The sequence below is a fragment of the Chlorocebus sabaeus genome, chromosome 17 (genome assembly GCF_047675955.1).
Source record: "Chlorocebus sabaeus isolate Y175 chromosome 17, mChlSab1.0.hap1, whole genome shotgun sequence".
In the NCBI taxonomy this organism is placed as follows: domain Eukaryota; kingdom Metazoa; phylum Chordata; class Mammalia; order Primates; family Cercopithecidae; genus Chlorocebus; species Chlorocebus sabaeus.
This window is the reverse complement of record NC_132920.1, coordinates 28871654-29100943: the sequence shown is the minus strand read 5'-3', so window position 1 is coordinate 29100943 and position 229290 is coordinate 28871654. Positions and strand designations below refer to the sequence as shown.

The 229290-nt window shown below is 37.9% G+C and overlaps 6 protein-coding genes and 1 long non-coding RNA gene across 7 annotated transcripts; 1 reads left to right on the top strand and 6 right to left on the bottom strand.

Moving 5' to 3' along the window:
• The first annotated feature begins 20611 nt into the window (after positions 1-20611).
• On the top strand, positions 20612-23242 carry LOC103221889 (olfactory receptor 5V1). Its single transcript, XM_007973317.3, has one exon. It carries the CDS (start codon positions 20693-20695, stop codon positions 21656-21658), a length of 966 nt encoding a protein of 321 aa, XP_007971508.3. The 5' UTR covers positions 20612-20692; the 3' UTR covers positions 21659-23242.
• A 28885-nt stretch (positions 23243-52127) lies between these two features.
• Positions 52128-53093, bottom strand: OR14J1 (olfactory receptor family 14 subfamily J member 1). Its single transcript, XM_038005683.2, has one exon. It carries the CDS (start codon positions 53091-53093, stop codon positions 52128-52130), a length of 966 nt encoding a protein of 321 aa, XP_037861611.2.
• Positions 53094-73197: 20104 nt separating this feature from the next.
• LOC103221895 (olfactory receptor 2B6-like) lies at positions 73198-74216 on the bottom strand. Its single transcript, XM_037996201.2, is given in 2 exon segments — positions 73198-73962; positions 73964-74216. Coding segments are annotated over 2 exon segments (1008 nt in total). The 5' UTR covers positions 74207-74216.
• Positions 74217-74413: 197 nt separating this feature from the next.
• Positions 74414-190173, bottom strand: LOC140708936 (uncharacterized). The gene is made up of 2 exons (XR_012089247.1): positions 190095-190173; positions 74414-74729 (listed from the first exon to the last, which is right to left on the bottom strand). It is a non-coding gene; the product is annotated as an uncharacterized lncRNA (long non-coding RNA).
• LOC103221896 (olfactory receptor 2G3-like) lies at positions 104414-105575 on the bottom strand. Its single transcript, XM_007973327.3, has one exon. The coding sequence runs from the start codon at positions 105347-105349 to the stop codon at positions 104414-104416; it is 936 nt and encodes a 311-aa protein (XP_007971518.3). The 5' UTR covers positions 105350-105575.
• LOC103221894 (olfactory receptor 10C1-like) lies at positions 119998-121364 on the bottom strand. The gene has a single exon (XM_007973322.3). It carries the CDS (start codon positions 121248-121250, stop codon positions 120300-120302), a length of 951 nt encoding a protein of 316 aa, XP_007971513.3. The 5' UTR covers positions 121251-121364; the 3' UTR covers positions 119998-120299.
• A 6003-nt stretch (positions 190174-196176) lies between the features above and the next one.
• On the bottom strand, positions 196177-197129 carry LOC103221891 (olfactory receptor 2H2-like). Its single transcript, XM_007973319.3, has one exon. The coding sequence runs from the start codon at positions 197127-197129 to the stop codon at positions 196185-196187; it is 945 nt and encodes a 314-aa protein (XP_007971510.3). The 3' UTR covers positions 196177-196184.
• Positions 197130-229290: the final 32161 nt, after the last annotated feature.

Sequence of the window (229290 nt, the reverse complement as noted above, 5' to 3'; positions counted from 1 at the left end):
GTGACCTCAGGACACACATCCTTCAGGCCATAGACACTCTGGGCTTTGGTCAGGTCTCAGCCTCCAGGTGGGGTCCTGGCACAAGTGAGCAGCAGCCCTTGAGCCACTATTGTGGTTCTCAGTGCTGGGCAGGGACAGAGTCTTGAGGCCAGGTCCAGCAGGAACTGTGGGTCCTCCCAGTGGTGGCATGTCACTCCCACTCACCACCACCCAAACCTACAGGCCACCCCCTCTGCCTCACTGACCATCAGTCGGGTCTCTTATTTATGGACCGGCTTCTCATATATCAGGAACAAGCTCTTACTTTTGTCTCCAGGGCACTGATGGGGACAGCTGTGTCTCACTGCAAAGCAACTGCAGGAGAGTGAGCCCCAGGGAAGGACCAGCCCCGCCCTCATCTACCCCATGTATCAGTCCAGGAGGCCACATAGGGAAGGGAAGAGGGTCTTTCTATGGGCTCACCCGCAGGAGGGCCTAGGACTCGGGAGCAGAGGGAGCACAAGGCCAGGCAGGGGCTGCTGGGGGCCAATGGGTATCAGGCTGCCTAATGGGGCTGCCCCTCCTGGGCTGGAGGCAGCATATTCTGCATGGGCTGAGAAAGTCTAGTCCTCAGATGGGATAGTACTGCCCAGGGTGGGTGGCTGGGCCCTGCCATTAGTCTGCCACTGCAGGCTCCGAGGGACTGGGCCAGCCCCTCAGGCTGCCCCCCTCCTCTCATGCTGACTTGGAGACCATGCTGCTCAGAGCCCAGGAACCTGGCCCAGCCCCAACTCATCCCACCTGCTCTCCAGTGTTCTCTTGATGTGCCACTCAGCTCTGGTAACGCTGACTTAGGCTGGACCTGTCGGGGAGCTGGGGAGGAGTTCCGACCCTGGGATGGAGGTTGGGCAGAGCCAAGGAGATATGTCCTGCTTCAGAGGAACTTTTCCAAAAATAAAACCCATCCCTGAGACAAGATTCGTTGCTGAGAACAAGCCCTAGCCCTGACATAAACAGACTTTAAAGCAACTGGCCATAAACAGGATTTCTGCAGCAATGTGACTTGCTTGTGATGGCTGTCACGCATACTGCTAGAAGTTTTTGGTTTACTGGAGCAGGGCAAGGAAACCCTGGCCTGCCCAGAGTGGAAAACTGCTCAAACCACAAGCAACAGCAGGAATGACCTGTGCCTTAACAATATGCTTTTGCTGCAGACATCAGCCAAGGCCTGTTTCTCTGCTCCTCGCTAAGAATGCTTTGTTTCCCATAAGGAATGCTTTTAGCTAATCTATAATCTACAGAAGCAATGCTTATCACTGGCTTACTGTCAATAAATATGCGGGTCAAACTCCATTCGTGGCTCTCAGCCCTGAAGGCTGTCAGCCCCTGATCCCCACTCTACACTCTATTTCTGTGTCTGTGTCTTTAATCCCTCTAGCGCCACTGGGTTAGGGTCTCCACGACCGAACTGGTCTCAGCAATTGGTTGGGAGGACAGAAGACTGACTCACTGTGGAATCTCAAGCTGACTGATGACCTTGTAGATGTAAACATCTTCATCTCCTGTGTCCACTGGTGCCCTGAATCAACAACCTGCAAGGCAGAGGGAGAGAGGGTGAGGGGGGCCAAAATGAAAGTTGTCGGGTATGGGGGTGTGGGCGGCCCCTCCTTGCCCAGCATCCTGAGGGACTCCAGGATCATCGGACCAGGGAACAGAGGGAGAGGTGAGACCCCGCCTCCCCGGAGGGAGTAGCCTGACCTGTGTCTGCTTGTGCTTGACAATGATGTCCCTTTACTCCTGGGCGAGCAGATATCCATGTCTTTGTCCATATCCATCCTATAAGACAAAATACTCCCAAAATTACATGGCACCTGAGAGCTTCAGAGAACACCCTGTACGTCTGCTCCCAGATGCCATCTGGGTGAGTCTTATTTCACCAACACCCCCAGGAAAATGGGACCAAGCGAAATGGCCCCACCTCTGCCAGGATTTCTGGAGTCCCTGTGCCTGACCAGAGGCGGGCTCTTTCCTGAGGACTTTAAAACAAGGGGACCTAGACAGCGAGGCTTGTTGTCCCTAAATGCCCCTAAATGGGCACACACTCCACAGCAGGATGAACTGCATCTACCTGCTCAGGGTGAAGGGCCCTGGTGACTGTAATGGACACCTGGAGGCAGACTAGGGCCAGGAACCAGAAATCTCTATATGATCAGCCTCCTGTGATTGTTCAGAGACCACGAAGATGCGCAGTTTTCTGTAGGAAGGAAGAAATCTCATGAGTGTTCTGTTCCACTCCAATCTTTACTCACTGTGGCCAGTGAGGCCATTTGGAGAATAACACCAGTCAAGCAGGGGGATGTCTGGTTCGGAGAAAACTTGATCTATTGTCTCCAAAGCAGCCTCTGTGCTTGTGGAAAATGGTTCTTTGGTGGAGGGAGGGCAGATTCCAGTCCTGAGCTGTCGATACAGGAAGAGGCTTTGTTTTCCCAGGTCACCGGGGACAAGTGAACTCTTGGGGACGGGTTCTGGAGAACACCCAGAGGGGCCATCTCTCCTGGGAATACCTGAGACAAAGCGAAGGTGATACCTCTAGAGGACAGGTCAGAGAGAGGGCCTTGCAGGTTAAACCCCTGTCCCCAGGCCCCAGACAACAGGAGGAATGATTGTCACCTTCTGGCCAGACCTCCAGGGTTTCTTCGTTTTCCACAACTATTTGAGGGCAGAGGGCTCCCGGCTCTGCTCCCAAACTGGAAAACCCCAGTGTCTGGTGAGACCTACAGCAACCATCTGAGCCCACGCCTAGAGTCTGAATGGATAGGATCCCTGCCTCTGGGGACCTTTGTCTTGCACAGACTTGGACTGAGGGATGCCTCTAACCCCACCCACAGGGCACCCATTCCTGTGGCTCTTCCAGGGCCAGGTTCTACCCTGACTGGGGTCCAGAATCCTCGGCAGATTTTGTATGTAAGGCAGGAAGGTTGCAGAGGTCAGGAGTTGAGTCCAGGACAGCACAAGGTAGGGCTGAGATCACCGTCCAGAGTCACATCTGGGTCCCTGGGTCAGTTACCTCCCCTCTGACCTCAGACATCTCTTCTGTCAAATGGGTACATTAGCACCCATTCCACAAAGTCAGTGTGAAGGTGAATGAGATGGCTGCAATACATGGTCAGTGAAGAAAAGGCACCTGGTGGGAGCTCAGTGACATTACCCTCCACAGCGCCCCAGAGGCCAGTGCTGTCATCTGGTGCCGTCTGTCCCCAAGTTAGCAGGAAGACAGCAGGTCACACTTACCCGAGAATGATCAGTCAGCTGTGCTGAGATGTGCCTCTCACTTCGAAAAGGGTCCTGCACGCAGAGACGCTCACAGACACCACTGTGTGTCTCCAGCTGCTCCACAACTCAGAGGCAGGCAGATGTTCAGCAACAGTGATGTCTGGGGTTACAGCACCCACCAGAATGGGGCCCTGCCTGGGTCAGCAAAGCCCAGGTCCAGCATCCTCTATCCCTTGAACTGTCAACATGTATGCATTCGATGTGTTTGTGTGTGAATGTGAATGAGTATGTGTATGTTGTGAACACATGTGTGCATGAGTGTGTCTCTTCTCGGGTTGGTCTTGGCTGCTCCACCCCATGTGCACCCAGGTCCTCATCACTGTCACTCCCAAGGGCTGTGGCCAGCATCAGAGCATCCATGGGTGCTCCCCAATCTCTGCCTTCTCCACCTGAGGCAGTTCTGGGGATGCAGACAGAGGAAGGCAGAGGGCAGAGGGCTTGCCGCTTCCTCACAGGGACTCAGTTTTGTGTAAAATTTTAGGCCTGCCTGCTCAGCAGGGCAGGATTCAGCACACCTTCTCACGTCCTCCTCCCAGAAGCCTTCTGGGCTGCTGTGTCCAGTCCCCCTTTATAGATGGAGGGAAGGAGGCTCCAAGGAAAAATCTCCTGCCTGAGGTCACACAGTGGCAGGTGACCAGGCACCACTGACCAGGTCCCCTGCCTAACTGGACCTGAGGAAGGAGGAAGCTCAGGAGGGAGGTGGGTGGAATCACCTCTTGGATGTCACCTTCTGTCCACCAGGTGTCAGGTGACTCCTTCTTGTCTGTTTTCTTTACCTCTGCTATCCCCCTTGGTCATTGAAATTGAACTGGGGTGGGGACATGTTGGGAACATATGCCTGCAGCCCTTCCATCCCCTCAGAAACCTTCCCATGGTCCCAAAAATGCCCCCCCTACTGGCCTTCTGTTTTCTATGCTTTAACTTTTAACCTCACCCAGGCATGGGGCCATAGTCGCCTGGAGACCCCATCAGATGTAAGTCCATTAGGGCACATCCCTGCTTAGGGGTCACCACCAGTGCCCCATCCCAATGGGACGCTCCAATGGCTAAGAAACTCCATTGCTCCCACACAGCCATGTGGAAACAACCTCATGTCCATTGAGAGATGAAAGGAAATGGGGTCTATTCTCACAGTGGAATATTATTCAGCCAGGCAAAAGAAGGAAATCCTGCTGTTTGCAACATGGATGAACCTGGAGGACACTGTACTGAGACAAGCCAGTCACAAAAAGACATACACTGCATAATTCCACTCAGATAAAGTACCTAAAATAGTTAAACCCATAGAAGCAGAATGTAGAATGGGGGTTACCAGGAAGTGAGAAGAGAGACATGAGGAGTTGCTTTTCAGCTTATGTAAAATTTCGGGTATGGAAGATGATTAAATTCTAGAGATTCAGTGCATAACATCCTACCTATAGTAAACAATGCCATATTATACATTAAAAAAATTCTGCTAACATTAGGAGATATATGTATGTGTACTTGTGTGTGTATACAGTGTAGCTTTTTTTTTGTTGTTACTGACCAGTACTCCATTGTATGGATGCGCCATAGTTTGTTACACGTTCACCTGTTAAAGGACATTTAGTTTGCTTCTAGGTTTTGCCTATTATGACTGGAGCTTTTATAACAGTTTGTGTGCAGGTGTCTGTGTGGACATAAGCTTTTATGTCTTTAGGAGAAATAGCAGGGCTGAGACTGCTGGTTCCTGTGGTAAGTATATGTGTAACCCTACAAGAAACAAACTGCTTTCCCGTGCAGCTGTGCCATTTTGCCTTCCTGGCAGCAGTGTGTTAGAGTCCTGTTGCTCCACATCCTCGTCAACAATAGTGTCTGTGGTTTTTATTTTAGACATTCTAATGGGCGCGTAGTGGGATCTCACTGTGGTTTTGATTTGCAGTGCCCTGGCGAGTCACAGTACTGGGTATCTTGTCTGGGCTGCTCTGCCTGCTGCGTGTCCTCATTGCTGAAGTTTGTGTCTGAGTCTTCGTCTCATTTCCGAAACCAGTTTTGTGTTCCTGTTTTTGAATTGGATTGATTGTTTTAATTGGGTTGGCTTGAGCGTTCTTAAGTGTTCTGAATATGAGTCCTTGTCAGATGTGTGATTTTTAAAATATTTTCTTCAAATCTACAGTTCATCTTTTCATTCACTTAACAATGCATTTTGCAGAACAAAAGTTATAATTTTGATGAAGTACAACTTATTGATTTTTTTTTGCCTTTTGATGTATTTTGCTTTCAGTGTCACATCTATGAACTCTTTGCCTAACTAGATTGGTAAAATTTTTTCTCCTATGTTTTAATCTAAGCATTATGTATATTTATACTTTATGCCTAGATCTACGATCCATTTTGAGTTAATATTGTAACTAATATAATTTATTACATGGAAATTAGGAGGTTTAGATCAAGATTCATTATTCCGGATAAGACTGTCCAACTGTTGACTGGGTGTGGTGGCTCACACCTGTAATCCCAGCACTTTGGGAGGCCAAGGCGGGTGGATCACGAGGTCAGGAGTTCAAGACCAGCCTGGCCAAGATGATGAAATCCCGTCTCTACTAAAAATCCAAAAAAATTAGCCGGGCATGGTGGTGGGTGCCTGTAATTTCAGCTACTTGGGAGACTGAAGCATAGAATTGTTTGAACCCAGGAGGTGGAGGTTGCAGTGAACTGAGATCGCCACTGCACTCCAGCCTGGACAGCAGAGCAAGACTTTGTCTTAAAAACAAAAACAAAAACAAAAAAACAAAGAAAGACTGTCCAATTGTTTTAATACTGTTGAAAAGACCTTCCTTTCTCCTTTGAATTGCTACTGTTCCTTTGTCAATAATTAGCCATAATTGTGTGGGTTTATTCCTGAGCTTCCCAATGTCTTCCATAGATCTATGTGTCTATCTCCTCTCCAATATCACCTTGTCTCAGTGAGTTTTGTTGGAACAGCACTTTGTAAGGGTAACCTGCAAGGGGGGTGAGGGGCTCTATGACAGGACATACCTGGCCAAGTGGGCAAGGAAGGGCTTTATGGTCAAACATTCCTGGGATCTAATAATGGCTTTCCCCTGTATTGCGGAACATCAAACATTCTCTTCATTTCTTTCAACTTGAATGTTCTCACCTGTAAAATGAAAAATAACTATTCTACCTTATTTGGGAGAGAAGACTAAAAACCTGTATGACATCAAGCAGGTGTCTATGGAGCAGCTAGTATCATGTGATACACTTGGAAGATACCCTGGTGAACATGCGGGACATAGCTCCTGCTTCTGCAGGGCTTGCATGTTAGCGAGGGAGACAGAGACATAACCAGACAACTGTAATTATGGGCGAACATTTCTGCCCTCAGAAACATATGATGTGCAAGTGGATCAACACAACCCAATTGTGGAGTGAAAGAGAAGGTTCTGGGGCTGTGACTTCTAAGTGAAAGAGTACAGGGTAAGAAAGGGACTGCACAGGAAAAAAACAGGGCGTGGGGAAAGAGGGACTATAGGTAGGCAGACAGCATGGGAGAGGGTAGAAGATGAAGAGAGTAGGACAACATGGCAGGGCATAGAGACCACTGAACAATGGCTAGAAATGGGATCCACCAGAGAATAAGGGAAGGGTTTTGCATGTTCCGGTGAGGTGTTGGGTTTCATGTCATTCATTTTGTTTTATTCTATTTAATTTTATTGCTATTATTCCACATAAAATTCACCATTTTATGTTAAACAATTTAATTGTAAATATATTCACAAGATTTGGAACTATCATTGCTACCTAATTCCAGATCACTTATATCACCCTTAAGAGAAAGCTTATATTCATTAGCCGTCAGTTCCTATTTTCCCCTCCTGCAGCCCCTGGCAACCATTAATCTGTGTTTAGTCTCTATGGATTCACCTATTCTGGACACTTTACATAAATGGAATTATATAATATGTTATCTTCTGTGCCTGGCTTCTTTCACTGAACGTGCTGTTTTCTTTTTTTTTTTTTTGAGACGGAGTCTCGCTCTGTTGCCCAGGCTGGACTGCAGTGGCCGGATCTCAGCTCACTGCAAGCTCCGCCTCCCAGGTTTATGCCATTCTCCTGCCTCAGCCTCCCGAGTAGCTGGGACTACAGGCGCTCGCCACCTCGCCCGGCCAGATTTTTGTATTTTTTAGTAGAGACGGGGTTTCACCGTGTTAGCCAGGATGGTCTCGATCTCCTGACCTCGTGATCCGCCCGTCTCGGCCTCCCAAAGTGCTGGGATTACAGGCTTGAGCCACCGCGCCCGGCCAACACATTTCATCCACATGATAGCCGATAGCCGCTGTTGGTGCTTCATTCCTTTTAATGGCTGAAGGACATTGCATTGTGTGGATGTATCAGTTTCCTAGGGCTGCTGCAACAAAGTACCACAAACTGGGGGGCTTCAAACAACAGAAACTTATTGTCTCATATTTCCGGAGGTTAGCATCTAAAGTGTTAGCTGACCACCTTCTCTCTGAAACCTGTAGGGGAATCCTACCTTGCCTCTTCCTAACTTCTGGTGGTTTGCCAGCAATCTTTGGCTTGCAGGAGCATCACTCCAATCTCTCCCTTTGTCACCACATGGTTGCCTTCTCTTTGTATGTTTGTGTCTTCACATGCTATCTTTTCGTAAAGACACCCATCATATTGGATTAGGGCCTGCCCTACTCTAATACGACTTTGTCTTAACTAATGACATCTGCAATGCTGCTATTTCCAAATAAGGGCACATTCTGAGGTTTGGGGAGTAGAGCTTCAATGTGTCTTTCTTGGGAGAACACAATTCAACCCATAACAGTGGACACACATTTTCTTTATGCTAGGCTTTCTTATAAAAGTAAAGAGATGCCAGTTAAATTAACACCTTTGTGCTTCCTGTTTTTTGAGTCAAGAGCTTTGCATGTATTATGAAGTTTACAATTACTCTACAGGGTGGAAAGTGGAAGCTATTATTTATAAGAAAAAAAAATTAAGGAAAGAATGCTCAGAAGGTGAACCAAGGTCACACTCTTGATCCATAATGGAGATAGGGAGACTTTCCAAGGTTTTCCAAAAGTTCTACACCTGGTGAGTGGCAGAGTCCAAATAGAAACTCAGGTTTTCTGCTTCCAAATTCCATGATCTTTGCAATATTGCAAGTCTGGTTTCTGCTGTGAAAGGCTGCTGTTATAGAATACGTCCTCCAGATCACGGGAAGCTTTCATGACCCTTCGACTGTCTCATGTAAGCGACGGTGAAATGGTGGAGATGCTAATTGAGCAGGGACATTAAGGGCACCCTCAGGGCTGAGTCAGCTGCAGTCCACAAGACAGAACTAAAAGGGAAGAAGCCATGGGGAAACACCTTCATGAGGCCTTTTCGCTATGGGAAAAGAACTTTCAAAGTTTGAGTGATGGGAAGAGTGATGACTTTAAACAAAATGGTGAAGGCAAAATAAATTTTTAGAGGAGAATGGTGGGTTCCAGTTGGCCCTGTTGAGTTTGAAGGGTGTATTAGTTTGCTAGAAATGTAATAGCAAAGTATCACAGACTGGGAAGCTTCAACATGAAATATTTATTTTCTCATAGTCCTGGAGGCCAGAATTCTGAGATCAAGGTGTCCGCAGTGTTGATTTCTTCTGAGACCTGTCTTGTTGGCTTGTAGACAAGCGTCTTCTCCCTGTGTCTTCACACGATTGTCCCTCTGTGAGTGTCTGTGTCCTAATATCCTCTTAGAGCCCACCCTAATGATCTCATTTTAATTCTATAAAGATGCTATTTCCAAAGAAAGTTACATTCTGAGATACTGAGGGTTAGAACTTCAGTATATAAATTTTGAGAGGACACAACCCAACTCACAACAAAGACCTTGCTGTGCAGTAAAGCGGAGATATCTTTTAGGTTCTTAGCAGTCAGAGTTGACAGTTGAGGAAAGACCAAGATTGAGCATGTTGTTTTTTGTTTTGTTTTGTTTTTTGAGGTGGAGTCCCACTGTGTCACCCAGGCTGGAATGCAGTGATGTGATCTCGGCTCACTGCCACCTCCGCCTCTTGGGTTCAAGCAATTCTCCTGCCTTAGCCTCCTGTGTAGCTGGGACTACAGGTGTGCACCACCACACCAGGCTAACTTTTTTGTATTTTTAGTAGAGATGGGGTTTCACCATGTTGGTCAAGCTGGTCTCAAACTCCTGACCTCCAGTGATTCACCTGCCTCAGCCTTCTAGAGTGCTGGGATTACAGGTGTGAGCCACCATACCTGGCAAAGATGTCATTTTTAGGGGGCAGAAATTGAAGACATGTGATATGGTTTGGCTGTGTCCCCACCCAAATCTCATCTTGAATTGTAGTTCCCATAATTCCCACGTGTCATGGGAGGGACCTGGTGGGAAGTAATTGAATCATGCAGGCAGTTACCTCCGTGCTGTTCTTGTGACAGTGAATTCTTATCAGATCTGATGTTTTTTTAAGGGGCCTCCCTCTGCCCCCCTTCACTCTACACTTATCCTTGCTGACACCATGTAAGGAAGAAGATGTTTGCTTCCCCTTCTGCTGGCATTGTAAGTTTTCTGAGGCCACTCCAGCTCTGCAGACCTGGAAGTCAATTAAACCTCTTTCCTTTATAAATTACCCATCTCAGGTTGTCTTATAGCAGTGTGAGAATGGACTAATAACAACGTATGATATCTGATTGATCCCAGAAACAAAGTCTAGAGAAATTGGGTGAAGATGCCAGTCTTGTGTGTTGTTTGGTCATTGAAAAGGTAAAATAAAATTTCTTAAAACATTTTCCTACTTTTGCTGTAAAAGCTTGATTTGTGAAATAGTGTTTGGAGAGTTGTAGTATAACTAGCAATGCAGAGTGAATTAAAAAGCAGAAGAAGTGGATAAACCAGATTTACAATCACTAAGCAAATCAAAATTGGTAGTTAAAAAAAATTCAGCATGACCAGGCCCAGATGATTTAACAGGCAAATTGAACAATTGAAAAATAGGCAGCAGGTGGATTTTTCTGTATTTACAGAGTATATCCACCCCAGCATATCCAGTTCTCTGAGCCTTCTCACCTCTGTCTTTCATGGAGAGTTGTCACTTTTTCCATATTTACAGGAGCTTACCTCGAATCTGATTTGTACTATCTTTTGGAATCCCTGTAAGGCTGTTAAATCCTGTATCCTGTGAGGATCCTCCTGCATTGATGATAAACCTCTCTCATCTAACCTTAGGTTCTACCTGGAAATGGAGACCCTTTAATATCCAGCCCCATGGATATCTCAGGACTTCTGCCCACACATGTGGCTATATTCTGTGGCTCTTCCCCTGTTAAGTCATAAGATCCCTGGCTGAGGTAGGCTGTGGTGAACCTCATCATTGGCCTGGCCACGAGAAAATAAGGTGTGAGCTGATCCAGGGGTTTGGGGGCACTACAGTCTTGTGGGAGAGCAGTCTCTGCCTTCTCTCCAAGCAAGGGGACAGTGCTTTCCCTTCCCAGGGAGGACTGGGCCACTCTGCACACTCAGATTGTGCAGGGTCATCTGGGGATTCAGATAAAGAGGGAAATGGGCAGAGGGGAACCAGATAGGGGCACAGAGAGAGAAGCTGGGATGAGTCACAAGAGCACAGAAAGAGGGGCAGAGACACGGCTGATTGCCAGCAAGGTCTCAGGACCAGTAGGAAGACTGTTGTTGGAGGGAGGAAGATTTCCTCAATATTTTGTGTGGGAGCTCCAGCGAGAAGCTGGAAGCTCTGCTCTTTTGCGTCTTAGTGTGAGGACGGGGACCAAGGGGTCATCTCTCAAAGGCAGCTCTTCATTTTGTTGTTTTATTTTCTTTTTTGATTCTTATTTAGAAATTTTCTAAATTAGAAATTTTCTACAGTTCCTAAAATCTTAATTTTTATCTCATTGTTGGTGTCCAGTGAATTAAGAGAAATGTGGCAAAATGACATGGAATCCAAATACGTCATCAAAGAGATATTTGATTTGTAAAAAAGTTACTCTCTAAGGTCTTAAAATCTACTCCAAGAGTTCTTCTCTCTGCACGTGAACAGGTGGAATAATTGTGATAAAACGGAAGAGCCCAGCAGGTGGGGTCTGTGAGATCATTCAGTTAACTCCTGCAGACAATGTGATCTCTCTCTCTCTCTATCCCCATGCTAAGGGCGCACTCCTTGTTCATCTCCAGGACAGGGTCAGCAGATGCTGCCTGGGGCATGCTGGTGATCACTGTGTCACTTTGGGTCAGGAAACACACACTCTGGAGAGGACAAAGCAAGTGAACAGACTTTGTACTCTGAGTGGAAGGCCTTTTATCTCCAAAAAATCAAACCAGAAAAATTAAAAAATACCTTGAAACTAAAGACAAGGGAAACACAAACATAAAAACTTGAGGGTTCCAGGGGCCAGAGGGCTTCTGTACCTTAACCTGCTTCCTGCTCTGCTAAATGAGCAGATGTGTGATGTGCTCTCTTTGGTCCCATCGTTTCCTATTGTGATTCCTCCACCCTGGGCACTTGCTCCCATCCTGTTCTGCCGGCTACTGCCTCACTCAGCAAAACCTGTCGACTTCGACTAAAGTCAAGATTCATAGGTCGACCTTAGTACCACCAGCCGTTGGCCCCAGGACCATGCCCTGTGCCACCACCCAGGCCCCAGAGCCCAGGGCACAGCAGATTCACCCTGATGACATCTGAACAGGTCTTTTTTCAAAAGAAGACAGAAGAAGGGATAGCGATGCTGAGCTCCAATGCTGTGAAGAGGAGCGTCACAGACAGGATCCTCTGAAATGCAGGATGCACAGGGTCTGTGCTGGATTGGCCAACCCTTCTGCCTTCCTGGGATGACCAGATAGGTTTAGACAGTGTCATCTTCTGGCTCCTTTTCCCTTGTACCTGACTCAACCTGTTCACGATCTGGGAGATAGTATCATATCCTAGTATCTGGGCCACTCCAGGGACAGCTGTGCAGGTGGCAGGTGACACCCAAGGTTGAGCTGAGCCTCCTGACTCTTCCCTCATCTGGCCTCGAGGGAGAGTCCCGTTGCCTGTCTGGGTTTCAATTTCATCTTCTGTAAGATGGGGACTTCACACACACCCCTTAGGGCAGTTTGCAGGTCCACAGAGGTGGTGAGGCAGAAGGCCTTCCTTTGTAAACTGAGTGCCAGCACCTGCTACCCACCTAGGCTCCCTGGGGTGGGCCTGCTTGGCTTGGCTGGGAGGCAGCAAGGGGCACCTTGACCAATCAAAGTGATGTGCTGGCACAGTTACTAATGCTCATGCCAGTCCCCAGGAGGTACCCACCTGAGGAGGAGAACAATTCTGCTTCCCTGGGTCACCTTCCATGGAACAATGGCTTCCCAGTAGAACAGGTAAGGCCACAGGTGTGCAGAACCTTGAATTTATTTGTATAGACTGTGACTATAGTGGGTTAGTGTCCCCCCTCAAATTCATGTCTACATAGAGCCTGAGAACGTGACGTTATCTGGAAATATGGTCTGTGTAGGTGCAACTAGTTAAGGATCTCAAGGTGATATCATCCTGGATTTAGGGTGGACCCTAAATGCAATACCTGGTGTTCTTATGAGAAGAGAACAGGACACAGAGACAAACAGAGGGGAAGGACCCATGAGGATGGAGACAGAGGTTAGAGTGATGTGTCCAGAAGCCAGAGAATGCCTGGAGCTCATCAAAGCTGGAAGAGACAAGAGTCTTTTCCTAGAGCCTTCAGAGAAAGCTCGGTCCTGCCGACTCCTTGATCTTGGATTTTGCTTTCAGAACTGTGAAGGAATTCACTGCTGTTGTTTTCAGTCACCAGTTTGTGGTCCTCTGTTATTGTGGCTGTGGGAAATAAACACAAGGACCCCTCTGGCAGGGGTTGCCGCTTGTCCTCTCTCCCTGAGAAGCTCCTGAGGCAGAGAGCTCAGGCTGGTTTCTGAGGAGTTCATCCTAATTCACTGCACAAACCCCGTCCAGCGCCTCAGCAGATGCCTCCCCTGCCCCTCAACCCTCCACCCCTGCGATGGTTGCTCCATCTGTGGGAGGATGGCCTGAAGCCAGCAATGAGGTAATGGGACAGCGGCCAGGCTGTGCACACATCACCCCGCCTGCCACCTCTCCACCCCTAGAATATCGCCCTCTTTGGCTGCAGGAGTGAAACTTCCTCTGCCTTCTTTTCTCAATGTTCCACATGTGTTCTCCTGACTTTACTGATTAAACACATTTCAGAGCAAATCGTGATATTCAGACTGGCTCTGATGCAACAGAGAATGCGAAACCACATTCCATCATTTTCATAAAGTTCTGATTGTGAAGAACAGTTAAAAAGCCCATTCCGTATTTGTTTCCTAATTTTTTGGGGTCATTTTTGGCCATCCCATCCATTTTTGTGCATGTCGTGGAGTTAGGATTTAGCCTCTTACAGTCTCCCTTGACCTGTGGCTTTTGCCCGGCTGAACCCGGGGACTGCCAGTCTGTGGCCACCCTGTCTATGAGGTTCCTATGTCTCCCTGAGCTCTTGGCCTTTCCTGAGCAATTCACTACCCTAACCCTAGAGTTCTTGCTTGGACAAACCCATCCCTTGAGACTATCACAGTTAAATCAGTTTGTTTACTAAGGTGCACAAACTGAAACCAAATTGTTGGTTATGTCTTTTTGCAACTACAGTCTTGATTGATATTGTACTTGAACAACTCTTTTGGCACAGTCCAGTCAAATGCCTGCTATTCTCCCATGTGTAGGTTCCTGTCTTCTGCCCCTTTCCCCATGGTCCACACCAGAAGGAAGCAGAGAACAAGAAGCAGAAAATCTCAAAGACTTCACTAGTCTGGAACATTCTACCTAAAAATACTCACCAGTAAGCTAGAGCTGGCCACAAAGCAGCTGGTGGTCTCATTCTTCAAAAAGCAGTGACTGTCTTGGGGCACTGATAGGGGAGGCACCACCAGGTGGCACTGTCTGGCAGCCAGGAACACCCCGGCCACGTGATAGGGAAGGACGATGAGGCCCACTGTGGCGGCCACAAGGCTTCGGAGGCTGCTGATCAGGCTGTTCCAGACCTGTAGGGGATCTGGTCAGGGTCTACTCCTGAGCAGTTCATGCTCCTGGGGCACCACGATTCCACCAGGCTGGCAGCAGGTTCACACATCCAGGACCCTTGGCAGGATGGGACTTCCACTTCTGTCATACGAGTTGATTCATTTTGTTCACTGTCAGCCCTTCTCAGAGCACCCCAAGCCTACAGGAAATGCTTGCTGAAGCAAAGCATTTGGCACGATGCATGAATGCGTGAATGAAGCAGAGACTTATGGTGGGACAGACAGAGGATGTGGTTCTAGTGAGGTTTCGTGTAGTTGTGAGGTTTTGAGTGCATATGTATTTAGGATAGTCAGCTCTTCTTGTTGCATTGATCCCTTTACCATTGTGTATAATGCCTTTCTTTGTCTTTTTTGATCTCTGTTGGTTTAAATTCCGTTTTATCAGAGACTAGAATTGCAACCCCTGCCTTTTTTTTTTTTTTCCATTTGCTTGGTAAATATTTCTCTATCTCTTTGTTTTGAGCCTATGTGTGTCCTTGCACATGAGATGGGTCTCGACACTTTATTCAATTTGCCGGTCTCTGTTTTTTAATTGGGACTTTTAGCCCATTTACATTTAAGGTTAATATTTTTTATGTGTGAATTTGATCCATTCATCATGATGTTAGTTGGTTACTTTGAACATTAGTTGATGCAGTTTCTTCATAGTGTCTTTGGTCTTTATATTATGTTGTGTTTTTGCAGTAGCTGGTACTAGTTTTTCCTTTCCATGTTTAGTGCTTCCTTCAGGAGCTCTTGTAAGGCAGGCCTGGTGGTGACATAATCCCTCAGCGTTTGCTTGTCTGTAAAGATTTTATTTCTCCTTCACTTATGAAGCTTACTTTGGCTGTATGCGAAATTCTGAGTTGAAAATTTCTTTTTAGAAAGAGGTTGAATATTGGCCCCCACTCTCTTCTGGCTTGTGGGTTTTCTGCAGAGAGATCCACTGTTAGTCTGATGGGCTTCTCTTTGTAGGTAACCCAACCTTTCTCTCTGGCTCCCCTTAACATTTTTTCTTTCATTTCAACCTTGGATAATCTGATGATTATATGTCTTGGGGTTGCCCTTCTCGAGCAGTATCTTAGTGGTATTCTCTATTTCATGAATTTGGATGTTGACCTGTCTTGCTGGGTTGGGGAAGTTCTCCTGGATAATATATTGAAGTGTGTTTTCCAACTTGGTTCCATTCTCCGTGTTACTTTCAGGTACACCACTCAATCATAGGTTTGGTCTTTTCACATAGTCCCATATTTCTTGGAGATTTTTTCCTTCCTTTTCCCTCTTTTTTCTCTAATATTGTCTTCACACCTTATTTTAGTAAGTTGATCTTCAATCTCTGACATCCTTTCTTCTGCTTGATCAATTTGGCTATTGATACTTGTGTATGCTTCATGAAGTTCTCATGCTGTGTTTTTCAGCTCCATCAGGTCACTTATGTTTTTCTCTAAACTTCTAGTTAGCAGTTCCTGTAATCTTTTGTCAATGTTCTTAGCTTCATTGCATTAGGTTAGAACATGCTCCTTTAGCTCAGTGGAGCTTGTTGTTACTCACCTTTGGAAACCTACTTCTGTTAATTCATCAAACTCATTCTCTGCCCAGTTTTGTGCCCTTGCTGGAGAGGAGTTGCAATCATTTGGAGAAAAGGCATTCTTCTCCAGAAGGATGTTTTTGGAATTTTCAGCATTTTTGTGGTGGTTTTTCCTCATCCTCATGGATTTATCTACCTTTGATCTTTGAGGTTGATGACCTTTGGATGGGATTTTGTGTGGGGGTTCTTTTTGTTGATATTGATGTTATTGCTTTCTATTTAATAGTTTTTCTTCTACCAGTTGGGCCCCTCTTCTGCAGGTCTGCTGCAGTTTGCTGGAAGTCCACTCCAGACCCTATTTGCCTGAGTATCACCAGTGGAGGCTGCAGAACAGCAACTATTACTGCCTGCTTCTTCCTCTGGAAGCTTCATCCCAAAGGGGCACCAGCCCAGTGCCAGCTGGAGCTCTCCTCTATGAGATGTCTGTCAACCCCTGTTGGGAAGTCTCTGTCAGTCAGTAGGCACTGGGGTCAGGGATTCACTTGCGGAGGCAGCCTGTCCCTCAGCAGAGCTTGAGTGCTGTGCTGGGAGAAACCTCCTTGTCAGGATCCACTGCTCTCTTCAGAGGCTGCAGGCAGGAATGTTTAAGTCCAATGAAGCTGTGCCCTCAGCCGCCCCTTTCCCCAGGTACTCTGTCCCAGGAAGATGGGAGTTTTATCTATAAGCCCTTGACTGGGACTCCTGCCTTTCTTTCAGAGATGCCCTTCCCAGTGAGGAGGAATCTAAAGAAGCAGTCTGGCCGCAGCCACTTTGCCATGCGGTGTTGAGTTCCACCCAGTCCAAACTTCCAGGCCTCCTTAGCAATGTCAGGGGAAAACTGCCTACTCAAGCCTCAGTAATGGTGGATGCCCCTGCCCAAACAAGCTCGATCATCCAAGGTCAACTTCAGACTGCCGTGCTGGCAGTGAGAATTTTAAGCCAGTGATTCTTAGCTTGCTGGGCTCCATGGGAGTGGGACTGGCTGAGTGAGACCGCTTGGCTTTAGCCCCCTTTCCACGGGAGTTAACAGTTCTGTCTGTTGATGTTCCAGGTGCCACTAGGGTATGAAAAAAAAAAACTGCAGCTGGCTCAGAATCTGCCCAAACGGCCACCCAGTTTTGTGCTTGAAACCCAGGTCCCTGGTGGTATAGGCACATGGGGAATCTCCTGGTCTGCAGATTCCAAAAACCGTGGGAAAGGTGTAGTATCTAGGCTGAATAGCACAATCCCTCACAGCTTCCCTTGGCTGGTAAAGCTCCTTGCACTTCCCGAGTGAGGCGATGCCCCACCATGCTTCTGCCTGCCCTCTATGGGCTGCACTTGCTTCCTAACCATGTACCAAACTGGTACCTCAGTTGGAAATACAGAAATCACCCGCCTTCTGCATTGGTCTCACTGGGAGCTGCAGAGCAGAATTCTTCCTATTGGGCCATCTTGCCAGATTAGCCACCAAGTGCTAATTTCCCGCTTTCATTTCAGAGGATGACACCCCCAGCCATCTGCTTGTTCAATCCAGGAATCTAGATCAGCACAGTGAACTCGTTTAGGCCACAAAGTGAAATGTAAAAGCCAATATCACCATTGCAAGTCTGAGTAACTTTAGACAAATTATTTAATCTCTCTGAAACTTACTTTAAAATTTTTTACTTGTAATATGCGCATGATATCTCTTTCATTGTGTGTGGGTTTGTGTGTATCTGGTGTGTGTGGGTGTGTGAACTGGGTGATACAATGATTGTTGAATGGTTATTTTATAATAAGCATTTAATATATGTTGGTTATGACTACAATCCCTAATTTATCCTTCTTCGTCACTTTATACCAAAATTGTAACACTATATATTCTAATATCTCTCAAATGTCTCCATTTTTATCCAGCCAAATTGTTACCACTCTTGTCTGCAGTATATATGTAATGTGATGTTATAATGCATGTATATATTGTGGAATGATTACAGCAGACTAAATAGCATGTCTGCCACCACCTCACATACTTATTACTTTGTGGGGAAAATATTTAAAATCCACTCCATTAGAATTTTGGAATATACAATACATTTTAACTGTAGTCACCATGCTGTGCAATAAATCACTAGAACTTATTCCTCCTAACTGAAACTTTGTACCCTTTGACCAGTCCACCCCTGTCCACCCCTACCTCAACCTCTGGTAACTACCATTCTACTCTCTACCTCTACAGATTTGACCTTTTAAGATTCCACATATAAGGGAGATCATGCAGTATTTGTCTTTCTGTGCCTGGCTTATTTCACTCAGCATAATGTCCTCCATGTTCATCCATGTCAGAAATGACAGGATTTTCTTTTTTTTAAAGGCTGCATAGTATTCCACCAGGTATATATAACGTATTTTCTTTATTCATTCATCTACTGATGAAGATTTAGGTTGTTTCCATGGCTACTGTGAATAATGCTGCAAAGACCATGGTAGTGCAGATATCTCTTTGCGATACTGATTTCAATTCCTTTGGATATATATCCAGAAGTGGAATTGCTGGATCACATAGTAGTTGCATTTTTAGTTTTTTGAAGAAGCTGCACTGTTTTCCAAAATGGCTCTATTAATTTACATTTCCATTAACACTGTGCCAGTTCCCTTTTTTCCACAGTCTTGCCTTAAAATATATTTGGTGAATAAAATGAGTAGAAGGGTTAATTCCTCCTCAGAAGTGGAAGGAAAGGTTAAAATAGATGAAAGGGAAGATAGAGATTTGGAATAGGGAAAAAGATTGATTTGAGAATACAATTTGAGAGTTCTTCTGTAGATGGAATGAAAATTGTACTAGTGAATTTATTCGATTGTGGTAATGTGGAATACTATATTGTGTGAATTTTTTCAACTTATCCTTTCCCTTCATTACAAACATCCACAGTAGTTCACAAGGAAAGAAGACAGCAATTACAACAAAAGCACAATTAAGCCATCTTTCAAACTTGACATTGAAATGCATATTTGTATATAGGTGAGGGCAATCAATAAAGTATATAGTTTGAATGAATATACAACAATTATCTTCATTTAAAAATTTTTATTATATTTTATTTATCTAAGTTTTTATAATTTGCTTAAAACACCAAACTGCAGATTAATTTTTCTCACTTGAATTAGACCTTGAGTATTTTAAATTAGGGGATTCTCCCTACAACTGTTTTAATTTTATTAAACATTTCTATTAACCAATTTAGATTAAACTCTATAATAGTATCTTTTAATAACACAAACATGAACATTTAAATTAATCTATAGCTGGTCCAGGAAATAAACAACTACACTAGAAATTGATTATTCAAATAAACATATTCAAATAAAAACCAGATATTTAGAAACAATTGGATTTAACCATCAGAACACTGCAGGCATATTACATTGCCATTAACAGTCAGAAACAGAAGTCATAACAATTTGTAACCAGTTAAAATAATTCAGTTGTATAAACCTAGGTTATATTCAAAACAAAAGAAGCATTTTTTTAAGAGCATTACGTTGTCATAAGTTAATGGAAATTAAATTTTTAGCCACTCAATTGAAAGTATATTAGCTTTGGGAGTGATAAAGCTACCTTTTTTACCTGCTAGCTGCATAACACCTGCCAGACATTTATCTCGCTGAGACTCGGTGTTCTCATTCAGAGAATGGGAATGATAAATATTACTTATCTTAAAGGATTTATGTAAAGACTAAATGAGATGCTGTGTGGGAAGTGCTCAGAGATTATCAGCGTCCTTCTATATGAAGCACTTAACAATGACTTGTTGAAACAGACACTAATTCCTGCACCTGCCAAATAGTTCTTGAATTTTCTAGATTGATGATCTATAGCAATAGGTTTCTAATTCATTAGGATGAGTCTCTTGGAAATTTTATTAAAATACAGATAACCTTACTCCAAATTCAGGGAATCTAATTCAATATGCTTCTTATTGAAATTTATCATATCAAAAATTAACAAATAAAATAATATAAATATTCACTAATAAGGATGGGATATAGAAAAACTTTGCTGTGTTCACACAAGTACTTGAATACAACTCAAAGATCATGTTTTAACATAATACTTATTGCCATGGGAAATGAAGGAAAAATCAGGTTAAAATAGATCAGGAATAGAAGATCAGGTTGATCTTCTATTCAACATTTCTGTATGAAAAATGGATCTGAAGAACATATACCAAATCATTAATAGAGGTTTTCTCTGGTGACTACTAAAGATTTTTAATGTTTTAAATTTTCTTTTCTATATTTTTCCCAAATATTCTAAAACAAATACATTAATTTTAATCAGAAAAGAATACAAAACAAAATTTATATTAACGTGAAGTATGAAAAAGGGGAGCAGGGATGGCTTCAAAGAAGTAAATGAATACCAGAGATTCTTCTATAAACTGCATTCTACAGCACAAGTTCACACATCCCCAAGAAAATGCCGGTAAGCATGACCCAGCCATTATTAACAGAACTCTAGGACATATGGTGTCCTTTTGTACTCTAATTTAAAACTTCCAGTGTTGTATATTTTACAAAGATTTGATCTGCAGGTGAAACATTGGATGTATTTATATCTGTGTTGCATGGTAAGTAGGAGCTATGGTTTGCAAAAGAATGCTGCTTCTCTGGTTTGATATAAATGGTGATTACTTTTATTTGTAACAGTTTTTTACCCTTATTTTTCAGGTCACTGCTATTGCAACATATGATTCATTTTTATAATCTGGTCTTCGCCCAATTCCCAAAAGGAAACCAGGCAACATCATGGAAAGAAAGAATCAAACAGCTCTAACTGAATTCATCATCTTGGGATTCTCCAACCCAAATGAATTGCAGTTTTTACTATTCACCATCTTCTTTCTGACTTATTTCTGTACTTTGGGAGGAAATATATTAATTATCTTGATAACCGTGACTGATCCACACCTGCATACACCTATGTATTACTTTCTAGGGAACTTGGCCTTTATTGACATCTGCTACACCACCAGCAATGTCCCCCAGATGATGGTGCACCTCCTCTCAAAGAAAAAAAGCATTTCTTATGTGGGGTGTGTGGTTCAACTTTTTGCATTTGTTTTCTCTGTGGGATCAGAGTGCCTCCTACTGGCAGCAATGGCATATGATCGTTACATTGCAATCTGCAATCCTTTAAGGTATTCAGTTATTATGAACAAAGTTGTATACAATCAATTAGCAGCCTCATGCTGGGCTGCTGGTTTTCTTAACTCATTGGTGCATACAGTGTTGACATTTCGCCTGCCCTTCTGTGGCAACAATCAGATTAACTACTTCTTCTGTGACATCCCACCTTTGCTGCTCTTGTCTTGTGGAAACACTTCTGTCAATGAGTTGGCACTGCTATCCATTGGGGTCTTCATAGGTTGGACTCCTTTCCTTTGTATCGTACTTTCCTACATTTGCATAATCTCCACCATCTTCAGGATCCACTCCTCAGAGGGAAGACGAAAAGCCTTTTCTACTTGTGCCTCCCACCTGGCCATTGTCTTTCTCTTTTATGGCAGTGCCATCTTTACGTACATACGGCCCATCTCAACCTACTCATTAAAGAAAGATAGGTTGATTTCAGTTTTGTACAGTGTTGTTACCCCCATGCTAAACCCTATAATTTACACATTGAAGAATAAGGACATCAAAGAAGCTGTCAAAACCATAGGGAGCAAGTGGCAGCCATCAATTTCCTCTTTGGATAGTAAACTCACTTATTGAACCTCACAGGTTCAATAATCTTGTACTACAAAATTAACTTTTTCACCAGTCACCTGTTTTTAGTGAAAGTTTACAAGATAATTGCAATGTTGGGACAGATATTGAAGAGTTGGCACACTTCAGTCTAAGTGTACTTATTCTTGAGCTTTACTTAGTTCTATGAGAGATATCAATGTTGCTCTCTTTAAATATCTTTTTATTTGTTTTTCCATTCCTGAATCTTGCATTCAAAGATAGTGCCCCTCTTTCATGAGATATTTGTTTAGTGGACTTCATCACTTGAAAATGTCCCTCTTTTTTCATATTGCTTTCTGTATATTAAATAATGTAAAATATTTTTCTTCACATTCCTCATATGTTTGTCATATTTTTCTGTTCTTACTACTTAAGACATGCTTTTGACCTTTCTTTCTTTCTTTAGTAGGCCCTTCTTAATCAAACATCATCACCAATAGATTAAGAAATGTAATCACAGTGAAGTGATGTTTTACCTCCAGATCTGTTAGTAGCAATTTTTAATTTCATCACCTGCTGCATGGGCCAAGGCCAATTTATGTTCACGTTGGAATGAAGACAGTCATAATTTTCCATCCCAGTTGACATACATTCTTTATTCTATTCAAAAGGCAGAATGTCTAGAGGGATTTTTCTAAAACTAAGTCCCCAAAACATATTACTATTTTATAGAGTATCTTAAATTTAGGAATTTTTTTCCCTAAAAATTTAGAAAACAGAATCAGATAAAATATGCAGAAAGAAACAAGGATTTTTTGACAGGGAATAAAAAGTCTTAGTTATATAATGACTAAAGTTAGAAAAAAAGTAGAAATTACTAGTGTTAAAAGTAAAAGTACTAAATTACTATTTTCTGTGTGTTATTACCATGTAAAGGACAGTTATGAAGTCAAGATAAATGTGAAGGAAGACTAAGTGAAGAGAAGAAATAGAAGGAAGAAATAGAAGAAGGAAGGAAGAGAGAAAATTTAAAAGATAAAGAGACTTACAGATACTAAGAAGGGAAAATAAATAACATACAATGTAAGAGCCTATGAGATTGAAAGAGAGATAGAAAAAGGCTTATAGATCAGGCAGAAACAAGTTCTCTAGTGTCCTTCCTTCTTCACTATTCTCTCAGGACCACCTTCTTTTTCTTCCATACCTACTGATGCCTCCCTTGATTAAGTCTTGACTTCCCAGCCCCTCTTTTGTGTAATGTTGTCATAGTGTTCTAGTGGCGTGCCTTGTCTCCATTCCTATCCTGTTTAATGTACTCTGCACATCATTTCCGAGTTAACTTTCTTAACATGGTGTTATGTACAGTCTCCTGCACTGTTTTTCTTTTAATAAACTCCACTGACTTACTGGCATACTCTTCATTTAACTAAATATATTTGTAACCACTGTCTATAAAATCTAAGTACTATCTTGTAACCTCATCTCCTGCAGGAACCCTAAATAATTCTTCCCCAGGTATGGCTTGATCTTTCCTGACTACTTACCACTATTATGACGATTCCCTTAATTTGGAATTCATATCTCCTCCCTTATTTGTTCAAAGTTCTCTTCATTCTTTATAGTTCAATTCAAAATCTACTTTCTCCTCCATCATTCCACCTAATGTTTTCTATTCCTTCTTAAATCACATAGTACTGCCTGAAATGGTGGTGGTGGTGGTGGTAGTGAGAGTTACTTGATGAATCTATTTAAAATTACAACTTCTCACCACTCCCCCACTCAATAACTCTCGATAACTCCACTCTGTCTTTCATTTCATAGCAGTTATTAAAAGTTATTATTATCATAATTACGTATCCTATTCACCTCTTTATCTTTAGGACCAAGAATAGAATAATTCCTGGCCTATAGTAGGTGTTAAATACTGTTGAATAAATATGTGAACATGGAGTGGGGGCAGAAAGGAAGAACCAGTGCCAGCCACTGCAAAAACATACTGAAATACAAGGACCAATGACACTATAAAGAAACTGCATCAACTCATGTGCAAAATAACCAGCTAGCATCATGATGACAGGATCAAATTCACATATAACAATATTAACCTTAAATGTAAATGGGCTAAATGCCCCCAATTAAAAGACACAGACTGGTAAATTGGATAGAGTCAAGACCCACCAGTGTGCTATATTCAAGACATCCTCGACATGTGCCAGGACACACATAGGCTCAAAATTAAGGGATGGAAAAAATTTAGCGAGGAAATGAAAAGTAGAGAAAAGCAAGGATTGTAATCCTAGTCTCTGACAAAACAGACTTTAAACCAAAAAAGACTAAAAAAAAAACACACAAAGGAGGGGATAACATAATGGTAAAAGGGTCAATTCAACAAGGAGAGCTAACTATCCTGAATGTATATGCATCCAATACAGGAGCACCCAGATTCAAGAAGCAAGTTCTTAGAGAGCTGCAAAGAGATGTAGACTTCCACACAATAATAGTAAGAGTCTTTAACACCCCATTCTCAACATTAGACAGATCATTGAGACAGAAAATTAACAAAGATATTCAGGACTTGAACTTGGCTGGGGATCAAGTGAATCTAATAGATATCTACAAGCTCCTCCAGCCTGAAACAACAGAATATACGTTCTTCTCAGTGCCATGTGGCATTTACTCTAAAATCGATCACATGATTGGAAGTAAAGCACACCTCAGCAAATGCAAAAGAACTGAAAATCATAACAGTCTCTCAGACCACAGTTCAATCAAATTAGAATTCAGGATTAAGAAACTCACTCAAAACCAATGACATGGAAGTTGAACAACCTGCTCCTGACTGACTCCTAGGTAAATAATGAAATTAAGGCAGAAACTAAACCGTTCTTGAAACCAATAAGAACAAAGAGACTTCATACCAGAATCTCTGGGATGCAGCTAAAGCAATGTTAAGAGGGAAATTTGTAGCACTAGACAGAACTCAAATTGACACCCTAACATCACAACTAAAAGAACTAGAGAAGCAAGGGCAAATAAATCCAAAAGCTAGCAGAAAACAAGAAATAGCTAACATGGGAAAAGAATTGAAGAAGAGAGAGACACAAAAAAATGCTTCACCAAATCAATAAATCCATAAGTTGTTTCTTTTTTGAAGACATTAATAAAATAGATAGACTGGTAGCTAGACTAATAAAGAAGAAAAAAGAGAAGAATCAAATAGACACAATATAAATGATAAAGGGCATATCACCACTGACCCCACAGAAATACAAACTACCATTAGAGAATACTATAAACATTTCTATACAAATAAACTAGAAAATCTAGAAGAAATGAATAAATTCTTGGACACATACACCCTTCCAAGACTAAACCAGGAAGAAGTCAAATCCTTGAATAGACCAATAACAAGTTCTAAAATTGAAGCAGTAATAAATAGCCTAACAACCAGAAAAAGCCCAGCACCAGATGGACTCACAGTCAAATTCCACCAGAGGTACAAAAAGGAGCTGGTGCCACTCCTTCTGGAACTATTTCAAACAATTCAAAAGGAAGGACTTCTCCCTAACTAATTTTATGAGCCCAGCATCATCCTGATACTAAAACCTGACAGAGACAGAACAAAATAAGAAAACTTCTGGCCAATATCTCTGATGAACATCAACGTGAAAATCCTCAATAAAATACTGGCAAACCAAATCCAGCAGCACATCAAAAAGCTTATCTGCCGTGATCAAGTCAGCTTCATCCCTGGGAAGAAGGTTGGTTCAACATAAGCAAATCAGTAAATGCAATTCATCACATAAACAGAACCAATAACAAAAACCACATGATTATCTCAATAGATGCAGAAAAGGCCTTCAATAAATTTCAACATCCCTTTATACTAAAAACTTGCAATTAACTAGATATTGATGGAATGTATCTCAAAATAATAAGAGCTATTTATGACAAACCCACAGCCAATATCATACTGAATGGGCAAAAGCTGGAAGCATTCCCTCTGAAAACTGTCACAAGACAAGGAAACCCTCTTTCACCACTCCTATGCAACACTATATTGGAAGTTTTGGCCAGGGCAATCAGGCAAGAGAAAGAAATAAAGCGTATTTGAATAAAAAGAGAGGAAATCAAATTGTCTTTGTTTGCAGATGACATTGTATATTTAGAAAACCCCATTGTCTCAGCCCAAAATTTCCTTAAGCTGATAAATTCAGCAAAGTCTCAGGATACAAAATCAATGTGCAAAAATCACAAGCATTCCTATACACCAACAACAGACAAGCAGAGAACCAAATCATGAATGAACTTCCATTCATAATTGCTACAAAGATAATAAAATACCTAGGAATACAGCTAACAAGGGATATGAAGGACTTCTTCAAAGAGAACTACAAACCACTTCTCAAGGAATTAGAAGAGGACACAAACAAATGGAAAAACATTTCATCCTTGTGGATATGAAGAACGAATATTGTGAAAATAGCCATGCTTCCCAAAGTAATTGACAGATTCGATGCTATTCCCATCAAACTACCATTGACATTCTTCACAGAATTTTTTTAAAAAGCTACTTTAAAACTCATATGGAACCAAGAAGGAACCTGTATAGACAAGACAATCCTAAGCAAAAAGAACATAACTGGAAGCATAAAGACACCTGACTTCAAACTATAATACAAGGCTACAGTAACCAAAACAGCATGGTACTGGTACCAAAGCAGACACATAGACCAGTAGATCAGAAATAAGACGGCACATCTACAACCATCTGAATTTCAACAAACCTGACAAAAACAAGCAATGGGGAAATGAGTCCCTATTTAATAAATGGTGCTGGGAAAATGGGCTAGCCATATGCAGCAAACTGAAACTGGACCCATTCCTTACACCTTATACAAAAGTTAATTCAAGATGTATTAAAGACTTAAATGTAAAACCCAAAACCATAAAAATCCTAGAAGAAAATCTAGGCAATACCATTCAGGAAATAGGCAAGGGCAAAAATTTTATGATGAAATTGTCAAAAGTAATTGCAGCAAAAGCTAAAACTGACAAATGGGATCTAATTAACTAAACAGCTTCTGCACACCAAAAGAAACTATCATCAGAGTGAACAGGCAACCTGAAGAATTGGAGAAAATTTTTGCAATCTACTTACCTGATAAAGGTCTAATATCCAGAATTTACAAGGAACTTAAACAAATTTACAATAATAAAACAAATAACCCCACCAAAAAGTGGACAAAGGATATAAACAGACACTTCTCAGAAGATATTTACACAGCCAACAAACTTATGAAGAAAAGTTCAACACCACTGATCATTAGAGAAACACAAATTAAAACCGCAATGAACTACCATCTCACACCAGTCAGAAGGGCAATTATCAAAAAGCAAGATACAATAGATGCTGGCGAGGCTGTGGAGAAATAGGAACACTTTTACACTGTTGGAGGGAATGTAAATTAGTTCAACCACTGTGGAAGACAGTGTGGCAATTCCTCAAGGATCTAGAACCAGAAATACCATTTAACCAGCAATCTCATTACTGGGTATATACCCAAAGGAATATAAATCATTCTATTATAAAGATATACACACACATATGTTTATTGCAGCACTATTCACAAGAGCAAAGACTTGGAATCAATCCAAATGCCCACCAATGATAGAACAGATAAAATGTAGTGCATATATACCACGGAATACTATGCAGCTGTAAAAAGGAATGGGATCATGTCCTTTGCAGGGAAATGGACGAAGCTGGAAGCCATCATCCTCAACAAACTAACAGAAACAGAAAACCAAATACCGCATGTTCTCACTAATAAGTGGGAGCAGAACAGTGAGAACACATGGACACAGGGAGGGAACAACACACACCAGGGTCTGTCAGGGAGGTGGAGGGTGGGAGAGCATCAGGACAAATGGCTAATGCATGCAGGGCTTAATACCTAGGTGATGAGTGGTTAGGTGCAGCAAATCACCATGGCACACGTTTACCTATGTAACAAACCTGTACATCTGCACATGTATCCCAGAACCTAAAATAAAATAAAATTTAAAATATATGTATAAACATACCATAAAACCACCATGACATTGAACATCCTAGAGGGTTTGTGCATGAAAGTTTTTGCTTTCTTACTACTTTTTATGCTCCCAGTTAACACACATCTTGTAGGTAGTACACATTTTGGTATTTCTCACATCCCATAGTTTATTTCATTTGCCATAGAATATTATTCCAGAATATTGTGTTCACAGAATAGATGAATAAGCAGAGATAATAAATGATATAATTTAGTTGGTTGTAAATATTATTTTAAGTCAAAATTTTCTGACACATTTGCTTATTAGATGATAAAAAAAATTTTTGGTCAATATGTATTTCTCATCAAATATTTCCAAAGTGGGAAACATCCAAGCCTCATACTTTGACAACTTGCTCTTCTGTCTCAATGTAGTCTACCTCTTCCACTTTTTTTTTGCTTTAAATATTAACTGTATACTACTGACTTTCACTTTGTATATCTGCAGCTTTTACTTCCATTCTAAATTCAACCAAATCTCATAATGTCATATTTTGTTTTAATTCAAACTCATAACCCTTTAATCAAAATCAGTTGCCATCTGTTTTATCAATACCACTGCAATTCTCACATTCTGTTTATATCCCATTCATTTTCTTTACTTTCCAATGCTCTTCCAATGATTAATTCACAGCTCTGAATAAATACAGCATTTTGTTAAATCTAAGGCTGTTCAGTTTCAATATACTAAAGAAAATAAGTAAAGAAATGTTAAAAACAAAAAAAAGTAAAACACACATAATAAAAACTAGAGAAGTGAATCCCAAAAGCAATCTGCTAGCATACTGATAAGGGAGTGCTGGGAAGGGAGGAACGTGGCCCCTTTAAATGATACAAAAGGGGAGAAGAGAAGTGCTGGGTAGAGGTGGTGCCTGACTAGGGCTCCACCCCCATGGACCTAGGTGAGGACAGGCACTCCTGCTTTTTCGCCCAAAGGTTGCATTTGAAAAGACCACCCTGACCCACCATGCCCCCATCCTTGGCCTATAAAAACCCGAGGCCCCAGCAGGCAGACACACAGGTGACCAGATGTCCAGAGGACACTATTATTTGTTTATTGTTATAGATGGCAAATAAAAATTATATTTATCATGTACAACATGATGCCTTGAAATACGTATACCTTGTGAAATAGCTAAACCAAGCTAATCAACATATGCAATACCTCACATACTTTTTTGTGGTGAGAAGACTCATCTATTCTTTTAGCAGTTTTCAAGAATACAAAACGTTATTAACTACAGTCACCATGTTGTACAATAGATCTCTTGAACTTATTTCTCCTATATAACTGAAATATTGTATCCATTTACAAACATCTCCCCACCACATCCCCTCCCAGCTCCTAGTACCCACAATTCTACTCTCTATTTCTACCACTTCAACTTTTAAAAATTCTGCATATATGTGAGGTCATGTAGCATTTGTCTTTCTGTTCCTAGCTTATTTCACTTAAAATAATGTTCTCCAGGTTCATCCATGTTGTCACAAATGACAGAATTTGCTTTTTTAAAAATTGAATAGTATTCTATTGTGCACATATGCCATATTTTATTTATCCATTCATCCATTGATGAACACTTAGGTTGATTCCATGTCTTGGCTATTATGAATGGTGCTGCAATAGACATTGGAGTGCAGATATTTCTTTGATACGTTGATTTCATTTCCTTGGATATATACTAAGTAATGGGATTCCTTGATCATATAGTGGTTTTATTTTTAATTTTTTGAAGAACTTTCATACTACTTTTCTATAATGGCTATACTTACTCACATTCCCACCAACAGTGTGGAAGAGTTCCTTTTTCTTGACATCCTCACCAGCATGTGTTATCTTTTGTTTTTTAATATTAATTATTCTAACAGACATAAGATTATATCTCATTGTGGTTTTCATTTGCATTTCTCTGCTATTAATTTAGTATTTTTTCATATACCTGTTGGCCATTTGCATGTCTTCTTTTGAAGGTCATTTGATCGTTTTTTAACTAGGTTATTTGTTTTCTTTAATTGGGTTATTTGTAATGTATATTTTGAATAGTAACCTCTTAACAGATGTGTGCTTGGCCGATTACAAAGGTTGTCTCTTCACTCTGTTAATTGTTCACTTGACTGTGTTAAAGCATTTTTGTTTGATGTAGTCAAATTGTCTCTTTTTGGTTTTATTGCCAGTATTTTCTTTTTAAACTTTTTTTTTTTTTTTTTTTTTATTATACTTTGAGTTCTAGGGTACATGTGCATAACGTGCAGGTTTGTTACATATGTATACATGTACCATGTTGGTGTGCTGCACCCATCAACTCGTCAGCACCCATCAACTCCTCATTTACATCAGGTATAACTCCCAATGCAATCCCTCCCCCCTCCCCCCTCCCCACGATAGGCCCTGGTGTGTGATGTTCCCCTTCCCGAGTCCAAGTGATCTCATTGTTCAGTTCCCACCTATGAGTGAGAACATGCGGTGTTTGGTTTTCTGTTCTTGCGATAGTTTGCTGAGAGTGATGGTTTCCAGCTGCATCCATGTCCCTACAAAGGACACAAACTCATCCTTTTTTATGGCTGCATAGTATTCCATGGTGTATATGTGCCACATTTTCTTAATCCAGTCTGTCACTGATGGACATTTGGGTTGATTCCAAGTCTTTGCTATTGTGAATAGTGCCACAATAAACATACGTGTGCATGTGTCTTTATAGCAGCATAATTTATAATCCTTTGGGTATATACCCAGTAATGGGATGGCTGGGTCATATGGTACATCTAGTTCTAGATCCTTGAGGAATCGCCATACTGTTTTCCATAATGGTTGAACTAGTTTACAATCCCACCAACAGTGTAAAAGTGTTCCTATTTCTCCACATCCTCTCCAGCACCTGTTGTTTCTTGACTTTTTAATGATCACCATTCTAACTGGTGTGAGATGGTATCTCATTGTGGTTTTGATTTGCATTTCTCTGATGGCCAGTGATGATGAGCATTTTTTCATGTGTCTGTTGGCTGTATGAATGTCTTCTTTTGAGAAATGTCTGTTCATATCCTTTGCCCACTTTTTGATGGGGTTGTTTGTTTTTTTCTTGTAAATTTGTTTGAGTTCTTTGTAGGTTCTGGATATTAGCCCTTTGTCAGATGAGTAGATTGCAAAAATTTTCTCCCATTCTGTAGGTTGCCTGTTCACTCTGATGGTGGTTTCTTTTGCTGTGCAGAAGCTCTTTAGTTTAATGAGATCCCATTTGTCAATTTTGGCTTTTGCTGCCGTTGCTTTTGGTGTTTTAGACATGAAGTCTTTGCCCATGCCTATGTCCTGAATGGTACTACCTAGGTTTTCCTCTAGGATTTTTATGGTATTAGGTCTAACATTTAAGTTTCTAATCCATCTTGAATTAATTTTCGTATAAGGAGTAAGGAAAGGATCCAGTTTCAGCTTTCTACTTGTGGCTAGCCAATTTTCCCAGCACCATTTATTAAATAGGGAATCCTTTCCCCATTTCTTGTTTCTCTCAGGTTTGTCAAAGATCAGATGGCTGTAGATGTGTGGTATTATTTCTGAGGACTCTGTTCTGTTCCATTGGTCTATATCTCTGTTTTGGTACCAGTACCATGCTGTTTTGGTTACTGTAGCCTTGTAGTATAGTTTGAAGTCAGGTAGCGTGATGCCTCCAGCTTTGTTCTTTTGACTTAGGATTGTCTTGGAGATGCGGGCTCTTTTTTGGTTCCATATGAACTTTAAAGCAGTTTTTTCCAATTCTGTGAAGAAACTCATTGGTAGCTTGATGGGGATGGCATTGAATTTATAAATAACCTTGGGCAGTATGGCCATTTTCACAATATTGATTCTTCCTATCCATGAGCATGGTATGTTCTTCCATTTGTTTGTGTCCTCTTTTATTTCACTGAGCAGTGGTTTGTAGTTCTCCTTGAAGAGGTCCTTTACATCCCTTGTAAGTTGGATTCCTAGGTATTTTATTCTCTTTGAAGCAATTGTGAATGGAAGTTCATTCACGATTTGGCTCTCTGTTTGTCTGTTACTGGTGTATAAGAATGCTTGTGATTTTTGCACATTAATTTTGTATCCTGAGACTTTGCTGAAGTTGCTTATCAGCTTAAGGAGATTGTGGGCTGAGACAATAGGGTTTTCTAAATATACAATCATGTCCTCTGCAAAGAGGGACAATTTGACTTCTTCTTTTCCTAACTGAATACCCTTGATTTCTTTCTCTTGCCTGATTGCCCTAGCCAGAACTTCCAACACTATGTTGAATAGGAGTGGTGAGAGAGGGCATCCCTGTCTTGTGCCAGTTTTCAAAGGGAATTTTTCCAGTTTTTGCCCATTCAGTATGATACTGGCTGTGGGTTTGTCATAAATAGCTCTTATTATTTTGAGGTATGTTCCATCAATACCGAATTTACTGAGCGTTTTTAGCATGAAGGGCTGTTGAATTTTGTCAAAAGCCTTTTCTGCATCTATTGAGATAATCATGTGGTTCTTGTCTTTGGTTCTGTTTATATGCTGGATTATGTTAATTGATTTGCGAATGTTGAACCAGCCTTGCATCCCAGGGATGAAGCCCACTTGATCATGGTGGATAAGCTTTTTGATGTGTTGGTGAATCCGGTTTGCCAGTATTTTATTGAGGATTTTTGCATCGATGTTCATCAGGGATATTGGTCTAAAATTCTCTTTTTTTGTTGTGTCTCTGCCAGGCTTTGGTATCAGGATGATGTTGGCCTCATAAAATGAGTTAGGGAGGATTCCCTCTTTTTCTATTGATTGGAATAGTTTCAGAAGGAATGGTACCAGCTCCTCCTTGTACCTCTGGTAGAATTCGGCTGTGAATCCATCTGGTCCTGGACTTTTTTTGGTTGGTAGGCTATTAATTATTGCCTCAATTTCAGAGCCTGCTATTGGTCTATTCAGGGATTCAACTTCTTCCTGGTTTAGTCTTGGGAGAGTGTAAGTGTCCAGGAAATTATCCATTTCTTCTAGATTTTCCAGTTTATTTGCATAGAGGTGTTTATAGTATTCTCTGATGGTAGTTTGTATTTCTGCGGTTCATTGTTCAAACTCATACCACCTGATTCTAAAAGATGTATTGTTAACTGGTGTATATGCCATATTGAAAGTTGGCAACAAGGTTTATTGCTTTCACAGAACATTTTTTTAAAATGCGGGATTTATTTGTTTATTGGGAGTATTTTATTAGATTATTCTAACCCACTTAAACATAAAACAAAGAAGAATTTGAAATTTTGGAGTTTGAATTCTGTCTCCCAATATAGAATATTGGTAACTAGAATAACTTTGGAGGCCTCCACAGTATTTGTTTTCTTCTAAGACTACAAGTTATAGCAATTGTTAGTTTGTACTAAAGATGTGTGCTCACTGAGGGCCATACTAGCAAAGAGTCCATACAGTTTACAGAGAGCTAACGGCGGCTTCTTAACACTATCATTTTTCAGTTTTCATACAATTAAAAATGGTCTCTTGAAAACTGGCTCTTATCAAGAAAGTTTTTGTTCTACTAGCAGGTCACTTGGGGGCTCATTAGAAAGCTTACCGATAATTGTATTATTAAGATGTTATAAATGTTTTCACATAGTCAGTAAGTACATAATTGCTTAGGTGCCTCAAAACTGTTTTCTTTGAAGAGCAACATGATCCATCAGGGCATATGTATTAAATACTTCCAAAGTGTCTCCAGAGGTGCCAGCTTTGTTAGGTAGTCCCTGGCGACTTTCTCTCAGTTGTGCATCATGGTTTTAACAATTACTTCTGTAAAAGGCCTCTTGGGGTAAGCCACTTAACAAACAGCATTGAGATAAACTTTGTTCAAAGTCTATCCTTCAAAGTTGACCTCCTTAGGGAAAGAAAAGCAAAGCAAAGCACCACACTCAACTGTAAAGTAGAAAGGGTAATTACTATTAAAAAAGGAAGACATTTCAGAAAACCTCAAGGGTGTTTACTTTTTCTCTGAAAGCCCCTTACCCCAGAATTAATGAGAACTGGGTTCTTGTTAATACAAATATATATACATAGAGAGAGGGTAGAGAGAGAGAGCAAGGGAGAGAGTTGGTATTAGCAAAGTTCTAGTTCTCATTCACCCTGGGGACTATGTATGTACAGTATATATTCACATAGTCACCCATTCACTTAGTCTCTTGTTTTATTTAATTCACTATTTTGATATACTGGATCATTATTACAGTAGTCTACCATATTGAAAGTTCTATTTAAATTACATATTAAAATAATAATACAAGTAACATACAACTGTAAAGAATGTGCCTCATCTTGTAAAATGGAAGCTTTTTTCCACTTGATATTTATGTTGTAGCATTTAAAATTAATTTTGTTCGGTTTTATAAGATCATGCTTTTCTACAATTTATTGCTATTTGTGAATTATAGTATAAATTTATCATCTATGAATTCAATTTACTGTTGTATATATAGCCTTATGTTTGATCTTTGTTACTATATCATTCATAGATTCTTTTCATGTAGCTTTGAAAAGCTAGATGCATATTATAAACTTATGTATACTTGTATATGTACTTATAAAGCTATGTACAAATTACTAGCATATATACATGTAATAAAATTGTGTATTGGAATATTTCATTAGGTTATTTCAGCCATAAAACATGTATCATCATGCTTAAGAACCTATAGGAAGTGAGATTCTGTGCTAGGGAAGAATTTTTTTAGACAAGAACAGGATACTCATAATAGTTCTTTGAGAAATCATATTCTTCCTCTATAGCTGAATCTTTCCATTCAAAACTTATATTTAAAATTTCCTGCTCTGGGAATTCATCTAGGATTGCATTTGGCACTAATATTGTTAGGCTTTGTGTCCCCACTCAAATCCACCTTGAATTGTAATCTCCAGGTGTTGTGGAAGAGACCTGGTGGGAAGTGATTGGATTATGGGGATGGTTTACCCATTCTGTTCTCGTGACAGGGTGTGGATTCTCACAAGACCTGATGTTTTTATAACTGGTAGTTTTTTCTGCACTTGCACAAGCTGTCTTGCCTGCCACTCTGTAAGATGTGTCTTTGCTTCTCCTTCACCTTCTGCCATGATAGTAAGTTTCCTGAGGCCTCTCCGGTAATGCAGAATTGTGCATTCATTAGACCTCTTTTCTTTATAAATTATCCAGTCTGGGGTATTTTTCTTCATAGCAGTGTGAGAATAGACTAATACAGGCACAGTCAAATTAGTGACTATTATTCTCTCCCTCCAAGTCCTCTGCTTTTTCTGTATCAAGAAACTAGTATCAGTTTTTATTTGGAGGAAATGAATTCATGTGGTAAATAAATGTTTGCCACATCAATATGAGAAAAATATTCCATCATATAGCTTTCACATGTTTTATTTTCTAAAATGCATGAAAGTATCATCTGCTCAATGATACTAGACTACACACATAACTAAGTAAATTATTATATGGGACAGAGGTACATTATGCAAGGACATTCTCATGTTACTAGTTGAGCAGAGGACATATACTTTTATCTTGTTCAAAATTGCAGATAATGTCATTTAATTCAAAAGAAAATTAAATGCTTTCTTAATTTTAATCTGGTTTAGTTTTGAAATGATACATCAAAATTTTAATATCTAATTTACCAGTTGTCTCCCATTACCAATCTCCTGGTGAGTACTTCAAGATATAAACAAATATATTATTATTCTAAAGCAAAACAACAACTCCATGAAATAAGTCTCATTGATTTTTATTACTGTAGTTGTATTTTTATATACATATACAAAAGTGATAGGAGCTACAGTTAAGTCCTGCTTCAAGGTAATTGGAAACCTTGATAGCTACTCAGACTCACATGCTAGAACCATTCTCATGATCATCCTATTCAAGCCTCACTCAAATCTAACTGTGAATTGAAATCAAATGACAATAGATAGCTGGTAAAAATGTGGGGTTATGGGTACAGTGAGCATGATTGTGGACCTACGTATCCTACCTATTTTCAAACAAATAGTGAGGTATTCCAATTTTTTAGTTTGAAAATGCAAAATCAGCCTTTAAAATGAAAAAATGTATTCCATTTGCAACAACATGGATGAACCTGGAGACCACTATGCTAAGTGAAATAAGCCTCTCAGAAAGACTAATACTGCATGAGTCCACTTATATGAGGACCTGTAACAGTTAACCTCATAGAAGAAGAGAATGAAAGTTATTGCCAAGGGTAGGGGATGGGGGAAACGGAGATGGAAAATTGTTTTTCAATGAGTGTACAGTTTCAGTTATGCTAGATGAATAAGAGCTCTACTGTGCAACATAGTGCCTATAGGTATTGTACACTTCAAAATTTGCTAAGAGGGTAAATCTCATGTTGTGTTCTTATCACAAACAAAACAAAAAAGCAGAGGGAGTCAAGGAAACTTTGGAAGGTAATAGATATGTCTATTTGATTGTGGTGATGGCATCATGGATATTTGTATATGTCAAAGTTCATCGAATTGTACATATTAAGTATGTGCAGTTCTTTGCATATTATACTCCCAATAAAGTTGTTTTTTTTTTAAGAAAAAATAATCAAAGTTAATTTGGGGTAAGACACATTGCTATAAAGAATACTACCTGAGAGTGGGTAATTATAAAAGAAAGAGGCTTAATTGACTCACAGTCTGCATGACTGGGGATGCCTCAGGAAACTTACAATTATAGCAGAAAGTGAAGGGGAAACAAGAACCTTCTTCACGTGGTGGCAGAAAAGAGAAGAGTGAAGGAGGAACTTCCAAACACTTATAAAGCCATCAGAGCTCTTGAGAACTCATTCACTATCACGAGAACAGCATGGGAGAAACCAATCCCATGATCCAGTCACCTCCCTCCCTCAACACTTGGGGATTACAATTCGAGCTGTAAGATTTGGGTGGGGACACAGAACCAAACCATATCAACATTCAAAGCGCCAGTTCACACAGCTGTAATATTTCTCTTTTGTCTTTCTCAAAGGTCATCTTTTTTAGGAAACTATAGATTAACCTTTATTTTGGAATAATTATATTAATATTGCAATACAAGTTCCAGTGACTTGTGTTTGATTTATTCTTACCATTTATATACTGTTTGTAAGCATTCTACAGTATTTCTCATGTGAAAATTACCTTTATCACTACATCAAACATATCTGAGGGGAAAATAAATTCCATTTTGTTTTTATTATCTGCAGGAAGCACCTAATGCAAACATGTTCTCTTTTTTTTCCGTTTTACAAAATGATTTACAAAAGAGTTGTTTTAAATAATGTTATTGTAGTGTGTGGCAACCAGGATTTGGAGTATAAGTAATTTATTCACTGTTATCCAAAAGACTGTTTTGTAAAGCAAAGTGAAACTGTATGTTTCTCTTACTTACAAAAATAATTATGAATTTTTTAATATCATGCCAGTCACTCTCTCTCATGAGTAAATAGTTGTTACTTAAATAGCAATTAACCCAAAAGGTTAGCACATCTTTGAAAATCAATTATTTATTCTGTAGACCAAAAGGTACATAACTGCATGGTGAAGAAGCGTTTTCATTTGCAAAAGTTCTATCACTAGAAAAATGAATTCAAGCAACATATTGTTATTTTCCTTTCTTTAACTCAGGTCATCCCACCTTTTCCTATCCCATGCTATCATTCTTACATTTTGGAATGTCTCTTTTTGAATTCTTTACTCACTAATAAAATTCCTTAGAACCCTAGCAATATATTATGAAAAAGTTCTCCAATACCACTACCTAGTCGTGCTATTTCTGTGTTGTCGTTAACATTTGGTTCTTCTCCCAAAAGCTATTTCTCTTATTCTTCAATTCAAAGCTGCTCCTTCTCTCACAGTTTGAGGAGGTGGGTAGGATCAAGGTCTGCATTCTCTAAGTTCTGCATTCTCTAAGTTCCTTATTTTTTTTTCTGACTGTTACTTCTTCTCTTTCATATAAAATATCTTGCCCTTCGAGGCCTACATTTTCTTACCAAAAAATTCTTTACATCTTCTTGTTTTCCTCACATGCTTATTTTTCCAGGCATGTTCCTAACTGCATATTGGGTGCCTATACCAGTTTTTTCTTTCTAGTATCAAATATGGCCATCACCCATGCATCTATGTTGATGATGCAACCTTCCCACTGACCATCATGCTGCCACAATTAATATCAGGTAGATATCTTGCCTCCCCATGTTAACCTCAGAACTCCTTGACCTCCACTCCTTTTTTATTCTTTTTAAAATTATTGTTGATCATCAACCTAGTACAAGACATGGTGGTATAATCCAGATATCAAAAATTCCATTGTGTATAAGGTCAAGTCTCAATTCTCCACCTTTAAATCATTCACCATATAAAGAGAGAAACCCATATAGCAGATAATTAGAATACGATGTAGTAAGTGCAACAGTTAATATGAAAAGGAGTTACAAAAGTAGTGCCGATGTTATGATCACATCATGAAGATTACCTACATGTCTACTCTAAGACTGTAGTCCATCCACCTTCCTAGTCTTTTGTTTGGTATTGGAATATGCTCTTTGTCATTCTCCCATTACTTCTCTCATTCCAATTTATTTTATAAATGTATAATTTATAGACAGTAACATTCTCTCTTCTGGCAAATAATTATTTGATTTTTTACAAACACATATAGTCATGCAACTATAGACACAGGCAAGATATAAAACAATTCTATCACCTCCCAAATCTTCCCACTCCTTTTTATAAACAACACATCACTGATTCCAGCTTCTGGCAAACATAAATTTGTTTCTATCTTTACAGTTTTTAATCTTCCCTAATGTAATAATAATACAAGTAGAATCGTATGACATGTATCTTTTTTCTCTACTTCTTTTTTGTTTCTTTGGCTTCAAAGATACTTTCAGTTTCTTAACTCTCCACTTTCCCTAAGTCTTTCAGTTCCTTGTAACTGTACTTATGTCCCTATAGAGCCAAAACTATGTCTGTGAAGGGCTAGAACAGTAAGCCAGAGGAGAAAAATTTGCATTTTATTTCTAGGATTTCCAACTTCATAACACATTTGTCGTCTACCCACATCTCCAGTGAATACTCCAAACCAGCAGCCAGTCTCTTCTACACATACGGTTCAGAAAATGTGGAGAAAATTCCACACTCACACACTCTGGTGTTGTTTAAAATTAATAGCACTCTTACTTTTCTCTTATTTTATTTGTTGTGGTTACTGCTATCTCCCATTTCCTTCAGGAACTGTTTTAAACATTCACCTTTCCTTCATTACTTTACCCACACTCCCTTCATGCTTGGCAGACAGTCTCACCTTCTGTCCCACAGAAGAAACATAAACCATTAGATAAGTTCATCTAATGCCATTCTCTGTATTTCCAACCACTCTTCTATCTTACTTCAGTCTATAATCAAGTTCAAATATTTAAAGTGTTGTTAAAAATTAGGTCCACCTGCATCCATGTCCCTACAAAGGACACAAACTCATCCTTTTTTATGGCTGCATAGTATTCCATGGTGTATATGTGCCACATTTTCTTAATCCAGTCTGTCACTGATGGACATTTGGGTTGATTCCAAGTCTTTGCTATTGTGAATAGTGCTGCAATGAACATGACGAGTTGATGGGTGCTGACGAGTTGATGGGTGCAGCACACCAACATGGCACAAGTATATATATGTAAGAAACCTGCACGTTATGCACATGTACCCTAGAACTTAAAGTATAATAATAATAAAAAAGAAATTAAAAAAAAATTAGGTCCACCCATGAAACTGTTGCTATGTGCAAGGAATTTATTATTGCCCCTAATCAGAAAAGTTCTGTAAAGAGATACAGGTGGGAGCCTGATTTCAGTAGTCAGAGTGAGTGGGTAGCCTTTCCCACTCCTCATTTTTCATTTCTTTACATCTAATGTTGAACGAATGATCAACAACTTTTCTTTAACCAACAACTTATTCTTACTTCCATATTGGCTATAATATCCCTAAACTTGGAGGATAAAAGTTACATGAACAAATTTATCTCTTTGCCTTGGAGTAGTTTTCTTAAGTCACAGTGCACCTAGTTCAAGGTTTCTTAACAGAAGAACAATTGGCATTTTGGGCTGCATAATTCTTCATGTGTGGGGCTTTTTAAATATGATGAAACAAAGCCACAGAAAGACTAAAGAACTTTCCCTGGCTTCTGGAAACCTTTAGTCACATTTAGTAAGGGGTGACATGGTGATTTGAACAGATGATTTTTATGTGTACAGTAAATTTATAAGCAGTTGGTTCCACTATTTCACCTCATTCTCCTATTTTACTGTAGTTTGAATACTTCCACTGAAAAAATGTCCTTTAAATGTCTGGCCAGAATGAGTCTCTAGAGATGGCTCATGGTTGATAGGGCCATGACAGAGATTAGGATCAGAGTGCAGTCTGAGGTTGTATTTCATAGAAGCACAGTCTCTCCTCTACACCAACTCACTTCACACACCAATTATGTAACTCATAACAGCTTAGTGACATGGTATGTATCTTTTTCAAAATATAAGCAAATTAATATTAGTAAAGTAATTGCTAAGAGATTCCCATTTGGCCTATGTGTCTGTTTTTGTACCACTACCATGTTGTTTTGGTTAATGTAGCCTTGTAATATAGTTTGAAGTTGGGTAGTATGATGCCTCCAGCATTTCTCTTTTTGCTTAGTATTGCTTTTGCTATTTGGGCTCTTTCTTGATTTCAAAGGAATTTTAGAATTTTTTTTTCCAATTCTGTGAAAAACAATATTGGTAGTTTGATAGGAATAGCATTGAACCTGTAGATTGCTTTGGACAGTATGATCATTTTAACAATATAAATTCTTCCGATCCATGAGTGTGGGTTTTTTCCCTATTTATTTGTATCCTCTATGATTTCTTTCTTCAGTATTTTGTAGTTTTCCTCAAAGAAATCATTCACTTCTTTGGTTACACGGATTCCAACGTACTTTATTCTTTTTGTGGCTACTGTATACAGGATTGTATTATTGATTTGGCATTCAGCTTCAGTGTTATTGGTATATAGAAATACCACTGATTTGTACATTGATTTTGTATCCTGAAACTTTATTGAAGTTTTTATCAGCTCTACAAGCCTTTTGGCAGAGTCTTTAAGGTTTTCTACGTATAGAATCATATCGTCAGCAAGGAGATAATGACTTCCTCTTTTCCTATTTGGTTGCTTTTTATTTCTTTCTCTTGCCTGATTCCTGTTACTAGGACTTCCAGTACTATGTTCAATAGGAATGGTGAGAGTTGGCATCCTTGGCCTGTTCCAGTTCTTAAGTGTAACACTTCTAGCTTTGGCCCATCCATGTTGGCTGTGGGTTTTTCATAGTTGGCTCTTACTATCTCAAGGTATGTTTCTTCCATGCCTAGTATGTTGAGGATTTTTTTATGAAGATATGTTGGATTTTATAAAAACATTTTTCTGCATTTATTGAGATAATTAAATGGTTTTGTTTTTAATTGTTTATGTGGCGAGTCATGTTTATTGATTTGCATGTGTTGAACCAACCTTGCAAACTGGTAGTGAAGTCTGCATGATAGTGGTGAATTAGCTTTTTGATGTGCTGCTGGAGTCTGTCTGCTAGTATTTTATTGAGAAATTTTGCATCTACTTTCATCAGGGATATTTGTCTGTAATTTTCTCTTTTGTTGTTGTGTCTTTACTAGATTTTGGTATCAGAGTGATACTGGCTTCGTAGAACAAATTAGGGAGGAGTCCTCTTCCCCATTGTTAAAAAATATTTCATTAGGATTGGTACCAGATTTTCTTTGTACATCTGGTAGAATTTGGCTATGAATACACCTGTTTTAGGGCCCTTTTTATTTTGTAGGTTTGTTTTTCAATTTCAGAACTCTACATTGATCTCTCCATGGTTTTGATTTCTTCCTGGCTCAATCTTGGGGTGTTGTGACCTTCAAGGAATTTATTCATTTCCTCGAGAGTTTCTAGTTTGTGTGCATAGTGATGTTCATAATAGTTTCTGAGAATTTTTTATATTTCCATGGAATTGGTTGTTATTTCACTTTTGCCATTTCTGATTGCACTTATTTAGATCTCCTTTTTTTTGTTGTTAATTTAGCTGGTGTTCTATTGATCTTGTTGACAAGAACAAGCTTTCGGTTATTACTTTGCATGTATTTTTGAGTCTCAATTTCATTCAGTTCTCTAACGAACTTTGGTTATTTATTGTCTTCTAGCTTTGGGACTAGTTCTTGTTTTTCTAGTTCTCTAGGTGTAATGTTAGATTGTTAATTTGAGATCTTTCTAATTTCTTGATGTAGGTATTTAGTGATGTAAGCTTTCCTAACACAGTTTTAGCTATATTCCAGAGATTTTAAAATATTGTGTCTCTGTTTTTATTTATTTTAAATAATTTTCTAAATTTTTGCCTTAATTTTATTGTTTACCCAAAAACAATAAAATTACTCAGAAGAAAGTTCTTTCATTTCTATGTAATTTTGTGGGTTTGAGAGAACTTATTGGTATTGATTTGTATTTTTATTCCACTGTGACCCAAAAGCATAGTTTGTAAGATTTTGAATTTTTTAACTTGCCTTATGTCCAAGAATGTGGTCAATCTTAGCACATCTTCCCTATGCAAATGAGAATAATGTATATTCTGTGGTTGCTGGGTGGAGTGTTCTGTAGATGTCTATTATGTCCAGTTGGTCAAGTGTTGAATTTAACTCCAGGATTTCTTTGTTAGTTTTCTGCCTCGATGATCTAACTCTGTCAGTGGGATGTTGAAGTCACCCACTCTCATGGTGTGGCTGTCTAAGTCTTTTTGTAGGTCTAACAGTACTTGTTTTATGGATCTAGGTGCTCCAATTTTAGGTGCATGTATATTCAGGATAGTTAAGCCATATGGTTGGATCTAACCCTTTATTACTGCATAGAGCCCTTCTTTACCCTTTTTTGACTGCTGTTGCTTTAAAGTCGATTTTATCTGATAGAATAATAGTAACCTCTGATGTTTTTTGTCTTCTGTTTGGGTGATAGATCTTTCTCCTACCTTGAGTCTATCAGTGTCGTTACGTGTGAAATGGTTCTCTTGAAGACAACAGATGAGTGAGTCTTGTTTTTTATCCAACTTGCCACTCTGTGCCTTTGAAGTAGGGTGTTAAGACCATTCACAGTCAAGGTTAATATTAATACATGAGATTTTGATTCTATCGTAAAGTTGTTAGCTGGTTGCATTTATTTATTTATTTCCTTTTCTTTCTTTTCTTTCCATCCCATTCCTTTCCTTTTCTTTTCCTATCTCTCTCTGTAAACACATAAGAATACATGCATATTCACTGGACCACTCCGGTAGTGTTTTACTAATATATTGCTGTACATTTATAAATCAAAATAGAAAGCTGCTGTAATTCAACACCATGGACAGCTTTGAAAGATATGGATCATAGGACAATTTTAACTCATGTGTTGATGTGATAATATATCTCATAGAATGTCAACTCAAGAAAGATATAAGACATGGCATAATGTGTGTATGTGCATATTTGTGTCCAAGTTAGTACTGGAAAGTTATATTAAAAATGAACAAAGGGAAAAGGTGCATGAGGTGCAGGGAGTCTAGGAGAAGCCAGGAATAAGCTTCTAGGTGTTCTCTTCCAGTGAGTTACATTGATGTGCTTAATGTGCCGTCAATGGTGTGATAACACATGCAGAATAGCGTCAACCAGGAAGTTCACTCAAGTTTGATGTAGAGGGTTTTTATGAGGGATCAGCCAGGTACGCATATGGCACCTGTGTGACTGACCTCAGCTACTCAGACTCAGCCCACCAGAGCAAAATAGGCACCATAAATCACCCTGTTAGCATAATCTATCTGATCAAATTTATATTCTGTGGCCCAAGAAAACAAATTATTTAAAAAAAAATTTTTTATTAGGCAGGATATTCCAAGAACTTAGAGCTCCTCTCCCAGGAGCCTGCCAAGAGCCAGTCCTGAATATAGGCCTTTCTTGGGAGTATACGGGGTTTTGCAATAGAGACGTGAAAAGTTAGCCCTTTTCTGCGTAATGGTTGACTGATGTTTTGATATATCAGATGCTTTAGGTGTTTTACAACTGAAGAAAAAAAGAAGCAAAACTATACTCATAAAATAATATCAAATTTTTCCTTAAAATACCATAGTGGTAAAGAATGAAAGCTTTGGGGCCAAACTGCCTTGAGGTTGAGTCCCAGGGTTAGCTAGTAATTTGCTAGTGACTGTAGATAAGTTGATTAGTGACCTGTGCCTTAATTTCCTTATCTTTAAAATAGGAATATCAATATTATTTGCCTCACAGGATTTTTTTTTTTTTTTTTTTTTTTTTTTTTTTTGAGACAGAGTCTTGCTCTGTCACCCAGGCTGGAGTGCAGTGGCCGGATCTCAGCTCACTGCAAGCTCCGCCTCCCAGGTTTACGCCATTCTCCTGCCTCAGCCTCCCGAGTAGCTGGGACTACAGGCGCCCACTACCTCGCCCGGCTAGTTTTTTTTTTGTATTTCTTAGTAGAGATGGGGTTTCACCGTATTAGCCAGGATGGTCTCGATCTCCTGACCTCGTGATCCGCCCATCTCGGCCTCCCAAAGTGCTGGGATTACAGGCTTGAGCCACCGCGCCCGGCCGCCTCACAGGATTTATTGTGAATGTTGAACACAATAATGCCTTTGAAACCTAGAATAATCCTTGGCATAAGTAGTACTTATTAAGTGTCACTGTTATTATTATAGTTTTATTATACACTAGCATAGGCATAAGAAAGTAGATCTAGAGATATGAGCAAAAAGTTTTCCAAAAAGCTAAAAGTGAAAACAAAAACAAAAACAAATAAAAAACCTCAAGCTATTTAGGCTATTTTATAAAGAGAGAAGGGTTACAGTTTTGCAAGATAGTAATACTGGGGAAACAAGGTGAGGGATAAAAGAGAAACCTCTGTATTGTTTTTACAAATTTTTTTAGGTTTAAAATTTCTCCAAAGTTTAAAAGTGAGGTAACGTTGTATTCTATTTGAGTCGTAAGTATTAGAAAGCAGGGTAGTGCCAAGAATTGGGAGAGCTGAGGAAATGACAGGAACACGTCTGCCCCGCTGGTAGGAGTGTAGCCTCATGGAAGCATTCTGGAGCACATTCTGGGTATAAAAATTCAAATTAAGCCTCTCATATATTGGACCTGAGCAATTTTGCTTCCAGGTACATATCCTAAATAAATCCTTACACAGGTCCATAACAACACTTGTTTGGCATAATTTACGGTAATGGGGAATTAGAAGCAACCGAGATGTCCATCAGTGGGAGAGTAGATCTGCAAAGGTTGAGGATGTACACCATCAAAAAGCATGCAATTTTTAGAAAAAGTGGGCTAGATACAGACATTGTAACATGATAGCTCTTAAAAGTAGTGTGCTGAGTGAAAAAAAGTAAGAAACTGAAAAGATTGTAATGTAATACTATTTTATAGAATAAAATATCCTAAAACAACAATACTAATAGAAATTAAGAGCCCATAAAAAGTTACACATGAAACTTATAATAATTGTTTTCTTTAGGGGGAATGGTAGTAGAAACAGATAGGAAAGAAATGTTATAAATTAATTAATGTAAGATGAGAGAGATTGTGCACATATCAATGAGGATAGGGTGCCATGAACTGATAAATGTAATGAATTCAACCTTCTGCACTTGAGATCCAACCACATAATAAAAGGAAAAAACAAATAATATATACAATTTTGTCTATATATATATATCAAAATTAAAATAGTGAAAACCTCTAGGAATCACTATTAAAGAGGAAATTCTTATTTTAATGTTATTTCTACAGCATTTAAAATAATTTGAGGAGCATGATGTGTAATTTTAGTATTCAAAACATAAAATGTGAATAATTAGTAATAAATTCAATAAAGGAGCAAGACTGCCTCATAAAGCTATGTAACATGACTGAAAGAAATTAAAGACCTAAAAAATGGGAAGCTATGTCGTGTTTATGAATTAAATGACTCAATATTAAGATTTCTATTTTCTCAGAAAAGATCTATAGATTTGATGCAATCCTAATAAAAATGCCAGCATGCTTCTTTTTAGTAGGAATTAACAAGCTAATTCTAAAGTGTATATGGAAATGCAAATGACTTGGAAAATCAAAGCCTAGAAAATCAAAAGATTAGAGGCCTTAAACTATCTGACTTCAAGAATTGTTATAAAGTTGCTGTAATTGATATAGTATGGTATTAGTTAAAAATAATCACATAGATCAATGGAAAAGAATAGTAAGCCCATATATTGACAAGGTTCTGAGGTAAATCAATGGGGGAACATAATATCTTTTCAATAAATCACACTAAAAGCTATATATCTGTATAGAAAAAGAATGAGCATTAATACTCACTTTATATTACAGTCAAAAATTAACTCAATAGGGATCACGGACTTAATTAAGTATAGAAGCTAAAACTATTCATTTTCTAAATAGTCACTTAGAAAAATATCTTTATAATTTTAGGCCGGGCATGGTGGCTCACACCTTTGATCCCAGCAAATTAGGAGGCCAAGGCGGGTGGATCATCTGCGGTGAGGAGTTCAAAACCAACCTGACCAACACAGTGAAATCCCATCTGTATTAAAAATACAAAAAAAAAAAAAAAAAGAAAGAAAAGAAAAGAAAATGAGCCAGCATAGTGGCACACACCTGTAATATCAGCTACTTGAGAGGCTGAGGCACGAGAATTGCTTGAACCAGGAGGTGGAGGTTGCAGTGAGTCAAGATTGCACTACTGCACTTCAGCCTGGGTGACAGAGTGAGACCCTGTCTCAAAAGAAAAAAAATCTTCATAATTTTAAAGAAGGTATTTTTGGAAGATAGGACACCAAACATGAATTATGACACAAAAAGTTGATAGATTGAACTACATCAAAATTTTTAAAGTTTTACTCTCCAAAAGAACCTGATGGAAAAAAAAAAAAAAAAAGACAACCACAGGAGATTAGAAAAAACATTTGTAATACATGTATCTGACAAAAGATTTTTATCCAGTATATATGCATATATACACACATACGTAAATGTCTTCATAATAGAAAGATTAACAACTCGTTTTAAAAATGGGCCAAGTGTTTGAGCAAACACTTCACAAATGAAGACACACAAATAACTAATAAGTCCATGAAAAGATGTTCAACCTTGTTGAACAGGGCAATACAAAATAAACTCATCGATATATATCACCATGAATGTGTTTAAAAAGCTAAAAGTTTTGAAAACACCTGACAGTATCAACTGTTGGTGCAAATGTGGAACAACTGGAACTCTCATACACTGCTTAGAATATTATATTCTCTGGACTATCTAGGGAATATAATATGGAACAACTACTTTAGAAATCAGTGTGGGTGGCTGGGAAGATGGCCGAATAGAAACAGCTTCGGGTGCAGCTCCCACTGAGATCAATGCAGAAGGTGGATGATTTCTGCATTTCCAACTGAGGTACCCAGCTAATCTCACTGGGACTGGTTAGACAGTGGGTGCAGCCCACGGAGGGCTAGCCAAAGCAGGGTGGGGTATCGCCTCACCCAGGAAGCCCAACGGGTCGGACCAACTCCCTTTCCTAGTCAAGGGAAGCCATGAGGGACTGGGCTGTGAGGAACAGTGCACTCCTGCTAGATACTGCACTTTTCCCACAGATTTCACAAACCAGGAACAGGAGATTCCCTCGGGTGCCTATGCTACCGGGGCCCTGGGTTTTAAGCACAAAACTGGGCGGCCGTTTGGGCAGAGACTGAGCTAGCTGCAGTAGTACTGCTAAGGCAGTGTTTAAAGGGAAATTTATAGCACTAAATGCCCACAAGAGAAAGCAGGAAAGATCTAAACTCAACACCCTAACATTACAATTAAAAGAACTACAGAAGCAAGAGAAAACAAATTCAAAAGCTAGCAGAAGACAAGAAATAACTAAGATCAGAGCAGAAATGAAGGAGATAAAAAAAGTCAAAAAACCAATGAATTCAGCAGCTCGGTTTTTTTGAAAAAATTTAACAAAGTAGACCACTAACCAGACTAATAAAGAAGAGAAGAGAGAAAAATCAAATAGACACTATAAAAAATGATAAATGGAATATCACTGCTGATCCCACAGAAATATAAACTACCATCAAGGAATACTATAAACATCTCTATGTAAATAAACTAGAAAATCTAGAAAAAATGGATAAATGCCTGGACACATAAACCCTCCCAAGACTAAACCAGGAAGAAATCTAATCCCTGAAAGACCAATAACAAGTTCTGAAATTAAGGCAGTAATTAATAGCCTACCAACCAAGAAAAGCCCAGAACCAGATGGATTCACAGCCGAATTCTACCAGAAGTACAAAAAGGAGCTGGTACCATTCCTTCTGAAACTATTCCAAACAATAGAAAAAGAGGAAATCCTCCATAACTCATTTTATGAGGACAGCATCAACCTGATACCAAAACCTTGCAGAAACACAATAAAAAAGGAAAATTTCAGGCCAATATCCCTAATGAACATTGATGTGAAAATCCTCAATGAAATACTGGCAAACCAAATCCAGCAGTGCATCAAAAAGCTTATCTACCATGATCAAGTCAGCTTCAACCCTGGGATGCAAGGTTGATTCAACATATGCAAATCAATAAATGTAATCCATCACATAAACAGAACCAATGACAAAAACCACATCATTATCTCAATAGATGCAGAAAAGGGTTTCAATAAAATTCAACACCGCTTCATGCTAAAAACTCTCAATAAAGTAGGGATTGATGGAATGTATCTCAAAATAATAAGAGCTATCTATGACAAACCCACAGCCAATATCATACTGAATGGGCAAAAGCTGGAATCATTCCCTGTGAAAACTGTCACAAGACAAGGATGCCGTCTCTCAACACTCCTATTCAACATAATGTTGGAAGTTCTGGACAGGGCAATCAGGAAAGACAAAAAAAAAAAAAAAAAAGGTATTCAAATTTAAAGAAGGAAGTCAAATTGTCTCTGTTTGCAGGTGATATGATTCTATATTTAGAAAACCCCATCATCTCAGCCCCAAATCTCCTTAACCTTATAAGCAATTTCAGCAAAGTCTCAGGATACAAAATCAACATGCAAAAACCACAGGCATTCCTATACACCAATAATAATAATAATAAAAAAGAGAGCCAAATCATGAGTGAACTCCCATTCACAATTGCTGCAAAGAGAATAAAATACCCAGGAATACAACTTACAAGGCATGTGAAGGACTTCTTCAAGGAGAACTACAAACCACTGCTCAAGGACAGAGGACACAAACAAATGGAAAAACATTTCATCCTCATGGACAGGAAGAATCAATATTGTGAAAATGGCCATACTGCCCAAAGTAATTTATAGATTCAATGCTATCCCCATCAAGCTACCATTGACTTTCTTCACAGAATAGGAAAAAACTACTTTAAATTTCATATGGAACCAAGAAAGAGCCCACATAGCCAAGACAATCCTAAGCAAAAAGAACAAAGCTGGAGGCATCATGCTATCTGACTTCAAACTATACTACAATGCTACAGTAACCAAAAGAGCATGGTACTGGTACCAAAACAGATATATAGACCAATATAACAGAACAGAGGCTTCAGAAATAATGCCACACATCTACAACTATCTGATCTTTGATAAACTTGATAAAAGCAAGCAATGGGGAAAGAATTCCCTATTTAATAAATGCTGTTGAGAAAACTGGCTAGCCATAGGCAGAAAACTGAAACTGGACTCCTTCCTTACACCTTATACAAAAATTAACTCAAGATGGATTAAAGACTTAAAACCATAAAAACCCTACAAGAAAACCTAGGCAATACCATTCAAGACATAGGCATGGGCAGAGACTTCATGACTAAAGCATCAAAAGCAATGGCAACAAAAGCCAAAATTGACAAATAGGATCTAATGAAACTAAAGAGCTTCTGCACAGCAAAAGAAACTATGATCGAGTGAATAGGCAGCCTACAGAATGGGAGAAAATTTTTGTAATCTATCCATCTGACAAAGGGCTAATACCCAGAATCTACAAAGAACTTAAACAAATTTACAAGAAAAAAAAAAACAACCCCATCAAAATGTGGGTGAAGGATATGAACAGACACTTTTGGGATTCTCCGGGTTCAAGTGATTCTCCTTCCTCAGCCTCCTGAGTAGCTAGGATTACAGGTGCATGGCACCATGCCCAGCTAATTTTTTGTATTTTTAGTTGAGATGGAGTTTCACCATGTTAGCCAGGATGGTCTCAATCTCCTCACTTCGTGATCTGCCTGCCGCGCCCCTCCAAAGTGCTGGGATTACAGGCATGAGCCACGGCCCTGGCCCGACAGACACTTTCTAAAAGAAGACATCTATGTGGCCAACAAACATATGAAAAAAAGCTCATCATCATTGGTCATCAGAGAAATGCAAATCAAAACCATAATGAGATACCATCTCATGCCAGTTAGAATGGCTGTCATTAAAAAGGCAAGAAACAACAGATGTTAGAGATGATGTGGAGAAATAAAAACACTTTTACACTGTTGGCAGGAGTGTAAATTAATTCAACCATTGTGGAAGACAGAGTGGCGATTCCTCAAGGATCTAGAACCAGAAATACCATTTGACCCAGCAATCCCATTACAGGGTATATACCCAAAGGATTATAAATCGGTCTACTATAAAGACACATGCACATGTATGTTTATTGTGGCTCTGTTCACAATAGCAAAGACTTGAAACCAACCCAAATGCCCATCAATGATAGACTGGATAAAGAAAATGTGGCACATATACACCCATGGAATACTATGCAGTCATAAAAGGATGAGTTCATGTCCTTTTCAGGCACATGGATGAAGCTGGAAACTATCATTCTCAGCAAACTAACACAAGAACAGAAAACCAAACAGTGCATGTTCTCACTCATAAGTGGGAGTTGAACAATGAGAACTCATGGACACAGGTAGAGGAACATCACACACCAGGGCCTCTTGTGGGGTAAGGGGGTAGGGGAGGGATAGCATTAGGATAAATACCTAATGTAGATGGCAGGTTGATGGGTGCAGCAAACCACCATGGCACATGTATGCCTATGTAACAAACCTGCAAGTTTTGCACATGTACCCCAGAACTTAAAGTATATTAAAAAAAGGAAAACAAAATCTCATGTAGAAGATTAAAGAAAAAAAACTCACTAAGGTGTATGCATGTGTAGCTATCATAACCATTAATTCAAAAAAGTCCTATAAAAACATTCCCCATTACTGAGCAATTGCTCGTTCCCTTTGTCATTAAAACATGTACTTTGATTTACTTCAAAACTGAGGGGACTAGTCCAGTTTTGTACTCTTGGAAATTGTGAGTCTTTCTTGAAGAAATCTGCAGCATTACACAAAATTGAATCAGATATTCAGATTCACAAGATTTATGCCTCCTTATCTCACACATTCATAAGTTGGATCTTTTCATTTGTAGTTTATCTATATTCTGTTTCATGGAACTAGGGAGCATCCCCAGGCTAACTCTGTAAAACCAATTTGTCAAACTCTTGTACAGATCAGAAAAGTAAAGGAATTAATATAAATATCTCCAGTAATAGGGATACACAAGGGTGATGACAATTTTATTAATAGATTATAGTTGTATATGCTTATATTTATAGATTGTACACCTCACACACACACATAAACATACACACTCACATTTGGGTAATAATGCATTTGCCATGAGTAAGGAACATAAATGACCTTGTTGTTTGAGTCAGACAAATATTAATTTGAATCACAGCTTAACTACTGTTTGTTTGAGAAATCTCAGAAAAAATTAATTAATCCTTCCTAAATTTATTGCTCCTATTGGCAAAATGGGGACAATATGGCATAGCTAGAAGAGTTGTTTTCTTGAGTCAAAAGAAAAAAATATGTATAAACACTTGATACTTGCTAGGCGCTGAAAAAATTGTTGAAATCACCACTGTAATAATAGCAAAAGAACTTAATAAGAATAGTTAATATGGATAGGAAACTAGGAGGCCCGCTGGAAAGACCATATATGCACTATCATATTATCCCAGTTAGCTTCAACTATCTCCAACCTATTTGTTAATAATGGATTTTAAATTATACAGGCCAGACTCCAAACTAATTGTCTTTCTCCTTCATTTCAGAAAAATTTCCCAAAGATGACTTAAAATAGCACTTGAATTGGAGGGAGGAAGGAAAGCCAATATTATTAGAAGCACAACATCTTAAATTTTGAAGAATTATATTTGAGAGGAATACATGCAATAGACAGCTTGGAAGAGCGTTCTGGGAAGAAATTAGATTCACCCCCTTCCAATCTGAAACATAATAACAATGCCTTTCATTTCTATGGTTCTTTAGAGTTTAAACATGGCTTTTAAACACATCTTTCTCTGAGGAAGCTCTTCCTTTGACAACATCTTCCTCAGTGCTGCCTTCATGGCGTCATTCCGTAAGCTATAGATGACTGGATTGAGTGTTGGAGGTATCACAGTATAGAATATGGAGAATACAAGGTCCATAGTCGATGAGGAATCAGAAGGCAGTCTGAGAAACTCAAAGCCTGCAGCTGAAAGAAAGAAGGTGACTACAAATAGGTGTGGTAGGCAGGTGGAGAAGACCTTGGTCCGCCCCTCAGCTGATGGGATTCTCAGCACTGTAGAGAAGATGCGAATGTAGGAGAGCACAATGGATATCAAACAGATAAATGCTGTAGACGTTGTGAATGCAGCCAGTGCAATCTCGTTAATGGATTCATAAGAACAGGCTAGTTTCAGCATCTGAGGAACATCACAGAAGAATTGGTGAATGACTCTCTTCCCACAGAGAGGTATGGAAAAGTTAATGGCAGCGTGCATGAGCCCAGAGAGGCCCCCAGCAATCCACACAGCTATCACTGCATGCCTACAGGCACTGGGATCCATAGTGGTCTCATAGTGAAGTGGTTGACAGATCGCTGCGTACCGGTCATAAGACATCACTGTGAGAATGGCCACTTCTGATGAGGCCAGAGCTATGAAGAAGAAAACCTGAAGAATGCACTGAACAAGAGAAATGTAACCGTTGCCCATAAGTGAATTTGCAATGGACTGGGGGACTGTGACAGAGATGAAGCAGAGGTCCAGAAGAGAGAGGTGCTTTAAAAAGTAATACATGGGGGAATGGAGATGATGGTCCAAGGTAATGACGGTGATAATGAGGAGGTTGCCTGTCAAGGCCAGCAGGTATGTCACCAAAAACAGCAATGCACGTAAAATCTGAAGCTTACGCTCATCAGAAAACCCCAAGAGGAGGAATCCACTCATTGCAGTCAAATTGACCATAGTCTCTCTGAAGATACCAAGTGTGACTCTGTTTAGGAAGCCAAAGAACAGTAGGAAGAAAATGCATGACATCTAATATATTTGTATGTCAAGTAACTCAATTCCTCAGCATGGAGGTACTGAAATGAGATGAATTTATCTCCATTGTGATTAGTTAATATTCAATTTAAAAAATTTAGCAATTATTCAGAAATAGAATCCCTAAATGTGATCAACAAGTCATAAACGTTTTCTGGAGCAGAGTTTGCGTTGTCAAAAGAGGGAGAAATTGATGGAAATGATAAAATCTTTACCTTCAACAAAGTCAATGAAAATGATATTAGCATACCAATCTCATTACATCTTCTATATGATGCCTTAGTATTATAGTTATGCACTATACAGCTTCATTTGCTAACCAGCTAACATGAAGTTATTGATACCACCTCAACTCAGAGGCAGATCTAGAAACAGCTCAGAAGCTAATCTAGAAGAGAGGTTCGCTCAAAGAACAGTCATATTTTTTCCTCTGAAAAGCTCTTAACATCTAAAAAAGATTACATTTGATTGTAATAAACTTTCCATAGAAATTTTGAAAAATGAAACGTCTCAAAATTGTAAACTGCAGATGCCACTGCTATCAGGCATTGAATCCTGAGCTTTGGAGATCTTGCAACTAAGTGAGAAAGGTTCACTGTCAAAGAACGTTTAATTCTCAGAATTCTTATGACAACTTGGGGTTGGACATTTTCGATCAAATCCATTTGAAGAAATGAAGAGATTTTCTAAAATCTCTGTGATAGGCAGAATGCTAGGTAGTGGAGTATGTATCTTTCTAGTGCTATGTCTCATTGTGTCTTCCCAAATGGAAAAAAAAAAACAGTATTTTTTTCTCTCTAGGACTTGAAATATATTAGATAGCGGGAGCCCATTTCTTAAAATAACCAACCAAACAAAAGAAACATCTATAGCAGATGTAACAATTGTTAGGAGGATTAAATGATGTAACTTTTCCTATTTCATTTTAAATGTGCTATTATTGTAGAATCATCATCATCATAGAATCATTTTGTGTATCAGAATCACTCTGCCAACTAATTTTTGCCTCTTTTTTTTCTTTTTAAATCTGTGCATTTGTTGAAAGGTCAATCAGTATCATTTTCACTGAGTTTCTTTTGCACAAAGACTATTCCTTCATCATTTCAATCCATTTCTTCACCCTTGACCAATGGTATCTAACATATAAGTACTAAGTAAATAGTTTTTTAACTGGATATCTACATAATTGATTTCACTTCTATATAGATAAAAACTTAATGGCCAAGCTACATGAGTTACTGCATCAGATTTTGAAGTTACTGTATCTGATATTGTGTATGTTTCATTTATTAATCCCTAAGCTGTAGGAAACGGTTAAAAATCACTTAAACCAAGATCTTTCTGATTTTGCTGTAATTTATTTTGAGAACTGATTGAAACTAATTTTTAGGAAGTATATTTTTTTTTCCACAAGGCACAGTATCAGGGATAGAAGGGCCCTTAATCCATCACCGATGGTCACATCCCCTGCTTCACGGCAGTAAGAATCAGAGAAAAACAGGGGTTACTTTCTTCAAAGTTTCTCTAGCTTTCTTACTCCTACAGTTTTCCTGGTCCTCCATTAGATATGGCTTAATTCCCATTGCTGCCAATCTTAGTGCCTGGCTTAACTTGCTCCAAATATCAGATGGTAGTTTTGGAATTTAAAATAAATAGATTAAAACAATTCACTTATATTTTAAAACTTATTGTCTCTGGCTTGAAAATCAAGAGCATCATGTTATTTACCACTTCTAATACACATTGTTAGTGTAATTTAAGAAAAACCTCTATCATTTAGCCTCCCCATTAAGGTTTCTCCATAGAGGGAAGGAGGAGAAAAATCATTAGAAAAAACTTGAATGCACACACCGTATTCTCCTCTCAACAACTCCCACCAACCTATTTTTATTTTTATTTTCTTTGAAAACATAGAGAATAATTTTTATATCTGATGAATACATGGAAAATTTCATCATTTTAATTTCATTAGTTGCAAATTGTATTGATTAATTCATCACTTATCAAATAAGAAGGAAGGGAATCATATACATGTGGAGATACACTTAGGATTAAGGATGATACTGTGAGAACATATAAAACCTGTGTTCAATCCTTCCAAGTCATACCTGCATTAAATACTTTATTTTATAATAAAACTAAACATTTTTTGGTGGAGAGTATAATGATTCTTGGAATGTTATTTGTTTCCCCCAAGCATTTATTTTCTCTCTTCACTAACGACTTACATGCAAATTTTATCTTACAAAACATTTATAAACTGCCTGTTTCTTAACTCTCAGATGCTGTTGAAACCCTCAATTTTTTTTTGAAAGTAGTTCTCTTTTAGGTTCAGTGGTACATGTGCAGGCATGTTATGTAGGTAAACTCTAATTCATTCCAGTAGCTGCTCTAGAGAGTCCGCATCCTAAGTCTCTTCTTCTCTATTTTCCTCTATTTCCTGGGAGGTCACATTGCCAACAACTTCAGTGAGAAAACATAGGTAATTATATGTTAAATATCTCAGTTTCCTACCTGTATACAAATGAAATTATCTCTAATATGATTTAATTCCACCCACTCCAGGGTTTCAAAGGCACAGAAAGAGCTCTTTTTTCCTTTCCAAGTCAGTGACCAACCCTATACACAGCCTTGTAAAGGGCATCTTTGCCACAGTATGTGCTTGCTCTCTCTCTGTCTTTCTCTCTCTCTCTCTCTCTCTCACATAAGAGCACACATTTTATGTGTGTGTGTCTGTGTATGTGTGTGTATAAAATTCACACAAACTCCATGTCTAAAAATTCTAATAATGTTGATTTACTGAGATTACTTTTAATGAACCAGTCAGATTGTTTCACTATGCTCTATTGATGGATGATAAATGAGAGATAGATAGATGACAGACAGGTAGATAGATAGATAGAGAGATAGAGATGGATGGATGGATAGATAGATAGATAGATAGATAGATAGATAGATAGATAGGCAGATGAATATAGACAATCTTAAGACTTATCCACTTTAAATAAAAAGAAAAGCCTTCACTCCATACTTAGGACTTACTTATAATGTCCCTTCTGTTTACAGCCATGCTTTATGAGCAGAATAAGGTATTGTTCTGTGCCCTGGCACATTTGGTTCAATTTTGAACCATGTTTATCAATGCTTGCCTCATGAGTCCTCACAAACAGCTCCAGCAAATCCACAAATAACTGTCACAATGGAAAATTCAATGCACTCTTTCTATTTTGTTTTTATTTTAAACTTTCTCAAATATATGACACTATCATACAGTTCTTTGTTCTAAAACAGCTCTTTTCCATCGGCTCTATGCCACTTAGTTCTGGTTTTCTATTTCTTCTCTGAATATTTTTTCTTTTTTAAAATTTTTTTAAAATGTACTTTATTTTTAGAGCAATTTTAAGTTTACAAAATAAATTGAAAGGAAGATACAGAGATTTTTCATATGCCCCTACCCCCACATAGTCACAGCTTCCCCCATTACCAGCATCTCCCATTGCAGTAGTACATTTGTTATAACTGATTAATTTACATTGACATACTACCAGCCAAAATCCATAGCTTATATTTAGGGTTCATTCTTGGTGCTGTACATTCTGTGGGTTTAGGCAATTCATAATGACATGAATTCACCATTTGAATGTCATACAGATCAATTTCACTGCTCTAAATATTTTTTCTTAGTCTCTTTATCTCAGTCTTCTTTTAACATTTATTGAAATTTGACGGTTTCCAAAAATTTGTCCTGACACTTTCTTTCTGTACTTCTGTTTACTCAAATATACTATTGTGCCTTTTAAAGAAGACAGATTAACTATTTTCTTACAGAACAGAAAATAATAGTCGGCTGTTTTGGGCACTACCATAGGTCTTCTGGGTTGCAGGTCCTCATCTCCTACTTCATGGTTGGCACATCACTGCCCCTGAATGAGTCTTTGCCATAAGGACTCACCTCTTCTTCCAGCTGTCTCCCTGTCACTGTTACCTATTTCAAAGAATGGCACAACTTTGCTTTAATCTGTATATTCAATCAAACACCAAAATTTTATTTGCTTACTACCTGTTGTAGTTATTACCTCTTGCTGTCACACGTACAGATTAGTTCAAACCTTCGTTATCTCTGGCAATATTTTATTCTTCAGCTTTATGTAATTCTAATCCAACTTCAGTGCTGTTGTCAGGATAAATGGTGATGCAAATCACATCTTGTAACATTAATTTAGCTTTTAACTCTTTACTGACTTAATTGATTATGCAAGGATGCCCAAAAAGCTTAGGATGGCAAACAATATCTTTACAATGCTTCCTGACTGCCATTCCCATATTATCATTGTGACTTCTCCAACCCCGTGCCAATCTCCATGTTTAATAATGCTGACTGACTTAATTACTCTTAATAAATCAATCAGGTTGTATCACCATGCTGTGTTTATTTTCTTAAATCATACTATTCCTCCTGTCTGAAAGTCCTCCCACTAGAATCTCCCCTTGTGGCTGGGCACTGTTGCTCACGCCTATAATCCCAGCACTTTGGGAGGCTGAGGTGGGTAGATCACCTGAGGTCAGGAGTTCAAAACCAGCCTGGCCAACATGGCGAAACCCTGTCTCTACTAAAAATACAAAAATTAGCCAGGCACAGTGGTGGTCGCCTGTAACCCCAGCTACTCGGGGGGCTGAGGCAGGAGAATTGTTTGAACTAGGGAGGCGGAGGTTGCAAAACAAAAACAAAAACAAAAACAATCTCCCCTCATTTGTTTGGCAAATATTTAACTATCTTTTGACACAGCTACATTGTCTCTTTCTATCTAAAATTCACCTGAGTTTAACTGTCGACCCAAGAAGAATTGAACACTGTTTTGAACACTGTTTGGAGCCCAGACTGCATTCATTTCAGATTCCTTATTATTTATAATAAGTTTATGATATTTATTTGCGTAGATTTTCCAGCTTATTTAACTGTTCTTAGTTAAGGAATGAGAAATTATATACCTTATTTACAGTTATAATTTTGATGACTTGCATAGTCACTGGCACTAAGCAGAAGCTACATAAATTTTGGATAAATTTCATAAAATTCGGAGAAGTTTTACTCACCAGAGTGGATTTCTTAGTAGAAACAAATCTCAGTTGATCCTGAGACTGAGCATCTTTGTTCTAGAATCAAGCTGTTATTTCAGTCCGTGAAATTTCCATGTAGGGAAAGGACTGAAATGCTTTTATATAGGACCAAACAGGATGTAACTGCCCAGGGACATTTAAATTTCCTATTAACTAAGTGGTATTTGAAATGAAGTCAGTGCTGTCCAGGCACTAGGGACAAATATCCTGTGCAGGGAAGTTGGTGTTTCAGATAAATACTATGAGTTCAAAGCAGGGGATTTCATGGACCTCTCCCTCAAGGAATTGCCTCAGTGGAAAGTAGTTAATTACTATCTTGGTTTAGCTAACTCTTGTAGTCAATGCATTTCAGGTTAAAAAATGAATATTATACATAACGTTTTCTGTAATGTAAGTTCACAGGTTTTTCTAGTAAAAACTATTTTTTCATTAATTAACAATTTCAGTTTAACCGGTCACCAATAAAATCATGCATGATTGCACTGGCCTTATGTTAAAAAAAAAAAAAAAAAAAAAAAAAAGAATAGTTAGTAATTGTTTAGTTACATAAACCCATACATAATAGTAGAATCAAATAATCTCAGAATAAAACCACTACTTAGAGAGCTAAACTTTCTTCAAACATAGTGCCTTTTCTAAAATAACTTGAAACTTATAATCCAGTCCTCATTTTAACAATCCGCTAGATGAACATGAATAATTTTTACTCAAAAGTGAATGAATTCCATTCTCAAATATGTGTGATTATGGAAAAGGCATTTTTAAATCGTGATAAGGACACAACATAAAATCTACCTTCTTAGCATTGAAAGAAATTTTTAAAAAACTTTTAGTATGAAAAATTTAATATATTATCTATTTTACTTGGCAAACATTTAAAAATAGCTCTAAGTTTCCCTGTATATATATGTGTGTGTATATATAATTTATATTATGTATATTATATACATATGAATTATATATATAAATATAAGAAACTGAATTGTAAATGTTGCAGATCAATAAACTTTATTTTGATCTCTAGTGGCAAATATAGTACCACATTAAGCACCACAATACGACAATGCAGTGTCTCAATAAGGATCACACGTTCTCATAAGGCTGTTTATGAACAATAAGAAAGACAATTAATGAATGATCAAAAAAATACTCTGAGGTTCTTTTCATTTTGAGGAAAGAATTTTCTATTTTAACATGGACTTTGATTGTGATCTGATCAATATTTTTGTAAAAGCTTTGGATACAGATAGTAGGTGGATTCAATATTATACATGGTGGTTAGTAGACAACTAGTACAAAAATTTCAACATACAACAATAATGAATAATTTAGAGAAAATTGTAGGATAGTTCAAATAGGATAAACTTTAATAAATTATTTTCCGTAGATAAAGTCACATTAAAGTTTGAGAGATGTGTGTTTTTCTTTGCTTTTTATTATTTTTTTAAGATTGGTTAAATCTAATTAATACATGCTAAGAGCATCCAATGACAATCAAAATAAACAGTTAAAGAAAAACCCTAAGTCATATATCAATTGATGAGTAATATTTTCACTTTACTCTCTTCAGCAGACCAAAACTGAATGAGTTGTTTCAGAATTAAATACGTTAAGAAAATTGTAGACAAATGGATATGTTAACAAACAAAAGCAATTGTCATTCATTCCAATTACTAGAAAGCTCAGAGTGACCTATATTTTCAATATTAAAAATGTTTGTCTTTTAAAAATAAATGTAAATGTATCTATGTTCCTAGAATCAATCTAGTAATAATGGTTATTAGTTATATTCAGATAGTTGTTTTCTCAACATAAACAATAATTTTCAAAACCTGCTCCTGATGAAACAGTAAACACCCTGGTATTAAGAAATATTTATTGGGGGCGGAGCAAGATGGCCGAATAGGAACAGCTCCAGTCTCCAACTCCCAGCGCGAGCGACACAGAAGACCGGTGATTTCTGCATTTTCAACTGAGGTACTGGGTTCATCTCACTGGGGAGTGCCAGACGATCGGTGCTGGTCAGCTGCTGCAGCCCGACCAGCGAGAGCTGAAGCAGGGCGAGGCATTGCCTTACCTGGAAAGCGCAAGGGGGAAGGGAATCCCTTTTCCTAGCCAGGGGAACTGAGACACACAACACCTGGAAAATCGGGTAACTCCCACCCCAATACTGCGCTTTAAGCAAACCAGCACACCAGGAGATCATATCCCACACCTGGCCGGGAGGGTCCCACACCCACGGAGCCTCCCTCATTGCTAGAACAGCAGTATGTGATCTACCGGCAAGGCAGCAGCGAGGCTGGGGGAGGGGCGCCCGCCATTGCTGAGGCTTAAGTAGGTAAACAAAGCTGCTGGGAAGCTCGAACTGGGTGGAGCTCACAGCAGCTCAAGGAAACCTGCCTGTCTCTGTAGACTCCACCTCTGGGGACAGGGCACAGTAAACAATAACAAACGCAGCAGCTCTGCAGACGCAAATGACTCTGTCTGACAGCTTTGAAGAGAGCAGTGGATCTCCCAACACGGAGGTTGAGATCTGAGAAGGGACAGACTCCCTGCTCAAGTGGGTCCCTGATCCCTGAGTAGCCTAACTGGGAGACATCCCCCACTAGGGGCAGTCTGACACCCCACACCTCACAGGGTGGAGTACACCCCTGAGAGGAAGCTTCCAAAGCAAGAATCAGACAGGTACACTCGCTGTTCAGAAATATACTATCTTCTGCAGCCTCTGCTGCTGATACCCAGGCAAACAGGGTCTGGAGTGGACCTCAAGCAATCTCCTACAGCTACAACCTACAGCTGAGGATCCTGACTGTTAGAAGGAAAGCTATCAAACAGGAAGGACACCTACACAAAAAACCCCATCAGTACATCACCATCATCAAAGACCAGAGGCAGATAAAACCACAAAGATGGGGAAAAAGCAGGGCAGAAAAGCTGGAAATTCAAAAAATAAGAGCGCATCTCCCCCGGCAAAGGAGCGCAGCTCATCGCCAGCAACGGATCAAAGCTGGACGGAGAATGACTTCGACGAGACGAGAGAAGAAGGCTTCAGTCCATCAAATTTCTCAGAGCTAAAGGAGGAATTACGTACCCAGCGCAAAGAAACTAAAAATCTTGAAAAAAAAGTGGAAGAATTGATGCCTAGAGTAATTAATGCAGAGAAGCTCACAAACGAAATGAAAGAGACGAAAACCATGGCACGAGAAATACGTGACAAATGCACAAGCTTCAGTAACCGACTCGATCAACTGGAAGAAAGAATGTCAGCGATTGAGGATCAAATGAATGAAATGAAGCGAGAAGAGAAACCAAAAGAAAAAAGAAGAAAAAGAAATGAACAAAGCCTGCAAGAAGTATGGGATTATGTAAAAAGACCAAATCTACGTCTGATTGGGGTACCTGAAAGTGAGGGGGAAAATGGAACCAAGTTGGAAAACACTCTGCAGGATATCATCCAGGAGAACTTCCCCAACCTAGTAGGGCAGGCCAACATTCAAATCCAGGAAATACAGAGAACGCCACAAAGATACTCCTCGAGAAGAGCAACTCCAAGACACATAATTGCCAGATTCACCAAAGTTGAAATGAAGGAAAAAATCTTAAGGGCAGCCAGAGAGAAAGGTTGGGTTACCCACAAAGGGAAGCCCATCAGACTAACAGCAGATCTCTCAGCAGAAACTCTTCAAGCCAGAAGAGAGTGGGGGCCAATATTCAACATTCTTAAAGAAAAGAATTTTAAACCCAGAATTTTATATCCAGCCAAACTAAGTTTCATAAGTGAAGGAGAAATAAAATCCTTTACAGATAAGCAAATGCTTAGAGATTTTGTCACCACTAGGCCTGCCTTACAAAAGACCCTGAAGGAAGCACTAAACATGGAAAGGAACAACCGATACCAGCCATTGCAAAAACATGCCAAAATGTAAAGACCATCAAGGCTAGGAAGAAACTGCATCAACTAACGAGCAAAATAACCAGTTAATATCATAATGGCAGGATCAAGTTCACACATAACAATCTTAACCTTAAATGTAAATGGACTAAATGCTCCAATTAAAAGACACAGACTGGCAAACTGGATAAAGAGTCAAGACCCATCAGTCTGCTGTATTTAGGAGACCCATCTCACACGCAGAGACATACATAGGCTCAAAATAGAGGGATGGAGGAAGATTTACCAAGCAAATGGAGAACAAAAAAGAGCAGGGGTTGCAATCCTAGTCTCTGATAAAACAGACTTTAAACCATCAAAGATCAAAAGAGACAAAGAAGGCCATTACATAATGGTAAAGGGATCAATTCAACAGGAAGAGCTAACTATCCTAAATATATATGCACCCAATACAGGAGCACCCAGATTCATAAAGCAAGTCCTTAGAGACTTACAAAGAGACTTAGACTCCCATACAATAATAATGGGAGACTTCAACACTCCACTGTCAACATTAGACAGATCAATGAGACAGAAAGTTAACAAGGATATCCAGGAATTGAACTCATCTCTGTAGCAAGCAGACCTAATAGACATCTATAGAACTCTCCACCCCAAATCAACAGAATATACATTCTTCTCAGCACCACATCATACTTACTCCAAAATTGACCACGTAATTGGAAGTAAAGCACTCCTCAGCAAATGTACAAGAACAGAAATTATAACAAACTGTCTCTCAGACCACAGTGCAATCAAATTAGAACTCAGGACTAAGAAACTCAATCAAAACCGCTCAACTACATGGAAACTGAACAACCTGCTCCTGAATGACTACTGGGTACATAACGAAATGAAGGCAGAAATAAAGATGTTCTTTGAAACCAATGAGAACAAAGATACAACATACCAGAATCTCTGGGACACATTTAAAGCAGTGTGTAGAGGGAAATTTATAGCACTAAATGCCCACAAGAGAAAGCAGGAAAGATCTAAAATTGACACTCTAACATCGCAATTAAAAGAACTAGAGAAGCAAGAGCAAACACATTCGAAAGCTAGCAGAAGGCAAGAAATAACTAAGATCAGAGCAGAACTGAAGGAGATAGAGACACAAAAAACCCTCCAAAAAATCACTGAATCCAGGAGTTGGTTTTTTGAAAAGATCAACAAAATTGACAGACCACTAGCAAGACTAATAAAGAAGAAAAGAGAGAAGAATCAAATCGACGCAATTAAAAATGATAAAGGGGATATCACCACCGACCCCACAGAAATACAAACTACCATCAGAGAATACTATAAACACCTCTACGCAAATAAACTGGAAAATCTAGAAGAAATGGATAATTTCCTGGACACTTACACTCTTCCAAGACTAAACCAGGAAGAAGTTGAATCCCTGAATAGACCAATAGCAGGCTCTGAAATTGAGGCAATAATTAATAGCCTACCAACCAAAAAAAGTCCAGGACCAGATGGATTCACAGCTGAATTCTACCAGAGGTACAAGGAGGAGCTGGTACCATTCCTTCTGAAACTATTCCAATCAATAGAAAAAGAGGGAATCCTCCCTAACTCATTTGATGAGGCCAACATCATCCTGATACCAAAGCCTGGCAGAGACACAACAAAAAAAGAGAATTTTAGACCAATATTCCTGATGAACATCGATGCAAAAATTCTCAATAAAATACTGGCAAACCGGATACAGCAGCACATCAAAAAGCTTATCCACCATGATCAAGTGGGCTTCATCCCTGGGATGCAAGTCTGGTTCAACATTCGCAAATCAATAAACATAATCCAGCATATAAACAGAACCAAAGACAAGAACCACATCATTATCTCAATAGATGCAGAAAAGGCTTTTGACAAAATTCAACAGCCCTTCATGCTAAAAACGCTCAATAAATTCGGTATTGATGGAACGTACCTCAAAATAATAAGAGCTATTTATGACAAACCCACAGCCAATATCATACTGAATGGGCAAAAACTGGAAAAATTCCCTTTGAAAACTGGCACAAGACAGGGATGCCCTCTCTCACCACTCCTATTCAACATAGTGTTGGAAGTTCTGGCTAGGGCAATCAGGCAAGAGAAAGAAATCAAGGGTATTCAGTTAGGAAAAGAAGAAGTCAAATTGTCCCTGTTTGCAGACGACATGATTGTATATTTAGAAAACCCCATTGTCTCAGCCCAAAATCTCCTTAAGCTGATCAGCAACTTCAGCAAAGTCTCAGGATACAAAATTAATGTGCAAAAATCACAAGCATTCTTATACACAAGTAACAGACAAACAGAGAGCCAAATCAGGAATGAACTTCCATTCACAATTGCTTCAAAGAGAATAAAATACCTAGGAATCCAACTTACAAGGGATGTAAAGGACCTCTTCAAGGAGAACTACAAACCACTGCTCAGTGAAATCAAAGAGGACACAAACAAATGGAAGAACATACCATGCTCATGGATAGGAAGAATCAATATCGTGAAAATGGCCATACTGCCCAAGGTCATTTATAGATTCAATGCTATCCCCATCAAGCTACCAATGAGCTTCTTCACAGAATTGGAAAAAACTGCTTTAAAGTTCATATGGAACCAAAAAAGAGCCCACATCTCCAAGACAATCCTAAGTCAAAAGAACAAAGCTGGAGGCATCACGCTACCTGACTTCAAACTATACTACAAGGCTACAGTAACCAAAACAGCATGGTACTGGTACCATAATAGAGATATAGACCAATGGAACAGAACAGAGTCCTCAGAAATAATACCACACATCTACAGCCATCTGATCTTTGACAAACCTGAGAGAAACAAGAAATGGGGAAAGGATTCCCTATTTAATAAATGGTGCTGGGAAAATTGGCTAGCCATAAGTAGAAAGCTGAAACTGGATCCTTTCCTTACTCCTTATACGAAAATTAATTCAAGATGGATTAGAGATTTAAATGTTAGACCTAATACCATAAAAATCCTAGAGGAAAACCTAGGTAGTACCATTCAGGACATAGGCATGGGCAAAGACTTCATGTCTAAAACACCAAAAGCAACGGCAGCAAAAGCCAAAATTGACAAATGGGATCTCATTAAACTAAAGAGCTTCTGCACAGCAAAAGAAACTACCCTCAGAGTGAACAGGCAACCTACAGAATGGGAGAAAATTTTTGCAATCTACTCATCTGACAAAGGGTTAATATCCAGAACCTACAAAGAACTCAAACAAATTTACAAGAAAAAAACAAACAACCCCATCAAAAAGTGGGCAAAGGATATGAACAGACATTTCTCAAAAGAAGACATTCATACAGCCAACAGACACATGAAAAAATGCTCATCATCACTGGCCATCAGAGAAATGCAAATCAAAACCACAATGAGATACCATCTCACACCAGTTAGAATGGCGATCATTCAAAAGTCAGGAAACAACAGGTGCTGGAGAGGATGTGGAGAAATAGGAACACTTTTACACTGTTGGTGGGATTGTAAACTAGTTCAACCATTATGGAAAACAGTATGGCGATTCCTCAAGGATCTAGAACTAGATGTACCATATGACCCAGCCTTCCCATTACTGGGTATATACCCAAAGGATTATAAATTATGCTGCTATAAAGACACATGCACACGTATGTTTATTGCAGCACTATTCACAATAGCAAAGACTTGGAATCAACCCAAATGTCCATCAGTGACAGATTGGATTAAGAAAATGTGGCACATATACACCATGGAATACTATGCAGCCATAAAAAAGGATGAGTTTGTGTCCTTTGTAGGGACATGGATGCAGCTGAAAACCATCATTCTCAGCAAACTATCACAAGAACAGAAAACCAAACACCGCATGTTCTCACTCATAGGCGGGAACTGAACAATGAGATCACTTGGACTCGGGAAGGGGAACATCACACACCGGGGCCTATCATGGGGAGGGGGGAGGGGGGAGGGATTGCATTGGGAGTTATACCTGATGTAAATGACGAGTTGATGGGTGCAGCACACCAACATGGCACAAGTATACATATGTAGCAAACCTGCACGTTGTGCACATGTACCCTACAACTTGAAGTTTAATAATAATAAATAAATTAAAAAAAAAAAAGAAATATTTATTTATTTATTTATTTTTAAAGCAAGGGTTTGAATCCCTTACAAAAGTTCTGTGTAGATCTTTTTGAATTCAGTGAAAAAATCTAATTTCGATATTGTCATAAAATTCTTTCTTTTTTTTTTTCCATCTACACTTTCAATGTCCATCTCCTGTGTCTACACCTTTAATATTCTGACTCGTAATTCAAGCCATGAAGATGTGTTTCCACAACTCCTCCAGGATAAAAGAAAGCCCATATTAATTTATGTTAGTAACAATAACATTGGACAGTCTGAAGCTGCTTATGTGGCTTATATAAAAGGGGTTTTCCACTAGAAGCTTAACTCAGGCAGGGCGAGATGGCTCATGCCTGCAATCCCAACACTTTGAGAGGCCAAGGCAGGTAGATCACTAGAGCTCATGAATTCAAGACCATCCTGGGCAGCATGGTGAGACCCTGTCTCCACAAAAAATACAAAAATTAATTTATCTATTATTTTATATTTTCTATTTTATTAATTTCTATTATTAAATATTTTCATTATTTCCTGGCTTCTACTGACATGGATTTATTTTTCTTTTTTTCCCTAGCTTTTCAAAATCTTCTATCCAGACCACAAAAAATTTTCTCCATATCTGCAATAAGACTGTTTTGCTATCTTATTTATGCGTTTACCGGAGTAGTGCATTTAAATTTTTTTCTATAACTTTTCTTTGCATTCACAACTTGGCTAACTGGTGCAAAAGCCCTTGCTTCTGGCCTGTCTTGGTTTTGACAGGCCTTCTTCACTAAGCTTAATCATTCCTAGCTTTTGATTTAAATAAGAGACATGTGACTCTTTCACTTGAATACTTAAAGGCCATTGTAGGATTATCAATTGGTCTCATTTCAATATTGTTGTGTCTTACAAAATAGAAAGGCCTGAAGAGAGGGAGAGATGAGTGGGTGGAGCAATCAAAACATACATCATTTATCAATTAAGTTCACTGACTTATATGGGCAGTTTGTGGTTCCCTAAAACAATTACAATAGTAACGTCAAAGATCACTAATCACACATTATCATAACAGATACAATAATAATGAAAAAGTTTGAAATATTGTGAGAATTACCAAAATGTCACATAGAGATATGAAGGGGGCATATGCCATTGGAAAAATGGTATTGATAGATTTGCTCATTGCAAGGTTGCCACAAACCTTCAGGTGCAATAAAGTGAAGCATAATAAAATGAGATAGGCCTGTATTTGGTCGAACATCATTCTGGGTGTGTTTGCAGAGGCGGCTCCTCTCTGCAGGCAGGTCCCCATTGACTTCCCAACTCTCAGCAGAGAGGATAGCTACTGTCTGCAGCTGGTCATCCCGTCATCTCTCAGTTGTCCTCTACCATGCTATTGCTGATCCTGGGACTTTCATTGACCTCAGAGGGGAGGAAGTGCATGTGGATTGGTCCATCCGTGGCCATGGGTGGGCAGAAAAAGGCACCACAAGACCCCACTCCAGTCCACCGGTGTGGCAGCCTGACCCCCAGCCTTCAGACTCTTCCTGGCCTGAGGATGGGGCCTTACAGGGACCCGCTCCCTTCCACCGAGGAGCCAGTCTGCCTCCTGACGCCTTCCATGGTGCACAGGCTGCTTGTGCCAAGGGGCACCTGCAGGCCAACGCTTCCCCCTCATCCAGTCTTGTCTGGCCCAACATCCAGAGGGGGCTGAGGTGGCAGGGCTCGATCATGCGTATACCCGGCAGGGTTATGGCAGTGCCTGGGCTCAGCTCCACCTACTCCTAGGTTGGATCAGGTGCAGAGAGTGGAGAGAGACCAGGCAGTAGGAGCAGGCACTTCCGAGCCTGCAATGGCAAAGGGGGCCTTCCGGGCTCTCAAGAGCACACAGAGGCCCGGGTCTACCGTCCGGATTTGGACAGCTGCAGCTGTGCCTGGGGGTGCGGGGCTCCTGCCTGCTCCCAGCCCTCAAGAGCACACGGAGGCCCAAATCTACAACCCTGATGTCGGTGGCTGCAGCGACGCCCAGGATGGGCAGGGCTCCTGCCCGCTCCCAGCACACAGGAGACCCGGGTATGCTGCACCGACTTTGGCGGCTGCAGCTGTGCCTAGTAGGTAGGGACTTTCAGGGGCGCCCTGGATAGAGTAGAACGCAGGCCCCGGCTGTAGGGAGTGGCAGGCTCCGAGGTCACCCAAACGCCTGGCGGACCCCAAGGGACAGGCCCTGGGAGGCCTGCGCAGAGACTCCTCCCGAGGCCCAGGAACTCCAGCATGCCAGCTGCAGATCACGGAGCTTCCCAGTGTTGAATGCACTATGGATTACATCCAGTGCTTTTAGGTACTATGTATATTTAAACATTGTGGTTTTCGTCTCTAGAAGTTGGATTTTTTAAAGTATCTTCCACATCTATAAATTTCTGAACATATGGTAAACAGTATAATTGTTTTAATGCCATAACTTGAATCATTCTAACATATGTGTCAGTTCTGAGTCAGGTTTGATTTGTTGATTTTTTTCCTTACATCATATTTTCCTGCTTTTCTTCATGCTTAGTAAATTTTCATTGGAAAATTTTTTTTTACTGGGTATATTTATAATCCTAGAAATATCCTTGAATTTGTTCTGGAGTGCTACTAAATTACTTGGATACAGTTTGAAACTTTAGTCACTTGTTTCGAAGATTTGTTAGGTGCAACCAGAACAGTGTTTAGTTTAGAGCTAATTATTGAAACTGTTGAAGCAAGACACTTTTGATTGCTAAACTCAGTGCCTCAGGAATTCTTAGGTTTTCATTCTGGCACATAAATAGCTTGAGAACCCACAAAATTCCCAGCCTTTGCATAAACACTGGGCGCTATTTACCTTAATCCATTAAGTAGTTCTTTCCTCATTCTTGGATAGCTTCCTCACACACATATGCAGATCAGTGCTCAGCTAAACTCAAGCAGGTCCCTCTCTCTGTGTATTAGTCCATTTTCATACTGCTATAAGGAAATACCCAAGACTGGGTAATTTATAAAGGAAAGAGGTTTAACTGACTCACAGTTCCACATGGCTTGGGAGGCCTCAAGAAACTTACAATCATGGTGGAAGGTCAAGAGGAAGCAATGACCTTCTTCACGTGGTGGCAGGAAAGAGAAGTGCAAGCAGGGGAAATGCCAGACGCTTATAAAACCATCAGATCTCGTGAAAATTCACTCACTGTCACGAGACCAGAATAGGAGAAACCGCCCCCATGATCCAATCACCTCCCTCCCTCAACATATGGGGATTACAATCAAGATGAGATTTGGGTGGGAACACCGAGCCAAATCACATCATTCTGCAAGTCGTGAAAGATTTTTCTATGTTTAGCATTATCTTTTCTGACGCTTTTTATGACAAATTCTGCCTTAGTCTGGTTGCTCAGTTCTGTCTCCTTTATTTCTGTTTTGTTCAAAAGTTGTACTCCTTGATATAAAGGTGAATATCTAATTTTATTTCAGCAACTTGTACATAGTTGCCATCAAAAAATATTTACCAAATAAAGGAATAAACATTTTCATCATAAGATAAACTTCATCATAGCAGCAGCTCATTTAAATGATGCTGTTTTTGTTGTTTTATAACATATGCCAAATATTTTTATTTAATAATTTACTAATATTATTTTTAAGTTATGTTGGGTAGTTAATCCAAATCAACAATATATAACTGTGATGAGAGTCAGGAAATTTCTATTGTTTCTAAAAGTATTGGGAATTTTCCACTGCTCCTAGAATAAATATGATAGTAGACTTGGTTCTGATATAAATATTTTTACCTTATTGAATATGTTTTCCTACTGTTCCTACAGCACAGGGCATATTTCTATTTAATGGCTTGCTGGATATTTGCATAATTGATGCAATATTTGATAACTTTTAATATTTAATAACTTTAATGTTTTGGTAATACTTTCAGGAATACTTAAAATATTTCCTTATTAAATATGTTCAACATTGCCTTGTTTTGATTTGCTTGCCTGATAGTACAGGTACTATAATTTATTTAATGATATATTTAAATATATAGCCTTCCAAAATCTCAGGCAGCATACATGCAGAAACATTATACCTTTATAAAGTCAAAAATTTTAAATTATTTAAAGATAAAATTTTTCTCTGGCATATCTGTAATAATGAAAGTGAATCAAAATGTATTTCGAGAGCTTTGGGGACATATCTTGAGCAGCCACCCACATCAGCAAAACATTTCTCCAAGCACCCGTATTTCTATTTAAAAATTCATGCGATTTTCTCAGCATAATATATCCATGTTTATTCCAATGCAGAATAGTAGTTTCAATGTTCAATTATTTTGAGTTCTATTTATACTTCTAAGTTAAACAAACAAAAACAAGAATATGTTAAAATTTTTATTAAATAACCCCAAAAACCCCACAACATTTAACCTCTGAGAAACATACTCCTTTAATAGAATAAATAAATAAATACAATAAGCATTTTTTTCATAATACATATTAGGATGTATTTTATTTCATGCCAATAGCAGACTCCATATAAAAATGAGTCATGGGTTGGGAAAAATACAAAAAATTCATAATGTCTAGGATCCTTTTCCAGATTATACTAGAATTAAGGAAATGCACTCACTTTCTCTTATATAGCCACGGGCCTCCGAAAGTGTTCCCCAAAACCTTTTCTCTGTGTTCCAGCTTCTCATCTGTCTTAACACCGGGAGCCACAGAAAGTGGACATGCTCACAGTACAGGAAATAGAGCTTTGCACTGTTCTTTTAATGACATAGATTTTTTTTGTGAACTCACTCTATTTTGTCGTGGTAGCTTTGGCTCATAGGTTTGTGAGGCAGTTTATAGCAATAGGCTATAAAAGTTTTTTTTTTCCTAAATAAAGATAATAGATCAACCAAAGTTTTGAATTCCACATGGTATTCTCAAACCCCTACACTGAAATAGGACTAACTTGCCCAGTCAAGTGGTGAAGAAAGTTTCCTTGTCAAAACATGTAAATTTCCGCTGAGTTTGTGTCCCTAAATTAGAATTTTTTTCCATCTCAGGTTTTTCCCCTGCTGATCACTGTCCAAAGCATCTCACTGTTCATCTTTCCCCCCAGAGTAAGTTCTATGTGTATTGACCTAGACCTCGTTGTTGTGTACCACGAGCGCATAAGACTGACTAAGGCAAAACATTTATGGCAAAAAAGAATTTTAAAAGAATTCATGGCAAAAAAGTTATATTTAAAATAATCACCTCTAAATTTGTTCATTAATTTCTCTTTCCATAATTTCATCTTAATGTTTTTGAACTACTTGTCTCTTGATTTTACTTGCCACTGAGACCTTAAAAAAGCATTTGAGGGTGATATAATTGGACATTGAATGTTAGAAGATGGCTAAATGGTGGCAATATATGTTGATCAAAATTAACTCACGATAGTACTGACATATTTTTTTTTTAATTTATTTATTATTATTAAACTTCAAGTTGTAGGGTACATGTGCACAACGTGCAGGTTTGCTACATATGTATACTTGTGCCATGTTGGTGTGCTGCACCCATCAACTCGTCATTTACATCAGGTATAACTCCCAATGCAATCCCTCCCCCCTCCCCCCTCCCCATGATAGGCCCCGGTGTGTGATGTTCCCCTTCCCGAGTCCAAGTGATCTCATTGTTCAGTTCCCACCTACAAGTGAGAACATGCGGTGTTTGGTTTTCTGTTCTTGTGATAGTTTGCTAAGAATGATGGTTTCCAGCTGCATCCATGTCCCTACAAAGGACACAAACTCATCCTTTTTTATGGCTGCATAGTATTCCATGGTGTATATGTGCCACATTTTCTTAATCCAATCTGTCACTGATGGACATTTGGGTTGATTCCAAGTCTTTGCTATTGTGAATAGTGCTGCAATAAACATATGTGTGCATGTGTCTTTATAGCAGCATAATTTATAATCCTTTGGGTATATACCCAGTAATGGGATGGCTGGGTCATATGGTACATCTAGTTCTAGATCCTTGAGGAATCACCATACTGTTTTCCATAATGGTTGAACTAGTTTACAATCCCACCAACAGTGTAAAAGTGTTCCTATTTCTCCACATCCTCTCCAGCACCTGTTGTTTCCTGACTTTTGAATGATCGCCATTCTAACTGGTGTGAGATGGTATCTCATTGTGGTTTTGATTTGCATTTCTCTGATGGCCAGTGATGATGAGCATTTTTTCATGTGTCTGTTGGCTGTATGAATGTCTTCTTTTGAGAAATGTCTGTTCATATCCTTTGCCCACTTTTGGATGGGGTTGTTTGTTTTTTGACAAATGGGATCTCATCAAACTAAAGAGCTTCTGCACAGCAAAAGAAACTACCATCAGAGTGAGCAGGCAACCTACAGAATGGGAGAAAATTTTTGCAATCTACTCATCTGACAAAGAGCTAATATCCAGAACCTACAAAGAACTCAAACAAATTTACAAGTACTGACATATTTTTCTAGGAGTTGGGATCATTTCTAATTTAATTGGGATTCATTTATAAACAATTTATGCTAAATATATTTCCTAAACTTCCTAAATATTTTTTTCTCTAGCTATTATACCGTTTTCCCCTACTTTAACTAGATTAACTAGTCATTAGGAAAAAGGAGAAAAAAAAGACTGACTTGATGGAATTCAATATTGTAAAGCAGGTATTCTCATAAGTGAAAAAATGCTACATAGATTTTACCAAGAGTTAATTGCTTTTTTCTTAGTCTTGTTCCACTTGTGAACTTTGTGTCACTTGATACTATTCCCTCATCAATTCCATGTCTGACATCTTTTTGAAAGTCAAACATATCTATCCTTGCTTCTTAGGACTTCTTTTCAGAGATCATCTTGTCTTAATCCAAAACTCTTTAGTCAGTGATCTTCTCAGGGCAGCTTTCACATCCTTGTTTCTCAATGTGTAGATGAATGGGTTGAGGGTGGGTGTGACAATGCCATAGAAGAGAGCCATGACCTTTCCCCGGTCATGAGAATAGCTAGAGGGAGGCTGGACATACATACTGATGGCCGTGAAGTAGAAGAGGGAGACCACCAGCAAATGTGAGGCACAGGTATTGAAAGCCCTCCAGCGACTTTCAGCAGAGCGGATTCTCATTACTGCCTGAGCAATGAACACATAAGTGCCCAGGATGAGGGTGAGTGGCACCAGGAGAAGCAAAGCGCCTAGTACATTGAGCTCAGTTTCATTCACACCAATATCAATACAGGCTAGTTTCAAAAGGGCTGGAACTTCACAGAAGAAATGGTCCAATACCCTCTGTCCACATCTTGGGGCCACCACTGTGAGAGTGGACTGGACAACGGAGTTAGCAAAACCACTGAACCAAGTGCCAGCAGCCATGTGGATACAGCGTCTCTGGTTCGTGATGACTGGGTAGTGAAGGGGCTTGCAAATGGCAGCATAACGGTCAAAGGCCATGATGGCTAGAAGTATGGATTCAGTAGAACCCAGGGTCAAAAATATATAGAGTTGGGCAACACAACTCCCATAGCTAATGATCTTTTCTGCTCCCCGGAGGTTGACCAGCATCTGTGGGACAGTGCTGGTGGTATAGCAGAGGTCCAGAAAGGATAGATTGGAGACAAAAAAAGTACATGGGACTGTCAAGCTGGGGATCCAGGCAGGAAACTAGGATAATGGAGATGTTTCCAAATAGGGAAAAGATGTAGGCCACCAGAAAGATTACAAAGAAGGGTGTCTCTAGCCAGGGAAGGTCAGAAAATCCCAATAGGATAAAATCATGTAGCGAGCTTTGATTGTAGATCCACATGTCAGCACTGGTAGGTGAAATTCCAGCTGAGACCTCTAAATACCCATAGTTAGGGATAGACATCAATAGTAAGAGGAAACCACTGAGAATTAGAGATCAGAGATGCTGAGATTAAATTTTCATTTTTGCTCTAATCTGCATCTGTATCTTCATGACAGTAAAATGTCATTTGCATCTATATCCTGGTTATGATAAATTGTGGAGACAACATCATCAATGTAATATTGAAAGATTACTAAGAAAAGAATAAATACCACACCAGCAACATAGTTGGGAATTTTGCTTCTTTAATATGTGTCTTCTGGTTAGCTACTCACTTCATTTGAGTTTTCATATTTTCTCTTCTAAACAGTTTTATTAGTACCACCGTCAACTCTACATTCATGGATATTTAATGGTGGCAACAGAGTGTAGATTAAAACAGAAGGAAAAGGCAAAGCTTCCCACAAACAGGTCAAATGAAGGCCAGCATGAAGACTACAGGAGGATCTGCAGCCAGGGAGAGCAAAGACATCTTGGCATGTTCATCCGCTTTGTACAGATCATGGTCAGAAAACACTGTAAGAACTGCAGCACTTCATAAAGTCTGCATGATAAAAGGATGGAGTGTCAGGACCCGTTTTACCCCTTTCAAGTTTTAATGCTAGTCCTACTCAGAAAATTTAAAAATAGGGAGAAAGAAGCCAGAAAAATCAAACAAAATTACGCACACAAAAAAACAATCAGTCCTTCGAAATTTGTTTGCTGTGAAAATGCAACTTTAAAAGTATCTGGATAAATCTGATGAAACTTTAATCTCTGGAAGAAATCACCAGAAAGAGTTTTAAATATTTAAATCCTTGAAATTTGAGGATGTATATGAATTTCTAGTCCCTCAGGACCATTCTCAGCACATATAAACTTAATCATTTTCCCTCTCTCTCCCTTCTTTATTCACATATTTTCTAATTACTGATACTATTTTTTCCATCTAAATTCCCTCTATCCTGCTCTTTGCCCGTCCAAATCACGCAATTCCTTTATCATATAATTTCTAAAGAATAACTCCAATTGCAAATTTTTCCATTCCCTACAATCCCAAATTTCTTGTTTATGTTTGACTCTTATCTTTTAGTAAATTTGCCATGTTTTTCTCTAGTTGTTTTATAAAAGACATTTATAAAAGACTGGGATTTCCTCCAAATCCCAGTCATTCCATTCATCAGCTGTGTGACTTTGGAGATGTCATTTAATCTTCCTGTGTTTCAATTTTCTCATCTTTCAAATGAGCATAATTATACCCATCTCATAGAACTGCTGTACAAATTAAGGAATAGAGTGTACATTGCAAACATAGCTCAGTTCTTGTCTTATACTAATAATTCAATGACTATTAATGATTATTATATACTTACCTAATCATGAATCCCCAGATATATTATAATTGTTTTATTTTTATGCATTTATACACAGTTTATAATGATATTTGTAATAATAAATATTTATTAGAGGATAGTAAACAAAATGTGACTGCTCTGAAATTAGCTCAGGATCCTCTATTTACTTTTCTGATTCTCTCATTTGCCCTACGTCATATTCTTCTTGTGATCCTGACTTAGTAGGGTTCATGTACTTAGTTGGCCAGCTCTATTTTTCAAATTGTGTCATCTGAGTTATGGACTTAGACCATGTGAATGACCATGTGAGTGACAGCGAGAAATGATAGGGATAAAAACTTGCTTCACAGCTAGACATAAGAATCACTAAATTCAAAACTGATTTTATTATCCATTCATTAACATTTCTAATTTCTTCATGTGTTTACAGAATAACAATTCTTTTGGTATGCAGAGGTCATCATTCCCTTTGAATTATAATTGCATACATGTCACATAAGATGTCAGCTGGACTAATTTCTTCTTTACCATTGTATCTCAAATCTATCCATTAAATCTGTATCTATCTGAAAACATTAAGGCAGACTTATAGAAAATAGTTCAGTGTCCTGTGATCTCTAAGTTTCAAACTATTATTCTTACTTACAATTGTTCTCTCATCTTCAAAACAACCTAGCTGGTTTGGAGAACAGCCTTTCCATTGTTAAAATGTGGCCATGTACATTTCAGTTCAAAATTCTTCAGTGGCTCTCTGTATTCTGACACATTATATTAAAATGCACTCTTGGACTCAGGCCTCATATAACAAGCACTTGAACCAATGCAGACATATTCATTGATGCAACCAAACTTGTGACCTTCTCCCTTCACCCCTTGTATTTAGGCTGATGCGAAATGCCATTGTTGTTTTGTATCCTGTAAGGATCATCTCAAATGCAAAAATGTCCTTAAGTATTTCTTGCTGTCCTTTCTTACTGGTCATCCAGAATATTTATTTGTAATTTCCTGATGATATACTCATTTATATATATGACATATATATATGATTGGATATTTTTTAATGATATACTCATACATATATACTCATATATAGATATACATCCATATATGGGAGAGATAGAGATTTTTTTTCTGTCTTTTTTGTACTTGACATGTTTTCCTGACTATATCGATTACATACTCTTTTGAAAGAGTCAGCATGTGACTTTTATAAGTAAGAGTATATGTTAAATATAATAGGTATTTACTATGTGTTCATCAGTTTGAATTTAGTTGAAACCAGCAATCATGAAGCTTTTTCCTTTGGTGCTCTGATATGTTATTCCTAGATTACATTAGCATTTTTATATCGTTATTTTTCACCTATGACCTCAATCAGTTTCACTCACATTTCATCACAACCATACCCATATACATCAGTTACTAATTCAGAGCCCAAGAGGTCAAAGCAGAGTCAAAATATGCCCTATTGGTAGTTTTAAGGTTTTATTGCTAATTCTCAAATTGATGTAACTGATTAACCAATAAATACATTTATTTTACTTACTAAAAACTAATGGACTTTAAATATGTCACTTCATACCCTTGTAACCTGGTTTGTTCAACCAGATCAAGAGAATTAAAATACTTGCGTATAAACTCCATAGTACTTCAATGACAATTGGATGTATATTTTCTTTGTAAATTTAAAAAAAACCTATACAAGACCATATATAATACAAAAGCAGTAGCTGCAATATTAGTAGAACTACTCACATGGTAAAATTACGTGGAAGTGATTTTAGAAACTTCTGGGGCTTCTCCTTTTTTAAACCTTGTCATTTTGTATCTCTATAATGCCACTCTTTATTCAAACTGGTGCTATCCAATTCCTTTCTTCTCCCATTTCTCACCTGGGACAGTGAGTCTTTAGGAATAGAGCCTTAAAAATATGATTACATTTTGTATTGTATCCCCAAAGAAATGGAACACATATCACTGCCAGTTGATTAGAAGATTATTATATAAATAAATTTTGATTCAATACTGAGAAATAATTTTATCTTTACGTGTATATTTCTGAATTCAATTTTGCCTTATCTATTATGGTCAAAGGAAGACTACTTCTGTGTTGTAGGATTTCTTATAGAAGAATACTTCTTAATCAGTATTCAAGTATTTCCTTGTCCAATTAAAATCCTAAAAATTAATTTTCGTATAAGGAGTAAGGAAAGGATCCAGTTTCAGCTTTCTACTTATGGCTAGCCAATTTTCCCAGCACCATTTATTAAATAGGGAATCCTTTCCCCATTTCTTGTTTCTCTCAGGTTTGTCAAAGATCAGATGGCTGTAGATGTGTGGTATTATTTCTGAGGACTCTGTTCTGTTCCATTGGTCTATATCTCTGTTTTGGCACCAGTACCATGCTGTTTTGGTTACTGTAGCCTTGTAGTATAGTTTGAAGTCAGGTAGTGTGATGCCTCCAGCTTTGTTCTTTTGACTTAGGATTGTCTTGGAGATGTGGGCTCTTTTTTGGTTCCATATGAACTTTAAAGCAGTTTTTTCCAATTCTGTGAAGAAGCTCATTGGTAGCTTGATGGGGATGGCATTGAATCTATAAATGACCTTGGGCAGTATGGCCATTTTCACAATATTGATTCTTCCTATCCATGAGCATGGTATGTTCTTCCATTTGTTTGTGTCCTCTTTGATTTCACTGAGCAGTGGTTTGTAGTTCTCCTTGAAGAGGTCCTTTACATCCCTTGTAAGTTGGATTCCTAGGTATTTTATTCTCTTTGAAGCAATTGTGAATGGAAGTTCATTCCTGATTTGGCTCTCTGTTTGTCTGTTACTTGTGTATAAGAATGCTTGTGATTTTTGCACATTAATTTTGTATCCTGAGACTTTGCTGAAGTTGCTGATCAGCTTAAGGAGATTTTGGGCTGAGACAATGGGGTTTTCTAAATATACAATCATGTCATCTGCAAACAGGATTAGAGACTTAAATGTTAGACCTAATACCATAAAAATCCTAGAGGAAAACCTAGGTAGTACCATTCAGGACATAGGCATGGGCAAAGACTTCATGTCTAAAACACCAAAAGCAACAGCAGCAAAAGCCAAAATTGACAAATGGGATCTCATTAAACTAAAGAGCTTCTGCACAGCAAAAGAAACTACCATCAGAGTGAACAGGCAACCTACAGAATGGGAGAAAATTTTTGCAATCTACTCATCTGACAAAGGGCTAATATCTAGAACCTACAAAGAACTCAAACAAATTTACAAGAAAAAAACAAACAACCCCATCCAAAAGTGGGCAAAGGATGTGAACAGACATTTCTCAAAAGAAGACATTCATACAGCCAACAGACACATGAAAAAATGCTCATCATCACTGGCCATCAGAGAAATGCAAATCAAAACCACAATGAGATACCATCTCACACCAGTTAGAATGGCGATCAATAAAAAGTCAGGAAACAACAGGTGCTGGAGAGGATGTGGAGAAATAGGAACACTTTGACACTGTTGGTGGGATTGTAAACTAGTTCAACCATTATGGAAAACAGTATGGCGATTCCTCAAGGATCTAGAACTAGATGTACCATATGACCCAGCCTTCCCATTACTGGGTATATACCCAAAGGATTATAAATTATGCTGCTATAAAGACACATGCACACGTATGTTTATTGTGGCACTATTCACAATAGCAAAGACTTGGAATCAACCCAAATGTCCATCAGTGACAGATTGGATTAAGAAAATGTGGCACATATACACCACGGAATACTATGCAGCCATAAAAAAGGATGAGTTTGTGTCCTTTGTAGGGACATGGATGCAGCTGAAAACCACCATTCTTAGCAAACTATCACAAGAACAGAAAACCAAACACTGCATGTTCTCACTCATAGGTGGGAACTGAACAATGAGATCACTTGGACTCGGGAAGGGGAACATCACACACCGGGGCCTATCATGGGGAGGGGGGAGGGGGGAGGGATTGCACTGGGAGTTATACCTGATGTAAATGACGAGTTGATGGGTGCAGCACACCAACATGGCACAAGTATACATATGTAACAAACCTGCACGTTATGCACATGTACCCTACAACTTAAAGTATAATAATAATAAATAAATTTAAAAAATAAAAAATAAAAAATAAAAATAAATAAAATAAAATCCTAAAAAGACAGTTTTGGAATGCTACCTTCATTCTGTCTGGATTGTTTTCTTGCTAGAGTCTCTTTCAGAATCTCATTTAGTTAGAACTCAGAAAATGTTCTAAATCTGAAGAAAGCTGTGTTTCTTTTCCTACATTTAAAAATTAGTAATAACATTTTCACAATCTTTATATTTTCCTACTGCTTCTGTTCCAGTAGGCACAGTTATTTGTTTCTATTAAGTGCTATTAAGTTTCTGGGTTAAGTTTGGAAAGTTATGAATAAAATTAATTGTATACTTTACCCAATGAAAACAGTAAAGTTATTAAAGAAGTATATGTAGCCTGTTCCCCTGGTGTTCCATATACTTCATTTGTGCCTAAATATTGAAAGTGTGTAGGAAATAGAGGTAAAGTGAATAATAAGAAAATAATAGCAGTAGATAAACTCATAAAGTAGAGTTAAGAGAGAAGAAAAATGGAAAGGAAAGAAAAACAGTAAGACAGAAAAAAGAAGTACATAAAGATAGTAAATTTTTGTCTAATACATAATAATAGTCACATAAGTAACTGTCAAATATACAAACACAAAAAGAAATGGAAGAAAAATAGAAAATAAAAATGAAAGATCTAAGACTAAATTCAGTAATTCAGCTTAAATGTCTAGAAAGGACAGCAGGGAGTACTTGCCTTTCTGACTGTATAAGAATAAAACGGAAATAGGAGAGTTTAATTTGCCTAAATCAGAAGTTAAAAACATGCTAATGATCCCCTCGAGGATGAAAAACTGGAGCTGGGAGACAGAAGAATCTATAGATCTTTGGCAAATGGGGTGCACAAAAAAACAAAGAGTGAGCAGAGAAGTATCTGACCACATGGTTTAAGAACACATGAAGAGGGGGGCGGAGCAAGATGGCCAAATAGGAACAGCTCCAGTCTCCAGCTCCCAGCATGAGCGACACAGAAGACAGGTGATTTCTGCATTTTCAACTGAGATACTGGGTTCATCTCACTAGGGAGTGTGGGACAATCAGTGCTGGTCAGCTGCTGCAGCCTGAGCAGCGAGAGCTGAAGCAGGGCGAGGCATCACTTCACCTGGGAAGCACAAAGGGGAAGGGAATCCCTTTTCCTAGCCAGGGGAACTGAGACACACAACACCTGGAAAATCAGGTAACTCCCACCCCAATACTGCGCTTTACCAAGGGTCTTATCAAACAGGCACACCAGGAGATTATATCCCACACCTGGCCAGGAGGGTCCCACACCCACGGAGCCTCCCTCATTGCTAGCACAGCGGTCTGCGATCTAACGGCAAGGCAGCAACAAGGCTGGAGGAGGGGCGCCTGCCATTGCTGAGGCTTAAGTGGGTAAACAAAACGGCTGGGAAGCTCGAGCTGGGTGGAGCTCACAGCAGCTCAAGGAGTCCTGCCTGTCTCTGTAGACTCCAACCCTCGGGACAGGGCACAGCTAAAAAACAACAACAACAACAAAAAAGCAGCGGAAACCTCTGCAGACGCAAACAATTCTCTCTGACAGCTTTGAAGAGAGCAGTGGATCTCCCAACACAGAGGTTGAGATCTGAGAATGGGCAGACTGCCTGCTCAAGTGGGTCCCTGACCCCTGAGTAGCCCCACTAGGGGCAGACCGACACCCCACACCTCACACAGTGGAGTACACCCCTGAGAGGAAACTTCCAAAGCAAGAATCAGACAGGTACACTCGCTGTTCAGCAATATTCTATCTTCTGCAGCCTCTGCTGCTGATACCCAGGCAAACAGCGTCTGGAGTGGACCTCAAGTAATCTCCAACAGACCTACAGCTGAGGGTCCTGATTGTTAGAAGGAAAACTAACAAACAGGAAGGACACCCACACCAAAACCCCATCAGTACGTCACCATCATCAAAGACCAGAGGCAGATAAAACCACAAAGATGGGGAAAAAGCAGGGAAGAAAAGCTGGAAGTTCAAAAAGTAAGAGCGCATCTCCCCCTCCAAAGGAACACAGCTCATCACCAGCAACGGATCAAAGCTTGACGGAGAATGACTTTGACGAGATGAGAGAAGAAGGCTTCAGTCCATCAAACTTCTCAGAGCTAAAGGAGGAATTATGTACCCAGTGCAAAGAAACTAAAAATCTTGAAAAAAGAGTGGAAGAATTGATAACTAGAATAATTAATGCAGAAAAGGCCATAAACGAACTGACAGAGATGAAAACCATGACATGAGAAATACGTGACAAATGCACGAGCCTCAGTAACCGACTCAATCAACTGGAAGAAAGAGTATCAGCGATTGAGGATCAAATGAATGATATGAAGCGAGAAGAGAAACCTAAAGAAAAAAGAAGAAAAAGAAATGAACAAAGCCTGCAAGAAGTATGGGATTATGTAAAAAGATGAAATCTACGTCTGATTGGGGTGCCTGAAAGTGAGGGGGAAAATGGAACCAAGTTGGAAAACACTCTTCAGGATATCATCCAGGAGAACTTCCCCAACCTAGTAGAGCAGGCCAACATTAATTTTCAGGAAATACAGAGAATGCCACAAAGATACTCCTCGAGAAGAGCAACTCCAAGACACATAATTGTCAGATTCACCAAAGTTGAAATGAAAGAAAAAATGTTAAGGGCAGCCAGAGACAAAGGTCGGGTTACCCACAAAGGGAAGCCCACCAGACTAACAGCAGATCTCTCAGTAGAAACTCTACAAGCCAGAAGAGAGTGGGGGCCAATATTCAACATTCTTTTTTTTTTTTTTTTTTTTTTTGAGACGGAGTCTTGCTCTGTCACCCGGGCTGGAGTGCGGTGGCCGGATCTCAGCTCACTGCAAGCTCCGCCTCCCGGGTTTATGCCATTCTCCTGCCTCAGCCTCCCGAGTAGCTGGGACTACAGGCGCCCGCCACCTCGCCCGGCTAGTTTTTTGTATTATTTTAGTAGAGACGGGGTTTCACCTTGTTAGCCAGGATGGTCTCGATCTCCTGACCTCGTGATCCGCCCGTCTCGGCCTCCCAAAGTGCTGGGATTACAGGCTTGAGCCACTGCGCCTGGCCTCAACATTCTTAAAGAAAAGAATTTTAAACCCAGAATTTCATATCCAGCCAAACTAAGTTTCATAAGTAAAGGAGAAATAAAATCCTTTGCAGACAAGCAAATGCTTAGAGATTTTGTCATCACCAGGCCTGCCCTACAAGAGATCCTAAAGGAAGCACTAAACATGGAAAGGAACAACCAGTACCAGCCATTGCAAAAACATACCAAAACGTAAAGACCATTGATGCTAGGAAGAAACTGCATCAACTAACAAGCAAAATAACCAGCTAATATCATAATGACAGGATCAAGTTCACACATAACATATTAACCTTAAAGGTAAATGGACTAAATGGTCCAATTAAAAGATGCAGACTGGCAAACTGGATAAAGAGGCAAGACCCATCAGTCTGCTGTATTCAGGAGACCCATCTCACATGCAGAGACATACATAGGCTCAGAATAAAGGGATGAAGGAAGATCTACCAAGAAAATGGAGAACAAAAAAAAGTAGGGGTTGCAATCCTAGTCTCTGATAAAACAGACTTTAAACCATCAAAGATCAAAAGAGACAAAGAAGGCCATTACATAATGGTAAAGGGATCAATTCAACAGGAAGAGCTAACTATCCTAAATATATATGCACCCAATACAGGAGCACCCAGATTCATAAAGCAAGTCCTTAGAGACTTACAAAGAGACTTAGACTCCCATACAATAATAATGGGAGACTTCAACACCCCACTGTCAACGTTAGACAGATTAATGAGACAGAAAGTTAACAACGATATCCAGGAATTGAACTCATCTCTGCACCAAGCAGACCTAATTGACATCTACAGAACTCTCCACCCCAAATCAACAGAATATACATTCTACTGAGCACCACATCACACTTTTTCCAAAATTGACCACATAATTGGAAGCAAAGCACTCCTCAGCAAATGTACAAGAACAGAAATTATAACAAACTGTCTCTCAGACCACAGTGCAATCAAACTAGAACTCAGGACTAAGAAACTCAATCAAAACTGCTCAACTACATGGAAACTGAACAACCTGCTCCTGAATGACTACCGGGTACATAACGAAATGAAGGCAGAAATAAAGATGTTCTTTGAAACCAATGAGAACAAAGATACAACATACCAGAATCTCTGGGACACATTTAAAGCAGTGTGTAGAGGGAAATTTATAGCACTAAATGCCCACAAGAGAAAGCAGGAAAGATCTAAAATTGACACTCTAACATCACAATTAAAAGAACTAGAGAAGCAAGAGCAAACACATTCGAAAGCTAGCAGAAGGCAAAAAATAACTAAGATCAGAGCAGAACTGAAGGAGATAGAGACACAAAAAACCCTCCAAAAAATCAATGAATCCAGGAATTGGTTTTTTGAAAAGATCAACAAAACTGATAGACCGCTAGTAAGACTAATAAAGAAGAAAAGAGAGAAGAATCAAATAGACGCAATAAAAAATGATAAAGGGGATATGACCACTGACCCCACAGAAATACAAACTACCATCAGAGAATATTATAAACACCTCTACGCAAACAAACTAGAAAATCTAGAAGAAATGGATAATTTCCTGGACACTTACACTCTCCCAAGACTAAACCAGGAAGAAGCTGTATTCCTGAATAGACCAATAGCAGGCTCTGAAATTGAGGCAATAATTAATAGCCTACCAACCAAAAAAAGTCCAGGACCAGACGGATTCACAGTTGAATTCTACCAGAGGTACGAGGAGGACCTGGTACCATTCCTTCTGAAACTATTCCAATCAATAGAAAAAGAGGGAATCCTCCCTAACTCATTTTATGAGGCCAACATCATCCTGATACCAAAGCCTGGCAGAGACACAACAAAAAAAGAGAATTTTAGGTCAACATCCCTGATGAACATTGATGCAAAATTCCTCAATAAAATACTGGCAAACCAGATCCAGCAGCACATCAAAAAGCTTATCCACCATGATCAAGTGGGCTTCATCCCTGGGAATCAAGGCTGGCTCAACATATGCAAATCAATAAACGTAATGCAGCATATAAACAGAACCAAAGACAAAAACCACATGATTATCTCAATAGATGTAGAAAAGGCCTTTGACAAAATTCAACAGTCCTTCATGCTAAAAACACTCAATAAATTCGGTATTCATGGAACATATCTCAAAATCATCTTAAACCCACAGCCAATATCATACTGAATGGGCAAAAACTGGAAAAATTCCCTTTGAAAACTGGCACAAGACAGGGATGCCCTCTCTCACCACTCCTATTCAACATGGTGTTGGAAGTTCTGGCTAGGGCAATCAGGCAAGAGAAAGAAATCAAGGGTATTCTGTCAGGAGAAGAAGAAGTCAAATTCTCCCTGTTTACAGACGACATGATTGTATATTTAGAAAACCCCATTGTCTCAGCCCAAAATCTCCTTAAGCTGATAAGCAACTTCAGCAAAGTCTCAGGATACAAAATTAATGTGCAAAAATCACAAGCATTCTTATACACAAGTAACAGACAAACAGAGAGCCAAATCAGGAATGAACTTCCATTCACAATTGCTTCAAAGAGAATAAAATACCTAGGAATCCAACTTACAAGGGATGTAAAGGAGAACTACAAACCACTGCTCAGTGAAATAAAAGAGGACACAAACAAATGGAAGAACATACCATGCTCATGGATAGGAAGAATCAATATCGTGAAAATGGCCATACTGCCCAAGGTCATTTATAGATTCAATGCCATTACCATCAAGCTACCAATGAGTTTTTTCACAGAATTGGAAAAAACTGCTTTAAAGTTCATATGGAACCAAAAAAGAGCCCGCATAGCCAAGACAATTCTAAGCCAAAAGAACAAAGCTGGAGGCATCACGCTACCTGACTTCAAACTATACTACAAGGTTACAGTAACCAAAACAGCATGGTATTGGTACCAAAACAGAGACATAGATCAATGGAACAGAACAGAGTCCTCAGAAATAATACCACACATCTACATCCATCTGATCTTTGACAAACCTGAGAAAAACAAGAAATGGGGAAAGGATTCCCTATTTGATAAATGGTGCTGGGAAAATTGACTAGCTGTAAGTAGAAAGCTGAAACTGGATCCTTTCCTTACTCCTTATACGAAAATTAATTCAAGATGGATTAGAGACTTAAATGTTAGACCTAAAACCATAAAAACCCTAGAAGAAACCTAGGTAATACCATTCAGGACATAGGCATGGGCAAGGACTTCATGTCTAAAGCACCAAAAGCAATGGCAACAAAAGCCAAAATTGGCAAATGGGATCTCATTAAACTAAAGAGCTTCTGCACAGCAAAAGAAATTACCATCAGAGTGAACAGGCAACTTACAGAATGGGAGAAAGTTTTTGCAATCTACTCATCAGACAAAGGGCTAATATCCAGAACCTACAAAGAACTCAAACAAATTTACAAGAAACAAACAAACAACCCCATCAAAAAGTGGGCAAAGGATATGAACAGACATTTCTCAAAAGATGATATTCATACAGCCAACAGACACATGAAAAGTGCTCATCATCACTGGCCATCAGAGAAATGCAAATCAAAACCACAATGAGATACCATCTCACACCAGTTAGAATGGCAATCATTAAAAAATCAGGAAACAACAGGTGCTGGAGAGGATATTGAGAAATAGGAACACTTTGACACTGTTGGTGGGATTGTAAACTAGTTCAACCATTATGGAAAACAGTATGGCGATTCCTCAAGGATCTAGAACTAGAAGTACCATATGACCCAGCCATCCCATTACTGGGTATATACCCAAAGGATTATAAATCATGCTGCTATAAAGACACATGCACACGTGTGTTTATTGAGGCACTATTCACGATAGCAAAGACTTGGAATCAACGCAAATGTCCATGAGTGACAGACTGGATTAAGAAAATGTGGCACATATACACCATCGAATACTATGCAGCCATAAAAAAGGATGAGTTTGTGTCCTTTGTAGGGACATGGATGCAGCTGGAAACCATCATTCTCAACAAACTATCGCAAGAACAGTAAACCAAACACCGCATGTTCTCACTCATAGGTGGGAACTGAACAATGAGATCACTTGGACTCGGGAAGGGGAACATCACACACCAGGGCCTACCATGGGGAGGGGGTGGGGGAAGGGATTGCATTGGGAGTTATACCTGATGTAAATGACGAGTTGATGGGTGCTGACGTGTTGATGGGTGCAGCACAGCAACATGGCACAGGTATACATATGTAACAAACCTGCACGTTATGCACATGTACCCTAGAACTTAAAGTATAATAATAAAAATTTAAAAAATAACATAAAAAAACAATACCACAGAGGGGTGTACTGTCTTTGCGATATTGGGAGTAATATCATCCTCTCCTCTTCTTGATATTAAAAACAATATCACAGGGGAGTATATGCTCCTTGTGATTTTGGAAGTCATATTATCCTCTGTCCCTCTGAATATCAGGAACAGTATCACACGGAGTGCACACTCTGAGATATTTGGAGTAATATCACCCTCTCCTTCCCTTAATATTATGAACAGTATCACAGGAAGATGTACACCTTCTGTTATATTTGGAGTAATATCATCCTTTTCCCCTCTGGATATTACCGACGATATCACTGGTGGGTGTACACCTTCTATGGTATTGGGAGAAATATCCTCTCCTCCTTGAATATTACAAACAGTATCACGGGGGGGTGTGCTCACCCTGCGATATTTGGAGTAATATAATCCTCTTTCCACCTGAATATTACTGAAAATATCATAGGGAATTTACACCCTCTGTGGTATTGGGAATAATATTATCCTCTCCTCTTTGTATATTAGAAACAATATCCCAGGGTGCAGGAACACTTTTTGCGATATTGGGAGTAATATCATCCACTTACCTCCTGGATATTAGAAACAATATCAGAGGGGGATGTAAATCCCTTACGATATTGGGAGAAATATTCTGTCCACCCCCTAGATTTTAGGAACAATATCACAGGGGTGTGTACACCCCCTGTGATATTAGAGGTAGTATCATCCTCTTCCTCCTTGGATATTAAGAACAGTGTCACAGGCAGGTGTACACCCTCTACGGTATTGGGAGTAATATCATCGTTTCCCTCCTGGATGTTTCAAACAATATTACAGGAAAGTGTACACAGAGGGTGTTTATGATATTGGCAGTAATATCATTCTCTTCCCCTTAATTTTGTGAACAATATCACAGGGGGGTGTACACCACCTGAGATATTGGGATTAATATCATCCTCTCCCCTGCTGGATATTATGAACAATATCAAGGGGGGGGTGTGTACAGATCCCCCTACCCGTGATACTCGGAGTAATAATATTCTCTTCCCTTCTGGATGTTACAGACAATTTCACAGTAGGTTACATCCCCCTGCAATATTGTGAGTAATATCATTCTCTGTCCACTGGATATTGTGAACAATATCACATGGTGGTGTTCACCCCCTGCAATATTGAAAGTAATATTATCCTCTTCTTTCCTAAATATTACCAACAATATTATAGGAGGGTATACACCCTCTGTGATATTACGAGTAATATCATCCTCTCCACCCTGAATATTATGAACAATATCACAAAAATGTGCACATCCTCTGTGATATTGGAAGTAATATCATCCTCTCCCTTCAAGGATACTAGGAACAACATCACAGGGGTGGTGTACGACTCTACAATATTAGGAGTTATATCATCCTCTCTTCCCCCAAAATATTAAGAACTATATTACAGGAAGATTGTACACCTGCTGCAATATTAAGAGTACTATCATCTTCTCTTCCACTGATTATTAGGAACAATATCACAGAGGGCGTGGCCACCCACTGCAATATTTGGAGTAATATTATCCTCTTCCCCACTGGATATTACAAACAGTATGGGAGGGGTGTACACCCCCTGCATATTGGGAGTAATATCATCCCCTTCCCTCCTGGATATTAGGAAAAATATGACAGAGGAGGTGTACACTTCTTACAGTATTGGGAGTAATAATCCTCCTCCCCGGATATTAGGAACAATATTACAGGAGGAGTGTATACCCCCTGCGATATTGGGAGTAATATCATCTCCCCGCCTGAATATTAGGAACAATATCATACCGGGGATATATATCCCCTTTGATATTGAGAGTAATGTCATTTTCACCCCCCTGGATATTAGAAACAATATCATGGGGTGGGGTGTACTCCCACTGTGATATTGGGAGTAATATCATCCTCTTCTCCCGTGGATATTAGGAACAATAACCCAAGGGAGGTGTACACTCCCTCTGATATTGAGAGTAATATCATCGTCTTTTGTGTTTTTGTTTGCTTGTTTGTTTTGTTTTGTTTTAGATATTAGGAACAATATCACACTGATGGTGTTTACCCCTGCGATATTGGGAGTAATATCATCCTTTTCCCCCGTGAACAATAACAGGGGAGGTGTACAACCCCTTCAATATTGGAATAATATCCTTGTCTTTTTTGTTTTTTAGATATTACGAACAATATCACAGGGGTAGTGTACACCCCCTGCAATATTAGGAGTAATATCATCCTCTTCCCCCCTGGATATTAGGAACAACATCACAGAGTGGGTGTGCACTTCCTGGATAATGTGAGTAATATGCTTTTTTCCCCTGGACATTAGGAACAATATAACGGGGGGGCAGGGGTACACCCTTTGTGATACTGTAAGTAAAATCATCCTCTTCTTCCCTGAATATTATGAACAATATCACAGCTGGGATGTACACTTCCTGCGATATTGGAAATAATATCATCCTCTCCCTCCCTTAATATTAGGAACAATGTCTCAGGAAGATTGTACACCCTCTGTGATATTAGGAGTAATATCATCCTATTTTCCTCTGTATATTAGGAACAATATCACAGGAGGGATGTACACACCTGCAATATTGGGAGATTTATATTATCCTCTCCTCCACCTTGGATATTACAAACCATATCAAAGGGGGATGTACACTCCCTGCGATATTGGGAGTAATATAATCTTCTCCCCTTTTGCATATTACAAACCATATCACAGGGGGCAGTACATCCTCCGCAATAGGGGGAGCTATATCACTCTCTCCCCCTCCCCACTGGATATTACAAACCATATCAAAGGGGGCTGTACATTCCACGCGATATGGGGAGCAATATCACCCTCTCCCCCACAGATATTACAAACCATATCATGGGGTGTACACCCCCCACGATATGGGGAGCAATATCACCATCTGTTCCCCCTGGCTATTACGAACCATACCACGGGGGGTTGCATACCCCCCGCGATATGGGAAGCAATATCACCCTCTCTTTCTCTGGATATTACAAACCATATCACAGGGGGGTGCACACCCCTTGCAATATGGGGAGCAATATCACCCTTCCCCCTCTATACAAAGGTGTGTACACCCCCACGATATGGGAGGCAATATCACCCTCTTCCCCCTCCCCCGAATATTATGAACCATATTACAGGCGGATGTACACCCCCTGAGGTATGGGAAGCAATATCGCCATCTCCCCTGCTGAATATTACGAATAATATCACAGGGAGGTGTACACCTTCTGTGATATCGGGAGTGATATCATCTTCTCCCTGCTAGATATTAAGAACAGTATCACAGGGGGAATGTACACTCGATGCTATAATGGAAGTAATATCACCCTCTCCTTCCCTGCATATTAGGAACTATATCACGAGGGGATGTACAATCCTTTCGATATTGGAAGTAATATCATTTTCTTTCCCTCTGGATATTAGGAACAATAACACAGCAGGAATGTACACCCCCTTCGATATTGGGAGTAACATCATTTTCTCCCTGCCTGGATATTAGAAACAATATCACATATAAGGTGTACACTCCCTGCCATATTGGGAGTAATATCATCCTCTCCCCCACTGAGTATTAGAAAAAATATCACGGGGGGGTGTACATCCTCTGCAATATGAGGAGTAATATTATTTTCTCCCAATCTAACTATTAGGAACAATATCACGGGGTGGTGTACATCCCCTGCGATATTGGGAGCAATATCATCCTTTGCCCCCTCCCCCATCCCCAGATATTAGGAACAATATCACAGGGTGGGGGTTGTACACACCCTGCGATATTGGAAGTATGTCATCTTCTCCCCCGCTGGATATTAGGAGTAGCATCACCTGGGGAGCAGTGTACACCCACTGCAATATTCACATTAATATCATCATCTTCACCCCTGGATATTAGGAACAATATCACAAGAGGGGTGTAAATGCCCTGTGATATTGAAAGTAATAGTATACTCTCTTCCCCTGGGTATTAGGGACAATATCACAAAAGAGGTGTACACCCCCTGTGATATTGGGAGTAATATTATCCTCTCCTCCCTGGATATTGGGAACAATATCAAAAGGCGGGTGTGTAACCCTTGCAATATTGGGAGTAATTTTTCCTTTTCCACCCTGGATATTAGGAACAATATCACAAAGGGTGTCTACAACCCCTGTGATATTGAGAGTAATATCATCCTCTCCAAACCTGGATATTAAGAACAATATCCCGGCCGGGCGCGGTGGCTCACACCTGTAATCCCAGCACTTTGGGAGGCCGAGACGGGCGGATCACAAGGTCAGGAGATCGAGACCATCCTGGCTAACACGGTGAAACCCCGTCTCTACTAAAAATACAAAAAGTTAGCCAGGCGTGGTAGCGGGCGCCTGTAGTCCCAGCTACTCAGGAGGCTGAGGCAGGAGAATGGCGTGAACCCGGGAGGCGGAGCTTGCAGTGAGCCGAGATCATGCCACTGCACTCCAGCCTGGGTGACAGAGCAAAGACTCCGTCTCAAAAAAAAAAAAAAAAAAAAAGAACAATATCCCAGAAAGAGTGTACACCTCCTTCGATATTGGGATTAATACTATTTCCCATCCTCCTGGATAGTAGGAACAATATCACAGAAGGGGTGTACACCACCTGCAATATTGGGAGTAATATCATCCTCTCCTCATCTGGATATTAGGAAGAATATTACAGAGGGGATGTACACATCCTTCGATATCAAGAGTAATATCATTCTCTTCGTTCCTGGATATTAGGACAATATCACAGGGGAGGTGTACATCCCCGACAATATTGAGAGTAATATCGTCCTCTTTCTTTCTGGGTATTAGGAACAATATCATAGGGGGATGTATACCTCCTGCAATACTGGGAGTAATACCATCCTCTCCCTCCTCGATATTAGCAACAATATCACCAGGTAGGTGTATATCCCCTGTGATATTGGGAGTAATATTATCCTCTCACCTCCTGGAAATTAAGAACAATATCACAAGAAAGGTGTACATCCCCTGCAATATTGAGAGTAATATCATCCTCTCCCACCCCGGATATTAGGAACAATATCACAGGTGGAATTCAAACCCCCTGCAATATTAAGAGTAACAGCTGCTTTTTCCTGGATATTAGGAACAATATAACAGGAAACGTGTATACCTTGTGCGATGTTGGGAGTAATATCATCCTCTCCCTCCCTGGATATTATAAACAATATCACATTGGAGTGTACACTTCCTGCTATATTAGGAGTAATAGCATCCTCTCCCTTTCTGGGTGTTATAAACAATATCACAGGTTGGTATCACACAATACCTCCGAAGAAAAGCAATGAGAGATCAATTGACAGTCAGGAACCAGCTCCTTATTTATAGGAATATGTTTGTTTTAGGCTTGTAAGGGAATTTTATTTTACCATAATGCAAAATTTAACATCACATGTGCACTATATCATCTCCCCTTGCCCAGATGAACATCACTTTAAACCAGAATTTCAGCTTGCCATTAAAAGTTAAGAATCATGGGCATGGCATAGAATTAAAATTAAAACATAAAAAGAGGTAAATATGTTACAAGAGAGGAAATTTTCCACAATTTTTCATTCAATAATCATATTTTAATACAAAAGGAAGTTTAAGCCACAGAGTTCAAACCATTATTACCTTCAAGTGACAAATCAGTGTCTAAGGCTCATGTATTGGTTGTCGGGGCTGTTATTTGAGATTCGAGATTGCTGAAGATCAGCAAATCAGGAGACACTGGCAAGGACACAGGACACTGAATCCAAAAAGGTTCCAGGGACACAGTTCTCCCAACATGGCAATTAATATCAGGCTCTGCAGTATCCAAAGATGAACTGTCCCAGGAGATTATTCTGAAAGAAATGCTTTTGACTCTCTGATCTTTCGATACTGTTTAAATCTAGGCAAAATCGCAGAGATATTTAACTTCTGCCCTCATAGCCTTCCAACGTTCCATTTTATCGTTTCTGCTGTTAAGTTTCTATCAAAAATCTAGTATTTTATATATACAAGTATATATAATTAATTTATCCTGTGTTGGCTCATAACTTCAAATTCTCTTCATAATAACTTTAAATTTTGAGGCACCTTGCCTTTACCTCACTTCTACTGAGACAAAAACTGCAGGCCTGGAGCCTTTCAACAGGGCATTTTCCCTCGTCTCTAATAGGCACTTGACTGTTGCTGGAGATAGATATATAAATGTTTTGAACAGCGCCCTTCAACACACCTGGTCTTTCTCAACTTCAGATGGGCTCTCTATTCTGCCCAGAAGTCATTCTATGTGTGTCCTGTTGTTTGTCTCTTGCATCACCACAGCAAATGTTCAACAAATTCTTAAATCCTACCACCCAGTGTCCCAAAGCTCTCCAAGCAGGTTATCTTACCCTGACTTCCAAGACAAAACAGAGGCCCCAGAGGGAAATTTCGTTAACTTCTTGTCTGCCACCTATAAACATAAACACATTCATATTCTTTCTTCATGATTTTTTTCAGATCTCAATAGAGGCAGTGAACCCCTTTTTCTCTAAGGCAAATTCTATAAATATTTTAGAGTCCAAGAAAAATCTCCAGCATCTTCAAGTACAAGCAGGTGGTATGAATAACTGAGTGGATCAGATATAAGAAAAACAATTGCAGAAATGCAATAATGAACATCAACAAACATTTAGCTAAGGTCTATATGCAGTAATAAAAGGGTGGTGCACATTTTGCTGCACATGCCACATCTGAAGGAACCAACAACTGCTGAGCTCTAGTTGATCAATTTTCTATGCATTGAGCTCCAGGATTCCAAAATATTCTGAATCTTCAATAGAATCTGATTTTTATGAAAACTTTCATTAAAAAAATAGTTCATGAAGGTAAAATTTAATGAATTATTACAAAGTGAACACATCTTGATCAAGAAAAAAACATAAGAAGCATTCTAGAATGACTCTCAATTTCATTTCCATATACAACTTATACCTGCCCGTTGTAACCATTATTATGATTTTTTGAACTACATATAAACAAAATCATACAGCATTATTTCTTTTGTTTCTGCTTTTATTTATTCAGTGTTATCTTTGTGAGATTCACTTATGTGGTTGCATGTAACAGTACAGCACAATTTTTTTACTGCATTGTATTTCATTGTATGAATATGCCACAACTCTTTTACCCAGTATAGTACTAATAGGCTAGACATTCAGGTGTTTGTGATTTTTGTCTTTTTTTAATATTGCTGCTGCAAATATTTTAGTACATGTATTTGGTAAGAAACGTAAGCATTTTGGGGGGACTATACTGTGGAGCGGAATTGCTTAGGTTCGAAGTATGCATATATTCAGCTTTGGTAGATACCACTAATTCTGGAAGTTGGTTGCACAAACATAAACTTGATGGTACAGTGAGAATTACAGTTGCTCCAAATCTATGCTAACAGTGTTTTCTGCCCTTTTAATTTTAGCCATTCTGGTAGTATGTCATGAATATATCATTATGATTTTAATTTGTACTTACCTACTAACTAACGAAGTTGACCAGTTTCTCTTATATTTAGAGTCATCGAGAAATCTTATGTGTAGTACCCATTCGCGTCCTAGGCTTTTTCCAAATTCATTGGTAGGAAATCTTATATATGCCAGAGGTTTAAAAATTAAAAGGCAAGTTTCAAATACTATTTTAGTCAAGTATAATATTGCAACAAAACAAGATTTAAAAATTGCATGATAGTCCCATGAATTAACATGGATTTGACAATATTATCAAGTAATTCAATTACTTAAAAAATTCTACACACTGCTGAAAGTAAATTTATTCCAGAAAAAAATGAATAAATGTAATTCAGCAAAATAACACAATAAAGAAACAACACTTTATAATCATATCATTAGATCCAAAATCAAGTATTTGAGAAAACTCAAGGTACACAAAAATAATAAAAATGACTTAGTATGCTATGAACAGCATGATAGACCCTAATCTGTTAAACAGACTCTGAAAACCCTTTCACCAAGCTTTATGCATATGTTGAAAATTTTCTGTTTGAAATTGAGGAAAAGACAAAGATACTTTCTATTTCCATTTCTGTTCAAACTACGGTAAGACAAAGAACAAGCAAGATTGGAGTAGAAGAAATAAAACTTCATTATTATATATATGATTGTGTACATAGAAAATTCAGTGATTCCAACTCTTCATAGAAGATTCAAAATTGTATAGATATTACTTATATCTTTGATCACTATATCCAGTGCTAACTCAATCAAAATTCAAAGACTATTTGTAAAATTTTTAAGATTATTCTAAAATGTATATAGAAATACCAAGTACCATTAATTCTGAGACACTCTTGAAGAAAAAATTGTCAACAAAAAAGAGTCAAACTCCATAAAATATTTAAAGAGTTTTATTCTGAGCCAAATGTGAATAACCGAGGGCCTGAGGCACAGGCTCAAGAGGTCCTAAGAACAAGTGCCCAAGGTGACTGGGTTACAACTTGGTTTTATACTTACTAGGAACACATAACACATCAATCAATACATGTGAGGTCTGTGTTGTTCAGTCAGGAAAGGTAGGACAATTCGAAGTGGAGCCTTCCAGGTCAGAGGTAGATTCAAAGATTTTCTTATTGGCAATTGGTTGAAAGAGTTGTTATTGTCTAAATACCTAGAATCAATAGTAATGAGTGTCTGGATTAAAATAAGGGATTGTAGAGAACAAGGTTCTTATTATGTAGATGAGGTCTTATAGGTGGTCACTCTTACAAGCAATAGTTGGCAAATGTTTTCTATTCAGACCTTTAAAAAGTGCTGGACTCTCAGCTAATCTCTTCAGGATCAGAAAAAGACCTAGAAAGCAAAGGTGATTCTCTATGGAATGTAAATTTCCCCCACCAGAAGCAGCTTTGCAGGGACATACTCTCCTCCCTTTGGAATTCAGGCACAACTTACCAGCATTATTAACTTTAAAACAGAGGTCTTAAGACTGACAAAGCAGACTGTTTGTAGCAATAACATACCAAATTGCAACCTGACTCTAGTATAGCACCACGTGATAGATAGCAGGTCCTGAAAGAAAGCAAAGTATTTTACTCCAAAATAGATTTATATGACACATTTTAGAATGTCTTTGAAAAGCTGTTGAAGTGGCATTGTTGTCTGGGGTAAATACCCAGGGTTCATTATCGCGTGTCAAGAAGATTAAGGACACAGACACATGTGGGTGAGTTAAGGAGCAGAGAGTTTAACAGGCAGAAGAAAGGAGAGAGGCAAGCAGCTCTCTCTCGTGAGAAAGAGGCATCCGAAAGGGAAAAAACTGGCCTGTGGCGGACCACAGCCGATTTTATAAGCAAGCTTGAGGAGGAGATAGTATCTGATTTATGTAGGGCCCACAATTGGTTCTACAAGGTGTGACATTTACATAGCCCGCGGGGAAGCCTGGTTGACCCACCTTGGAGCCACCATTTTGATCATGCCTAATCCCAGGTAGCCTTTTTCTATTGGCACAACTGCCAGCATTCACCCATACAAGCTTCCAGCTTGCTTCTCTGTGTTGGCAGCTAGATTCTACAGGTTGCTCTTTGTTTGAAAAAAATGATTTGGGGGCTGCTTTTCATTAAAAAGAAAACCTTACCAAGGACTTCCTTACCCTCACTATCTGCCTAAATAAATTCTTTATAACTCCTATATTATTGTTTCTTGTAGGGAAAATCTACACTCTGCAGATAATTCCCTTCCCTTTCCAGGTCTTTTCCTGATCCAGGAAAGATTTAACTAATAGTCTGGGACCTTTTAAGATCTGATAAAGACATTTACCACTGATTCTCTCTGAAGCCTGCTACCTGAGACTTCATTTCCTTAACAAGAACATTGGCTTCCACAACTCCCCTTATCTTAAACCCAAGCATTTCTGCTGACTTCAACTGTTTAGGCTAAACTTAACTCTTTCAACCAATTGCCAATCAGGAAATCTTTGAATCCACCTGTGACCTGGAAACTCGCTACCACCCACTGCCCCTGCTTCAAAATGCCCCATCTTTCCAGACTGAACCAATGTAAACCTAACATGTATTGATGTATGTCTTTACCTTTATCTTTTGTCTCCATAAAATGTGTAAAATCAAGCTGTAACGCAACCACCTTGGGCACATGTTCTTAGGAACTCCTGAGGCTGTGTCACAGGTCATGGACCTCACATTTGGCTCAGAATAAATCTATTCAAATATGTATCTTATGGTTTCTGTTTAAATTTTTCTTTGAACAATCTCTTTTACAGTGTTGGGCTTTATTTATCAACTTGTTCATGACTTCATCATAGCAATGATTTCTTAATCAATCAATTTCTTAATTAATCTTCCCTTTTCCTCTATGACTCACCATAAAGTGTGGCACAAGAAAAGAATGATTAATTTTGCTGCATTAAGATTAGTTAAACCAAAACCAATTACATCAAAAGCAAAAATTGGCAAGTGGGATCTAATTAAACTTAAGAACCTCTGCACAGCAAAAGAAACTCAACAGAGTGAACAGACAACCTACAGAATGGGAGAAAATATTTGCAAATTATGCATCTGACAAAGGTCTAATAGCCAGCATCTATAAGTAAATTCAACAAATTTACAAAACAAAAAAACATACAACCCAATAAAAAAAGTGGGAAAAGGACATGAACAGACACTTCTCAAAAGAAGACATACATGCAACTGACAAGCATATGAAAAAATGCTCAACATTGCTGATCATTAGAAAAATGCAAGTCAAAAAGTAACAGATGCTGGCAAGGTTGTGGAGAAAAGGGAACACATACATACTTAGGTCTACCCTACCCTCACATGCATAGAAAAATGTTCTCAATACTGTCCCTTCATGCGTCTTAACCAACGCCCTCCATCTCATTCACACGGACACTGCCCTTATTCACATCTGCTATCTTGCTTCCAATAAGGATTACAAACATGTGGCTTGGGCTGAAATGGCTTTACGGACATGTTAAGTTTGGAAAGCAGAGTTTAGTGTAATGACTGTGAGTGCCCTCAGCTGTGTAATACACGCTCTGCCTTACCACCGACCTTCACACCTGGCCCACCGAGAGCACATGGTTCACCTCCTAGCCTTGAGGCACTTAAAGTGTTGGTACCTATGACCAAATTTCCAAACTGTTCTTTTCATGTCTTATTTTTTTTCTTCATGATAACTTTGAATGTTCTACGATAATTAACTTTCCTCTATTACTATGATATTCTAATAGTAAATGACTCCTAGTTACAAATAAATTATAAAATTCCATAAAATCTGTTCCTCTACCATCTTGATTCAGTTTATCTCTTATTTTCCTTAGCGTGCCCTCAATCACCCTACATTGAATTTATATTTAAATGCCCAGCAATTTCTGGATATTTTTTTCTTTTTATCAACCTTAAATGCTTTACGTCATAAACACTGCTTAAAGTCAAACTTATTACTGATTATGGTTTCTTGTGCTTTCTTTTTTATTTTTTTGAACAATCTTATCAGCAATTTCTGAATTTAACTAATTTCTTGCAAAAATGTATGTTTTACCCTGTTAATTCTCTCAGTTGTATGCTGTTTTTTATTTACTTTCTATTATGATTGTAATTTCCTTTCTTCTATTTTTGGGGAGTTTAGTTTGTCATTCTTATTACATATTCTTAAGAATCTACTTTTTATATTGATTTTCTGCCTTTCTTCCATAACATGTAGGTAAGGTTATATATTCCCCACTCTGCATCTTATAAGTTATGATGCATAGTATTTTATTATTACATTTTTATTATCATTTTAATACATCTGGTTTATCTTGTGATTTCTTTTTTGATTCATGAATGCATATTTATTAATTTACAAACACATTGGGTTGTTCTAGTTATCTAGTAAATCTGATACTATCTAAAGAACATGTAAATTGAATTTTTTTCATAATAAAAAGTACTTCATGTAACACTATATATTCTCCCAAGGAACAACTTATATTGAGGAGTGTACTTTAAATCCACTTGAGTGAAAACAGTAGGTGTAATGTAGTGATTGATGGGATAAAGACAAGAAAAGAAATGATATAATTATAATAACAATAAAATAAAGGAGGAGAGTGCCCTTGTAGAAATCAATGACAGCTTTGCATGCATTATGAAACATGAGAGGCTACGACGACTTTAAATTCCATGCAAATTTAATTCTACTGTCCAAATACGTCAGAGAAGTTTTTGATTCTTTGGCAGTTATGGTTTAATTTATGAGTATCCAGGTTTTAGTAGTGATTGTCTATGGATGCAGTAGGTACAAGGAATGAAGTTTATTCTTTGATAAATTTTGTCTATAGCTAAAATGAAAAACAGAGAGGTGTAGCTAAATGCAACTAAAGACTAAAAATATGTATGAGTTTAAGTATATAAGATATTTGAGTATTTTTATATCATCACAGGAGAGACACAAATAGGAAAAGCTGAGACAAAAGATAAAGATAAAGGAGAAAAGAACAAATCTGAAGAATTTAGGTTTTTTTTGTGTGTGGAGGCAAGAAACGATGGGAAGTAGAACACAGCAGGAAAGACACAGAGAAAAAGTGAAAATAAAGTAGACTGAAATGAAAGTGACCTAGCTCTTAAGGCTGTAGTTTCCATTTTAGTGAAATAAATGACCTTACACCTGTTTCCCATGATAGAATGAAAGTTCATTCTGGATTTCTTCCTATCAGCAAATCCTATGTATTCTTTCTTAATAGTCTTAAATCACTTCCCACTTTCTTTACTTATCTCAATCACCATTCTATAAATGAGACTTTTTCAGTCTTGTGTTACAGGACACATTCTCAGGTGTTCCTATATTCTAAAGCAAGAGAAATGCTGGTTAGGAATATCACCATCTTTCATTCATATTATTATCATTGTGCTCTTTCTCCTAGGTGCCTTCTCGTCTTTACCATGCAATATTATAATTATATCACCATAAAAGTTTGTTGTATAGGATTCAGTTTCTGTTTCAGCTGAGTTCATGAAAGTCAACAGGAAACAGTAGTTGGCAAGAATTTCCAAATTCTAAACGAAGGTACTCACAAACTTAGGTAGGACTTTCAAAGATTCCATGGTTTAAAACAATAAATATTTGTTTCTCGCTGACAGCGTATGTCTGTTAAGTTTAGCAAGGAACACTGACACATGTCTTCCCTCTCAAGACCACAGCCTGACGGAGTTGCCAGCATCCTTAGCATTACTCATAGCTGTAAGAGAGAGACAACTTGGAGGATTATGTTTTGGCAATTAAATGTTCTGGTCTGGAATTAACATGGGTTACTTTTGGTCACAACTAACTGATCAGAACTAGCCATTGGGTTCACCCAGTTTTTCAAAGAATGTATCTGTTTGTCAGCTGCAGAGGACAGCCCTTAATATGTGCCAAGGCAGCTGAAAAACTCCACGGAAAACATCATGAGCACACACTATGGTGGCCTTTAGTTGATTATTCCTACGCGGACTGGGAAAATTAGATTATTCCTACGTGGACTGGAAAAATCTACCCTATAAGATGAAGGGTAGATTTATTTGGTGAGGATCATATTGCGCATTCTTGCTCCCCACCTCAAGTCTGGTAGGAGGAATTCAGTGGAATGACTTAGAGAACTTTGTAGGTATCGGTGGCTGTCTGGTGAACACAGTGGGCAGATTTAATAATACATGTCTGAAAATACATAAATGTGAGAGACTGACTGAGGCAGTGTTGAGCTATAATACATAGTAAAGTAAACCCTGCTGCTTAACTTCCCCTTTCCCCATCTGCAGAGTTTTATCCTGGCAGGTTCAGACACCACATTTATAGAGCTAAAGGCAGAGAGAAACATGTACGAGATGGAGAACTAGAGACACGGAAAACCCTCATACGTCCCTATAGGAGCTCAGACTAGAACAGGCCTAAATTTGAGGGGTCTTAGTTGCAAATTAGTTGTGAACTGAAGGCAGACATTTTAATTACTGATATGAGAATATTTTATTACTAAAGTTTGACTTTTTTGTCATTTGAAAGGGACCAGAAAAGTCACAAGACATTTTAAAGTTGTAATCCAGGAACATGAAAAGAATCACTACCATGGCATGGGCAGTATAGATAACAGGAAAATAATTTTTTTCTGTTTTAATAATACCTAATGAGTTAGTCTCATTGTGAACATATTGACAGGTAAATATGTATTGAACTTTACCAGGTGCTGGGCACTCTGCAAAGCTTGTTATATGTATTGTCTCACTCCTCATCATCTTATGTATAAAATATGCACTATTATTTCAGTCACTATAAATTTGGAAACTTTATCTTCTAGAGGCTAAATAACTTTATGTGGGAGTGAGAACCTATTCTGGTGGGATTCTAGTGTCCAGAACCTTATATAATACATGATAGTCTCCTAGAGTCTCACAGGACTGTCCAACCTCCTTAGCATACAAGATCCTCCAGGATTTGGTACATCTTATTCTTCCAAGTGTATCTCCTATCATTTCTGATTATGTTTTCTGTCCTCTAACTATAATAGAATACTTAAATCCCTCAGGAAGTATCTATTTCCCACATAGTTATTAATGTCATGAAAAATAATATGACAATGCAGAAAAGAAAGAGATTATGCTTGGGTGAATAGGACATATTTGTGGACTACATGAACTTTAAGTTTGACTTTAAGCAGTGTATATGACATAAAGCATATAAGATTGATAAAAAGAAAAAATATCCAGAAACTGCTGGGCATTTAAATATAAATTTAATATAGGGCGATTGAGGGCATGCTGAGGAAAATAAGACACAAATTGAATCAAGATGGTAGAGAAACAGATTTTATGGAATTTTAGAATTTATTTGTAACTAGGAGTTGTTTACTATTAGAATAGCATAGTCATAGAGAAAAGTTAATTATTGTAGAACATTCAAAGTTATCATGGAGAAAAAAATAAGACATGAAGAGAACAGTTTGGAAAGTTTAAAAATTTGGTCATAGGTACCAACAATTTAAGTGCCTCAAGGCTAGGAGTGACCCATATGTTCTCCGTGGGCCAGGTGTGAAGGTCTGTGGTAAGGCAGAGAGTGTATTACACAGCTGAGGGCACTCACAGTCATTACATTAAACTCTGCTTTCCAAACTTAACATGTCCATAAACCCATTTTAGCCCATGCTACATGTTTGCAATCACAGGAAGCAAGATAGCAGATGTGAATAAGGGCAGTGTCCGTGTGAATGAGATGGAGGGCATTGGTTAAGACACATGAAGGGACAGTATTGAGAACACTTTTCTCTGCATGTGAGGGCAGGGTAGACCTAAAGGTAACATACGACCCATATTTAGAGTTTATGCTGAGTTAGATTCCTGAAAAGTGATTAAAGATAGACAGGAGATTATTAAATGGGTTAAGTCTATTAAGTTATTAGGTTTAGAATTACGTAAGTGTTGTAGGTAGCTAACAGTTATTGGGTGGTTTCTATTAACATGACACAGGCTTTGAGCTAAACTTTACCTGGGTTGTCAGATTTATGGATCACAACAGCCAAGTAATTTAGGAACTACTGTTACCACTCCTGTCCAGGTGAGGAACCTGTAACTTGACATAGCACAATGAAGTTCTTAAGTATTGCCCTAGTTAATTAGATTGATAGAATGGGGCTTGGAATGCAAGCACTCTGACTCAGAGTCTCAAGCATGTTTTTTAGAGCACAGATTCAGAAGTGCAAATGGGCACATAAGAAGCGCAAATTGTGTTTACCCATGTAACAAACCTGAACTTAAAATACAAGTTGGGAAAAAAAGAGCAACAAGAGCGAAACTCTGTCTCAAAATAAATAAATAAATATAAATGTCCCAGCTTTATTAATTTATCATAGATTTCAGTGTTTTTGTCAGATAACTGAGTAAACAATAAAAACAGAACCTAGCAATAAAAACAAATATTCAATGAACTGCTCGATACTTTAGTTAGAGTTTATTTACTATTAGAATAGCATAGTACCCTAGAACTTAAAGTATAAAAAAAAAAAAAAAAAGAATAGCATAGTCATAGAATTATTGTAGAACATTCAAAGTTACCATGAAGAAAAAAATAAGACATGAAGGGAACAGTTTGAAAAGTTTAAAAATTTGGTCTTAAAATGTACCTCTGAACTTAAAATAAAAGTTGAGAAAAAAAGAAGTGCAAATTGGTGTTGATACAAAGAGGTGTGACAAGAGAATTTGGTTGGTCTTGGTATTTCCAGTTAAGTAAAAAAAAAAAGTGATATCGAGTACAATATAATATGAAACACAAAACAAATACAAAGAAACCAAGCATATGTTTAATATAATAGAGGAAGAATATGAAGACTCGAGGTTTCTAAACACCAAACAGTTTTTGAAAAGTATTTTAATAATTCTAAAGATTTATGAAGCACTTACCAGTGCCATGATTAATTTTTCAGCATGTCACATGGATTAATTTATTTAACCCTCACTGCAAACCTACCAAGTGATTAAACTGAAAAATATACAGGTTGGGTAAAGAGCAGAGGGTTATACCCAACTACTTAATGGAACAAAATTTCAAACCAAGGCTGTCTTGGCCAAGAGTTCGTGTGTTTAAAGACACTGAGTGAAGCAAGAGAGTGTCAAATAAGATAAAATGCAAGATTTGTTCAAGCAGGCTCTGAATCTCTCTGAAATTACACTAAAAATATTGGATATTTCATTAAATTATTCAATAATTATTTATAATACACAACAATTATTTCTATCTGTATTAAAAAGAAATATTTCATTTTTTCTTAATAGTATTTTAAGTGAATTCACAGATATGTTCCTTTACTACAAAGAAAATCACACACACATATATTTTCAACTTTTGTTTTACTATATTTCTTGAAAGAAAATGTGTACTTAATGTTTTAAATAATATTACACTGTGAGTCTTTTACAAAGAAAATACTACAATTCTCTCCTTACAGTAACCAATACTTTAAAATTTTCTGTTTGAATATTATTTTAATGTCCTAATCATATGTGTAGGCACAATATAGTGGGTAGATCATCACGAAATGTCCCAATGTTGGTATATGCTTCAGCCTTCAAAGATATTAAGAGAGTATTAAAATGTTTGTAAACACACACACACACACACACACACACGGTTCCATGAGCTAGGTAATTTGAATTTATATGCTTGCTTCTTTTTTCGAGACTATGTTAGCCATATTGTATGTAAATGGAGCCAGAGAGACAAGTGACATTTGTAATATGTGCATACTTGGAAGTCATTTCATGTCATATTTATTATCTAAAATTCCAGCACAGAAAGTTACTGCTTCCTGATTTTTCCACTAGAAAGTTTGTTCCCTCCTCAGCAGTCTCCTCAGGGCTCCTCTTACATCCTTGTTCCTCAGAGTATATATGAGAGGATTGAGGGTAGGAGTCACAACGGTATAAAAAAGTGTGAGGAACTTGCCCTGGCTGCGGCCATAGGATCTCTTTGGTTGAATGTATATGGCCGAACTGGGCCCAAAGAAGAGGGACACCACTAACAGATGGGAACCACAGGTCCCTAGGGCCTTGCGCCAAGCCTTGACTGACTTAGTATTTATCACTGCTTGCACAATGAATCCATAGGAGACTAATATCAATGCCATAGGAAGAAGGAGGAGAACCAATGTGGCCACAAAAAGCTGGACTTCATTTGCATGAATGTCCACACACGCCAACTTGATCATGGCAGGCACCTCACACAGGAAGTGGTGGAGATGGCAATTCCCACATCGAGGCAGCCGGAGGGTGATGGTGCCTTGGATGAGAGTGTTTCCTACTCCACTTAGCCAGGCTATTCCTGCTAAGGCCTTGCAAAGTGATGGGGCCATGACAGTAGTGTAATTGAGAGGTCTGCAGACAGCTACGTAGCGGTCGAATGCCATGACAGTAAGGAGTACACACTCAGTGGAACCCAGGGAGAGGGACACGTAGAGTTGTATGGCACAGCCAGTGGGTGTGATGGTCTTGGCCGGTCCCTTCAGGTTCCACAATAGCTGGGGAACAATGCTGGTAGTGAAGCAAAGGTCAAGAAAGGAGAGATTTGTGAGAAAAAAATACATAGGCGTGTGGAGTTTGGAGTCCAGGCAGGAGATCACAATAATGGCTGTGTTGCCCACAAGGGTTAGAAGATACGATATCAAAACTACCACAAAAAGGATGACCTCCAACTGGGGCTGATCTGAGAATCCAAGCAAAATAAAATCTCCCCCAGATGTTTGATTGTTTCTTTCCATTAGTCGTTCAAGGTAAAGAGAAAACTAGGTATAGGGAATTCAATTTAGAGAAATGTTGTTACTACTCACATACAATATTTGAAGTAAAATCTTAACTGAGGTTTTTAACTGGAGGGGTTTCTCTGAAAAGGAAAAAATAATAATTATTAAAAAGATATTCTTAAAAACAAAAACATTCTTTAGGTCATTATTTTTGGTCTCAATAAACATTGGCCCATCCTCCTTATTTTTATGTATGTATGTATTTATTTATTTATTTATTGAGACAGAGTCTTGCTCTGATGCCCAGTCTGGAGTGCAATGGCACGATCTCATCTCACTGCAACCTCCGCCTCCTGGGTTCAAGTGATTCTCCTGTCTCAGCCTCCTGAGTACTTTGGATTACAGGCACGCACCACCATGCCTGGCTAATTTTTGTATTTTTAGTAGAGACAAGGTTTCACCATGTTGGCCAGGCTGATCTTGACCCCCTGACCTCAGATGATCCACCCACCTCAGCCTCCCAAAGTGTTGGGATTACAGGTGTGAGCCTTTTTTTATATGATCAGCTCTTTTCCCCATTTGTTGAAAATTATTACTAACTATAATCTACTCAAAGATGAAAGAAAGCTCCCAGTTCAGGTGACTATACAATTCTGTTAGTAGGAAATTCTGTTTGGAGGAAAAAACTTATCTGAATACTGAGACTATAAATACCCAGTAGTCAATTATGAGTGACAATTGATCATTCTAACAGAAATGTAATGCAAAAATAATACGTAACAGTGAGGAAGTGGGTCAGGAAAATAAATTTAACATATTTTGTGTCCTTTCTGTCTTATAAACAAGGTTGGTTATGATAAGGTTTTGTATAACTAATTTTCTGATCAGAATGATACAGTGTCAGACACAGATGAATTTCAATATGGAAGGAAGCTATTTTCTTTATTTAACAACTTACATGACTACCACAAAATCCTTTATCTATTATAGTTGAAAAATAAAACATTTGTAACATATGCACATCAAAAGGCAAACTCACAAATTCAGAAGTGCACACATTTGTTCAGACTGATAGCCACAAAATGTTTTTGTTTAAAAATAAAGTTAAAAACTCATCTACTCTGACTCATTTAAAGACAAGGTGTTATTTCACATGATTATGAAGAGACAAAATACGTCTTTGTCAGCTCATTTCACCATTGTTCTACCTTAAAAAAAAAAAAACTGTCTGGATTATAATATACTCCATCATGCTTCACTTACTATTTTATTAATGGTATTATCCTCTGTGCACCAAAATTTTCTGCCCTTCACATGGAATCTTACTGAATCTTTTATCTTTAGTAATAATGAAGGCTAAATTTATTATTTTGTTTAGATAATTTTATATTTCAGAAAGTAAAATGGTGATTTAAATGGGGTAAATAAAGATTTAAATTTTTAAATTCTGAAACTAAATGTTTAAATTTATATGGATACTAAAGAATTCTACTTAAAAAAACGGAAAATCATGTTGCATAGATTCCCATATTCTGCTTATTCCCAATGCTTCTTAACATACAATGCTAATTTATCCTAGATTGATGTGTTCTAGTGCTAGTCACTAAAAGTCATATTTCAGTTATTTAATACATTAAATTCTTATGACTGTACTATTTATATGTCAGAATTATCAATGAAATCAAAATCATCTATTCCTCTAATATATTTTTATTATATTCCAATTTTATTTGAATGTTTGTATTATAAGGAATGGTTCTACAAGGGCCTTTCAACTCTTTACTAACTTTCTATGTTGATCATATGAAATCATACTCTCTCCAATTCACTGAGAACCAGCTTACAAATTGGAGGTGAGATGTGTAGCCATTTGCCTTCTCTATGGTTTAAATCTAAGACTTGTGACTTGAAGAAAGTCTCTTAACACAATCTGAGAAGGAGAGTTGTTTTATATATATATTATATATACACATACTCATATATATACATATATATGGAGAGAAACTATACATATATACATTTTATACATTTATATGTAATTTTTCTATTTACTTTATTATGAAATTTATATATACATTATAAAATAGTTATGTATATATACATTTTAATCAGAAAATAGTATTGTGAAAAACTATATTTGCAAATCTGAAAGATGAAGAAAGGCTATTAAGTGCTATTTGGGAAAGGAAGAATTATCTAGAGGAAAATCCATTTCCTCTTGGCAAGAAGATCAAGAACTTTGTTTTCCCAGTGCATTTTTCTAATTATTTTTGTGGTATGAACAATGACTACATTTGATATTAATACATAAAAGTCAGACCTTAGAAACGACTCCTAAAAGGAAATCTGTAGGAGACACAAAGTGAGTCATTAAAAGAAGTAGCTAAGTCAGTCAAAGCTGACTAATGTGATTGGAGGCAACTCAAGAGGGAGAAAGGAATGGTGACATGAGGCATTAAGACAGGTTACTTACATTCTCTCATCATTCTTCTTCCTTTCACTTCTGTCAGTGTGCAGACAGTATCTCTGGTGACATGACTTAAGCATATTAGAGTTTCTCCCCTGAAGTGAATATCACTGCCCAATACCTACAAGTCTGGTGAAAGTAAATATTTCTTGGGCAACAGTCCCTGGAGAAAATCAGATTAGAAAAAAATTAGAAGTATGTAGGATATAGATTCTCTCAACACCTTGGAGATCTGCATCTCCAAATTGCTAATTAGCCTGGAGTGTTTAGTGTCCAGGCAGGGCTTTCTCAAGGGAGAAACATGAAGTGAGGCATTTCTCAAGTGGACATTTGCTGTACCTGCAGTCAGACAATATCATGACAAATTATTTTACCCATGCTCAGGCCCCTCAAGTGTATACATCCTTATGTTCATCGCTATGGTTGGAGAAAAAGGAAAGAAGCAATATCTTTACTATTAGAAGCTAGCTACACACCATGTAAATGAGACTTGTTTCTCTTTAATAACTGGTTATTTTCCTTAACAAATATAAACATTTTTCAACATCAGTTACCATTATGTATAATGTCCGTGCCTGAATAATGCTCCATTACAAGGATGTCCCAAATTACTTGAGTAAATGCCATATTACTGGTTACTAAATTTGTTATAATTTTACTTTATATTAAGAACTGCTGTGATAAAATATTTTTATAATTAAATATATGATTTATAATTAAATATGCACACATACTATGATGTATTTACTTAGAAATAATATATGAGTCAAAAATATGGCATTGTCATATCTAAAAGAATTTTAAAACATCCATGTCTCTTAACACTTGTGCAAGAGAGCCTCCCCACCTCCCCCCTGCCAATTCCAATTCAATGATTATTTTTCTCTTATAATCCGTTAGGTAAAAAATCGCATAACATCATGACTTTTAATTTGATTTATAAAAAATTCCAAATCCCAAGTTTATGCAAGAATTTACATTTTCTCCCCATTCTTCAAGTAAGATTCACAGTTTGCAGTGAAATATTTATATATTTAATCCTTTAAATATTTAATATATTAGTTAAATCATTGAGTCAGTAATCTAATATCATCATTATTTTAGTGGGTCATCATTTGATCCGTTAAATAATGTATTATTTTGTCATTGATTTTAAATACCAGATTTATGACATTTTAAATTATTTCAGACAATTGCATTTTTATTGCAAAGTTTATGACTCTTCCAGTGATACGTTTCCCAGAAATATATCCACTGATTGTACTGATTCATGAAAATTTTATAGTGCATTTATTACTGTTGTTCTGTTTTAATTTCACATGACTTTAAAAATGTATGTATGCCCATGTCTCAGAGTTCCTATCCAGTTACAGTTCCAAAATTATACTAGGTAGTAAATATTTTTAAAAAGAGTAAATAATTGTGATAAATGCTGGCAATCTTTACTTTTTCCTGATATTAATGAGATTTCTCTAGTATTTCTCTAATTAACATGATAGTAGATTTAATTTTGAGTAAACATTTTTGTCTCATTAAATAATTTTCCTACTGTTCCCTACAATGTCACATGTCACCAAGCATTTTTAAAAATTGGTAAGATATTTTGAATTTTAATCAGTGTTATTTACTCATTATTTGGAACAGTAATCTATTGAAACACTCTTGAAGAATTTCTCAAATAAATTCCACTTGGCTATGGCATATCATTCTTTTAATTTATTCTTGAATTTCATATAAAATGCTTCCACTTGTGGTAATGGGATTTCTATTTTTGTAAACATCCTGTAACCAGTTGGAAAATACAATAGAAGAAAAGATATATCCACAGTAGTGCAAATAAACTAGAAAGCCTAGAAGAAATGGATAATTTCCTGGACACTTACACACTCCCAAGACTAAACCAGGAAGAAGTTGAATCCCTGAATAGACCAAAAGCAGGCTCTGAAATTGAGGCAATAATTAATAGCTTACCAACCAAAAAAAGTCCAGGACCAGAGGGATTCACAGACGAATTCTACCAGAGGCACAAGGAGGAGCTGATACCATTCCTTCTGAAATTATTCCAATCAATAGAAAAAGAGGGAATCTTCCCTAACTCATTTTATGAGGCCAACATCATCCTGATACCAAAGCCTGGCAGAGACACAACAAAACAAGAGAATTTTAGACCAATATCCCTGATGAACATCGATGCAAAAATCCTCAATAAAATACTGGCAAACCGGATTCAGCAGCACATCAAAAAGCTTATCCACCATGATCAAGTGGGCTTCATCCCTGGGATGCAAGGCTGGTTCAACATTCGCAAATCAATAAACATAATCCAGCATATAAACAGAACCAAAGACAAAAACCACATGATTATGTCAATAGATGCAGAAAAGGCTTTTGACAAAATTCAACAGCCCTTCATGCTAAAAACGCTCAATAAATTCGGTATTGATGGAACGTACCTCAAAATAATAAGAGCTATTTATGACAAACCCACAGCCAATATCATACTGAATGGGAAAAACTGGAAAAATTCCCTTTGAAAACTGGCACAAGACAGGGATGCCCTCTCTCACCACTCCTATTCAACATGGTGTTGGAAGTTCTGGCTAGGGCAATCAGACAAGAGAAAGAAATCAAGGGTATTCAGTTAGGAAAAGAAGAAGTCAAATTGTCCCTCTTTGCAGATGACATGATTGTATATTTAGAAAACCCCATTGTCTCAGCCCAAAATCTCCTTAAGCTGATAAGCAACTTCAGCAAAGTCTCAGGATACAAAATTAATGTGCAAAAATCACAAGCATTCTTATACACCAGTAACAGACAAACAGAGAGCCAAATCATGAATGAACTTCCATTCACAATTGCTTCAAAGAGAATAAAATACCTAGGAACACATATTTTCTTTCAATACATTTGGAGTTTTCCTCACCTTATACATTTCTTTCTCTGTGTAGCAAGTCAACCTATCATATTTTTATTTGACATTATTTTATCTATGTCTGTTATTTTTCTCTATATAATTCCAGTGTTCAAATGATCAAGTTTTGCTTAATGTTTTATTCTTCCATTGGTTGTGGTATCTAATAGGAATGACCAAGAAAGGGGACTCACAATTAAGAAAAAAGTGAGAAAGACCAAATTTAGCAAACCAGCAGATTTTATCTCACTGGGCTTTTCTGACTAGTCCCATTCGGAAATGATTCTGGTCATCTCTAACGTATACATTCTGAAACTGATGGGGAACATGGCGATTATACTGGTCTCATTCTTTAACCCCAAACTCCATACTCATGGATTTCTTCCTCTCTTATATCTCATTCCTGGACCTTTATTTCACTACCAGTATTGTCTCACAGATGCTTTGGAATCTCAAGATCCCTGAGAAAACCATTAGCTACACTGGTTGTCATCCAGCTGTACATTGCTTTGGGGCTGGGATCTCCATAATGTGTCCTCCTGACTGTTATGGCCTATGACCACTTCAGTGCTATCTGTTAACCCCTCCACTATGGCATTATCATACATCCAAAGCCTCTCAACCAGCTATGGCATGGGTCAGCAGTTTTGTGGAGTCCATAATTCAGACTACCTTCATTTTCCAATTGTCTCTCTGCAGCTACCCCAGAGTGGATGATTTTACATGCAAGATGTTTGCCCTGATTAAAGTTGCCTGTGTGGACACAACCTTCAGGGAAAATGAGCTCTTTCTAGCTGTTGTCTTCCATGGGGTTATATGCCTGGGGCTTATTCTGGTCTCCTATGGCTGCGTTGTTTAGGGTATACTGAGGATAAAATCCTATGAAGGCAAGAGGAAAGCTTTTGGAATCTTCAGGTCCCACCTGATTTTTGTGGTTTTGTTGTTCAGGACTATACTTTTTGTCTACATCCACTCAAGAGCAAGTAGACACAGAATCACAGAAAATTCCTCACCCTCTTCTATACCTAGTGACACCCTCACTTAATCCTTTTATCTATACCTTGAGAAACAAAAATGTTAAGTGGGCTCAGAGAAAGATTGCTTGAAGGAGATCCAAGTTAGAGAGAAACATTAATCACATTCACGCAATTTTTCAGATGTTGGGGACTTTTAGGCAATCACCTAATTATGTTTTCTCGTTTTATTTATAAGGAATACAGCTAAATCTCCTCAATAAAAGTAGGTAAGAAATTTCCTTTAATAACGTTTTGAAGTTACCTACTCTAAGTCCTTCTTAAGCTTCTTTCTGAAAATATGTGTCTCTTTTTCTGACTATTTTATAAAGACTTTATGAATAAATAAACATTTGTAGGTATGGGCATGTGTACATGTATTACATTTTCACAAATCTCAGAGTTATTGCTCTAGTAACTAACCAATGACATGACTGATAATCTATGACAAACCCATTTTCTCATCATAGAGGTAAATCTACCTCATGAAGATGCAGCTTGAATCATAACTGCAAATGTTTGAATTTACTTAAGAATGCTTTCTATTGCTTTTCAGATTTCACATTCAATAGCAGTACAGGCAGTGGATACTCGGTAGTTTACATGAAAATGTGAAAGTTTACCAGAAAACAACAATTATCTAACAGTTTGCCTTCTTTGGGGAATGTTGATTCTTGTTTATTCAGTAGGGGCATCTGGGATTAAGTACACTAGTGACTTTCCTGATCTCTTCCACCCACAGAGGAAGCCCCCACAAGAGACACACCATAAGACAAAATTTTTCTCTTATGCTTCTCTTGTCATCATAAAAAAAACCTTTCAATCCCTTTTGATCAATGCATTTAGCTCTAACCCTGAAATCTAAGACAAAATATGTAAACACAATTTTAAATATTGAAATTTGAATAAAGTTTGGAAAAGTAAACATTGTTTTACAAATAATAAAACTCTTTGTCATTTATATATTATTAATTATATTGATAATATAATAAAATAAAATTATATAATTTTATGGAACCTACAAAATTGTCTTCATGTTAAGTATAAAGTTTTTATCTGTTCTGATAATATACTTAACAATTTTGGTGATTTTTAAAATTAAATATCTTAACCTTGCTGATGAACATCGATGCAAAAATCCTCAATAAAAAAATGCTGGCCAACAGGATCCAGCAGCACATCAAAAAACTTATCCACCATGATCAAGTGGGCTTCATCCCTGGGATGCAAGGCTGGTTCAACATTCGCAGATCAATAAACGTAATCCAGCATATAAACAGAACCAAAGACAAAAACCACATGATTATCTCGATAGATGTAGAAAAGGCCTTTGACAAAATTCAACAGCCCTTCATGCTAAAAACGCTCAATAAATTCGGTATTCATGGAACATATCTCAAAATAATAAGAGCTATTTATGACAAACCCACAGCCAATATCATACTGAATGGGCAAAAACTGGAAGCATTCCCTTTGAAAACTGGCACAAGACAGGGATGCCCTCTCTCACCACTCCTATTCAACATAGTGTTGGAAGTTCTGGCTAGGGCAATCAGGCAAGAAGAGAAAGAAATCAAGGGTATTCAGTTAGAAAAGAAGAAGTCAAATTGTCCCTGTTGGCAGATGACATGATTCTATATTTAGAAAACCCCATTGTCTCAGCCCAAAATCTCCTTAAGCTGATAAGCAACTTCAGCAGTCTCAGGATACAAAATCAATGTGCAAAAATCACAAGCATTCTTATACACCAGTAACAGACAAACAGAGAGCCAAATCATGAATGAACTTCCATTCACAATTGCTTCAAAGAGAATAAAATACCTAGGAATCCAACTTTCAAGGGATGTAAAGGACCTCTTCAAGGAGAACTACAAACCACTGCTCAGTGAAATACAAGAGGACACAAACAAATGGAAGAACATACCATGCTCATGGATAGGAAAAATCAATATCGTGAAAATGGCCGTACTGCCCAAGGTAATTTATAGATTCAATGCCATCCCCATCAAGCTACCAATAAGTTTCTTCACAAAATTGGAAAAAACTGCTTTAAAGTTCATATGGAACCAAAAAAGAGCCCGCATTTCCAAGACAATCCTAAGTCAAAGGAACAAAGCTAGAGGCATCATGCTACCTGACTTCAAACTATACTACAAGGCTACAGTAACCAAAACAGCATGGCACTGGTACAAAAACAGAGATATAGACCAATGGAACAGAACAGAGTCCTCAGAAATAATATCACACATCTACAGCCATCTGATCTTTAATAAACCTGAGAAAAACAAGAAATGGGGAAAGGATTCCCTATTTAATAAATGGTGCTGGGAAAATTGGCTAGCCATAAGTAGAAAGCTGAAACTGGATCCTTTCCTTACTCCTTATACGAAAATTAATTCAAGATGGATTAGAGACTTAAATGTTAGACCTAATACCATAAAAACCCTAGAAGAAAACCTAGGTAATACCATTCAGGACATAGGCATGGGCAAGGATTTCATGTCTAAAACACCAAAAGCAATGGCAATAAAAGCCAAAATTGACAAATGGGATCTCATTAAACTAAAGAGCTTTTGCACAGCAAAAGAAACCACCATCAGAGTGAATAGGCAACCTACAGAATGGGAGAAAATTTTTGCAGTCTACTCATCAGACAAAGGGCTAATATCCAGAACCTACAAAGAACTCAAACAAATTTACAAGAAAAAAACAAACAACCCCATCAAAAAGTGGGCAAGGGATATGAACAGACATTTCTCAAAAGAGGACATCCATACAGCCAACAGACACATGAAAAAATGCTCATCATCGCTGGCCATCAGAGAAATGCAAATCAAAACCACAATGAGATACCATCTCACACCAGTTAGAATGGCAATCATTAAAATATCAGGAAACAACAGGTGCTGGAGAGGATATTGAGAAATAGGAACACTTTTACACTGTTGGTGGGATTGTAAACTAGTTCAGCCATTATGGAAAATAGTATGGCGATTCCTCAAGGATCTAGAACTAGAAGTACCATATGACCCAGCCATCCCATTACTGGGTATATACCCAAAGGATTATAAATCATGCTGCTATAAAGACACATGCACACAAATGTTCATTGTGGCACTATTCACAATAGCAAAGACTTGGAATCAACCCAAATGTCCATCAGTGACAGACTGGATCAAGAAAATGTGGCACATATACACCATGGAATACTATGCAGCTATAAAAAAGGATGAGTTTGTGTCCTTTGTAGGGACATGGATGCAGCTGGAAACCATCATTCTCAGCAAACTATCGCAAGAACAGAAAACCAAACACCGCATGTTCTCACTCATAGGTGGGAACCGAACAATGAGATCACTTGGACTCAGGAAGGGGAACATCACACACCGGGGCCTATCACGGGGAGTTGGGAGGGGGGAGGGATTGCATTGGGAGTTATACCTGATGCAAAGGACGAGTTGATGGGTGCTGACGAGTTGATGGGTGCTGACGAGTTGATGGGTGCAGCACACCAACATGGCACAAGTATACATATGTAATAAACTTGCACGTTATGCACATGTACCCTAGAACTTAAAGTATAATAATAAAAAAAAAGAAAAAAATAAATATATTCACCTTGTTTTTTATATATTAACAATACTTATTTACAAAATATTATTTTGGTCCTTACTGACTTTAATTCTAGAGTCATATTAGGCCTAATTGCAACATATTATTATTTTATAAATGTTGTTTTATAAACAAACAAATTCCTTTAACAAGATTAATGCTGAATAATTGTTTTAGTGCAGATAAGTAACTGTACTAAAGCAAGAAGTTAAATGGGATGGTCAAAAAAAAAAAAAACAACTACCACATTGGAGAAGAAAACGAGGATCTAGTCTGAAGACACTGATAAGGTAAGTTAGATACTCTTTCTGTGAACCTTGTATTTCTGTGTTTACAAAATATAATTTGATTAGCATTAGTAATTATAACCATAGTCATATTCAAATTAAAATGTTATTGATAGATTAGGACAGCAATATGCCTAATAAGTACTATTATTGCCCAAATTATTTAAAATCTTATAATTTTGAACACATGATAAAGAAACTAATAAAAATTTTATCCTCACAGCTACATGGAGTTGAAAAATCTTAATATTTTTCTATATTCTTTAAATTTTTAGTAAGAATTTTAGCTTTTAGCTAACTTTTAAGTGAAATATAGCATCCATACAGAACAGAAATCATATGTGTGAAGTTCAATTAATTTTCACAAAGTAAAAAGACTCTTGTTACCAAGACCCAGAGCAAGAAACATTATCAGAAAAGTGGAAGCTTTCTCTGTGTATCTTTTCAGGCACTAAGCCTGCTTAGTAATTATTTGGACAAGACTTTTTATTATTTCTATGCTGTTTTAAACTTTTTATTTTTAGAAATTATTACAAATGTATAGAAAAGTCACAAAAATACTACCAAATTTTCATGTATCTGTTACCCATCTTCCCTAATGACAACATTCTTCATGTAGTAATTATCAAAACCAGGAAATTAACATGGGCAAAATACTACATGTTACATAAACCACATTATCTAATTAAAATTTTAATAGTTTTTCCACTACTGTCCTTTTTCTATTCCAGAACACAATCCTGGATCCCAAATTGTATTTAAGTTTTATCTCTCTTAACCTATTCCAGTCTATGACAGTTTACTAGTTTTGTCTTTTATGACCTTGAGACTTTTGAAGAATATTGGTCAGTTTTTTCATAGAAAATCTCTGAATTTGGACTTATCTAATGCTTTCCCATTATTAGGTTGAAGCTATGCATTTTTTGGGCACAAATATCACCAAAGTGATCTTGTGCCCTTCTCAGTTCACTGTAACAAAGGGTATAGATATGATATTAGTATGTTATCCTTGATCACTTGGCTAAGGGGGTATCTTCATGGTGTCTCCACCATAAATTTACTATTTTTTTTCTTTGTAATTAATAAATACCTTGGAAGAGATCATTTGAGACTATGGAAATGTTCTCTTTCTCCTCAAACTTTCACTCAATGATTTTAGCATCAGTGGATCTCACCTGCAACAGTTCTCACTATGGTGTTATTCTAATGGTAATTTTCTATTTTCTCAATTCCTTCTATATTTGTTATGGAAATAACAGAATGGAACTATCTCCCTCTTTTTCTTTTCTTTCTTCCTTCCTTCCGTTCTTTCTCAACTGTATATTTATATAAATGTGAACTCATAAGTATTTATTTAAATTTTATGGACAATAATTCAATACTATCATTATTTGTTTCACTGCAAATTGTGTCAAACACAAAACACAAATTCCAATTATTGGGAATTTTTTCATGTTGCTTCCTGTGTCCTTTGAATATGCCCCATCCTTTCTGAAATACTTCCTTACTTTCTGGCACCACAGATTTTTCAGGCTTATTTTATTTATTTTTTGCTTCATTCCTGGAATCTAACACTTCTCCAGTGAGCCCTGGTTTCTTTAACTGGAGAATGATATTTAGAAACCATTATCTGGGCATTAGGTGTGTTCTTTGTTACTGGGCTGTCATTGCTTCCAGGCCCCCTCAACAGAGAGAGGTAAGAAATTATGTATATATAAAATATGTATACACTAACCCATACATACACACACATTTATGTGTATTTTTTTCTCTCTCACACAACAGATGAATAGATAGATGTGATATAATGATGTATGTTTACATATATATGTACATATATATAAAACCATGAGATCTTACCAATACTGTCAATTATAATTCAACATCATAAGGTTCATTCAACAATTCTCTCATTCTTTATTTGTAATCTTTTCCCCCAAAATGAGAAAATTTGCTGTCATCTTCTGCAATATATCATTTATTTTGAGACTTAGTAAACACACAAAGTACTTTCAGAATAGCTAACCTTGAGAAATAGATATTAACTATAGTACAGTATTTGTGTAGAGTTCTTTTGTCTTTAGCCATATGTATTTACTAAAATATTTTTTTCCAAAGTTATCTAGGTTAGCTCTTTTATGTCCCCTTTTAAATATGGTTATGCTATTTATTTTACATACTTTTAAAATTTTATTAGCTTATATCACTTTTGGGCTTCAGTCATATCTTGATTGGTTTTAGTTAGTTATTTATTTGGAGAACATTTGAAACGTGACTGTGGTTCTAGAGTCAGAGTTATACAGAAACATATACTCAGAGAAGTGTCACCGCTTCATCATCCCTACTAACCTCTTCACATTCCATTTGTGTTTTACACCTTTCCCACCCATCTCTTGTATGAAACCACTTCTTAGTTTCTAGTTTTTCCTTCCTGTGTATATTTTCTTTGCCCAAATAAGCAGCTATGCATCTTTCATCACTGTTTTTCTTACTTGAAAGGTAGTCCACTGTTGATAGATATTTTATACTTTGCTTTTTTCACTTAATAACAGAGTAGAAATTACTCAAAATTGATTTATAGAGAAAACAAATTGCCAAAAACACTAACTTAAATTAACCTACATAGATCAAAGATGTGTCTTGTAATTTCTAACATAGCAAGTAAAATAATGTTAAAATAATATATTGCAAATGACCTAAATGGTGAGGAAAGTGTAATAATAAAACGATATTTAATTAAACGTAAAGAAATGCAGTAGAATGAAACATAAACATAGATTGGACAAATAGAAAATGCATAGAAGAATGGTATCTACAAATCCCAATATAGCAGTTATAAAAAATGTAAATGGCCAAATTCTACAAATAAACACAAAAATTTTCAGAACATATTTTTAAAAATATATTAACATAGGGGAGGGGCCAAGATGGCCAATTAAAAGCAGCTGCAGTCTATGGCGCTCACAAAGAGGAATGAGAGGGGCAAGTGAAAACAGCACTTTCAACTAAAATATCCAGGCTACAATAAATTAACTCAAATATTTACATTCATTATTGCTGGGTTGCAAGAATATAACTCAATTAGATTTTAATTTTTAGATTTTTGTGTATTTTATAAATTGTCCTGAAAAGCATGTATTACATTTGTTTTAAGAAAAACCTCAACAATTTGTAAGAAAAGGGAAGGAAAATATAAATAAAAATAAATAAATAAAAAAAAGAAAAAGGCTTTTAAAAAGAAGTCAACAATTTAATATTTTATATCTTTATTCACATGACATACATATTTATTGAAGATATTTCAGAAACAGAGAGAAGAAAAAAATTTACCAGTAATATAACTGCCTAAAGAAACTACTGTTGACATATCATTTGGATTCACTCAAATTTATATATAAAGTTCTTGCAAAAACAAGAGGTCATACTATACAATTATTAAAACATGCTCCATCACTTAATAAATCACATTTACATTTCTTTCTAAGCTTATAAACATACTTATAAATTATCTAATAACTAAATATAATTTCTGTTTTTAATTGTAGTCTGTGTTAACTAGTCAGTTATTCTTGCCTGTTCAGATTATTTACATTGTCAATTACTATACACACAGTATAAATAAAAACCACAGTTTTACATTTACATTAATGTCAGGTTTTCATAAAATTGGAATATCCAGCAAAACATACACCTTGGTCATTAGTGAGCATCACCATTATTCCCCAATAGTAGAAAAACCACATTCTGAGAGAAGATTACATCTCTCTATTTGGCAGATAACCTTAAGCAAGATCATGGAAGTATCACAATTCTCCACTGTTTCTTCTATTACAACTATTATATGAGTAGTTATTAATTCCTCATAGATCAAATGTTAACAGAGCCCCTTTCTGAGAACTAGACGTTTAAATCCAAGGCAATGCCTCTGTAGGTGCCTAGAGCTACTGAATTGTGCTATAACCATGTTCAGTCCTCTGAAGAGCAAGTTTTTGGATGATCTCCAAATCTATTGCATCAGGATCCATCTGCACATATATACATTTTTAAATTACATTTTTAAAAGTTTATATTAATTTTAGTTCCATTTTCTTTCTCCATCTTTGCATTTTAATACTATTTCTCTTTTTAAAAACATTTTACCATGAGAACTCTCAGTAAATATTGCCCATATTTTTCTTTTAATATTCTGTAACAAATGCTTCTGAAACTTAAGAAGGTGCTTTTTTTTAAATGTTTACATATTTTATAGTTACACGCAAATCACAAAAATAATTATTTGTAATTATGTACCAATAATTAAAGTTGAATTTTAAGACATTCTTATGAAAGGAAATAATAAACTTTCTAGAATTACTAGGTAATTAAGAATCATAGGGGACAGGCACCTTTAAGAACACACCCCCTTGTGACCAAAGCAAAAGTCAGATAGGCCCGTCAGGGGCTAGAAAATGCCTAAGAGTGTAGAGTAAGAATTTGCCAGGCTTCTGAGGTGTAAACTGGTAATTTTATACTCTAAGTACAGAGATGACTCAAAAATTACCATCACTGTAACTAAAGAAGCTCCTTACAAGACATGTGGGCAAGTACACAGCTTTTTGTTTGTTTGTTAACTTTTAGGCTGTTTGTACATCTTTTCCAAGAAGCAAATTTTCAAAGTCCTCTGGTACCTAACTATGGGTCAAAATTTTTTTCTTGCCACGGTTCTCTGGAGAGCTGCCTTAACTTCCTTGTTCCGTAAGCTGTAGATGATGGGGTTCAGCATGGATGTCACCACTGTGTAGAAGAGAGCTAGGAGTTTATCTGTTCCTGGTGAATGGCTAGCCTTGGGCCTCAAGTAGGTGACAGATCCTGAGCCGTAGAAGAGTGTTACTACAAGCAGGTGGGAAGAACAGGTGGAAAGAGCTTTACGGCGGCCTTCAGGTGAGGGCATGACCAGCACTGCAGCTAGAATTCTGCCATAGGAAGCAATGATCAGTAAAAATGGGCTGGAAATGCAAAGGATTGCCACGACAAAGACTGCAGCTTCATTATAAGATGTATCCCCACAGGCGAGTGCCAGGATAGGTGGGAGGTCACAGAAGAAGTGGTCTATTTCACAGGGGCCACAGAAGTCCAAGGAGAAAATATAGTTTGTCTGGCCCAGGCCCACCATGCATCCTACTCCCCAAGAAACTATTGCCAAGTGGGCACACACTCCACGATTCATTCGTGTTGCATAGTGCAATGGGGAGCATATGGCCATGTAGCGGTCAAATGCCATGGCTGCCAAAAGGCAGCATTCACTGATAGCAAACAATGTAAAGAAAAACATCTGTGTGGCACAACCCTCCCGAGAGATTCCTCGGGCCTCGCTCACCAGGCTCTGCAGCATCTTGGGTATGACTGAGCAAGTGTAGCCGATCTCCAGGAGAGACAAGTTGGCCAGGAAAAAGTACATGGGGGTGTGGAGGACTGGGTTGGTCCAGATAGCAAGGGCTATGAGAGCATTGCCTATCAGTGATGCTAAGAACATGAGTAGGATGAGGGAAAATAGAAGGAAACACTGTTCAGTGGCCTCAGAGAATTTGGCAAATGCAAAGTGTTTGACAGACATGCTGTTGTCCTGCCACATGGAACAATTAAGACTCATGACCTGGGAAAGAGAAACATCAAAGTCACTAAAAAGATTCCTTTGGATGAGGGAAATAAGTCATTATTACTTTTTAGGAGTTTTAGTAAATCAGAGAAATGAATTTCTTACCTGCATTATAAAATTCAAAAATTACACTCATCCCCATACCTTTTCAAACCAAATCCTATTCTGTGTTCACGATCTCAGTTGATTTGTCCAAAACATAATCACCAAGCATAAAATTTTAAAATGTTAATTTTAGCTCAATTCTCCCTTCATCCCTTCCTTTAATCAGTTGTCAAATACTACCACATAAAGGGCCTCTTGTACATATCCATTTATCTTGACGCTGACTTGCTTTCTTCATTCATTCATTCAACAAGTATTGAGCCAGAATATTTTGCAGTTACTGTTGTCGATCTTGGGATTCAGCAATAAACAAAAAACATTTCTCCCCAAATGGAAATTATACTTTAGTACAGTAAAACAAATTAATTATTCAATAAATAAATAATTGCTATGATACAGAGAATTAAAATGAGGGCATGTCCTGATGGCCAACCAATTTAGATTAGGTGGTCAGAGAGGATTCTTGAGAATGAGGAGCGTGAGCTAAGATGTGAAAGACAAGAAGGGACAACCATGTGAACGTTGCATCACAGCCATTCAAATCCTGTCTATATTGTACTGCTTAGACAATTTTTGTCATAGCAACTAATGTTTTTACTTTTAATATTTCTCGTCTGCCACTCTTTCTCTATCAGACTGTTCTTTGCTAAATAAAAATTACCATCGCCTGCAAGTGAAAATTCAAAGGACTTAATAAGGTCTGTGAAAATCTATGGGCTGGGCCACTGACAATTGATAAAAACTTTTATTTCATCCTTTACCCAAATGGGCCTCATGTTACAGTTATATCAAATTATTTGCATGTTGAGTATATGCCTTGCTTACACATACTTTCTTTTCTTTGTGCTCATTTTCCCATGGGGGCTGGACATTTGCTTCACTAATTATCCACCTAGTAAACCGCCAATCAATATTCAAGTTCCAGCATAGTTTTGTCTTCTTTCTGGAAACTCTTTTCGACTCCCCTTCACCTTCGTCCCCATAGTAGTCAGTTACATGACCCCCCCTTCCAACCCCACTGTGTTGTCACCACCCTATAACAGCTGTGATAGCACTTTTATCACTCTGGTGACAATTACTTGCTAATTTCTTCCTGACAATAACCCCAGACACAGGTACTGCATCTGGGATTTCATTTATTTATTTTTGCTTGCCATTATACCTAGCACCCTTAACAATTAAGATCTCATGTAATGAAAAAAAGATTTTAATGCTAAGTTTTACTATGACTGCCTATATATTCTGCCCATAGGTGCATATTCTATTTTCTGAAATTAAATCTGGTCTCCCTCAAGAATCTCAAATGCTACAGTTATTTTTCTCTCAATCTAATAATTATCTACTCTTGACAAAATATTCCTTGCAGTTGGTGTACTGCAGTTTGGATTCCTCATGAGGTTGCTGTGATGATTAAGTTAATTCCCACAATCACTTAGGAAAGTAATTAGGTGCTCAATAAGTACCAGGTATAGCAGTGCATATACACATATGTACTGTCACAATAGGTTTATCTTCCTCTATTTTACCTATTGGGAAATTTTACAACACACTTCCTAATCATTCCTTCTATTCAACATCTTCACCTCTATTTTATATCTTTGTCTATTCATCTACCATCATGGAGAGAAGAAATGCAAGAAATACAAATACACATACATACATACGTAAACATGCCACCTGAATGCTATGTCTTAGGAAAAAATAGTTGTATATTATAGATCATTTAAATCTATTAAATTGAGTACTATTCACCTAAGCAAATTTTTACTAAAAAGTTAAAGATGAAGAACAAGTGGATTGATCAAAACACCGTTAAATATGAAGTAGCAACTCTGCATGATTGCATGGACCCTCAAGGCATATGGCTCTTGGAAGAATTGCCTGCACATTGAGTAGTCTATTATAACGCATTCACACACATAGTAAAGCCTGTATAAACATTGTCCTTGCATTGCAGTTAATTTTAATATTTATATTTCTCATGAAGCAACACAATTCACTTCAGGCTGAGCCAAAGAAAACTGAGACAATAGCCTACCTAACTTTCTGTGTGTGTGAGTGAACACAAAATATTTCCTTAAATTGATTAATTATTCAATAATATTTAATGCAGTTTCATAGAAAACTCTGTATGTGGAAAGTTTGTCATCTCACTTGTCAGTTAAATGTACAGCTATATATCTTACCCATTGTATTTCCTTATTTCCAAAGTGACTATTTCCATAGTTTTTTCAGTGGCACTGATGGAAGGACAAAAAGGAAAATCCAGTCAGGAAAGAAGAATGTCTGATTGTTTCTTAACTGGTGATAAGATGAAGATTTCCTTTCATAAAAACCCTTGTTCCCATTTAGATGGTGTACAACAAATGCAAATGTCTGTGTTGGGGATGAGGGTTAGTTAGTGGGTGTTGGGGAACAGGAGGCACCTAGTAGTGGGTCGGACACAGTGAGGACTGACCACAAAGGCTAATGCACTCTGCAAATCGCTTGATACTTTTAAGACTCACAGGATGAATGAAAGCATGCATCCAATGATAAGTACAGTTTAAAATCTAACAAAGTTCAGTAATAACAACTAAAAAGTACACAATATCAGACATAGTGAATGTCTGTGAGTACTTCCAAGGTAACTGACAATGTATGGTATTCTATCTAGGAATAAATACCAAATCGTATAAAAATAAATGTATGGGACTCACTGAAAGTGAGAATACAAACAAATGTAGCAAAATTCTCCTCTCCCTTCCTATCACTCAAAATACCACTGAACTAGGTAAAATCTGACTTTCAATTACACTTTCTACTGTTTTTTAGGACTCCTCACCTATGACCCTAGTCTAGGCATGCTGAGGTCTATGTAGTAGAGGTCAGCTTTGTAAACATACCAAAAATGTTTTATTTTCATCACTACCTTTGTAAGAACTGTCAGAGGCCTACAGAAACATTGGTAGGTAGTAGAACAATTTGGCATGGATATTGCTTCTGTCTCTCATCTGATACGTTTTCTTGACCTAAAATTTCTGATTTATCGTTTCTTCGTAAAGATAGAATGATGAAGCACTTTCTGGTTTTCTTGATGAATTGTTTTGATTTAAAAATGCAAACAGGCCAGGCACAGTGGCTGATCCCTGTAATCTCAGTACTTTGGGAGACTGAGGCAGGTGGATCACTTGAGGTCCAGAGTTCGAGACCAGTCTGGCCAACATAGTGAAACCCTGTCTCTACCAAAAAACACAAAAGTTAGCCAGGCACGCTGGCGATTGCCTATAGTCCCAGCTACTCAGGAGGCTGAGGTGGCAGAATTGTTTGAACTCAGGAGGCAGAGGTTGCAGTGAGCCAAGAACTCACCCCCTCTCCAGCCTGGGCAATAGAGTGAGATCCTCTCTGTAAACAAATAAATAAATATGCAAACATTGTAGAAGCAAACCATGAATAAAAAGTAAGAAATGGCTATTAAAATGCAAAACTTCTGCCCTTTAAAGCCTCATATTAATGAACTCATAAGACATTGCATGGAATATTCTGTTACCATCAATCTATAAAATAATCTATATTAAGAGTCAGTAATCAAGTCATTCAAATTGGCACTGTGACATAATCTGAAAAGATGGGGTTTCACACCCATTGATAAATTATGTTTTATAGATTCTTATTTAATGTTACAAAACCTTAAGTTGGCACTAAACACTGGAAACTTTCTGAAGGTTTCAATAAGAAGATGAACTTTCAGCCGGGCGCGGTAGCTCAAGCCTGTAATCCCAGCATTTTGGGAGGCCGAGACGGGCGGATCACGAGGTCAGGAGATCGAGACCATCCTGGCTAACACGGTGAAACCCTGTCTCTACTAAAAATACAAAAAACTAGCCGGGTGAGGTGGCGCCGCCTGTAGTCCCAGCTACTCGGGAGGCTGAGGCAGGAGAATGGCGTCAACCCGGGAGGCGGAGCTTGCAGTGAGCCGAGATCCGGCCACTGCACTCCAACCCGGGCGACAGAGCCAGGCTCCGTCTCAAAAAAAAAAAAAAAAAAAAAAAAAAAAAGAAGATGAACTTTCAGTGATTGTTGGGTTTATGAAAAAGATAGAGGAAGGAGGTAAGTTAATTTTGATAGGTCAGTGACTTATCCTCACGCCACCTTACACAGACTCCAGATCTAAGATGAACACACTCTATATAGTTATACTTTGGAAATAATCCAGCACAAGTCATTCATTTTAGGTTGGCTCTGCATATTTAGAAGTGTTCCTTACCTGGCTCAGTCCCTTAGTTCATCTGTTTTCATGGTGAAGTGTTTCTCTGTTTCCTATCAGCAGAAAGAAAACATGTGATACACTATTAAATATTGTATCCAAAACATTTAATGCACTTTCTGGTATACAAAATACAATAAATGTTAACCTCAATTATGATATAATCCTTTTAAACACTTTAGAAGTGCATATAATTTATGTAAATTAGTTACTAAAAATTATGGATAGGACTACCCATTGTTTTCTACTATTTCCCCATAGTCACTTCATCAAGGACTTAATGTTTAACTGGGTGATATCTTAACTCCTTAGAAACTGTTTTATCTTTTGACAGCATTACCATGTACAAGATAATCGTATGTCCATTCCCCAAAAATAAGAGCTATGTCAATATCCTATGAAATAATTAATTTAGAACAACTTATGGCAATTTTGTGACAGGAGTACTAAGAAGCTGAGTTGTACTTCCGAGAAAGAAAAAATAACTAATTTAAATAATGACCTGAACTGACAAATTCTTTAGGTATTGGCTGTACATTTTTACACCTTAATTCACTGTCTTCCACAGCCCTCTTTCCTTAAGGCATCAGCTATGTTACATACCTTTAATCATAACATTTGAGAGAAAAAAATAGATGATTTTTGCTTCTGATGAACCACTTCCTGATTTTCTCTGCACCAGCTCCTTATAACTTCCCAAATTCAGAGGATGTAAATCTGCCCCATCTTCACTCCTGAGAATGTGCTGAGAAGCCTTTGTTGCAGTCAGAGATAGCGTCTGATCTCAGGAAGACTGGGTGCCTCGTGAGAGTGCACCACATCCCTTCTAGCAATGCCCTCAGCTACACGCGCGCGCGCGCACACACACACACACACTCACTCACAGAAAGAGAGAGAGGCTGTGCTAGTTACATAAGGATTACATCATTCTTCCTAAAAAGCAATGGCATATGAATACGTCATACTTCCGTTCTCTCTGTGTTTTGAATCCCTATCCTGCCACACTCCTCCCTAGGGACTTACATTGTCTTCTCACTGGAGAATATCAGGAAGCAGTTTGACTGAATCTCTCAACCACTTCCTGATTTTCATGGACAGGTCTGTCTCACTTGGGAAGCAAAAGTAGTAAATATAAAAGGCAGATTAATCAACAGTTAAGTAAAACTAACCTGTATTAATTGCTATCACAGGCTGTGCACACAGTACAATATGAATTAATGTGAAATGTGCTATTGCAACCAATTCTTTGATCACTCTAAACTGTTAAAATATTCAGATTTTAACTTTTGTATGAATTAAGCATAATAATCATCAAAAATAGTTAAAAAACTACACAAGCAACTATCAAGTCACATTACGTTGATGAAGTTAATATTTATACTGATTATTATAAAAGATTCAAACTAATAAGTTATCATAATCTTCTAGTCACAAATGAGTTTCACAAAGCATTCGCTTTTTCCTATCAAAAGTAAACATAACAAAATAGAGAAGCAAAAGTATATATTAGGAAAGATAATGAATTTGGTAACGCACCCAGTTTTAAAGAAAAGTGAGTATGGTAGTGAATATATATTGTTTAAATGATATAAAGGAAAAGGAATAGGGAAGAGAAAAGTGTCATTTGGGTAGGAAATTACCCTTAGTATAACCCCCTTATAAAATAGGCACAACGTCCTCTTTGGAATTTTTTATTGCCCTAATCTTATATTATCTGGCTTACTCTTTTTAGTACCTTTGACCTAGAATCTGATTGCTTGAAAATGATTAAAATGTAGTTCTTACAGTTATCATTCTCTGGATTACATATAAAGCCAAGGGATTTTTATTAGGTTTATGGGGATAAGCAAGACAGCTATCTTCTCTAGCGTTCTCCACCTATTTAGTAACAGAATAATGAATTTACCTAGTGTGGCAAATGCATTCAGAAATAATCTATCTCTCAGCTTCTGTCGCAGCTTGGTGCATCCTACAAATCATTCTGGCTGATAAACTGTAAATTGAAGTAGGTTGGGAGAGCTCCTTAAAGGGAAGGGGCATACCTCATTTTCACTCTTCATCTATTCAGCTGTCCTGGAACTCAATGTGATGCCTGAAGCTCTAGTCGACAGCCTGCACAAGAAGGACAAGTGCCAAAGCTGAGGGATGTTGGAACAGAAAGATAGAAGGAGGCTGAATTCCAGACAAACTGAACTTTTCTGGGTGAGAGATATAAACTTCTATTTTTTAGAAAGGTACTGGTATTTTAGGATTTTCATTATGTGCTCCAGAGGCTAACCCTTACAGATTCAGGAATAACCTCTCAAGCAGATGATTCCATTAAGTTGAGAAAAGCTACTGCAATTGTGCATACTCTCTATTCTCGACACAGAAAGTTAGTTCTCCCTTTCAGTCAGCACCCAAGAGCATATGTACTTGCTGGGACATGATAAAATACATCCATTAATTTGCATAAAATTAAATAATTTACTCAAGCACTGAAGGAACACTAAAGGCCAGTAGCAAGTTGGATTAATAATGGAAATTTTTGTTGATGAAGAAAAGATTGAAAGCAGAAGGATGAAAGAGGAAAATAAAGATAAGTTTTCATAGCTACTAGATATGTTTGTGCAGTTGGTGCATTGTACAAAGTTGTGTAATTAAGAGATGCCTGGCTAAAAGAAGTGCTATCGTTGCCTTTTTTCTTCTAAAATACTCTGGTGCCTTTATCGATCAGTACAATCAGGTGTTGTATGTTTCATTGACCCCTTGTCCAGTGGGTAGTTTGCAAATATTTTCTCCCATTCTGTAGGTTGTCTCTGTTGATTGTAGAGCCAATTAACAATAGAGTCCATTAATATTTATTCAACATGATAATATATTAAAATATTTATGGTAATAGGAGAATTTTTAAATTAAATGAAAAGCATTATATTTGTTATTTTAGAAAAGATCAAATACATTACTAACTAACCAGTATGTATTTATTTTGTGGCATTGCTAGTTTGGACTTAATTTTTTTGTTTATTTTAGTTTTTTTATAACCTTTGTTTTATTGCAGCCTTTTGAAGAAAATGGGCCTAATTGGAGCATGGTAATATCTACTGGGTAAGCATTTGTGGACAAGTACACAGGTACAGCTTCTGCTGTTCAAAAGCATAAAATACTATTAATTCACTAGAGCTGATTTTAAGTCCTTTAGAAATTTTGATATTCTGTTAAATTTATTTTGCTGCCAAAGCTAATGTGAAAACTTGTAAAGCTCTTTAACTTCATGGTCTCTTGGAATGTGCCACTGAGAAGGAAGAAATACCTGGCACACATGCTAACACTCTATCCTATGTTCACAGCAGACATAGTTAATCAATCCCAGCACTGGTGTTGAAGTGGGACATTCCTTCAGAATCCTCCCCATTTGGCAAAGGAGATGAAGACTCTTTATCATTCCTTTCCTGGAATGCAAAGGATACAACCATTTTTACAAGCTGTGCAGTCAGTCTCTGCTACTTCCCAACATAAGTTTCAAGTTCTTCTCCTGGGAATTACCTCATGATTTCTAATTTTATTTGTTTCATTTTATTTTATTTATTTTTTCAATCTTTGTGGGTACATAGTAGGTGTATATATTTACGGGGTACATGAGATGTTTTCATACAGTCATGCGATGTGAAATAATCACATCATGGAGAATGGGATATCTATTCCCTCAAGCATTTATCCTTTGCGTTACAAACAATCCAATTACACTCTTCAAGTTATTTAAAAATATACAATTAAGTTATTATTGACCATAGCCACCCTGTTGTGCTAATAAAATAGTAGGTCTTATTCATTCTTTCTGTTCTTTTGTACTCATTAACCACTCCTAGTTCCTCCACCATCCCCTGGCACTTCCGAACCTCTGGTAACTATCCTTCTATTCTCTATGTTCATGAGTTCAATTGTTTGGATTTTTAGATCCCACAAATAAGTGAGAACATGCAATGTTTGTCTTTCTGAGCCTGGCTTATTTCACTTAACATTGTGATCTCCAGTTCCATCTATGTTGTTGCAAATAACTGGATTTCATTCTTTTTAGGTCTGAATAGAACTCCATTGTGTACATGTACCACATTTTCTTTATCCATTCATCTGTTGATGGACATTTCATTTGTTTCCAAATCTTAGCTATTGCAAACAGTGCTGCAACAAACGTGGGAGTGCAGATATCTCTTTACTATACCGATTTCCTTTCTTTGGGGTATGTACCCAGCAGTGGTATTGCTGGATCATATGGTAGCTCAATTTTTAGTTTTTTTCGGAAACCTCCAAACCATTTTCCATAGTGCTTGTACTAATTTACATTCCCACCAACAGTGTACAAAAGGTTCCCTTTCTCCACATCCTCACCAGCATTTGTTATTGCCTGTCTTTTGGATATAAGCTATTTTAACTGGAGTGAGATGATATCTCATTGTAGTTTTGATTTGCATTTCTGTAATTATCAATGATATTGGGCACCTTTCCATTTATCTGTTTGTCATTTGATCTTTTTCCCATTTTTTATTAGATTATTAGATTTTTTCCAGTAGAGTTGTTTGAGCTCCTTATATACGCTCATTATTAATCATTTGTCAGATGGAGAGTTTGCAAATATTTTCTCCCATTCTGTGGGTTGTCTCTTCACTTTGTTGATTGTATCCCTTGCTGTGCAGAAGCCTTTTAACTTTATGTGATCCCAGTGGTCCATTTTTGCTTTGGTTTCCTATGCTTGTCGGGGCATTGCTCTAGAAATTTTTGCCCATACCTATGTCCTAGAGATTTTCCCCAAAGTTTTCTTATAGTAGTTTCACAATTTGTAGTCTTAGATTTAAGTCTTTAATCCATTTTGTTTTGATTTTTTTATATGGTGAGAGACAGGGGTATAGTTTCATTCTTCTGCCTATATATATCTAGTTTTCCCAGCAGCATTTATTGAAGAGACTGTCTTTTTCTCAGTGTATGTTCTTGGAACTTTTGTTGAAAATGAGTTCACGGTAGGTGTATGGATTTGTTTCTAGTTTCTCTATTCTATTCCCTTGGTCTATGTATCTGTTTTACGCCAGTTCCCTGCTGTTTTGGTTACTATAGCTCTGTAGTATAATTTGAAGTCAGTTTCAGGTAATGTGATTCCTTCAGTTTTGATCTTTTTCCTTAGGATAGCTTTGGCTATTCTGGGCCTTTTGTGGTTCCACATACATTTTATAATTATATTTTCTATTTCTGTGAAGAATGTCCTTGGTATTTTGATAGAGATTGCATTAAATCTGTAGACTGCTTTGGGTAGTATGGACATTTTAACAATATTAACTCTTCCAATAGTCACAACTACTCTTCTATCATAGTTGTGACTATGATATTTATATTATTTGAAACTAATTTTCCAACTCCTATATATCCTTCTGAAATACTAGACACACATAAATGTATTTATATATTTACATATGTTATATATGTGTGTATATGTATACACACAAAACAAGGATATTTGTATTTTCATAGTGTTAAAATGTGTGCAGTTCATAATAGAAGAGGAAGAGTCAATTGTATATATATTGCATATATGTATAATGTATTTTATATATATTCTTTAAAGATGGTAGACACTTTATCACATCTGTAAGCTCTTCATTTTCCGTGCTCTGTGGGAAGAAGTGAACTATGTATCCACTGCCCAAATATCTGTAAAGGGCAAGTGTATGTCACCGTTAATAAAATGACCATTGCATTACAATCTTTGAGGGTGGGTGCTTTTTGACGTTTTTCTACTGTAAATTCACACAAATGAATGTCCCATCTGTTTTTTTCTTTTCTATTCAGAATGATGAACATCATAATCTCCATGAGATGAAAATAAATGATAAAAATATGATGAGATATATTGCTAGGAGAAATGTTCTTTCAGATTTTTTTTTTAAAGACAAGGTCTTTCTCTCTCACCCAGGCTGGGGTGCAGTGGCATGATCATGGTTAACTGCAGTCTCAACCACTTGGGCTTAAGGGATCCTCCTGCCTCAGCCTCCCAAGTAACTGGGACTACAGGCATGCACCACAATGCCTGCTAATTTTTTATTTTTTGTAGACATGAGGGTCCCACTATGTTGCCCAAACTGGTCTCAAACTCCTGGCTTTAAGCAATCCTCCTGCCTTGGCCTCCCAAAGTAATTGGAATTACAGGCCTGAGCCACCATGTCAGGCCAAGAGTTTTTTATAATGTCAAAACCAGACACTTTAAATGAGTTATAGGCCTTTCATCCACCAACCATTACATAATGATGTAGAGTCTCTGAAATAGGGTATTGGGGATACATATCCTATATACAGGAAGAAGGTCAGAAACTACTGGATTGCTTGTCTTTCAGTTTGAAAAGAATTGCTATTTTCCATTTGGCCTGCTGGGAATAGCTATCATAATGCTGATTAAGATTATTGAGCACCAACAATAAAATGCGTACTGATTGGGCAGCAATATGTTTTTAAATCAAAGTCCATTACTGAGAGACATATGCGTCCTCCATATGTTAGCCATTAAGAAAAACTTCTGTAGAATGAGGTGTAGATATAAAGGAATACACTAAAAGGGATGGTTAGGATTATCTAAGAGAATAAGTAGGCACAGTCATTGCACAGAACTTTCTATATTTGCACTCCTTTTTCTCCCAAACAGTGTAGATGACTACAGCATGCATTTGGCTCACTGAGAATATACCATCCTAACACTGACTAAAATAAAATTAGATAAAATAAAATTAGATAAGACAACTATGCTTACAATATCCAAAAGAAAGAATATGCAAGGAGAAAATGAAGTTTCTCTTGATTATTTATGGGTGCATTCTAATTTTGTGGCGTGATTTAGTCATTTCAAAGAGTCATTTTCTTTCTTTCTAAACAAGTCTTATGATTATTTTCTTAATCATTAGTTTTAACATGCTAGGTGATAAAAAATTTCATTTTGGTTAATTTTAAAATTCATTAGGAAAAACAACATATATTAATAAAAATGTAACATTTTGTTAAAATCTATGGGTATTCATTATTTTTAGAGCTCTGTTTCATTATTTCTGGGGAAGGATAATAAATAATTTTCTTGCTATGAAATACATAGATAACAATAGTTACAATCAGCCACTGTTATTTGGGGATGGGAGGAATAATGGAACATTGCAGTTGGCAGTTGACAGTTGACAATTGGCATTCTGGGAGTGTGGAATTTGAATTGTAAGAGGACTGCATTCTCCTAAGCCATGTTCTGACCTTGCTCTTGTTCTCTTCCTAGTAGCTTCTTCACTGCTCCCTTAACATCCTTATTTCTCAAGGTATAGATGAGGGGATTGAGCATTGGAGTTATGAGTCCATAGAAAAGTGCAAGAAGCTTGCCCTTCAATTTGGCTGTGTTGCTCTTAGGTGCCATATATGCATAACCACTAATGGCAGAGCCATAGAACATAATAACCACCAGCAGATGAGACCCACATGTATTGAAGGCCTTCTTGCGACCCTCAAAAGATTGGATGCTTACTACTGCTTTGACAATGTTGATGTAAGAGAACAGAATTAATCCAACTGGGATGACCTTTATGACCACCACAGCTGCATACATCTCCACTTCATTGATCCATGTATCAACACATGATAACTGAAGCATGGCAGGTACCTCACAGAAGAAATTCTCCACTTGGTATTGACCACAGTGAGATAACAAGAAAGTCAGCACTGTTTGCACCAAGGAGTTGCTGAAACCTGTTACCCAAGCCACTGCTGCCAATTGCTGGCATAGCTGAGAATGCATGATAACCATGTAATGGAGTGGCTGGCAAATTGCTATATAACGATCAAAGGCCATTACTGAGAGAAGTACACATTCAGTGGATCCTAGACCAAGGAAGATGAAGAGTTGAGCTACGCATCCTATGAAGCTAATGTCTCTCTGATGGCTCCATATATTTATCAGCATCTGGGGAACAGTGGAAGTTGTATAGCAGAGGTCCAAAAAGGAGAGATTGGCCAGAAAGAAATACATGGGTGTATGGAGTATGGGATCAAGGCAGGATAAGATAATGATGGCTGAATTCCCAATGAGGGTCATTATGTAGAAGATGGAGATGGCCACAAAAAGAGCCATTTCTAGTCTGGGCCATTCAGAGAAGCCCACCAGAATAAAGCCATTGTTGTAAGAAAAGGTATTATTGAATCTTCTCATTGCTGTGACACTATATGCTGGTAATACCAAAGCCAGAATTTTAGAAGCCTGATTATCTTGTGCTTAGAACTAAATGTTGGCTCATACATCTGCATGCAATAGAGAAACTGCATAAAAGAAAACAAATTCATTAGTGTGTTTCCTCTTATTACCTCAGTAAGAAAAATGAATTTTTAACAATTATATATCTATATTTTAGCAATCATATTTTAATCCATGATTTTAACTTAGTAAACTCAGAGTTTACTAAGTTTTACTCAGGAGTTTACTAAGAGTTTACTAAGTAAAGAGGTTTTACAAGAATACAGATAGTAAAGATTTATTACAAAATGTTTGTTATAAAAAGGTATTGGATCTATGAAGATTAAGGAAAATGGAGACTTCATTGGAGCTCCATTAAATCTCTAATTTACCCAATATGTTTCTTAATCATTCAATTTAATTTATCTTCTTGCTGCTTTTTAGTGCATTTCTATTATAGAATATGGAAATTGCTACTGATGAAAGATACTATTGGTTAGGGAAGGTAAATTCTCCTTTCTGCTTATCGTAATTAAGTTAATATGAATAAAACTCCAAGGACTGAAGGCAATACACTCATTAAATTAATTTAGTATTATATTTAGTCAAGAGATTAGTAAGAGTTAACATGACTAGGACTAACAACACACAAAATATTCATCTATTTTGCTTATGTCAAAAACATTTATATTTATATTAAATAATGTATACTTATGAAATGGGAAATGTTCCTTGTCCCCCTCACAGGGCATGGATGGAGTGTGGCTCGCTTCTTCAATGCCCTGCTGCTCAAACTTCTAGGGGAGCTTACAGATGGGCAGGCTGTGGGGCTCCAACCAGAGGGCAGTGTCTCGGAGTGAATGTTTAAGCTGAAACCCCAGTGGACCTGTGTTACAAGGTGCTCTTTCAGTTTGCCATCTATAGGCAGCTTGCGTTAGTCACCTCAATTAGACGCTCTATCTTGTGGCAAGGACAGAGGGCTTTCTGTATCCCAGGTTCTCGCCTTGGTGTACCAGAAGAATCGGATCACACGTGGGCTTGCAGAAGGAGTGTAAAGTTTTATTGAGAAGTAGCTCTCAATAAATGGAGCCGGAAGGGAGATGGTCTTCCCCTGGAACTGGGCTGCTCAGCGGCCCGATCTCCTCTGGCTGCCCTGGCCAAACTCCGCTTCATCCCTCAGATCTGCTGGCGTCTGTCGGTACGATCTTCCGCCAGCGTGCTCCCCTCGGCGTCCTCTCGACGCCCAGTTGCTTACCCGCTATCCTCGCCATCCAGCTTCTGTCTTCTTCCGCTGATGTGCTCCTCTGACGTGTGGCTCCCTGTGTGTGTGGCTGCTAGGGTCTCAGGTTTTTATAGACCCAAGATGGGGCACAGTGGGCCAGGGTGGTCTTGGAAAATGCAACATTTGAGGACGAAAGCAGGAGCGTCTGTCCTCACCTAGGTCCATGGGGGTGGAGCCCTGCCTTTCTCTACCCAGTACTTCCCTGCCATATCACTTATGTCAACATGAACTACAAAAATGTTTGTGGTTTCTACGGATGCTCTCACTATTTCTTATTTAGCCACATATCCATGAAGAAAAAGTATCAAAACAGGCTTTCCTATAATCTTCGGTATCACATAATCTTCTGTTTTCTGGGAAAATATGCCTACACAATGGATGTTATATAACAAAGTGGAAAAAACTGTGAAGCGTACCTAAGAAAATCTCTGGTGTTTGTCTTAGATGTGGTAATTATCAGATATATGATCATACACACATACACATACATATCAATATACACACATTATCTGCATTCTTCATTTTCATTACGTGTAGAACGTATATATAATTTCAGTGAGAATGTTTTATTGAAGCTTTGAACGATGTACAATGTATCACATAAATATAAGTATTACTATTAAAGTAGTAATAATTATCATTCATAAAATGATTCTCAGTGAAGGGCTTTTATAAGCAATTTACATATAGCATTTCATTTCATTTTTAAATAATTTTATTTATTTTCAATATAAAGTTGTAATTCTTTTTATTCACCTTTTATTGCAAAATTTTTGGAGAGTTTTAAGTGAATTCATTCAGGTTTTTACTATTTTTAAACTGATAGATAAAATTGTACGTATTTATGAAAAACATGATATTTTGAAGTATGTATACATTGTGGAATGACTAAATCTAGCTAATAAACATATGCATTACCTTACATGGTTACCATTCTTGTGTTAAGAACACTTAGCATCCACTCTGTCAGCATTTTTCAAAAATATAGTATATTGCTATTAACTATAGTCACCATGTTATACAATAGATCTCTTTAACTTATTCCTCCTGTTTAACTGAAATTTTGTATTCATTGACCAACATCCCTCAGGTCCCCCTTGCCACCCACCAGCCCCTGGTAACTACCATTCTATGAGATCAACTTTTTAGCTTCTACCTATGAGTGAGATTATGCAGAACTTGTCTTTTAATGCCTGATTTATTTCATTTAATTCTCACAAATTAACTAATCATATCCATTTTACAGACAAGGACACTGAGTTTTAGAAAGTTTAAATAGTAGCCGGGCGCAGTGGCTCACGCCTGTAATCCCAGCACTTTGGGAGGCCGAGACGGGTGGATCACAAGGTCAGGGATTGAGACCATCCTGGCTAACACGGTGAAACCCCGTGTCTACTAAAAATACAAAAATTAGCTGGGTGCGGTGGCAGGAGCCTGTAGTCCCAGCTACACGGGAGACTGAGGCAGGAGAATGGCGTGAACCTGGGAGGCGGAGCTTGCAGTGAGTGGAGATTGCACCATTGCACTCCAGCCTGGGCGACAGAGCTAGACTCCGTCTCAAAAAAAAAAAAAAAAAAGAAAAAAAAAGAAAGGTCAAATAGTTTGCCTCCAATCACAGAGGTAGTAAATGGCAGAACAGGCCTCAGACTCCTGGTATACCTCAGAGTAAACTCTATGCTTTTAACTATTATTGCATGTAGCCACCAAGATTAATGAACAAGCCTGTGGCATGTGAATAGTTAAGCACTCACTCAGTAAAATGTTTTCTTTATGACATTAGATATTATCTGGTAAACATAAAAATCTGTCATCTCCAGTTATCTGCAAGCTAGCAATTAAGGCCACTCTTCCGTCTCAACTTAGAGATGACAAAGCACATGAGGCAGAGCGGGACTGTGCGCTGGGGGAAAAGAAAGTAACCTGGTTTTTGTGATAGTTTGCTGAGAACACCGCATGTTCTCGAGCATAGGTGGGAACTGAACAATGAGATCACTTGGACTCGGGAAGGGGAACATCACACACCGGGGCCTATCACGGGGAGGGGGGAGGGGGGAGGATTGCATTGGGAGTTATACCTGATGTAAAGGACGAGTTGATGGGTGCTGACGAGTTGATGGGTGCAGCACACCAACGTGGCACAAGTATACATATGTAACAAACCTGCACGTTATGCACATGTACCCTAGAACTTAAAGTGTGATAATAAAAAAAAGAAAGAAAGTAACCTGGTTTACGAGCCAGCACAATTACATAATAAAACTAAATAGAAAGTAAAATTGCTGGAAGAATGAAACATTTCAACGTAATTTATAAATAATTACTATCCTGAGATCCAATTATTTAAAAATTGTACTAAGTTCGTAAAATGAAGTTACTAAAGGCACAACACCAAAAAGATTACTATACAAATAATTCAAAATAAAAAATGTTAAACACCACCAAGAGTTTAAAAATAAAAGAATACTATTTTAGAATGATAATATTTTACCTAGAAATTTCTTCTAAAGAAAATATTCTAGATATGTAATCTGATGCATATAAATATTTACATGCTAGGATATGCATGATTAGTATATTCACATTATTGAAAACTTACATAAAATAATATTTTAGAATAGAGAATTGTTGAATATGTTTTGCTTATCAATAAAACTAATTTTAAATATGTAGTGCCTTTTCATGATTCTCACAATATCTTAGTACATGAAATAGGCATAATATAAAATGTGAAGTTTTAAAAATATTGTTGAAATTTATGTAAATATAAGCTTATAAAAGCATGAGCAAATACAACAAAAATGATAATTGGGATTATCTCTGGGTTCGACATTATTACTAATTTTCATTATATGACTGTAGTCTACTTTTCCAAACTTTATTCAGTAATTAGACATTATTTTTTATAATTAGTTAATATAGTAGTTCCCCCTTATCCTCAGGGGATACTTTCCAAGTCTCCTAGTGGATACCTGAAACCACATATAGTACCAAACCCTGTTTTTCCCTATACTGTACATGCATACTTTGATAACGTTTAATTTATAAATTAGGCACAGTAAGATATTAACACTAACAATAAAATAAAACAATTATAAAAGTATACTATAATAAAAATTATGTGAATGTGCTCTCCCTCTCTTTCCCTCCCTCCCTCAAAATACCTTATTCCACTCTACTCACCTATTTTCAGACCATGGTTGATGGTGGGTAACTGAAACCACATAAAGTGAAAGTATGGATAAGGAGGAATTAGTGTATATAATAGCTGTTACTGAACATGGCACCTCCTCCAAGCATTTCTTATTACTGAGTTCTTGTTATAGTGTTTCCATTCCCATACATTATATTTGCTCTTGTGCTTGAAATCTTCCCTCTCCACACACGATTAAATCATTCCAACAGGCAGTTACTGAGACTGGCGCCTGCATATATTCCATTTATTTCGTATCAGTTTTATGCCCTTGGGCAACTGACTCAAGTAACTGTCACATGGAGGTTGTTGTAGGGATTCAATAAGTTGATGTAAAACAGCATATAATTGGACAAAAACAAATTTTGATGCTAAATGGTTGCTTTGTTGTAGTAATTATATTTCTCTGATGGCTAATAATATTTTAGTTTAGCCATCTATTTATTTACGGTTAATCATATTCATAGTACAAATATGTAGAATTATTTGACAGATGGCAAGAAAAAATTGAAAGTTTAATTCCTTTGGGTTAATGTATTATCCTGTTAAAATTTGTACTGTTCTCGGCCGGGCGCGGTGGCTCAAGCCTATAATCTCAGCACTTTGGGAGGCCGAGACGGGTGGATCACAAGGTCAGGAGATCAAGACCATCCTGGCTAACACGGTGAAACCCCGTCTCTACTGAAAAAAAATACAAAAAACTAGCCGGGCGAGGTGGCGGGCGCCTGTAGTCCCAGCTACTCGGGACGCTGAGGCAGGAGAATGGCGTGAACCGGGAGGCGGAGCTTGCAGTGAGCGGAGATCCGGCCACTGCACTCCAGCCTGGGCGACAGAGCTAGACTCCGCCTCAAAAAAAAAAAAAAATTTGCACTGTTCTCTTATATATATGATTGACCATTCATATTGAGATGTGTTTGATGTAAATATGAGAATTTTCTTATGGAAAGAATAGATCATTCTACAGCATATGAAAACTTTGATTCATAGGTGGTCATTTGGACAGTGTAGAAGAACTTCAGACCAGAGAAAGCATCAAAGGGGAGCAAGGCAATGAAAACAGAAATGAAATAACAAAAACCAGATTTCACCATGTTGTTAATGGCCAGATGTAACTTCTACCACTTAAAGGATATCATTCACTACTGATTTCAGAGGAATAGAAATAAAGAGAGAGAAGTATCCTAATCTTAATTTTGTTATCTGAAAAAAAAAACTATAGGAATAGCTCTTATTATACAAGAGCAGATTTCAAAGATTTGTCATCACATAGTCTAAGCAGAAAGAGTATTCATAAAATATTTTTATATCCTACTTCATCTAAACATATCTCACAACAATAATTCAAGATGTTTTTCTCACGTTTTCTTTAGTAGTATAAAACATCTTTTCTCTTATTTTCAATACAAGATGACATCATTGTGAGCAAAATGCATGATCAAATTGCTTTTGGAAAGTATATCTCTTTGTACTGTGTATGCTACCTAACTGGTAAAACAGCAAACTCATTTGCAAAGTGCATGACAGCAAACTTCCTATACTCTTGTGTGGTGCTGCCAAAATGAATTTATAGTACTTTTAAATCCATTGGTAATCATTTTCAAATTATATATATGCAGAAATGTGACTCCACAGTAAGTAGGGACTCATCCACTTTATTATTTATGTCACTTCCCAAATGAATAAGCCAATTTTTAAAACCAAATCTACATTTGTGTTAGGGAAAAAAATGGGTTCAGCTTTAGAAGAACTACCCAGAATAATTTTCCTTGTCTGCCAGTTATCTATCCCATAATCAACAATCCTAGAAATTAGGAAAGAAAAATTACCTAAATTCAATATCTTACTTATATTAAATTTAAACATGAGTATTTTTTATTTTACTGTAAACAATTTTTATTCTTGATTAATTCATTTTTAAATCACATACCATGATAACATCTTTCTCTCCTAGTCACCTGTAGTCTCACCCTCCATAAGACAAACTCCTTTTTTGTCAAAATGACAACCCTCTAAGCAAAAGTTTCTGTCTCTAAGATATAGAAAAGTATAAAAAGTTAGAGTAATTTTACCTCTTTTAGAACAAGAGTTCCTTTTCCCCTGAAAGAAGTGTTTCGTGGTTCTGTTGTGCCCCTTACCTCTTAGTTTTGCTAAGTTTTTCTACTTCTGAGGTAATGATTCATGCTCTGTAGTTCCTCCTAAGTCTCATCTTCTTTCTGTCTAAATCTCATCACAATATTGACTACTCATCTTTTGTGCTATGTTTAAAAGAATGCAGGGATCCTAGAATCTTTTTCTCCTTTACTCCTCAGAGAATAGATTCACCTTAGAATGGAATATGCTAGAAATTTTTACCTTGGGGAGCCAATCTCCCAGTTGCAATTAAACAGAACTCAGAAATAGGAACTTTGGCCACAGGGAAAAATATAAAAAATAGCATCTTAAATTGCTTACAACATAAATGGATTCTATACAATTATTCCATTCAGCTTTCCTTCCTATAGAATAAATCCTGAATTTCAGATCTGTTTCTTCTCTAGGTTATTTTCTGCCTCCATTATTTATAATTAGATACTGAAACCAATTTATGGCTTCATGGAAAATTCCAAATCCATTCAGAATGCTCTTAATCTCTATTTATTGAAATGTCTTTCTAATAAATCAGTATTTCTTTCAGGGCTTAGTGAGAATTGTGGGCAAAATGTACACTCTCTGGATTGAGTTTTGAATCCATAGTCCTTTTTGATAGAAATATACCCAACTCATGAATCTTAAAATGAATAGGTTTACTTTGTGCTAAGGATCTTTTATTAGAGCTTAATATGAATTACATCATTTAGGTTTTTTCCCAGTGCTTCATCAATGTAGTACACTGTTAAATTTTGGGAAATTTTATCAAACCTCATAGTTGAGAAATGATGTCAGTGTCACTGTATTTTGCATTTAGGTTATCACAAATGAGGTTTATATTCTTTTTTGTATGTTTCAATGCCATTTGCCTATTTATGAAATATCTGCCCATATTTGAAGACACCATTGCTCCCTTTACTCTTGGCTTATAAATCTTTTCTTTGGATATCTGAAAACTCTTTTAGGTAGTTGGCCCTTTACCATAATTTGCCAATTATAAATATGATTTTTGTGGCTATCATTTATGGTTCAACTTTGCTTAATATGTGTTTTCCACTGAAGTATAACATATACACCAAAATGTAAAAACTATAGAGTTCAATGAATTTTTTAAGTGGATGTAACCCTGTAAACAACACACAAAGAGAGAATATATCACCCAGATCATAAACTACTCCTTGTGTCTCCTCCCAATCACCATACCCTCAAACACTACTGAAAACATAAATTACATTTACCTGTTTTTGAAATTTTCATAATTGAATTTATCATATATATATATATTTATAAGTTTGTATCTGGTTTCTTTTGCTAAATGTTATGCCTTTGAGATTCATCTATGTTTTTGCATGTGCCATTTTTCTCATATACTTCTACATTTATGAATTTGGAAGACAATAACAGTTGTCTGCTTGATATCTAAATAGAGGGACTGGGAGTTACATTGATTTGTTCCATTAAAGAGACAATATCTGAAACAGCATCTGCAGTAAAATTATCATCTACTTAATTTTACAGTAACCCAAGTATTATTCTTTGAGCTCCATCTGTAGTAGATATTCATGGTGCTCAAAGATGTTTCCATCTTCCCTCCTTTTCTTGGTCATATCTGAAGATTACACTTCTTCCTTCTGCCTCAAAGTTATGAGTAGTATTGTGGCAAGTTGGCCAACAAAATGCGTTAAATTATACATTTTGACCCTGGTAAAATAATTTAAGAGCAAATATGCAAACTTCCATCCTCAGTGGAAGTTTGCCACAGTGACTGTGGGTTAACATCCCGAGACTAAGGATCCATAAGTGCAAAGAGGCCTAGAATGCTGAGCTACTGTCTGGGTATTTGCTAGCACTCACTGAAGATTTTTAATGATTAAGAAGTATATTAAGCCCCTTAGTTATTAACATTGTTACTGTAAGATAATCTAGCCTACCATTAATTATGCTACAGTCTATATTTTGCACAAGTCAAAAGCTGAATTAAACAGTGATGTGATGTAAATTACTACCTGTGCATTTTCAAACCTTTAATGGTAGCACCAATGTCTGTGATTACCCTGAAGCTTTGATTTATTATTCTGTAAGTGTAGAGAGGAGAATTTTGAGGGACCTTCTCTTACCTTTCCTCCTTCTATTCAATAAGTAGATTTTGTTTTTCTTATTGCATACTTATAAAATTCCAAAGCTAGAGGCAGATTTGTAGGCATAATTGTTATAATGTCTTAGGTCTTTCCGCAAAGGAACTAGCTCTTTTTCTATCCAACCAGACCTTGAACTGTTAACTGCTATGGACTGCATGTTTGTTTCCACCCAAAATTCATATGTTGACACCCTAACTTCCAATAGCAAATGGGGCCTCTAGGAAGTTATTAGATTTAGATGAGGCCATGAGGATAAAGCCCCCATGACAGGATTAGTGCCATTATAAGAAAAGAAAGAGACTAGAGTTATCTTTCTTTGCCACATAGGATATAAGGAGAAGATAGTCTGCAAACTAGGCAGGGGGTCCTCATCAGACACTGAAACTTCCAGCACCCTGATCTTGGATTTCCCAATCTCCAGAACAATAAAAATTAAATTTCTCTTTTTTAAGACACTGAGTCTATGGTATTTTTGTTATAGCAGCTTGAATTAACTAGGACACTGGCCTAGGTCTAAAAGTTAGTTATGGCAATGGCTCTTCAAGTGAGAATTCAACATAATTCCCTATTCATCAATCTTAGCGGTTTTAATTTTATAGCTCAAATTAAACATTTACTGACCTTTTTCAGGCTTATGAACATCCTTATCAACTAACCACCACCATGGATTCCCACAGATGAATCATTTCTGGTTTCTGTTAAACCCTTCTGATTTCTCCCCAGGCTTATTCCTTATTATGGCAAATTCACTCACCTTGCCTTTGTTAGACATGTGCTTTCACATGGCCTCCACCCTACAGTGTAGAATTGTCCCTATAGAAATCAAGAAGCCTATTTCTATGACATTTTCAACCACTTTCTTAGCTAATAAAAAAATCTAGTAACTACTTCTTTTTTAAAATGTGAATACTTCCCTCACTAATGTGCTTTAATGTTCTGGCAATGGCAGTATCATCTGGGCAATCCTGAGACATGGAAAGAAGTGAGTGAGAGGGTCAGATGTGTTAAATGTACTCCAAAATGTTTATCGTCATAAATCTCCAGATTTTTTCTAAAATACACTAATTATTTTATGGCATATTAACTTTGTTTAACACTTCACTTAATAGAAGCTATTGGTTAGTTGAGTTTTTAAATTAACCCAATGAATAAACGGTCTTAGCTTCTCCCAGCTGTTTGAGCCAGCACATACAATTAGAGTCTCTTTTAAGTGCTCTCATGTTGATAAATTTGGCTTAATCCACATTTGGTTCAGTCAAATGTTTTCTGTCTTCATGACAATCCATTCCAACATAATCCCCAAGATTTTTGTAGCTTAAAATGGCAAATTTTATAATTATTTTCTATCTCCTGACACACAACCAGAGTCATCTCTCAGCATGCTCCAGGGAGACAGAAACATCCTACCTAGTTGTGCTGTGATTAGTCATGATAACTGATATCCTCTTTAAAGGTATTGCCTCAGATATCATCACAAAAACTTCAACAAAATCATGGTCATTTCACCAAACAAAAGAAATAGGGTGACCTGAGATGAAAACAAATATTTTTTTGGGGTGGGGGGAGATTGATAGCACTCTAATTTATTTGAAACTATCTAGATATTCTCAATGCTACAGGAACAAACTTGGATGGGTATTTTGCCACAAGTGCAGCAGAAAAGTTAAGATAATTCACTCCAATGCACTACCAGCTTTCATAATGGGTGCTGAAATGTTCCTCCAAAGTTTGGGAGTGCCCTTAAAGGGCAGAAAGCTAGGAACAGGACTCAGAAGCAAATAGAAGTCCTCACTGACCCAAAAGGCTGGCAGCCAGACTATAAAGCAAAGAGAAATCTCCTATAGTCCAAAAGGCTGGTAGCCTCACTACTTATATGGACTCACCAGAATTCAGGCCCACCCTTCCTTCAAAATATTTGAAGCCAGTGGTTAACTGGATTTAACCAAATTTGCAACAGATTTAAGCTTAGCTACACAACAGACAATCTCATTTCCCCATACTCATACCCTGACAAATATGGAATGTGTCCTATCCTAGGGATAAATATTACTTATTATTTATTTCTCTCCCTACAATTATTTTTTACACATTGGTATAGACTGTTTGTGTCACTCCGAATTTATATGTTGAAGCCCTTACCCCAGTGTGATGATATTTGAAGGTAGAGTCTTTGGGAAGTTAAATTAGGTTTAGATGCAGTCATGAGAGTGGGGCCCCCATGTCAGGGTTAGTGTTTTTATAAGAAAAGGAAGAAAGATCAGAGCTTTATCTACATAATGTGAGAATACAGTGAAAGGTCTGTCAGCAAGAGAGAATTCACCAAAAACTAAATTTTCAGGCATCTTAAATTTGGACATTCCAGCCTCCAGAATTGTGAGAAATAAATGTCTGTTGTTTAAGCCACCCAAGATATGGTATTTTGTTATAACATCCTGAGCTAAGACATATTTTTGTACCAGGAGTGGGATGTAGCTGAAAATGTAGAAGTGGTTTTAAAACTGGAAAAGGGGTAGAAATTGAAGAAATTTGGGGGTGCATGCTATAAATATGCACATTAATAGCTATTCTGTTTAGGGCTTATAAAGAATATAAGACTGCTGGAGAAAAGCTTCCATTTGCTTATAGAATACATAAATAATTATAAATAGAATGTTGGCAGAAATACGTATGGTAAAGGTCATTCTGGTGAAGGCTTAGACAGAAATGAAGAATATGCTATTGGACAATTGAGAAAAAGTGATTCTTTTTATAAAGTGGTAAAGCACTTGGCTGAATTATGTTCATGTTATATTGTTTTGTGGAATGTAAAACCAGTAAGTGGATGAAATTAAAAGTGAAAATAGCTGACATTTCTAATCAAAGTGTTGAAGGGGTTACTTTGTTCATCCTGACTGCTTCTACTAAAATACAAGAAAAAAGAGAGAGATAAATGAATCAAAAAAGGAATTGTTAAACAAAAAGGAGCTGGAACTTAAAAAAATTGGAAAGTTCTCAGCCTATCCACACTGCAAAAGATGAGAAAGCATGTTGAGGAAAAAAAAAAAAAAAAACACCAAAGGTGTGGCTGGACCATCACTCAATAAAAAGATTATGGTATTATATAAGCAGAAATACTGTCGGTCTGAACTGAAGGATATGAGAATGGGATAAAAATGAAGGAAGTCTGTCAGACTTCTTAGATTCTGTGGGACTAGACCATAGAGCTATTCAGATGTGAATGTGTGATATTACTCTTCAAAACAAGGGAAGAAAAGACCCTAAAGGTGTTTTAGAGATTATCAGGGCTGCCTCCTCAGTTTTAAAGGTTGGGTCTATCATCTCAGTTTCAAGGGGCAGTTGGTGTCAGAGTGGCTGCCAGAGCCTTTTGGGTACAATGCAGAGTCACAGGGACATGACTCCTTTCCTGCAGAGCTACAGAGGTCCGACTACCTACTATCCCAGTTTGTCCAGAAAGTGGGACTGTCATCCCAGTAGACCCAGAAGGCAAAGTATGAAACCAAAGAAGATTATCCTTGAGCTTTAAGATCTAATGGTAGTTGCATTACAAGGTTTTAGATTTGCTTGGAACCTGCCACTCTTTCTTTTTTCCAATTGTTGGAATGAGAATGCTATTCTATGTCTAATCTACCATTGTATTTTGGAAATGCGTAATTTATCTAGTTTCACGGACTTATAACTGGGGATGAATTTTCCCTCAGGATCAATAATATCTTGAGCTTCATCTATATCTGATTTAGATGATATTTAGATGAGACTGGACTTCCGATTTTAGAGTTGATCTTGGAATAAGACTTTGGGGGCTACTGAAATAAGATCAATTTTTTTTGCATATAAGAAGTACATTAATTTGGGAGACAAAGGACAGAATGCTATGGACTGACTGTCTGTGTTCCCCTCAATGTGATGATATTTGGAGATGGTGCCTTTGGAAAGTAATTGGGTTTAAATCTGGTCATGAGGGTGGGGCTCTATAAGGGGATTAGTGACTTCATAAAAGGAAGAGGGACCATAGAAAGAAGAGCACACTCTTTCCCTACCACGTGAGGGAACAGCTAGTGAAAATGCAGCCGTCTGCAAATCAAGAAGAAGGACCTCATCAGAAACTGCACCTCCTACTCCTTTATCTTAAACCTCCTGGCCCCCAGAACTTTGAGAAATAAGTGTCTGTTGTTTAATCCACCCAGCCTGTGGTATTTTGTTAGAGCAGCCCAAGCTGACCAAGACACACAATGCCTGGCATAAAATAAAAATCAAACACTATGAGGCACACTAACAAGCAAGAAAAATAGAAACAGTATGCGCCTGTAATCCCAACTACTAGGGAGACTGGGGCAGGAGGATTGCTTGAACCTGGGAGGCAGAGGTTGCAGTGAGCCGAGATCATGCCACTGCACTCCAGCCTGGGTAACAGAGTGAGACTCCATCTCAAAAAAAAAAGAAGAACAAGAAAGAAAAAGAAAGAAACAGGAATCATTCGAAGCTAAAAAGAGGAAATATTCAAGTGACGTATACTCAGACATGGTTCAGATATTAGAATCATCAGACAAGAATGTTTTAAATATGTTATAACATTTCGCTGGTAAAAGCATATAAGATTTATGAACAAATGGGAGATCTCAACAAAGAGATTAGCATTGTATGGAAGAACTAAATGGAAATGTTAGATATAAAAAATAACATACCAGAAATAAAATAAGAAACAAATAATTAATTTGGTGGGCTTAACAATAGGCCAGACTCAGTAGGGGAAAGAATTCATGAACTGAAATGCAGGTCAATCAAAATTATCCAAACTTTAACCCAAAGAGAAAAAAGAAAAAGCATCCAAGTTATGTAGGATATTATCAACTCCTCTGACACATGAGTACTTGGAGCTCCAGAGTATAAGAAAACGAAATAGATGATGGCTGAATAGGAACAGCTCCAGTCTCCAGCTCCCAGGGCGAGCGACACAGAAGACGGGTGATTTCTGCATTTTCCAACTGAGGTACCAGGTTCATCTCACTAGGGAGTGCCGGACAATCGGTGCTGGTCAGCTGCTGCAGCCTGACCAGCGAGAGCTGAAGCAGGGTGAGGCATCCCCTCACCTGGGAAGTGCAAGGGGGAAGGGAATTCCTTTTCCTAGCCAGGGGAACTGAGACACACAACACTTGGAAAGTCGGGTAACTCCCACCCCAATACTGCGCTTTACCAAGGGTCTTAGCAAATGGCACACCAGAAGATTATATACCACACCTGGCCAGGAGGGTCCCACGCCCACGGAACCTCCTTCATTGCTAGCACAGCAGTCTGTGATCTAACAGCAAGGCAGCAGCGAGGCTGGAGGAGGGATTCCCGCCATTGCTGAGGCTTAAGTAGGGAAACAAAGTCACTGGGAAGCTCGAACTGGGTGGAGCCCACAGCAGCTCAAGGAGGCCTGCCTGTCTCTGTAGACTCCACCTCTGGGGACAGGGCACGGCTAAACAAAAAAAAAAAAGCAGCAGAAACCTCTTCAGATGCAAACGACCCTGTCTGACATCTTTGAAGAGAGCAATGGATCTCCCAACACAGAGGTTGAGATCTGAGAAAGGACAGATTGCCTGCTCAAGTGGGTCCCTGACCCCTGAGTAGCCTAACTGAGAGACATCCCCCACTGGGGGCAGACTGACACCTCACACCTCACACGGCAGGGTACACCCCAGAGACGAAGCTTTGAAGAAAGAATCAGACAGGTACACTCGCTGTTCAGCAATATTCTATCTTCTGCAGCCTCTGCTGCTGATACACAGGCAAACAGGGTCTGGAGTGGACCTCAAGCAATCTCCAACAGACCTACAGCTGAGGGTCCTGACTGTTAGAAGGAAAACTAACAAACAGAAAGGACACCCACACCAAAACCCCATCAGTACATCACCATCATCAAAGACCAAAGGCAGATAAAACCACAAAGATGGGGAAAAAGCAGGGCAGAAAAGTTGGAAATTCAAAAAATCAGAGCGCATCTCTCCCTCCAAAGGAACGCAGCTCATCGCCAGCAAGGGATCAAAGCTGGATGGAGAATGACTTTGATGAGTTGAGAGAAGAAGGCTTCAGTCCATCAAACTTCTCAGAGCTAAAGGAGGAATTGCATACCCAGCGCAAAGAAACTAAAAATCTTGAAAAAAGAATGGAAGAATAGATAACTAGAATAATCAATGCAGAAAAGGCCATAAACGAACTGACAGAGATAAAAACCATGACACGAGAAATACGTGACAAATGCACAAGCTTCAGTAACCAACTCAATCAACTGAAAGAAAGAGTATTAGCGATTGAGGATCAAATGAATGAAATGAAGCGAGAAGAGAAGTCTAAAGAGAAAAGAAGAAAAAGAAATGAACAAAGCCTTCAAGAGGTATGGGATTATGTGAAAAGACCAAATCTACTTCTGATTGGGGTGCCTGAAAGTGAGGGGGAAAATGGAACCAAGTTGGAAAACACTCTGCAAGATATCATCCAGGAGAACTTCCCCAAACTAGTAAGGCAGACCAACATTCAAATTCAGGAAATACAGAGAATGCCACAAAGATACTCCTCGAGAAGAGCAACTCCAAGACACATAATTGTCAGATTCATCGAAGTTGAAATGAAGGAAAAACTATTAAGGGCAGCCAGAGAGAAAGGTCGGGTTACCCACAAAGGGAAGCCCATCAGACTAACAGCAGATCTCTCAGCAGAAACTCTACAAGCCAGAAGAGAGTGGGGGCCAATATTCAACATTCTTAAAGAAAAGAATTTTAAACCCAGAATTTCATATCCAGCCAAACTAAGTTTCATAAGTGAAGGAGAAATAAAATCCTTTACAGACAAGCAAATGCTTAGAGATTTTGTCACCACCAGGCCTGCCCTACAAGAGATCCTGAAGGAAGCACTAAACACGGAAAGGAACAACCGGTACCAGCCATTGCAAAAATATGCCAAAATGTAAAGACCATCGGTGCTAGGAAGAAACTGCATCAACTAACGAGCAAAATAACCAGTTAATATGATAATGACAGGATCAAGTTCACATATAACAATATTAACCTTAAATATAAATGGACTAAATGGTCCAATTAAAAGACACGGACTGGCAAACTGGATAGAGTCAAGACCCATCAGTTTGCTGTATTCAGGAGACCCATCTCACATACAGAGACACACATAGGCTCAAAATAAACGGATGAAGGAAGATCTAACAAGCAAATGGAGAACAAAAAAAAGCAGAGGTTGCAATCCTAGTCTCTGATAAAACAGACTTTAAACCATCAAAGATCAAAAGAGACAAAGAAGGCCATTACATAATGGTAAAGGGATCAATTCAACAGGAAGAGATAACTATCCTAAATATATATGCACCCAATACAGGAGCACCCAGATTCATAAAGCAAGTCCTTAGAGACTTACAAAGAGACTTAGACTCCCATACAATAATAATGGGAGATTTCAACACCCCACTGTCAACATTAGACAGATCAACGAGACAGAAAGTTAACAACGATATCCAGGAATTGAACTCATCACTGCAGCAAGCAGACCTAATAGACATCTACAGAATTCTCCACCCCAAATCAACAGAATATACATTCTTCTCAGCACCACATCGCACTTATTCCAAAATTGACCACATAATTGGAAGCAAAGCACTCCTCAGCAAATGTACAAGAACAGAAATTCTAACAAACTGTCTCTCAGACCACAGTGCAATCAAACTAGGACTCAGGACTAAGAAACTCAATCAAAACCGCTCAACTACATGGAAACTGAATAACCTGCTCCTGAATGACTACTGGGTACATAACGAAATGAAGGCAGAAATAAAGATGTTCTTTGAAACCAATGAGAACAAAGATACAACATACCAGAATCTCTGGGACACATTTAAAGCAGTTTGTAGAGGGAAATTTATAGCACTAAATGCCCACAAGAGAAAGCTGGAAAGATCTAAAATTGACACTCTAACATCACAATTAAAAGAACTAGAGAAGCAAGAGCAAACACATTCAAAAGCTAGCAGAAGGCAAGAAATAACTAAGATCAGAGCAGAACTGAAGGAGATAGAGACACAAAAAACCCTCCAAAAAATCAATGAATCCAGGAGTTGGTTTTTTGAAAAGATCAACAAAATTGATAGACCGCTAGCAAGACTAATAAAGAAGAAAAGAGAGAAGAATCAAATAGATTCAATAAAAAATGATAAAGGGGATATCACCACCGATCCCACAGAAATACAAACTACCATCAGAGAATAGTATAAACACCTCTATCCAAATAAACTAGAAAATCTAGAAGAAATGGATAATTTCCTGGACACTTACACTCTCCCAAGACTAAACCAGGAAGAAGCTGAATCCCTCAATAGACCAATAGCAGGCTCTGAAATTGAGGCAATAATTAATAGCCTACCAACCAAAAAAAGTCCAGGACCAGATGGATTCACAGCTGAATTCTACCAGAGGTACAAGGAGGAGCTGGTACCATTCCTTCTGAAACTATTCTAATCAATAGAAAAAGAGGGAATCCTCTCTAACTCATTTTATGAGGCCAACATCATCCTGATACCAAAGCCTGGCAGAGACACAACAAACAAGAGAATTTTAGACCAATATCCCTGATGAACATCGATGCAAAAATCCTCAATAAAATACTGGCAAACCGGATCCAGCAGCACATCAAAAAGCTTATCCACCATGATCAAGTGGGCTTCATCCCTGGGATGCAAGGCTGGTTCAACATATGCAAATCAATAAATGTAATCCAGCATATAAACAGAACCAAAGACAAAAACCACATGATTATCTCAATAGATGCAGGAAAGGCCTTTGACAAAATTCAACAGCCCTTCATGCTAAACACTCTCAATAAATTTGGTATTGATGGAACGTATCTAAAAATCATAAGAGCTATTTATGTCAAACCCACAGCCAATATCATACTGAATGGGCAAAAACTGGAAAAATTCCCTTTGAAAACTGGCACAAGACAGGGATGCCCTCTCTCACCACTCCTATTCAACATAGTGTTGGAAGTTCTGGCTAGGGCAATCAGGCAAGAGAAAGAAATCAAGGGTATTCAGTTAGGAAAAGAAGAAGTCAAATTGTCCCTGTTTGCAGAGGATATGATTCTATATTTAGAAAACCCCATTGTCTCAGCCCAAAATCTCCTTAAGCTGATAAGAAACTTCAGCAAAGTCTCAGGATACAAAATTAATGTGCAAAAATCACAAGCATTCCTATACATCAGTAACAGACAAACAGAGAGCCAAATCATGAATGAACTTCCATTCACAATTGCTTCAAAGAGAATAAAATACCTAGGAATCCAACTTACAAGGGATGTAAAGGACCTCTTCAAGGAGAACTACAAACCACTGCTCAGTGAAATAAAAGAGGACATAAACAAATGGAAGAACATACCATGCTCATGGATAGGAAGAATCAATATCATGAAAATGGCCATACTGCCCAAGGTAATTTATAGATTCAATGCCATCTCCATCAAGCTACCAATGAGTTTCTTCACAGAATTGGAAAAAACTGCTTTAAAGTTCACATGGAACCAAAAAAGAGCCCACATTGCCAAGACAATCCTAAGTCAAAAGAACAAAGCTGGAGGCATCATGCTACCTGACTTCAAACTATACTACAAGGCTACAGTAACCAAAACAGCATGGTACTGGTACAAAAACAGAGATACAGACCAATGGAACAGAACAGAGTCCTCAGAAATAATACCACACATCTACAGCCATCTGATCTTTGATAAACCTGAGAAAAACAAGAAATGGGGAAAGGATTCCCTACTTAATAAATGGTGCTGGGATAATTGGCTAGCCATAAGTAGAAAGCTGCAACTGGATCCTTTCCTTACTCTTTATACGAAAATTAATTAAAGATGGATTAGAGACTTAAATGTTAGACCTAATACCATAAAAACCGTAGAAGAAACCCTAGGTAATACCATTCAGGACATAGGCATGGGCAAGGACTTCATGTCTAAAACACCAAAAGCAATGGCAACAAAAGCCAAAATTGACAAATGGGATCTAATTAAACTAAAGAGCTTCTGCACAGCAAAAGAAATTACCATCAGAGTGAACAGGCAACCTATAGAATGGGAGAAAATATTTGCAATCTACTTATCTGACAAAGGGCTAATATCCAGCACCTACAAAGAACTCAAACAAATTTACAAGAAAAAAACAAACAACCCCATCAAAAAGTGGGCAAAGGATATGAATAGACATTTCTCAAAAGAGGACATCCATACAGCCAACAGACACATGAAAAAATGCTCATCATCACTGGCCATCAGAGAAATGCAAATCAAAACCACAATGAGATACCATCTCACACCAGTTAGAATGGCGATCATTAAAAAGTCAGGAAACAACAGGTGTGGAGAGGATGTGGAGAAATAGGAACACTTTTACACTGTTGGTGGGATTGTAAACTAGTTCAATCATTATGGAAAACAGTATGGCGATTCCTCAAGGATCTAGAACTAGATGTACCATATGACCCAGCCTTCCCATTACTGGGTATATACCCAAAGGATTATAAATCATGCTGCTATAAAGACACATGCACGTGTATGTTTATTGAGGCACTATTCACAATAGCAAAGACTTGGAATCAACCCAAATGTCCATCAGTGACAGACTGGATTAAGAAAATGTGGCACATATACACCATGGAATACTATGCAGCCATAAAAAAGGATGCGTTTGTGTCCTTTGTAGGGACATGGATGCAGCTGGAAACCATCATTCTCAGCAAACTATCGCAAGAACAGAAAACCAAACACCGCATGTTCTCACTCATAGGTGGGAACTGAACAATGAGATCACTTGGACTCGGGAAGGGGAACATCACACACCGGGGCCTATCATGGGGAGGGGGGAGGGGGGAGGGATTGCATTGGGAGTTATACCCGATGTAAATGACGAGTTGATGGGTGCTGACGAGTTGATGGGTGCAGCACACCAACACGGCACCAGTATACATATGTAACAAACCTGCACGTTATGCACATGTACCCTACAACTTAAAGTATAATTTAAAAAAAAAAAAAAAGAAAACTTATCTTCAGGGGGAATTGTTTTGTTTTGCTTTGCTTTGCTTTCTGTGTTTCTGAGCAGTAATCAATATACATGAATGGCATATGATCCCCAGGTATTTCATCATTGCTTAACAAATCTCATAATTGCTCTTAAGGGAAAACTAATTGTTTATCATTTACAGCACATCTGTCTCTTTGTTGGATTTTTTTATATATGAGGAGACAAGTGTTTACTCATTAATCAGGGCTATGAGTTAGAAGGGGTGAGAAGCAGGGGCAGCCTCTTTCCTCAAGCATAATTCATGTATTAACTATGAGTTTTTGCTATAATTCACCATTCATCTGTTCCTATTAAGATTAAACATTTTTGTTTAGATTCCAAACACTCCTGCCATCTCTACCTACTTTAAGACATGTTAGGTTACTGGACTAAAATATGTTTCTATTTGTAGCTATTTTCTGCATGAATCTGGACTTTCTCAAAATTTTGCTACTAAAAATGTAGGAATAGATTGGATATGGATGTTGATACGGTTACAATGTTAATAAATCATTCTTAGTTTTACATTTTTGTGTTCGCTCAACAACTTCACTAATCTTTTTTATATAAGTTGGTAGTAAGTAAACATTTTGTGTTCATTAATTCTTTTTATAAGACCAGCATAAACTAGACTTAAAAACATTACAAGGATATTACAAAAAAAGAAAAAAGGTTTACCAGTATCTGTCATGAACACAGATGCAAACATCCCTAGTTAAATATTAACAAATCAAAACTATAAAGGAGGTCCATTAAGAGAGGCAGTGTGTGTGTGTGTGTGTGTGTGTGTGTAAGAATTATTCAAGCATTAATGAATTTTTGTTATAGTATGATAATTTAATTATATTTAAAATTATTAAATGATATAAATTACAATTTGAATCTAATCTTTATAAAATGCTCCTCCACACCCCAGTTGACATAACCCTTAGACTTTAGGGAACCTGTTTTGTTGCCACAACTGTAGATAAATCATCCAAGATAATAAGTAGTGTTTTTGAAAGACATTTTTAATTTTTTAAAGAATGAACCCTTGACAATGAGGGACATTGATACTAAAATACAAGCAAAATTTTTAGGTATTTTCTTTTTCAGATGATGACTACTACTAAAATAAGTTAACTATAATTTAGAGGTTAAACAAAGATAATTTCTTTATTGGGAATTTCTTGTAAAAAGATGTTAGTGACCTATTGTGTCTCCAGAACCTTTTTCTTTCCCAATCAGCCTTTTCATGGCCCACTTGAACTCCTTGTTTCTTAGATGGATGGGTTCAAGGTGGGAGTAACAATGGAGTAAAATATATTGAGAAGTTTGCCCTCATCCTGAGATGAACCGTTTCCTGGCTGTATATGTAACAGTCCCATAGAAGATGGATACCACAATGAGATGGGAGAAAGAGGGTATAAGGAATAAAATTAATCATTCTAACTTTTTAAATAAAAAATCTTTTTGGCATGAATGGAATTATGTGACTGTGTAAATAACCAGGACATGAGTAAGAGATGGAGTAAGAAAAAGTGATATTGGATATTGGACCAGAAACAAAAAGGAAGTTTTCAAAAATTCTTTTTCAAGCTACAAGTTGGTAACATAGCTCTGAACTATCCTCCATGAATCAAAATTTATCTTCAAGACAAAATCAAATTTATCTTCAGTCAAAAATTGTCCATATCTACAAAACTACCTTGCAGTGACTTTGATAAGAATTGAGTTAAAACTGTGTATCAATTTGAAAGAATTGAAATCTTTATTAAGTTGAGTCTTCCAATTGATGTGCACCATATGTCTCTCCACTTGCTTAGCCCTTTGATTTCTTTATTCAGTGCTGGGTAATTTTCAGCAAATAAATCCTATACATGTTTCTTTATATTTATGTATATTTTGTTCTTTAAGTTATTGTAAATGGTATTGTGTTATTAATTTTGGTGTCCACGTATTCATTGTTAATATAAGGAAATACAATTGATTTTCATGGTTACTTTGTATGCTGTGACCTTGCTCAACACACTTATTAGTTCTAGGAGTGTTTTGTTTTATTTTTTAGGCTCCTTGGTATTTTCTATGTGTATCCTCTGTAAATACAATTTGTTTAATTTAAAAAAAAATGAAAAGGATAATAACTCAACAAAAATGAGAAAGAAATACATTTAAAAACATACTTCAGAAAAACACAGGCCATTTCGATAGCTAAATAAATCACCTTTCAATGTGTCAGTTTTCTTAAAGCACTCAGAGTAAAAATTTAGAACTTCTAAAACCAGGTGACATGCCAATACCTGCATGCTCATCCCCAAAATAAGTAGTAAAAACTTGGAAGGTCAAGTGGAAAAAGAAAGAAGCATTATCTTAAAGATGATTACTGGAACTGATAAAAAATATTTTTCTTCTTGTGATCACAAAAATTGAGCTCCTTGAGTGATTATCTAAGCAGAGAAAGATAAGGGAAAATTACTGTGGTCAATTAACATGAGATCTTTTTAAAGATGATTGAAAGCTAGAACTCTTGGTCTTCTTGGTTAATGACTAGCTTTGCTGCTGTCATCTTCAGGCTGCAGATTTGCCTGTGTAAAAATATTCCTGGGACAGGCTGGAGCAAAAGTGTTGTACCTTAAAATAGAGTGCAATGAAAACATCTTTTAATCTCCTTAAATTAATGACAATATTTAGTTAGCATAATCAAAGGAGACTATTAGAGTTAAATTGGTCAATATCAATAAATTGCAACATGTATAATCCAAAAAATCATTCCACTGAGAAGGAAAACCACATTAATATTAAATGAAGCAAAAGGAGTAACTTCCAATCCTACCTGATCAATAAAATCTATTGGAGTTATCAATAAGATGGAATGTTCAAGAGAGGTCCCAGGAATCTCTATATTTGAAAATAACTCAGTGGAATGATGCATAAAATAATTTTAATAAAATGGAGCAAATGTAAAGTTATTGATCCAAATTCTGCATCCTTTAGTGTGCACTCCTGCTATGTTGTTAGAGCAAATTCTTCCAGTAAAGAACTAGTTACATTAAAAGACATTTAATGACATTAAATTGAACAAAGCTCTTTATATACGCTAATGATTGATGTCGATCTCTAGATTTTATCACTCTTTCCATTATAACACACATTTGAGCATTTCATTTGACACTTAAAAACTAATACACCATCTCGCTTGCTATCATAGCTTAAATTTTTACATTATCTAGACTACTAAAAATTGTTTGATAGTAAAACTGTTATCTAGATATCTTGATTATAATGTCTGATTTGAGTCTGGCACTGAAGTTTCTGAATATACTCACTATGGCTTCTAACATTTTCATCATTATAGCTTCAGAATTTCCCTTAAGAAAAAACAGAATGATCAATGATAGCCACTTCAGTGGTTTTATACTCCTTGGATTCACAGGGCAGCCTCAGGTCGAGATGATGATCTCTGGGGTTGTCTTTTTTTTCTACACTGTGGCCTTCATGGGAAATAAGGCCATCATCCTGTTGTCTTTCCCAGATGACCATCTCCAAACCCCCATGTACTTCTTCCTTAGAAATTTGGCCATCTTGGATCTCTGTTATACCACAAATATAGTCCCACAAATGTTGGTCAGTATCTGGGGCAAAGATAAAAAAATTACCTTTGGCGGTTGTGCCTTTCAACTTTTCACTGATGTGGCACTGTACTCAGGTGAATGCATCCTTCTGGCCATGATGTCATATGATTGACTCAATGCTATCTGCAAGCCTCTGCACTATATGACCATAATGAACCCCCAACTCTGCCAGGGCCTTGTGGTCATCTCCTGGGTAGTTGGTGTGATTAATTGCGTCATACTTTCCCCCTGTGCCATGAGTCTTCCTTGATGTAGAAACCACCACCTAGACCACTTTTTTGTGAAATATCTGCAGTGATCAAGGTTGCATGTGTGGACACCACAGCCATGGAGGTAACCACATTTGCCATGTGCCTGATTATAGTTCTTGTTCCTCTTCTTCTTATTCTTGTTTCATATGGTTTCATTGCTGTGGCTGTACTCAAAATCAAGTCTGCAGCAGGAAAAAAAGCATTTTGGGACCTGTTCCTCCCATCTCATTGTGGTATCCATCTTCTACGGGACAGTTACATACATGTATATACAACCAGGAAACAGTCCAAATCAGGATGAGGGCAAACTTTTCAGTATATTTTACTCCATTGTGACTCCCAGCTTGAACCCATTAATTTATACGCTAAGGAATAAGGAGTTCAAGGGGGCCATGAAGAGATTAATTGGAAAAGAAAAAGATTGCATGGAAAAAAGAGGACATTGATTCTTCCTCTCAGCAATTTCTAATATGGCAATTGACTTTCCCAATCTAAAATGTAGACAATTTATTTTATAATCACCTGAGATAAAGGTAATATCCATTAAAAATATAATAAAAATTACAGTTAAGCCCAATGTATTTATTGAATACTTAATTCATGATGATTGATATATGTACAAAAACTCATATTTAAAATGAAGTTATAAACTAAAGTGCCAACACTAAAAATAACACGCTATGCACTGATTTTTTTGGAATTATTCAGAATATAAAAAGAATTTCTACAAATCAGTGAGAAAAAACACAAACATGATAGAACAATCACTTCACAAAAGAGGATATCCACATGGCCAACACATGAAAATGTGCTCAACTTCACCAGTCATCAGGGAAAATTATAACAACAAAGAGATATGGTTAAACACAAATACTGCTCCATAATAACATGGTCTATTAATATAAAAAGATATGCAGTTTCTTACGATGTATATGAGAACTCTGGGAGTATGTTTGGGGGTGGATGTCAAGGAATATGAAATAGAAAGCTTGAATGAACTGAATTTAATGACGTGAGTGCTATCACCCAGAGCACAGGATACAAGCATTGGCGCAAGCTCCTGAAAGTGTTATTGATCTTTTACATTAGCTCACTGAAGCTTGAACTCAGAGATAGCCTATAGTTAATGAGGTTGAAAAACTAGAATTTCCTTGTAAAATAAGGAATCAGTAGTCCCAGGAAGACAGGGATTTTGGAATCTAATACAGTATGCATATCCGCCCTCTGTGCATAAGACCCTGTGCTATAAGATTGGAGGACATTTTCTTCACTACAGCATTGAGAAATGGATCAGTGAGGAGGGCAGCAGTGGTCTTAAAATGCTCTGTGGTATCTGAATTCTTTGGTGCAGAGATGATGGTGAGGAATGAAACAGTGAAATTGGATTATATGGTCTTGAGAAAAAGGATAATTCTGGAAAATTAAATGCCAGGAAGTGACACCATTGCAGACAAAGTGGAAGTAGTTACTACAAGTAAGTCACATTGACTATGGTATTTTGACCTAAAGGGACCTGTAGTGATACATAATTTATCAAACAGTACTTAAAAATACAATATTTGGGTAACCTACTGCTGTATTGTGAATGTTTGTCTCTCCCAAAATATGTTAAAACCTAATCACCTGTGTGATGGTGTTAGCAGGTAGGCCCTTTGGGAGGTGATTAAATCATGAGGGCACAGTCTTCTCGAATGGAATTCATGCCTTTATAGAAGAGGCCTCAGAAAGCTGCTTTGTCTCTTCCACCATGTGAAGACACAGTGAGAAGACACCATCTGTGAACCATAAAGGAGCCTTCAACAGACACCAATCTACCAGAACTTTAATGTCAGACTTCCTAAATTCTAGAACTATGAGAAGTAAATTTCTTTTGTTTATTAGCTACCCAGTTTATGGTATTTTGTTATAGCAACACAAATGAACTAAGATATCTACTAAGATGTTAGCTGGAGTATATTAGCAGAAAAAAATACTAGGTGTGGAGACAGAAACATAACTTGAAACAATATAATAGGAATTTGTAGCTTTTTACCCAGTTTCCATATTAAGCCAGTTTGCAGATCCAGATCTTCTCATCTGAGAGGTAGAATAATCCCTTTAAAAATAGATCTGACAATGAAGCAACATAATATTCAAGCTTTTTCCCTCAAGTCTTGTCTAGACAGACATTCCAGGCACTTAACTAGTTAATCATCACTGAAGAAGGGGGTTATTAGATACTGTTGCTAGTCCCTGGTGATCTGGTTGCTTTGATGAATTCCTAGTGCCTGAAAATGAAGGCCATGGGTTGAGTTTTAGCTAGTTCACTTTCATTCTGAACAGTTAATTATTTTATTGTCTATTTCCTTGAAGAGAAAAAACTCTAAAAGTAATTTTACTCTATGAACTACTATGAAATTTATCTGAAACTTTTTAATTGCTTCAAATAGCATTGGGAGAAGTTAAAATCTAAAGTGACAGAATATTTTGGGATAGGAAGAAAGTGAGATCATCCATGCCAGTAATTCCATTCACTTCATAATGAGATCCCTTGGGCCTTGCCCTTCCCTCTGATAAATAACTGCTTACATGAAAATCTCCCTTGCTCCTCCTTTGACTTTAAACCTCAAATATGAGTCTGTTATTCAGAATCCTTGAGAATTTTCCCCAGTTATCCAGGATAGATAGCAAGGGCAAACACAATAACTCATCAATTTCTCAGAAAGTAGGAATAACTGCCTGAAACAGGGATAACAACAGATAGAAGCACAATCTAACCTCAATGTATGCTTCCATTTTTTCCTTTCTCACACCTTTAGAATATAAAAGCCATAAGGCAAATGAGGCTTCAGAAAAATAAATGTCAAGTTGTATCTTCGTTTTAACTTGGGAGTTGAGGAGAAATGTAGTAAAAATATAGGAAATCAAAGCCCTTGAAAGTAATTTACAGTAAATAATTGTCTGCTTTCAAGAATAACCAAACATTTGAGAAAAGAAAACTTCTAATCTTTTTATTTGAACTGATACTTTGTTGTTAGAAGAAAAAATTTATGAGCAAACCATTAGTGAGAAAGTGAGTTTAGCAGTAAATAGGTAGTAGTAGAACTTACACAAACTAAGCCACAGAGTGCATCAGTCTAGTAGAGACTCTAATAGTTTTTTTTTTTATTTGACTAAGACAGGGATCCAAAATCAAAATGCATATTTTTCAAAAATCATTTTTTATTTTACTTTTTTAAAGCACATCTATTTTTAACTCACCAAATTGTTTGACATATTATAAGAAAATCATTTGGTATTAATTTTAATTTTGTGATTATAATATTGTGCAGTCAGAAACTGCAGCAACTGGAAAGCTTTAAGTTGTAGAATTAAAGTACCTCAGACAATGGTAGACACTCTATATGATAAAACACACATCCTTTAATCACATTAATGCTTTGGGAATTATATAAAAAGATATTTCCTTTACTATGTTGTTTGTCAAACCTAAGTAAGAGAATACAAATAAATTGTTTAATTATTTTCAAATTTTAAGTTATTTTGAATAATTCAAATTTTGTTACATATATAGAGAATATGTCTATTATAGTATAAAATGAAAATGAAACATGTAACTCTTCTATCATGAGGCACATCACCCTGCAAAAACCAATAATGTCACTATAAGACAAATTATGCTGCATTATATCATACAAATGAAATGCAATATATTCAATGCTCTGCCACTTTTAATTACCAATATATCTTGACCCTGTTTCTATATAAGTATATGCAAACTTGTGCAATTATGTTAAATGTATATAATATTAATTTAACTGGCTCCTTCTTGATGATCATGTGTGCTGTTTCCAACTTTTTACATTAAAATAATGTTTCGCAAATATTTTAGGATGCATGCAGAATAAATTCCTAGAAGTGAAATTACTGAAAGTTAGTTCAAAATATTATTATGTACATTTTTATTGTGAAAGATAACAGCAAATTGTCTTCCAAAAAGAATTTATACTTCTCCACATAGATTATGAAACTGACCATTTTCTAAACATTTGCAACATTGTTGGTTCTTAACAATCACTTAAATATAAGCCATTTCAGGAAGAAAAGATATCTCAACTTTTCAATTTCAACTTACTAATTAGAATAGGATTGAAATTATTTTCATGTGTTTATTTCTTTTTTTCCAAAATGTCTTTTAGGATATTTGTCCATTTTTGTAGAAACTTTTTTAATTTGGGGGAAATAAAAAGTCAAAAAGCTATTTTTATTAAGAAAAGGAATATTTTTCTACTATGTGTATTAATGGTTTCATTTGGGTCCTATCGAACCACGTGGTTTATCCATCACTGAATTTTTTATTAAAATTTATGATATATCCTTTTTCTCAAATTTTGTTTTGATAATATCTGAAAAATAATAACATGTTCACATTCTGATTTATAAATACTTTTAATCAGTTGTGATTTTTAAAGAAATGTTCATAAATTATAATGGCACTTCCATAATGGTGGTGTGGCTCATTGCCCTGTAAAACAACCATGACTGATAGAATTTTTTCAATTCCAAGTCTCTGAAAGTTGTCTTAAGAGAAAACAACAAATGAAGTAATACTTATTCAAGATAATCTATTAAATCTCAGTAAGAAGAGCAAGAGTCTAAGGCACTTGAGCCACAGTCTGCTTTCCTACCCAGTTCAGTGTGATGGAAGTTCCACTCTGGACAGGTGTGGCCAAGAAGAAAAGGATCCCTTTCCCCTCAGCTCCCAGTCATGGAATATAGTATCTCACTGGGAGGGGCAGAATGCCAGCATTTCTTATCACTTTCACTTCTGAGTTATCAAGGCTACATTCCCAGAGATCTAAATAAAAGATTGGGGCTACCTTCCTGCACTCCACACATAAGGTGGATACCCTACGCCAAGCATGTTAAGCCAAGAATACTGGAACTGTTATCACCCTTGCCCTAGCTCACTTGTAAACAGAGGTCCAACACTGGGAGAGGCAAGCAAAGAAAAGTAAAAGCTACCACTCTTGGCCAGAGCACTGGCCTTGGAAAAGTGGCATAGAAGATTTTGTCTAGGGACAGGGGAAGAACAGAGCATTCAATAGCTGCAGAAAAGGCTTTCGATAAAATTCAACTTCTCTTGATTCTAAAAACACTCAATAAACTAGGTTATTGATGGAACATATCTAAAAATAGTAAGAGGTATTTATGACAAACCCACAGCTAATATCATACTGAATGGGCAAAAGCTGGAAACATTCCCTTTGAAAACCGGCACGAGACAAGGATGCCCTCTCTCACAACTCCTATTCAATATAGTATTGGAAGTTCTGGCCAGGGCAATCAGGCAAGAGAAAGAAATAAAGCATATTCAATTAGGAAGAGAGGAAGTCAAATTGTATCTGTTTGCAGATGACATGATTGTATATGATTGTATATTTAGAAAACCCCGTCACCTCAGCCCAAAATCTCCTTAAGCTGATAAGCAACTTCAGCAAGGTCTCAGGATACATAATCAACATGCAAAAATCACAGGCATTTCTATACTCCAAAAATAGACAAACACAAAGCCACATCATGAATGAACTCCCATTCACAATTGCTACAAAGAGAATAAAATACCTAGGAATACAACATACAAGGGATGTGAAGGACCTCTCTTCAAGCGCAACTACAAACCACTTCTCAAGGAAATAACAGAGGACACAGACAAATGGACAAACATTCCATGATTATGGATAGAAAGAATCAATATAGTGAAAAGGGCCATACTGCCCAAAGTAATTTATAGATTCAGTGCTCTCCCCATCAAGCTACCATTGACTTTCTTCACAGAATTAGAAAAACCTACTTTAAATTTCATATGGAATGAAAAAAGAGCCTGTATAGCCAGGACAATCCTAAGCAAAAAGAACAAAGCTGGAGGCATCACACTACCTGACTTCAAACTATACTGCAAGGGTACAGTAGCCAAAACAGCATGGTACTGGTACCAAAACAGAGATATAGACCAATGGAACAAAACAGAGGCCTCAAAAATAATGCCACACATCTACTACCATTTGATCTTTGACAAACCTGACAAAAAACAAGCAATGGGGAAAGGATCCCCTGTTTAATAAATGGTATTGAAAAAACTGGCTGCCCATATGCAAAAAACTGAAACTGGACCCCTTCCTTACACCTTATACAAAAACTAACTCAAAATGAATTAAAGGCTTAAATGTAAGGCCTAAAAACATAAAAACCCTAGAAGAAAACCTAGGCAATACCATTCAGGATGGGCAAAGACTTCATGACTAAAACACCAAAAGCAATGGCAACAAAAGCCAAAATAGACAAATGGTATCTAATTAAAGAGCTTCTGCACAGCAAAAGAAACTATCAACAGAGTGAAAAGGTAACCTACAGAATGGAAGAAAATTTTTGCAATCTATCCATCTGACAAAGGGCCAACATCCAGAATCTATAAGGAACTTAAACAAATTCACAACAACAACAACAAAAAACCCCATCAAAAAGTGGGTGAAGCATATGAATCAACACTTCTCCAAAGAAGACATATATGTGGCCAACAAACATGAAAAAAAAGCTCATCATCACTGGTCATTAGAGAAATGCAAATCAAAACCACAATGAGATACCATCTCATGCCAGTTAGAATGGTAATCATTAAATAGTTAGGAAACTACAGATACTGGAGAGGATATGGAGAAATAGGAACACTTTTACACTGTTTTCAGGGGTGAAAATTAGTTCGACCATTATAGAAGACAGTGTGGCAATTCCTCAAGGATCTAGAACCAGCAATACCCTTTGACCCAGCATTCCCATTACTAGGTATATACCCAAAGGATTATAAATCATTCTGCTATAAAGACACAAGTACACGTATGTTTATTGCAGCACTGTTTACAATAGCAAAGACTTGGAACCAACCCAAATGCCCATCAATGATAGACTGGATAAAGAAAATGTGGCATATATACTCCATGGAATACTATGCAGCCATAATAAAGGATGGGTTCATGTCCTTTGCAGGGACATGGATGAAGCTGGAAATCATCATTTTCAGCAAACTAACACAGGAACAGAAAACCAAACACTGCATGTCCTCACTCATAACTGAGAGTTGAAAAATGAGAACATATGAACACAGGGAGGGGAACATCAAACACTGGGGTCTTTTAGGGGGTGGGGAGCCAGGGGAGGGATAGCATTAGGAGAAATACCTAATGTAGATGATGGGTTGATGAGTGCATCGATCACCATGGCACGTGTATACCTATGTAACAAATCTGCACATCTACACATGTATCTCAGAACTTAAAAATATACATATATATATATGAATTGCTCCTATCCAGAATAATCAGGCAAGCGAAATAAAAAAAAAATGGCATGTAAATAGGAAGAAAGAAAGTCAAACTATCTCTGTTTGCAGACCACATGATACTAAATCTAGAAAACCCACTGCCTCAGCCTAAAAGCTCCTTCAGCTGATAAACAACTTCAGCAACGTTTCAGAATACAAATCCATATACAAAAATCACTAGCATTACTATACAGCAACAGCCAAGCCAAGAGCCAACTTAGAACAGCAATCCCTTTCTAATTTGGGAATTACAATTGCCACAAAAAGGACAGAATACTTAGGGATACAGCTAACCATGTAGGTGAAAGATCTCCACAGTGAGAATTACAATACACTGCTTAAAGAGATCAGAGAAGACACAAACAAATGGAATAACATCCCATGCTTGTGGATAGGAAGAATCCATATTATCAAAATGGCCATACTACTCAAAGCAATTTACATATTCAATGCTATTCCTATCAAAATACCAATGACATTCTTTGCAGAACTAGGAAAATCTATTTTAAATGTCATATAGAACCAAAACAGAGCCCTAATAGCCAAGGCAATCCAAAGCAAAAAGAGCTAAGCTAGAGGTATCACCCCACTTTAAATTACATTACAGGACTACTGTAACCAAACAGTATTGTACTGGTACGATAACAGGCACATAATAGACCAATGGAACAGAATAGAGAGACCAGAAATAAGAATGCACACCTATGACCAGTTGATCTTCAACAAAGCTGACAAAAACAAAGGGGAAAAGACTCCCTATTCCATCAAACATATTGGGATAACTAGCTAATATCCAGCTTCTATAAGGAACTTAAATTTATGAGAGAAAAACAACCCCATTAAAAAGTGGGTGAAGGACATGAACAGACACTTTTCCAGAGAACACACACATGTGGCCAATAAGCATATGAAAAAAAAAAAGCTCAATATCACTGGTCATCAGAGAAATGCAAATCAAATCCAGAATGAGATACCATCTCATACCAGTCAGAATGGCTATTATTAAAATGTCAAAAAATAACAGATGCTGGCAAGGTTGTAGAGAAAAGGGATCACTTTTACACTGTTGATGGGAAAATAAATTAGTTAAGCCAGTGTGGAAAACAGTATGGCTATTCCTCAAACAGCTAAAAGCAAAACTACCATTCAACCCAGCAATCCCATTACTGGGTATATACCCAGAAGAGTAGAAATCATTTTACCATAAAGACACATGTGGCCAGGTGCGGCGGCTCACAGCTATAATGCAAGTACTTTGAGACTAGCCTGGGCAGCATGGCCAAACTGCATTTCTACCAAAAAATACAAAAATTGGCCGAGTGTGGTGGTGCGTACCCGTGGTCCCAGCTACCAGGGAAGCTGAGACGGGAGGATCACTTGAGACTAGGAGGTCAAGGCTGCAGTGAGCCATGACTGTGCCACCCACTGCACTGTAGCCTGGGCGAGAGAGTAACATCCTGTTTCAAAAAAAAAAAAAAAAAGGATATAGCACATGTGCAGGTAAATGTTCATTGCAGCACTATTCAGAAAAGCAAAACATGAAATTGACCTAAATGCCCATCAACAACAAATTAGATAAAGAAAATGTGGTATACACAGCCATAAAAAAAGAACAAGATCATGTATTCTGTGTGAGCATGGAGCTAGAGGCCAATATCCTTAATTAACTAATGCAGGAACAGATAAACAAATACCACATGTTCTCACTTATAAGTGGGAACGAAATGATGAGAACTCATAAACACAAAGAAGTAAACAACAGAAACAAATTTTCTCGAGGGTGGAAGGTGGGAGAAGGGGCAGGAGGGGAAAAAGATAACTACTGGATACTGAGCATAATACATGGGTGATGAAATAATTTGTACAACAAACCCCTGTGACACAGTTTACCTTCTGTAACAAACCTTCACACGTACCCTTGAACCTAAAATAATGTTTTTATTTAAAAAAAAAAAAGTTGGAAGTCAGCAGAAATGCTTGGGTTTAAGATAAAGGGAGTTGTGGAAGCCAAGGTTCTTGTTATGTAAATGAAGTCTCCAGGTATCAGGCTTCAGAGAGAATAAGGGGTAAATATCTCTTATGAGATCCTAAAAAGTGCCAGACTATTAGTTAAATCTCTCCTGGATCTGGAAAAGATGTGGAAAGGGTAGGGAATTCTATACAGAATGTAGATTTTCCCCACAAGCAACAATAATATAGGTGTTATAAAGAAATTATTTAGGCAGATAGTGAGGGTAAGGAAATCTTTCCTGGGTAAGGTTTTCCTTTTAATAAAAAGCAGCCCCAAAACAGTTTTTCTAACAAAGAGCAGCCTGTATAGGACCTAGCTGCAGACATAGACGAGCAAGCAGGAAGTTTGCATTGGTGAATGCTGGCAGTTGTGCTAACAGAAAAAGGCTACCTAGGATGAAGCATGATCAAAATGGTGGCTCCATCTTCCCTTCTCTTCGTCAGCCACGTGTAGAATAAAGAGGAGACAAGATGGTGCTGGCCAAGTGGAAAGCCCATTTGCATAAGATTAAGGTGGGTCAACCAGCCTTCCCTGTGGGCTATGTAAATGTCACACCTGATAGAACCAATCTGTGGGCCCTATGTAAATTAGACACCAGCTCCACCTCAAACTTGCCTATAAAATACGCTATAGTCTGCCACAAGCCAGTTTTTCCCCTTTCAAAAGCCTCTTTCTCATGAGACAGAGAGAGAGAGAGAGAGAGAGAGCTGCTCGCCTCTCCTTTCTTCTGCCTGTTAAACTCTCTGATCCTTAATTCACCCACATGTGTCTGTGTCTTTAATCTTCTTAGTGCCAGACAATGAACCCTGGGTATTTACCCCAGACAACGATGCCACTTCAACAGCTTTGCAAAGGCATTCCAAAATGTGTCAAAGAAATCTATTTTGGGGTAAAATACTTTGATTTCTTTCAGGACCTGCTATCTATCATGTGATGCTATACTAGAGTCAGGTTGCAATTTGGTATGTTATTGCTATAAAGAGTCTGTTTTGTCAGTCTTAAGATCTCTGTTTTAAAGTTAATAATGCTGGCAAGTTGTGCCTGAATTCCAAAGGGAGGAGAGTATGTCCCTGCAAAACTGCTTCTTGTGGGGGAAATTTACATTCTGTAGAGAATTGCCTTTCCTTTCCAGGTCTTTTTCTGATCCTAAAGAGTTTAGCTGAGAGTCCAGTACCTTTTAAAGGTCTGAATACAAAACATTTCCCACCTATTGCTTGTAAGGGTGACCACCTATGAGACTTCATCTACATAATAAGAACCTTGTTCTCTATAATCCCTTATTTTAATCCAGACACTCCTTTCTATTGATTCTAGGTATTTAAATAGTAATAACTTTTTCAACCATTGCCAGTAAGAAAATCTTTGAACCTACCTTTGACCTGGAAGGCCCCACTTCGAGTTGTTCCACTTTTCCTGACTGAACCAACATAGACCCCATATGTACTGATTGATTTTTTTATGTGTTCCTAAAATGTGTGAAACCAAGTTGTAACTCAATCACCTTGAGCACTTGTTCTCAGGATGTCTTGAGCCTGTGCCTCAGGCCCTTGATTACTCACATTTGGCTCAGAATAAAACCCTTTAAATATTTTATGGAGTTTGACTCTTTTTTGTTGACAATTTTTTCTTCAAGAGTGTCTCAGAATTAATGGTACTTGGTATTCTATATACATTTTAGAATAATCTTAGAAAATTTTACAAATAATCTTTGAATTTTGATTGGGTTAGCACTGAATATAGAGATCAAAGATATAATTAATATCCATACAATTTTGAATCATCTATGAATAATTGTAATCACTTTGAATTTTCTACAGACATAATCATATACATAATGATGAAATTTTATTTCTTCTACTCCAATCTTGCCTGTTCCTTGTCTCTAGAACAAAGTATTTTGAATGGAAATGGAAATAGAAGGTGTCCTTGTCTTTTCCTCAATTTCAAAGAGAAAATGTTCAACATATGCATAATGCTTGCTGAAAGGGCTTTCAGATCCTGTTTAACAGATTAGGATCTATCATTCTATTCATAGCTTACTAAGTCATTTTTATTATTTTTGTGTATTTTGAGATTTATCAAATACTTGATTTTTTATCTGATAATATGATTATAAAATATTGTTTCTTTATTATGTTATTTTGTGTTATTGTTATTTACAAGAATAAATTTACTTTCAGCAGTGTGTAGAATAATGTAAATAATTGAATTGATTTGTAATATTTTCAAATCTATGTTAATTCGTGGGACTATTATGCAATTTTAAGATGTTTTGTTGCCAGAGTTATACTTGACTAAAATAGTATTTGAACCTTGCCTTTTATTTTGTTAACCTCTGGTATATACAAAGATTTCCTACAAATGAATTTGGAAAAAGGTGAGGACTTGAATGGATATTACACATAAGATTTCTCAATGACTATAAATATAAGAAAAACTGGTCAACTTCATTAGTTAGTAGGTGAGTACAAATTAAAATCATAATGATATATTTATGATATACTACCAGAATGGCTAAAATTAAAAGGGCAGAAAACACTGTTAGCATAGATTTGGAGCAACTGTAATTCTCACCATACTGTGGAGTTTAAGTTTGTGCAACCAACTTCCAGAATTAGTGGTATCTACCAAAGCTGAATATATGCATACCTCAAACCTAAGTAATTTCTCCACAGTATAGTCCCTGACAAAATGCTTACATTTCTTACCAAATACACGTACTAAAATGATTGCAGCAGCAATATTCACAAAAGACAAAAATCATAAACACCCAAATGTCTAGCCTATCAGTACTACAAAGGATTAAAAAGTTGTGGCATATTTATACAATGAAATACAATGCAGTAAAAATACAGTGCTGTATTGGTACGTGCAACCACATAAATGAATCTCACAAAGATAACATTGAATAAATATTAGCAAAAACAAAAGAAATAATGCTGTATGATTTTATTTATATATAGTTCAAAAAATCATAATAATGGTTACAAGGGACAGGTATAAGTAGTATATGGAAATGAAATTGAGAGTCATTCTGGAATATTTCTTATGTTCTTTCCTTGATCAAGATGTGTTCACTTTGTAATAATTGATTAAGCTGCACCTTCATGAACTATTTTATATAGACTATTTTTTTAAATGAAAGCTTTCATAAAAATCTAGATTCTATTGAAGATTCAAAATACTTTGCAATCATGGGGCTCAATGCATAGAAAATTGATCAACTAGAGCTCAGCAGTTGTTTTTTCTTCAGATGTGGCATGTGCAGCAAAATGTGCGCCACTCTTTTATTACTGCATATGGACCTTAGCTAAATGTTTGTTGACATTCATCATTGCATTTCTGCAATTGTTTTTCTTATACCTGATCCACTCAGTCATTCATATCACCTGCTCATACTTGAATATGCATGAGATTTTTCTTGGACCCTAAAATATTTATAGAATTTGCCTTAGACAAATAGAGGTTCACTTCCTCTATTGAGACCTGAAAAAAAATCATAAAGGAAGCATATGAATGTGTATACATTTATAGGTGACAGACAGAAAGTTAATGGAATTTCCCCCTGGGCCCTTTGTTTTGTCTTGGAAGTCCAAGCTGTGGGACACTGGATTGGAGGATTTAAGAATTTGTTGAAAATTTGCTATTGTGATGCAAGAGACAAACAACAAGATACACACAGAATGACTTCTGGTAGAAGAGAGCCCATTTGAAGCTGAGAAAGACCAGAGGTGTTTAAGGGCACCATTCAAAACATTTATATATCTATCTCCAGCAACAGTCAAGTGCCTATTAGACATGAAGGAAAAGGCCCTGTTGGAAGGCTCCAGACCTGCCATTTTTGTCTCAGTAGAGGTGAGGTAAAGGCAAGGTGCCCCAAAATTTAAAATTATTAAGAAGAGAATGTAAAGTTATGAGTCAACATGATAAATTAATTATATGTACTTGCATATATAAAATACTAGATTTTTGATAGAAACTTAACAGCAGAAATGAGAAAATTAAATGTTGGGAGGCTATGAGGGCAGAAGTTAAATATCTTTGCAGTTTTGCCCAGATTTAAACAATATTGAAAGATCAGAAAGTCAAAAGTATTTCTTTCAGAATAGTCTCCTGGGACAGTTCATCTTTGGATACTACAGAGCCTGATATTAATTGCCACGTTGGGAGAACTGTGTCCCTGGGACCTTTTTGGATTCAGTGTCCTGTGTCCTTGCCAGTGTCTCCTGATTTGCTGATCTTCGGCAATCTCGAATCTCAAATAACAGCCCCGACAACCAATACATGAGCCTTAGACACTGATTTGTCACTTGAAGGTAATAATGGTTTGAACTCTGTGGCTTAAACTTCCTTTTTGTATTAAAATATGATTATTAGTGCGGAAAAAATGTGGAAAACTTTTTGTCTTGTAACATATTTACTCGTTTTTATGCTTTGATTTTATTTCTATACCATGCCCGTGATTCTTAACTTTTAATGGCGAACTGGTTTAAAGTGACGTTCATCTGGGTGAGGGGAGGTGATATAGTGCACATGTTAAATTTTGCGTCATGGTAAAATAAAATTCTTCTACAAGCCTGAAACAAACATATTCTTACAAATAAGGAGCTGGTTCATGACTGTGAATTGATCTCTCATCGCATTTCTTCGGAGGTATTGTGTGTGAATGTGTGTTAAAAACACAGGAAAAGTCTCCTTTGATTGGGATGGGTAAATTGGCAATGAGCAGGCTGCATTAAAGAGATTAGAACAAAAGTGACGTGTGTCTGGCTTTATCTCATTCCTTTGATAGAAGTAAAATGAGTACAATTTAGTGTAGCTAAATGGCTGGGAATTAATATAAACGAGAGGATCAGAAGACTTATGCATGTATGTATGTCTTTATGGGTATGCGTGTGTATAACTGTGAGTGATTTATTAGAACTATATATATTTAGTGTATGTTATATTGAATATATCACATACCGCATATATATAACCTGGTTTGTTCCTTAGGGGTCCTTTCATGTCCTCTTTTTACTACTGTGCTCTCCTCACCCTATTTTGAGGGATGACTCAGTGTCTTCATCCTCTTATGGGGTACCCAGATGCCTCCTCTGACTTTTCCTGCGACTTCATTTCATTTCCATTGAGTTCTGCTAAGTACAATTTTTACGTAAGTGAAATAAATATTTACAAAATCAGTGAAAATTACCTTATATATTTTACTTTCATGATTAATTTTCAGAACAAATATTAATGCAATTTCAGGATATACAATTATTATAGGGGAAGAATTTTAGGCTGGAGTAATTTTTGCTGATGCCATGTGGAAAGTGCCTATTTGTCCTAACTATGAGGTAAAGTCAGGAACTTCGGGTATATACTTTGTATCAGTGAATATATTTTAAACTTCTGCATTTATAACTGTTTGGACTTTTAAAAAGCTGATTAAAAATTTTGATCTTTTAGTCTTCTAGAAGATAAACATTCTATGTTGGTTTGATGCCCATGGAGGCAGCTTCTTTGTCTTACTAAAGAGGCCTCCTTACCCTGATCACCACTCTTTCCATTCAGAATCAACCACCTCTTCATTCAACACACAAGACCGGGAGCTGACTCCCTTCCCTAACACCACACACCAAAGAAGAGGAGGGTTGCTGTGAATAAACTACATGAGCTTACATCATCAATATGCAGGTGGACTAAATGAGTCAACTGATCCCTAAAGAAAATATGTCATTGAAAGTATGTGTCCATATAATCAAACATTAAGTTATAAATGTTAATATTATTACTCTCAATAGCCAAATGTTTGCCATTTTATAGGAAAAATAACGTCTATAATCTCCAGAAGCTAGCTACCATTCATATAAAGAAAAACCTTTAAAAAATGCCCAACTCAAAATTTACAGTTGAAGAATGGAAATGCTATTTATTTTAATTACTTGCGTATATTAACCATTACTGAGTTTTTTCACTGAATTTAACTATTTGTCCTAAGTTATAAATTGATTGAATGTACTTTATTCCTTTGATATTTTATTTCTTTCCCTTTTTTTTCAGTGATACATTTTATCTCAGCTTCTAATAGTTATCTGTCAGGAAAACACTGCTTCCACAATAGGCTTCATGTGTCTCTCTGTATTACATATTTTCTTTAAGGTCTTCCTTTGTGGTTTCTATACCAAAATTTATTCCATGAGTCACTGTAACATCTCTGAGTCAGTGTTTTGATTAAATGTTTATTAAAGGTTGATATTGTGCCCAATGGCCAACACATTATCCTCCCTGAATTCTTGTAATGTCTTGCTCCTGTTCTGAGCAGGGTGATGGGCATGACCAACAGCAGTGTCAAGGGAGACATCATCCTAGTGGGCTTCTCGGATCAGCCCCACCTGGAAAAGATACTCTTTGTGGCTGTTTTGATATCCTATCTCCTTACCCTTGTGGGAAATACAGTAATTATTCTGATCTGCTCTGTAGACCCTAAACTCAAGACACCCATGTACTTTTTTCTTACTCACCTCTCCTTAGTTGATATCTGTTTTACCACCAGTATTGTCCCTCAGCTGCTGTGGAACCTAAAAGGACCTGCCAAAACAATCACATTCCTGGGTTGTGTCATCCAGCTCTATATCTCCCTGGCATTGGGCTCCACTGAGTGCGTCCTCCTGGCTGTAATGGCTTTTGATCGCTATGCTGCAGTTTGCAAACCTCTCCACTATACAGCTGTAATGAACCCTCAGCTGTGCCAGGCTCTGGCAGGGGTTGCGTGGCTGAGTGGAGTGGGAAACACTCTCATCCAGGGTACTGTCACCCTCTGGCTGCCTCGCTGTGGACACCAGTTGCTCCATCATTTCTTCTGTGAGGTACCCTCCATGATTAAGCTTGCATGTGTGGACATCCATGACAATGAGGTTCAGCTCTTTGTTGCTTCATTGGTCTTACTCCTCTTGCCCTTAATGCTAATATTGCTGTCCTATGGACATATTGCCAAGGTGATCATAAGGATCCAGTCAGTCCAGGCCTGGTGCAAAGCCCTAGGGACATGTGGATCCCACTTGATAGTAGTATCCCTCTTCTATGGTACCATCACAGCTGTCTACATCCAGCCCAACAGTTCTTATGTCCATGCTCATGGGAAGTTCATCTCCCTCTTCTATACAGTTGTGACCCCGACCCTCAATCCCCTCATCTATACACTGAGGAATAATGATGTGAAAGGAGCACTGCGAAGATTATTTCACAGAGACTTCACATAAAAAATGAAACAGAGTACACAGCGCTCAACTTTTTTCACAAAGAAACTTTAAAGGTCATCTTGTATAATTCTTCACTCAAGAATTTTAGCAGTCTATAAAGGAAGAGATGTAATCTTCTCCATCTGCATTACTGTATTTCACTTGGCCTCAGAACTGTCTATCCTCTCCAATCTCTTTCCAGACTTCTTTTGAGCCCATGTAAGGCAATAATCCCCCATACCTTTTAAATCTCCATGAGTCACATCATTTCTATTTCTTGCTCTCGCTCCCTGTGCTTTTCTTTAGCCTTCCTTCCTTTCTTGCTTTTTTCCTTCCCTTCCTTCCTTTTCCACCTTTTATTTATTCTTTTCCTCTCATTTGTGTGATGTGTTTTACAGCCATTTTCCCGGTGCTTCTACATTATATCTCTTCCCATGAATATTCTAACAATTCCTGAAAACAACTACCTCTAAAATGTGTTTCTCATTTATCACAATAAAAAACTTGCATTTGCTTTGAGGGAAATAGTGGAGAGATTAGACTAGAGAATTCGGATTTTAACTCTACAACTTCCTTTTTGAGTTTGTGTAAATTTCACTGAATTTTTGGACCCAAGTTTACTTCAGAGTAAAAAAAAAAAGAGCTTGACTATTATGTTGATTAACCTATGAAAATATAAATAAAACACCTGGTAATACATGATCAATAAAAATCAATTAACATATTTGTGATCTACTTTTTTAGTCATAGTTTTCCTCATATTTTGATCTCTTATATGCTTATTACTTTCAATTGTATCCAATAAAAATTCTTACGTAGTCTATATCCACTTGTGTTTATATACAAATGGAAAAACAAATATCTGAAAATATAAGAAAAATAAGTCAATCCGTGTTTTGTCTTTATAATATGTGAAGAACATGATTTATTTTCTCTACTAAGTTATAGAAGTGTGACACACTTGCTTTTAATGGTGATAGCAGAGTTGAAGTTGTCGTTTCCAAAAGTACAGATACTTTAGTGTGGCAGTAAAAAATATTATTTGAACTTGGAGACACCAGAGTCTATATCCTATCTCCACCATTTATTTATCAGCTGAATAAGTCTGGGTAAATGATTTAATAACTCTGAGCCTCAGTTTCTAAAATGGGAACATTTCTAAAATGAGGACAACCTCAAAAATTCAGTGTACTTTAGTAGATAATTAGAAGGCAGACAGTAAGGACTCAGCAAATGTCAGTTATGATTAATAAACTATTGATTTTCTCAGTAATATTAATATCAGATTGAGTAGCCTTGAAGGCAAATATACAGATCTTTTCCAGTCATATATTGCATGGATAGTCACTAGTCATTAATGCTCAACTAAGTTTGCTTGCAATAATCAAGCAGGTTCTGCTTTTGACATGTGACCAATATGTTTTTAGCTGTTTTATGAAAACATGCACTTTTGCATAGATAAGCCAATAATAACAAGTCTACTATTATATAATGATTTTGACTCAACTGTGATCTAATGATTGTCACTCAATATAGTATATGATTCTTGCTTTGATTTCTGTGGTTCCCCATTCCCAGAGTATAGGGGAAAATGTATTCCTCATATTCACATAAAACTCAATTGCTCAACAAAGATATTCTTATGCAAGCATTATGCAGCACACCTCATGTTTAGTCATCTAGTTTACCTTCCAGTCTATAAGCTGGATTCATCTATGATAGTCCTGATTGGCAAAGTTCTCTTGAAAGCTGTGCTAGCATGAGCTGTTACTCACCTGTACAATTATTCATTTTAGTGTTTGTTCTTATGTTTAATATTACCACAGGTAATCTCTCTCCCTCTATTATCCTGTTACACTTTTTAAATTTTACAACATACTTGGCCGGGCGAGGTGGTTCATGCCTGTAATCCTAGCACTTTGGGAGGCCGAGGCAGGCAAATTATCTGAGGTCAAGAGTTCAAAACCAGCCTGGCCAACATGATGAAACTTCGTCTCTACTAAAAATACAAAAAATATCCAGGTTCAGTGGCACACACCTGTAATCCCAGTTACCTGGGAGGCTGAGGCAGGAGAACTGCTTGAACCCAACCTCCGAAGGAGTCGGAGGTTGCAGTGAGCCAAGATCATGCCACTGCACTCCAGCCTGGGCTACAGAGTGAGACTGTCTCAAAAACAAACAAACAAACAAACAGTATACTTGCTAAATTACATCAAAATTCAATCAATAATAAGTTTATATGACATAAAATGAACTGTGATCTCCGCCCTTTAAGAACCGCCCTTTAAATAGAAATGTGCACTAAAAACTGATGCCAACTCATAGATCAACATATCAGTGTATTCATGATTCATTCAATCAGTAATAGTTTATGTAGGTTTATCATCGTGAGTGATTAGAAGATGCTAGCACTGTCAACAAATAATATATAATATTCCTCTAGAGGGTATATCATGACTTATAAAAGAATTAAAAAGCAATTTAAGGTTTTACTAGATGCAAAATAAAACAAGAAGGCAAATATATTGAATGTCTATGTGTTTGAGAAATTCACAGTAAAGAACAGATGGGCTACCAACTACGGAATATTATTTTGAAGGAAGAAATAAAACTATAAACATATGTGGAGTAAAGAAAACTACATTCCAGATGAAAACATCCTGAATATGCTAAGGATAAGAGGTCATTATCTCTGGAAGATAGAAATCAGATCATTGGATTCCAATGACATACATCAGGAATAAAAATAACATGGTACCTTACATTTTTATTGCTAGAATTGTATAATTTTTTCTTTAATTGAGACAGAGTCTTGTTCTGTCTCCCAGGCTGGAGTGCAGTGGTGCGATCTCGGCTCACTGCAATCTCCACCTCCCAGGTTCAAGCGATTCTTCTGCCTCAGCTTCCCAAGTAGCTGGGACTACAGGCGTGTGCCACCACACCTGGCTAATCTTTTTTTTTTTTTTTTTTGTTATGTTTAGTAGAGACATGGTTTCGCCATGTTGGCCAGGCTGGTCTCGAGCTGCTGACCTCAGGGGATCCTACAATTTCGGCCTATCAAAATGCTAGGACTACAGGCATGAACCACTGCACCCAGCCAACTATATAAATTTTTAATGAGGAACTTTTCCCAAGATGGCCGAATAGGAACAGCTCTGATCTGCAGCTCTCAGTGAGATCAATGCAGAAGGCAGGAGATTTTTGCATTTCCAACTGAGGGACTTGGCTCATCTCACTGGGACTTGTTAGAGAGTGGGTGCAGCCCACAGCGGGTGAGCCAAAGCTGGGTGGGGCATCATCTCACCCTGGAAGTGCAAGGGGTTGAGGAACTCCCTCCATTAGCCAAGGGAAGCCATGAGGGATTGTGCCATGAGGAATGGTGCACTCAGGCCCAGATACTATGTTTTTCCCATGGTTTTCACAATCCGCAGACCAGGAGATTCCTTGGGTGCCTATGTCAAAGGGCCCTGGGCCCTTGACAGTGCAAGCACAAAACTGGGCTGCCAATTAGGCAGACACCGAGCTAGCTGCAGGATTTTATTTTCATACCCCAGTGGCATCTGGAACACCAACAAGACAGAACCGTTTACTTCCCTGGAAAGGGGGCAGAAGCCAGGGAGCAAAGTGGTCTTGCTCAGCAGATCCCACCCCCAGGAGCCCAACAATCTAACAACCACTGGCTTGAAGTTTTCGCAGTAAGCACAGCAGTCTGAAGTCAACCTGGAACACTATAGTTTGGTGTGGGGAGGGGCATCCGCCATTACTGAGACTTGAGTAGGCAGTTTTCCCTCACAGTGTAAACAATGCCACAGGGAAGATAGAACTGGGCAGAGCCCATTGCATTTCACCAAAGCCCCTGTAGGCAGACTGCCTCTCTAGATTCCTTCTCTCTGGGCAGGGCATCTCTGAAAAAAAGGCATTAGCCCCTGTCAGGGGCTTATATATCAAATTCCCATCTCCCTGGGACAGAGCACCTGGGGAAAGAGGTGCAGCTTCAGCAGACTTAAATGTCCCTGCCTGCCAGCTCTGAAGAGAGCAGTGGATCTCCCAGCATAGCGTTCCAGCTATGCTAAGCGACAGACTGTCTCCTCAAGTGGGTACCTGACCCCCATGCCTGCTGACTGGGAGGCACCTCCCAGCAGAGGTCGACAGACACATTATACAGGACAGCTCCAGCTGGCATCTGGTGGGTGCCCATCTAGGACAAAGCTTCCAGAGGAAGGAACAGGCAGCAATCTCTGCTGTTCCGCAGCCTCCACTGTTGTTACCCAGGGAAATAAGGTCTGGAGTGGACCTCCAGCAAACTCCTGCAGATCTGCAGCAGAGGGCCCTGACTGTTAGAAGGAAAACTAACAAACAGAAAGGAATAGCATCAACATCAACAGAAAGGACATCTACTCAGAAACCCCATCCGAACGTCACCAACATCAAAGACCAAAGGTATAGAAATCCACTAAGATGAGGAAAAACCAGCACAGAAAGGCTGAAAATTCCAAAATCCAGAACGCCTCTTCTCCTCCAAGGGATCACAACTCCTTGCCAGCAAGAGAACAAAACTGGATGGAGAATGAGTTTGATGAATTGACAGAAGTAGGCTTCAGAAGGTGGGCAATAACAAACTCCCCCAAGCTAAAGGAGCATGTTCTAACCCAATTCAAGGAAGCTAAGAACCTTGAAAAAAGGTTAGAGGAATTGATAACTAGAATAACCAGTTTGGAGAAGAACATAAATAAACTGATGGAGCTGAAAAACACACCACGAGAACTTCATGAATCATACACAAGTATCAATAGCCAAATCAATCTAGTGGAAAAAAGGATATCAGAGATTGAAGATCAACTTAATGAAATAAAGCATGAAGACAAGATTAGAGAAAAAAGAACGAAAAGTTACAAACAAAGTATCCGAGAAATATGGGAATATGTGAAAAGACCAAATCTACATGTGATTGGTGTACCTGAAAGTGACGGGGAGAGTGGAACCAAGTTGGAAAACACTCTTCAGGATATTATTCAGGAGACCTTCCCCATCCTAGCAAGACAGGCCAACATTCAAATTCAGGAAATAGAGAAAACACCACAAAGATACTCCTCGAGAAGAGCAACCCCAAGAAACATAATTGTCTGATTCATCAAGGTTGAAATGAAGGAAAAAATTTAAGGACAGCCAGAGAGAAAGGTTGGGTTACCCACAAAAAGAAGCCCATCAGACTAACAAGAGATGTCTCTGCAGAAACTCTACAAGCCAGAAGAAAGTGGGCCAATATGCAACATTCTAAAAGAAAAGAATTTTCCACCCAGAATTTCATATCCATCCAAACTAAGCTTCATAAGCAAAGGAGAAATAAAATCCTATACAGACAAGCAAATGTTGAGAGATTTTGTCACCACCAAGCCTGCCCTGCAAAAACTCCTGAACTCCTCAAGGAAAGGAAAAGCCAGTACCAGCCACTGCAAAAACATAACAAATTGTAAAGACCATTGAGACTATGAAGAAACTACATTAACTAATGGGCAAAATAACCAGTTAATATCATAATGACAGGATCAAATTCACACATAACAATATTAACCTTAAACGTAAATGGGTTAAAAGGCCCAATTAAAAGACACAGACTGGCAAATTGGAAAAAGAGTCAAGACCCATCTGTGTACTATATTCAGGAGACCCATCTCATGTGCAAAGACACACATAGGCTCAAAATAAAGGGATGGAGGAATATTTACCAAACAAATAGAAAGCAAAAAAAAAAAAAAAAAAAAAAAAAAAAAAGCAGGGGTTGCAATCCTAGTCTCTGTTAAAACAGACTTTAAACCAATGAAGTTTAAAAAGACAGAGAAGGGCATTACATAATGGAAGAGAGATCAATGCAACAAGAAGAGCTAACTATTGTAAACATATATGCACCCAATACAGGAGCACCCAGATTCATAAAGGAAGTTATTAGACCTACAAAGAGACTTAGACTCCTACACAATAATAGTGGGAGATTTTAACACCCAATATCAATATTATACAGATCAATTAGACAGAAGATTAATAAGTATATTGAGGACTTGAACTCAGCTCTGGACCAAGCAGACCTAATAGACATCTACAGAACTCTCCACCCCAAATCAACAGAACATACACTCTTCTCAGCACCACATAGCACTTATTCTAAAATTGACCACATAATTGGAAGTAAAACACTCCTCAGCAAATGCAAAAGAATGGAAATCATAACAAAAGTCTCTCAGACCACAGTGCAATCAAAATAGACTTCAATATTAAGAAACTCACTCAAAACTGTGAAACTACATGGAAACTGAACAACCTGCTCCTGAATGACTACTGGGTAAATAACAAAATTAACGCAGAAATAAATAAGTTCTTTGAAACCAATGAGAACAAAGACACAACATACCAGAATCTCTGGGACACAGCTAAAGCAGTGTTTAGAGGGAAATTTATAGCACTAAATGCCCACAGGAGAAAGCAGGACACATCTAAAATTGACACCCTACCATCGTAATTAAAAGAACTAGAGAAGCAAGAGCAAACAATGTCAAAAGCTAGCAGAAGACAAGAAATAACTAAGATCAGAGCAGAAATGAAGGAGATTGAGACACAAGAAACCCTTCAAAGAATCAATTAATCTAGGAGTTGATTTCTTGAAAAGATTAACAAAAGAGATAGACTGCTGGCTAGACAACTAAGAAAAGACAGAAGAATCAAATAGACACAATACAAAATGAAAAAGGGGACATCACCACTGATCCCACAGAAATACAAACTGCCATCATAGAATACTGTAAACACCTCTATGCAAATGAAGTAGAAAATCTAGAAGAAATGGATAAATTCCTGGACACATATACCCTCTTAAGACTAACCCAGGAAGAAGTCTAATCCCTGAGCAGACCAATAACAAGTTTTGAAATTGAGGCAGTAATTAATAGCCTACCAACCAAAAAAAGCCCAGGACCAGACCGATTCACACCCAAATTGTACCAAAGTCAAAAAGAGGAGCTTGTACCATACCTTCTGAAACTATTCCAAATAATAGAAAAAGAGGGACTCCTCTCTAACTCATTCTATGAAGCCAGCATCATCCTGATACCAAAACCTGGCCGAGACACAATGAAAAAAGAAAATTTCAGGCCAATATCCCTGATGAACATCAATGCAAAATTCCTCAATGAAATACTGGCAAACCAATCCAGCAGCATATCAAAAAGCTTATCCACCACGAGTGAGTTGGCTTCATCCCTGGGATGCAAGGCTGGTTCAACATATGCAAATGAATAAACATAATCCATCATACAAACATAACCAATAACAAAAACCACATGATTATTTCAATAGATGCAGAAAAGGTCTTTGATAAAATTCAACACCCCTTCATGCTAAAAACTCTCAATAAACTAGGAATCAATGAAATATATCTCAAAATAATAAGAGCTATTTGTGACAAACCCACAGCCAATGTCATACTGAATGGACCAAAAGGACAAAAGGAAAAACTGGAAGCATTCCCTTTGAAAACCAGTGTAAGACAAGGATGCCCTCTCTACAACTCCTGTTCAACACAGTTTTGAAAGTTCTGGCCAGGACAATCAGACAAGAGAAAGAAGTAAAGGATATTCAGTTAGGAAGAGGGGAAGTCAAATTGTCTCTGTTTGCAGATGATATGATTGTATATGACTGTATATTTAGAAAACCCCATTGTCTCACCCCAAAATCTCCTTAAGCTGATAAACAACTTCAGCAAAGTCTCAGGATACATAATCAATGTGCAAAATCACAGGCATTTCTATATACCAGTAATAGACAAACAGAGATCAAAATCATGAGCGAGCTCCCATTCACAATTGCTACAAAGAGAATAAAATACCTAGGAATACAACTTACAAGGGATGTGAAGGATCTCTTCAGAAAGAACTAAAAACCACTGCTCAAGGAAGTAAGAGAGGATACAAACAATGAAAAAACATTCCATGCTCAAGGATAGGAAGAATCAGTATCATGAAAATGGCCATACTGCCCAAAGTAATTCATAGATTCAGTGCTATCCCCATCAAGCTACCATTGATTTTCTTCACAGAATTAGAAAAAAACTGCTCTAAATTTCATATGGAACCAAAAAAGAGCCCATATAGCCAAGACAATCATAAGCAAAAAGAACAAAGCTGGACACATCATGCTACCTGACTTCAAACTATACTGCAAGGGTACAGTAACCAAAACAGCATGGTACTGATACCAAAACAGATATATAGACCAATGGAACAGAACAGAGGACTCAGAAATAATGCTACACATCTACAACCATCTGATTTTTGACAAACCTGACCAAAAAAAAAAAAAAAAAAAAAAAAAAACACACACACACACATGGGGAAAGGATTCCCCATGTAATAAATGGTGTTAGGAAAACTGGCTGGCCATATGTAGGAAACTGAAACTGGACTCCTTCTTATACCTTATACAAAAATTAACTCAAGATGGATTAAAGACTTAAATGTAAGACCTAAAACCATAAAAACCTTAGAAGAAAACCTGGGCAATATCATTCAGGACACAGGTATAGGCAAACACTTCATGACTAAAACACCAAAAGCAATGGCAACAAAACCCAAAATTGACAAATGGGATCTATTTAAACTGAAGAGCTTCTGTGCAAAAGAAACTGTCATCAGAGTTAACAGGCAACCTACAGAATGGGAGAAAATTTTTGCAATCCATTCATCTGACAAGGACTAATATCCAGCATCTACAAGGAACTGAAAAAAATTTATAAGAAAAAAAAACAACCCCATCAAAAAATGGGCAAAAGATATGAACAGACACTGCTCAAGAGAAGACACTTATGTAGCCAACAAACATATGAAAAGAAGCTCATCATCACTGGTCATTAGAGAAATGCAAACCAAAACCACAATGAGATACCATCTCACACCACTAACTGGTGTGAGATCACCATTCTAACAATGGTGATCATTAAAAAGTCAGGAAACAACAGATGCTAGAGAGGATGTGGAGAAATAGGAATGTTTTTACACTGTTGCTGGGAGAGTAAATTAGTTCAACCATTGTGGAAGACAGTGTGGTGATTCCCCAAGGATCTAGAACCAGAAATAGCATTTGACCAGTAATCCCATTACTGGGTATATACCCAAAGAATTATAAATCATTCTACTATAAAAACACATGCACACGTATGTTTATTGCAACACCGTTTACAATATGTAAGAGTTGGAACCAACCCAAACGCCCATCAGTGATAGACTGGATAAAGAAAATGTGGCACATATACACTATGGAATACTATGCAGCCATAAAAAGGATGAGTTAACGTCCTTTGCAAGGACATGGATGAAATTGGAAACGATCATTCTCAGCAAACTAACACAGGAACAGATAACCAAACACTGCAGGTTCTCACTCATAAGTGGGAACTGAACAATGAGAACACATGGACACAGGGAGGGGGAACATCACACACTGGGGTCTGTCAGGGGGTGGGGGGCTAGGGAAGGGATAGCATTAGAAGAAATACCTAATGTAGATGACAGTTTTATGGATGCAGCAAACCACCATGGCATGCGTATACCTATGCAGCAAACCTGCACGTTCTGCACATATACCCCAGAACTTAAAGTATAATTAAAAAAAAATATCCTGATGCTAATTATAATGAATAACAACTCCATCAATATCAAAAAGAATTAAATACAAAATCCCTTTCAGGCAAAGGCAGATGTTAAAAAGCCATTTTTTAAATGTCATTTAATTCATTTTCCTATCTCCTAGACAGAACCAAACTCAACCTTCAAAAGAACTGTCAATGATCTCCCTATGCAGAGTCCCCCACTTCTGCCCTAGGAAATCATGACCAAATGACTCATGTCAGCTCAGGTTCTCAGTGCTTCTACAAGCAGAGGGCAGAAATCCACATGTATTAAGAATGTGCAAGTTGAAGCAATAACTCATACAACATTTAGATAATTACCCATTCGTTTTGAATTATTCTGCAATTTTTGTGATAATTTCAAATACGATGAACTCCTTTCACGTAATATCAGTATCACAGGAACTTTTCCAGGACACCCATTGTAATTCATCATTAATTGGATGCATGCTCAAGTATTACACACCTCCCTGCTGTCTGCTTCTCACAGCAGGAGCAGCCATTTCGTTTGCCTGCTGACATGCTTACCCATTTAATTTCCAGAGATGACACAGTGTCAGCGTGACCCAGCCCCCTGTGTGTGCCCTGATGACCTAGTTTAATAAAATCTGGCCTCATGTCAAACAGACCACAGGTTTAATTCCTGGCTACAGCAGCTACCTAACAGTACATATGAGAGAGTGGTACATGGAAAACTGCACCATTTAAAAATGGACAACAAAGAAGCTTATATGGTTTCTAACATCTTAAGACAATTGCCCACGTGACATTTACTGAATCCACCAACCCCTTTATCCCAATAAACAATATACTAAAATTCTGGGCTCTGGATCTATGAATTTAAATATTAAAATGTGTTTGGTCTTTTTAATTCTCTCCTGTGTTTTCTACTTAAGGAAAAAGATGAATTAGGGAAAAGGTTTAAAAAAAAAAAAGAATGAACAAATTCTTGAATAAATGGTAGTGAAAGAAGTAAGTTAGAGAGGCATTCCAGTATAAGGGAACAGCCAAACGAAGGGTCAGGGACATAATACAGCCTGGGAAATAGGGTATCTGGCGGCTAGTACATGGAATAGGAGAAAAAATAAGGCTCTGGAGGCTGGTAGAGGCTGGATTACATTTCTGTGAAAAATATGATTTACAGGCCAGAGATTAACAATCTTTTCACTTTACAACCTTTTTAAAAATGTCCAAAACTGTACAAATACCCACATGTTAGTAATTATACTTTTAATGTCTATTGACAAATAGTGAAAAAGGTTATAATTATTTCATCGGTAATTTTAAATAATTTTTTATTTTATTCATTAAAAAAAGACATATAAGCCCTCAAACGCAATTTTGGTACACAAGGTCTTGTTCATTATATATTTAGTCATTATTTTGGATCAACTCAGAGAAAAGTATACAGCCCTTTTTGAATTACTTAAAACTTAACTTTTGTTACTAATAATTGGTTATAAATTAGGGCATGCTTTATTTAAATATACTCAAGCACTGAAAAGGAATAGGTATCTGTGTTCTAGAGCAGGCTGTGGTAAACTGGGGGAACAGGCCAAATGCAAAAGCTTCCTGGTTTTGTAATACAGTCTTATCAGAATACAGCCAGACCCATTAATTTCTGGATTATCAAAGGTTACTTTCACACTGCTACGAAGACAGAGATGAGTGGCTGACAGAGCCCATATGACCACAAAGCCCAAAAGATGTATTAACTGGCCATTTAAATAAAAAAAAGAAGGAAAAAAGCTTGGCAATCCTGTTTAATAGTATGGTGAATTATTAAGAATTACTAAATGATATCTTACATTTGCTCATGAAGTTAACCTTTGATTTAATAACGTTGTATATTTGATCACTCATTCTAACACTTGATAACAAATGAGTTTTTATTTCAGCTATTCACAAGAAGGGACATTCACCAACAGTTAGTAATTAATGATATCTTTTCCATCTTCAATTAAACAGAGAGTTCACAGAATTCCATCTGAGGCCTGCTTTCAAACTATGCACACTTGACAAAAGGAAAAGAGCTCAGATCCAAACAGGACACGGGTATCAGTGTTTTACAAATCAACATTTCTCACCCTTAGCCCTATTGACATTTTGGACCAGATAATTATCTGTTGTCAGGGTCTGTCCTCTGCATTTTAGGATGCTCAGTAGTATCTTTGGCCTCTGTGCATTAGATGCTAGTAGCATCTCCTTTCCCCCTAAGTTGTGACAAGCAAAAATACCTCCAGATGTTGTCAAATATGCCCTAGAAAGCAAAAGTGTTCCTGGCATAGAAGCACTGCCATAAATCAGGGCATACTGTTATATCAGGAGGCATGTTTTATTACATAGGAGTAAGCCTACAGAGTCAGAGTGAGACCAGCAGCAGTCATTCTAGGGCACAAAACATAGGTGCGCACATACAAACACAAAAGCACAAGAACATATGCAAACATATTTGATAAAATGTTTTTAGTGTCCTTTTGTTTTGTTTTGTTATGCATGGTTTTAAATTTTCATTTTTATAAGAGAAAAGGCCATTTTGACATGTTGAACTATCTTTTTCAGAGCAATGTTATTTCATTTAAAAATTTTTTGAAGGAAAGATTTTACTTAATTTTATATTATTAAATATTAAGGCATGAGGTAAAATCTGTGGAAATGAGAATATGAGGTAAATGCTCAGTGATTCCAATTGCATTCACCTCTCCACCATGGCATCTGCTGTTTAGGGAGGCTGGGTTATCCAGTTTCTGGATCTGGGCGTGGGGATGGGATAGTCAGATGGGAATGGCACGAGTTGGAGAAACATGGGTAACAGAGGGTGACAGATGAAGTGTTATCTCTGAGGTAGGTTAGAGTCGGACATCCGGAAAGTTAGGGAAGGAAGGAGCCTTAAGGTGATATAGCCTAAGGCTTTCCCAACTACTTTGACAGCCATTTGTTCTGTTATGAAATCCCAGTGTCACTTGAACAAGACCCTCAGTGGGCCTCATCTTGGCTCCATTACTTTCTGAAAGTGTTTTCTTCATCTTCTGTTTTGTTCTTGGGTTCAACACCAGATGGTGCCAGGAGACCACAATGCATCCAGCAAATTCTTCCTGTCATATCCAGCCTCCTCTGCCTTACCCAGAGATTCTTGGGTTTTATTGGTGAAATTTCTCCTAATTCCCTTCCTCTGCCAAATCCTCCTATTTCTCTGTTGAAAACAATAGTAATGTCTTCCCTATCATAAAATCCTTGTATGCCTTTATAATCCAAACATATTAGATGACTGTACAATGACGATACTTGTCATTTGTTCTGTGACTATCCTTTAATATATTAAAATTTATTTCTTTATAAATAAAAATATATTTCAAGTATAAATAACTGGTTGGGTTTGCCATTTTATATAATTTGGAGAGTTTCTGAGGTCAAGAATTTAGAACCATGGAACTCAACACTGAAAAGCCACCAGTGAGGGCCAGCACATACCCAGAAGTTATTGTTTTGGGAATGGTCTGTCAATTTGGGGTCCAGGGTTTAGTGGATGTGCATGTGGAGGAAGGAGAAAGAGAAAAGAGTTTTGAATAGCTAGAGCCTTCTGTGATTGAGCAAAATAACAGTGTGTTTACTGGGCCTTTTACCTTAAGACCTTGGTGAGTTTCTTAGCCTAGATTCTCTAAAAATCAGAGCTTGAGGCAAGAAAGGAAATATTAAGGCTTTATTTGGGACATACAAATAGAGGGCAGCAAAGGTGAGGAAAAAAGGGAACTGAGAGAAGGGAAATATGAAGCAAGGTGAGGTGATGCATTTGCACACTGGCTACCACTTCTTGAGAAACTTTAGAAGGCTGCCTCACAGATGCTTTAATCTGCTCTTGCCACCCTCCTTCAGACAAGGTAGGAGGAGGAATCTTGCTTTGGGTGAAAGAAAAAGAAAAGAAAGTATTAAAGTATATCAAAGTAGAAGGAGCTCTGTCAAAGGCTACTAATATAGTAGGTCAAGTGAGATGAAGATTAAGAACTGACCATTGGATTTAGCAATAAGGAAGTCATCTGTGACACTAAGAGAGGAGTTTTGCTAGAGAAAATGAAGGCAACAGCCACACTGGAATGGAAGCAAGAGAGAACAGTAGGAGACAACTTAGAGACAGAAAGCATAGAAAACTCATTAATGGTGCCTTGCTGAAGGCAGAAAGAAATGATTCAATAGCTGTAGGGAAAGAGGGGGTCAAGAGAAGGCAGAAAGAGGTTTTTTCTGTAAGATGGATGTCATGGCAGCATGCTTGTGTTCCATGGTAATGACCTATAGAGTACGCAAAATTACACAGCAGGAGAGTAAGGGTGAACTCTGAAACAAAGTCTTTAGGTCGGTGAGGGGATGGATCCAGGGCAGCAGAGGATTGATCAGCCTTCGCTAGAACACAAACAGTTCATCAATAGGAACCAAACAGAAAGTAGAATACATGGATATAGAAGTGGCTGGGTGTGTTGAGGTAGCATTGAAATCTGATAGAAATTCCTTTCTGATTTCTCCAATTTTCTCTGAAGTTTTGAAAAGCAGGGGCATCAGCTGGGAGTGAAGAAAAGGAAAGGATGTGCACTTGAATAGAGAAGAGAAGGTGTGAACAGACACCTGGGAAGAGGCAGAGTACAGAAATTATGAAATATAGAAAACTAACGATTTTCTTTTCTGGATTTTCCTTTTGTTTTGTTGCATTTCATTTTTTTTCAAAGGTTTATCTGGTGATATGTTATGATCCTGGGGGAGGAAGAGCTGAGCTCTACATTTGGCTCAGTCTGTCATGGTGTTTCCCCATGGGTCTCTTTTTTTTTTTTTCACTATATCTCTAACTATTTTATCATTTTCATCAAATGACTTCTTAAATCAATTGAAATAGTCATTTATAAAAGTCATTTGTATATAAACATTCTATTGTTTTCATACCTGTGTTTTAACTACAGTAAATACACCACTTGATATACAGAAAGTTAGTTCCAAATGTCTTCGATTGTTCAACTGCTTTTATAAATCTCCCACTATAACTTATTTTAAAAACAGAATATTGTACATGTACTATCTAGAAATTAAAATGATTTACTCTTCCTCAACATTTAGATAATACATATTTAGAAAACACCATCCTAAGAGTTTTAATTCTATTAAGCTTCAATTTGAACTCCTGTATGACAATTTAACAGCAATGAAACTAGAATAGAGAGAATTTTTAATTACTTTAGGACAACAGTGATATGGCTGTTTTTCCTGGATATTAAAAGTAGGTTCAGGGCCAGGTGCGATGGTGGAATCAACCAGGAAGGTTATCATCTTCTACTATAAGATGTATAAATATGGAAAAGACCTAAAGTTTTATTCCATTTTCTTGATACATATCAGTAATTATTTAATCTCTGTCCTGGAGATTTTGAAGCTAACTTTCATACTGTGCACGTTCTCGTCCAAAGATGCTTGATTTATTTTATACGCTTAATATGATTTTAAGTGTCCCTTTTATTCTTTTCAGATAATTGACTATATTTTGTTTGTGTCCTCTCCAAAGGTTTTTACAAAAGCATAAATCAGATTATTCAGAGCTATCTAAGTAATAGACACATTCTGATTTGTCTATTACATCCACTCTAACATACCTGCATCTTTTTTATCTCCTCCAAGTGTCAGAGATTTGCTCTGACTTTTCTTGTTCCTTGGAACTTATTCTGGATGTTCTGAGTTCTGACTCATTCTAAGTTTATTTCTGTTTATTGAAATATTTTCAATATGTTTATTTCTGTTGGCTTAATCTTTTATTTCATCCTTCAGTTTTCTGTAAAAGCTAGTTTGGGTTTTCCCAAAGATGGACGTTTTCATCCAAACTCGACTTTATTCCTATGGCAAGTCTTCATTCATGTGATATAATTTTAAAGTTATTTTGGCTTTATCCGTTTGGTACTGATGGACTTCGACATATCTTCTAGTGACTGAATCCTTATTTTAATGTCAGACACAAATCATTATGAACATTTAGATTCCTTTTCCTTCCATTTTTTTTTTCTAATGAGTCCAGTTTAAACTGAAAGAGATCTTTCAAGTTTTTAATTAACTAACTGCCTTTAAATTTGGAGTTCTTGATAAATTGTTCTCAAGACTAGACTCAATAAGAAAAAAATCTGTAACTCTTCCTATACTTTTAAAATCAGTTTAACCTAACCAAAATCTTCACATTTTTTTCTACCTAGAACAGAACTTCTTATGGAAAACACATTTATCCCTATTTGGATAAAGTCAGCTTTTAACCATTAAAAAACTTCAGATATAACTGCACTTACCGCCGTCTCCCATGTTAAGCCAGAGAGATCTGCTGTGAGTCTCATGTCTTCTGGTAACAGACATGGCCTCACTCAGCTTCTCCAGAACTTGTATACAGTAAAACTTTATAGCAGTAAGCAGGTACTCTGTAGCACCAGCTCTGCCTCAGGTTGCCAGGACCCCTCTATTCTACAACACACTGTAGAGAACACTGTGGAGTATTCTGCTCAGAACCTAAACCAGTGCCTAGCAACCAAGAGAGATCAGCAGTGTGGGTGGCGATACGGGAAAATAGGCAGTGCTTCCCAAACGTTTTCGTTTCATAGCACACACGAGTTAGATGTACGAGGCTGACTTTCACCAGGGAAGATTGGCCACTGGGACTTTGTTCATCCAAGGCCGCATCCAGCAATCCCAAAATCTGGGAGGACAGATGTATTTTTACACATGTGCTATTTGGGAATCACTGACAAAGACTGTCTGATGAAAATGATGTGACTCAAAAGCTAAAGACTTTATTCAATTGATGGGCATTGGGACCTCCTTACTGAAGCCAGATCCGTTTTTATAGGATAGAGGAAGTGGAGTACACATCCTCATTACCTTGTTTTGGCTAAGGCAACAGTTTTCTACTTTAAAATCTCAGTTAGGGGCTTATACCTGCTTTCATGCCCCTTGCATGTCAATAATCATCAGAACAGTATTTTTTGAGAATGATTTTTGCAAGCCTTGAGGTTTGTTAGTTAGTCAACGTTCATTGGGTGGGGAGAGAGAGAAGAAGAAAGAAAGGAAAAGAGAGAGGAAGGGAGGAAGAAAAGAAAGAAGGAAAAAAGAATAAAAGATTAAGAAATAATAAGAAAAGAGGACAAAGGTAGAAAGCAATGGGGAAACTGGAAACTTCTGTCTTGTTTGTTTTCATTGTTTTACAGAGTTTACATGCCCTCCTTCATGGTAAATATTTTCTTAATGTAAACATTGTTTTAGACCCATAGGTTCTAATACTCCAAAAAAGTTAAACAAAGTCCTCCCTTTGGCAACCTGTCCCTTCTTGTGTTTGGTCAGATCTCAAGTGTAGAAGAAGGAGAATAAAGGGTCTCGTAATCAACAAGGGCAGACAGCAAGATCTAGTAGAAGGTAAGAAACAAAACATACTGCTTCAGGTCCAATGCCCTATGCTCCTTTATTTTCTTAAAGGCATAGGAAGGTCCAGTGCTGGAAAGAGACCCGGAGAGATATATAGATACTGCTACAATAACAGTAATGGAGAGAAACAAAGCAGTAGAGAGACAAAAAGAGACAGAGAAGCAGAGAAACAGATGAAGAGCATATGGATAAAGGCAGAGATCCATGGAGAAACAGATTTGGAGACATAGGGAGGGAATCTCAGAGAAAGCCAAGAGAGTCTCTCCTGCTTAAACAGCTGCAGTGCTCCTCTGTTGCTCTTAAAGTCCAAATACAACACTTTGACCCACAAGACCACACCAACCTCTCCAGGCTCAGTTAATAATACTGTCCCCCTGATTGCCATCCTATTGTCAAAACAGTTTCTTACTGTCTCTAAGTCACCACTACTTTCCACATATTTTCTTGCATACACTAAGAGATCAATAAATATATTTTCAATGAATGACATACTATCTTGAAGTTGATGAGAAGGCATCAAAGGATGACTACTTTCCTCTCTCTGTCCCAGGCTACAATCTACATGGAATATGCATACTCTGACAGTACAAGCATAGAATCAAAACCCAGGTCTCTGATCCACAGAAAGTTCACTGCTGTCTACCCCTAAGTAGAATCCTGCTATCCTTACCCACATCTTTGTCAAAGAGGCCAGCCTCTTTCCCTGCCCACCACCTCTCCCCTCCCCTACCCAATGCAGCCACGTCCATGTTCATACAGAAGTTAAGGTGCGTATGTAAGGGGTAAAGGTCAGTAGCCTGACTGAGAAGCCAGTATGTATCTGTTAAGAAATTAGAAATTAGTTTTCTGTCTGTTAATAAATTAGTATCTAAGTTAAGAAATCAGATCTCACCAACAGTGTAAAAGCTGTTTCCTATTTCTCCAAAGCCTTACTAGCATCTATTGTTTCTTGACTTTTTAATAATGGCCATTCTGACTGGTGTGAGATGTTATCTCACTGTGGTTTTGATTTGCATTTCTCTAATAATCAGTGATGTTCCTTGTAGATGCTTGATATTAGACCTTTGTCAGATGGATAGATTGCAAAATTTTTCTCCCTTTCTATAGGTTGTGGAAGACAGTGTGGCAATTCCTCAAAGACCTAGAACCAGAAATACCATTTGACCCAACAATCCCATTACTGGGTTTACACCCAAAGGAATATAAATCATTCTATTATAAAGATACATGCACACATATGAACTTTGCAGCACTATTCACAATAGCAAAGGCATGGAATCAACCCCAATGCCCATCAATGATAGACTGGATAAAGAAAATGTAGTACATATATACCATGGAATACTATGCAGCCATGAAAAGGAACAAGATCATGTCCTTTGTAGGGACATGGATGGAGCTGGAAGCCATCATTCTCAGCAAACTAACACATGAACAGAAGAGCAAACGCTACATGTTTTCACTTATAAGTGGGAACTGAACAATGAAAACATGTGGACACAGGGAGGGGAACAATACACACTGGGACCTGCCAGGAGTAGGTAGGGAGAGCATCAGAATAAATAGCTAATGCTTGTGGGGCTTAATACCTAGTGGTGGGTTAATAGGTGCAGCAAACCACCATGGCACACATTTACCTATGTAACAATGTATCCTGGAACTTAAAATTAAATTAAATTTTTAAAAAAGAAATTAGAGGCTGGTCATGGTGGCTCATGCCTATAATTCCAGCACTTTGGGAGACCGAGGTGGGTAAATCACGAGGCCAGGAGTTCAAGACCAGCCTGGACAAGATAGTGAAATCCTGTCTCTACTAAAACTACAAAAATTAGCTGGATGCAGTGGCAGGCACCTGTAATCTCAGCTACTCATGAGGCTGAGGCAGGAGAATTGCTTGAACCTAGGCAGCAGAGGTTGCAGTGAGCTGAGATGGCACCACTGCACTCCAGCCTGACTGACAGTGAGACTCCATCTCAAAAAAAAAAAAAAAAAATAGATCTCCAGAAACAACTCAGTTAGGTCACCTTAGGTTGCTCATGATCTCTTGGCCTACTACCAATTCTGTCAACTGCTCTTGACCTTAACTACAGACCCAACTCTGCTAATTGTTGGAGAGAAAAGCCTCCTATCTTCCCAGGATCATTCAAATTTTCTATAATTTAGATACAAATCCAACCCCCAGAGAGTTGGTTCATGAGATTCATAAATAAATGCAAACTAATTTTTAAAAGAAAAATAAATAATCCATTGCTTATTGTAATCTGTAATAGCTAAACTGAAATTAAAAGAGAATGCCAAAGCAGATCTTAATGCTAGACTAAGTTCAGATTTTGGTGAGTGTGAACTCAGACCACTAACCTCAAAACCACCCCAAACAGAAAAAGTATGTTGGGGACAAGAGAAATTATCTCTACGATCTCTGATCCAAGAGGGTAGTTAACATGAGAGAAGGTATATTAGTCCATTCTCACACTGCTAATAAAGACGTACCTGAGACTGGGTAGTTTATAAAGGAAAGAAGTTTAATTGACTCACAGTTCCATAGGGCTGGGGAGACCTCAGGAAACTTACAATTATGGCAGAAAAGGAAGCAAACATGTCCTTCTTCAGATGGCAGCAGAAGAGAGAAAAAGAGCAAAAGGGGAAAAACCCCTTACAAAACCATCAGATCTTGTGAGAACTCACTCACTATGATGAGAACAGCAGCATGGGGGGTAGCCACTCCTATGATTCAATTACATCTCACTGGGTCCCTACTAAGACACGTGGGGATTATGGTAACTACAATTCAAGATTCGATTTAGGTGGGGACAAGACAAAACCATATCATTCTGTCCCTGGCCCCTTTCAAATCTCATGTCCTCACATTTCAAAACACAATTATGCCCTTCCAATGAGTCCCTCAAAGCTTTAATTAATTCCACCATTAACTCAAAGTCCAAATCCAAAGTCTCATCTGAGACAAGGCAAATTCCTTCTGTTTATAAGCCTGTAAAATCAAAAGCAAGTTAGTTACTTCCTAGATACAATGGAAGTACAGCACTGGGTAAATACACCCATTCCAGATGGGAGAAATTGGCCAAAACAAAGGGGTTGCAGGCCCCATGAAAGTCCGAAATCCAGCAGGGCAGTCAATTCTCAAAACTCAAAAATGATCTCTTTTGACTCCACGTCTCAAATCTAGGTCAAGCTGATGCAAGAGGTGGGCTCCCATGGCCTTGGGCAACTCCATCCCTGTGGCTTTGCTCCCCTACTGGCTGCTTTCACAGGCTGGCATTGAGTGTCTGCAGCTTTTCCAGGCACACAGTGCAAGCTGTCGGTGGATCTACCATTCTGGAGTCTGGTAGATTCTGTGGAGTCAGCTCCACCAGGCAGTGCCCCAGTGGGTACTCTGTGGGGGCGCTCCAACACCACATTTTTCTTCTGCACTGCCCTAGCAGAGATTCTCCATAAGGGCTCTTGCCAACCCAGCAAACTTCTTCCTGGACATCCAAGCATATCAATACATCCTCTGAAATCTAGGTGGAGGTTCTTAAAGCTCAATTCTTGTCTTCTGTACACCCACAGGACCAACACCACGTGGAAGCTGCCAATGCTTGGGGCTTGCACTCTCTGAAGCAATCTGTACCTTGGCGTCTTTTAGCCAAGGATGGGGCTGAAGCAGCTGAGACACAGGGCACCATGCACCAAGGCTGTATAGAGCAGGGGGGTCCTGGACTTGGCCTAGGAAACCATTTCTTCCTCCTAGGCCTCTGGGCCTGTGATGGAAGGGGCTGCTGTGAAGACCTCTGACATGCCCTGGAGACATTTTCCCCATTGTCTTGGTGATTAACATTTGGCTCCTCCTTACTTATGCAAATTTCTGCAGCCTGCTTGAATTTCTTCTGTGAAAATGGGTTTTTCTTTTCTATCACATTGTCACTCTGTCTGAGCAGGAGTGAACTGAGGGGGAAGCACTTGCTAGACCAGTGTTGTTAGCTGCAGTGTGAAGCAACACAGTGGCTGAACCTAATGTTACTTCCAAAGTTGAAAAAGTTTGGTTGTAAATTGAGAACAGAAATAATAGCTAAGAGCAAAGCAATAAACAAATGGGTTTTGTAATGAGGGAAATCTAATATTACATCAATACTGTGAAAGAGTCTAAGAGCAAGAGATGGTATTGTTATAAGTTTCATGATGTTGATTATTTTATATGTTTTATCTACTATTATATAACTACCATCTAAAATGTAATAGGTATATAATAGGAAAGCCATAAATATCTATAAGATGAAAGAATAATTGGGTCTGATAAAAAGATAGCCATTTTGTTACAATAAGGCCTCAGAATGAAGAAGAATCATAAGTCTATTCCTATAACTGGGGGCCCAGAATATCAAGGCTCAAATTGAGAAACTTGCACATACACTCTTACCTTGGTAACAGCACCAGAGAGCAGTAAATGTGGACTTTGGCATGGCAAATGCTTTGCATTGGATAGTGAAAGGCACATTACACGACTACAGTGGTGATGCTGAGACAGAGAGACACAGCAATTAAAACCAAGACCTGCCAGATTACAATATAGGGATACATATACGTTGCTCAAGAAGTTTCTGTCTCAAAACTTTAGAAATCTTCTTGTGACTGAAAGCACTGGTGAAGCTTGTAGGAAAATAGAACAAAAAAAGAATGAAACAAAAAGGCATGAAATGTACTACTTGGTATTTTATTTTGCAAGTAATGTGTTTCTTGTGTCTTCTCCTCCTCTCTCATTCAATTGCACTGTGTCCTTTTCAAGACAACAGCTATTAAGTATATTAATTTCTATACCATACTGTGTCTAAATCCACAATATGAAGAATTTAAGGCCCAATGAATGATTGATAAAGGGAACTGAAATCTCAACCTGAACAGAATGCAGCTTTTTCTCTCCTACTTTTGGCTTAGGAGGTGTATCTCCAGCTTTTTGTGATGGGGTAACCTTGTTAGTTATTCTGGGAATCCCAGGTCCTCCTCCCCAATCTTATCAGTGCTCCCTTTACCTCCTTGTTCCTTAGAGTGTAGATGAGGGGATTAAGAGTTGGGGTTACCACAGTGTAGAAAAGAGTGAGAAATTTACCCCATTCATGAGCATAGTGATTGTTTGGTTGAAGGTAGACACCTGTGACAGTGCCATAAAAGAGAGAAACCACAAGAAGGTGAGAGGTGCAGGTGCCAAATGCTTTCTTCTGTCCCACAGTTGACTTAATCCTCAGCACAGCCTTAGCAATAGCACCGTAAGAGGAAAGGATAATGATCAAGGGCACCACCAGGAGGATAACACTGGCTGTAGACATCTGAATTTCATTGTAGGTAGTATCAGTACTGGAGAGCTGAATCAGAGCTGGGACTTCACAAACGACATCATCCACCATCCGATGGGAGCAGAAGGGTAACAGGAGGGTGGCAGGGGACTGGATCAGAGACTGGGCCAAGCCAGTCCCCCATGCCAGGAGAGCCAGCTGCAGACAAAGTTTTGGGTGCATGATCGTGGTATATTGCAGTGGATGACACACTGCTACATAACGATCCACAGCCATGACAACAAGAAGGACACATTCCGTGGCCCCAAGCCACAAAAAAACATAGAGTTGAATGGCACAGCCAATGTAGCTGATGGTCTTTTCTGGGCCCCAGAAGTTAATCAACATCTGTGGAACACAGCTGCTGGTGAAACATAGGTCTACCAAGGAAAGGTTGGAAAGAAAGAAATACATAGGGATGTGGAGTTTTGGATCCTTCAAGGACAGAAGAACTATTACCATATTTCCTGCAAGAGTCAAAAAATAAAAAATAAAAATGACCCAAAAAAGTATCTTCTCCAAATGTGGCTTGTTAGAGAAGCCCAGAAGGATGAAATCACTGTGGCTGTCATTGCAAATTATAATCATAGCTACTGGGGCAAATACCTCTCTGGGGAATGTTTCAAAAGTAGTTGCTCAAAAGCCTGTGATGGTTCCAGTACAGACAGGAAGAAGGGTGGTATATGACTTGTTTGATTCCTCTCTACTCAAGGATAAGATTTTCACCAGCTGTATTTTGGGAAAAAATGCAAGATTTAGTGAAGTGCTTTAATCTTTGATATTCATCATTCACTCTCTCTCTTCCTCTTTTACATCTTCCTCATATTTTGTCTCTGATTAAAATTGTTCATTATAAATATTCTATAAAATATATGTAAGCACCAGCTAGTAAAAAATCACTTTGCTAAATATTAGATGTGTTCCATCTGTGCTCTCAAAGAGTATACATTTACTACATTTATTACATAGTTCTATTCACTACATATTAGCTTTATAACTCTTTCTCTATTTCTTTTGTTCTCTTAGTTCTCTGTGACCTTGTACCTTGATTTATTTCACTGTCTCCCATCTTTCCTCTCTTTCCTTCCCCTCTTCTCTCCCTGGATATTCTCCCTTTATCTTCTCTTTTTTCCCTCTCATTCACCTCTTCTCCATTCCTCCTTTTCACTCTGTCTCTTATTGATGAGCTTGAATTCTCCCTCAGTCACCTTTATGCTGTGTGATATTAGGAAAAGTGGTTAACATTTTTGTTCTTACCTTAGTTCTTTCCTTATATTTTCTATTTGGAAAATAGGCGAAATTAAAAACCTACATATGCTTGTTGGAGAAATTAAATGTGAAAACAGGGGAAATACTAAAAAGTGTTCTTGGCACAAAGTAACTGTTCAATGTAAGTTAGCAATAATTATCATGATGATGACACTGTTCAATAGATTGTTTCAGAAACCAAAATTTATTACCAAAGTTTTGCAGACAGCATGAGTAAAAATAACATTTAGAAAAAAGAAATATTATATTTCTACATGACCTTCTTTGATGAAGAGTGATAAAGTATATTAAAGAAAACCAAAAGCTTGAAATTAGATGAAAATATTTAAAATAATTAACAACAATAATTGTGTCAAATAGATCACTCAAGCCATAATTCTAAGGAAAATTATGACATAGTCTGATATTTACTATTACATCATCATACATTGTGGTGAATTCTTAATCACACTTTAATGTAGTTGGAGCAATATGATGGTATATTATGCAATTACATATGTAAAATTTTTACATCAATATGTGCTTTTGCTTTTACAAAGCTTGCTGGAGGTTATTTTCTGAATATCCTAGCCCTGTTGTCTCCTATCTTCCAACCATATTCTTACCCACCTATGATATGTCACATATAACTTTATCAACACACTAGAAGCAAATTCATTTGAAGTTCTCTCAATCAGTAGTTCTCATGCTTAAAGGGTTTTAATCTACAGGTAAACCCACAAGTAAAATGTCACTGGGCATTAAGATGCACTGACCCTCATGGCTTAAATTTCACCATAATTTTACTCACATTTGTCTTTACTATGCTATGCATTCTAGAACATCTATACATTCTCCTTTTTGTCTGTTTTTTGTTTGTTATTGTTCCTTTATTTTCTTTAGAATTTTTCAAATTAATGATGAAATGTTACCACTTTAGTTGTGAATTTGAGCTTGATATTATATTAGATAGAAGAGTAGTTTGATGTTTTAAAGAATCTCAGTCTTGTAGATTTTTCCATGTCCAGAATCAACCTGCCCCTTATCCCATCCTTCGATTTTCATCCACTTCATAACCACTAACTACTGATTTGTTTTTTTCCTATTCAGATTGCTTTTCCTTTCCCCATTTTCTTTCTTGTATATTATCACCTACAGGTCTCTACCTAGCTAGTTTTATATATGTATCCATCCGTATGTCTTATCGCTTCCAGTTCCTTTTAAATTACTAATCATTGAAGGAGATGCATTTTTTTTCCTGGATCAACTATTTGTAAAAGGTCCTTGGTTAGGGGAGAGAATCTTAGACTAGATGGTTTTTACTATGCAAAATTCAAGAATACTCTTAATCTCTGCTTCTCTTGAGATTATCTTCTTCCTGCAAATATAATTTTTCCTGTGATTTTATTTTAGTTGGCCTCCTCTGCTTTGCAGAACACTATCTGGGGGAGTTCATGGTAAAAGCCAGCACACCTCCATTCCTATGGTTATAAATGGAAAATACAGCATTTCTATCTCACCTTCTAAAGTAGGCGCCTCTAGTACCAGTGTATCACATCTCCTCAGCCCAGCTCTAATTTCAGCAGAGCTGCAAAGGACAGTTGTATGTGAACTCAGATTCATCTCACACATACTGAGAGTGACCTACCTCAAGTATGCTGTATATGGCTTCCCTCGGCCCCAAGGCTTGTCTGACACCATGGGAGCCCATTTGGCTTATAGACAAGTGCTGCCTAGAAGTACAAAATGCTTAATGACCCTAGGGGAAATCCTCCAACAATGAAGAATTTTAACTAGGAATAAATGGTCCAGAAGCTCTTCCTTCAGGCAAAAACATACTGTGTGCTTTTCAGAAGGTCTTTAGAGAACTGGACTCCCATTACACACAACCTGGCTAATGCATCCCTAAATTACCTTTCTTTCTTAAATGTTTAACTCTTCCTGTTCCCTCACTCGTTCTTCTTGTAATCACCTCCAAAATCACTTATTGGTACTTAATCCCTTATCTTAAGTTACGCTTTCAGGGGGGACCTAAATTAAGAGAGTTGGTTCTGAAATGGACCAAGAAATGAGAGTTTTAGAAGAATATTCAGGAAATGAATTACTCATCAGTCAGATTGCAACAGGTCATCCATTGTTGGGAGTAAATGGAATGCTAGCAACTCTTGGCATGCCTCAATATCACCATTACTCATAGTCTTACCTATTGTGGCCTGGGATGAGGTACAGGTAGAAGGAGGAGCATTGGCTTATATGGTCTTCTAGCCTTTGAAAGTTTTGGAGGTCAAAGTAATTAGATAATTGTCAAGTTGACTGGCTTTCGTTGATTGTTTTGGAAGTCTTGAAGAAAAAGAACAGCATAGTCAAGTAGGCCAACTATCAACCTAGGGCATTGGTGCACAACTGCTTGTTGAACATAGATTTCTGGGCCCCACGCTCAGAGTTTCTGATTCTGTAGCTCTGGGGCAATTTGAATTTCTAACAAGGTCCCAAGTGATGTTAATGATGATACAGGTTCAGAAACTATACTTTGAGGATCACTAACTTAATAAATGCTATGAAAAGAAAACTTTCATGACAGTTTTTAAAGAGATTCGCATTTCCTACAGCCTTAGAGAAGGCTATTAAAAATCAGGCCCAGGACATAATTGTAAGGGTCATAGAGTCACAAAGGAGACAAAATGCACAGACTCAGTAGACTTTTTAGGCTAAAACCAGGGCCCTGGTAGGGAAGGAGTCAGACACTGAGACCTTGATATCTGTACGTTGTAATCCAAAAACAGAAACTTTCAGATTTCTCTGAACCTGCCAAAGTGGCAGAAGCAGTCTTCCTCTTGCTAGAGGAAAGAAGCTCCTGCTTTCCTGGAAACCGTGCATAGCATGTTTCTTTCAAGATGATAATCCGTCTCAATATCTTTCACTGCCTTCATCCAACAACTCCTCCAAGAAAAAAAAATAGCTTATTCTAAAATGTCATTGACTGGAATAACATGCATTATCAGTAATCCCTCTTAGAGGGGTACTAGAATGTAAACCCAGATTTGGGAAAGTTTATAGTCATGGGAACTTTCTCCGATGACTTAGAAATTAAACTCCTGGAAAGAAATGCTGGATCCGGTTATAGTATACTGCAGCAATGTCGCTGAAACTTTAACACAATGATATCCACAGTAAACAAAATAGAGTGACTGTAATTTCCTTAACAGGCTATTGAGGTAAGTGTCAGAAGGATCAGAGTTAGTAACTCTAGAGTGCATTTATTAGGTACAAGGAGAGGACCTATCACCTAACTACACTTCACATGATATCCCAGAGGACATTCCCTTTATAAAAAGAATGGAAAATACACTAGTTAGAGAGGCAAAGTATATTTCAGGGGCTTAATGCCCTCTGTAGACCATGGTTGACAATAGAAGATGCTTTCATGGAGCTGAGTTCCCTGCTTTCAATATGAATGATACAATTTTATATAAACAGAGTCTGATGGCAACTTTCAACTTCCAGAAGCTATCTAGACATAATGAACTGGCTTGAATCAACAACTGGAGGCTAGATAGATATACAGACACCTAGAAAGTTGCTTGACTTGTGTTCCTGGAAAAAAAAACAAAGTGAAAGTTGGTGAAATGGAAGCTACAATGAAAAAATTATGATCTCTCACTCAGTTTTTTATCAAAGCCAGGTCTCATACCTAGAGACTCTCAATTAAAGAGAAGGGCAAGTCCCTTAACTTTGGAATGCCACTGCAAATAAATACAATAAATATTGTACCTAATATTTCTTCAAAGTGATCTGTGACCATTTACAGAGTAATTGCACAAGAGGAAAGATAAATATTGAGACTAAAAACTTTGGGACTGTTGAATATAGGGTCCTAGTTGACACAAATGTTGGGGCACACGCCGTCATGACCTCTAGTTAAGGTGGGGACTTAGAGAGGAGAAGAGACAAATAGTGTCCTGGCCTAAGTTCAATGAATAGTTAGTTCAGCAGGTCTGTAGACCTACCCTATGGTGGTTTCCCTAGTCCCTGGATGTATCATGCAAATAGTTACACTTAAAAGCTGGAGGGAAAAACTCTCACTGAAGTTCTGATAGAATAAGAACCAAGGGAAAACCCATACAATTACTCTTCATAAGCCAAGATCAGAAGCAATACTCCTAGAAAAAAATGCATAAATTAGTTCGACCTTTGAAATATAAAGGATGAAGAGTAAAAGGTGATAGCTCCCATCTCCAAAAATCAGAGGTACTATGGCAGGTGAAAGTCCATTGAACACATAGACTCAGAGCAAAAGAGGGATTTGGAACAAGTACAGGCTAGGTTGAGTGCTGCTGTGTTGCTTGGGTCATACAACAAAGTGTGTATCTAGTGGTGCTAGAGGTATTCGTAAGGCAAAGACTTCACATTCTGTCTCTGACACGACAAAATAAGAACCACAGTGCAGACACTTGAGTTCTGGACTGGAGGAATGCCTTGTGCAAGAGAAAATTACTTGCATTGAAAAAGCAGCATGTCATCCAGCTTTTTCAGTGCAGTGCAATTCTGACATAGTGGAGACATCAAGTGATTATACAAAATGAGCTGGATATTTTCAGATCCCCCAACTCATCTGGTCAGATTAATGCAGCAAAAATCAATCATGTAATTGGAAACTAAACATTTGGGATCAGGCAAAAGCATGTCCAGAAGACATAATTCAATGACATAAACTAGTGATCCAGTCACCCATCACCTATGGCTGCTGCATCAGTGCTACTCTCTCAATTCACACCTATGGCCTCATGAGGTTTTTCAATTGACCAAGTGCTAGGGAAAAATCAAAACCTCAGAACTCTCACAAATGGTCTATAGGACCACAAGTGCTGTAGGTTGTTATAAGCCATAAGCAAACGGATGCTTCATTAGAGTCCAACTTGGGAGTCACTCTAAAGGGCAGTAGTGAAGGGAAATTCTTTTAGTGGGCATAATTCTACACAGCACACTTGATTGTCTACTTTGAATAGAAAGAGGAATGACCTGAGGTATGGATATACATGGGCTTCTGGGCGGAGGGATAGGGCTTGACTTGTTGGTTAGAGGCCTTGACCAAGCTCACAATATCAGAGACAAAAAGGCTTGGTGTAGATACATGTGAATGGTTCTGTGGGAGCGGGAATGAAGCATGTGGACTTTTTTGATGCATGGTAATGACCACCAGAGAGTGTTTGCCAGAGAAGTGGCACTTCCTAAACAAGTGGATGCCACCCAGTTTTTCAACCAGTTCATGTTTTATTCAATGGACTCTTAATGGAGTTGCTGTGGTGGAAAGATGAAGGCTAAGCATAGGCCCAGCAGCACGGACTGTCTTGTACCAGAGCCAGTGAGACTGACACTGCTGAATCCATAACCATTCTGATGCCTAGAAAAGCAGAGCTCAATGCTGAGCTCTTGCTACCATACGAGCCACTGAGGAAACCAGTCAATATCTGGGCAAGCTGATTACATCTAACCCTTTGACCCTGCAGCATGCAGCCATTTCTCCTTAAAGTATTATACTTTTTATAGATATGTATTTGTCTTGCTTGCCTACGGTGCTCTGCTTAGACTACCATGCCTGATTTACCGATATTTGATCCTGCTTAAAATTCCCTCAAACTAGGAATATATTTTATATTTATAGAAGCATGATTCTAGATGTGTAACCATTTGAACTACTGATCCTGAAATAAATAAAAATGTATATATATAAAATGATATATATATTAAATGATATATATATAAAATGATATATATATATATATTATGGAGTTTCCCAGGAAGCAGACTCAGGGATGGAGATTAGCATTCAGAAGGTTTATTAGGGAACGTTTTTTGGATCAACATCTTTCAAAAGAAAGGGTGGGAAACATGATTGAGGAAAGGAAGTAATGCAAACTACCTACTTTGGAAGTTTGTAATGCAAACTACCAAAGTTTCACTGAACCCTGTAGGAAGTTCTCAATATGAGATGACAATTCATTGATGTTCTGAGCTGAGGCCAAAGGCAAGCCTGAAATCTCCTTGTTGATCAGGATTGAAGGCAGATTACATGGAAAAGGGCCATACATTTAGATGAAGCAACTCTGTTTAGCTGAGGCAACCCAGAAAGAAGGACCTCAGCTGAGCCCTATCTACCTGTAGCACATCTAGCGGCTGAGTAATAATGCCTTCACTCTGAAAGGGGTATCTGAGTAGTGCATTGTAACTTCCAACACTGTCTATTCCTTTAATTTCTCAGATTTACTCCTTTGTATAAGATCTGATGTGGGGTGGGGGGAGGGGGAGGGATAACATTAGGAGACATACCTAATGTAAATGACGAGTTAATGGGTGCAGCACACCAACATGGCACATGTATCCATATGTAACAAACCTGCATGTTGTGCACATGTACCTTAGCACTTAAAGTATTAATTAATTAATTAATTTAAAAAGATCTGGGAGAAGCTCTTACAGGGCTATAGTGGGCCTCTGTATCTGGAGGAAACTTAGAAGAGGACCACCACTGCGGCTGGTCTTAAGTCTTACAAATTATAGTCACCATCTCCTTCTTACTATTCATTCTATGTTGTTCTCACCCTTATCTGGCACCTTTCCTGCTCTCAGTGGTTTACCTGGTGTCATGATCCAGAGGTGTCTGAGCCCCTGATCACAATGGCTTTTTTCAATTACTCTCATTGCCCTTGGTCATTTACCATCATAATTAAACAAAATATACACTTCCTAGTGTACCTTTTGTACCCCTAGTGGGAACATTTCCCTTTACAGAGTTAGAACCTCTAAACTCACAGAGCTTATAATTGTGGAGACAAAAAACACAAATTTCTCAAATGAGTTACTGGTAGGGATTCTAAGAAGGGCTGCACCTGCTTTCACCTTTTGGTTTCTAAACCATGCATTTTTCCTAGTGAGGACACAGCACCATAGAAAGATAATTGATTTAAAGTACTGGGTCTTGAAGGATGACATTGCATCTGAGCTGGTATTTCAGGTGCAGCTTCAACAGATCCCTCCATGACTCTAATAGATCACTTATGGTAGTGCAATATGTGATGTGGCCAATGGATTCCATGGTCATGAGTCCACTCCTACACTTTCTTTGCCATTAAGTCAGTCCTTTTTTCTGACACAATGGTATGTGGGATCTCCTGCTGCTGCATCAAACATCCTATAAGCCTTTAGACAGTCATGCTGGCTGAGGACTTATGTTCAGGAATGAAAACCCATGCCTGGAGTATGTGTATCTATTCCTGCCAAAAAAACATTGCTACATTCAAAGTAGAAAAAGTCTAGTGTCATCAACTTGACATTAACTAACTGGTTGACCTTTCGACGGGAAACTATTTTATCCGGTCATTGCATGGGACACTTGTTGATGGAAGACTGGATGTTTGACAGTGGCTATAATGCATGCTGTTAAACCCATGCATTGCTTCTATCCCTACTATCATAGCGACTTCATTCATAAGCTCATTGCACCAGCATTGCAGGTAGGAGAATGAGGGCAAATGATAGAAGCTCTTGACAATAACAGCTCGCCAAGTCACATTTTCTACCTAGTTGCTTAATTCATTTTCTATGGTGGAGTCCATCTTGTGGTTTTGAGCATGTAATACAAATAATGTAACACTTCATACCTTCACTCTTACATGTTTATGCATGTGCCTCTGTTCCAGACTTCTTTTTTCCAAGTCTGTCTTTTTCTTTCCAGCCACCTGAAAAGCCTCCTAAGTCATTTATCATTACCTATGAGTTATACATATTCTAACTTCAAACTACTTCTCTTTCCACACAAAGTGAATGACTGCGTACCATCTGAAACTCTGTCCATTGGGAGGTGTTTTCCTCACTACTATTTTTCAAGATCACCAAAAGCGAGGCTATAATTCTTCTTCATCCTTTTTGACTTGAACTCACATATCAAGCTGACCCATTAATGAACCAAGCTTGACATTTTTCTCCTCCATTAGGCAGTTGGAAGTGTTCTCTCATGCAGGCATAAGTGTGATCTGAAGAAGAGATATTGATGCAAAAGTGGTGAATAGCATGAAGGCCTGGGCTGCTTGCTCATACTATTTTCCTCTGCCCTCTAGTCATGCTGGTGGTCAATTTTGGATGCACTAATGCTATGTTACAGTGATTGCTCTGTATCCACTCGACCTAATGACTTGATGGTTCAGACAGTCCCCAGCTCCTATGCGTAGTTTTGCCTGCATGGTTATTTGATGTTCCATGGTCAGATGTTATTTCTGTACCCAGAATTCGGTAAAACACCAGGGCTTTATTCTCAAAATGCATACAACCCTGTGCTATAGATAGTAGAGTTTTATCAAAACCCTAAGAATTTTGTTATGATCTTCCCATAAACTTGCCATAAATTCCACCTCATTTATGGTGAAATTTAGACTTGCTATAGAGGCCATTCTTACCCTGAAGGCCATTCAATATAGGAACTAGTAGATGAATTAGAACAGTACTCTATAGTGTCAAATATGCTTACTACAAAGTACTGTGAGGTCTGCCAGGCACTTTGCTTCTTTTTTATGATAGGAAATGCATAATGCAAAAAATATATCCTTTACTTTAGATAGAATGTCTCATAATGCCCCAGATCTATAAACACAACATTTTTATGCTTCAGGTCCCTGAATCTTTATGGAGTACAACATTCACTCTCTGGATCACATGTGTCTTATCAAGGCCTTCAATGTATTAACTACTTATTTTTCATATTGTCTGATTAGCATGATGTCTTAGATATGGTTGACCAGTGTGATGGCCTACACAATGTACAGCTAGTCCAGTTCTCTTCAGTATTTTATGATGGAAGATGAAAAACCTAGCATAGCCCTGAGACATGGTATAGTATTGTCAGCTCCAAGTGAGTGCAAACTCCCTGATCATGTTTCCTAATAAGGACGAAAAAGAAAAACATTTACCAGATCAATGAATGCATACTATGTACTCAGTAACATGCTAATATACTCTATCAAGGATAACATATCTCTTCCAGCAGATTCAACTGCGGCTACTACTTGTTTCAATTTGTGATACTTTGCTATTGTCATCCCAATATCTGTCTGATTTATTTCAGGGGTCTGACTGGTAATGCAAATGAAGATATGACAGGAAGTACCACTACTGCACACTTTAGGATTTTAAGGGGAATAGGGAAAATAAAAGCAACTTTACAACCCTGAGGATAATTTAGGATTCAATACTAATAATGAAAAGATATAAGGAAAATCAAAAGAGGAGGCATATATATATATATATATATACACACACACACATATATATAGTTCTTCAGTGATGTTTGTGAGATTTATGCTTTTATAAGTTGTCCAAAATTACTTTTCTATTATAATTCAAGTCCAAACAATTCTATTCCTTTTAAAAGCAATTCAAAATATGTATTTGTTATATACTAATGCTTTTTAAAAATTTTTTTCTTGAGACAGGGTCTTACTCTCTTGCCTAGACTGGAGTGCACTGGCACAATCTTGGCTCCCTGTGACCTCCACCTCCCAGGCTCAAGCAATCCTCCCACCTCAGTCTTCAGAGTAGCTGACACTATAGGCATGCACCACCATGTCTGGCTAATATTTTTTGCGTTTTTAGTAGAGACAAGGTCTCACCATGTCACCCAGGCTGGTCTCAAATTCCTGAATTAAAGCAATCCTTCCAATTCAGCCTCCCGAAATGCTAGGATTACAGCGTGAGCCACCACACCCAGCCTACACTAACACTTTTAATTCACTGGCTTCATTTCTGATAAACAGTCTAAAGAAGATCACATATGAAAAGCACTTTATTCTGAATGATCTATAATATAAGGTGACAAATTCAGAAAATATAGATATTTAGTTGTAGAAGATTGGGAAAGTACATATATGTATATATATAATGTATATATGAATTATTGATTTAAAAAGGAACGTTATATGCTTCAAAAACTGCATATCAAGAAAATTTTATAAATTAGAAAATGATTATGTTTTACATATGTCAGTTTATAATTTGTAAAAATACATGATACGGCCAGGCGTGGTGGCTCACGCCTGTAATCCCAGCACTTTGGGAGGCCAAGGCGGGCAGATCACCTGAGGTCGGGAGTTCAAGACCAGCCTGAGCAAGATGGAGAAACCCCGTTTCTACTAAAAATACAAAATTAGCCAGGCATGGTGGCAGGTGCCTGTAAATCCCAGCTACTCAGGAAGCTGAGGCAGGAGAATCGCTTGAACATGGGAGGCGGAGGTTGCAGTGAGCCAAGATTGCACCGTTACACCCCAGCCTGTGGGACAAGAGCAAGATTCCGCCTCAAAAAAAAAAAAAAAAAATACACAAAAGAAAACTAAGGGAAAACAAATACATTAAAATACAAGCATGTGGCCAGGTACCATGGCTCATACCTGTAATCCCAGCACTTTGAGAGGCCAAGGCAGGTGGATGGCCTGAACCCAAGAGTTGGAGACCAGCCTGGGCAATGTGGTAAAATCTCGTCTCCACAAAAGATTCAAAAATTAGCTGGGTGTGGTGGCGTGCAGCTGTGGTCCCAGCTACTCAGGCAGCTGAGGTGGGAGGATCACCTCAGCCCAGGAAGTCGAGTCTGCAGTGACCTGTGATCACACCACTGCACTCCGACCTGGGCCATGGGAGTGAGATCCTGTCTCAAAACAAAACAAAACAAACAAAAAATAGCATGTGTGTGTGTGGTTTTTTTTTTTTTTTTTTTTTTTTTTTTTTTTGAGACTATATCCAGGTTGATACTAGATATTTAATTTAATTATAATTTTCTTTATTTCACTGAAAATATTTGGCGAGCACTTATTAAGCTATAAATTGCATAAATCTTCTTATTTTCAAAGACTATTCCAGTTGCAATCTCATATTATTTCTACTTGTTCTGCTCCAGTGAATTAATGCTAACCTTAAACTTCAGTATGTTAATTTATGTTAAATGACATCATATGATGTAAATAATATTTTAACCGCAGATCTCTGGGAGATTTAGTCCAAGCATATGCATCACCAAAAAATATCAATCAACAATAGAAATACCATTTTCCTATATACGCCATCAAAGCACTCCCTATTTGACCCTGAGACCAATTTACGTTAAATCCTACAAAACAAAATCCAAACTCCTAAGCATGATTTACAAAATTCTGCCCAACTGCACTGCCTAGTCCCTGCCTAACCATGAACGTTCTCACAACATGCTGCTAAATGAAAAAGCAGGCTATAAAGCAATAGGTACATCTTATGCTAAATGAATAAGCCAGAACTAAAAGGGTAAAAATTGTATGTTTCCAATAATATGAAATATCTGGAACATGCAAATTCATGGAGACATAAGGTAGGTTGAAGGTTACTAGGGTATGGGGGAGGGGAATGGAGAGTTATCACTAAGGGTTACAGCGTTTCTGTTTGGGATGATGAAAAAGTTTAGAAAATAGTGGCAAGATTTACACAATAGTATGAATATAATTAACACCATTAAATTGTACAGTTAAAAATAGTTAAAGTGGCAAATTTTATGTTACATATTACTACAATGTTATAAATTAGTAATGAAATATACCAAAAATCATTGACTTATACACTTTAAATGTTTGAACTGTACTGTAAATAAATTATATCTCAATACAGCTATAAAATTTAAAAATGAAAAATAAAGAAATTTGCGGCTGTATGTTTTTTTAGCCTTGCGCTCTTCAAATTAATACATTCCAAACCTATTTTTCATAGTTCATGTTTTATAATTCTAATCTTCACCCTAGTTTTAGAATTTGTGAACTACGTATGTGTCAGTATCATGCCACCAGTGCAATTGGGAATAGAGTTCACTTATTGCCTCTTGGGACATAATGACCAATTCAACTTGAAAGACTCGGAATCCCTAAGGTTAAAATAAAGGACACAGAATTGTGAGAATAGTAGGCCTTTAATAAATACTGGCTGACTCTATTAAAAGTCACAACCTTCTCTCTGTGACAGTGCAAATGTTGCTAATGTCTATAAAATCAGCCTCTTACTGTGGAAATCCATTAGGAATCTAGCGAGGACAGCCCGTGTCAGTCAAAAATATCCCAGTGACTGAAGACATTATCTTTAACACACTTTTACCTCATCTTAAGATTTTTACTTATATATTATTAAGGCAGTGCAAGATACATTATAATTTTATTCTCAATCTGTGGGCAAAAGGTAGCTGAGTCAGAGTGGCAAATGAGTTGAAAGCTCAAAGCATCATTGCATGTATCAGTCTTTGGACCAGACTTCCTTGAAACACAGCACAAAGAAAGGCATGGACATCTCTTGGACACTTAGAATAAAGGCAAGTGGTGTCTACCACAGAGAATTATGTTACCATGGTTGGGAAGGGTCTCTTAAGATCATCTCACCTACATCATTACCTCTGGGTTGCATCATGTTAAATAATCAGAATGTCCAATTTGTTTCCAGGGAACCTTGAAATACATATCAAGTATTTTTAGTGATTCCAAAAATCCTTCTTATCCTTTGAAACTTTTGAATGAACATTTGCTTATTATATTTCCACACATTAAAAAGTCAGTGGCATTTTTTTAACTAGAAAAAGATTCAGTGGTATTTGAGGTTTCTTTTGATACATGCAGAATGCATAAATAGGAAAAGGTTTAAGATAACAATGGAATCACCATTCTCTTGTCAAGGGATAAGTCTATTTACTGATAATGCAAAAAAAGGAATTGATAAATGAACTGGCACCAGAGCCACATAAAAGGTGAAGAGGAGTAGAGGCTGTGAAAATAAAACAATAAGAAGGAATAGCTGCTGAGTCGATTACTGTTATTGCCTATGCCCTTCATATAACCAAATATCTCCTACTACTGACTTGACTTTCACTTATGAGAAAGCTATGTTCTCTGCACTATGCTAGAAACAAAGAAAAAGTGACATATACATTTAATCATTTCATATCATGATATAAAATTACAATAAACACTGGGACCACCAATAATAAATTATATCTCTGCTTTCTCATATACATGACAAGCTGAAATAATGCCTCAATATTATGAGTAATGATTATCACTAATGATTAATGCTAATCACACTATTAATGATAACTGGCTTACATTCATTAGATCCTTCCTCTGTTTCAGGCACTGTCCAAAATCCAGATGTGTATGCACTGGCTCATTGAAGCCTCACAATAATTCTCTTTTTAATAAAACAGGTTTTAAAAACAATATGGTACTGGTACCAAAACAAATATACAGACCAATGGAAGAGAACAGAGGCCTCAGAAATAACACCACACATCTACAAACATCTGATCTTCAATGACCCTGAAAAAACAAGCAATGTGGAAAGGATTCCCTATTTAATAAATGGTGTTGGGAAAACTGGCTAGCCATAGGCAGAAAACAGAAACTGGACCCCTTCCTTACATCTTATACAAAAATTAACTCAATATGGATTAAAGACTTAAATGTAAAACCTAAAACCTAAAAACCCTAGAAGAAAATCTAGGTAATACCATTCAGGACATAGGCATGGACAAAGACTTCATGACTAAAACACCAAAAGCAATGGCAACAAAAGCCAAAATTGACAAATGGGATCTAATTAAACTAAAGAGCTTCTGTACAGCAAAAGAAACTATCATCAGAGTGAACAAGCAATCTACAGAATGGGAAAAAAATTGGTGCAATCAATTCACCTGAAAAAGGGCTAATATCCAGAATCTACAAAGAATTTAAACAAATTTAGAAGAAAAAAACAAACAACCACATCAAAAAGTGGGCGAAGGATACGAACAGACATTCCTCAAAAGAAGACATTTATGCAGCCAACAGACATATGAAAAAAGCTCATCATCCCTGGTCATTAGAGAAATGCAAATCAAAACCACAATGAGATACCGTCGCACGCCAGTTAGAATGGTGACCATTAAAAAGACAGGAAACTACAGATGCTGGAGAGGATGTGGAGAAATAGGAACACTTTTACACTGTTGATGGGAGTGTAAATTAATTCAACCATTGTGGAAAACTGGATGGTGATTCCTCAAGGATCTAGAACCAGAAAAAATCATTTGACCCAGCAATCCCATTACTGGGTTTATACCCAAAGGATTATAAATCATTCTACTGTAAAGACACATGCACACGCATGTTTACTGTGGCACTGTTCACAATAGCAAAGACTTGTAACCAACCCAAATACCCATCAATGGTAGCCTGGATAAAGAAAATGTGGCACATATACACCATGGAATACTATACAGCCATAAAAAAGAATGAGTTCATGTCCTTTTCAGGGACTTGGATGAAGCTGGAAGCCATCATTCTCAGCAAACTAACACAAGAAGAGAAAACCAAACACCACATGTTCTCACTCATATGTGGGAACTGAACAACAAGAACACATGGACACAGGAAGGGGAACATTACACACTGGGGCCTGTCAGGGGTTGGGTGGCTAGGGGAGGGTTAACATTAGGAGAAATACCTAATGTAGATGGCTGGTTGATGGGTGCAGCAAACCACCATGGTGCATGTATACCTATGTAACAAACCTGCACATTCTGCACGTGTATCCCAGAACTTAAAGTATAATAAATAAATAAATAAATAAATAAAAGAAAATTATAGAAAGCTGAGAGGGAGAGATAATTTGATAGATGATATAATCACATTTCAAAAGAATCTCCTGTCAGGCTGAAATGCTAGACCCAAATACATTTTACACACACACACACACACACACACTCCTCCAACATGTACTTCTCAAAAAGTCACTTCACTAGTACATAATTCTGTGCTATTTTTCAAGGAAAAACATCTGGGTGGTCTTAGGAGATGATAAGCATATGTAAATAGAAATATAATGACCAGATCATGGAAGGTCGCAATCTCACTGTACTCTTTCATGTTGTAGTAGTAATGTCTCCTCAACTTTACCATACCAGCCCTGAGATTTCATTTGTCAAGAAATCTAAAACCAAATCTAATCATGACGCTACTCTCCTTAAAATTTGTCAAGACTCTCATTTCCAGGCTGGGTATAGTGGCTCATGCCTATAATCTTTGCACTTTGTGAAGCCAAGGCAGGAGGATTGCTTAAGTCCAGGAGTTTGAGACCAGCCTGGGCAACATAGTGACACCACGTTTAAAAAAAAAAAAAATGAGACCTTGGTCTTTGCAGTAATAGGGGTGGAGCTGGAGGCCATTATGCTAAACAAATTAGTGCAGGAATGGAAACCCCAATACTGCATGTTCTCACTTTTAAGTGGCAGCTAAATATTGAGTACATTAGGACACAAAGGAAAGAACAATAGACACTGGGACATATGGCGTGGGGAGATGAGGATCGAAAACCAACTTTGGTTACCAGGCTTATTACATGGGTGACAAAATAATCTGTACACCATACCCTTTAGCACTGAGCATTCATAGAGCCCTGAATCTGCACACAGCCATATGCATGCATATGAATTTGCTTGCATATGAAATGCAAGGAAATGTGACACACACTTTACCTATATAGCAAAACTGCACATGTACTCTGAACCCAAAATTAAAATTTTTTAAAAAAGAAAAGCTACCTATTGGATATAAAACTCATTACCTGGTGACAAAACTATCTGTACACCAAATCCCCGTAACAAAAAATTTACCCATGTAACAAAACTGCACATGTATCCCTTGAACCTAAAAAAAAGTTGGAAAGGAAAAAAAAAAAAGAAACTCACTTCACCTACAAAGATACATAAAGAGTGCAACTTAAGTGTCTAGCAAGAGAAGAATGGATAAAGAAAATGTAATAGATATTTAAAGTGCTGAAGGAGTTGGTTCCAAGATGGCCAAATAGGAACAGCTCCAATCTCCAGCTCCCAGCGTGAGCAACACAGAAGATGAGTGATTTCTGCATTTCCAACTGAGGTATAAATGAGGGTTCATCTCACTGGGGCATGTTGGACAGTGGGTGCAGGACAGTGGGTGCAGCCCACCAAGCAGGGGCTGAAGCAGGGTGAGGCATCGCCTCACCCAGGAAGTGCAAGGGGGAAGGGAATTCCCTTTCCTAGCCAAGGGAAAGCGTGACACACAACACCTGGAAAATCAGGTCACTCCCACTCTAATACTGCATTTTACCAAGGGTCTTAGCAAACAGAACACCAGAAGATTATATCCCGTGCCTGGCTCGGAGGGTCCCACGCCTACTGAGCCTCCCTCATTGCTTGCACATCTGTCTGAGATCTAACCGCAAGGCAGCAACAAGGCTGGGGGAGGGGCACCCGCCATTGCTGAGGCTTAAGTAGGTAAACAAAGTGGCCAGGAAGCTGGAACTGGGTGCAGCCCACCGCAGCTCAAGGAGGCCTGCCTGCCTCTGTAGACTCCACCTCTAGGGACAGGGCATAGCCAAACAAAAGGCAGGAGAAACCTCTGCAGATTTAAATGTCCCTGTCTGACAGCTTTGAAAAGAATAGTGGTTTTCCAAGCACAAAGTTTCGGATCTGAGAACAGACAGACTGCCTGCTCAAGTGGGTCCCTGACCCCCGAGTAGCCTAACTGGGAGACACTCCCCATTAGGGGCAGACTGACACCTCATACCTCACTTGGCCTGGTACCCCTCTGAGACAAAGCTTCCAGAGGAACGATCGGGGAGCAACATTTACTGTTCAGAAATATTCACTCTTCTGCAGCTTCTGCTGCTGATAACCAGGCAAACAGCGTCTGGAGTGCACCTCAAGCAAACTCCAACAGACCTGCAGCTGAGAGTCCTGACTGTTAGAAGGAAAACTAACAAACAGAAAGGACATCCACACCAAAACCCCATCTGTACGTCACTATCATCAAAGAACAACGGTAGATAAAACCACAAAGATGGGGAAAAAACAGAGCAGAAAAGCTGAAAATTCTAAAAATCAGGGTGCCTGTCACCCTCCAAAGGAACGCAGCTCCTCGCCAGCAATGGTACAAAGCTGGATGGAGAATGACTTGGATGAGTTGAAAGAAGGCGGCTTCAGATGATCAAACGTCTCCAAGCTAAAGGAGGAAGTTCAAACCCATCACAAAGAAGATAAAAACCTTGAAAAAATATTTGACGAATGGCTAACTAGAATAACCAATATAAAGAAGTCCTTAAATGACCTGATAGAGCTGAAATCCATGGCACGAGAACTACGTGACAATTGCACAAGCTTCAGTAACTGATTCCATCAACTGGAAGAAAGGGTATCAGTGACTGAAGATCAAATGAATGAAATGAAGCAAGAAGAGAAGTTTAGAGAAAAAAGAGTAAAAAGAAACAAACAAAGCCTCCAAGAAATATGGGACTATGTGAAAAGACCAAATCTACATCTGACTGGTGTACCTGAAAGTGACGGGGAGAATGGAACCAAGTTGGAAAACACTCTGCAGGATATTATCCAGGAGAATGGAGTGTTCTAAATATACAATCATTTCATCTGCAAATAGGAACAATTTGACTTTCTTGTTTTCTAATTGAATACCCTTTATTTCTTTCTCTTGCCTGATTGCCCTGGCCAGAACTTCCAACACTATGTTGAATAGGAGTGGTGAGAGAGGGCATCCTTGTCTTGTGCTGGTTTTCAAAGGGAATACTTCCAATTCTTGCCCATTCAGTATGATATTGGCTATTGGTTTGTTTTAATTCTGCTAGAATTTTTATAGTTTGAGGTCTTACACTGAAATCTTTCATCTATCTTGAGTCAATTTTTGTATATGGTAAAAGTAAATGTCCAGATTAGGGCTAATAAGCTATCCCAGCACCATTTCTTGAATAGAGAGTCCTTTTCCCATTGTTTATGTTTTTGTCAGCCTTGTTGAAGATCACACCACAGGCATTAGGCTTTATTTCTGAGTTTCTGTTCTGTTTCATTGCTATATGTGTCTGATTTTGTGCCCATACCATGATGTTTTGGTGACTACAGCCTTATAATGTAGTTTGAAATTGGGTATTGTGATTCCTATGGCTAAGTTCTTTTTTCTTAGGGTTGCTTTGGCTATTTGTGATTTTTTTTTTGGTTGCGTATAACTTTTAGAATAGTTTTTTCTAATTCTGTGAAGAAGGATGTTGGTTTAAATTGCTTTAGGCAGTACAGTTGTTTTAACAATATTGGTTCTTCCAATCCATGAGCATGTAATGTTTTTCCATTTATTTATGTTGCTTCTGATTTCTTCCAGCAGTGTTCTATAGTTCTCCTTGTAGAGATCTTTCACCTCCTTGGTTAGCTGTATTCCTAGATATTTCATTTTCTCTGTGGCTATTGTAAATGAGATTGTTCAGATTTGACTCTCAGCCTTCATATTTTTGGTATACAGAAATGATACTGATTTGGTACACTGATTTTGTACCCTGAAATCTTGTTAAAATCATTTATCAGTTCTAGTAGCCTTCTGGCAATCTTTAGGGCTTTCTAAGTATAGAATCATATCATCAGCAAAGAGAGATGGTTTGACTTCTTTTCCTATGGGAATGCCTTTTATTTCTTTCTATCTCCCGATTGTTCTGGAGAGAATTTCACCATGCCTATACTGAATAGGTGTGGTGAGAGTGGGCATTCTTGTCTTGCTCCAAATCTCAAGGGGAATGCTTCCAACTTTTGCTCATTCTATATGATGTTAGCTATGGGTTTTTTTTTTTTTTTTTATAGATGGCTCTTATTATTTTGAGGTTTGTTCCTTTAATGCCTAGTCTGTTGAGAGTTTTAATCATGAACCCTCAGGATTCATGGAGATGTTGGATTTTACCAAAAGCTTTTTCAGCATCTATTGAGGTGATCATATGGCTTTTCTTTTTAATTCTGTTTATGTGATGAATCACATTTGTTGATTTGCAGATGTGCGACCAATCTTGCATGCCAGAAATAGAGCTTTCTTGATTGTGGTGTATTAACTTTTTGATGTGCTGCTGGATTTGTTTGGCTAGTATTTTCTTGAGGATTTTTCCTTCTATGTTCATCAGGGATAATAGATGGAATTTTTTTCTTTTTGGTATTAAGCTAACTCGCCTACCTTAGTGTGGGTCACATATCTTGGCTTGATAATCCCAAGCTGTGCTTAGAAACCCAGGTAGCACCAGGACATCCTGCAGCTCAGGGTTGGGCTCTGGCTGCACTGTGAGATCTGATGTGCTCCTGGGTTGCTGGGAAAGTACTCACGTGAAGCAAGGCACTCAGCTGGGCTGTGGAAGCTGCACAATGCACCTGCTTCCTCTAGTCCAGCTAGGCATAGGACCTGAGAGGAGCCTGCAGGCAGGAGGGCTTGCAGAACAGACGTCTCCCAGTCCCACGGGGAAGCCAGCCCTGCTCTCCTCTGGCTTGGCAGTCAGCTGGGGCAAGAGCCGTGAAGAGAGAGACAGGAAGCTCTCAGGGATGGGTATCTATGGCTACCCTCCACTGAAGCTGCCCAGCACACAAAAGCTCCCAGGCTCTGCACTGTCTGAAGGACTGTCTCTGCCTGTTCCCCAGGGAGATCCCCCTGCCAGCTAACACATCTATGGGGGACACGGGGTCTCTTGTAGCTAGGATCCCAGAGGTCCATGACAAGAGTGAGCTGTCCCTCAGTTCCCTTGCTCACCAATTTCCCAGGAGCCATGTGGGGCTGGGAACTAGCCCTGGCATTCAGGTACCACTTGCAGGGTTCCCAGATTTCTGCCTCTACGGCCTCAGCTTCAGCTTTGTCTCTCCATACACTCAGCATTTTCTCTCTTAAGATCCAACCAATATGTGTTGATTTACTCAATAATTTGGTCTCTCGTTCCCGTTCCCGAGTCCAAGTGATCTCATTGTTCAGTTCCCACACCAACATGGCACAAGTATACATATGTAACAAACCTGCACGTTATGCACATGTACCCTACAACTTAAAGTATAATAATAATAAATAAATTTTAAAAAAATAAATAAATAAAGATACACAGATTTAGCTATTCTAAAAAATAATAATAATAATAATAATTTGGTCTCTCTTAGTGAAAGCAGTGCTTCCTGGCTGCATCTAATTGAACATCTTGTCCCTTCCCATCTGTGTAATACATTTTTTATACATGCTTTATTTTGACATAATTTTAGCTTTACACAAATGTTGCAAAGATGGCAAAGAATTCCCATATACACCTCACCTCACTTTCCCTTAATGTTACATTTCTCTGGTATATTTTTCAAAATTAAGAAACTAACATTGGTATGTTACTACTACCAAAACTCTAGACTATCTTTGAATTTCAGCAAGGTTTTCTTTAATGTCCTTTTTTTTGTTGCAGAATCCTATCCAGGACACTCCATTGCATTTAGTTGTCATGTCTTTCAGTTTCCTGAATCTCTGGTATCTTGTTTTTCATGATGTTGAAAATTCTGAGTACTGCTCAGGTATGTTATAGAATGCACTTCAATCACGGTTTGTCTGATGTTTTCTAATGCTTATGTTATGGGATCCTTGGGGTATCACTTCACCAGCTGAAAACCTCTATGGCTAGTGGCACCTAAGCCTGGGTTTTGCTCAGGCCCAATGGCCCACTCAGCCTGGCAGCCTGTGCTCAGCTCACATTACCAGTCTGGATACTATGCCTGCCAAAGGCAAGCAGAGCAGCCAGGGGTGTATGAGCGAGCAAGCGTGGGGTCCAGCCACTGCACACAGCCAGGCATGCTTGCCATGGCAGGGCTGCAGTTCCTGGCACTGACAGGGGTGCCAGCTCCCTGCAAGTCTGCGGCTGGACCAGGTGTACTGCAAGCAGCTCCCACACCAGGAACCACAGAACCACCCAAAAAGGGTGTCACAGCCCTGGCTCAGGGAGCTCCTAGGTCTAGGCTCCCCAAAGGGCTGCAACTCTTATCTCCTTTATGTCACCTGCAATGAGGTGAGGAAAGGGTATGTTCCAGCCCTGTTTGTGTGACGGCTCTTTCAGTCATGCCATTCAGTGGGTCCCAAGTTCTTGTCCCGCACCCACAGGATATGCAGATAAGCGGAGGATGAGTAAGGTGAAGAGGAGTTTTATTGAACAATAGAACAGCTGAGAAGAAACCCGCTCCTCTCCATAGCCAGGGTGTCCTGACTGGTGTTCAGCTCTCAGCAGAGAGGAGACCTTGGAGTGGGTAGTTCCTCTCCTCAGACAGGTCATCCCATAGAGTGTTCAGGTCTCAGCAGAAAAGAGACCCTAGGGTAGGTAATTCCTCTCTGCAGCTCGTTGTCATGACATCTTTTTGCGTCTGGCTGAGTCTGGGAGTTTTTATGGACTTCAGAGGAAAGGAAGTGCCTGCTGATTGGTCCTTGCGCAGCCATGGACAGGCTTGGAAAAAGCACCCTAAGTTCACACTCCAGTCTGCAAGGCTGGCAGCCCGTCTCCCAGGTTTCGACCCTTCCCTGGGGGTTGAAGGTGGGGCCTCAACGGGGACCCGTCCCTTTCTGCCCAGGAGCCTGTCGGCCTCCTGCCACTGTTGTCGATGCCCCAGGCTGTTCCCGCCAAGGGGCACCTGCAGGCCAGCGCCAAGCTGCCCTCAGCAGCACCCCCTCCAGCCTCCCTCCCTTGCTCACCGGTGCCCAAAGCCCAGAGGGGGCGGAAGTGGCAGAAGACTGGCATGTCAGCGCTGCCCCAAGTGTGGGCACATCAGGCCAGGTTTCAACAGCACCTAGGCTCAGCCTCAACCGTGCTCTGATATCAGAGCCGGTGCCAGGAGCAGGGAGAGGCCAGACACCGGGAGCAGGCACCTCCAAGCCTACGGGGGCAAAAAGGGCTTTCCCGGGCCCCCAAGAGTGCAGAGATGCCCGGGTCTGCAGCTATTACCTGCTCCTGGCACCTAAGGGCACAGGGATGCCCAGGTTTGTAGCCACAACTTGAGCGCTGCAGGTGCACACAGGAGGGTGGGGCTTCTGCCGGCTCCCGAACCCCAAACGCACAGGGATGCCCGGGTCCGCAGCCGCTGCTAGGCAACTGCAGCTGAGCCTGGGGAGCACAGGGCTCTTGCCTGCCAACTCTTAAGGGATGAGGACTTCCGCCTGTTCCCGGCTCCTGCGGGCTCCCTCGAGCGCGCAGCCCCAACCGCACCTCCCCTGCTACAGTCCGCGTCCCGGTTCAGTCGGTCCTCAGCTGCAGTCAATGACACTGGGCCTTTGAATTTTTGGAGAGGAGACCACAGAGGTAAAGTGCCCTTTTTATCACAGCAGGGATTACATAATATCTACATGGCATCACTGATGTGCTGACTTTAATCACTTGCTGAAGGTAGTGTTTGCACTAAATAAAACTTAAACTTACAGTTGTTACCTTTCCATACTCTATTCCTTGAAAGACAGTCACTGAGTCCAGCCTACACTTAGTGAAGGAGATCATGAGCTCCACCCCGGAAAGTGGGGACTATTAATAGACTAGTAAGGAAGATTTCTCTTTTCTTCTCTGTTTATGTATTTATTCAGTCATGTATTTGTATCAGTATGGACAGTTACTTTTTATACTTCAGGTTATAATCCAGTGATATTTTATTTATTTTGTTGTTGAAAGTGCTCTAGCTTTCCCCATTGAGAGCTCTTTCAAGCTGGCTGCTGGGTCCCTTGGACAGGTCTTCATCCTTTTGTTATCCTTTTCTCTTCAGGGCCCCTCCTTGATTTCTGGTATTACTGGTTCTTCTCCAGGCTTATCTTACATATTTTTTCATCAGCCTTAGAAATATCTTAGAATCAGACATTTCCCTAAGGATCTCTGGTTCTTTTCACTGGAAAATGGCATTAGAAAACTATCTGAATGGGACATGTACACATTGCTATGAGGGTAACATTGTTTCTAGGCTATTTCACCAGAAAAGGTTAGGCAATGTGTGTCTACACAGTAAGCTCTGAACACACATGTATCTGTCATTGTTTCAATATTTGTCCATCTGTGTGTGTGTCTGTGTGTATTTGTGCTTGTGTTTAAACATGAGGTCATAGTGATAACTCTGACTCTAACACAGTCCCTAATGTCATTCTAGCCTTCCTTTCTTGCTTCTCCATAACTTCTTATACCAACAGGGAGAAACCTGGATGCCACCGTTCATCTTTAAACATTTTTGTTCAACTAGTATGTATGTGAAGCAATTACAGAATTAGCTGAACCTGCATGAGAAACAAATTTACTATTCAGAATTCCATATTTATGCATGGTTACTTTTGTCTATAGTCTGACATTTTTTAACCAAAGTATTATTTCTCAAAGTAAGTTAGGTCACTTTTTACTTCTTCTCTACCCTTTTCAGTGTTGTTAGCTTATATATTTATATAAAGTGAGGATGATTTGTCACCGTCATACCATTCTAGAATCTTCCCACATCTTGGTGATATTTTTACTTGTTTATTTGCATGCATTTGAGTGCAGTTTTGTGATACACTACTTGGAGGTTAATAAATCATAGACTTGGGTATTACTAGTGCAGCACCATACAAGACAACTCCATCATTTAAAAATTTCCCTTGTGTGTCTTCTTTGTAATCAACTAATCTCCCCTACACTAAGCCCTGAATACCACTGGTGTGTTTCCATCCCAATGGGTTTTCTTCCCAGATGTCTTATGAATGAAATCATACAATATTCAGACTTTGAAGTCTGGCTTCATCTATTTAGTAAAACACACTTAACATATATTCATGTTGTTGCATGTATCAGTAGCTCATTCATCCCACCGGTCAATAGTTTTCATTGATCAATCAATTTCCACACAATCATAGATCATTGTGTGGAAATACCCAAGATTATCTTTCCCGTGTTGAAGGGCATGGGTGGCTTACAGTTTTGAGTAATTATGAATAAAACTGATATAAACATTTGCATGCAGATTTTTACATGGACAAAAGTTTTAATTCACTGGGGTAAATACTTAGGAATGTGATTGTTAAGTCATATAAAAGACTATATTAAACTTTATAAAAACTGCCAAATAGTCAGTGTTTGCGTCACTTTGCATTTCTATCAGCAATCAAAGAGAGTTTCCCCTCACTTTGCATTCTTGCTAGCATTCATTATTTTCAGTGCTTTTGTCTCAGTGACAAACAAAATTGTGAGAATTTATTTTTAATCTTATTATACAAGTACTTTCATAATACTCCAATTTTGTATCTTGGTTTACAAAGCCTTAATATTGACTATGTAGCTTTTTATAGGAAAAAATACTGGTATCTTGACTTTCATATAGATTTTCTTAAATCAGTGAGATTTCCATCGGTCAACTTAACTGTAAATCAATTATTACAAGCTTTTTTAAATGTGGGAAATCATGTCTTTGATAAGAATAGGTCAGTTTTTTTTTCGTTTTTTTCTCTAAGAATTTTTGGTGTGTGTGTGTGTGTGTGTGTGTGTGTGTGTGTGTGTCTATCACTTAATGTGTATTTGAAAACTTTCCAATTAACTTTTTCTAATACAAATGATCTATTAAACTTTATTCCATTTTCTCAATACAGTTTAGAAATTACTTGAACATTTGGCTAAATGTTCTGAACCTTACTTTCAAACTACATTTTCTTACTAAAAAAATGCTTAGACAGTGTGGTAATTCCTCAAAGATCTGGAACTAGAAATACCATTTGACCCAGCAATCCCATTACTGGGTATATAGCCAAAGGATTATAAATCATGCTACTAAAAAGACACATGCACACATATGTTTATTGTGGCACTCACAATAGCAAAGACTTGGAACCAACCCAAATGTCCATCAGTAATACACTGGATAAAGAAAATGTGGCACATATACACCATGGAATACTATGCAGCCTAAAAAAGGATGAGTTCATGTCCTTTGTAGGGACATGGATGAAACTGGAAACCATCATTCTCAGCAAACTATCACAAGGACAGAAAACCAAACACTGCATGTTCTCATTTATAAGTGGGAGTTGAATAATGAGAAGACTTGGCCACAGGGTGGGGAACATCACACACTAGGGCCTGTTGGGGGGGTGGGGAGCTGGGGGAGGGATACCATTAGGAGATATACCTAATGTAAGTGACAAGTTTCTGGGTGCAACAAATCAACATGGCATATATACACCTGTGTAACAAACCTGCATGTTGTGCACATGTACCCCAGAACTTAAAGTATAATAAAAAAAGAAATGCTTAATTCACGCTGAATATGTTCAGTGTGATTTTTAAAGGCTTCATGATTCAATGTTATTCATATAACCTAATTTCTATTTTATTTCTCTCTCCATGAAGAGTCTTTTAAGAGGCCAGGCACAGTGGCTCACACCTGTATTCCCAGCACTTTGGGAGGCCAAAGTGGGAGGGTGACTTGAGGTCAGGAATTTGAAACCAGACTGGGCAACAGGGTGAAACACTGTCTCTACTAAAGATACAAGAATTAGCCAGAATTGGTGGTGCATGCTTGTAATCGCAGCTACTTGGGATGCTGAGGTAGGAGAATCACTTGAAACTGGGAGATGGAGGTTGAAGTGAGCCAAGATTGCAGCACTGCACTCCAGCCTGGGCGACAGAGCAAGACTCCGTCTCAGAAAAGAAAAAAAAAAAAAAAAGTATTTTAAGAAGCATAAACAAATTTCCTCCAATTGCCTTTGACTGAACACTGATTGGTACTCGTTCTGATTTAATTCAATTCTAAGTCGCAGCATCCACTTTATCTTCTCCAAGTATAGTAGTGAATATCCATCAATTGGTCACCCAGTTATTTGGTTTGATTTCTTATCACTTAACATTTAATCCAAGAATATAAATATCTTTTTGCCCAGTGGTAAACTTGTCATCCAATCCTTGAGTTTCTTTTGCAAACAGGTTAGGTTTTTCTCAAGATTAAAATGCTCATCCAAACCCCTTTTTTTTTTTTCTATCTTAAGTTGTTTTTTTCCTCTACTAACATAGTTTTAAAGCTATTTTGGCATCAGCTTCTCACTATTTAAAAGACTTCAACACCTCTTCCAGTAACTGAACCCATATTCTAAACCTAGCCATGAATGTAATTCATTCTGAAATTTAAGGTGTTTTTGTTTTTTTTTTTAAGATGACATATAAATGGCCAATAACCATATGAACAAACGCCAATCATAAGAGAACTTCAAATTAAAACCACAGTGAGATATTATCTTATGCCAGTAAAAATGGCCATTCTTTAAAAAATAAAAAATAAAAAAAAAAAGAAAAACAAATTTTGCCGAGGATATAGAGAAAAAGGATTACATACAATGTTGGTGGGAATGTAAATTAGTACAATCTCTATGGAAAACAGTATGGAGACTTTTCAAATAACTGAAAATAGAGCTACCATTTGATTCAGCAATCCCATTACTGGATATCAAACTAAAGGTAAACAAATCATTATATCAAAAAGAAACCTGCACGTCTATGTATATCGCAGCACTATTCACAATAGCAAAGTATTAGAATCAACTTGAGTGTCCATCAATGGACTATTGGATTTCTAAAATGTGATTTTATATACATATATATACTTTAGAATACTCCTTGACAATAAAAAGACTGAAATCATATCTTTTACAGCAATGTGAATGTAACTGGAGGCCATTGGCTTAAGTGAGATAACTCAAAAACAGAAAGCCAAATGCTAGATATTATCAGTTATAAGTGGGAGCTAAACAATGGGTACATGTGGATATAGAGTGAAATAATGGCATTGGAGACTCCAAAAGGTGGGAGGTTGGGAAAGGGCTGAGGGATGAAAGACTACCTATTGAGGACATGTATACTATTTGAATGATGGATACACTGAAAGCTCACACTTCACCACTATGCACTATATCCATGAAACACAACTGCACTTCTATACCCTAAATCTGTAAAAATTCACATTTTCCTTAAACATTCCTTTTTTTCAAAGCATCTATTTTGAATTCAAATTTCCTATACACTTAGAGGATTTGATGCCTTGCTCTAAGGGCAGGACTCCATGACAAATAATTTATATGCTTCATACTCTTTTTTTTTTTTTTAAGAGACAAAGTTTCACTCCTGTTGCCCAGGCTGTAGTATAATGGCGTAATCTCGGCTCACTGCAACCTCTGCCTCCAGGGTTCAAGCGATTCTCCTGCCTCAGCCTCCCAAGTAGCTGGGATTATAGGAACCTGCCACTACGCCCGGCTATTTTTTCGTATTTTTAGTAGAGACGGGATTTCACCATGTTGGCCAGGCTGGTCTCGAACTCCTGACCTCAGGTGAGCCACCTGTCTCGGCCTCCCAAAGTGCTGGGATTACAGGCATGAGCCACCACGCCAATCTCATATACTTTTTTAATCAGCCTAATTTATTAAAACATTACATTAAGTGCTGGGATTACAGGCATGAGCCACCACACCAATTTCATATTCTTTTTTAATCAGCCTAATTTATTAAAACATTACATTTGTCTTCAACTACAGAAGAAACTTCTCTGGTAAACTCTTTTTACTCTCTTTACATGAAGTTGGCTTTTATAATTGTAAAATCCAAATACAGCTGCACTTACCACCATCTCCCATGGTAAGCCATAGAACTCTGATGTGAGTCTCGTGTCTCCTTGCAACAGTGACTTGGCCTCAATCAGCTTCTCCAGGACCTGCATAAAGTAACACCTCATAGCAGTAAGCAGGTCCTCCACAGCACCAGATCTGCCTTTGGTTGCCAAGACACTCTGATTCTACAACAAACTGCAGAGAATACTAGGAGTGTTCTGCTTGGAACCTAAATCTGCACCTAGCAACCAGGACAGCACATCAATAGGATGCCAATGGGGCAGGATAGATGGTGCTTTCTCAACATTTTCACTAAATAGCACATGAAAAACGGGTAAGTACAAGGCTTTTGTTGATCCAAGGAGACTGACCACAAAGACTGTATTTCTTCTAGGCACTAACAAGCAACCCTAAAGTATGAGAGAATTAATGGCATTTCATACACGTACACTTCAGGAATTAGTAAGAACGTGGCAGTAAAGAACTTACATGTCTATATCAATAGTCAACGTCCTCTTAATGTAAACATGTCTTTCTGAGGCTCTGGTAGATCTAATATTTAAAAATTCAAAGGTTCCTCACCTCAACATTCCATCTTAGGTTTTTATTTGTTTGTTTGTTTGTTTTGGTTAGATGAGGGGGATAAGCATGAGAGAGTTAAATTATTGTCATTAACTCATCAATCGAATTTTCAAATGTAACAACTCATAAAGAATCAAGGTAATTTAGGTTTTGGATTTTTTTTTAACTTTTATTTTAGGTTCATGGGTATATGTGCAGGTTTGTTATACGGGTAAACTGTGCCTCACAGAGGTTTGGAGTACAGATCATTTCATCACCCAGGCAATAAGCATGGTACATAATAGGTATTCTTTCTGGTTTTCTTCCTCCTCCCACCCTCCACCGTCAAGTAGACCCAAGTGCATGTGGTTCACCTCCTAGTATCCGTATGTTCTTATGTTTAACTCCCACTTATAAGTGAGAACATGCAGTATTTGGCTCTCTTCTAGTTAGTTTGCTTAGGATGATGGCCTGCAGCTCCATCCAGGGTGCTGCAAAGGAAATTATCTCATTCTTTTTACAACTGTATAGTATTCCATGGGGTCTATGTACCACATTTTCTTTACCCAGTCTACTGTTGATGGGCATTTAGGTTGATTTCATGTCTTTGCTGTTGTGAATAGTGCTGCAGTGAACATACTCATGCATATGTGTTTATGGTAGAATGATTTATATTCCTTTGGGTATATACCCAGTAATGGGATTGCTTGGTCGAAGAGTAGTTCTGTTTTAAGTGCTTGGAGGAATCATTACGCCATTTTCCACAATAGCTAAGCTAATTTACATTCCCACCAGCGGTGTATAAGCATTCCCTTTTCTCCATAACCTTGATGTATCTGTTATTAATAATTTGACTTTTTGATAATATCCATTCTGCCTGGTGTGAGATGCTATCTCGTGGTTTTGATTTGCATTTCTCTAATGATTAATGATCTTGAGCATTTTTTCATATGCTTGGCCACATGTGTGTCTTCTTTTGGAAAGTGTCTGTTCATGTCTTTTGCCAACTTTTAAATGGTATTGTTTCTTTCTTGAAAATTTGTTTAAGTTCTTTATAGATGCCGGATATTAGACTTTTGTCAAATCCATTGTTTTCAGATATTTTCTCTCATTTTGTAGGTTGTCTGTTTCCACTGTTGATAGTTTCTTTTACTGTGAGAAGTTCTCTAGCTTAATTAGGCCTCATTTGTCAATTTTTGTTTTTGTTGCAATTGGTTTTGGCATCTTCATCATGAAATCTTTGCCAAGTCCTACGTCCAGAATGGTATTTCCTAGGTTATCTGCTGGAGTTTTTATATTAATAGTTTTCATTTTTACGTTTAAGTGTTTAATCCATCTCGAGTTGATTTTTGTATGTGGTGCAAGGTTGCCGTCCAGTTTTAATCTTCTGCCTGGAGCTAGTCACTTATCCCAGCACCCTTTATAAAATGGGGAGTCCTTTCCCTATTGCTTGTTTTTGTCAGCTTTGTTGAAGATCATTTGTTTGTAGGTGTATGGCATTATTTCTGGGTTCTCTATTCTATTCCATTGGTCTATATATCTGTTTTTGTTTTGTTTGGTTTTGTTTTTTACCAGTACCATGCTGTTTTGATTACTGTAGCCCTGTAGTATAAGTTGGGTAAGGTGATGCCTCTAGCTTTGTTCTTTTTTCTTAGGATTCCTTGGCTATTAGGGCTCTTTTTCGGTTCCATAAAAATTTTAAAATAGTTTTTTTCTAATTCTGTGAACAATGTCATTGCTAGTTTGATACAAATTGCATTGAATCTATAAATTGCTTTGGACATTGTGGCCATTTTAATGAGTCTTAGTACCCATCAGCGGGAAGTTTTTCCATTTGTTTGTGTCACCTTTGATTTCTTTTAGCAGTCTTTTGTAATTCTCATTGTAGAGATGTTTTACCTTTTAGGTTAGCAGTATTTCTAGGTATTTTATTCTTTTCATGGCAGTCGTGAATGGGATTGCATTCCTGATTTAACCCTCAGCTTGGATGCTGTTGATGTATGGGAATGCTAAATTTTTGTACGTTGCTTTTATATCCTGAAACTTTTCTGAAGTCGTTTATCAGATCAAGGAGCTTTTGGGCCAAGACTATGGGGTTTTCTCATACAGATTCATGTCTTTTGCAACCAGGAATAATTTAACTTTGTCTTGTCCTTTTTGGATGCCTTTCATTTCTGTCTCTTGCCTGATTGCTCTGGCCAGGACTTCCAGTACTATGCTGAATAGGAGTGGTGAGAGAGGGCATCAATGTCTTGTGCCAGTTTTCAAGGGGAATGCTTCCAGCTTTTGCCCATTCACTATGATGTTGGCTGTGGGTTTTTTATAGATCGCTCTTATTATTTTGAAGTATGTTCTTTCAATGCCTAGTTTATTGAGGGCTTTTAACATGAAGGGATGTTGAATATTATTGAAAGCCTTTTCTGCATGTATTGAGATAACATGCAGTTTTTGTTTTCATTTATGTTTATATGATGAATCACATTTATTGATTTGCATATGTTGAACCAATCTTTTGTCTCAGGGATAAAGCCTACTTGATCATGGCAGGCTTTATCCCTGGGATGCAAGGGGTCGTGGTAGGCTTTTTCCCTGGGATGCAAATGATCACACCCTAATCTCTGGAACCTGTGACTATACATTACTTTACATGGCAAAAGGACTTCATAGATGTGATTAAATTCAGAATCTTGAGATGGGGATATTATCTTGGATTAGGCAGGTGGGCTAAAATAATCACCTGTGTCCATATAAGAGGGAGACTGGAGGTCAGAGAAAAGATACTCTGCTGCTGACTTTAAAGATAGAAGAATGGGCCATAAGCCAAGGAATGTAGGTTACCTCTAGAAGATAGAAAAGGTGAGGAAACAGTTATTTCATCAAAAAGCTAAGAAATTGGGTTTTTATATGCTGTTGGATTTGGTTTGCTAGTATTTTGTTGAGGAGAAACAAGGTAATTTGAAAGATCTTCAAACTTCAAGGATTTACACTCCTGCCAAATGACTCCCCAAACCCATAGCCAGTCACTGTTCTTCAGCATTGCCCACTCTCAAACACAATACAACAATTTTCCATTTCCTGAGAGGGTAAAGAAATGTGGTGTTATAACTAAATAAATATTTGTCAACAATATTACCATCTCTTGGTGTTGTCTACTCCATGCATTTCCAGTGAATTGTTCATTAGGAAACCCCACTACTTTATTCAAAGTTTTGGTCATTTGACCTAAGATAAACAAAGTTATCTACTCCTCCCAAAGAAAAGTGTCAGTTATGTCAAGATCATCTCAGTTTGCCAACAGTAAGAAAATATTTTAAGAAATATGGAGATATATAAAAAAGATATATAAGCCAACTGAAAGGGGTCCTCTCTAGCCAAAACACTGATCATTTCAGCATCAAAATCATGACAGAATGAAATAAGAATGCATAAGACCATATTAGGATATATAGATAGACACATAGATAAATAATACCTGATAC

Excerpts from the sequence above, each read along its gene's own strand:
- LOC103221896 (XM_007973327.3), bottom strand. The coding sequence starts at position 105,349 with ATGGAAAGAAACAATCAAACATCTGGGGGAGATTTTATTTTGCTTGGA.
- OR14J1 (XM_038005683.2), bottom strand. The coding sequence starts at position 53,093 with ATGGTCAATTTGACTGCAATGAGTGGATTCCTCCTCTTGGGGTTTTCT.
- LOC103221891 (XM_007973319.3), bottom strand. The coding sequence starts at position 197,129 with ATGATTATAATTTGCAATGACAGCCACAGTGATTTCATCCTTCTGGGC.
- LOC103221889 (XM_007973317.3), top strand. The coding sequence starts at position 20,693 with ATGGAAAGAAAGAATCAAACAGCTCTAACTGAATTCATCATCTTGGGA.
- LOC103221894 (XM_007973322.3), bottom strand. The coding sequence starts at position 121,250 with ATGAGTCTTAATTGTTCCATGTGGCAGGACAACAGCATGTCTGTCAAA.